Source organism: Stenella coeruleoalba, assembly GCF_951394435.1.
Source record: "Stenella coeruleoalba genome assembly, chromosome: 11".
Classification (NCBI taxonomy): domain Eukaryota; kingdom Metazoa; phylum Chordata; class Mammalia; order Artiodactyla; family Delphinidae; genus Stenella; species Stenella coeruleoalba.
In genome coordinates, this window is record NC_137157.1 from 42,815,008 (window position 1) to 43,048,614 (window position 233,607).

A 233,607-nucleotide genomic window follows, 5' to 3' on the forward strand; every position below is an offset into this window, starting at 1 on the left:
TAAATAAGCTTCAGAGATGGGCGTGAGCCACGGCTATCAGCATGGACAACAGACATGGGCATGCAATGCTAAAGCTGCTGCTGCAACCACTAAGGAGCCTGTTTTCTTGAAAATGGTCAAAGGTATTCCTATTAGCATATAAACTTGGTATATGTAGCTTTAAATGCATGCATGACTTTGACTCTTCAAAGTTACATTACTAAATAAGCAAATGTATGAATAACATTAATTTTTTCTAGAGAATGGACTTGTGTACAAACTATTTTGTAAATAGTCTTGTAGTTCTGATAAAGTTGGTTTGTTTTCTGATGTTTTCCAAATAATGCCTTGACAAATATATGAATCAACACAAGGTTATTCAAGGACAGACTGAACAATATCTACATATGTTTAAGTCACTCTTTTCTATTAAATTTGTTAATCACAAAGGGCTTTATTTTGGCATAGTAAGTTATCTGAAGACTTAAGACTTGTTCCCTATGAAGAACAATAATTATAAAATAACAAAGTATTTTTTTCCTGTTGGGTCCCTTCTTCTTGGAATCAATAATGACAAGTGATTTTAACACCTATGAAGGATGTCAACGTCAATACTTTACATTTGAAAATGTTACACTTTTCAATGTTCTTTTATGTATGTGATTCATTTGATTTATTTTAAAAGAAATCCTGTAAGGTAGACAATATGGGTGTTTTAAAATCACCATTTAAAAAACTGAGGCTATTGAAGACCATCAAAGCTAAATGATATGTCTAATGAATAAAGACGTTTTTGCCATGAGTAGGCATTAGTAAAGCCAAGGCTAGAAACTTTAAAATTCTAGTCCAGTACTCTTTCAAGAATATTCTTTATTCTTTTAATAAAGTCATTTAACTTTAGGTAACTGTTGCATATGCTTGAAAAAGCATAGTTACTTGCCCAATTATTTCTGTTTTCCTCCAGGGATTTTAACATTCTTATTAGGCCTTTTATAGTGTCCCATACATCTCCTATATTCTTCTTTTTTTATTCCTTTTCCTTGTATGTGTTTCAGTCCTGATATTTTCTACTAACTGGCTGAACTTCCACTTCACTAATCATTTCATCAGCTGTGTCTAATATCCTGTTACACTCATGTAATAATTTCTTAATTCCAGTAACTATATATTTCATTTCTAGAATTTCTTATATTGTAACAACTAATATAATAAAGATTAATTCAGGCAAACATTATACATGAATGCTAAAACAAATAAAATGTTGGGAAAAAGAATTTTCATGTGATCTCAAAGAATCATCCCACAGATTATTAATTACCACAGTCAAATGTACCTTTACCTGAAAAGATTTGGTGGTCACTTGATTACCAAATGACAACATTAGCATCATCAATAGTAGTATAATTGGTTATTGTATGTCTTCAGATGTGATACAATAAAAAAGTATGCTATATCATCTATTATTTCCAAAAACTGTAATTGTATCTAATAATAAGAGAACAATCAGACAAACTCAGAATATGAGACATCGTGCAAGACAAATGGCCTGGCCGCTTTGAAAACATCATGAGAAACAAAGGAAGGGCAACAAGTTCCAGATGAAAGGAGATTAAAGAGACCTAATGAACACATGCAAATGTGTAAACATCGGTTAGATCCCAGAATGGGAAAAATTCAATATTGAATGTTTATTAGACATTATTGAATTATTGTTAATTTTCTTAGGTATTATGGACATATAAGAGAACGTCTTCATTTATAGGAAATACATATTGAAATATTCAGAGGTGAAATGTCAAGTCATCTACAGCTTATTTTCAATTGATTCAGCAATATACACACACATATACACATACATATGTGTGTATATTTGTATATATAATGTAAGTCCTTATACATATAAATGTAACTAAATATACATATTTAATGAACAAGTTAAATTCACTGATAATAAAATAAATATAAGGTAATAAAACAATAAAATATTTTCCTTCTATATCAATAGAGAGGATAAATTATGCTTCTTCACACAATTTACTAAGGCAGAAAATGTGAAATACATTTTAGGTAGCTTTTCTTAAAATATTGAAAAGAAAATATATGAAATCTAAAGGAATAACTGCTACATGTCTTGAAAATGTGAACTATCAGAACATTCACCAGCTATCCTAGATATTAGAAACAAAATCTTAACATTATATGTTAAGTGCGAACTGACACTTTTTTTCTGGAAGTAAAATGTTCAAGCCCTGTGGGGTCTCTTATCTCTTCCAGGGTAACATATGTGTAGTGGACATGTTGTAGTATCATTTGACAAATTATATTTCTGGCTGTCCTTTCTGGCCAGAGTTCCATCATTCCACTTTCATTGCAAGTATTTGTGCTCCAATAAAGTAATTTTATCTTCATAGGAAGAGAGTCAAGACTTTTAGTTTGCTAGCCTGAGAATGGGGCTTCCAGGTACACTTTCTTAATGGATTATACAAAGTTACTAGCTTCACCTATGCTTTTTAGTCTAGCAATTGCACAAAGATATTTCTGTATTGCTTTTTTTCACTGTGTAATAAATTCTAGTATGATTCCCATGAGGTAGATTCTGTGGAAACATTTTCCTTACTAAGAAAAAATGCATGTGAAATTAACTTGCTTCTAAATCCTGGTGGAAGTGATGAAACTTGATGTTTAATGATGTTTCCTTGCGATTTAAAGTGCACATTTCTAAGACAGGGACAAGACTACAATTAAATTTCTAGTTTCCTCTATTGCCTAGAGGGAGAGTTCATCCAAGTTGATCCAGGCATTACTTTCTAATAATTTCTTTTGCATCTGCTATGACAACACAACACATCGTACTTTCTTATAACCACTGAAGTCAGAATTTTTCCTTGTATGTCTAATGTAATTTCCAAACTAGCAATTTCATTTGGTGTTCTATTGTTCAGATGAGAGATAGAGTTTAAGAAATAGTATTTGAATGAACAAAAATGTGTAAGCATTTGTTTTATACTGGACATTTTCTCTATCCTTCATATATTATTGCTGTTGCTCAGGGTATGGGAGTAAAACAAAACAGGAAGATGGTAATTGACACAGTTGATGGGAGGAAGGTTGAGGGGTTTTAGGGCTGAATATTCTGCTCTATCATCCCCACTTTTTAAAGCCTGGATTCTAACTTATTTCTTCTATTTCTTCTATTACTTCCCCAAACCTATTAGGTGAAGGACAAGAAAAAAAGGGGTATATGATTAGACTGTGAATCACTTTGCTTTTCATAAAACCACGAAGATTCAAGGAGGGGAAAAAAAAAGTCAGGAAAAAAATAAAGTCATAAGTAATTGCAGTATCTCACCGCCTGCAAAAGAGGGTTCTCTTTTTCTTTTTGACCTCTCCGCTGCACACCCTGCATCACATTAAGAAAAGTGACATGCTTCCCTGGATTCTGGGTGACTGATGCAGGAGGTAACCATGTCAAGACAATTTCCATGTGATGATGAGTCTGAGCAGAGACTTGAATGACATAAAGGGCAATCCAGGAAGAGATCCATAAAAATAGCAATTCAGGCAAAGGAAACAGTAACTGAAATGGTCTCAAGATAGGAACTAGTTTTAGTACATTATGGAATAGAAATAAAACTACTAGGACTGGAGCTTAAGGTTAGGTTTGCATCATCACAGGAATCCTTGTCGTTTCTACCATGATCTATTGGATTTATTGCTTCTGCAGCCCTGAGCTTCAATGTAAAGTGTATGACTACCCTGGGCTGCCATACTGGAAAACTTACATGGAGACATCCCATGAAAAGACCCTGAGACTATGTAGATGGCAAACTCTCAGTCAGTCTCAGCAGATCCAGACCACAGTCATTTCAGTCTTCCCATCTGAGGCCTCAGATATCATGGAGCAAGGATGAGCCATCCTTTGCCATGGTACCTGACCCACAAAACCATTAGAGGTAATAATAAGATGGCTCTGGTTTTAAGCCACAAAGTTTTGGAGTAGTTTGTGATGCAGCTCTAATCAGAACAGAATTTGGTTCTGGAAGTGTAGCACTGCTGCCCAAAGCATTTTCCATTGGCTTTGGGACCCAGTGGTAGACCAAAGCTGAAAGGGTCTCAAGGAGACTGTTAGTGGAAGCTGGAAATAACCTTGAGGAAACCATTGGCGAGGGCTTGAAGGAAAGTGAGGAAAATGTTACTGGAGATTGCAAACAGAGGTTTCTTTTTATGTAGTGGCAGAAAGTTTGACAGTACTGTTGCCTACGGTCACATGAGAAATAGAAAGGAAACCTAATGAACTCATAGATCTGGCAGGGGAGATTTTCAGGCAGAATGTACAAAGTGACAACTGGCTTCTTTTTGCTGCCTGTGATAAAACAGGAGAAGAAGAGATGCACCAAAGAAGAAGCCTCTAAATTTCTGAGCAGAATTTAGAGAAATTACATGAACCAGAAATTGCTGGATTTGAAAGTAAAACTGTTTCTTTTCTCAATCTTTCCCAGCAAAAGAATACCAAAGTAAGAAATCAAATTCAGATAGGGCTGTAGCATCCTTTGTTAAAATCCTCAAAAGATATAAGTTGGTATATCTCATAGATACTTTCAGTTAGACAAAAGCCATCTAAGGAATTTAAGGGTATGCCACATAGACCTTCCCTGTTAAAACAATAGAACTCCTAAGACTGTGAAGGGTTTTGTATCCTAGCAGCCTCACAGGGAACCCAAGATTTAGATGGGCTTGAAGAAAAAGTATATGAATGTATCTTTTGTTTAATGGAATAGATCCTAATTTGATGCACAAAGATTTAAAAAGAATTATATTAGATTGGGCTAAAAGTGGCAGGGAAAGTTCAAAATGAAAAGAGGCTTTTGGACTCTAACCTGCTTCAGATAAGAAGCAGGCTGAGAAGCATCCTTATATTTTGGAAGATTTTCTCTTATTTTTTGAATATAGATGACATATTAGAATAGGACATTAATTGAAAAATAGTGTCACTAAGTTAATTTTAAAATTAGAAGGACATCGATCTATAAACTTCTGAATACCCATTAAAAACCTTTTACTTTGTAAACGTATTGTATATTATGGGTTTTGTAATTTTCCAAGGAAATAATACATTTAGAATTCTTAAGAAAAGGAAGCAGAGCTGAGAGCACTAGGATTCCACTGTGAATGAGTAAGATTGAATCATCAGAAATCCAATGGGAAAAGAATCCAATATCTAAAATTCTCGGTTGTAGAAACTCAAACTCATAAAGAGCAATTTCCTCCACATGGCTTGCAACATTCAATAAAATTCAACACAAATATTATTGAAAAAGACAACCTTTGCAGGCAAAACACCTGGATTCAAGTCTTATTTCCTCCAGTTACTAGAGGTTTGATTTCAGGCAATTTTAATAACCTTTCTATACCTACATAACTTTACCTCTAAAATGGGAATAGTCATTAACTTTAAAATGGGAATAATCATAGTACATATACTAAAGGATTGTTGTGAGAATTAAACGGAGGAATAAATGTAAATCATTTAACCCAGAATCCGGAAGATGGTAGTTACACAATAATATAATTATAATCATCAAATGCAATTTAGTCAACATTGCAGTTATTTCATTATCATCATCATCTTCATTATCTTCATCATTGATCATTGTAAAGCAGGCATTAACCTGGGCATTGGGGATATAATTGTAGTCAAGAAAGCCTTGATTTCAGCCCTTATAGTCTAGCATGGGAGATAAGCAATTAAACAAGTAATTGCAATTCTGACTTCTAAGTGTCCCGATAGAGAAAATAAAGCATGCTATGTGCATATGCATAGTACTGAATCCACAGAACACAACATATTTTAGAGGACTGAGGAAGCCTGCGAGGAGATAATAATGTTTAAACTGAGATCTGAACGTTGAGTAGCAGTTAGACATGCGAGGAGAGATGGGAAGGTTCTAAGAAAAAGGAGTGGTATCTGAGAATTATCCTGAGGTAGTTCGAAGAAGGAGAAAGCGTCAGAAAGAAATGACCCAGGTGAGATGGACAGGGACATCTTAAGGAACTTGGGTTTATCCTAATTGCAAGAAATAGCCATTGGTAAGTAATAAAATAGGGCAGGGCATCATGAGTGTCTTTATTCTCTGAAAGACCATTTTGACTGCAATAAGCAGAATAGATTTTTTTTTTTTTTTTTTGGTATCAATACTGAGGACAGAGAGCTCTGTTATGTTAGGGAGCTGTGGATATTATGCAGATAACACATGGTGACTGCCTGGACAGTTAAGAATGGAAGGAAGTGAGCAGACATGAAAGCTGCTTAGGAGAAAGAATTTTTTGAACATGGTGACAGAGTTGATCTTGGATGTGAGATAGAAAGGGATTGAGTCATGAATGTTTATTTTCCAAGTTTTTAGCTTGAGCATATCAATACCACTCATAGATTTCAGGCGGAAGTTGGAAAAGCTGAATTGGGGATTGAAGATAATGGATGATGAGTTTAGTTCTAGGTATTGTGTTTGCAAGGCCTTTGGGACAATTTTTTTATTTTTAGTTATTGTCCACCACTATGCTTGCTTGCTTGCTTTCTTTTTTTTTTTTTTTTTTTTTTTGCAGTACGCGGGCCTCTCACTGTTGTGGCCTCTCCCATTGCGAAGCGCAGGCTCAGCGGCCATGGCTCACGGGCCCAGCCGCTCCGCGGCATGTGGAATCTTCCCGGACCGGGGCACGAACCCGTGTCCCCTGCATCGGCAGGCGGACTCTCAAACACTGCGCCACCCGGGAAGCCCCCACAACTATGCTTTCTAAGTTGGTTCTACTGCCTAATACTTTTTTTTTTTTTGTCATTGCCTAAAAGGGGACAAAATAATTGAAATGACTACTAGTAAAAGCAGAAAGTATTGCCTTTAGGGTTAGGGAGGAGTATGTATTGTGAGTATTCTCTTGGTTTAATATTTCATTAATAAATGTGTCACCCATCACAGTAATGAAATGAAATCAACTAAAGATGCTCTTAAATCTATTTAACTAAATGTCCCAATTTAATTATGGCAATAAAAAAAGATTCAGGACATTCAGAGAATACTGGACTTTTAAAGATTATATATCATACTACGGAGTTAAAATTGATGCGTGTTTTTCTTTTTTTTTCTTGATAGAAATTTGAAACGTGTTTTATATCTCTTGGTAACAATTAACTGTGTGTTTCAGTATGGGGCATAACATTTTCTCTGAGAGGTTATTTTGTCATGCTAATTCATATGGAGTTTTAAACTATTTTTCACCTCTGTTCCCAAAATTGCATGATATTCTATGCTATCCCATAGTTCCATTTCTTTAAAAAAAAATAAAAATAAATTGAAAAGCAGGTTTCCATGCTCTGGTTAAAGAAGAATTTCAATAATATTTGTCTCTGTCTGGTTCCTTTTTAGAACTGCTCCTTTGCCCTGATATTATTTTTACTTCACTCAATTCTGTTTGAAACCTGAATATGGTAGCTTTTCAGAAGCCTGTTTTCCTACCTGTCTAGTTCTATTTCTAAATAATGAAGCTAAAATGGTGTGCTTATATTTGCTTTAGTCTTATTGCAAGTCTCTTTCAGCTTTCCTCATTCTTTGAGCTCATACTTTTATTTCCTGGGGAAACCCACCAGATTATTTCCGACCTTTTGCAAAACAATATTTGTGACTCATCGTTTCCATTCTTCTCCTCTTGTATTAAATAAATCCAAACAAAGTCCTTCTTAAAAATCTGGTTTACTTCCCTACTTTGATTTCTGCTTTTTTTTCGTATGCTGTTTATTAAACAGAAGGAAGAGATACAGCTCTGAGATACTGTGATAATGGGTTTTCAATTCACTATACAATTGGTATACTTCAAATATGGTATTTATTTTTTGTTATGTCTATTTTCTTCTATTTCCTATTCAAATCATGGTTCTACATATATTCAAATCACGGCTCTACTATTTATTCTCTGACTAGGACACAAGCATTGAGATTAAATGCCTGTGTGTTTGAAAGTTACCATCTGTGTCTTATTAGTCATGTGACACTGGGCAAGTTATTTTAAAATTACGAAATCTCAGTCTCCTTATCAGTAAAATGCTGGTAAAATCATAGGTTGAGGATCTAATGAGTTACATCTAAAGCTCTTGGCCTTTTATTTTGCTCTTAAGTACTTAAAATTGTTTTGACTACTGCAGTTGCTAACAATTCTCTTTCCTTAATCACTCTGACAATCCCTGGCCTAATGTGAAGAAAATAAGTGTTTCAACACTTGCTTCTTAGACTTACTGTAATACTAATAAAATAATACATATATATGTCTATAGTTTGTCCTTAATAAATGTTAGTTCCCTTCCTGCTCCAGTCCTCTCTAATATATTCTGCAGATGCAATGTTCAGCTAATTTCTTGTTACATATTTATAAACATTCACTTCCATACAGCTTCCTATGGACATTTCATAAAGTGTAGGATGCTTTTTAAAAACACAGATTTCCGGGCTTTCCTGGTGGCGCAGTGGTTGGGAGTCCGCCTGCCAATGCAGGGGACACGGGTTCGAGCCCTGGTCCGGGAGGATCCCACATGCCGCGGAGCAGGTAAGCCCGTGCGCCACAACTACCGAGCCTGTGCTCTAGAGCGCGCGAGCGACAGCTACTGAGCCTGTGCGCCTAGAGCCCGTGCTCTGCAGCGAGAGAGGCCACCGCAGTCAGAGGCCCGTGCACCGCAACGAAGAGTAGCCCCCGCTTCCCGCAGCTGGAGAGAGACCGCGCGCAGCAACAAAGACCCAATGCAGCCAAAAATAAATAAATAAAATAAAATAATTAAAAACAAACAAACAAACAAACAAAAAATAAAAAAACCCCCACAGATTTCCAACTGCAGAAACTGGTGCAGACCAAACCAACTGAATCAAAATCTCAGGGTGGAGACTTGCATTTTGAAAGGCTTCTTAGGGGAGTCTGATGCACTTTAAAGCATAGAACTCTCCAGCCCGGGGAGAGGGAGAACATATAAAGAGAGGGAATCTATAAATGTATACAACGTAGTAGAGTAAGCCATACAGATATGAAATAATTAGCAGGAGAAGGCAGGAAAGTACTAAAAATACAGATTATAAAATTTTAATGAAATATCTTATCTAGCATCCATGACCTATTGAGGAACAAGGACAATAGGAAGTAAAGTGCACCTGCCAATAATTTAACCCTTAGCAGTAAAACAGTTGGCTACTCTAGGAGAAACTACTGCAAATTGACCCATTTGTAAGTTAAAATGACATCAAGTAGTGCAGCGTGAATAACGGGCTGTTCCATTTACCAAAGCTTACCTACCTATCTACCTACCTATCTATCTATCTATCTATCTATCTATCTATCTATCTATCTATCTATCATCATCTATTTAAATGAATGGTTGGCACAGAGGACTATGACCCAGAATTTTTCATAACAAGAGGCTATTTTCAACTCTTGCTTTTAATGGTCATCAGTCAACATGATCCTATATTAGTGGGAAATTTTTCTCATCCTTTCTAAATGCCTTTTCTTAGCACTCTTGCACATTAATTTTATAAGCATACAGTAAGCTCAAATTGGCTAAATGTCTATGTTGTTATGCTGAGTATTTATGCAGAGCCTCTGACTCTTGATAACCAATGCAAATATGTATTTCTTACAAATTAAACGACCAAGTTGTAAAACTAGTAATCCATGAATTCTTTGTATTTAGGTCTATCTTATCATAATTGTCACAAGTAACTATGTTGGATAGTAAAAAAAAAGTGTATTGCATAAACTAGGTCATTAAAAGATGGTTAATACATATATTTTTAAATTAAAATAATTTGATAAGAATACAGACATATTGCAAGGATTCTAGAGTTTTGGTTTCATTACATCGTTATGGACTATTCAATATTTGAGCTAGTTTTGACCTCTCAGCAAGGCAGTGTGCTATAACAGATAAGAGTTAGGATTGCCATCAGAAAATACGGGTTATGGTCCTGCTTCTGCCAATTAGTAACTATGTGATTTTGGGGTGAGACTTCGTCCTCATTTGACAGTGAAAGTTACTATTCATAGATGCTTAAAATATGCCAGAAACTTTTTAAGTGTTTTATTGGCCTTATGCCATTTAATTCCCATAGTAACTATAGTGTCATCTTCCTCATTCTATAGAAGAGAAAATTGAGGCTCAAGGAGATGGGTAATTTTCTCTAGGTCAGACATCTAGCGAGTGACACTCAGAAGATAAACTCCATTTTATCTGTCTCCAAGGCCTGTGGAATCAACCACCGTAAAATATTACCTCTCAAAAAGTTATCGTTTAAGAAAATGTATATCATATATTGTTAGTTTTTTTAGAATTCACAATACATGATATAAATGTTAGTTATTGTTAAGAGGTCAGGTAAGTAGGCTCGTTTTTTACTTTTCAGATGAAGGGACCTTAGAGGATGAATCAGCTTGTATAACAAACCATTCCAAAACTTAATAGTCTCTACATAGTCTTTTCTTTAGTTCTTGATTCTGTGGGTCAGTGCATCTGGGCTTGGTTCAGCTGGACAGCCCTTCTGGACACATGTATAAGGGCAAGGCAGTTCTACTTCTGGAGATTAGCTGGGTATCCTCCAGGGGCAGAGATGAGAAGTTTTAGCTGTTGGTGCAGGGTGCTTTATATCTTTTAGGGGTTTATTTCTTTTAAATCCTTATTGTATTATGTCCTCTTACTTGTTTTCTAGTACTATTTTTCTTTGTACCAAAGAGGTGTGTGTGTGTGTGTGTGTGTGTGTGGCCGGGTGTGTGTGTGATGGTATATATGTCTCTCATCATCAAGCAGGCCAGCTAAGGCTTGTTCTTGTAGCACTAGGGTAGGGTTCCAAGAAAGAGAGAGAGCAGAAGCACACAAGACCTTCTGAAGCCAAGGCTTTGAACTGGTACAAAAATCACTTGCACTTTTTCTATTGGCCAAAGCAAGTTACAAAGCCTGTATAGATTCAAGGGCTGGAGAAACAGACTTAATGGGAGCAGATGCAAAATCACATTACAAAGGGGCATACCTAAAGGAGGGGATGGGAACTTCTGGCCATCTTAAAAATTTACTGCAGAGAAATTTTGCTTATGAATATGTTGCTTTCTGAAGGTGAATAATATTTAAATAATCATTATACTGGACTTTAAAAGAGTTAATTTGTTAAAGTGTTAACATTTGACAAGTATGTCATTCTGACAGTCACAATGTGGCTTTATGAGATCAATCCACATTTCTGGTGGTGATGTAGCACAGTTTCTGAAGCCTTCTGTGATGCTGACTCAAGGATATAAAGGAAGCAGTATTTCAATTGCTTCTCTGCAAGAGGTAATGTCCATACATCTTTTAAATCCTTGCTCTACACAGACCAACAAAGGAAACCACAACTGTTTTTTCCTTCTCAGTTTTCCATTGCCATCTTTCAAAGGTTTGCTTCCCCGCCGTCCCACACACTTTTATGTGTGTTTTACAGCAGGATCAATGGAGTTAGTTAGCTGGAGGGGTTTTCTGTTCTCTCCTGTCTTATATAATGAAGCCTGGGTATTTGTCTTAGGATCTTCCCCTCTTATAATGACCAGGAAAAAAAATGCGAGACTGTTATTTCATTCACTGTTTCATTTATCAATTCTCCATTGATAAGGACATCTCATCCTTTTACCTTCCCACATTCTTATTTTCAAATTTATCCAAAATCTTCTCTAATTTCACATCTATTTCTTTATGAATCACAAGAAAATTCTGAATTCTTCTAAAAGATGATCCTTTTGCCATTGTGATTATTTCCAGAGAGCTTATATAACCTCAGACTCAACTTGATTCGTTAGATCTTTGTTTTCGCCTTTCCCCCCATGAGTCCTTTGCATTATTTTTCACTTTTCTTTTGGTTTCTATATGGAGCCTTTCTAATACAAACTTAACATTATCAAGCTAAAAGCTTTCATTATTGATTCCTGCCATCTGTAGGAGTTATCTTTCTGGAAGTCTTGTAATTTAGTGTGAATACTTCCTCCATTTAAATTAACAGGGGTAATTTATGTAAAGCATTTTGCACATAGTAAGCTCTCACTAAATGCTATCTATAAATATAAATGCTGCTGCTACTACACTTACTATTACTAATTTATTTTAAAGCAAACCATATGCCTTTTTCTCCCTATTGAATTTACATTAAGCTATATAAGGAACTATCTAGACAATATGAGAATGCATGTTAGAATCTGAACATAATTTTTCTTTGTAAATTTTCTGGCAATGGAATTTACTATCACTGCTACTTTTAGAAATGCCTCAGTGTGCAAAACTAGAATCATTCCCTCAGTATTTAAGCTTTACATTTTTTTGTTAGTAAAATTTATATTTTCACAAGGCTAGGTAGGTTATTATTACACATTTACTGTCATATTGTTAGTAAATTTCTTATAAATGTACACTTACCATATTTTCTTGCATTAGTTTCCTAGACATTAGTGGCCTTCCAAAGACTTTGTAGTTTGTTTAGTTATTTACTGTCATAACAGGTAGTTTTCTTTAGTGAATTGTTTATATTTAATTGCCTGCCTTGCAGCCCTGTATATTGCTAAAACTTTTTCATTAGTAACTCACAACTCTTGCTCTTTCCATAATGTCAATATCAGTATCTGTTTTTCAAAGAGACTTCCTCCTACATAAAACCTGGTGTTTTACCTACTCCATGGACTTCAAGTTCAAACCTATCAATCTATCTCCATGGACTATGGTCTCTCTCTTCCTTCCTTCCTTTCTTTTCTTTCTAGAAATACAGACACAGAAACACATAATCCATTGGTGGTAAGGTCTGATATGGGCTGCTCTGTGTCTCAGCCTTCCCCTCAAACCTCCCCTCCCCCCAAAAAGAGACGTGGGAGTCCTAACCTCCAGTACCTCAGAATGCCATCTTATTTGGAGATAAGGTCTTTACAGAGGTGTCAAGTTAAAATGAAATTATTAAGGTGGCACCTAATCCTATACGACTAGTGTTCGTATATAAAGGAGAAATTTGTTCACAGAGACAGGCATGCATAAAGGAAAAATGATGTAAAGAGACACAGAGAGAAGACAGCCATCTATAAGCCAAGGAGAAAGGCCTTGAAGAGGTCCATTTCTCACAACCCTCAGAAGGAACCAACCCTGACAACACCTTAATCTGGAACTTCTAGCTTCCAGAACTGTGAGATAATAAATTTCTGCTGTTTAAACAATCCAGTTTGTGGTGCTTTTTATGACAGCCCTAGCAAACTAATACAAGGTGCAATAAAAATTTGAGAAAGGGAGAAATTGGCTAAAGAGATCATTGCTTCGTTACTTGGATATCTGTAGCTTGTCTTTTTAGCTTCTGATAAACCTGAATTTTTACTTGCTAGAGCATTATGTTCCTGGAATAAACTTTTAAAACTTGTTTTGTTTTATATAACCATGATGTGGTGACTGGAGACCTACATTTCACTGAAAAGAACAAGCCAGAGCCATGGATAAGACGCGAGAAACCGGACACACTTGTCACCTGTAAGTAGAGCTCTCTCCCTTCAGCTGCCATTAAGAAAAAAAAAATGCACTTTGTCTTAGATTTTCTCTCTCACTTGTTGGGAGGGGTGCGGCAGCAGGAAGAGAAAGGGTGTAGACAGTGGGGTGTAAATAACGCAGACAGACGCTCCAGAGAGGGTGGGAATACAGCTTCACTGAAGAAAAATAGAGGAACCTGGTTGGTACAACAGAGCTTCCCCAGGTCCACCCACCACCCACCGTTCCCCGAGCTCTGGGCTTTGGCGGCGGGGGCTGAAGGCGAGCGGCGGGGAAGGGACAGCTCCAGCAGCGGCTGCTTAGCGGGGAGAAGCGAGACCTGCAGGTCCAAGTCGGAGCCGGGTGGTCTCACCTTCGAGTGGGTGAGCTCTCCGGACCTCGGGTCAGCTCCGCGGCAGCCAAGGCCGGCTGCTCTGTCGGCTCCCGGCTGGGTCGCGGAGCGTCGGCTGGACCCGCCCCGAGCTCCATGGTCCGCCCGGCCCCGCGCGATGGTGACTCTGGGCGCCGAGGTTGGCGCGGAGCGAGCCCACAGCAGCTCGCACAATGAGGGCGGGTGGCGCGGCGCGCGGCCGGCGGGGGCTGTCTCCGCGAGCCCAGCGCCACGGGAAGCGGCCCAGCCACCCGAACCCGAAAAACGCCAACAAGTAGTTTCTTGTTGGAGAAGGGCGGCTCGGCTGGGTGTCGGGACTCCGTCCGGCTGCCCGGAGCACCTCGTCCACTCGGACACCATAGCAGAACCACTTTTCTCTCGGTCTCGTTAAGGTACCTAGAGGCGGGAGGGCAAGGGGCTGATTTGCCGGGAAGGGCGTGCTGACCCTGCAAGGCAGGCATCCCCCCTCCGTTCCGCAGTAGGATTGGAGAGGTGAAGCCCAGGGGAGAGGTGGTTGGGAGATCGGAAACGGGGACACTGTCAGCCAGGACTCCCAGCTCGGGGATGCAGGGGGTGTGCCTCCAGCAGCTTTTCCCCGGGCCTCGCTCCTCCTAGAAAGCACCCCTCCGCCCGCAAGACGTTTGCATTTCTTGGGAAAGGGGGATGGGGTGGGATGCACTTATCACTTCTGCTCCCCAAAATGGATCCTAGTCAGTCGTTTCCTTTCCCAAGTAATAATAATTTCAACAATAGCAGCAATGTGAAAAGGAAATTGGATCAGGAAATTTGGGAGAGGTCTCCCTGGTGAAAGGCACCAGCAGGGACTTTTTTTTTGCTCTGACTTCCGCGTTCAGTCTATTTGCCTGGCCCGGGAAGGGGAGTAGAGGTCGCGCAAGGGGCACTCCCCGCGAGCCGGCAACAGCGGGCTGTCCAGAGTTCACCGAGAGTACGCGTTTAGTGGGGGCTCGCCGCCCAGTCTGGGGGTCTCTCACCCAACAATGCCAAGTTGCCTGGGCAGAGAGAACTCCCTGCCTAAGGGAACAGCCTCCCGGAGAGGGTAGGAGGGAGAGGGTCTCGGACTATGAGGGAGGAAAGGGACGGGGCACTGGGAGAGGACGGGGGGTGGGGAGAGGGGGAGGGGAGGACTTAGGAGGGAAAGATAAGGGGTTTGGGGAGAGAGAGAGGGGGAGAGTTAGGGGCTGGGAACAGGTGAGACTTGAGAGAGGACAGAGGGCAGAGAGGGTGAAGGGTGAAAAGATGAAGGAGACAGAGCAGAGGGAGAAAGGTGTGAGGCGGGTAAAAGGTGTCAAGGAAGGTCAAGGAAGATTCGGACTGCTATCTCCTCAGTTCTCTAGAAACCTGGGAAAGGTATGATGCTTGAGGCGGGGACAGGGCTGGGCGCCAAACTCATCCTGGGAGGGCCCTTTGCCCCTCGCCTTTCTGTCAACCCTGCATCTTGGGACTCTCGGGCTGGGAGTGGGGGTGGGAGTCACAGCGCGGCTCCGCCGGCCGAGATCTTTAACTTGGTGCTGTGTTCGCCTCCCCCCAGTCATGTCTAAGGCACAGAGATGGGCAAGATCGAGAACAACGAGAGGGTGATCCTCAATGTCGGGGGCACTCGGCACGAAACCTACCGCAGCACCCTCAAGACCCTGCCCGGGACGCGCCTGGCCCTTCTCGCCGCCTCCGAGCCCCAGGGCGACTGCCTGAAGGCGGCGGGCGACAAGCTGCAGCCGTCGCCCCCTACGCTCTCGCCGCCGCCGCGACCGCCCCCGCTGTCCCCCGGGCCGGGCGGCTGCTTCGAGGGCGGCGCGGGCAACTGCAGCGTCCGCGGCGGCGGCGACTACCCCCGGGGCAGCCGCGAGTTCTTCTTCGACCGGCACCCGGGCGTCTTCGCCTATGTGCTCAACTACTACCGCACCGGCAAGCTGCACTGCCCCGCCGACGTGTGCGGGCCGCTGTTCGAGGAGGAGCTGGCCTTCTGGGGCATCGACGAGACCGACGTGGAGCCCTGCTGCTGGATGACTTACCGGCAACACCGCGACGCCGAAGAGGCGCTCGACATCTTCGAGACCCCCGACCTCATCGGCGGCGACCCTGGCGACGACGAGGACCTGGCGGCCAAGAGGCTTGGCATTGAGGACGCCGCGGGCCTGGGGGGCCCCGACGGCAAGTCCGGCCGCTGGAGGAGGCTGCAGCCCCGCATGTGGGCCCTCTTTGAGGACCCCTACTCGTCCAGAGCCGCCAGGGTAAGGCCAGAGTCGCCCCCTTCCCTGCTGCGCCAACTTCTCCCAACTCCTTCCGCAACTTCCTGTTCTTTTCCGCCGAGGCCTCTGGGATGGGGGCAGGGGGAGAAGAGAACAGGGTTCCCTAACCAGGAGACGAGGGGCCCCTCCCGTGCAGGGTAAACTCAGGGACTCTGGCCCCGATCCTCCCTGCTCCCTACCCCCCGCCCCCCAGCATCCCCCTCCTCTCCTCCTCAACTGCAACTGAGATTTACTTCAGCAGATGGGACCGAAAGGGCAAATGTCGGCTACTCTGGGCGAGTCTGTCCGGACCCCTGTTCTGAAACCGCTATCACACTTTCTGTTGAGTTTCTTTTTCTAACTCTTGTTCCAACGTTTTCTTTAGCTCGGATGGCCCTTCAGGCCTCTGGTCATCACTATTGGACCTTTACAGTGAGACCTGACACTGCTGCGCACCTGACTCCCCCAGAGCAGTGGCTCCAATTAGGGATCTAATCTGAGGACAGTAGAGGAGAAATGGAATATATGTCCGTGGTTGGGCCGGGAGAGGGTGTGCCAGGAGGTTCGTTTTGTGAAAATCTCCCGAATGTTGTTTGCGCCTGTGTCCTTCCAAGAGAGAGCAGTGCTGGGTTTGCTTGTCCCCGTGAGTTGACGGGATAGCCCACCTGCACAGTGAATTTTGGAGTCTGATGCCTTTCCCCTTGTGCTGTATCTGTGTTTTCTACAGGTTGAACGCCAATTGGTCACTTTGGTGATCCTGGTTTAGTGGGAGTCTCTAAATTAAAGACTGGGTAATTTAGATTGTAGGCAACTTTATTATACTCTATAGATTGTGATCCCATCCTCAATTTTTCTTTTCAGTCTTTAGCTTGAGTGACAGTTTAAATTTAGTCCTTGATACCCACGATTAATTCTTCAAAATCCCAATGAAGAGATTATAAAAGTAACTAATAATGGTTTCTCTAGTTTTAAAGGAAAGAAAAGAAATATAAACAACCCAAAATTATACAGTATGTGAATGGTTTTTAATTATATGTGAGAACAGAGTACTGTATTTAGTTAAATCTTTGTAACTGCATGTGTCTGGTTTGCTTCTGACACCCAGAAAAGATTCCCCTTGGGCAGAATGGGAATTCTCCCAGCTTAACTTTGGCTATATCCTCATTATTGTGTTTCCCTGAATGTCAGAAGTCTCTGCATCTGAGATGTTGTGCAGCTGATAATATGTCAGAAGATGTGCTTCTGATACCACTTTAGTAGAAGTCTGAGGATATGTTTTGTTTTCAATTTGAAATAGAATATCAAAGAGACAATTTAAAGCATTGCTACTTTATGGGATCTGGTATTTAAATGCATACATAAATTCTAGTATGCCCATGTTCTCATATTTGAATGTAGAATTACTAACTTCAACTCTGAAATCTTCCTTCTAAGACCATTCTATAAATTCAGCAAGAGTTGGCATTCAGGGGAAAAAAAGTGCATATTATTTATTTAAGTTAAATCATAGACTCATGACCCTTACCTCTGTTGTTTTGGATTTCAGCCGAGTGCTACAGTGCTCTTTCCACTTGGCAGCTAAAAAGATAATCTGCATTTGTTTTCAGACTCATCCTATAATTTTCTTATTTTATGTGGTACAAAAAAAGACAGGAAGTTTTATTATCTTTCCTCATAATAATAGAATACATTTTATTGTAGACCAGGTTGCACAGCAAAAACTTTAAGATGTTCAGTTTTTATTATTGCTATGGTAATTGATTCTATTGATTATTGGTCAATGGCTAGACTATTGAACTGAAAATAGTTTTTTTTTAAATCTTACTAAGATTTCATTGTAGTAATATTAAGGATTTGACCTGCATCCCTTTTAGGTGAGGAAAAGAACACAGATAGATTAGAGATTAATACAAGGTCAAAGAGCCATTAGAAGCAGAATCAGCTCAGAATCATAGACCTGGAAAATTTCTTTGAGATCACCTCGTGAGGACCCTGTATTTTGTAGATGAGGAAAATGAAGACTGCAGATACTAAGTGAGGGCCAAGGTCATACAGCGAGTTATTAGCAGAGCCAAAATTATGCTGGAGGTCTCATGACATCCCCCCCAGGCCCTTTCCACCACAACCACTGATTATAACTGACTGTCTGGCTTGTGAAATCTCTGCATATAGTGTTGCTCTTGAGATTTAATGCAGCATAGGACAGTCACTAGAATTCTAACTTTGAAAGGTCATCTATGACATATGTGTGTATATATATATATATTTTTTTTTCCAGGTCTTTGGCTGTACCACCCAACATTAGAGTGCAAATATGGGATTCCAGTTTTCTTAAAATGAAGCCTGTTTTAACTTTCCATTTTTATTGACCACTTGATATGTAATGTTTTCCTTTTTGTTCAGATTGGCTAACATTTGTGGGACTTGTCTTCAAGAAAATCCCTTTTCAAATTATTAGGGGTTGCCTGAAGAATACTCAGAAGTCACCATTCTATTTAAATGTGATTTAATATTTTTATATGGACACTTTTAGTTCAGATGCTTGACAGACAATGTTATCTGACTACTTTGATAAATAGAATTACATTGGGAGGTCACTGGATGAAATTATATTTTGCATGGACATGATTCTAGGAGACATAAAATCAATTATGAAGTGGTTTGTTTTAGCTGTGGTCTTACTGTCACAAGTCTCATTCTTAATAGAAGTATTTAACTTTTATAAGCCCTCTTACTTTTCATTTTACATTAGTTCATCTTTTATTGATATACTTGAGATGAACAATTTTAACTGTCCAAATTCTATTTTCAATTTGTTACACCTGTTTCAACATTGTCCTTATCCTTTCCCAACATTGAGGAGATTGGCTCAATTTTATAATAGACATGTTTAATTTCTAACTTTTATGATCTAAAGTGGCAGACTGAAACAAGAGTGATAGGAACTGGATAATTAATTGAATTCTACAACATTGTATTTTTGCCTTTTGTTTTGGTTGGCATTTCCCCCTCCTCTATTACTTTTAATTTATGATGTAAATACATATTTGAGAGGTCTAAATTGTTCAGGTTAACTTGGTAAATAAGTTTATACTTTTCATTTATGAATTGTATCCTTAAGAATAGTATTCCAAAATAGAAATTTATAAAAATTTAAATATAAGTTGTCATGGAAACCTGTTGTTCAGAAAATGAGATCAGGAAAGAAAAGGTGAGATTATTCCGTTGATGCCATTGAGTGATACTTACAAATAGTAAAAAACAAGGAGGCATAGATGTTTTTGTAAAAATGTTCTGCATTGTGTATTTCCAATTTAATGTCTAAGTTTTAGAAGGAAATGAAGCTTGTATGCGCTTTCCTATGAAGGCATATAATAGTAAGTGAACAGGCACCAGGCAGAAATTCTTTAATAGAACTTCTAGATTTTTTAGAAGTTTGAAAGATAATATAAGCGCAAAATTTCCCAATATTACAGAGCTAAGAGTGGTTATATTAGATCTCCCTCTTCTTTTCACTTATTTTTTGGGGGAAGGAGGGAAAGTGATTGAATTAGGTTCTGGTCTAGAGTGTGGCCCTTCCTTGGCAGCATGTGTATCTTTGATTACCTGATAGACCTTTTTTTTTTTTTTTTTTTTACTCTCAAAGAGAATTTTAGAAAAGAAAAACAAAACAAAACAAAAAAACTGCCATAGAACCATATTTAAGATGTTGGCTTTTTGGTGTGGGTCTGGATCACTTCGTATATGTTCTCCAGACCTTTATCTATATACCACTATATGCAGATAATCCTGACTATACTTGGATTATGATAGTGAATCCACCATTTTTATAATCTTGAAAATATACTTTATTAGTATTTTAAATTGTTTATTTCCACAGCATTACTAAAATATACTCCTTAAAACTATTAAAATTTAAACTTAAATATCTAGAATTGGATTCAGAATTGCAAATATGTAATTTACTTTCTATGGGCCATTTTTTCCTCTACCTCAAAGCACCAGACAAAACAGGAGAGAAATTATCTAAGTAGCTATTTGCTAGCTTTAAGTGTAACGTTTAATTTTAAAAAATTATAATAAGGCAAAGACAATTTGAGTCATATATTAAGATTAAAGAAAGAAAGTGTATTAATTCTTGTTTTGTGAGCCTTGCTCCAGTTAAAAGAATTAATGGTCAAATATAGCTTGTTTATAAAATATTGCTCTTAATTATTAAAATTTTAGAATGTTTATTTAGTCAGTGAATACTGATTATGCAGTCACTGTACCAGAAACTATGTAAGCTACTGGGAATGCATGAGAAGATATAGTGCTTTGCCCTCAATAAGCTCGCCACTCTATTTATAATAAGATATCTCCTAAAACATTATCTATTCAATTAAAAATGCAACAAAATAACAACAAACAAAATTCCAGAAATATTATAGATGCTTTCCTCAAAAAAAAATCTCACATAGAAATATTGCCTAGATGTGCAGGAAAATATTCCATCTAGAAATGATGGTCTCAGAAATTCCCTGGCGACCCACTGGTTAAGACGCCCGTGCTTTCACTGCAGAGGGCCCAGGGTTCAATCCCTGGTTGGGGAACTAACATCCCACAAGCTGCAGGGGGTGACCAAAAAAAAAAAAAGAAATGATGGTCTTAAGGTATTGTTAGTCTTTATTTTATTATGTGAAAATGTTAGGCTTTTTCAATCTTGATTTTTCTGTTTTTCAAAGTGATTTATACACTCTCTTTCTGCAGCATTATTGAAGAATATGTTAAACGATGTACATATACCAAACAACTGAATTATTTGCAGTGTGGTCGAGTGTCTTCATCCCTTGCATTTTAATTACAAGTTATGACCAACCATATGACAATGCAAATCCAAACTTCAGGCCCCTAAAAAGAGTTTGGTGTAATAGTCTGGTGTGTTTGCATTTGCTGTATAAGCATCTAAGTGTCCTTTGACCTTTTCCAGGCCACTAATTGTATAGTTCACAAATTAATTTTATTCTTATATTCTGAGCATTGGATAAGATCAAAGAGTGCCTCATTCAACATATAATTTTAAAAAAACAGGTAACTCTAATAGAATTGTATTTTCAGTAGTGTATTTTATCACAAACTAGGTGATCTGATCCATTGCTGGGGCATTAGGCATGCCAAAGGTGAATAGCTGGACAGATTAGGTATGACTTTTTTCTGTTATATTTTCCCAAGAGTTCATCTGTAGAACTGAGTTAACAATACTAAATGAGAGTCAAGGAAATTTTTCTTCTCTGTCAAGAAGCTTATTTTCAAAGCAACTGAAAACAAGGAAATGTGTAGGTTTATAAAGAAATGCAGGTCAACCTTTCCCATTAGAAATATGTATCATTACTATTTATTTTTACTACTGCAAATAAAGTAAATGCAGTTTTTAGATCTCATATATTTTTCAAATTCTGAGTCATTTATCCTTTTTATTATGGCAACCTTTAAAGTATATCTGAATGAAATAGTAAAGGACACTAAAGGACTGATAACATATAAAAACAGATCTCCATAAGGAAATATAGAGTGGCAACATAATCTAAACAATAACCATCAATATATGATATAAACTTAATTCAATTCTTTTTGAAGTATGAAGGGCTTTTCTTTTGGAAGAGCAGTCAAGATTTTTTTTTTTTTTATGACAGGATAGCATTGCTTTTTTGCTTTTCTCATAGGTTGAAGGGTGGTGATTAATTTTAATACTCTGTAGTCAATATTTTCTCAGAAAGTGACTAAAATGTGGGTGTTGGGAGGAGAAGAGACTAGAAGTAGAGAATATATGGAAACAGCATTGGAAAAATGCCTGAGTTGGAATCCATGAGACCTAGGCACTAACCTTGATTTCACAACTAGCTGTGTGACCTTAAAGAATTTACTTCATCTTCTTGAGTCTTGATATCCTTCAGCCTTATTCTGAAAGAAAAAAATGGGGATGACACACTGGACTAGATAAGTATCCAAACTTCCTTCCAGCTCTAAGATTTTGAGGTTTGGAGGAAAAATAAGGATAGTGATTGCTAAAAATCCCTTGGGTGGGGGGAACAGTATGTCTGCACTGGTTTTGATTGTACTCTAGGGACCATCACCCTAATAGGGTAAACTAGTATGGATTTCTTTTGTTTTTTGCATTTTAACTTTCTGCCCTTCTTTTTCCCTACAGCTGTTGGGTAACTGCTGCTCTGGTTACCATAGAAACAGGTTAGCTCCTAGCTTCTTGTTTCCATTGAAAACAGCTTTCTCTCAACCACATATTGATCTCAGGAAGTCATTTTGCTGTGGCTCTGTCATGAAACCCATAAAGATGATCGGCTCTGTCATTTCCTAAGTCTAAGATTCAGTGCAGGTGTATACCCATCCACCCACAAGGATAACTGATTAGATAATCTCAGTTTTATTTCCATTTGAATAGAGCCTTGTCAAAGACACCAGCGTTTTCCCCTTCCCGTATCTTATACAGAAGGAAAAGTCTTACTCACTTGAGGATTTACAGGTATGCCTAACACATTGAAGTGTTTACAAAATAGTGTCAAATTATTTAGTCCTAATCTCTTTCACAGCTCACTCTATCAGAGTAAGCATAGAGAATGGTATGCTGTCTAGCACACTTCATAAGCTTGTATTTTAATGTACTCATTAATGAAGACTATTTCAAGAGAAATATATGTAGGTATTATATAGAGCACCATATTTCTCTTTTGGGAAAAATAGTTTTTCTATTTCAGTATATACATATTTACATAAAAACATATATTCACTGGCATACTGTAGATACACACTCAGGGTTTGTATATGTTTATAAAATTTTTATATGGATAAATGAAGGAAGAGACTCATGGGAGTATTGCTTAAAGTTTTGATTGAGAATATTAATTTGTATGTGTGCATGTGTATATTTATATATATAATATATACTCTTTGAATGAGATTGGTATATAAAACAGACTTCTAGTGTGCATGAGACTTAGAATTGGAAGGAAACTGGTGATCACCTGACACAGTTACCTCAACTCACAGAAAAAGCAGCTGGCTTGTTCATAGCCTTGGCTAGTTAGTGACAGTAGCAGGGCTAGAATTTAGATCTTCTGACCCCTGGTGCTCTTCGCATTCAATCTTGATTGCTTAGTCTGGGTTGGGTTTAACGTTAGGTGCACAGATTTTAGCTTCTGGGAAGCAGTAAGTATGTTAGTTGGGGTAGGGTCTGTCCTCTTCCATGTCCTATTGTCACTGTTTTAGATATTCCCTCTATTTCCAGATCCCCTCCAGATGAATCCTTCCATTGCTGCCTTCTCTACCAGTTCTATATCTTACTGTTCTACTACCTTTAAAGCCTCAAAACTAACCTGCCTGTGCACTTACCTCCTGTTTTTTCCCTTTATCCTTGTGTGTGTGTGTCTTTTGTAATATGTTTTTCTACTTTTATTGGACTTATTGCCTTTGGAATTTTTAAATGCAGCCCTAGTTCAACCTATTGGTGATGGTTAATGTGTTTTATAGAACATTCTTTTCTCACATGTAATTAACCAGATCATGGTTGGCTTTACACAGGAATAACTGGTAAATCAGAGTGAAAGATACTTGGAATGGTTTTTAAGATCTGAAAATGAGATTATATATTGTTTGAGGTCAGCAAATACAGGACAGAAAAACTTTTCCTTCAACCTTCTTTTAGTAGACAGTTATCCAAAGGTGGTGTTTCCTTCCCTGTGGTGGGATGTAAAGCAGCATTATAATTTTTGGAATATTTGAAAGAATGCATTTTATGGGAATCAAAACAGAAGAAGTTTCTGGTAATATTGGGAAAAAAGTACTCCATAATTGCTATGGTTAGTTGACTGACCTTTTCTTCTGAAAGCTCATAATGATAGAGACATCTTTGTAATCTGACATTTCCTCAGTGTTCATGTATTAAGAAAATCCTATGCAGACACCTCAGTGTCATCTTCATTTTCTGTTTGAATACTCTGGTGGGTTTGCTATCAGATCTTGGAGCTTTGCCATTCTTTATGTATCTGACAACGTTGCTGATATCTTTAAAAACTGGAGCAAAGGTCAAGATAGCCCTTCTTGGCAAGTGATATGTGATTTAGTCTCAGCAATGGAAGGTGTTCTCCTTTGAGTTGTCTCCATGGGGAAAGTCCAAGTGACGAAAATATGCCACCTTTTGACCACAGACATTCTCTTATTTTACACCAATACTTTGTCCAGAATTTGAAAGTTATTCACTAAATGATAAAATGCAAATTTTTTTTATAAAATAAAGTGATCCTAGATAATATTGTCATGATATCCAAATAATATTGTTAATTCTAAATTTAAGACATGTTTATGAATTATGTTTAAGCAAAAACAATTTGGACGAATATAAAATTATTCATTGAGTAGTTTGTCAGATTGGGCTTAATGAAAGGGACAGATTATTCAGAATTTCTGTAAATTTTGTATCTGTGTTTGTAAATTATACAACAGAAATTCAGGTATAGGGTTGCTTATATTTCTGTTTATTGATTAAGGATAAAATGCCATTTGCTAAAAGTGAATATTGTGTAATAACTGTATTGGAAACAATGGCAAAGTAATCATAGCAAGAGGAAGCTTCCTTACTATTAGGCTGGCCAAAAAGTTCATTCGGATTTTTCAGTAAGATGTTATGGAAAAACCCGAATGAATTTTTTGGCCAACCCAATATGTTAATTTGGATAAAATTGTTATTTAGGAAAACAGAACAATGCATCATTATAGTTTGATTTACTGTTTAAATTGTCCTGCTTCTCTCTTGGGGTGAACAGCGAGAGGGCAATTATGAAAATTATTAAAATACTCTTAATGAAACCCATCTTTCATATAAATTGAGTAGGAAATGGACAGAACAGAGATTTAGCTGGCCCTTTTTTTGTGCAAATGGAATCTAAAGTAGCCTTTTTTTTTTTTTTTAGCTGGAACTTTATTATCAGGCCTGAGTGACCTATGAGGGTCATATAAAATGATTAGTGGGTGCATCAAGTTGAACAACCATCATATTTGTATCATGATGGAGAAACATTTGTGAGCTTATGCTTAATTCCTAGGTTCAAAATGGTGTTGACTGTGCTTTGATATTTAGAGTACAATGCTAGAGATATAAAATTCATGCAAATTAATGAAATCAAATACATTTTAATGTACTAATAGGCTGCAATGACATTCAAAATGGATTAGTCTTAATTCAGAAACAGGATTCTTTAGTTGTTTCACCTTCTCCTGAGAGTCCAGTGCTCAGTTTTTAGTTGTAACATGTGCATACTATCAGTTCTTTAGTTTTTTTTAAATTTAGTGATTGTTTTCAATACTTATTCATTTTTCTATTTATGTATTAATCATGGATTTAATTCATCTTAAATTTCTCTATATAGGTGATTTCTTGGTAACTTTCCTTTTGAGTACTTGACTTTGTGCTTCACTGCTAGGTTTCTTTGTCAACAACATTTTGTGTTTCCTCTACCTTGGCTTGCATCACTTGGTTGATGAAGTAGTATGCCGTCACCAGGTATTAGTACATTTTTCTCAGCTAAACAAACTGGAAGCATCAAAGATGAAATTTTTAAATGCCTTTGAATCTCTCTGCTGACAGTTATTGAGCTTCAACTATTGGCCAAAACTAGGTTAGTACTGAGAATGCAACGGTTAAAATTTGGCATTTACCTTCAAGATGCTTGTATTCTATTGGAAAAGAACAACTGTATGTCCATAGTTACAATATAATGCATTAACACTATAATAGAGATATTGGTATAGTGTGGACACACAGATTTGGGAAGGACCCAGTCTCCTATACAGAGGAGATGAGATTTTAGTTAACGCGCAAGAGAAAGTTTTTCCCAGCAATCAAGGATTAGGTTAACAGAGTAGTGTGCAAACATGGAAGTTTGACAGAGAATACCATGCCATGTTATATGGGGTAATAAAAGGATCAGAAGGCAGGAAAACAGGCTTCAGAGGAAGAGAGGGCTTCTGGGCTTATAAATGAGATTTTCTAATGAGATGGATATTCAGTCCAGGGCAGGAATAAACACTGTTATCTCAGTTTATTCCAAAATAGTGGTTCTGAAACTTAGATAGGAATAATTTAAGATGATGACTAAAATTTTTACTTCCCGGGTCTCACTGCAGTAGGATTTGGATAGGATTCAGATAAGATGAACATCTTTGGGGTTGTAGTTGGCTACTGACCCAGTACATGACAGTACTGTGATGTGACTGCTGCCAAAGCAAATACAATTTAACAGTGAATTAAGATAATAATCATGCTTGGACCAGTATCAAAGTGTGTTTTCTAGATCTGCAGCTCTTCAGGGTGTTAACAGATGTTGCCCCTCAAAAGAGTTCCATGGACAGATGAACTCAGAGACTAGTTTAAAACAAAGTTAACTAGGTTTTTATTTTTTAATTTTATTATTATTATTAATATCATTTTTACTACAGCTCTTTTTCAGGCCAAAGAGTTGAAGGACTAGCTGACAGTTGGTTTTGAGATGGGAGTGAATTAATGTGAAGTGAAGTGGTGTGAATCAAAACTCAGTTGGCTGAGTTCGAATCCTGACTGTACCACTTGCTTGCTGTATAACTTTCACAAAGTTGCTTCTTTAAGCCTCCCTCTTTTCATCTGGACTGGGGAGATAATAATTTTATCTGACTCAAGGAATCGTTAGAAGGGTGGATTGAGCATAGTCATGTTCAGAAGCCAGAATAGTGCCTGGTTCTCTAAATTTTAGCTGTAATATTATTATCATCATCGTCATCATCATCACTATTCTTTACGACAAGCATTGCTTATTTTGGGAGATAGCGTGGTTACAATAGCCCACCTTAAGGGAACTTTCTAGCATTTAGAATGTTCATAAAAAAATAAGTTGTCTGTTCCTGAGATTTTTCGTATGGGTCTTGGATTACTGTCCAGAAAATTGTAGGAGTAATTCTATCCCTAATGAATAAAGGGTGATTAATTAGAACAATATCTAATGTGTATGTATTATATACCAGGCATTTTACGAGTGGCAAGGTAAAGGCATATTTCCCGCCTTTAAGGAGTTGTGGTGTCCTGGAGGAGAACAGAAGGGAAATGATAGTGCAGTGTCAGGAGAGCTCCAGTAGAAGTTAACGTAGTCTTGCCAAGGTGGGAAAAAGACTTCCTGGAGGAAATATGCCTCTGTTGGTACCAGAAGATGAAGAGGAGGAAATAGCCAGACTTTTTAGAGAGAAGAACTGAAACAAAGTCCTAAAAGGGAAAGAAGGCAAGGCCTGTGCAAGATACTGTAAATAATTCAGGACAGCTACAGCGTTGCGTGAGGGATGCGGAGATAGGGCAGGAGACAGAAGCTGAGGTTGGATCCAGAGGCTTGGTAAGCTCTGTTGAGAAGGTCTGGTCTTCCTCTGGTGGTAGTGGGGAGCTTTTGAAGGATTTTAAGCAGAGCAATGGCAGGCATGTTTGTAATTGGGAATATTATTCTGAAACCTTTATACTTGAAGAGGGGATGGGGCTGGGGAAAATGAGTACAAGTTTCTCAGAAGAGCTGCAGTTTAGCATGTTATTGCAGTAATCCAGGTCAGAGATACCTGTGATCTTAATTAAAACAGTGGCCAGAGGGATGAAGTAAAATGAACATAATTAAAGTGGAATTGTCTATTAATTACATGCAGTGAATGAGGCAGAGAGAGACGTCAAGAATGTCTCCCTAGTTTCTGTTTGCACAATGGAACAAGACAAACTTTATGACTTTTTTCTAATTCAAGAGTCAGTGGTTATATGATTTGAGAAATCAACAGTTATTCTTTCATGGGATTTAACACTGTAACATATATATATATATATATATATATATATATTTTTTTTTTTTCCCCGGTACGCGGGCCTCTCACTGTTGTGGCCTCTCCCGTTGCGGAGCACAGGCTCCGGACGCGCAGGCTCAGCGGCCATGGCTCACGGGCCCAGCCGCTCTGCGGCATGTGGGATCCTCCAGGACTGGGGCACAAACCCGTGTCCCCTGCATCAGCAAGCGGACTCTCAACCACTGCGCCACCAGGGAAGCCCTATAATATTTTGTATTATGTTTTGTGGTTTATCTTTTATACTTCAGTACCAATTACTCGATTATTAATAGCTATTTCGTAGATTTTATAGTTGTGAAATTAGATGCAGAGTATGCCCCTTAAATTTTTTGGTTGCAGTAATTCACCACCATAAAAAGGTGGTGAGGAGTAAGAAGTCCTCTGTACAATAAATGTCAGCTTTTTTGGTTTAAAGCCCAAGAAAATAATATTAATTTTTGCATAATTTCTATGAAATGGAACTGACTAGTTCAATATAGTAGCTCATGTAGACTCCAAAGCTAGAAGCTTAAAGTGAATTGGAGATTTAAAAAATACCAATAAGATTCTGTGGCTTTAAAATACTCTTTTAAATTGCTTTAAATAAATATTTCCTTTAGATAAAAGTCCAGGAAGGAGCAAAGGTAGTGAGGAAGAAAAGCAGAAATGAAAACAGGCACCAAAGGAGTTAAAATGGGAAGAAGATGGTGTGTTCAGATCCAAGGCAGAGTAATTCCTTCTAAAGCATTAATGTACCATGCTATTTTCTTGCTTACAACCTTGTTATCCCTTTCCTTTGGCTACATATTAAACTATATTTTCCTTAGTCTGGCTCTCCAGAATCTGCCCATCATCCATAAACATAATAATAGCTCTCACAGCTCTACCAGTCAGACTGCATGCTTTGCCATTCCTGAATACGAGGTGCATTCACACTGTTGCACATTTGTGCACTGTTTTCACAGCCTAGAATACTTTCTCCTCCTCTATGTAACAAGTTGATTCAGTCATCTTTCAATAGCCTGTATAATTATCAAGTCTTACTTGACACCTTCTAAACTCTCTCAAAAGCAGTTCATTTCTTCCTCTGAGTTTCTCTATCACTTTGTAGATACAGTATTACAGCATTTAACTGGCTGTATTAGTTTCTCTGAGTTGTTGTAGCAAACTACCACAAACTTGATGTCTTGAAACAACAGAACTTTATTCTCTCATAGTTCTAGAGGCTAGAAGTCTGAAATCCAGGTCTCAGCAGGATTGGTTTCTTTTGAAGGTTTTGAGGGAAAAATCTGCTCCATGGCTCTCTCCTAGCTTCTGGTGGTTCCTGGCAATCTTTGGTGTTCCTCGATTTGTAGACACGTCACTCCAATCTCTGCCACCCTTTTCACAAGCTGATCTTCCTTGTGTGTCTCTCTCGGTTTTCTCTTCTTATAAAGACACTAATTTTTGGATTATAGCCCTTAATAACCCAGTATGACCGCATCTTAATTTAACTAATTACAATACCTCTGCAAAGATGCTATTTCAAAATAAGGACATTCTGAGGTTTGGGGTGAATATGCATGTGGGTTGATACCATTTAACCCAGTACACTGACTTTTCCATTTGGGCAACATTTTTGTAGTATCCAGTAAATCATTTATTTTCTGACTTCTCCTTTTCCATTTCAGTATGTTCTCATTTAATGGATAGAGTGTCTTCAGGAATCTCTGTGAAGATACCAGTTAAATAATTTTTAAAGTTCTGTCTCGTTTCTGGTATTAACTCTGGTCCCTCTATGGGTATTTTTTTTCTATTCTTTCACCTTTGTTCTTTTTTATAGTATTTATTTTCTTGAAATATCTTTTCCTTTGAAAGAGAGTGGGGGTGATTATAGTGTTTTGTGGGTAGATAGGCAGGATCATGCAGAAACAAAGAATTCCCTTCAGGGTGTGTAGGGAGGAGCAGGTGGGCAAGCTAGGGACCCTCTCAAGGCCTAAGAAAGGAAGCTGTATTTGGGGAAAGAAATTTAGTGAATTTCAGTTAATGCAGGGTGACCTTTCTCTTTTCTTTTTCTGCATGCTCTTTGAGGAAATCTGAGGTACTAAGAAGTTTACTTTACTTTTCTCTATCACACCAACACACCTAATAGAAACTGTCTGCTCTACTGTTGAATCTCTACATAATTTAGAGAGCTATCCTTGCTGGCTATATCCTGAGGGAAAATTCTGTAGCCAGCCACTAAAGTAATTCAGGAACTTCCAAGGAGTTGTCCCACAGCCAGCTCCTTGTCTTAGGGCCCGTTGCCTCTGGTTCCTCTGGCTTCTGGATCTCTGTGGGAAGAATTGGACCAACTCCCAGAAAAGCTTCCTCTTGCACCTGTATTGAATTCCATTCTCCCTCTCCCCTGAATCTGCATCTCGATTCGTTCAATTCTGTTTGCTTTATATCTTAATATTTCTGGGTCAGTGATAGCAATGTTTCCTGTTTTCTATCCCTGTGATATTTTTTCATCACTTTTAATGAGACGTGGTCAAGGAGATGAGGTATACTATCTTCCGCTAGAATTTGATTGTATGTATATAGACTTCTTGCCCATACTCGTTACGAACTTCTGCGAAGAGGCACCGTTCCGTTCTTCTTGTTGTTCTCCAGAGTCATGCACAGTGTCTGGTAGTTTTCTCAGTGGGTTTTTATTACCATATGAACAATTCCATTAGTTCTCTTGTCTACAAGGATGTATTCCTCTATGATTCTTTCCTACAAAGTCATTGTTTCTTCTTACCTTCTTTGGGCCCACCTTCTTTAACTACTTTTTGTCTCTTCTGGTCCCCAAATATATATTCCTAGTGAAGAAATTCAAAGCCGACGTGTAGTGTGTGACTTTATCATTGCTATAAGAAGCTTGTTAGACTAACATTAATACAAAATCCTAGAAAATTATCACTTGGAGAACAGTGACACTTTAATTTATCATCTGTCCACTGAAAATACATTTGTAAGAACATGAACATTGATGGTTAAACAGATGTTTGTGGTACTTAAAGTTCCCCAATAAAGTAACAGCATCAAGCTGATATAATGTTTACATATTAGTGTGCTTTAATTTTTTACACAGAGACATTGCCAGTGGGACCAAATGCTTAGTCCTTATTTTACAGAGAAACATCTGACTGACGATAATAGATGGCACTGATTGTCCTGCTTATTACATGGAAACGGGGCCTTCAGTGAAGGGTGCTGTGTTCTAAGAAAAGACGCTGAAGAATGGACGTTGTAGCAGCAAGAAAATTAGACAAGGAGAACAGAAAAAAAAAAGATTCTTATTCATCAGAGTATTGTTATCTCATTTCATTTAATATAATGGAAATATCCAAGGTGACTTTTTCCTCATGCTACCTAGAATACAGTTTATCAAACCAGTGCAGTAATGAAGACCATTACATCTAAAACCTAATTATGCTCAGATATTCTCTCTAAATTATGGCAAATATGAAGACTGAGAAAGACATTTAAAGAAACATATATACATTATAGTGGTCATGCAAATAGAAGGAATTGGAAAAGCCTTCATTTATACAAATATATTGTATATATTATAGACATCAAGTAAAACTTTATTGTTTTTAGGAAAAACCATTGTGAGATAGTAGATAAAATAAAAATTATAAAATAAATCATAGTATTCAAAACAGAATAATTTTAGGACAAATTTATGTTTTTAAGATAGGGGATCATTGTAGTTTATTTATTTATTTATTTTTTGCGGTACACGGGCCTCTCACTGTCATGGCCTCTCCCGTTGCGGAGCACAGGCTCCGGATGCTCAGGCTCAGTGGCCATGGCTCACAGGCCCAGCCGCTCCGCGGCACATGGGATCTTCCCAGACCGGGACACGAACCCATGTCCCCTGCATCGGCAGGCGAACTCTCAACCACTGCGCCACCAGGGAAGCCCTATTTTTCTTTTTAATTTATTATTTATAAATTTATTTTATTTATTTATTTTTGGCTGTGTTGGATCTTCACTGCTGTGTGCGGGCTTTCTCTAGTTGTGGCAAGCAGGGGCTACTCTTTGTTGCGGTGCGCGGGCTTCTCATTGCGGTGGCTTCTCTTGTTGCGGAGCATGGGCTCTAGGCACACGGGCTTCAGTAGTTGTGGCACGTGGGCTCAGTAGTTGTGGCTCGCGGGCTCTAGAGCGCAGGCTCAGTAGTTGTGGCGCACGGGCTTAGTTGCTCTGCGGCATGTGGGATCTTCCCAGACCAGGGCTCGAACCCATGTCCCCTGCATTGGCAGGTGGATTCTTAACCACTGCGCCACCGGGGAAGCCCAGGAAACCCTATTTTTAAAATAAAAAGTAGTCTTAAATCATAAAAGTAAGTGTTCTTATTATGGACAATTAAGGGAGTATATAATAGACGAAAAAAGAAAATAGCCATTTTGTCCCCCAAAGGCTATTAGAAATTTACTATAATTATTTTATTTTTATTTCCTCTAAGATAATTTTAGTCATAGGGGTATAGAGAGTTTTTTTATCCAATATTTAATCTTTGTAATCAGGAACACAGTACCTTCTGATTTTATTCAAATCTGGTTTTACATCTCAAAAAAGAATTATATCGTTTACTTCATATATGTCCTATGTGTTTACTTCAAGTATTATACTATATATTTTATGTTTAGTTGGTATTGTGAATGGGATCTTGCTCTCCATTACATTTTAACTAGTTATTGATGGCATATGAGTAAGAACTACTTTTAGTATATTAATCATATGTATAGTTATCTTACTGAATCCTTATTGATAGAAATAGTATTTCAGTTTATTGTTTTAGGTTTTGTGGATATGCCATATATGTAAACAATAATTCATTTTATGATTAATATATCTTTTATTTTTTATTTTTATTATATGTATATATTTGGTAACTATATTTATGGTCATAATTTTCAGATATATTTGTATCTGTTTAAAAAATGACCACTATTACTTTCTGTCATTATTTCTCATTTTTGAGTCAATTTGGAAACACTTCTTTGTGATACGCTATATATTTTAAAATTTGTTTTTTAAGAATGAGTTGAGTATGATATATTTTTGTGGGTATTCATAGATCTGAGGATATCTTTCTGTTGCATTGACCTATGAAAATTATCTTGGCTACGTTTAGAATTTTTGGATACACAATTTTGATCACTAGAATCTGTGGTTTCTGTCTCATATTTAGAAATAATGAAAGTAGAAGAAAAAAGAGAATAGGGAAATTCCCTGTGCTATAAGCACAGGCAGGAGCACTAAACAAATCTTGGCCCCAAGAAGAACATCTCTTTCTGCAAGTTCCACTTCTACTTCCACCTTTAGTCTCCAGTTTTCTTGGTATTCTGCAGCCAAGATTCAGAATTGTCCTGAATTTCCTCCTAATCCATTTATGTTCTAGCATAACCTCTCTTAAGAGGCAGCATATTGTGGTGGCTAAGAGTAGAGATCTTGGCATCAGACAGAGCTGGATTTGAATATGGCCCTACGACATATTAGTTGCATGACCTTGGATGATATAATTAACTTCTTTAAGATTTTGTCTCATTATTTGTAAAAGAACCTCCTCATAAGATGCGTATTATGAGGATTAAATGATATGAGAACTAAATGAGATAATGCATTTAATGTGTGTAGCAGAATGCCTAACATAAAGTAAGCCTTCTGTAAATGGTAACTATTATCATATGAAGCTTGAGAGCAGGCTGATGTGCAAAATCTTTAGTCTAATAATTGGTGGCATCTTTCAAATGCTTGTTGTATCCCTAGATCTTGGGACAGGAGAGCCTCTTTTCATTGGATCATAGGTAGAAAATCCAGGAGGCTGTGGGAGAGTTTCCGAGATTATTTGCATTTTTGTCAATAGCTTTTGGAGCACAGCTGACAACTTTCTATCATTGCCTTGACTATAATTCCACTAAGTTTAGACCCTGTGTTGAAATGATGTAAGATAATATTCCTGATACCATTGCATGCTTCTCTGAAAGACATGAAGGGAGTAAAGATCATGAAGCACAGGGGAGACTGAAATTACTTTTTAAAAATTTTTTTAAATTTTTATTTATTTATTTATGGCTGCGTTGGCTCTTCGTTTCTGTGCGAGAGCTTTCTCTAGTTGTGGCAAGCAGGGGCCACTCTTCATTGCGGTGGCAAGCAGGGGCCACTCTTCATTGCGGTGCGCAGGCCTCTCACTATCGCGGCCTCTCTTGTTGCGGAGCACAGGCTCCAGACGCGCAGGCTCAGTAATTGTGGCTTATGGGGCTAGTTGCTCCGCGCATGTGGGATCTTCCCAGACCAGAGCTCGAACCTGTGTCCCCTGCATTGGCAGGCAGATTCTCAACCACTGTGCCACCAGGGAAGCCCTGAAATCACTTTTGTTTAGTGAATTACTGATGCCTAGGACAGACTGGTACACAGAAGGTCCTCAAAGAAGTGTTTCCTGACAGACTGGCCACTGATTATTTTGTAAGTGGTGAGGTATACTTCCCAGCATGCAGTGCTCCAAAGACTTCTACTTCTTCACCTGCAAATGCATCTCTGAGGGGAGCAACTAGAAACCTTTCTTCCCGCAGCTCAGTGGCTCCCTGGGATGGTTGTCAGACAAGAAGGAACAGAGGACTCTTGAGCATTGTTACACTGCTGGTATTGGAGAACATCACACACTGGCAACTCTCTCCACTCCTGAACTATCAAATAATTGATAGTTCAGCACTAATTTTTGAAGCAGTTAGTGTTCAAATAGAGACAGATAACTTCTCCAGCTGTCCAGTGACACCACTGCCAGAACAACAACAAAGATGGTTGGGTCCTTGCCAGAGGTGATTTCTGTGGTCCCAGAGGTGGAGAAAGGGTAAAATTTAATACCATTTTCATTCAAACGTTATTGGACCAACATATCCCTGTATTTTTTTCTCTTCTTGTTGGCTTTTATACAACTTCTGCTTGCATGTTAATAGTCTCTTCCTAGTATATTTTACTCAAGAAACGTATGATGATTGCAAAAAAGAAGACTTTTGATTATTACTAAATAATTGCTCATAAAGGCTATGTTATTTGAGGAAAACTCAGTAACTGCTAATGAGCTATATAGAGATGCATCTTATTTCAGGTGTGTTTTAAAATATATGGGTATATGCATTCCTAACTTCTGGAAATTTGATTTCTCATAATTTTATTTTATAGTTCTCAGGTTATTATATTTATGTTATTAGTTGTGCTATTTTCATGCAGGGAATAGTCCGTGGGCAGTTAAATTAAACAGTCTGTTCCATGATGTACTTGGGGCAAAGTAGCATCTTGTCTCTGCCTTCAGTTTGGTTCCACAGTCATTCCCTTTGGCCTTCACTGTGTCTCTTCTGCAAATAACTCTCCTTGCAAGCAGAGTCAGCATGCCCCACTGTGAGTTCCGCATGGTTCAGTAAGTGAGGAATAGGCAGGTGAAGGAATACAGCCGAGAAAATAAGGACAAAGAAAGAGGTTGGAACAAAAGAGCATACGCTATAACTGTAATTCAGTAAGACTGATTTTTCTGGTGTTTGGTAACTTGTCTCTTGGAGTTGCTTCCAACAGAGGATTTCTAAAAATGCTTTAAACAATGGCAATGTCATACTAAGGGCATAATCTCCCCAAGAGGAAGTGTGTTCTTCAGTACACAAGTCCTTTGAGATGCTGCATCATAAAAAACAAATTCTGCTTGAGAAATGAGTCACACTGTATCTCCACCTGTCGATTCACAGTGCACATTGTGCATTAAGCCTCTGAGAAATCCCATTTAAAACAAAAAGGAAAATTGCCTATCTTCCAATTTCCTTCCCCAAAACATATAGTTTCAAGGCGTATCTTTCATAAATACTGTCCTTTGGGCACTTTTTTAAAAGGAGATGATATCATTGCTTATCTGAGTTTTGATTTGTGTGTTTTTAAAGCCATTGCTGTGGAGTCACATATTGCAGGAAAGGTGTTAAAATGGCTAATGAAAGGAAAATGACACCTGTGATTCAGGTATCTAAGTTAAACTGCAGGACCGAAATGGGAAAATTTTATGAAATGAGGATTCGGTTCAACTCTGTGTGCCTTTGAGTTTGGCCACCATTCAAGATAACATTTGAGGGGTTTGATCACATGATTCCATAACAGAATAAGGAATCAAGAGCTAAAAAATAAAAAAAAGTAACATGAAAAGAATGTCTTCACGCTTAACAGCAGACCTTTCAAACATAGAAAAGACTAGTGAAATGCTGTCAACTTTGTAAACAACCAAGATTGTTTCTCAATCTAGTAATCTTACTTTTAGGATGAATTATAAGAAAATGTATTCAATATGAAGAAACTAATCTTTGCACAAAAATATTCCTTGAATAATTATTTTATATTAGTGAAAAATTTGAAATAACTTTAATTTCCATCAAAGGGAGATAAAAGATATATGTAAATTATGACAATCCACATGATGAAATATTACTGTACTGTGAAAAATAATATGTATGAAAAAATCTTAGTAATATGGAAAACTATTTATAAAATATTCTCGTAGCAGGTTTAAATTCTACTTATTTCATATATTATTAGCAACTTAAATATATGGTAAAAGAATTCTGAGAATTAGTGAAAAGTTATTTATATAACTGAGCTATAGAGATTTGAGATCATTTACTTTTTCATCCTAAAAGGATTACGTGTTTCTAAGTTTTGTACAGTGGTCATTTGTTAACTTTATAAAAAATATGAATGTACCAGTTTTAAAGAGCACATTTCTAAGGTATAGCAGTGTGCACAAATGAAGCTCTTAGCCCTGAAGATGTAGCAGGTTGGGAATTCTGTAAATCTTTCTGCTTTAAAGGAATAGGTAAATTATCAAAAATCTCACATCTAATGTCTAAACTCTAATGCACACCACAGAGAGAAATTATCAGTGAGAAAAATTGTGTCCAATTTAATTTTTATTTATTAATTGATTAGATATTTATTGAACTTTATGCCTCCTAAGTAATATTGGTACTGGAGATTATCTCTAGCCTGAAGAATCATACAGTCTAACTGGGATTTGGAGGTGCAGCAGACAGGTAAACAAATTACACAGTTTGGTAAATTCATGAGAGAGATACACAGAATGTCTTAAGAACCCATAGGATGAGCATCTAACCAGACCTGAAAATCAGGAAAGGTTTCCTTGAGAAGGCAACACCTGAGCTGAGTCAAATGACAGGTTCAAAGTAGGCAGAAGAGTAAGAAGCAATATGTTCTTCATAGAGGGGGCAACACTGAGAATGTCTCGAGTTTGAGTGCCCCACAAGGCAATCATTTTGGCTTGAGTAGAGTACAGATGCACAGAGGAATGGTGAGGGAGAGCCCAGTGTTTTTCCTTAAAACGCACTAGATGGTTCTAGAACTCCAAGAATCATTCTCAGAGACGCCTAAAGAAAATTTCCAATAGTCTAGGATTTGTAGCCTCTTTTGTACTGTGACTCCACTGATATACCTCTATTTTCTTTATTGGCATTACAATGAAATTGAAATTAATAACTAAAGTAACATTTATAGGAGACTATGATAGTACATTTATTTAGTAGATAGCAGATTTTATAGCATTCTGTTTTCAGAAATACATACAAATTGAATAAGTATGCAAACTAATAAATCACATAAACTTAGTAATGTGTTACCATTGTGCCAGTCCAAAGATGTCTTTCATAATTCTGTCCTCTATTATCTGGTTAAATATAGCATCTGTTATAGCATTCCTATAAAGGGTTACACATCAAGTCTTTTTTGTAACTCTTTTTTGGCGATACGCGGGCCTCTTACTGTTGTGGCCTCTCCCGTTGCGGAGCACAGGCTCGGGACGCGCAGGCTCAGTGGCCATGGCTCATGGGCCCAGCCGCTCCGCGGCATGTGGGATCTTCCCGGACCGGGGCACAAACCCGCGTCCCCTGCATCGGCAGGTGGACTCTCAACCACTGCGCCACCAGGGAAGCCCTGTAACTCTTGATTATTCTATTTGTTCCATGAGAATTCGACAGATCTTACATCATTTCAGATGTAGAATTTGCTCTTAACATTCCAGATATGTTCTCTATATCCTTCCAGCTCTATACCTCTGTCCCTTCAGAGATAGCCTGCATTCATGTATCCATTAATGGATATTTACATACTAAAAATTTCCCATGAGAATATCAGCCCTGATTCTGAATAGTGAGGATTGGGCACGTAACCACTACAAGTATTTAAACTCTGTTTTGTCTCTGTGGATTCACAGATCATTTTGCAGGCAGGCACTGAGATATGTGTGTCTCTTTAATCAATGCGTCTTACAGGACTAGATGAATATTTTGAATATAATCTTTCTTAGGTGCTGTGAGATAATTAAAAGAGATCACTGTGCCTGGTGACTCCTACCTACATTTCCTTAATTCAGGAAAAAAATGCTGTGTGGCAGCACATTCTATCAGGTAATGTAAAGCAAGGTAAAAAGAAGTGCCTGGCAGAATTAGACCTGGGTTTACATATCCGCTCTGCCAATTAAATTATTGATTTCCAGGGAGTTACCTCACTTCCCCTGCTGAAAGGGGAGATGTAGTAAGGGTTAAGTGAGAAAAATATATAAATTGACTTCACATAGAAGGTACTTATCTAATGGTTGATATTATTGTTAGTGATTAAATCCAGTGCCATTAACCCAGGTTTCCTTAGCCTAGCCGATCGACATCTGTGGAGACTCAACTAGATGATGAAGTTGGGACTACTAAGTATCTGCTCTTGAACAGTGCAAAAAATGTTCAGCTCCTACAAAAGGATGTATGATTATTAAAATTATTCATTTTGTGTTTCTACAAAATGGAAGACTCTGTGTCATTAATGGGGCTACACAAGTCCTTATAGAATTTACATTTAGAAAACATGAACCAATTATTACAAGGAAATATGATGTGTTATAACAGTGTGTATACAGGGAACATATAGAAAGTGGATTTAATCAAGCCAAGGTAATCAGAGAAAACCTACAGGAATTAAACTTTATAGATTTTTTTTAACATCTTTATTGGAATATAATTGTTCTACAGTGGTGTGTTCGTTTCTGCTTTATAACAAAGTGAATCAGCTATACATATACATACGTCCCCATATCTCCTCCCTCTTGAGTCTCCCTCCCACCCTCCCTATCCCACATCTCTATGTGGACACAAAGCAGAGCTGATCTCCCTGTGCTATGCAGCTGCTTCCCACTAGCTATCTATTTTACATTTGGTAGTATTTATAAGTCCATGCCACTCTCTCACTTCGTCCCAGCTTATCCTTCCCCCTCCCCGTGTCCTCACGTCCATTCTCTACGTCTGTGTCTTTATTCCTTTCCTGTTCTGCCCCTAGGTTCTTCAGAACCATTTTTTTTTTCTTTTTAGATTCCATATATATGTGTTAGCATATGGTATTTGTTTTTCTCTTTCTGACTTACTTCACTCTGTATGACAGACTCTAGGTCCATCCTTTGAAGGAAGAGTATGGATTAGGAGAAGTGGGTGTGAAGGAAATGTGTATGAGCTATGAGAGGGAGGGTGTCAGGGGGACGAGGGGTGAGTGCAATGCTCTTGAGGAAGAGAATGGAGCTGAGCAAGGCTGGAGCTCTGAGAATCTGAGAGGGACAGTGGGTGGCGAGATTGCAAAGGCAGATGGAGATAGTGGAGAGCCTGGTAAGCCACTTAAGGATGGATAAAAGGACAAGGGCAAGAATGGAAGAACAACCAGTGAAGGAGGAATTACACAAATCGAGGCAAGATTCTTCTGTTTGAGCATCTTAGTGTACTTCCCCTTCATGGCTAATTGTCATACAGTGTTTGCCTATAGAAGTGTACACAGTGAATAGCAAACTTGAACTACAAGTTTCTTAAAAACAAAGCAACTTTTTATTGGACGATCTGGACTTTACTTATATTTTTTTAACTGGAAAATAGTAGCAGCTTCACTTTTTGTTGATCAACAAAATATTTTAAGACAAGAATATTATTCAGTTTACTTTCACATTCCAGGTTAAAATAGATTTCTGTTACTAAAGTTATTGTGGGACCATCTCAAGGGGAGCTGACATTTCATATTCTTACATCTCTTTATGGTGAGAAGAAAAAGATATCATTCAGTTGGACTTGAAAAGAAGCATAATGATTATGCTGAAATTCCTAACGTGTAGCTAATATTTCAAAGACACATTAAAGCCTTACAGCAATTTCAGATGTAGTTTGCTTTTATCTCTAGGATCTTGTCGTTTCCTGGTCTTTCCAGTCACTGGTTATTTTATTCCTGAGTATGACTCATAATTTTGGTGCATTGGGCACAGTGGTTTTTGTATTTTTTTACTTTTTGGATTGGACACTGAAGAGAAAGTTTAAATATTTTTATTATGGTGGATATCTGCTATAATAAACTACAATTTGTTTTAGAAATGATCATGGTTACAGAAGCTCCTACTTAGCACAAAGGATTTGTCAAATCTAGGTTTGAGATATATGTATTAGTAGTCTGTTTGTGGGGAATATTTGAGCTAAGGTCACCGAAATCTCTGCATTATGTTACTTTATTATGAAACTTGTAAGAAAACTTCTAGTAGTGGAGTCACTCCTTTCAATTAATGCACTGTGATTTTGGAATGTCTCTGTTAACATATAAATATGTTTCCTGAGAGGGGTAACATTGTTGGGCTCTTTTTAGCTACAAACACTACAACAAATTAGTGATCAGATTGCTAACTGTTTCATCAGAGAGGGTCTGGAAGAAGTAAGAAGCAAAAAATAATCTGTTTGGGGATAGAAGGTCCGAATAACTTCTTCATTCTGTCTCTCATCATCTACCGTTAGACATCACGTGTCCCTAGCACCCAGTACAGTGCCTGGCACAAAATAGCCCACAATATATTGTCCTCAATTCTCAAATCCTGGGGCAGAGGGGGAAGCTCTGGAAAAAGAACATTTTTTAGTAACTGATTTGCAGTAAAACTTGTCCTGAAGTGAGGTGAGGCTATTTATAGTCTTCTTTATTTATCCCACTTAGTGTGAATGTTTGGATTGCTGCAGAAATATTAATATGCTTGATTATAGGGTGCTGCCCCAGACCCTGCTGGACGTATTATGTAACATGTGTTAAAGGTACTGTATTGCCTTTCTAAAATCTAAAAAAAAAATCGTAATTCTGAAGTACATCTGGCTCTAAGGGTTTTGAGTAAGAGACTGAAGATCTTGGAAAGTATCACGTATTCAGTGCTTCCCACGAGTCAGGTGGGGCACTATGTGCTGACACACGTCACCTTTTTAATACATGAGAGGCAGCTGTTTCAGAGTGGAAAGAGCAGGGATTTGAAAAACAAACTACCTGGGTTGGAATTTCAGGTTTATTCTTTAACCCCCTGTATGCCTTTGGGTACTAGTCTTTTCCTCCCTTTACCTCAGTTTTCTTATCTCAAAATAGAGAGGTAACATTTCCCTAATAGACTTGTAATGGAGATAAAATGACTTAAGAAATGCAAAGCACTTATAACTATGCTTCAGAGAATTATTATTGTTAATCATTTTGATAAAACTGTGATGTTGGCACAATGTTCCTCATTTTATAGATGAAAAAATTGAGATATAATGAAGTTTGATAACTTGCCTGTGTTCACACAGCAGGAAAGTCATTGAGAAGGGTTTGAATCCATATCTGTGATGTCATCAGATCTGCACTTTTCACTGTTGTACTCTATTGCTTCTCTGCAAAAAATGGTGCTTTAATGATGAACTGCTTGGAATGAAAGTATTGAGAGAAAGAGGCTGCTTGGAGAAGGTCAAGTGGTAGGTACTCTAGTGGGAGGCCTCAGCAGCCATGAAAAGGTGGACAGGTATACTTAAGGGAGGAGACAGAAATCAAAGGCCGAGATAAAAGTAGTAAACAGTTTTTGCTGCTCTACAGTACTGCATAGGATTGGTCGCAGCTGCATTGCTGTGGATAGGCAGGTATGTCCTGTAGACAGAAGGAGACTGGAAAAAGGGCGATTTAAGCATTGGAAAAAGTGAAAAAGTACTGTTGTTAGAAGTAGCGAACCAGTTTACTTTATGGACACAGTTCATTATTCTTAAAATAAGGGTAAGGAATTATTATTTTCTTAATTTAAATGAGGTCCTCAATCCTCGTACCTGGGATCATAACTTGGTTGCATTTTAAATGAACTGACTTTTTTTTTAAACATCTTTATTGGAGTATAATTGCTTTACAATTGTGTATTAGTTTCTGCTGTATAACAAAGTGAATCAGCTTATACATATACATACATTCCCATATCTCCTCCCTCTTGCGTCTCCCTCCCACCCTCCGTATCCCACCCCCCTAGGTGGTTACAAAGCACTGAGCTGATCTCCCTGTGCAATGCAGCTGCTTCCCACTAGCTATGTATTTTACATTTGGTAGTGTATATATGTCCATGCCACTCTCTCACTTCGTCCCAGCTTACCCTTCTCCCTCCCCATGTCCTCAAGTCCATTCTCTACATCTGCGTCATTATTAAATGAGTTGACTTTTGAGTTTTGCCTTACATTTCCATGGGAATCCTGAAAACCAATTCGTCAAGTTCGTTCCTTACTTTACCTTGAGGATCGTTATCTTCAGTATTGAAGACTGTACACAAAGGCTCTCTGTTCAAGAATTTATTGTGAAGCATTGTACTCAACAAGTTATAAGAAAAACAAAAAGTATGCAACTATGTGTGAGTAAATAAGAAAATTGTGAAGAAATTTATGTTTTTGGAAAGACATGAATTATCAAAAACATTAACTATGGAAGACCCTGAAAATTGCCAAAAGTTACACTAAGAAGGCTTGAACCTGACTAGTTTCATAACAAGTTCTTCTAAACTTTTGAAAAATGGTAACTTTCACAATATATAATTTATTTCAGAGCATCAGAAAAGATTTTATAAAAGGATACCAAGTAAATGTATGAAAATCTTCCAGTTTTAAATCTGACAGAGTAAACGTTATACAGCAAACTTACCTACAAGTATAGAATGCAAAATTACTAAATGGAATACTTGCAAATTGAATTTAAAGATATTAGAACATTGATCTACCACAATCAGGTTGCATTTATTATAGGCATTATAAGGGTGAAAATCTATTATTAAAACAAGTCAAATCAACACATCAAATAAGAAATAATAAACAGCTTGCATGCCTTGAAATCAAAAGAAAAAAACAATAAAAACTTAATTGGAATAGAGAGTGTTTAACAATAAATTGAACATACCAAATTCATTAGTTTTCCTTATACCAAGAAATAACTTGTGATGAAATAGAACTAGTTTATACATGAACGTAACATATAAAAGAGGCTTCACATCGTTAGAAATTAATAGCACCGATTCAACTACATGGAGACGTACATGCATAAATTAACCAAAATACATTAGTAGGTCTGGGGGAAAAAATCAAATTGACTTCAAATCTTTTTTCTCATATAATTGGAATTGATATCCAATTACATGGGATTTTTTTTTTAATGCTTTGTAAATTTCTTCTTGTCCTCTGATTTAAGGAACATTTCTTTAGCTAGTTGTCATATTTCTTCTTCTATATTTTAACCAAAATAGGAAAACTGAGATTGATAAAAATGATAAATGGTCTTTTTTCTAAGGAGCAATTATTTTCACTTTTTAAAAATTATTTGCCCTCTGAATGTTTATAGACAAGTAAAACACTGTATCATTTCCTACAGAAAGCCTAATTTTTACTAGTACTCTGATTCAGCCTTAGAACTGATTTAATTTTGTAGTAGTATATACATCAAATATTGTTGGAAAAAAAATATTGTTGGAACACGTAGGTAAAATTTTTTAGAATTATGGGATTTAATTCTTACTCTTTCATTATCTTCTTTCCTTTAGTGTATTTCTGTGTATCATAATTAATCTTGAAGTGAGATTTCCTTCTGGTTTGTTTCCTATAGGGATGTAACGTTCAATCCTAAAGATAAAATATGCACTGGGTTCCTATTACCTGATCTATTAGCTCATCTGTCCCAGAACTTTACTGTTCGTGACCTTTTTCCTTTTCTGAATAAGGAGGTCTGAAATGCTTGCACCTTTATGAAATGGCAGTGATACTAACTATATAATGTAATTACTGTTAAAGAATAGATGGGATGGATATATTCCTTAACTCTATTGCTTGCTTCATCCTGGCAGTTTGGATCCTTTTGTATCAAAGGCAGAAGTATCTTAGTGCTAAGCTGTGCTCCTAAATGTTTTCATTTATGGTATCCCATTTTTCTTTACTACAGTTCTGTGACAGTGTTTTTTTGGAGGGTGGTGAATTTTTGTTATTTTTATTATTCTGTTTGACTCAATTCCCATTTGAGGGTTACAGAGCTCTGAATAGTTACATACTTACAATGTTGGTAAGCTGCGAAACCAATTTCCAAACTTGGTATATCTTGCTCCAAATCTAGGGTACTTTTTATTCTACAATGAAGTGTTTGAAAATATTTTTAACAGTCAACAAAACACAACGTCAGGAAATGAACTTTCCACATTGCCTTCACCAACATAACTCTGCTAAATGAATTTGATGTCGATTACACTAAGAGCTTCAAGAAGCATTTTGCCATCCCCATGGACCAATTTTCCAGTTTAATTCTTACCCACCACCTGATTTCTTTTTGGGAAGGCCTAGTTTCTAGTGAGAGCTAGTAGGCCTATGCATCCACACTAATTTGTATGGTACAGTAGAACTGTATCGCTAAGCTTAGATGTAGGTTGTGATGAAAGTAGAAGAGTGTCTTGACTACTTCATTAGTATTTCACGTCTGGGCCATGCCTTCAGTGTGTTCCTGGGGATAATTGTATTACAAAAGTTGAGAGGATTAACCAGTATTCTCATTGGGCACTCCACATTCCAGAAGACATGGGCATCAATGGCAAGCCTTGTCACTCGATTCTTGGACAAGGTTTTTACTCTGTCTGCATATCACCTTTAGTGTGTTAATATGCAACTCTGGATATCATCTTTAGTGTGTTCATATGCAGACAAGGAACATTGTTGTTTACCTCTGTCCTCCACTTTGTTCCTTTATAAAATAACTCTGATTTTTTTTCAGGTAGACACCATTCTCTGTATACAGCTATATGTCTCAGGTGATGTTGACTCCAACCCAGATACAGTGGTGGACCTGAATGATCCAAGAACAATCCCATTTCTCTTGTCAATGAATGGTTCAATAAAACAATGAAATTTTAGGGCAAGTCTCCAAGGAAACTTTTGGAGAAATTGTCTTCCTTCTAAAGAGTTTGCCTCAAGATTAGAACTTAATTTTTCTTTTCTGTATGATATTATGTCCAGATATCATGACTGAAACAGTTGTTTGATGAAAGATGAAGTGAGTACAAGGGATCTTAGAGCAGAAAAATTGAAGGAACCTGGTCATTAGGGGAGCTACTGAGTCAACCAACCTTGAAGCCACTCCTGGTTTGCATAAAGTTTAAGATGAATTTTCCTATATTTTAAGTCAGTTTTAGTCAGTATTTCTTGCTTATTGCAGCTGAAAGAATTTTAATTTACACAATTCCCAAATTTCCTTCTGCTTTGACAATTCTTTAAAAAAATATATATATATATTATTGATATTCCACAGTAAGCTTATAGGATTAAAAGCACATTTCCTGAACCCTGTGTCTATTCATGGAATAACATTACTTCTTCCTGGTGTTTCTTCATTGCTCTTTTTGCCAGGAAGTAGGGGAAGAGATCAGATTTTATTAAATTCTCTAATGTAAGTTTATTAAAACTTCTCCTTAATTCTCACTTCATCCCATAGCAACTCCTCTTGGAAAGTAGCTCTTGGTTTTTATGTTTTTATGTTAACACTTGATTATTATATTAACAAGACAAAATAATAAAAAAAATTTCAACTATAATTCCATTACTTTATGTTATGGGCTGAATTGTAGCCCTCCACAATTCACATGTTGAAGCCCTAACCCTCAGTACCTCACAATGTGACTGCATTGGAGATAGGGACTTTAAAGAGGCAGTTAAGTTAAAATGGGGTCAATAGGGTGGACCTTAATCCAATGTGATTGGTATCCTTATAAGAAGAGGAAATTAGGACACAGAGACACCAAATAGAGAAAGAACCATGTGAGGACCCAGTGAGAAGGTTGCCATCTGCAAGTCAAGGAGAGAGGTCATGGAAGAAACTGAACCTGTCAATGCCTTGATCTTGGACTTATAGCCTCCAGAACTATGAGAAAATAAATTTCTGCTGTTAAAGTCACCCAGTCTGTGGTATTTTGTCATAGCAGCTGTAGCAAACTACTATACTCTAAAACAATTGTTTTCATTTCTTCCTGTTTTCCAATGTGTAAAGTCGAAGTTCAGTGTATAATAATTTGGAGAAATGTTTTACTTAACTTTCTTAACACTTTCATATTGATGCAGTCTTCCTCTTTAGGCTTTCTGAGAGACACACTATCCCATCAATATACTTCTTTTTTCACTATTGTGAATTAAATTATTGAGAACATTACTGAGGCATTAGTGTTAAGAACATATTTGAAAATACACATTTTTTCCATTTGAATTTTTTTGACAAACTCTCAGGACTTGGACTGCTATTTCAGAGGTCACAAATATTTTTAATGCCCTTTAATAAGAACTGCTAGATTAATATCCAAAGAGATTATATAAATTTACAGTATCATTTGAAATGAATCATTCTATCTGTTTCCAAAGTCGAGATGGTAGGGATTCATTGTTAACTGAAGTGGTGGAAAAGACAGTTCAATCAGATCAATAGATCACTCTTACTGTAGTAAGGAGAATGGGTTTATAGAAATTAAGGCAAGAATGGCAGTTGGGAGGTAGATGGCTCCACTAGTGATTTATGGGGCCATGATGATTATTCAGTTAAGGCAGTGCTAGTGAATATGGAAAAGGGACTTGGATTTGAAATGTGTTAAGGACATGATCTTAACACGATGTCAAAGTGATTATGTGAAAGAGAGAGAGTCAGATAACTCCCAAGTTTTGGTCTGAGTGACAGGTGTCATTAATTAAGATTGTGAGAAAAGATGATAAATACAATTTAGACATGCTGAATTGATGTGTTTGTGGGACGTGCAGATGCATGTGTCCATCAGGCATTTGAACATATGCATGAGGCTCAGGGAGAGTAAGGGCTGGAGTATATTAGAGGGTTCAGGACAGGCATGTAGAGTAATGAGAATACCACCCCAAGAGTAGAACCCTAGGAGATGGCAAAACGTAAAGAGTGGGCAGAGAAGAGTCACAAAGTAGCTTGATAAATAATGGCCATGGAGGTAAGATATCATCATCCAAGAGAGAGCCAACCATCAAACGAAGGGAGTAAAACATTTACAAAGGATTCAAACAAAGGTCAGCGTGACCTGTGCAGTCTAGAAGTCCAATAATATAAGGCCTGAAACGTGCCTATCCAGTTTATCAACACGGAGATTATTGATGACTTTTGGATGAGCAGTTTCTGTGTGGGAAGCTTCCATATTCCAGTGGGATGAGAGGAAATAGTAAAGTCTAGTGTAAAATATTATTTCAAGAAGATTGTCTAAGAAAGGAAAGTAAAAGAGTTTTAGTAAGAAAGAACTGCAAATTCAGAGAACTGTGGATCTGGATTCAAGGGAGGATACTGTTTGAGGCTGGATATGACTTGAACATATTCAGAGCCAGGAGAGATCAAGAAATTGAAAAGAAAGAAGATAAATAGCTTTTGAAATGAGTCAAGGAAAAGGTAGAAAATGAAATGACTTATAGTAGACTCTCAATATTTCCTAAATGAATAAATGAGTTGATACCAGTGGAAGGATTAATGAATCACACAAGAATCACTCATCCTCTGAGAATGAAGGTAATTGCAGTGTATCAGGTTTAAATGTAGATAAAATTCTAAATGGGTCAGGAGATGAGCCAGTTTATGTCTGCGGTTTTGGTTTTTATGATGAAGGTAGCAGGTGAGAAGTTGAATAGGACATTTGAGAGGATATTAAAGGCTTGTACCATATATATTAAATTACTGAGAAAAAGAGAATTTATCAGGAGGAAAGATTACTACATAATTATATGATCTGGGTTTGGAGATTTTTCTCAATGAAGAGAGATGAGTGTGGACAGGGGTGGAGAGGGAGATTAGGGCAAATCTCTTTATTCTCATCTTTCTCACTAAGATGACAACTAATGGGCATTGCCATGGAATATGGTATGTTGTATTATTTTTCTTCAGTGTATAGTGTTGTTACCAGTTTTTGTATTTTTTAATGAGAGGATTTGAATTCAAAGCTGCAAAAAGTGTGAATCTGGTAGAGTACAGTACATTGGGTACAGTTTATCTGTTTTTTTAAAAAAATTATGGTAAAATATACATAACGTAAAATTCACCATTTTAATAATTTTTGTGTGTACAGTTTTATGGTATTAAGTACATTCACACTGCTGTGCAACATTCACCACCATTTGTCTCCAAAACATTTTCATCCTCCCCAACTGAAACTCTGTACCCATTAAGCACTAACTCCCCATCTGATTTTTCCCCCACCCCTGGCAACCACCATTCTACTTTCTGTCTCTATGGATTTGGCTACTCTAGGAATCTCATATAAGAGGAATAATACAATATTTGTTCTTTTGTGACTGGCTTATTGCACTTAACATACTGTTCCGAAGTTTTCATTCATGTTACAGCATGTCAAAATTTCCTCCTCTTTTTAGGCTGAATGATATTCTATTGTATGTATGTATCACATTTCATTTATACATTCATCTATGGGTGGGCACTTGGGTTGCTTCATATTTGGCTATTGTGAATAATGCTGCTGTGGACATGGGTGTACAGTTGTCTATTCAAGTCCCTGCTTTCAATTCGTTTGGATCTATACACAGAAGTGGAATTTCTGGATCATATGATAATTCTATGTTTAATTTAGTGAGAAATTACCATACCATTTAGCAGCTGCACACATTTACGTTCCCATCGGCAATACCCAAGGTTTCCAATATCTCCACTTCCTTGCTAACACTTGTTATTTTCTGTTTCTCTGATAATAGCCATTTTAAATGAGTGTGAAGCTGGTATCTCATTGTGGTTCTCATTTTCATTTCTCTAGTGACTAGTGATGTTCAGCATCTTGTCATGTGCTTATTGGCCATTTGTATATCTTCTTTGGAGAATGTCTATTCAAGTCCCTTGCCCATTTTTTTATCAGGTGGGTTTTTTTGTTGTTGTTGACTTGTAGGATTTCTTATGTATTCTAGATATCATTCCCATGTCAGATATATGCTTTGAAAAATATTTCTTTCACTCTGTGGGTTGCCTTTTCATTCTGTTGATAATATCTTTTGATGCACAAAAGTTTTTAATTTTGATAAAGTCTAATTTATTTAGTTTTTCATTTGTTTACTGTGCTTTTGGTGTCATATCTAAGAAATAATTGCCATATCCAATGTCATGGTTCAATTCTCCTATATTTTTTTCTAAGACTTTTATATTACTTTACCTGTTTTAATGGTAAATCATCACACTAATTATTTTTTAATACTATGAATAAGAAAGTATAATGGCTGAAATAAAATTATAATAAATATCTAAAATTAAACTAATAAAATGAAAGTAGCATATCTCATGGAAGAATTTCCCTACTTATTGAAAATTAGGTTACAATAAAACTGTGCTTAGGGGCTTCCCTGGTGGCGCAGTGGTTGAGAGTCCACCTGTCGATGCAGGGGACACGGGTTCGTGCCCCGGTCCGGGAAGATCCCACATGCCGCGGAGCGGCTGGGCCCGTGAGCCATGGCCACTGAGCCTGCACGTCCGGAGCCTGTGCTCTGCAACGGGAGAGGCCACAACAGTGAGAGGCCCGCGTACAGCAAAACAAAACAAAACAAAAACAAAAACACAAAACTGTGCTTATATTCTTGCAATAATGCAAAAAGTTTGCTAAACATTGATATGGGATAGGGATAAGCAAAGTTGATTGGGACATGGTCTGCTAAGAGATAGTAGATTATGGAATTCAGTAGGTGATTAAAATAAAGCAGGAGTGCCCATAAGGCTTGAAAATTCCAACTTTCAGTGAAATCGCATGGGTCTCAAACTCCACAGTTATGTTGAAAATTTTTCTGCAATTTTCTCCTTATCCAATTGATTGCTGAGTTTAAAAATGTTTATCTTACTGTTACCTCTTACCTACATATTCTTCCCATTTGCACACTGCTGCTCTTTTGATATTACAGAAATAGCTTCCACAATGAACTTCCTATCTCCTCTGCATGGATTATTCATGGGAAGATTATGGCATTGGGAAAGTTGGAGCATGTATTTTTCTTAAAAAATTTTGTGTTAGGTATTTACAAAATACATTGAAAGAGGCATTTGGAAAAAAAATCATAACTTTATTAGACTTCCGTACACTTATTTTATGGTTCAGGTTGTTTTCTAAAGTTATTTATTCGGGGTATGCCAACTACTCTTACACTATGTTGTTAATCTTGCTAAAGCACAACTCAGATAACATGCTTACTGACTTCAAATCATCCAAGGCTATTCTTATCTTCCACAGCACTTATGCATTCATTCATTTAAAAATATTGAGTAACTTCTATGTGCAAGTTGCTGTTTTGGGCACTGGAGATGCAGAAATGAACAAAGCAGACAAAACCTTTACTCTTGTGGATTTTACATTTTATTGGGGGAGCAGATAGAAAATAAATGAATAATTAAATGCTGTATATTATGTGGTGATAAAAGTATGGAGAAAAATATTTGACAAGAGATGAGGGCTTCAATGTCATAACTATGAGGAAGGGCTTCAGTGGAAAGAGAATATTTGAGCAGAGACCTGAAGGAAATAAGACAGGAAGTGGAGCAAAAAAAAATTATGTGAAAAGTGTATTCAGATAAAGACAGTGGGCAAGTGCACAGGTTCCACACTAGAAAGTATGCCTGGTGCCTTTGAGGAGCACCAGGGAGGCTGTTTGGCTGACGCAGGGATGGAAGAGAGCAGCGGTAAATGGAGTCAGAGTGTGAAGGGCCTGCAGGCTATTATAAGGACTTCAGATTTTACTCTGAGCCAGACACTATTGAAACATTTGAGCAAGAAGAGTGACATGACCTGGCTTCTGTTTAAAATGATTACTGTGGTCATTATTGTGAAACACATTGTAGGGCTGGGAGCAAGGGCTGAGTCAGGGTTAGGGGGCTATTGTAAGAATATAGGCAAGACATGGTGGCTCTCAACAGAAAGGAGGTTATAGAAGTGAGTTACAGCCCAACCTACATTTCTTGTCCCATTCCAGCTCAGATGAGAGGACGGCTGGAGTGGATGACAGTGCTTAGGGCAAGCATGTACAATAATGAGAGTAGTACCAAGGATGGAACCCTAAGAAACAGCAAAATGCAAGGGTAACTGCCATCCCAGGTACACAGTGTTTCAGTTAAGTCTGACTTCCTGATCTTTGGCCGTTCTTCTGTACTTTTTGCTCTTTGGCCCTTTACCTGAGCATTTGCTTATCTTTCCTACATGTTAAAATTCTATTAATGAGTTAAAACTCGTCACAGATCCACTGCCTTCATAAATAGGGTTGTCAAATTTAGCAAGTAAAAACATAGGAGGTCCAATTAAATTTGAATTCCAGATAAACAATGAATACTTTAAAATATAACTATGTCCCAAATACTGCACGGGACACAGTTTACTATTTTTTCATTGTTTATTAAAATTCAAATTCATCTGGGAGTCCAGAATTTTATCTGGCCAACCCTATTAATAAGCTGTACTTGAACACTGAACTTTGTCAGGTTAGGTTTTGTTATGCCGAGGTAAAATGAAACTCCAGAGTCTTTGAGACTTTAGACAACAAAGTTTTGTTTCCTGCTTATACTACATATACTTTATGGAGCAGCAGAGAAGCCCTATTAATTGTAGTTCTTCAGAGACTACCATTTCAAAGTTGCTTCTTACGATGCCAGAGGAGGAAAATAGAGAGCTTTGCAGAATCTCACATGAGCAATTAAATGCTCTGGCCTGGAAGTAACAAACATAACTGCCACTTGCAACTCATTGGCCAGAAATAGTCCTTTGGGCCCATCAACTAAAGAGGAGCCAGAGTTCAATTCTATTATGTCCTGGGAAAGAGGGGGTGGAACTATGTAGAGAAAAGCACCAAAGGTGTAATCTCTATGTACAATTCCCCATAGGTGTAATCTCCCCTTTCTTGAGCCCCGTAGGGATTTATTTGTTATTCCCTAATGATATTTATCTTATTTTAACCACTTTCTACTTATTTAATCATTTTGGGATGAATTATTTGAGAGGCAGAGCTTAGGATTATATTGACAGAGAGTAGAACTTCAATTCATGTGTGTTGAATTGTTCTTACCTTTTGTGCCGCACTCACCTCTCTCTAGTCCCAGCCCTGTGTGAAGGTGGGATTTCATCTGAACATTGCTGTTGAGATGTCCAGTGTTGTGGTCTTCAATGGTCCTTCAGGTACACAGACTCTCCTCTGCTTCTCATTTGTCTGGCTGTTTTCCTGGAAGTACTATGTAGCAGGCAGGAAACAGATTTCTCTGCTTCTGGACACTACAGATTCTCTGCTCCTTGCACCTCTTTACTGCTGCTGTCTCCAGTTTGGAGGAATTAATCTGGTATTAATTTCTTTTTCTTAAGTTTTTTCTTTTCTGCTATCTTTTCAGTCAGGTCGGACAAACAGATGTTCACACATAAGCACATGTGTACAAAACCACAGTTAATTCAATAGAACATATAGGAAAATATGTTGACTACTCAAATGGGAAACTTCTTTTTGAATCCATTTGGGATAAATAACCAAATTTTGGTGGATTTCTGCCAGAAATAGACTTCATTTTCTAACAACTGAGAAGACACATTTCAGTAAATACCAAGAATTGGGGAATGGAAGAAATTTGAGAGATTCAAACTCTAAGTGAAGACTGGATTTAAATGACCACTTTCATATCTGAGGAGTGGATCAGAGGCAACACATGTACTATGTCAAGGAAAATTCATTTGTATCTCAATAAGCGATTCAGACTATGCAACAGTGCTGCAAAGTTTTCATCTTTCTTGTGGTGAGAATGAGGCAAAATAAGATAGGTTTTTGCTACTCTTTATTTTATATTCACTAGGGGAATCCACGTGCCATGGAGAGCATCAAAAGTGATTAAGATAGTCATCCAATTATTATATTTCAGAACATTTGAAAAATTAGTTTTATATATCAGCACCCATTTTATGACAGTTTAGTTGTGTGTTTAATAATTTTTAAGAATTCTGATCAAGCTTAATCAATGATCTAGAATATTCAAGTTTGCTATGATTTTGATTACCAGTTAAATTAAGGAACTAGGTTGGAAAAATGTCAGAGCTATGAGGAAGAATAATATTTAACCAAAATTCAATCAAAATCTATATTAAAGAAGTTATTGTCTTTAAAATGACTTTTTTTTGGTTGGGAAGGACTACGTATATTATGAATATTAAAAAAAATGAAACTCAGAAGAAGAGGAAATGAAAATACCCTGAAAGTGATTGTATTGGTTAAAATTCTTTCCAAACTGGTTTTTTACCTCGTTGCCCAGAGAAGATAAAGTACAAATGAAGTTTGGTTGGTTAAGCAAATTATGTGTATATTTCTTTTGATTTCACAAATTTTAAAAGAGAATTTTTATTTTGCACCCTAAATGATATTATCTTATCACTACTAATGGAACATCATTCTTCAAAGTCTTGTTGTATACATTTTGAATAATTTGTGCTATTTCATTGGTTATAATTAATTCTACTGGTTTTTTCAGAGTTGTTGCAGTCTTACGTCTATTTTGTGATAGTCAATGATTCATCCATTTATTCAAAAATATTTTTGTTCAGTGCTTACTGTGTGCCAGGCACTGTGCTATGTGCTAGTGTAGAGATTTACCTGGGAAAGACTATCAGGGCCAAAGACAAAGGCAATCCCAATTAGCTTTATGCTTGAAACAGATTATTTTAATTACTATGATTTGTTTTTGATCACACTGGTTTCTGGGTTTCAAAAATGGAGGCTACACATAGTAAATTAACTGCCTGGTGGAGAGATAACTTTGACAAAAAATGTTTGCTCTTTCCTTTCTGGCATCTATCTCAACAGAAGATTGATGATTAAAAACATCATCTTGGGCTTCCCTGGTGGCACAGTGGTTGGGAGTCCGCCTGCCGATGCGGGGGGCGCGGGTTCGTGCCCCGGTCCGGGAGGATCTCGCATGCCACGGAGCGGCCTGGCCCGTCGGCCACGGCCGCTGGGCCTGCGCGTCCGGAGCCTGTGCTCCGTGTACCGAAAAAAAAAAACCCACCATCATCTACTTGACTTTTGCAAAGGAAAGCCTTTCTGTTAGTCTTATTATTTGCATTATATTTGTGAGCAAATCTTTACAAATAGTCATAGCAATGGCTTAAACCAAGTAAGAGAATCTTTAAATGAAGATTGTGTAAACTTTTCTTCCAAAAATATTGAAACAGATTTTTAATACTGATTTTGGCTGAATTAAATACATTTGGACAGATTCTAGGTTCTAGCCAGTCATACGTTATGTACAACCCCCACTCATACATTAAGTATACATTATTACATTATTTACAACCCCTACTTATACAGAATTATTTGGGAATAAGTATGATGAGGGAATAAACATTTTAAAAAATATTTGAGCAATTCTCCTTCTGCTGATATGGTTTTAAACAGAAAACGCGGTTGTCAAAATTAAAGAAAGTCAAACGATTATATTTATCATTTTTGAATCTCAAAACCATTGTGTTTTGGTTTCTACTTAATTATATTTTCCTAGCAAGTTTACGTGAAACTTATTGTTTGTATGGAAACAATGCAGTTTAAAATTATAGAGCATAGGAGTTAAACCAACTCTCTGTTTCTGCAGCCTGGTACCACCACTTTCTAGCTCCTTTATGACCTTGGGCAATCAGCTTCTCTGACTTAGTTTTCTAGTTTGAAAACAGGGCTAGTGCTCTTATTTTGCTTTAGTAAAGGACTAAACACAATACCTGGTAAATAGACAAGTGCATAATAAACAGTCCATTATTATTTCTTATCGAATATATTTACCACGTATACCTACTAGACTTACGCATAGTAAATACTCAAAAAGAGAGATATAAAAGTCATTAAAGAATTTTTTCTTCTCCAGTGCTTGATTGATTTGCCCAACATAACCATGACTTTCAGTTTTCTCAAATCATTCATTGAAAAAAACAAAAACCAGCATTCATTTTGTCAATTACAGGAGGGTAAATGATGAACAGCAAGAAGAGATTAGATTTTTGGAGACAGGTATTCCAAATCACTTGGATGTGGAACTCATTTTGGTCTTTAGCAATCTCATATAATACATTTTTAACAAAGAGTTATCATTCAAATATGGAAGATAAAATGTAGAGATTAAAGCAAAATTGGAAATGATGATTGAGGATTTAAGATAACTTTTCTTATGCATTATAGATTAAAGGCCATCAAGATGTCAGACAATCTTGAGATGCTGATTAAATTCTATATAAAATAGGAGTTATCTGAAAAGAAAGAGGATTTAAAAAGTGAAAATAATAAAAAATTTATCCTGTGGAATGCATGATTTAATAACTCAGTCTTTCTCATGGTACTTTTAAGAAAACAGAAATGCCCAAAGTGTAGAGCTGTAAACACAATGCATCAATTACAACTCAGATCGGTGAAAGACCTCTCTGCTAAGACAACTCTAGTTATCAACCTTTGTTTATTTCTAATTTCATGTGTCTTTACATATGTTAACCTCAAGGTTATTTTGTCTGTAGAGCTTTCTCACTGTGTCATTCCAGTATTTACCTATGATTTTCTTTTCGTGTGTTATATTTATGAATGGTTCCTAGCTTTTAATTATCATTATTTCTAAAGAGGAAAATGTGACCCATCAGGAACTTTTATTTTATATTTTTGAGAAAAATGTTAGATTTTTAATCCATCAATTTACTCTTTTTTATTAAATGAATTTTATTTTACAAATGAAAAAATTAAACAGTAAAACATCCTTGTTGCTAAATAGGAACAAAAGGAGAAAAAACAAAACAGATAATAGAGTAAAAATTCACCCATTGCCCTATGCTTGCTGATAACCACCATTATTATTTGGATGTATATTTTTTTATATTTTTCATATGTTCACATGTACATGAATGCACATACTACACTGTTTTATTTTACAAAAAATTAAACCATATAATATACAGTTTTGTTCTCTCTCACTCTTTTTTTACTTTACAATATATATATACTCTCATTTCTGCCTGAATATAGATCTACATGGTAATTTTAATGGTTACATAATATTCCTTAGAAAGCTACATTATTTAACAAATTTCCATTTTTGAACATTTAGAGCATTTGTGAAAGGCAGTAATAGATGTGTAATGGTTAAGAGCATGGTCCCTAAATCTAGATTTTCTTTGTTCAAATGTCAGCTCCGCCACTAATGGATGAGTAATTTGGGGAAAGTTTTTAATAATTCTCTTGCTGGGTTTCCTCTCAGGGTTATGAGGATTTAATGGATCAATGATAAAAATCATAACATTTGTAAAATTGAGATTAATCTTGGGTAGGAAAAGCAGAGTGAAATCTTGTACACTGTCTCACTGCTGATGCAACAAAATCCTTCTAGAGGGAGAGGCCTGAAATAAACATTCTACAAGTCTCACCATTAGACATTTAAATCAGAGATGTATTGAATTGTACAGACAATGCAAAATATCCCTGATCTATTGCAGATCCTTACTGGATTAAGTATTTAACCCCTCAAACTATCTGCCTAACTGTGGAAAGGATGAAACTGCTCTGAGGAAGAGATTTTCAACTTCAGCCTATGTTTTCTTTCTTAAATATACAATTTTTGATATATAAATGAAAACTTAAAAGACAAGTGAAAAGGCAAGAAAATCAAGGGAAAATTATTAGACGGTAGAAGCAGACACACAGATAATTCACACAGTAGGGTTAGCAGACAAGAACTTTAACTACAATGGACATATTTAAAAAATAAAAGAAATATGAATTTTAAAAAGATGAAATTTGAAAAATGGAGAATTTTATATAGACTTTCAAACCATCAGAGAGAGTCAAGTGGATATTCTACTAATGCTAAACTTAGGAACTCATTAGTTTGGATTAAAAACAATTAGAGATATCAGAACACAGGTTTAGTGAAATCAAAAGGCAGATCAATAAAAAACACATCTGGAACACAGAGGGGGAAAAGAATAAAAAGAACAGAAAAAAACTTAATAGATATTTGGGGCATAATAAATGGTGTAAACTTTGGAAACTAGAGTACTAGAAAGAGAGGGGAGTGAATGAAAGAAACAGTATTTAAAGTGATAGTGGCTGAGGATTTTCTAAAACTGGTAAAACTTAGGTTCAAAAGCACATGAAAAATGCTCAACATCACTAATTATTGGAGAAATACAAATCAAAACTACAATGAGGTATCACCTCATACTGGTCAGAATGGTCATCAAAAATTCTACAAACAATAAATGGTGAAGAGGGTGTGGAGAAAAGGGAACACTCCTACGTTGTTGGTGGGAATGTAAATTGGTGTAGCCACTATGGAGAACCGTATGGAGATTCCTTAAAAAACAAAAATATAGCTACCATATGATCCACCAATCCCAATCCTTGGCATATATCCAGAGAAAACCATAATTCAAAAAGATACATGTTCCCCAATGTTCATTGCAGCACTATAGCCAGGACATGGAAGCAACCTAAATGTCCATAAACAGATGAATGGATAAAGAAGATGTGGTATATATATACAAGGGAATATTACTCAGCCATAAAAAAGAAAGAAATAATGCCATTTGTAGCAACATGGATGGACCTAGAGATTGTCATACTGAGTGAAGGAAATCAAAGACAAATATCATATGATATTGCTTATATGTGGAATCTAAAAAAATTGTACAAATGAACTTATTTACAAGACAGAGTCGCAGATGTAGAAAGCAAACTTATGATTACCAAGGGGGAAGGGCAGGGGGATAAATTAGGAGATTGGGATTGACATATACACACTGCTATATATAAAATAGATAACTAATAAGGACCTACTGTGTAGCACAGGGAACTCTACTCAATACTCTGTAGTGACCTATATGGGAAAAGAATCTAAAAAAGAATGGATATATGTATATGTATAACTGATTCACTTTGCTGTACAGCAGAAACTAACACAACATTGTAAATCAACTATATTCCAATAAAAATTAATTAAAAAAAGAAGTTCAGAGAACCCTGAGAAAATTAAACACACCTAGGAATACAATATTCAAATTTCTGATAATTACAGATAAAAAGAAACAATAAATATGATTTAGCTGGATTTAGAAAAATAAAGAAATAAGACCCAACTGTATGCCAGGCACTGTTCTGTGTACTTGTGTAGCATCTAAAAAGCCATTACCTAACTCCAGACCACAGAGATTTACTCCTATGTTTAAGAGTTTTATAGTTTCACTCTTACACTTAGGTCTATTATCCATTTGGAGTTAAGTTTTGTATAGGGTCCAAGTTAAAGAACTAACTTCCTTCTTTGCATGTGGATATCCCAGCACCACATGTTGAAAAGACAATCATTTCCCCCATTGTATTGTCTTAACACTCTTGTCAAAAATTAACTGACTGTAAATATAAGGGTTTATTTTTAGAATCTCAGTCCTACTCCATTGATTAATATGGCTATCTTTATACTACACTCTCTTGGTTACTATAGTTTTGTAATTAAGAAGTATGAGTCCTCCAACTTTGTTCTTTCTCAGAATTACTTTGGCTGTCCTAGTTCCCTTGAATTTCCAAATTAATTTTAGTATCAGCTTATCAATGTCTGCAAAAAAGGCAGCTGGCATTTTGTTGAGTCTGTAGATCATTTGGGAAGTATTGCCATCTTAACAATATTAAGTCTTCTAGTCCATGAACATGGGTTATCTTTCCATTTTTTAGAAATTTTTTATTTCTTTTAAAATATTTGTAATTTTCAATGTATAAATCTTGTACTTCCTTTATTAAATTTATTCTCAAGTATTTTTGATGCTATTTTAAATGGAATTGCCTTCTGAATTTCATTTTTGGTTTGTTCATTGCTGGTGTATAAAAATGCAAGTTGATTTTTGTATATTTATCTTGTATCCTGAACACTTGCTCAAATTGTTTATGTTATAATTTTTTTTCAGTGGATTCCTTATTATCATGATATGTCATCTGTAAATACTTTTCCAATTCGAACGCCTTTTATTTCTTTTTCTTGCGTAATTTTTCTGGTTAGGACCTCCAGTTTAATGTTGAATAGAAGTGGCAAGAGTGGACATTCTTGTCTTGTTCCTGGTACTGGACTATTCCTGATCTTAGACATTTGCCATTAAATATAAGGGGTTTCTTTCTTTTTTTTTTCTTTTTTTTTTTGTGGTACGCGGGCCTCTCACCGCTGTGGCCTCTCCCGTTGCGGAGCACAGGCTCCGGACGCGCAGACTCAGCGGCCATGGCTCACGGGCCCAGCTGCTCTGCGGTATGTGGGATCCTCCCGGACCGGGGCACGAACCCGTGTCCCCTGCATCGGCAGGCGGACTCTCAACCACTGCGCCACCAGGGAAGCCCTATAAGGGGTTTCTTAATGCCTTTTATCAAGATGAGGAAGTTCCCTCTATTCCTAGATTTTTTTGTGTTTTTTATCATGAAAGAGTGTTGGATTTTGTCAAACGCCTTTTTCTGTATTAGTTAAGATGATCATGTGGTTTTTGTCCTATATTCTATTAATAGAATGTATTACAGTGATTAATTTTTAAATTTTATTAAATTTTAATAGATTTAATCTAGCCTTGTATTGCTGGGATAAATCCACTTGGTCATGATATATAATCCTTTTTATATTTTACTCAATTCAGTTTTCTAGTATTTTGTCGAGGACTTTTTTTTTTTTTTTTTAGGGAGTATTGTTCTGTAGTGTGTGTGTATGAGTGTGTGTGTGTGTGTGTGTGTGTATGTGTGTGATGTCTTTTTCTGTTTTGGGTATTAGGGCAATAATGGCCTTACAGAATGGATTGGAAAGTGTTCCTTTCTCTTCTATTTTTGAATAATTTGTGAGGGATTGGTATTAATTTTTTAAATGTTTGGTGGAGTTCACTAGTGAAACTATAGGTTGGGCTTTTTGTTTGTTTGTTTTTGTTGGGGAGATAGTTTTTTAAAATTACTACTTCAATCTCTTTACTGTTTTTAGTCCTATTGAGATTTTCCATTTAGTCCACTGATAAAATATGGGAAAAGAATCATTAAAGGATAGATATTATAAACACTTCTAATCAGACTCAAAGATAACAATGCAGACTTCATTTTTTCAGTTTCCCTTAGAATTTTCATACATGGGCCCCATGGATTTGGGGGACACTACTAGGAAATGTACAAGTTCACTATCTTGACCTGAACAAGTTATAATCACTGAGAAATAGAATAGGAATTTAAGTATGTGTAGCAGTCATGGCTTGGCCTAAGAATAATTGTTATAACTGCAGTAGGTTGATAGATCTTTTTTTTTTTTTTTTAATTTTTTTTAAGGGAATTCCTTTATTTTTATTTTTTATTTATTTATTTTTGGCTGTGTTGGGTCTTCGTTTCTGTGCAAGGGCTTTCTCCAGTTGCGGCAAGCGGGGGCCACTCTTCATCGCGGTGCGCGGGCCTCTCACTGTCGCGGCCTTTCCCGTTGCGGAGCACAGGCTCCGGACGCGCAGGCTCAGCGGCCATGGCTCACGGGCCCAGCCGCTCCCGGCATGTGGGATCTTCCCGGACCAGGGCTATGAACTCGTGTCCCCTGCATCGGCAGGCGGACTCCCAACCACTGCACCACCAGAGAAGCCCCTGATAGATCTTTTGGTGGTGAAGTTAGGGAAGCACATAATTGAAAACTTGACAGAGTTTTTTAAATGGGCTTTCGAAGTATTAATGAATATCCAACAAAATTTTTGAATAATTCATGCAGATGAAGATACTTTCATTTCAATCATTTCTGACCTATGAATAATACATAGAAAACTCCAGGTGCCATACTATTGGGTGTCCTCATAAATAAAAAATAGATTTGGGAGGGGAAACAAAACATTTATTACAGGTCCATGTTTAAGGGACTCAAATTGACTTACCCGGAGAACATTTATGTTCTTCTTGCACATGACTGGTGGTTCCATTACCCAAATTCTACCTGGTAGCTGTTTAGTCCAGAGGAATGCCCTCCAGTTAAGGATCAACAGTTATGCCCAAATGCATTAAGTGAAAGCCTGCAGGGACAGTGGCTACTGGCAAAGGATCAGAAATTCGAATTGTTTCCAGGAACCAGAATTTTCTCGTTAGGGCACAGTGTGAAATGTATTAGAATATGTTTGGAGCTGAGAGTATAATTTGACCTGTGATACCCCAGGATAGTCATGTGATAATATAACCAGAGTAGTCCCTAAAGTGGATGCTGATTTATTGTTCAAAATGAAGTGAATCAAATTCGGTTTAGATGGTGGTGTGCTGCATTGGGCTGAGTGAACATAAGAAGGGTCAACACACACACTAAGTCCAAACCATTTCCTCCACTGAAAATATATTTTAAAAATACAACAACAAGTAAGTGTGAGGCTAATAATGTTCAGAGGCTGGGCTTGTGTTCTCCTCAAATGACCAAAGAAAAGCCGGTTATACAAGAGGGAGCTTAAGTCAGGTATTAAAGGCAATTCTTTTTGAGAGTTTTGAGAATTCCTGAGTTCAGGTATCATTCTGTTGCCCTTCTTTCATATTTTTCTTGCAAATTCCAATCAAGGGGAGTGTGAGATTTTCCCCAAGGTAGTTTTAGAATAACTGGGGTTTGCGTCACAGTAGCAGCAACAATCTTTGCAGGAAGTCTGACGGCAGTTTTGAAATGGGGTCACAGTTTGGAGAAGTCGAGCAAAACTATAAGTGTTGTAATACAAACACTTAGCGTTTCAAATTTTTAGGTTTCAGGAAAATAACTCATCTTTCCTTCTACTTAATGTAATCTATATTTTTCAAATCATTGACGTTGCAGTTCTCCAAGTGTAATGGTGAGATTTTCTAAATTACATTCAAGATTATGTCAACAGGGCTTCCCTGGTGGCGCAGTGGTTGAGAGTCCACCTGCCGATGCAGGGGACACGGGTTCGTGCCCCGGTCCGGGGAGATTCCACATGCCGCAGAGCGGCTGGGCCCGTGAGCCATGGCCGCTGAGCCTGTGCATCCGGAGCCTGTGCTCTGCAGTGGGAGAGGCCACAACAGTGAGAGGCCTGCATACCGAAAAAAAAAAAAAAAAAAAAAAAAAAAAAGATTATGTCAACAGCTTTTTAAAAAACAAATGGAGCAGAAATGGTTGGAATGAGTAAGAAGCAATAGATATTTCTTATATGGGCTATATACCTATCTCATATTTTGAAGTTTAACAATCCATAGACCTATGTGTGTGCTTAATGCTATATTTAATGCTCAGAATTTTTCAACTGTAAGTGACTGGTATTAGAACAAATTATTAATGTGTAGAAACTAAATGCATCTGTTCCCAGTGAGAAGTGTTCTTTTTCTCCATCTGGTAGACTCTTGGCTTAGGTATCCCACTTGAAAAATTAGGTTTCTCCCAACAACTCTTTGTTTATTCCCTGCAGTGATTTCACAGTAACATCTCTTTTACCTGGAGATGACCTATCAATCCTTTTTACTTTGGGGTTTCTGGTCAAGGAATTGCAGACAAAAAGGAAATAAAATATCAGCTTTAGTGATTAATGGAAAAGCACAGGATGACAGCAACTCCTACTTTTCTTCTTTCACCTCCTCCTTATCCCCTCTCTCCCTCCTTGCTGGGCTTCTCAGGGAAGCTACAATATGAGCCTTAGGTTTTGAGGCAAATGGAGCATGTTATCTTCCCCTGAACTGAAAACAGACTCACATGCTCAGGCTTGCCAGCATGGGGAGAGAGAGACAGGTCTGGATCTGCAGATCCACTTTTACAACGAGTTAAATAGGTCGGCTTTGTGAGGACAAATTGTAAGCGATATCCTCCTACCTTTATTTACAGGAAATAAAGAGGAAGTAGGTTGTGGCGTCAGCCTTTTAAATCTCTAGTAAAATATACCTCCCATGTGAGTGTCTTGAGATGGGGGCTGCTAAAGGAGCTGGAAATATTTTCTTCCACTAATCTGCAAGTAGGCAGAGCGGGTGAAGTTACCTCTTCTGAAAAATGAAGCTAAAAGAAAGGGAGAAAGAGAGGTTTTCTGATGATGAGGCAACACAGGTGTCATTAAGTCTGTTCTTTCTCCTCAAAATCTAACACTGCACAGGACAAGCCTCTTTTCGTAGAGTTTTAAGCAGGCTTGGTTGTGTGTAAGTGTGCATATGATTTAATAAACTTGAGCTAACCCTGGTGGCTTCAGGATGTCATGGAAAAGAGTTATCATTAGGTTGAAAGCAGCAAACCCTGATCATTTAGAAAAACTTGAAAAGCAGACCTTGGAGTCCATATAACCTAAATCTTTAATAAGTGAAGAAACTGAGGTCAAGCATTCTGTTGAAGAAGCTGTATTTAATACATTTTAGAAAGATGTTTATAAAACATTAATTTTTTTAACAAAAGGTTTAGTTTTGAGACAGGTAAACTGGCTCAGTGGAATAGTTGGTCATACAGAGAGGCTCACTATCAGAGAGAGCGAGAGAGAGGGGGTATCTAAGTCTGTTCGGACTGCTATAACAAAAATATAGCAGTGGTGGCCCGTAAGTGACAGAAATTCATTTCTCACAGTTCTGGAGCCTAGGAAGTCCAAGATCAAGGTGCTGGCAGAAAGAGGTGTCTGATGAGAGTCTGCTTCCCGGTTCATAGATAGCCATCTTCTCAGTGTCCTTACATGGTGAAAGGGGCAAGGGATATCTCTGGGGTCTGTTTTATAAGGGCACTCATTCTATTCATGAGGGCTCCATTCTTATGATCTAATCACTTCCCAAAGGCCCCATCTCCAAATACCATCACACTCAGGGTTAAGTTTCAACGTACGAATTTTGCAGGGACACAGGCATTCAGTCTATAACAGAGAATGAGAACATGACTGGAATGTCTTTGTTTATTTTCTATAATCCCAAATAGAACCTCACATAGCACTCTACTCATCGTGGGTCCAGTCATTCTTGGCTGATGAATGTTGGATGGTGTACAGGTTGGGAATATTATAAGCACAGAATTCACAACTTTGAAGGAATTTAGTTACTGTAAGATTTCAGTTCTATTAACGGTATCACTTCCCTTCTTAAGCGTGTTTTCGTATCTCTGCCTGGATATTGCTTCTTAATTGCCAGTGCCTCTCCCCCTCTACACTTTAAGTCATAGTAATCTACTATGGGTAGGGGAACAAGGCTGTTTTTTCTTAGTAAGAAAATTTAGAGTTAAAATGTATTTACCAGTTAGAAACGGCATTACATGACTCCAGGGGGTTGCAATTCACATTCAAGTCTCTAGAATTGGGCAGCGGACAACCTCCGTGAGTGTATGTGACAGATCTAGACTGTAAAACTTGCCAGAACTATAAATTTTACCAAGGTGTTTTCTTTTCTTTTCTTTTCTTTCTTTACATTGCTGGAGGAGAAAAGGCAATAAACTTCCCTGCTGAGCAGAAATCAGGATGCGTTAACTTCATGTTGTTCAAACTTTGCAGAACTTTATTCTATAAAAGACCCTGATGTTCGATAAAATGAAGTTTTCATTTAAGTGATATCAGTGTGCTCCACTTGACAGATTATTGTTATTCATTTGAACTCTTTGTTTTGGGACTACTACTTGAAAGTAGCTTCCTATATGGCTTTGGGTAAAATTAGTTCCTAATTGAGTAGATATCAGTACATTTTAAAGTGTGCTTGTGGGATGAATCCACAGATGTTTACAACAATAGTTTAGATTTGATACTTTGGTTTAACTCTGAAAATACAAAGTTCTACATAATATTTATTGTTGTTGCCATCAGGCTTTTATCAAAAGCAAAAGCAGTCCTGAGTTTATACTTTAAGATATTATCTGTTAATCTCTGAAACATGAGATCTAATTTATGGATGTGTCTAAAACCTTTAATGATGTGGGCTTGTTAAAACCCAAATATGTAGGTTTGCCACCTCACACAACCTAGTAATAAACAGGAATGAAACTTATTCCGTTTTTATTTTTAATTTTATTGTATTTCCTGTTTAAGAATAGACACAAATTCCAGTAAAGTTGTTTTTGTCTCATTTGCTTTTCATGGGAGATGCAAAATTTTCAAATCAATAATGTACTTGAAAGTTATACTGCATGTTTTAAAACTGTTTCTTGTGATTATTATCACCTACCATACATATCACTTGTGAAACTATGATAATGCATTTAACTGAGATGTTAAATGCATGTATTTCTTTTATATCTTAATGAAGCCTTGAGTACATTTATCTTATGATTTAGCAAATGAGGATCTGAATAGAGAAGATCTCAACGTGCATTTGACAACGATATTATCCGAAAAGCATGCTGTTTCCGAACAAATCACCTTCATGTTTTTGCAGATTGGATCCTGCTTTAGAAGTTGGTTATAATTCTGGATTTATTAATAGAAAGAGCACATTCCATGCCATAGTACAATGGGTAAAGTGTTTGAGTTGTGAGTAAAGGTCACATTTTCACCCCATATTTCTAAGCCTTTTAAATAAGAATTTTTGTCATTCCTGTTTCATTTCTTGGGTCTGATTAGGACAAGACCAAATTAAATTTTGCTCAGTATTGACTCTATGACTTGATTATATTCAAAGTCTCAGGGGACTAAAATTAAATCTGTAGAAGATAGCCCTGCTGTTAATAAAACGCCTCTTATGTGGCCTTTGCCTTTGAAGTGTTACTAGATCCATTTTCAGATGAAGCTTCTGGGAAGGTTTTTGGGCAAAAAAAATCAAAGTAACTTTGTTGGTTGAAGCCTTGTTATGGTTTCAACATTTCACAAGACCCTGTTTCCAGTGCTTGAAAAGCCAGATTGATTTTTTTTTTTTTAAGGAAATGTCATAACCATGAAAAACCCTTGGTTTGGATTTCAAAGCACCAGGCCCTCTTGGTAAGGAAAACCAAGGCTCTACCCAATGTAAAGATCAGAGGATATAGACTGTTACTTTGTTTTTGCCATTAACTAAAAATGTATGGCTGCTTCCTTTTTTCCTCTTTGAAGCATATCTGAAAATATAATCTTCAGTGATATAGTGAATGATTTCCAAATATACGTATGGTTTACTTCTTACTAAAGGTGGGCAGCAAAGTTGTGTCAGTAACTTTTTTCCCACTTTCAATTAAGGTTAAAAGTTAGATTCTATAAGTTCAGAAAATTAGAACTACAGTTTTTTGGCTTATAAAGCAACACTATTTTATTACTGTTCCATTTCACAGCTTGGGTTTGGTGGATGACAGACTTAGATTCAGACAATAAATTGATAAACTAAAAGATTGGTAAAAACTTATGTATTCATTACCGAACCCTGTGTGAGAAAACATAAATAAGTCTCCCACTGACTTCTATTGACTTCAAATGTAAATTGTATAAGTTAGGTCCATAGGATCAGATTAATGACAAAGATTGGCCAAATTCAAATGTAACTTGAATCAGTGACCTGCCTGAGTGAGTTATGACTTAGATGGACTTGACATCAATAAAGCCTCCCTGTCATTTAATCTAGTCATTGTAAGAGAGAGAAGTTTCCAGGGGAGTGGATGAACCAAAGGTTTATGAAGTTTGAAGTTTCCATTGAAAATGTCTCTAAGTGATAAAGTAATTATATTGCTGATTTGCAGGATAGAGTTCAAGCTCCCAAATCAGAGATATCAATTAAGATCACCCCTGTCGGTAGTCAGCTGGCAGGGAGTCTCATTTAAAGTTCAGCATCTCAGATTCCTTTTCCCTATTTCTTTATCTTTTTCCCTCACTTTTGATGATTGGTGCTGGTAGATTACATAATATTACTCAGGCATAAATGACCAGAAGCTGATTAAAATAACTAAAGTGTAGTCTTGATATTTGGATGCCTAGACCCAAAGAAGTATGTGGATCAAAGAACTCCTTGAGGGTGGATATATTAGTTAAGATTGGATTTGGCTATAAGAAACAGAGAAACCAAAAGACAAATTAAAGGCTTTATTTTTCTGATTTACCAAGAAGTCTTGAGATAGAGCATTGCTGGTTCAGCAGCTCAAGGATGTCAAAGCCTAGGTTTCTGCAAATTTTTAAGCCTTTCTCCCATAACCACAAAATGACTGCTAGAGCTCCAGCCATGATGCCCACAGTTCAGGGAGGTGGAAGGGCACAAACTAAGAACAAAAAGCAGAAGGAGCTATCCATCGAAAAATGGATCTACTCAGTGATTCCCACTTACTTCTCATTACCACAATCATCCCTACCTTCAAAGTAAGTAGGAAAATGTAGTGCTTTGCTTTAGCTGGGCACATTGCTACCCCTACAAAACTGAAGTTCTGTCAGTGAGGAAGAAGGGAGAATGCAACCATCAGGCTCTGCACAGGGAGGAACCAGGGTAGCACCTAGGATTGTCCCTGGACCATGGTGGACTCTCAATAAATATTTCTGAAATTAAGTTGATTTATATGGAATAGGTGATACCTTACAGAACTTTAGTTTTAGCTAAACCACCGCCTGGCTCATAAACACACTGGCCATTTTCCTGGAAAAGGACCACATGGTAGACTTATTTGGGTATGATAATGATATTGAAAAATTCTAAATGGGCTTATGGAACCCATGACATATTATACAATTGGTAGGCTGTAAAGTTACATAAGGAGCTTAGACTTATCTGAGCAGGGTATCTATACTTTTTTTGAGTTTTATTATGTGCAAGATACTAGGTTAAGTGCTTTAGATAGTTTACCATTTTGTTTCACAATAAACCTTCAAGGTAGGTATCATTTAAAGATGAAGACATGAGGTTTAAAGAAATTGAGTTTAGCTAAACATAAATCAGGATTTGAATTCAAGACCCAACAACTCAGAGCAGGGATGGAAAACTTTCTCTGTAAAGGGCCAGATGGTGAAGATTTTAGACTGCAAGTGTCATAACTCTCATGTGTGCTGAAATATTATTTTTGTTTTCACATTTTTCAACCACTTAAGAATGTATAAGCCATTCTTAGCTTGTGGACTGCCCCAAAAATGGGCAGGAGTGTCAGCTTTTGTCTGTGGGTCATAGTTTGCTGACCACTGCTCTAAATCCTGTGCTTTTGACCTTGGTGCTATACCTAGCCGCTATAGATATATCCAACTGGCATTTCCTAGATGTCTGCACTGTCTATGACATCTCCATCCTCAAAAACTACGAGGAAGTAATATACAACTACTACTCTTGGTGACCTGAAATCAGACCTTTAGAACATTTTTTCTAAAAGTTGAAGCCTAACTCCACTTTTAAAATATACATAGTGCTGCATCATAGGTACTTATTTTTTGTTGATGCTCCCTGATGACATTTTCTCCTTTTTCAGATATAAGTAGTCCTATTTCTTTGGGATTTCATATTGCCCTCTTCTGTGAATGTTACCTACCTTGAAGCCTTATTGCAAGAAGAAATGATAAACTATATCTAAAGCACTTAGCCCAGTGACTTGAACCTTCCTAACCTTGTCATTATGTAATGGTGCTCTGCTTCTCTTCAACTGCTTGGCAATGTTTAACTTATTAATTCTTGTCCCGTCTTCCTCCTTGCTAAGCACCCTTTCAAGTTAGGGTCACCTGCAGTCTTAACAAGCCCTCTTGTTTTCTATCATCAGTGGGTAAATACAGCATATGAACTCATATGCCAGGATTAGCTATAAAGCCTTGCCAACATAAACACACATTATCTTCATATAGTCCTAATTTCTCAGCTATGAACTCTAACTTTGAAGGAAATCTACATTAATTGGTTGGGACTCCATCTTTGTGCAATCATGCTGGTGCTGAGTTTATTCCCTTGAATGATGTGAGTTTATTTTTCTTTGCCTTTCTTGTCCCTGACATTTGTTTAAAACTGGATTTGAGACTAGCTTTTGGGGGAAAAAAGAATCACAGCTATTCTCAGTTTTTCTTTGTTTCTACTTTGTTCCTCTGCCCCCAAATCAGCTATTCAATAGTGAAGTGCATGAGGGAACATGGCTTCATTACAGGCATCATAGAATACAATTTCCTCAATTTATATAATCGGCCCTAACCCAATTTGTGCATTGATAGTTGTTATTGCATATTTGAACCAGGGGCTTGTGCAGGAGAGGGGAAATTTTCTTGAAAGAGAGTTGGAAGACAGGACTGAATCTAGTGTCTTTATTTGCCCTGAACTTGTGTGAGCTCCAAAGTGTTTGGTGATAGTTTTGAAACTCTCTTTATACTTAGCACACAGCATGGCATATCAGTGAAAAAGTGTGTTGGAACTTGAAAAGTACTTCTTGATAGAGACAATAAAGACAGAACAATTAACAGAGGAAATATTAGTTTTTCAAAATGCTTAAAATGTGAAAGAAATATCACATAGCAGTTGCCGTGTTGTAACTATTGTAGAAAACCACAGACTTCTCTATTATCTATTTATATACTGTGTATTTAGTTTTATAGCACCAGTACCATATGATTTATAAAATGACATCAAACAAAAATAGCTCAGAATTATAAAAGCTTTAAGTGAGTTTTCCTCTCCTGCTTATTTGGGTGACCAGCTCACACATTTCATGACTCAGGACACACCATTGCCAGTCAGATTTCTTTTTTAAACCATGATTCCATCTATCTATGCAGCAGCAGTACCAGATGGGATTGGGAAATTTAGTCCGTCTGATTTATCGTCGCTTATCCTCCACACGTCACAAATGCCAGAAACTAAGAGTCCTAATGCCTTGACATTTGCCAAGGTGTAAAAGTTGCATAATATGAGAGCCCCTGAACCTCCAAGAGAGAATCAGGCTGGGAGTCTGTATATAGACAACTGTGAGGACAGGTGTGATGATCCTTGGAAAGGAGATCTCAACTAAGGCCTCCCGGATCTCAGCTGCTCTCTCTGCAACAGCCAGTTTTATCTCAAGAATACGGCTGGTTTGAGATGCCAGTCTTTCAGATGCTCCCATCTAAATCTTCCACAATTATTTCTCCTGATACGACAAATGCAGTAATTGTACGTTTTGCTAAATAATTAAATATTACGATGGACCCCAAGGAATCATCTACTTCAATGTGCTCTACCCGGTCAATTCTCTCATGAAACTACTCAATGGAATGAAAGTAAGTTTCCTTTATGAAGAGTCCTGATAGTAAAACGTTTTTATTGTGAAATACACCATTCCTATATGAGTGTGTAAAGTTATATGCATACTTCAGAAAAAAATGAAAAACATCATTGTCACATCACTGAGACTAAGAAATGGACAATTGCTTGTATGCTAGGAACCCTCCATGACCCCTGTCCCATCACATACCACTGTATCTTCCTCAAAATGTCTATTATTCCAAGTCACAGTTCCTTTAAATGCATCTCTACAACATATGGTTTACTGTTGACCTATTGTGAACTCTAAATAAATGAAAAGTATTTCTTCACTTTTCTTTTCTTTTCTTTTTAGCATCTTTATTGGAGTATAATTGCCTTACAATGGTGTGTTAGTTTCTGCTTTGTAACAAAGTGAATCAGTTATACATATACATATGTTGCCATATCTCTTCCCTCTTGCGTATCCCTCCCACCCTCCCTATCCCACCCCTCTAGGTGGTCACAAAGCACCGAGCTGATCTCCCTGTGCTATGCGGCTGCTTCCCACTAGCTATCTACCTTACATTTGGTAGTGTATATATGTCAATGCCACTCTCTCACTTTGTCGCAGCTTACCCTTCCCCCTCCCCATATCCTCAAGTCCATTCTCTAGTAGGTCTGTGTCTTTATTCCTGTCTTGCCCCTAGGTTCTTCATGACCATTTTTTTTTCTTAGATTCCATATATATGTGTTAGCATATGGTATTTGTTTTTCTCTTTCTGACTTACTTCACTCTGTATGACAGACTCTAGGTCCATCCACCTCACTACAAATAACTCAATTTCGTTTCTTTTCATGGCTGAGTAATATTCCATTGTATATATGTGCCACATCTTCTTTATCCATTCATCTGTTCATGGACACTTAGGTTGATTCCATGTCCTGGCTATTGTAAATAGAGCTGCAATGAACATTGTGGTACATGACTCTTTTTGAATTATGGTTTTCTCAGGGTATATGCCCAGTAATGGGATTGCGGGGTCATATGGTAGTTCTGTTTGTAGATTTCTAAGGAACCTCCATACTGTTCTCCATAGTGGCTGTACCAATTCACATTCCCACCAGCAGTGCAAGAGGGTTCCCTTTTCTCCACACCCTCTCCAGCATTTACTGTTTCTAGATTTTTAGATGATGGCCATTCTGACTGGGGTGAGATGATATCTCATTTTAGTTTTGATTTGCATTTCTCTAATGATTAATGATGTTGAGCATTCTTTCATGTGTGTGTTGGCAATCTGTATATCTTCTTTGGAGAAATGTCTATTTAGGTTTTCCGCCCATTTTTGGATTGGGTTGTTTGTCTTTTTGTTATTGAGCTGCATGAGCTGCTTGTAAATTTTGGAGATTAATCCTTTGTCAGTTGCTTCATTTGCAAATATTCTCTCCCATTCTGAGGGTTGTCTTTTGGTCTTGTTTATGGTTTCTTTGCTGTGCAAAACCTTTTAAGTTTCATTAGGTCCCATTTGTTTATTTTTGTTTTTATTTCCATTTCTCTAGGAGGTGAGTCAAAAAGGACCTTGCTGTGAGTTATGTCATAGAGTGTTCTGCCTATGTTTTCCTCTAAGAGTTTGATAGTTTCTGGCCTTACATTTAGGTCTTTAATCCATTTTGAGCTTATTTTTGTGTATGGTGTTAGGGAGTGTTCTAATATCATACTTTTACATGTAGCTGTCCAGTTTTCCCAGCACCACTTATTGAAGAGGCTGTCCTTTCTCCACTGTACATTCCTGTCTCCTTTATCAAAGATAAGGTGACCATATGTTCGTGGGTTTATCTCTGGGCTTTCAATCTTGTTCCATTGATCTATAGTTCTCTTTTTGTGCCAGTACCATACTGTCTTGATTACTGTAGCTTTGTAGTGTAGTCTGAAGTCAGGGAGCCTGATTCCTCCAGCTCCGTTTTTCTTTCTCAAGATTGCTTTGGCTATTCGGGGTATTTTGTGTTTCCATACAAATTGTGAAATTTTTTGTTCTATGTCTGTGAAAAATGCCATTGGTAGTTTGATAAGGATTGTATTGAATCTGTAGATTGCTTTGGGTAGTAGAGTCATTTTCACAATGTTGATTCTTCCAGTCCAAGAACATGGTATATCTCTCCATCTATTTGAATCATCTATAACTTCTTTCATCAGTGTCGTATAATTTTCTGCATACAGGTCTTTTGTCTCCTTAGGTAGTTTATTCCTAGATATTTTAATCTTTTTGTTGCAATGGTAAATGGGAGTGTTTTCTTAATTTTACTTTCAGATTTTTCATTATTAGTGTATAGGAATGCCAGAGATTTCTGTGCATTTATTTTGTACCCTGCTACATTACCAAATCCATTGATTAGCTCTAGTAGTATTCTGGTCGCATCTTTAGGATTCTCTATGTATAGTATCATGTCATCTGCAAACAGTGACAGCTTTACTTCTTCTTTTCCAATTTGGATTCCTTTTATTTCCTTTTCTTCTCTGATTGCTGTGGCTAAAACTTCCAAAACTATGTTGAATAAGAGTGGTGAGAGTGGGCAACCTTGTCTTGTTCCTGATCTTAGTGGAAATTCTTTCAGTCTTTCACCATTGAGGGCGATGTTGGCTGTGAGTTTGTCATATATGGCCTTTATTATGTTGAGGAAAGTTCCCTCTATGCCTACATTCTGCAGGGTTTTTATCATAAATGGGTGTTGAATTTTGTCAAAAGCTTTCTCTGCATCTATTGAGATGATCATATGGATTTTCTCCTTCAGTTTGTTAATATGGTGTATAACGTTGATTGATTTGTGTATATTGAAGAATCCTTGCATTCCTGGGACAAACCCCATTTGACCATGGTTGTATGATCCTTTTAATGTGCTGTTGGATTCTGTTTGCTAGTATTTTGTTGAGGATTTTTGAATCTATGTTCATCAGTGATATTAACCTGTAGTTTTCTTTCTTTGTGACATCTTTGTCTGGTTTTGGTATCAGAGTGATGGTGGCCTCGTAGAATGAGTTTGGGAGTGTTCCTCCCTCTGTTATATTTTGGAAGAGTTTGAGGAGGATAGGTGTTAGCTCTTCTCTAAATGTTTCATAGAATTCGCCTGTGAAGCCATCTGGTCCTGGGCTTTTGTTTGTTGGAAGATTGTTTGTTTGTTTTTTTTTTGTGGTACGCAGGCCTCTCACCATTGTGGCCTCTCCCATTGTGGAGCACAGGCTCCGGACGCGCAGGCTCAGCAGCCGTGGCTCACCCGCCCAGCCACTCCATGGCATGTGGGATCTTCCCAGACAGGGGCACGAACCTGTGTCCCCTGCATCGGCAGGCAGACTCTCAACCACTGCACCACCAGGGAAGCCCTGTTGGAATATTTTTAATCACAGTTTCAATTTCAGTGCTTGTGATTGGTCTGTTCATATTTTGCATTTCTTCCTGATTCAGTCTTGGCAGGTTGTGCATTTCTAAGAATTTGTCCATATCTTCCAAGTTGTCCATTTTGTTGGCATAAAATTGCTTGTAGTAATCTATCATGATCTTTTATATTTCTGCAGTGTCAGTTGTTACTTCTCCTTTTTCATTTCTAATTCTATTGATTTGAGTCTTTTCCCTTTTTTTCTTGTTGAGTCTGGCTAATGGTTTATCAGTTTTGTTTATCTTCTCAAAAAAACAACTTTTAGTTTTATTGATCTTTGCTATCATTTCCTTCATTTCTTTTTCATTTATTTCTGATCTGATCTTTATGATTTCCTTCCTTCTGCTAACTTTGGGGTTTTTTTGTTCTTCTTTCTCTAATTGCTTTAGGTGCAAGGTTAGATTGTTTATTCGAGATGTTTCCTGTTACTTAAGGTAGGATTGTATTGCTATAAACTTCCCTCTTAGAACTGCTTTTGCTACATCGCATCGGTTTTAGGTGGTCGAGTATCCATTTTCATTTGTTTCTACGTATTTTTTGATTTCCTCTTTGATTTCTTCAGTGATCACTTCGTTTTTCAGTAGTGTATTGTTTAGCTTCCATGTGTTTGTATTTTTTACAGATCTTTTCCTGTAATTGATATCTACTCTCAAAGCGTTGTCGTTGGAAAAGATACTTGATACAATTTCAATTTTCTTAAATTTACCAAGGCTTGATTTGTGACCCTAGATATGATCTATCCTGGAGAATGTTCCATGAGCACTTGAGGAAAATGTGTATTCTGTTGTTTTCGAATGGAATGTCTTATAAATATCAATTAAGTCCATCTTGTTTAATGTATCATTTAAAGCTTGTGTTTCCTTATTTATTTTCATTTTGGATGATCTGTCCATTGGTGAAAGTGGGGTATTAAAGTCCCCTACTATGAATGTGTTACTGTCGATTTCCCCTTTTATGGCTGTTAGTATATGCCTTATGTATTGAGGTGCTCCTATGTTGGGTGCATAAATATTTACAATTGTTATATCTTCTTCTTGGATCGATCCCTTGATCATTATGTAGTGTCCTTCTTTGTCTCTTGTAATAGTCTTTATTTTAAAGTCTATTTTGTCTGATACGAGAATTGCTACTCCAGCTTTCTTTTGATTTCCATTTGCATGGAATATCTTTTACCATCCCCTCACTTTCAGTCTGTATGTGCCCCCTAGGTCTGAAGTGGGTCTCTTGTAGATAGCATATATATGGGTCTTGTTTTTGTATCCATTCAGCCAGTCTGTGTCTTTTGGTGGGAGCATTTAATACATTTACATTTAAGGTAATTATCGATATGTATGTTCCTATTCCCATTTTCTTAATTGTTTTGGGTTTGTTATTGTAGGTCTTTTCCTTCTCTTGTGTTTCTTGCCTAGAGAAGTTCCTTTAGCATTTGTTGTAAAGCTGGTTTGGTGGTGGTGAACTCTCTCAGCTTTTCCTTGTCTATAAAGGTTTTAATTTGTCCATCAAATCTGAATGAGATCCTTGCTGGGTAGAGTAATCTTGGTTGTAGGTTTTTCTCTTTCATCACTTTAAATATGTCCTGCCAGTCCCTTCTGGCTTGCAGAGTTTCTGCTGAAAGATCAGCTCTTAACCTTATGTGGATTCCCTTGTGTGTTATTTGTTGTTTTTCCCTTGCTGCTTTTAATATGTTTTCTTTGTATTTAATTTTTGATAGTTTGATTAATATGTGTCTTGGCGTGTTTCTCATTGGATTTATCCTGTATGGGACTCTTTCTGCTTCCTGGACTTGATTAACTCTTTCCTTTCCCATATTAGGGAGATTTTCAACTATAATCTCTTCAAATATTTTCTCAGTCCCTTTCTTTTTCTCTTCTTCTTCTGGGACCCCTATAATTTGAATGTTGGTGCATTTAATGTTGTCCAAGAAGTCTCTGAGACTGTCCTCAGTTCTTTTCATTCTTTTTTCTTTATTCTGGCCTGCAGTAGTTATTTCCACTATTTTATCTTCCAGGTCACTTATCCGTTCTTCTGCCTCAGTTATTCTGCTATTGATCCCTTCTAGAGTATTTTAAATTTCATTTATTGTGTTGTTCATCGTTGCTTGTTTCCTCTTTAGTTCTTCTAGGTCTTTGTTAAATGTTTCTTATATTTTCTCTATTCTATTTCCAAGATTTTGGATCATCTTTACTATCATTTTTCTGAATTCTTTTTCAGGTAGACTGCCTATTTCCTCTTCATTTGTTAGGTCTGGTGGGTTTTTATCTTGCTCCTTCATCTGCTGTGTGTTTTTCTGTCTTCTCATTTTGCTGAATTTACTGTGTTTGGGGTCTCCTTTCACAGGCTGCAGGTTCATAGTTCCCGTTGTTTTTGTGTCCGTCCCCAGTGGCTAAGGTTGGTTCAGTGGATTGTGTAGACTTCCTGGTGGAGGAGACTAGTGCCTGTGTTCTGGTGGATGAGGCTGGATCTTGTCTTTCTGGTGGGCAGGTCCACGTCTGGTGGTGTGTTTTGGGGTGTCTGTATCCTTATTATGATTTTAGGCAGCCTCTCTGCTAATGGGTGGGGTTGTGTTCCTGTCTTGCTAGTTGTTTGGCATAGGGTGTCCAGCACTGTAGCTTGCTGGTCATTTAGTGAAGCCGGGTGTTGGTGTTGAGGTGGAGATCTCTGGGAGATTTTCGCCATTTGATATTATGTGGAGCTGGGAGGTCTTTTGTGGACCAGTGTCCTGAAGTTGGCTCTCCCACCTCAGAGGCACAGCACTGACTCCTGGCTGCAGCACCAAGCGCCTTTCATCCACACGGCTCAGAATAAAAGTGAGAAAAAGTAGAAAGAAAGAAAGAAAGAAAGAAAGAAAGAAAGAAAGAAAGAAAGAAAGAAAGAAAGAAAGGGGATAAAATAAAATAAGGTTATTAAAATAAGAAATAATTATTAAGAAAAATAATTTTTTTTTTAAAAAACAAACAAAAAAACAACAAAAAAAAATGGATGGATAGAACCCTAGGACAAATGGTGAAAGCAAAGCTATACAGACAAAATCTCACACAGAAGCATACACATACACACTCACAAAAAGAGGAAGAGGGGAAAACATAATATATCTTGCTCTCAAAGTCCACTTCCTCAATTTGGGATGATTCGTTGTCTGTTCAGATATTCCACCGATGCAGGGTACATCAAGTTGATTGTGGAGATTTAATCCGCTGCTCCTGAGGCTGCTGGGAGAGATTTCCCTTTCTCTTCTTTGTTTGCACAGCTACCAGGGTTCAGCTTTAGATTTGGCCCCGCCTCTGCGTGTAGGCCGCCTGAGGGCGTCTGTTCTTCGCTCAGACAGGACGGGGTTAAAGGGCAGCTGCTTCGGGGTCTCTGGCTCACACAGGCCAGGGGGAGGGAGGGGTTCAGATGCGGGGGGAGCCTGCGGTGGCAGAGGCCGGTGTGACATTGCACCAGCCTGAGGCGCGCCGTGCGTTCTCCCGGGGAAGTTGTCCCTGGATCACGGGGCCCTAGCAGTGGCGTGCTGCACAGGCTCCCGGAAGGGGAGGTGTGGATAGTGACCTGTGCTTGCACACAGGCTTCTTGGGGGCAGCAGCAGCGGCCTTAGCATCTCATGCCCATCTCTGGGGTCCGCGCTGATAGCGGCAGCTCGCGCCCATCTCTGGAGCTCCTTTAAGCAGCGCTGATAATCCCCTCTCCTTGCGCACCAGGAAACAAAGAGGGAAGAAAAAGTCTATTGCCTCTTCGGCAGGCCCAGATTTTTTCCCGGACTCCCTCCAGGCTAGCCGTGGTGAACTATCCCCTTCAGGCTGTGGTCACGCCGCCAGTCCTCTCCCTGCGATCCGACCAAAGCCCAAGCCTCAGCTCCCAGTCCCGCCCACCCCAGTGGGTGACCAGACAAGCCTTTCAGGCTGGTGAGTGCTGGTCGGCACCGACCCTCTGTGCACGAATCTCTCCGCTTTGCCCTCTGCACCCCTGTTTCTGCGCTCTCCTCCACGGCACCGAAGCTTCCCCCCTCCGCCACCCGCAGTCTCCGCCCACGAAGGGGCTTCTAGTGTGTGGAAACCTTTCCTCCTTCACGGCTCCCTCCCACTGGTGCAGGTCCCGTCCCTATTCTTTTGTCTCTGTTTTTTCTTTTTTCTTTTGCCCTACCCAGGTACATGGGGAGTTTCTTGCCTTTTGGGAGGTCTGAGGTCTTCTGCCAGCATTCAGTGGGTGTTCTGTAGGAGTTGTTCCACGTGTAGATGTATTTCTGATGTATTTGTGGGGAGGAAGGTGATCTCCGCGTCTTACTCTTCTGCCATCTTCCCCCTTTCCAAGTATTTCTTTTCTTTTGACTTTATCTCAACATAATATTTTGAAATTCATCCATGTTTATTGTTGCTGTTTTCCCCGCTCTCCCTTTGCCCCACCCTCACCCCTACCCTTGCCGCAGTCTTTTGAGATAAATTGAGTTTTCAAATTTATTTTTCTTATTGTATATTTCTCCTCTAATTTTTGGAAGTTATGTGGACTATGACTTTTTCTAGTGGCTACCTTAGTACATACAGCAGGAATACTTTACTTGGGGCCTCTAAATTCTTATGCCATGTTTCTCTGCAACAAATCAAATACCTTAGAATTCCTTATCTTGAACACTCTTATAACAACTTATGTATTATTATGGCTCAGTATTTTAATTGTAGCCTATTTACCCTCTACCCCACACAAACATACAATTAGTGATTTTTACTGCTAATGTAGACAATGAATGTTTGTTTAAATTTACCCAAATATTTATTAATATGTTATCTTACCATTCTTTTTTACATCTCAAATCTCACATCTGAGATAATTTTCCTTCGGCCTGAAGGATATAGATGAAAATTCTTTCAGTGAGGGTCTTTTGGTACTATACTTTCTCATTTATTACTTGTTTGAATATGACTTGAAATCTACAATACTGGAAATAGAACTGTGTTAACCATTGTTTGTTCTCAGTAAAGCAAGGGATCCATTTTTATCTGGATTCTATTGTTCAAAAACCAGCAATTATTTTAATAATCATTCTTTTGAAGATTGTTTCTATTTTTCTCTCTCACTGATATTAAGATCTTCCCATTCATTTTGGTACTTTTTATTTTAGCTGTATCTCTTTTTATTTTTCTGCTTAGGATTCATTGAGCTTCCTGGATCTGAGGATTGAGTCTTTAACCATAGTCTTGGAAATGTCTTCAGCGTTATCTTTTTGAATAGCACTTGCTCCCCTTTCTCTTTATTGGCTATAATTATACATACATTAGATTTTCTTCCACTCCATGTCTCATATTCTCTTTATCATATTTTCCTTCTCTTTAACCCTCTGCATTATATTCTGGATAATATCTCAGGTGTTTATTGTGGTTCACTAATTTTCACTTAAACTAATGCATTTAGTTGATCCGTCCAATAAGTTTTTAATTTCTTTACTATATTTTCCATTTCTGTAAGTTCTGGTTTTTTTCAAATATTCTTGATACCTGGTCATATTATCAAACATATTTTATTTAGGATTTTAATTGCTTTAAATGTGTTAAATAAGTATATGATAATTCCATAATCCATTGTCTATTTTAATTTGTGTATTATTTATTTATCTGTATATCCAACTATCTAATCTACTTTCGCTCTCCCTCCCTCCTGCTCTCCTTCCCTCTTCTGTCTATCTATATATTACATTCTTCTTGTTCTCGTTTTGGCACAGGTTGTGAATTTTGACTGTGACCTATTCATTTATCTTGGAATTTTTACCAGTGGGGATTCTTTGAGGTCTGCTTTGAAGTTGAGCTCTTCCAGAGTGATTTTATATTTGTTTCTGCGAGTCATATGTCAGTGCACCAACCCAGGACACCTTGACATTCTCTACATGAGGATCTTGGGTCTAAACAGATAGTGTGAATTCCAACTGCAGACCTGGTTGAAAACTAATCTGTGGCTACAGATCCTCAGGAGAAGTTTTAATTTTTCTTCACCCACATCCAGCAGCTAGACAGTCATGTATCTTTCCAAATGGAAGGGTTTATTTCTCCTGTACTTAATCTTCTTATTAGTTTCCCTGCATTGTGAGAACCTCAGGTTTTACCACTCTTGTCCTTTTGTGCAGTAATCACAATGGAAGCTCAAAGTCTTTTGGCTTCAGGTAAAAATTGTCCAGGTAAAAATCATCTTTGGTATTTGCTCATCCCCCAGAGCTCTTGCTTCCTCTTTTGTATTTTTTGCATGAGCTCAGTGATGTGTTCAAAATAACATTTATTACACACACATGCATACACACTCTTATATATAATTTTAATTCCTCAGTAAGGAGCATCAGGCAGGGTATATAATCCACCGTACAGATGGAACTAGATATCCTGGGTGTTAATTTAGGGACTACAAATGCATACAAGATTGATTTTACCCCTAATTTTACTGTAGGGTTTTGAAGGTTATGTTTTACATAGCTGAGTTGCTGTTATAAGGTGCATTTTATTCTTGTAACCATATGAAGACAAATTTAGTAAATGAAGTAAAATTTAGTGAAGTGTTGATATTCAGAGGGTCATAACATTAAAAGTGAATGTATAAAGTGTTGATATATTATTTATATTAAACAATATAATATATAAATAATTTATAATATATAAATATATATAATTTATATATATAATTTATATATAAAATCTTTATTAGAGTAATGTGGTCATGTAATATATTTTGTTGTTGTTGAAGCCAGTATTTCATATGTATATGTGAAGATATGCTTGGCCAGTAAGACTTTACAGAATTTTTAAAACTTCTGTTAAAAATCTGGGCTTCCCTGGTGGCGCAGTGTTTGAGAGTCCGCCTGCCGATGCAGGGGACATGAGTTCGTGCCCCGGTCCGGGAAGATCCCACATGCCGTGGAGCGGCTGGGCCCGTGAGCCATGGCCGCTGAGCCTGCGTGTACAGAGCCTGTGCTCTGCAACAGGAGGGGCTACTCTTTGTTGCGGGAGAGGCCACAGAAGTGAGAGGCCCACATACCACAAAGAAACACACACAAAAAATCCGAAAAAAAAACAAAATCAAAGAATTGTGAGGATTACACAGTTTCATTTGTTTTCTTTTATGAATGATATGTTTATGGTGTCCATTAAAAGGCATTATTTCTATGCTTAGGTTCAGTAGTAAAAGTAGCTAACTTTTGTTGAGCAGTTCTATGTGCTAGGGACTGTTCTATGTTTTTAAAATTTATTTACTCAGTCCTCATCATGACCCTTTGAAGAAGGTACTTTTTAATACCTGTTTTATATATGAGAAAACCGAGGTCAGAAAGTCTGAGTAGCTCATATTTACCCATATTTACACGGTTACTTGCAGCCACGTCAGATTTAACACCCAGACAGTATGGCTTCAGAATCCAATTTTCTTAAATGACAATACATTTACTAATTTACAATGCATTTACATTACAAATATTCATTCTTTAAGTGACTTGGAAGATTGAGGATATTATTTATGTAACAATTCATTCCTTGTTTTGAAAATTATTTCTTGAATGCTAACTATGTCCCAAGAATTGCTCAAAGCACTTGGGATGTTCCTGCTTTGATGAAGCTCACAGTTAAGTAAATGGATAGCCATGCAATCAAATAACTACATACCTCGAAATACATGTACATATTAATGGTGCTTAGAGGAAGGATCAACTCAATCTGCCTGTGAGAATCAAGGAAATTTTAATAGTGGTCTTGAGGGACTTCCCTGGTGGTCCAGTGGTTAAGAATCTGCCCTCCAATGCAGGGAAAACAGGTTTGATCCCTGGTAGGGGAACTAAGATCCCATATGCCGCAGGGCAACTAAGCCTGCCCGTCACAACTACTGAGCCCGCATGCCAGAGCTAGAGAGCCTGCATGTCGTAACTACAGAGCCCACGTGCTCTGGAGCCCATGTGCCACAACTAGAGAGAAGCCCAAGTGCTGCAATGAAGAACGGGCACACTGCAACAAAAGGTCCTGCGTGCTGCAACTAAGACCCAATGCAGCCAAAAATAAATAAATAAATAAATTTTAAGAAAAGAATGGTCTTGATATTTTAATAGGCATTTACCAAGTTAATAAGTTGGAGATGGTGGTGATAATAGTTTATTAAAAGCATAGCATTTTGTGCAGAGCAATATAATATAGAACTCTAAGCTCACTATTACTAGAGACTATACAATGTGTTAGTGTGGACGATGAGGATGTAGTGAAAAAGGAATAAACTGTTAAGCAGAGGTCATTGAAGTTATTTTATTTTTATGAATCATCTGAATAATTGAAACTGAATGATTTTCCGATTTTCTAAAAAAGTAACATAGGTAATAGCACAAAGCCAAACAGAAATAAATACTTAGCAGAAGTGAGCTCTAGTAGACTCTGGATAGAGGTGCAGTATTTTGGTTTATATTTGAGTTTGTTGTGATCAAGTGCCTTCAGGGGTCAGGCAGATAATAGGCAGTGGGTTATAGTAAGATATGAGGGCACCGTGGTCAATTAAAAAGTTTTTGCCCAACCTAAAGATATTTAAATTTAGTGTTTCAATAGCACTGTATCTGCTTGTTGAATAAAATGGGAATTCTAACTGAATTTTCTCAGTAATCCTCATTTGCACCTCTTAGTTATGATGCCCATGATTTGAGTAAGAAGGTGTTGAGATTTTTCTGTCCAAACGTAATAAACATATGTATGTATTTTGATTTATTATCTTCCTTTTAAAACATTATTAGGTAATTAAACTTGATTTTTTATTTCTTAGCAGATAATTAAATGTCTTCCAATGAGTATTTTAAATTCTGGGACACAGGTCAAAACATAAATTAAAACAAATATTCGCTATTTCACTCACAAATGTGGAGCACTAATGAAGATTAAAGATGACTAATATGAGATTTGAGCTAGAATATCTGTGGAAAGACATGCCACAACTAGTGATTGCTTTTTTTCGTTTGTATGGCTTAGAAGACTAGTAAAGTAGAACTTCCAGAGATGTAGGTTCTATCCATTTTTAAATGGTGTACATTTTCTTGGTTTTTACCATATTACAGAATAATTTTTGGAGGAGAGGAAAATATGTGATCTTCAGAAGACTAAAAGGTAATGAGAAGTAGACAGTATACAGTCTTGATCTGTGAATGAAAATGTGTAGATGCAGGATTTGCTTATTTTCTACACAATATTATTAATACAAGGAGTAGAGTAAGTGGGAAAACCATGAAATAAAATGCATACTTCACACACACACGGTTCCTCCAACTTTTCCACACCATTACCTTTTTTAATGACTAGATAAAGATTTCCTTAAATTACATCCTTGATTCATTAAGTTCCTGGAAATTGGTCATTCATCACTTGCAGTTCACATTTTAATATTCTGGTAGACAGTGATAAGATGATATCAATTTTCAATTTCCACCAAGGATCGTTTTTTTTTTTTTAGTAACTCAGTTATCAAAAAGCTTTTCACACTCATTGACATCGTGAAATGCCATGAGACATAAGAAGTTTTGTAAGAAATAACGCAGCTTCAAAAATGTTTGCATTGGCAGACAGGAAATCCTCAAACAGTTGAGTTGAAATTGAGGCAAAAAAACTGAATTGGCAATGCTGATTCATTCTTTCTTCCCTAGATAGATATTAAAGAGAATTAAGCCAAAAAAGGATTTCACTGTTCTTTGAAGAATTGGACCAAAGTTTGATGAGAAACTATAAAACTACAGCAGTGTTTGCCAGTGAACTTGCATTATTTTTTTGGTAAAAACAATTAAATAATGCAATTTTATTTTACCTATAAAATGCAACATAAAACACATAAGAAATCTTTTTTCTTTTAATATGCTAAGTGGAAATATTAAAATCATAGTCACCAAGTTAATTTTTTGATTCAAATGACTATTTTTAACATTAGGAAGATATATCCAGAAGGAAAAAACAAAACACATACTCTATGTTATCCATACAGCTAGGGCAAGGCAGACCTCCTGACCTAAGCATGCATAGTTTAAAAGCAAGTCAAGGAGGAAAAGCATTTCCTGAGAGCTCATTTTAAGTGAATAATTGGTACAGATTGGATGTCAGCCATAGAAGAGCTCTAAAGTTTTGTCAGTTTGGATGGAGGTTATCTCATTTACTTTCTTACTAGCCATGCAAAGGATTGAATTGGGACTTTGTTAAATTTACATGTGACAATGAGTCATAGATTTGTTTCTTTTTAAGGATGTTTGGGGATAACAGCCATGTCTTTCGATAACTTGAATTCCAGAATATTTAGTTCCCTGTGGATACTAGCACATAGTAATTAAAAAACAGATGATAATTAAAAAAATAATAGTTATACTCACAGACAATACATTTGATGACTCTTATCTTTGTACAATAAAACTAATATTCTCCTTTTTTTGTTTCAGTGACAAGTAAAACTATTATAATTATTAATGCAATGTCAGTCTTATAAAAATGGGTATTCACCATGAAGTGCAATGTTTTCTTAGACAATCTTTACTCCCACACGATAATTCTTTACCTTCTGTGTCATTTTTATTATCAGATGAAAAGTATGTCTACATTCATATTAGAAAAAATATTGCTGACACTTAAATTAGTTTTATATAATTAAGACTCCCATCAAAATATATCATGCATAATAGGAGTTTTCAAGCTGACTTATGGAAACTTTGGGGAAGGTTTTTGCTACTATTTTTGCAAAAAGAAGCAAAAATCAAGGTGAAATCTACAAGAACTCACTAGACACTTTTGTTAAAGGCAGTGATGGAAAGAGAAAGGAATATAAAATAAACATGAGAACCCAAGAACAGATGGCACTGGGGAATTCTAAGCCAGAAAATCAGAGATTTCTCCTAGAACCTTCTTGGGCGTGTGAAGGTCAAGGAGAGCAGGGGATCAAGGATGGGGCCTGCTACTTCAGGGAAAGGTATGCAGAAGTGAATCTGAAGATAAATCTCTGACAAGTCAATCTACCTAAGGAGCAGGCTGCTAGGACCTCATCCAGATCAGTTACCAAACCTAGCCTCTACCATCCTAGTCACTTGGGACAGCTGAGTGACAGAGTTACATGTGATGGAAACCCTGGAAGGCAGGCTGTCCTCTGAGAGGGTTGTAGGACCAGGTACTAGGTGCCTAGTCACAGAGGTAGATTTTCAGAGGCAGACAAATTCTGTATCTGGGTGAGCACTAGAACATGAGGTATGGGACATAAGTATGGGAGAATGCGTAGGTAAGGAGTTACTTTTATCATAAATCTCAGAGGTTTTGGAGGTCACCTAGATCAACAGCCATTTTACATATGAGGAAACTAAGGCCTGTAGAGTCCTTAATCATAAAACAGGATTAAGGAAACTCCTGGAATGATATCTTGGATTGCCTGATTTCCCAGATGAGTGTTCTTTGAACAGCATGACTGCTTCTATAGGCCTGCAGGTCTGACTCTTCGCAAAGCCACCGAACTGCTTCAGCAGGGCTTTGTACATCCTCTTTACTAGAGACAGAGTTGATCTGAGAGTTGAGAGTGGGACTAAAGTTATTAATTAGAGTTAAAGGACTGTAGCTTTTAAAGTAAAATGAGTGCAAGAGTTTAATTACTTTATCACTTTGACACTCCTCCCAAGAGGTGGGTGGCCATGTTTCCATCCTTTGAATATGGGCAGCCTGACTTGTGACTACAGCAAAGTGTCACTATTTGACTTCCCAGGCTAACTCTTTAAAGGTAATACCACCTCTGTGTGGTTCCTCTGGGACCCAGCTACCATGCCACGAGAGAACCCAAGCAGTCCAGGAAGGGGCTTAATATCCCTGGCTGAGGTCCCAGCTGACAGTCTGCACCTATCTTCAGGCTAAAGAACCATCTTGAAAATAGACCGTCTAGCCCCTGTTCAAACCTCCAACAGCTGATGCCACATGGAACAGAAGTGGCCTGTTCATCTCAAAACTGCAGATCCATGAGCAAAATAAATGACTGCTGTTTTAAGCCACTAAGTTTTGGGGGTGGTTTGTCACGCTGGATGCCATGTGCTCGCTTACTTGACTGAAGTTGTCAGTGAGACCCTATATTCAAGAGAGCTTTAAAAACTGTTTAGCATACAGCTTTCATTGTTTCTATCGTTTTCTTTTCAAAACTTAAAGTTGGACTTGTGAAGGACAAGTCTACCCGGATAGCGTAACAAGAAATTTACATTTGCGGATTTGTGCTTTCTGGAATCACAGTTGTTTTAACTATTTTGTTGTTGTTGTTTTATCCTGAAGCCAGACTGCCCTGGGTTCAAATATTTAATTTGCCATTTATGGTGGATTTTGGATAAGTTATTTAACTTTTCCTTGTCTCAATCTATTCACCTACGAAATAGAGCTAATAACTCTCTTACAAGACTTTTTTGTGGCAGTTGTACAGGAAATTTATTTAAGGATTAGAAATTCAGTTTCTAGAGTCTGACCTGGACTTAATTCAGACATTGACACCTAAAAGGTATGCAGCATTAGGCAAGTCACTCAGCCTATCTAAAACTGAACTTCCTCATTTGTATAAGTATACAGTATAAGTACCTACTACAGCATTATAATTTTGTGAGGATAAAAGAAATAATTCATGTAAATTGTATAGCACAGTATGGTACATAGTAAATGCTCAAAACATGTTAGCTATTATTTATTGTTATTGGAATTAAATCAGATGATCCTTCAAAGCATACAATTATTTTCTCCTCAGATACATAGTAACACCTGCTAAAGAGTAATGTCCTTCTTCCAACTCCTTCTCAGGACTTCAGAGCTCACTGAATCCACAACATAAATTTACATTAGTCACAACCTTACTCAAACATGGAAAAATTGCTTTAAAAGTGAGAAGATAGATTCAAATTCTGAATGACTTTGATAATTGAGTAAATTTTTAAAAAATGGAATGCTCAAATGGGAAATCACCTATTCAGTCTGAATAAAAGTGAAGAAGAGCTAGTAGCCATAGTGGCTGAGAAGCTCCATATTAGTCAGTAATATAGTACATACTGTTAGTAAAAATGCCCATACCCGAGAAGGTTTAAAATTAATGTGCCCAGCAGCTACTATAATTACTGCTTGCTAACATATTTTATACTAGTTACTATTTAAGCTCATTCTAAGAAACTGTATCAGTATATTTAATCCTCCAGACAATCTAAGGTTGGAGATGTTAACTGCATTATAGTTGTCTCTGGCTAATCATAACCTAAGATGAAGGAGCCTCACTCCCTTGAGATGAATGTTGAAATTTTTGAGACGATTTAGAAGAGTACAGCGAAAGTGATTCAAGGGTTTGAAGATAAAACATCTTGAGGAACAGTTTAGAAAACTGAAATTTAGTTTACAGAAGGGAAAAAAAAAAAGAGATGTCATTAGAACAGCACTCTGGTGAATGGAGGGTTATGTGGTTGTGTGAAGGCGGTAACCAGTTTTCACGAGGATTGCCCAGACACAGGGGCAAAGCTAATAAGGGCAAGTTTTAGCATGAGTAACATAGGTTGGATGCAAGAAATGTCTTTCCCTCACTGAGAGACTACTGAGTGGAGCTAATGGAAGAGATGGAACTTTTTCTTCACTTTTTTTTAAAGCATAGTTTTCTCTTTAGAATGGCATTAAATGGTGTTCTAGAGGAGATAAACAATCTCTCTTTTTTTTTTTTTCTCGTCTTTCTGGGTCTGTGACATTAATCATTCCATGATTTTTAAAGATTTATTTATTTATTTATTTATTTATTTATTCTTTATTTTTGGCTGCATCGGGTCTTAGTTGAGGCATGCAGGATCTTTCCTTGTGGCGCACGGGCTTCTCTCCAGGTGTGGCGTGTGGGTTTTCTCTTCTCTAGTTGTGGCACGCAGGCTCCAGGGCGTGTGGGCTCTGTAGTTTGCAGCATGCAGGCTCCCTAGTTGAGGCACGCAAGCTCAGTAGTTGCAGCATGCTGGCTTAGTTGCCCCGTGACATGTGAGATCTTAGTTCCCTGTCCAGGGATCGAACCTGCGTCCCCTGCATTGTAAGGCCGATTCTTTACCACTGGACCATCAGGGAAGTCCCAATCATTCAATTTTTTAAGCAATTATAGATTATATATCTCTACTTCTAACTTTTATTTCACTGAGTTTGTGATTATTCGTTTGTCTAAGGTTTTTATTTTTCTTTTTTGCCTATTAAGTAGCAGATATCTTTTTCTGTCTGCCTGCCTTTTGGTCCTTTATTCTTGAGCAGATATGTATTTCAAATGTGTTTCCACCGACATGTACTTCAAAGGGTATTTTTAAAATTGATGAAATTTGAATCTATCAGATTTACTGCATTGTAGGAAACAAGGTCAATGGTCAAGGGTGGATGGCATTGATAGACTTAGTCCAAGTTTACTTTTATAATTTTTTTTTACTATTTTTATTATACTTTTACTACTTTACTGTTTTGAATGTTATAATTCTTATACTCATATGATTCTTTATAGTTACTAAATAACTGTAATACATTTTTGTTAGATTGTGATAATAACTATCCCTAATGAATCACACCCCTGGCATCTACATGTTTGTACAATCCCCTCCCATAGTGACTCTAGGGCTGGTCATGTGACTTTAGCCAACTGGATATTCATCTGTGTGATGCAAGCAGAGGCTTGAGAGATGCTTGCACATTGTGACTTGCTCTTTTGGAACATGCTGGAGAAGTTACATGGAGAAGAGCAAAAGTGCCCAGAACAAAAGTCCCAGTGAAACACCAGACATGTGAGTGAGACCGCTGTGGACCATTCATGCCTGACAGATCCCCCTCATGAGTGAACATAGGGGAGACGATTAGAAGACTCCATTCCAAAGCAGAATACTAAGTCAATAGATGGTTTTTGTTTAGACGCCTAAATTTCAGGGTGATTTGTTACACAGCAATAGGCAACTGATACACATATTGCTATTTGAAGCATGTGGGGATATCAACTCTGTGAAGCAGTTAGAGAAGATTTCGTTGTCTCAATTTTATACATGAGGAATCTATAAGGTTGCTATTAGGTTTTCTTGTATGATACTTTATTAATTCCTTCAGCAGATTTAGAAGAAAAACAAAGTCTAATAATTATGTTATAATAAGGTTCTTTAGACATTTTTTAAAATTCTAGGACAAAATATGAATCATATTTCCAAGGTCAAAATTATTTTATTTTATATTTGAAAAAGTAGCTATATTTCTGCTAAGACATTTCTTCCTCAGTGCTGGAGAAGAGTTGTATTAGCCACCATCAGAACATACACTTAGAGGAAAAGAGAGAAAACCTGAGTGAGGGTAGTCCTTATGGATGTGGAATAGCAGTTAGAGTGGAACTAAATTTACACAGAAAGTTTTGTTCACATAAGAAAGTTTCACCCTCAGTCATGATCTCTTTTTTTGAGAGAATTTTGTGCTCTTCCTGGCTGCCAAATTGTATTTCACTTGCTGCTGTTTTTAAAGTAGAACATTGCTTACAATTTTATCAGCTTATTTCTAACCATAATTCACAGCTTCCTTTGAGGAAGAGGTAAAATTTTGGTTCATGTTTTATTCTTTTTCATTTCCTTTTCAAGGCATGGCCTTATTATTATATCTGGGCCAACTTGGATGCTTGAAGTGACTGATTTTTGTGCAGCAGAAGGAAGTGAAGTGAATTGGTTATTTTAACTCTAAAGAGAGCAAAGGCAGTCAAGCTGCTCTTAAAGATGTAGACAGTAAATAATATGATTTGTTAGGTCCCGAGGTCTCTAGGACATCATGCTAGAATGCCTTCATTGCCTTGGCTTTTTCTCAGGTGAGGAGCACAGGCAGGAATCTCCTTGAACCTTTTCGAAATAGGATCCCATTTTTTTAAAAAGTGAAACATTTTTGACAACCTCCTCTGCTTTCAGTCGTTCTTTCTGGTTTCTTGTTCAAAGTCAACTTAGTAAAAGCAATGAAAATGTCTTGTTTTCAACTTTAGTGTGCATAAGGATGACCTGGGAAGTCTATTAAAACATAGACTCTTACTTCACTGAAAATCTTCTGACTCAGTGGATTTCCTGGGGGATCCAGGAATCTGTTTTTGTTTTGTTTTGTTTTTAGAAAAGCATCCAGGTGATTCTGAAATGGCCTAAACCTTGGTTTCATAAACTCAGATATAATTATATTTTTGTTATCTTCTAATTGGTATTGGTAAGTCACACATGTGTATAAACAATATTTTAAGACCTATGATAAAGATAGTGAGAACAATTAAGTGATAAAGTTTTTTATAGTGGATACAAGACAAGCAAATGACTAAACAGTGGATATTTTTTCCCTTGGCAAAGACAAAATGCAACAGCAAAAATTCAGGTGGTTGCTGTTCTCTCATGTCAAGAAATAGTCCAGATATGCAGTCCTCCTAAAATAAGCATTGCTTTTAAAAATGGAATTAGCAGGATTGTGTTTATGTCCATATCAGTGAGTCATTCCACATGAGGGCACAGCATGGGTCACTACTGATTAATGACAACCCATTCTAAGCAGCCACTACATTCCCATAGTGGGCTTTCAGCAATGCTCATAATCTTCATGAATTAGATTTTTCTCTTTAGAAAATGAACTCAACACTGTATTTTCATTTTCATAGCTATTAAAATAAATGTAAACTGCTAACAGGCACATTTTTGTGTACCAAGGTTAAATCAGAGGTATTGGCACTCTGTTCCTTCCCATGCTGAAGAGGTGAGGATATTTGATGGATGGAGATGTGCTAGTGGAAATGTGAACTGAGGAAGGAAATTTAAGCTAACTTTATGTCTCAGTTATATCCTTTTTTAAAAGATCATATTGACTGTAAAGTTTTCTTCATTCAGAAATAAGAGTGATCTGTGCAGAAATGTTTCAGCATAAAGATATATGTAAAAACAGTGCACTGGGACAAAATATTAATCATAATCCTGCTATTTTTAATGGATTTGACCATGTCATCATTTCTTTTATCCATACGATTTTTTCAGAAATATGATTAGTCCAGTTTTTTCCTTGGTCTTATAAAGAATTTAGTTATGACAGATAAACAACAATAACAAAAAATATACAGACTATTCGCAACTGAACACAAGATCCTGGGACTTTGGGGGAAGCCAGGAACACACTGATGCAGTTGTAAAAAGCCGTTATTGTAGTGATGGTAGATAAAACCAGCAGGTTATATGATTCTCCAGGTGGTGCATGCAGTGTGTGAAACGAGTTGAGGACGGGATCCTTGAGAAATTAGTATTTATAAAAGACAAAAAGGAAAAAAAGCCTACTGCTGGAGACTTAAAAGGAATGATCAGTGAGATAGGAAAGATCTAGGTGAGACAGTATCCTGAGGGCCAAAGAGAGAAGAAAAACCCTAAAAGAGTCCATTAGATTTAAATATTAGGTGATCACTGGTGACTTTGGCAAAAGCATTTTTGGAAGAAACTTACTGTAGTGAGTTGAAAGAAAAAAAAGGCAGACAGCTAGAGTAAGCTATTATTTTGATGGCAGTGAAGAGAATGGTTATATATATAAAAGAGAGAAAGCATAATAGATGGCACTGAGTCCTAGATGATATGGGGAGATCTGAGTGCTTAAATTACAGATTAATCTTAACTGGAGGTGCACCTTTCCTCTTAAATTGACAGATTAATCTTAACTGGAAATTAAAGGAGCTGAAGCTAAGTTTAATGTATATAATGAAAAATGCTTAGTTTTTTCTCGATAGATTACACACTTGTCAAAGAAGAAACATGTTAAATTAGAATATCAACATGCTCAGGGTACAGGTAGGGTGCAATTATCCCTTGTACATAATTAATGACCGAAATTGGGGAATTACAATGAGCCAATTATTTTAAAGAGCTAAGCTAAGTCATTGGTCTGAGGAAATGAGTGGACAGAGATCATGTCCATTGTGATAGCCACAATTCTGTGATGTGTGGAGAAGGGAAGCCATTTGCCACAGTACAAATGTAGAATGTCCTTACATTTCTTCCTTTGATTTTCAATAATAAGCTCTATCAAAAGTTCTGCAATTATAAAACTACTGCTGTAACATCTACAGTATTTCTTAGTTTATAAATTCTCTCTTGGACTAAAAATACTTATTTTCAGAAAGATGTCTGAAGTTTGGATATAAGCATTTGTTTGTTTAGCTAGCTATTTCTTTATCTCTCTTATTTTCTCTAGAGAGAATTTTAGGACTTTAATATGAGGAAAGTTGGACATTGAGTCTCCATGCGGTAAATGTTTGAATGTCTGATTGAAATAACACAGACCTGCCCTGTAGCAAAGAGGACACATTAATTTAACTACTGCCATTATCACATTCAAGCAGAACTGTGAGGACATAATGGTCAGGGATTCAGTGACATTTTTGCCAGAAACAAACACCTGGAATGTTGCCTAATGAACCCAGCTACTCTCCATCTGTTTTGTCCTGGACTTATTCCCATTTGCTATGTAACTAATCCCTATGTGGCTAGGGGTTCTAAGGAAAACAAGTATTTGTGACCCTAGGTCATAAGAATCAGTATAATTTTTACTTAGTGACTTGGGCTGTGTAACATTTGAGAGAGCAAATAGGAAAATATTTTGTATTTCTTTAGAGAAAAATGGTCTGATATTAGTTATGAATAAGTTTACTAGAAGCCATTCTTTTTTGCGAGTGTAATTATAATTATATGAAACCCGGTTAATCAGACTAACTGGGGAGAACCCCAGTTTGAATCAGAATTTTAGAACATTTAAAGCAAATGTGATTTTGTTACTTGCAAATGAACATTGCATTTAGTATTAGACTGAAAGTGTTTTCTAAGGGTAAGCTTTAAGAAACTTCCTGTATTATAAAATGATTATAATTGTATCAATAAATTATCTGTGAATAGTTGTTTCTAGAAAGACTGATGCTACTTTAAAAGAATTTATAATCTTAGTGCCTTGCAAAATCCATTCTGAGTCTAACCCAAAACATTGGATTGGTCCATGAAAGGAGAATAATAAGGTCCTTTATGTCTATGGATGGGTTGGGACTGGCAATGTTATAAATATGTGCAGTACATATTTATGTACATTGCAACAGCTTCCAACAATGAACTTAGACCTTGAATCATTTTTAAGTCATCACAAAGATATCCACACTTATTTTTCTGCCATTCTAACATCATGTTTAAAAAATAATAATTTATGCCCAATAGAACTGCATTTTTCTTGTTTCAGAGAATACAGATATCAGAACTTCTGTGTTATAAAAAATTCACGTGTGTCTATTAATCATATGCTTTCATGGTATGAGTAGAAACATAATATAATTATATATTTGGAGTATCACAATACTTTATTCAACAAGTAATCACTTGATGTTTATTACAGACAGTTCATTATGCTTTAATTTTAATTATACCATTTTAAGTGGATAATGGCTGACTTGCCAGGTGACTGACAACTGTCCAGGCACATTTTAATCACCATTGAAGATAATAATAGACAGCTTTCATTTGTATGACAAATTTTATTTGTTTGAGGAAATTAGGATAAATATTAACAAACACCCATTATTATATGCTCTTGTAGTACTCTTGTATCCCTTCACCTCTGCCACCATTTTCCTTTTCTTTCTGTTTTTTGTTTATTACTATTATTATTATTTTAGTTGTTCATCCCAACTATTCTGCTTAAGGCAAGAGCCATGTCTGCTTGGTTTATCACTACGTCGCGGCTGTCTAGCCCAGTTTCTTGCACAGGTTATAGGTTCTGTAATATTTGTTGGATGAATGTATTCCCATTTTATCAAAGAATGAATTACAGAGAAATCAAAATATGTGCTCAAATTTATAGAGACAGAGCCAGAATCTATTTCTTATATTTCTGGGTCTTATTTCCCCCCACCCACCCCACTGGGCCATATCCATGCTGTTTGCCTAAAATGGTAACCAATAAAATTGGAGCTCCAATAGATGTGGAGCTCAGTGACTGATCTTCAATTGTTGCAGAAGTCTCACAGAAAAAAGTGATATTATTAGTCATCTCAACTGAGAGAAAATTGAGGAAAATGATTCAATTCTAGCATTGGAAATATGAAAGGGTACGTAAGGAAGGTTTTTCTGGTAGTGTCTTAGTGTAAACTTTGGAATTGGTTTGAGTGGATTCTTGAAAACTTTCCTTTTATAGACATCATTAATTGCAATGAATGTTCATCTATCCTAAATGATGGGGAAGTAATGCCATTGAGCTCTGAGCTTAGCTACAAAACCCCCTACATAAACAATACTCAAGCAATATCAATACTTGGTTTATAAATCATTCTGTAACACACGTCTTAATTTGTATGATGCTAGTAGCCAGATCTTGAAGACATTTTTAAGCATGAAAGACAAATACTGGACAAAATCATTTCCTTTTCTATAAACTTGTACAAGTTGTTTTATTTGAAGTTATTGAGTCTTGTACGTTCTTTAAAGCTGAAAATATTAATTTAATACTTTTTATTTCTAAAGGTAGATCCAAATAGATATTTCTTCAGTGATTGATGAAATCAGGAAGTCATTTATAACTTTTAACAAATGTTCATACTTCTCCAGCCAGTAGGAGTTCTAGGGGGAATAAAAGCCAGTCAAATAGAAAACTACAAAAAAAAAAAAATCACTGTTGGATGTCTGTAGTACAGTATTGCTGAAATTCTTATCATCTGTTTAAAAGATCATGATCTGTAAATGTATGTCTCCATGGCTCTTACACATATTGAAAATCTCTAAAGGAGCCTTGCAGCCAGAAATGAACAGCTGATTAATCAGGGAAAGGTTTTGGCACTCCAGTCTAAATATTGGTTGAACTCATTTTCCTTTGATAAGGGACAAAAATTTAGATCAGGGCAATTTTTATGAATTATAGTCCTCATTTGATACAGGAGCTAACTTGCAGTGCCTGTTGCATTTAGAAAAGAAGATATTACAGTTTGGGGAATTATCCAACCCCTGGCACATACACTTTATTTCCTTATTTTGCTTTTGCCCAGAATATCTTTCAAAATTCTTTTCCTGTTGGAAAAGAAGATTTTATTTTATAATTTTGTCTTAACATTGCTTTAAGAATCTGCTTGAGTAAGAGTCATCTTTTAATTTAGTTTGTTCAAAAATTCCAACACTCTCTTTAGGTATACTGACACTTCTGCCAAAACCTCACAAATAGACTCAAGGGAGATGAAAGCTGATCCACACTGGTTTCAAAGCAGAATTTTGATGCATCCAGAATTGAATTGTGCTGCAATTAAAACAGATGATCGACAATTGGGCAATTATTATGGTAAGGAAATTACTAATGAATGAGGCTTTAGATAAGGCTCACCAAATTCATTGCTTACCAAATTCCAACCTTTTCCCATTATATAATATAGGATAACCAAATAATATACAGTACCCACAGATGTCAAAGAGAAACATTTTGGGGTTTTAATACATGTAGCTTTGTATCACATAGAGTGCCTAACAGTGTATATCCTGATTTTAACTATTTAGCTTCCTCCCCTATAAAAAATATTCTTCCTTCTTTTGCATTCCTTAATGCTTTCTCTAGAATCATTATCACCAATTTTCTTAAGCTACAAAACCTCGCATGATCATGAACTTCTTCCTTTGTGTCATTCTCCAGAGTCAGTGGTATACCCATCAGAATAAGTATTTCTAGAGTGATTTTTAAATGCAATATTTCAAGTTTTCACCCTGTTTTAGGCCCCAATCATAACTTTTGCCCTGTAATCCATCTATTACACTGTTACTTGGTGATTTTCTCATCACATAACTAACTGATTATGTTCCTTTTTAGGAAAAACAACACAAAACAATAAAAATAGTAGAGGTAAATTTCTTAGTATGGAATTAATGACTTTCTAAACACATTTTCCAAACTCTGGATTTTCTCCTAATTTAACTATATCCAGGCCACAGGGTAGTGATCCCTGAGAGAAGGAAAGTGAGTTCTACCATGGCCCCAGATGATTCCCTGGAGATAGTTTCCAGGCCACAGGCAAAGAGAAAGAATTCAAAAAGAACCCAATAATCTCTTTCAGTAGAGGATACAGAGTCTAATGCGTGGGGATGTCAGGGCTGCTGTAATTTGCAGAGCAAAATATGAAAGAGGGTGTAACTGCACAGATTGTCTCAGACATATGCAAAGGAGTTTCTTTCAATTTTTGGTTGAGTACTCATTTGCATATGCAGGGAAAGAACTACTGGAAGGTGGAAGGTGGAAAAATCCCAAAGGCCACATGAGACTGGGCATAGCTCATGTTCCAACAATGAAGAATGGAAAGACCTAATACACAGGGAATTCAGTAGAATCACCAAGAGTCACAAAGAAGTAGGATAATACAGCCCAATAATCAGGGGGAAAAATCAGTGAAACATAACAAAATAAATACAGTGAAAATTAAGTCATAAGAAAGTAAAAAGGATAACCCACATATTTAAATAAAATATTTTCAAACTATATATCTGTTAAGGGACTGGTTTCCATGATACATAGAGAACTCTTACAACTCAGTAACAAAAAGGATAAGTATAAATTTATTGATGGGCACAGGATCTGAATAGAAATTTCTCCAAAGAAGATTTACAAATGGCCAATAAGCACACCAAAAGATGTTCAATGTCATCAGTCATTAGGGAAATACAAATCAAAACCACAATGAGATATAACCACTCTACATCTATTAGGATGTCTGTAATAGAAAAAATGGACAATAAGTAGTATTGATGAGGATACCGGAGAAATTGGAACCTTCATACATTGTTGGTGAAAATGTAGAATGTAGCCACTTTGAAAAAAGAGTTTGGTACTTCCTCAACTGGTTAAACACAGAGTTACTATATAACTTAGCAGTTTCACTCCTAGCTATATACCCAAGAGAACTGAAAACATTTGTCTACACAAAAATGGAGACATGAGTGTTTATAGCAGCATTATTCATAATAAACAAAAAGTGGAAACAACCCAGATGCCCATCAACTGATGGAAGACTAAATAAAATGTGGTATGATTTGGTCATAGAAATGAATGAAGTACTGATATGTGTTATGACATGGATGAACAGTGAACACTTTATGCTAAGTGAAAGAAGCCATATACAAAACACCAGGAGACCTTCAAGATGGTGGAGGAGTAAGACATGGAGATCACCTTCCTCCCTACAAATCATCAGAAATACATCTACATGTGGAACAACTCCTACAGAACACCTAGTGAACGCTGGCAGAAGACCTCAGACTTCCCAGAAGGCAAGAAACTCCCCTCGTACCTGGGTAGGGCAAAAGAAAAAACAAAGACAAAAGAATAGGGATGGAACCTGCACCTCTGAGAGGGAGCTGTGAAGGAGGAAAAGTTTCCACACACTAGGAAGCCCCTTCACTGGCGAAGACAGGAGGTGGGCAGGAGGGAAGCTTTGGAGCCACGGAGGAGAGCTCAGCAACAGGAGTGCAGAGGGCAAAGCGGAGAGATTCCTGCACAGAGGATCGGTGCTGACCAGCACTCACCAGCCCGAGAGGCTTTTCTGCTCACCCGCTGGGGCGGTAGGGACTGGGAGCTGAGGCTCGGGCTTCGGCTTCAGATATCGGACCCCAGGGAGAGGACTGGAATTGGCGGCGTGAACACTGCCTGAAGGGGGCTAGTGCACCACAGCTAGCCGGGAGGGAGTCCGGGAAAATGTCTGGACCTGCCTAAGAGGCAAGAGACCATTGTTTCGGGGTGCTCGAGGAGACTGGATTCAGAGCACCGCCCAAACGGGCAACAGAGACAGGTGCAAGCCTCAGCTATCATCACGGACCCCAGAGACGGGCATGAGACAGTAAGGCTGCTGCTGCAGCCACCAAGAAGCCTGTGAGCAAGCACAGGTCACTCTCCACACCTCCCCTCCCAGGAAGCTGTGCATCAAGCCACTGCCAGGGTCCTGTGAATCAGGGACAATTTCCCTGAGAGAACACACGGCACGCCTCAGGCTGTTGCAACGTCATGCCAGACTCTGCCGCCACAGGTTCGCCCCGCATTCTGTACCACTTCCTCCCCCGGCCTGAATGAACTGGAGCCCCCTAATCAGCCGATCCTTTAACCCCGTCTTGTCTGAACGAAGAACAGACGCCCTCAGGCGACCTACACGCAGAGGCAGGGCCAAATCCAAAACTGAACCTCAGGAGCTGTGCGAACAAAGAAGAGAAAGGGAAATTTCTCCCAGCAGCCTCAGGAGCAGTGGATTAAATCTCCACAATCAACTTGATGTACCCTGCATTTGTGGAATACCCGAATAGACAACGAATCATCCCAAACTTGAGGTGGTGGACTTTGGGAGCAACTGTAGACTTGGGTTTGCTTTAGACATCCAATTTGTTTCTGGTTTTATGTTTATCTTAGTTTAGTATTTAGAGTTTACTATCATTGGTAGATTTGTTCATTGATTTGTTTTCTCCCTTTTTTTTTATGTATAGATATATATATATATATATTTCCTTTTTCTCCTTTTGTGAGTGTGTATGTGTATGCTTCTTTGTGTGATTTTGTCTGCATAGCTTTGCTTTTACCATTTGTCCTAGGGTTCTGTCTGTCCTTTTTTTTTGGATAGTTTTTAGCTCTTGTTATCATTGGTGGATTTGGTTTTTGGTTTGATTGCTCTCTTCTTTCTTTCTTTTTTTATTACTTTTGATTTTTTTTATTTTTAATAATATTTTTTATTTTCATTATCTTATTTTGCTTTATTTATTTTATTTACTTTTTTCTTTCTTTCTTTCCTTCTCCGTTTTCTTCTGAGCCGTGTGGCTGACAGGATCTTGGTGCACTGGCTGGATGTCAGGACTGAGGCTCTGAAGTGGGAGAGCCGAGTTCAGGACATTGGTCCACCAGAGACCTCCTGACTCCAAGTAATATCAAACAGCAAAAGCTCTACCAGACATCTCCATCTCAACAATAAGACCCAGCTCTACTCAACGACCAGCAAGCTACAGTGCTGGACGCCCTGTGCCAAACAACTAGCAAGACAGGAGGGCAACCCCACCCTTTAGAAGAGAGACTGCCTAAAATCATAATAAGGTCACAGACAACCAAAAACACATCACCAGACATGGTCCTACCCACCAGAAAGACAAGATCCAGCCTCATCCACCAGAACACAGGCACCAGTCCCCTCCACCAGGAAGCCTACACAACCCACTGAACCAACCTTACCCACTGTGGGCAGACACCTAAAACAATGGGAACTACAAACCTGCAGCCTGCAAAAATGAGACCCAAACACAGTAAGTTAAGCAAAATTAGAAGACAGAGAAATAAACAGCAGATGAAGAACAAGGTAAAAACCCACCAGACCAAACAAATGAAGAGGAAATAGGCAGTCTACCTGAAGAAGAATTCAGAGTAATGGTAGTAAAGATGATCCAAAATCTTAGAAATAGAATGGAGAAAATACAAGAAACCTTTAACAAGGACCTAAAAGAACTAAAGAGCAAACAAACAATGATAAACAACACAATAAATGAAATTAAAAATTCTCTAGAAGGAATCAATAGCAGAATAACTGAGGTAGAAGAACGGATAAGTGACCTGGAAGATAAATAGTGGAAATAACTACTGCAGAGGAGAATAAAGAAAAAAGAATGAAAAGGATTGAGGAAAATCTCAGAGATTTCTGGGACAACATTAAACGCACCAACATTCGCATTATAGGGGTCCCAGAAGAAGAAGAGAAAATAAAAAGACCAAGAAAACATTTGAAGAAATTACAGTTGAAAACTTCTCTAATATGAGAAAGGAAATAGTCAATCAAGTCTAGGAAGTGCAGAGAGTCCCATACAGGATAAACCCAAGGAGAAACATGCAAAGACACATATTAATCAAACTATCAAAAATTAAATACAAAGAAAAAATATTAAAGGCAGCAAGGTAAAAGCAACAAATAACATACAAAGGAATCCCATAAGATTAACAGTTGATCTTTCAGCAGAGACTCTGCAAGCCAGAAGGGAGTGGCAGGACATATTTAAAGTGCTGAAAGGGAAAAAGCCACAACCAAGATTATTCTACCCACCAAGGATCTCATTCAGATTTGACGGAGAAATTAAAACCTTTACAGACAAGCAAAAGCTAAGAGAATTCAGCACCACCAAACCAGCTTTACAACAAATGCTAAAGGAACTTCACTAGGCAGGAAAAACAAGTGAAGGAAAAAACCTACAATAACAAACCCAAAACAATTAAGAAAATGGTAATAGGAGCATACATATTGATAATTACCTTAAATGTAAATGTATTAAATGCTCCCACCAAAAGACACAGACTGGCTGAATGGATACAAAAACAAGACCCATATATATGCTGTCTACAAGAGACCCACTTCAGACCTAGAGACACCTACACACTGAAAGTGAGGAGCTGGAAAAAGGTATTCCATGCAAATGGAAATCAAAAGAAAGCTGGAGTAGCAATTCTCATATCAGAGAAAATAGACTTTAAAATAAACACTATTACAGGAGACAAAGAAGGACACTACATAATGATCAAGGGATCAATCCAAGGAGAAGATATAACAACTGTAAATATTTATGCACTCAACATAGGAGCACCTCAATACCTAAGACAAATGCTAACAGCCATGAAAGGGGAAATCGACAGTAACACAATCATAGTAGGGGATTTTAACACCCCACTTTCACCAATGGACAGATCATCCAAAATGAAAATAAATAAGGAAACAAAAGCTGTAAATGACACATTAAAAACGATGGACTTATTTGATATTTAAAGAACATTCCATCCAAAACAACAGAATACACTTTCTTTTCAAGTGCTCATGGAACATTCTCTAGGATAGATCCTATCTTGGGTCACAAATCAAGCCTTGGTAAATTTAATAAAATTGAAATCGTATCAAGTACCTTTTCCGATCACTACGCTATGAGACTGGATATCAATTACAGGAAAAAAACTTTAAAGAACACAAACACATGGAGGCTAAACATTACACTACTAAATAACCAAGAGATCACTGAAGAAATCAAAGAGGAAATTTAAAAATACCTAGAGGGCTTCCCGGCTGGCGCAGTGGTTGAGAGTCCACCTGTTGATGCAGGGGACACGGGTTCATGCCCTGGTCCGGGAGGATACCACATGCCACGGAGCGGCTGGGCCTGTGAGTCATGGCCGCTGAGCCTGCGTGTCCAGAGCCTGTACTCCGCAACGGGAGAGGCTACAGCAGTGAGAGGACCGTGTACTGCAAAAAAAAAAAAAAAATACCTAGAAACAAATGACAATGAAAACATGACCCAAAACCTATAGAATGCAGCAAAAGCAGTGCTAAGAGAGAAGTTTATAGCAATACAATCCTACCTCAAGAAACAACACACATCTCAAATAAACAACATAACCTTACACCTAAAGCATTTAGAGAAAGAAGAACTAAAAAAATCCCAAAGTTAGCAGAAGGAAAGAAATCATAAAAATCAGACCAGAAATAAATGGAAAAGAAATGAAGAAAACAATAGCAAATATCAATAAAACTAAAAGCTAGTTCTTTGAGAAGATAAACAAAATTGGTAAACCATTAACCTGAGTTATCAAGAAAAAAGGGAAAAGACTCAAATCAATAGAATTAGAAATGAAAAAGGAGAAGTAATAACTGACACTGCAGAAATACTAGGGATCATGAGAGATTACTAAAATCAACTATACGCCAATAAAATGGACAAGCTGGAAGAAATGGACAAATTTTTAGAAAAGCATAACCTTCGGAGACTGAACAAGGAAGAAATAGAAAATATAAACAGTCCAATCACAAGCACTGAAATCGAAACTGTGGTTAAAAATTTTCCAACAAACAAAAGCCCAGGACCAGATGGCTTCACAGGTGAATTCTACCAAACATTTAGAGAACCACAGCCAACATCGTTCTCAATGGTGAAAAACTGAAACCGTTTCCCCTACGATCAGGAACAAGACAAGTTTGCCCACCCTCACCACTATTATTCAACATAGTTTTGGAAGTTTTCGCCACAGCAGTCAGAGAAGAAAAAGAAAAAAAGTAATCCAAATTGGAAAAGAAGAAGTAAAACTGTCACTGTTTGTAGATGACCTGATACTATACATAGAGAATCCTAAAGATGCTACCAGAAAACTACTAGAACTAATCAATGAATTTGGTAAAAGAGCAGGATACAAAATTAATGCACAGAAATCTCTTGCATTCCTATACACTAATGGTGAAAAATCTGAAAGAGAAATTAAAGAAACACTCCCATTTACCACTGCAACATAAAGAATAAAATACCTAGGAATAAACCTACCCAAAGAGGGAAAAACCCTATATGCAGAAAACTATAAGACACTGATGAAAAAAATTAAAGATGATACAAACAGATGGAGAGATATATACCATGTTCTTGGATTGGAAGAATCAACATTGTGAAAATGATTATACTACCGAAAGCAATCTACAGATTCAATGCAATCCCTATCAAGCTACCAATGGCATTTTTCACAGAACTAGAAAAAAAATTTTAACAATTTGTATGGAAACGCAAAAGACCCGAATAGCCAAAGCAATCTTGAGAAAGAAGAACGAATCAGGCTCCCTGGCATCAGACTATACTACAAAGCTACAGTAATCAAGACAGTATGGTACTGGCACAAAAACAGAAATATAGACAAATGGAACAGGATAGAAAGCCCAGAGATAAACCCATGCACATATGGTCACCTTGTTTTTGATAAAGGAGGCAAGAATACACATTGGAGAAAAGACAGCCTCTTCAATAAGTGGTGCTGGGAAAACTGGACAGCTACATGTAAAAGAATGAAATTAGAACACTCCCTAACACCATAAACAAAAATAAACTCAAAATGGATTAAAGACCTAAATGTAAGGCCAGACACTATAAAACTTTTAGAGGAAAACATAGGCTGAACACTGTATGATGAAAATCACAGCAAGATCATTTTTGACCCACCTCCTAGAGAAATGGAAATAAAAACAAAAATATACCAATGGACCTGATGAAACTTAAAAGCTTTTACACGGCAAAGGAAACTATAAACAAGATGAAAAGACAACCCTCAGAATGGGAGAAAATATTTGCAAATGAAGTAACTGACAAAGGATTAATCTCCAAAATTTACAAGCAGCTCTTGCAGCTCAATATCAAAAAAACAAACAATGCAATCCAAAAATGGACAGAAGACCTAAATAGACATATCTCCAAAGAAGATATGCAGATTGCCAACAAACACATGAAAGGATGCTCAACCTCAATAATCATTAGGGAAATAAAATCAAAACTACAATGAGGTATCTCCTCACACCAGTCAGAATGGCCATCATCAAAAAAATCTACAAATAGTAAATACTGGAACGGATGTGGAGAAAAGGGAACACTCTTGCACTGTTGGTGGGAATGTAAATTGATACAGCCACCTGGACAACAGTATGGAGGTTCCTTAAAGAACTAAAAATAAACTACTATATGACCTAGCAATCCTAGTACTGGGCATATACCCTGAGAAAACCATAGTTCAAAAAGAGTCATGTACAACAATGTTCATTGCAGCTCTATTTACAATAGCCAGGACATGGAAGCATCCATGGACATGTAAGTGTCCATCGACATATGAATGGATAAAGAAGATGTGGCACATATATACAATGGAATAGTACTCAGCCATAAAAGGAAACAAAATTGAGTTATTTGTAATGAGGTGGGCCGACCTAGCGTCTGTCATACAGAGTGAAGTAAGTCAGAAAGAGAAAAACACAGTATGCTTACACATATATATGGAATGCAAAAAAAAGAAAATGGTTCTGAAGAACCTAGGGGCAGGACAGGATTGACACAGACATAGAGAATGGAGTTGAGGACACAGAGAGAGAGAAGGGTAAGCTGGGACGAAGTGGGAGAGTGGCTTGGACATATATACACACTACCAAATGTAAAATAGATAGCTAGTGAGAAGCAGCTGCATAGCACAGGGATATCAGCTCGGGACTTTGTGACCACCTAGAGGGGTGGGATAGGGAGGTTGGGAGGGAGACTCAAGAGGGAGCATATGGGGATATATATATATATATATATGTATATGTTATGCTGATTTACTTTGCTATAAAGCAGAAACCAACACACCATTGTTAAGCAATTATACTCCAATAAAGATGTTAAATAAAAAGCAAACACCATAAATATATTGTATGATCCATTTATATAAAATATCCCAAATCGGTAAATCCATAGAGACAAAAATTAGATTAGTAGTTGTCATCTGACTGAGCGGAAGATGAAATGGGAAATGTTTGCTAATGAGTATGGAATTTCTTTGTGGAGTGATAAAAATGTCCTAAAATTAGATAATGGTTACGGTTGCACACTGTGTAAATATACTAAATACTATTGAACTGTACACTTCAAATGGTGAATTGTATTAGATGTGAATTATTTACATAAAATTATCATTAAAATAAATTTATAGTATGAATAGCCCAAAATTTATTAAAGAAATTAAATTTATACCTAAAAATAATCTTTCTATCAAAACATACCAGACCCAGATACCCTCACTGATAGAGACTATAAATCATTTTAGGAAGAAATAATATCAGTTCTTCAAGAACGTTTCTGGAAAATAGAAGAGGAGGCAATGTTCCCTACTTCATTTTATGAGGCCAGTTTAATGCAGATTCAAAATAAAAGAAATTACAAACTAAGAAAACTACAGATCAATATCTCTGGTGAACAATCATTATCAAATATCAGAAAATTGGATTTAACAGTATATTAAAAATATATATCCTGACCAACTGATATTTACCCCAAGAATGCAAAGTAGTTTTAACATTTGAAAATGAAACAATGTAATTCACCTTATTAACAAAATGACAAAAGAAAATGATATAATTTTCACAATAGATGAAAAAAAAAGCAATGACAATTCATGATAAAGATTTTCCACAAATTAGGGATAAAAGAAAATATACTCAATCAGTTAAAGTGCATATAAGAAAATTCTACAGCTAATATCACTCTTTCTGGTAAAAACATGAATGCTTTCCACTCAGATGGGGAACAGATCTATTTTACCATTTCAGTTCAATATTTTACCACTTTGGGAGAGGGCTGAGTATTGAACCACTTGACTTAGCCTCTGGGGGAGAGCAGTAGAGAGCTCTACTGCCATGTTTTGCTTCCTTCTTAATATTTTTGCTCATCCCTCTCTTATGTACTATTTAAAAGAATGAGTCATTTTGGGCAATTAGAAACATGTAGGATATCTTTGTTTGCCTCTCAGGTCCTCTTCCCCACCTCCCTCTCCTAGAGATGTCTTCAGTGGGCTCCTTCCTTGCTCTTTGTATCCCAGTAGGTTTCAGGCAGTTGGAAGTATTGACAAGAGACCAGAGGAAGGCCAGAAGTCTCCGTATTTCCCTCCTTGCTGGATCTTAATTTGGTAATAGCTGTATCCCTTGACCAAAGGTTTCTCCCCTGTAGCTGCAGCTCTCCCTGACACTGTCCCTTCATTGGTCTTCAGGCCTAGGGATAGTAACCACTTTCTGCTGTTGCCAACTTCAGGTGATTCAGCATCCTTCACGAATTTCCTGAACCTTTCCTACAACTGTATAAATAGCCCCCCATTCCTGCATGAAATGATCCTCAATTATCCAATTTTGAATGGTCCATCTAACTGATACTGAGAGAAATTAAGCTATCACCTAGTTCAAATGCAGAGGTACTAATTATAATACAAATACATCTGGCTCTGATGTTAGCTTTGCTACTATTCATGCGAAAATGTGACTAAAGAGAGGACGATATCACCGGTATGTTTATCCCATGGCTTTCCCCAACTCACTGGCTGAAGGTGTTTCTGGGGTCAGTACTCTCTTAGGGTTCTGCTTTGCCCCTTGCCCTCCCTACTTATTTACTATTTGTAGAATTAATGTTCCTGAGCTAGGAATAGAGCTGATTCACTTGGCTTCTATGTGCTATCTTTCTACATACAGAATGATTACTGAGTTGGTCCTAAGGGTCCCTGTACAAGTGAATTGTGGTTTTAACTAGGAGTACATTTGAAAAATTGAACAGCATCTGCATTCAGTTTTTAGCAGCTAGGTTATTTTTGCTCATTATGATCAAGTTGAACTTCATAGAATCAATGGGTTTCCTTAACACTACTTTAATTATGATGAAATATATTGTCCTTGGGGTTAAAATTTGTCTTTACATTTTAGCTGATTGTGGGAATGTATATTTTAAAGAAAATCTAATGAATAATCAATCATAATCACTGTAATATAAACACTAGAAATATCCTTTCCCCCATTCATCTGGGAGAGCAACTAATTTATTAGTTGATGAATTAGAAAAATGTCAATTTAAATTAGTTTTCTCCACATGTATCTTGAAATGAGTACACATCATCTTTTTTTCTATGTTATACTAGAACTAGGTCTACTGAGTATTATTCTGAGGATTATTGATAGGAACCAGGTGACTATCAAATCCAGTGCTTGTACTTTTTCATCTTGACTTGCTTTTGCAGTCTGGTGTTGTACTCATTTATTTATCAATTCTTATAGTATCCAGAACATGCATTACATAGACTGAATTTTGTAATTATCACTTGATTATTAAAGCCTATAAACTTTATCCTAACTTTCCAGGTTTAGTATCCATTTCACTCATATATAAGGCCTAGACTATATTTTTTGGTACTAAATTTCAAAATTATATCAGAGTTAGTAAAATCTGAAAGGAAAAGTTTGCCATTTTATATAAGAATACTCATATGAAAAGCCAACTGCTAAATGGTAGAAATTTTGTATACAGTCTGCACATGAGTGGTAGGGGTCATGCTAAGATATTTACAATTTCAGAACCCTTAACCAAACCATCTATAATAAATGAAAATAAAAATCTTTGGTTACAGGTAGCTAACTATTAAAAGAAGAATTATTAAGCTTTTTGGTGTCTGGATAAAAGTGAGGTGTATAATACATTTGATAAAGACTACAGTCAATCTTGTAGTAACTTTATTAATTTTTCTTTAATAATTCAGAATTTACAGTGATTCAGGATTCAAAACAACCTCACATGCTAATTCATCAACTAGAGATTCAATGTGAGAGGGAGTCAGTAGGGAATTAATGAGAGCAATGCCGAGCAGCAGTGATAATGCAGTGACAGGAAGCATGGATTAGCAGGGGAGCTGTCATTAAATTTATGTTACATTTCTTCAGCAGTGTTGCAGAATCATTTAATTTGATTTAATAAGCCTATTTTAGAACATTCAATGTGTCACTTCACTTTGTGAAGAATTATTAATTGAATAATAAAAATATACCATATAGCACTTTTATTTTGCATTGAGAATTTGCTTCCCTTTTATAATTTGATTCTCTTAACATCTCAGAGACAGATAGGGCAGAGAGAAAAAGCAAGGGTGAAAATGAAGGTTTCTTCTCAAAACTTGTAATTTTGCTAATAATAACAACTATCTGTTTCACCTTAACATAGGATGTTTTCTTGGTCAAACGCCACTGGCAGAATTTTGTTTTGTTCCAATGCTTTTGTAATAAAAATTGCCAAGCATAAAAAAATTGAAGCAATTTCACAGTAAGCATCCATGTATCCACCACCTCCCTTCTGCCATTAACAATATATTATACTTGGTTTGTCACATATCTATCCATTTATCCAACCCAATGTCTATCCATCAATCTGCTTATTTTTGATACATTTCAAGGTAAATTACAGACACTTACACATCCAGCTAAATATTTCAGTTGCATTTGATTTTAAATAGAAATAGCTAATATTTATTGAGCATATATTTTAGACCAAGCACTAGGCTAACAATGTTACTTGCAGTATCTCAACGGTACTCCCAACAAAGCTATGAGGAAGGTATTGCTTTTATTAAATTAACTTTCCAGGTGAAAATACAGAGCGTTAGCATGGAGACATAATTTTCCTAATGTTATGCTTAGTTGTAGAGGCTGATTGACTTGCAAGGTTGATTAGAAAACTTATACAAGTTGATTAGTAAATTTTCTGAGATTATATCTTTGTGGTAGGGCTGGAATTTGAACATAGAGAGTCTTGACTCCAGAGCCAGGGCTTCTGTATTAGTTTTTTATTGCTGCTGTAACAACTGACCACAATCCTAGCAACCTTAAAACAACATCTATTTATTATCTCACAGATTCATGTGTCAGAAATCCGTGTAGAGCATACCTCATCTGGGTCCATTGTTCAAGATCTCTCAAGGCTGAAAGCAAAATGTCACCTGGGCTGGTTACTTATCTGGAGGCTCTGCAGAAGATTCTGTCTCATTCACGTGTTGGCCAAATTAAGTTCCATGCAGTTGTAGAACAGAGGTTTTCCTTTCTTTACTGGCTGTCAGTCAGGGGACCATTTTTGCTCCTAGAGGCTGGCTGACTTCCTTAAACTTTCTATATAGCCCCACTCCAGCAATGATGAGTTGAGTTTCTTTCATGCTTTGAATATCTCTAACTTTTCTTCTACTTCATCTCTCTACCTCCAGCCAGAGAAAGCTCTCTGCTTTTAATGACTCATCTGATTAGTTTGGATCCACTCAGATAATCCAGAATAATCTCTGTATTTTAGTGTCTATAATCTTAATTACATTTGCAAAATCCTTGTTGTTATGTAAGGTAACATATTCACAACTCTGAAGACACTGAGGAGTTCATTCTGCCTGCTACAATCACAGTTACATGCCATTGCTTTCAGAAGTCCTCTATTTTGAAAAAGAGATCCTGATTATCCAAAAATTTTACTAAGAGTGAACTATAAAGAATGTAATTAATATTTGAGGATAAGATCTGTGAGAAATTATCATAATGTTTACATTAACCTTTTGATTTCTGCATATATGTTGAAAACCAAATATACCAAGATATCAATAAAAATTTTGGTCATCTTCCTTGTGAAATATTCCCTTCCATAGGCTGTGAGTCATTTTGTATTTATTTGAGGCATTCTAGCTGACTTGTTGCATTGCACATCTGAAAATTTATAATCATCTAGTCTTGTTTATTTTGGTGGAAACATACAAAGTACCCCAACTGCTCTGAAGCTTTAGGTCTTTTCTCAACATACGTTTATTCTAGCTATATCCTGAAGGGTATTCTACACATAATTGCATTGGTGCATCCAAGCAGCAATAATTTAGAAGGCACAACAGATGGAAATGATTTTATCTGTGAATGGAAGATATTGGTCGTTCATTCAGAATTGCCAATGAACTAAAGTGGATTCTAGGGCAAACTAAATCTGAGCTTCCCTGTGTGGCTTTCCTACCTCACTTTACCTGTCCAGCATATGCATTGTTTTTTATTAGTAGGAGATCTTTCACAAGATATGAAAATCCCTATATGATTTTAAAAGTGAAAGTATCCAAGTCAAATAAAAAATTCTTGCCCTCACAAATATGGGTAGCATATGCTTTCAATATCCACATCGATGCAGATGAATTAGTTCTTCCCACATCCTTACAATAATTTCTTGTTGATGGTTTTATCGCTTTCTATGTTATAATAATCTCTGTAAGCTCATTTAAGTCATGACTTACATGGCTTCATATTTATAGCCCTAACATTTCCTAATACTGATTCTAATACAAAATACGTGCTCAATTTTGATTACTTAATCACATCATTCATTTTTGCATAGAGCTATTGTGGGCCTATGTTATGTTAGTCACTGTTAAGTCCTGGGATGAGAGAGATACACTGGAAAAAGATACTTTAAAAATTTGTGGAGTAGCAGAAAAGAACAACATATAAATAAATTATTATAATACAATAATGAGTGCTATGATCAAGAGTATTAAATAAACATGGAGGAGAAAGACCTAACTGAGGTTAAAGACTTGAAAGATATAAATATTTGTGTGGTGTTTGCACTTTAATACAGGTATACGAACTAAGACTGAAAATGTGTTATAAGCACCTCAGAACTGTTTAGGACCATTCCCATACTTTTGAAAATTAAGCCTACTGGCATATCATGGATACTACACAGAACTTAGTGTTATATAGACTTAATGATTTTAGGACTATGCATGAGATTTATTTCTGCATATGTCTTTAGGTAAGTTATTTACCCAGTCAAGCAAATATGTAATCAAATTCCTATTCTGCCATAATTTTTTCAGCCTTCTAAAATATATTAAAGTACAGTAAGCTCTTAGGCATCATAGCATTCTACAGATATCTTATTAGTATAATGATTATCAGGACCATTCAGAATGTTCTGTTTCTAGCAAACACTTCCTATCCCCACTTTTTCTGCATGATTTCCATATAGTGGTACAGATTACAGAAAATCATTTTATTTCTTCTCTCAGTGCCTTTTCTGTTTTCTCTATTCACTTTCCTTTATTTCAAGGTGTATATATTAAACACTTCTTGTGCATCAAGCAGTGTGGTATACATTGAAAAGGGAGCCAAAACAGCGAGAACACAGTCTTGCCCTTAAGGAAATTAGAATGTGGGCAAGAGTCAAAATATAAACATCAATGAAAGCACAATGCTCTCTATTATTTAATATTCGGCACTTAGTAAACTGAGTGGTAGGGAAAAGTGAGCTCAATGTAAGCCACTTTATCCATGAAAACTATCAGTGGATATATGCGCTGACTTGTTACCGAGGCTAACTGGCAACCATGGCAGAGTTATAGTGGGACTCTTTCATAGAATGTTAGTGCCCTGACTCCCTGGCTGAAACATATGTTCCAAGAGGAGTTGTTCATCCCATGGTGTTGATGTGCTTGTTTGTGCTGATCTGCCACTATTTTCCCATTTCCCTTTGAGATCCATAGCCTGCATTTGTACGATAGTAGTTTTGCGAGAGTTATGGGTGAAGTATATAACCATGAGAGAGAGCAAGTATAACTAGCTTTTGAGAATTTCAAGTTGACATCTTGGCAACCTCAGTGTGATTCATGCTTTAAGTGGTTTTCTCCCTACTTATATCAATGGGCAGATTATTCAGACAGAAAATCAGTAAGGAAACACTGGTCTTACATAACAAATTAGACCAGGTAGAGTTAATAGATATATACAGAAAATTTCATCCAAAAAGAGCAGAATACACATTTTTTTCAAGTGCATGTAGAAAATTCTCCAGAATAGATTACATGCTAAGCAACAAATAAGCCTCAATAAATTTAAGAAGATTGAAATCATGTCAACCATCTTTTCTGACCACAATGCTATGAGACTAGAAATCAACTACAAGAAAAAAATGGCAAACACTGCAAACATGTGGAGTCTAAACAACATGCTACCAAACAACCTATAGGTCACTGAAAAAATCAAAGAAGAAATTGAAAAATACCTGGAATCAAATGAAAATGGAAACAGGACAATCCAAAATGTAAAGGATGCAGCAGAAATGATTTTAAGAGGGAAGTTTATAGTGATACAAGCCTGCCTCAGGAATCAAGAAAAGCTGTGACAAAGCGAGAGAGAAGCATGGACATATATACACTACCAAATGTAAGGTAGATAGCTAGTGGGAAGCAGCCGCATAGCACAGGGAGATCAGCTCCGTGCTTTGTGACTGCCTGGAGGGGTGGGATAGGGAGGGTGGGAGGGAGAGAGATGCAAGAGGGAAGAGATATGGGAACATATGTATATGTATAACTGATTCACTTTGTTATAAAGCAGAAACTAACACACCATTGTAAAGCAATTATACTCCAATAAAGATGTAAAAAAAAAAAAACAATCTAAATTTACACCTAAAGGAACTAGCAAAAAGAAGAACAAACAAAACCCAAAGTTAGTAGAAGGAAAGAAATAATAAAGATCAAAGCAAAAATAATGAAATAGAGACAAAAAAAAAAAAAAGAATAGGTCAATGAAACTAAGAGCTAGTTCTTTGAAAAGATAAACAAAATTGATAAACCTTTAGCCAGTCTCAGCAGGAAAAAAAAGAGATGGCCTAGATAAATAAAATTAGAAACAAAAGAGAATATACAACTGACACTGCAGAAATACCAAGGATCGTAAGAGATTACTGTGTACAGCTATATGCCAATAAAATGGATAACCTAGAAAAAATGGATAAATTCTTAGAAATGTACAATCTCCCAAGACTAAATCAGGAAGAAATATAAAATATGAACAGACAAATTACCAGTAGTGAAATTGAAACATTAATGAAAGAGAAAGAAAACTCCCAACAAACAAGTTCAGAACCAGACTGTTTCACAGGTGAATTAAAAAAAATATATTTAAAGAAGAGTTAACACATAACCTTCTTAAACTATTCCAAAAAATTGAAGAGGAAGGAATGCTTCTGAACTCATTCTTTGAAGCCAGCATCATCCTCATACTAAAACCAGACAAACTACAACAATAAAATTACAGACCAATATCACTAATCAGCAGAGATGCAAAAATTCTTAACAAAATATTAGCAAACTGAATTCAACAACACATTAAAAGGATCATGCACCATGATTAACTGGGATTTATACCACAGATGTAAGGATGAGTTAATATTTGCAAATCAATCAATGTAATAGACTACATTAATAAATTAAAAAATAAAAATCATATGATTACCTCAAGAAACGCAGAAAAAACTTTTGACACAATTCTACATCCTCTTATAATAAAAGCTCTCAGCAAAGTGGGTATAGAGAGAACATACCTCAATATAATAAAGGCTCTATATGACAAACCCATAACCAACATCATACTTAACAATGTAAAGCTAAAAACATTTTGTCTAAGATCAGGAACAAGGCAAGGATGCCCACTCATGCCACTTTTATTCAACATAGTATTGGAAGTCCTAGGCACAGCAATCAGATTAAAAAATAAAAGGAATCCACACTGGAAAGAAAGAAGTAAAACTGTTTTCAGATGACATGATACCACATATAGAAAATCCTAAAGATACTACCAAAAAACTATTAGAGCTAATAAATGAATTCAGTAAAGTTTCAGGATACAAAATTAATATACAGAAATCTTTTGTCTTTCCATACACTAATAACAAACTATCAAAAATAGAAATTAAGGGCTTCCCTGGTGGCGCTGTGGTTGAGAGTCCGCCTGCCAATGCAGGGGACACGGATTCGTGCCCCGGTCTGGGAAAAATCCCACATGCCGCGGAGCGGCTGGGCCCGTAAGCCATGGCCGCTGAGCCTGCGCATCCAGAGCCTGTGCTCCACAACGGGAGAGGCCACAACAGTGAGAGGCCCTCGTACGGCAAAAAAAAGAAAAAAAAAAACAATTCAGTTTACAATTGCATCAAAAATAATAAAATACCTAGGAATAAATCTAACCAAAAAGGTCAAATCTGAAAACTATAAGACATTGATAAGAAAATTGAAGACAATACAAATGGAAAGATGTCATGCTCATAGATTGGAAGAATTAATATTGTTAAAATGACCATACTATGCAAAGCAATCTACAGATTCAATGCAGTCTTATACCAAAGGCATTTTTTCACAGAACTGTAACAAATAATTCTAAAATTTTTATGGAAACACAAAAGACCCTAAATAGCAAAAGTAATCTTGAGAAAGAAGAACAAGCTGGAGGGGTCATGCTCCCTTATCTCAAACTAAACTACAAAGCTACACTTATCAAAACAATATGATACTGACACATAAACAGACACATAGGTCAATGGAACAGAATAGAGAGCCCAGAAATACTCACATTTATATGGTCAATTAATCTGTGACAAAGGAGGCAAAAATATACAACGGAGGGAAAAACAGCCTCTTCTACAAATGGTATTGGGAAAAATAGATAGGTACATACAAAAGAATCAAACTGGACTATCTTCACACCATATACAAAAATAAAGTCAAAATAGGTTAAAGACTTAAATGTAAAACCTGATACTCTAAAACTTCTGGAAATAAAGATAGTAAACTCTTTGAAATAGGTCCTAGCAATATTTGTTTAGATCTGCCTCCTCAGGCAAGAGAAACAAAAGCAAAAATAAACAAATGGGACTACACCAAACTAAAAAGCTTTTGTACAGTGATGGAAACTATCAACAAAAGGAAAAGGCAGCCTATTGAATAGAAGATATTAGCAAACAATATATCCAATAAGGGGTTAATATCCAAAACACACAAAGAACTCTTACAACTCAACATCAAAAAAATTCAATTAAAAAATGGGCAAAGGGCCTGACTAGACATTTTTCCAAAGAAGACATACAGATGGCCAACAGACACATGGAAAAATGCTCAACATCGTAAATCATTGGGTAATACAAATCAAAACCACAATGAAATACACCTCACACCTGTTGGAATGGTTATCTTCAAAAAGAAAAAAAGTAATAAGTGTTGGAGGGGATGTGGAGAAAAAGGAACCTTTGTGCACTGTTGGTGGGATTGTAAATTGGTGCAACCACTATGGAAAACAGTCTGGAGGTTCCTCAAAACATTAAATGTAGAACTGCAATCCATAAATTTAACTTATGGGTATTTATCTGAAGAAAACAAAAACACTAATTCAAAAATATAAATGCACCCCAATGTTCATTGCAGCATTATTTATAATAGCCAAGATATGGAAGCAACATAAGTGCCCACTGATCAATGAATGGATTAAGTGTAGCATATATATGTGTGTGTGGTGTATATGTGAATATTTATATTTATACATAATGGAATATTACTCAGCCATAAAAAAGAATTAAATATTGCTATTTGCAACAATATGGATGATCTAGATGGTATTAGGCTAAGTGAAATAAGTCAGACAGAGAAAGACAAATACCGTATGATCTCACTTATATGTGGAACCTGAAAAACAAAACAAAGAAACAAAACCAAAACCAAAACAGACATATAGATACAGAGAACAAACAAGTGGTCGCCAGAGGGGAAGAGGGTGAGAGGGAGAAATAGGTGAGAGGAGTAAGAGGTACAATCCTCCAGTTATAAAATAAATAAGCCACAGGGATATAATATACAATATAGGAATATTGTCAGTAATGTTGTAATTACTTTGCATGGAGACAGATGTTTATTAGACTTACCATGGTGATTATTTTGTAATGTATGTAAATGTCGAATCACTGTGTGGTATACCTGAAACTAGCATTATATTGTACGTCAACCATATTTTAATAAAAAAATAAAATATCTCCTATGACTCTTTAGGTTTTCTTTAAAAAAAAAAAAAGCTATTTCTGCTACCTGGATAATAATTTCACTTGTAGAAGTCATTGAAGAGGATTTTCAAGTTGGTGACAATCTGACCTTAGTTTCATGAATCTATAAATGGAAATGCCGAGAGGCATGAAGCCACACATTTGATTAGCAGGTGAGAGGCTAATTGCATCTTCTCCAGAGAAAACATGGAAGTAAATAAAGCATGAATCAATAGACAATGGGACTCACCACTGGTGATTATCTGATTGTATACATTTCTCTTTGCCTCCTATATGAAATTAATTAGTTTAAAGCTTAACATTCTTTTTGAATAACATCACCAGGGTCTGAAAACCCTCTTGAGGCTTGAATATCTATTATTTTTCTCTTGTAGGATTTGAAAGACAAAACCCTAGATAGGTTTTCTTTTCCTATTAACAAAGAAGACTGGTATTGAGTATGCATAAATGTTAAAGTCTAAAATTCCTGAAGTGCAAATATGAGCTACTCTTTTTGGTAACAACATTTTCTTTGAGTCTGTAAATGGGGAGAGTAGGTGCTTACACTTAAAAGTACAAGGGACTTTCATTCTCTAAGCATTAATTGATTTAAACAACACCTATTTAATGGTAGAGTTTGTTGACTTGCTGTTTTAACTGATTTTGTAAACTAGGTGTTGGGATCATGAAATTATGAGGAACTTTGAAAGGTCCACTACACTGGCATGTTTGAAAGTATGCTGAATATGAAGCTGGCTTGTAAGAATTTATTTACACCCTTCAGTCCTCACATTGTTTTGATCACTGATAGTGTTCTGCAGAAATAGGCTTAGATAATTACATGCATTTGTCTTTTTCTATGTTGAATATATTTCTACTTATGAATGAGTATAATAGAACAGATTTCCAACATGGGCCACAGAGGACTGAACATCTTTTATTGACTAATTTTATGGTTATTATGCTGAAGATTTTCCTTTATCATTCCAATGCCCATTTAAAAATCTAAATTGTAAATATTTGGGGGCTAAAGATATTATAGTAAGAAAAGTAGACTAATTATGAGAAAATAATAGAAAATAGACCGTAGAGTGTACTCTGTAATACGAATTTTCTGTGAAATTGTGTTTGAAGCTGGGACATCCTATTATATTACTAGACATTTTCATTGCTACACCACTTTAATATTGAGAAATTTTTCATCATTATGTCCTTTATTAATGAAATAATAATGGTTTTGGCTTGACATGTTTCTGTCTTAGTTTAGAGAAAAGTCATATCCATATATTTTTAGATGATTATAGTCTTCATTCCTCTCCAGGTAAATGCCATGAAAAAATTTTAATATTTTACTTAAAGATAAGAAAGGAATTCCATTAGCAATTCCATAATTGATAATTTATTTGAAAAGGTACATTGAGTTGTGAGATAGAAATATTCCCTTGAGTTTTTTTTTTTAATGGACTCAACTTTCTTCTCATTATATTTGTCTTCCAAACATGCTCACATCTGCTTTTTTTTTCAAATGTTAAATTCTTTTTCACTTGCCTCCTTTTTATAGACAAATATGGTTTGCTCTCCTTTTTTTTTACTTCTCCATCATTTCTAGTCTTTATTATTTTCATTCCTAAGGGCAGTGTGTATATTTGCCTCATCATCCTCTTTTTTTTTTTTTTTTTTTTTTTTTTTTTTGCTGTACGCGGGCCTCTCACAGTTGTGGCCTCTCCCGTTGCAGAGCACAGGCTCCGGACGCGTAGGCTCAGCGGTCATGGCTCAAGGGCCCAGCCGCTCCGCGGCATGTGGGATCTTCCCGGACCGGGGCACGAACCCGTGTCCCCTGCATCAATAGGCAGACTCAACCACTGCGCCACCAGGGAAGCCCTCATCATCCTCTTTAAAGCTTTCCAGTTTGGGAATGAGAATCTATGTGTTTTGATTACTCAATAAAGGACTAGTTTTTTTCCCTATGCTTTTTCTTTATATTTTCCAATTGACATGTTCAATTATTATTTCCAAACCATCACAAAACAAATAAAACAGACCACTGAGACTACCAGTTTTCTCCATGGTTCTATAAAGCCATAGGCAATTTTCCTTAAATATCAAGCTCCTTTTTCTCTTCCTGTCAGCAGTTGGAGAACTGACCTTTTTCTCTGAAAGCAAGTGAGAGATCCTATAATTTTCTATATTGTTTGAATTTAATCCAGCTACATTTTCAACTAGCGTTGTTATGTAGCTACTAATTCTCACTTTGTTAAAGTGTGGCTTTCACTAGAACAGTAAGATTGTTACTACCTGTTTTCTGTAATTTCCATGGTGAGTTCTCATTTATAAATCTTTGGGACAAGTGCCAAACCCAAAACATTAACTGAGACAAACTAGAAAGCAAAAGTCTTTAACAATATACAGTACATACAATATACAGTATAATATACAATGGTATACTGTAGAGTACGGAATGCTTAATACAGCAGTGTTTTAGTAGGCATGATGGAAAGTTTGTTGAAATGTTTGGTTATTATACATGAGTTTTTCTTTTAATATATCTGGGTAATTTTGAAGAATTAACTCTCAACCATGTGATTTAAGAACACCGGGAAATCCTTCCTGCCCCCAAATGCTTCTCCAAAGGCATATTTATAATCTTCCTACTGCTAGAGTAATCTTTTTTGTAACAAAATCCTTATCCTGAACTTTCTTGTTTATAATCCTTTGATGTCCCCATAGGATTCAAGATAAAGTTCAGAAACTTCAGCTTTAGCCCATGACCATGACCCTTCATTTTAAACCTCTACATTGAGCCTTGCGCATCATCTAGAGCCATTTTGAATGGCTTGTGATTCCTTCCTTGTCTCAGGCTGTTTCACACCTGTGCCTTCTTCACACAGTCCTAAGTGTCTGGAGCATCCTCCCTCTCATATCACCAACTTCCTAATCCTACATAACTCAGCTCATTTGTCACATTACACATGAAACCTTTGTAGAATGTTTTCTCCAAACTCCTTTTGTTTCCATGGCATCCTGTGTAAACCTCATGTATTATATATCACTCCACTGTAATCAGTGGTGTTTAATTTTCTATATCCCCTGACATAAAATACTTAGAGATGTAAAAATAGCCTATTCAAGTTGTACCCTTAACAGCTTATACAGTGACTGGCACATTGTACAGTGTTCAGTAAGGGTTTGTTGAATGAGTGTGTGAATGAATAAATTAATGCTGATATTTCAACATTGGAAATTCATTTTCCTGTTTTAAGGACTTAATTTACCAAGCTATTTTCTTTTAAAATGCAAATTATTATAAGTGAGATGACACACTAACTCAGTTTGACCTCCTTCAATGCAATAAATATTCTTTAAAACTAGTTCATGTAACACTGGGCTAGGCTATAAAGATTAATTTCCTTACTATTTTGTGTAGTAGTAAGGTCTTGAGTTTGAGAGAAGCGGGACTTGGGTTTCAGTTTCGGCTTCACAGCTTGCCAGATATCCATCTCTTGGCCTTATTTCCCTTATCATTTAAAAGGAAGAGAATGATTGCCATGTTTCGGTATTATTATAAGGAGCAAAATGAAATGTCTCTCTCCATGTCTATATCTATCTATCTATCTATCTATCTATCTATCTATCTATCTCGTTTCCTAAGGGTAATATTCAAGTAGAAATTTTATTTGAACACTTTATTTTCCAATGCATGTTTCTAGGAAAGGGAGAATTCTGATGAGGAATGAGAAAAATAAGTGAATTTAGTTTGAGGGTGCTAGCCGGTAGCCTGAGTATGTATAAGTTTGATAACACTGCATACAAAAGGGTTAAAGGAGTACGGAAGGGGTGTTTGGTGCACCAAATGGCAATGACATAAAATTTCTCTCTGTAAAAATTCTTCCCATGACTGACCCTACACATTCTAATAGTCTTGGCTAAATACCTTACAAAAGGTGATATTGAAACTGAAGCTATGGTTCATATTCAGAATGATTATTTTCTGATTGCACCATTTCATAAGGATATGCAAATAGTGCAGCTAAGAAGCATCTGCTCCTCTTTTCTCCACTTAGTTTGGTTCTTCTGCTGAGAAACACAGTTGATTACTCTTGATTGTAACTATATTGGTAAGTTTCTGTTAAGAAGAATAACAGTATAATCATGGAACCCTAAACTGTTGGTTGATTGGCTAAAATAGGTTGGTCTGATTTTGGCTCAAGTTCAAGACTTCAAAATTATTTTCCAAAACATTCAATTTAGATGTGTACCTTTGCATGCTTTGTTAATCTGTTTATCACCCACACTGTGAAAAACTTGCTGCAGGAGAATGGTAGCCTCATGAGTTTGACAAATGGCATAGTTATTCCCGCCATGGTGGACTATATACCAATCATATGAACCTCTTTGATGTTCTTTGCCAGCTTGGTCATCATATTTGCCCACAACATTTGATGCATTTTGATTAATGTCTCCTCAATAGGAATAGTAATAAAGATATCAAGGATGGTAAATTTCAGTGGGAAGATTATGAACTTCTTCACAGAATGCTGCAAAATATTTTTTACTTTTAAAGTTTTATGAACCTGGTAGGAGATAGAGATTTAACCACAATATATGCAAATTCTACATCTTTAATCCTTCTTTGATATGTAGAAAACATCTTTATCTTCAAAGACTCAACTGTGTCATGGCCCATTTCTGTAGAATCATAGTTCTGCAAAGGATCCCCAGAGCTCATTTTTTTGTCTCTATGTATGAGTAAATATTTAAACTATCTCCGATAATTAATTCTTTTTTTTTTTTTTTTTTGCGGTACGCGGGCCTCTCACTGCTGTGGCCTCTCCCGCTGCGGAGCACAGGCTCCGGGTGCGCAGGCTCAGCGGCCATGGCTCATGGGCCCAGCCGCTCCGCGGCATGTGGGATCTTCCCAGAGCAGAGCACGAACCCGCGTCCCCTGCATCTGCAGGCGGACTCTCAACCACTGCACCACCAGGGAAGCCCAGATAATTAATTCTTAATCACTTATTAAAGCATCTTAAAAGCCTCCTCTACCATCAATTCATATTTATATCTCATAAAAACCTTCTCATTGACATCTAAACTCTTGTTCTGGCCTCAGTGAAGCTATAAAACTTCTATATAGTAAATCCTCATAGAGCTAAAGATTATGATCAAGTAAACTTGCAGATTTTAACTTAAAAAATTATAGTGTAAAGGCATTTTGGGATGTTTAACTCCCTTGGATATGTTTTGTGAAGTATGAATAGTCATACCTTCGGGGTTTTTTGAAGCATAAAAATTGATCAGTAGAGGACAGATTGTTTTCTCTTCTGGAGTTATACACAAGGTGAAAATGGATTCAGGGGAATGAGGATGATTTAAGTTCATACAGAACCAAATCCTGTATACAGAAGGTAATCAAATTTCATGTAGCAAGAATTGAAAGGTTTGGACTCTTAGTGGAATTTTGTACTTGCTTCCTTTAGCTACCTTAGGTGAAATTTTATTCCCTTGACTAGATGAATGGGGAACATATAAGACTTTAGAGAGTGTAGTGTTTACTGAAGGATAGCTCCACCGTGTTGCAAAAGTGGTATTCAGTTTTGGGTTTTGACAAGTAGCCTTTGCAACCTCCTCTGGTCAGCTTCCTCTAGATCCAGTGTTCCAAACGCTGCTGATTCTGAAGTTTCTCCTGATTTCTATGTGATTCTGAGAGGTGCTCATTGATTCCTGGGGTTTCTAAGACCATCAGATCCCTAAGGGTTTCACCATGGTAAGAAAGAATTGAAGGAGAAAGAAGTGTGGAGGGGTGCATACCCCAGAGGAAGAACTGTACTCAGATTGTATTGGACTGACATGCAGGTCAGGGAATCTGGTACCTTTTAACCCTTGACTTAATTGGTCTGGAATCAAGACCTTAAACTGTGTCCTCAGATAAAATCGTGTTGTTCCCACATGAAAGGAAGGAGGGGATGTTGCTGTATTGGTTTCCTTTGCATTCATTCCTAATGAATGATTAGGGAAGAGAACCTCAGGTAGAAGTAAGGATTACAAACTCGCTGACTATTCAGCCCCAAAAGAGGCACTTGGGAATTCTCCCTTTTGGGATTCATAGAGAAGCTTAGAATGGTGGGTGGATACCAATCTGTTTGTTTTGCTCTTCTCATGAAGTGTATTTTTAAAACATTTAATTAGAAGAAAAGTATTTCATTGTATCTATTTTAGTACTATTAAGAATAGAATTGGTTTCAAATGATACTCTAAGATTTATATGTCATTGATTCTGTGCCAATTAAAATAAACTTAATGTTTAGGCTTAATACGCAGTAAAAACTGCCTTAAAAAAAGAATATTTTGTCATGTGTGTTTCTCTTATACCCAAATTTGAAGCTGAAATCTTATGCAACTGCTTTCATTTTTGTCCTAAAGTGGTACCTTAAGTTTATATAATGATGTTAGAGAAACATTCATCCTTTAAAAATGAGCAAGACCTATATACCAATCTTCAATTTTTTCTACAAAATTTGTACTTGCTTTTGAAGAAATATATTTAATTTAATATAATTATCTGATCTAGTTAGGTAGGGATTTTATTTCATCGAGGATTTGCTAAACACTCAATTTAAAAAATATAATACTTGTTAAAATATCTTTATAAGTTATCAAGGCAGATTGGACCTAAGACCTGAATTAAAATATCCTCTGATTAATATAAATCTGAGTTTCAAAGATTAAATTTCTTTCAGTAAAACTATGACCTACAGCACTATCTGATATTTTTCCAGCTTTCTGGTTTTAACTAGTATCTGATATTTCATTATACAATATTAGCAAATGTTAGAAGATAATGAATATTCCATAGAGGAACAAAAGAATGTTTGTACTTCCTGGTTTACTTTGATGCCTTTTAATTGTATTAGTGCTTATTTGGCCTAACAGATCAAATAAGAACATTCAGTCCTTGAATTTTTCTGTTTTACTTACCAAAAAATATACCTAATAGATTTTCCTGTTTCGGCAGTGATTTACTTTGATACTGAAGCCATGTGGAAGAGGTGAATCCTATTTTCCTTATCTTAAATATAGGATTAGTGATCAGTTCATAAGGATTAAATGAATGTCGTACATCACACAGCCACAGATGGGAAGAACTGGGACTTGAACTTTGGTCTTTGGATTCTGAATCTGTCATCTACTTATTACAGGCTGTTCTTATGTTTTGCTTTAAGGATGTGTGAGCTAAGTTTTCTAGAAGGTTGGGATTTAAGCAATGGAATACAAAGTTTAAAGACCCTTAGGATATGTACTGTAGAACTGAGATTTTATTGAAAATGTGTCATGATGTATGCTTAGTTAGCTGAGCTCTTTCAAAGTCACTTAACACAGATTCAAGAAACAATTTCACTCATGTGAATATAGACTATAAAGATAGCTAACATTTCCTGAGTGTGTGCCAGACATTGAGTCAAGAAATAAGTCTACATCATTCAATACAATACTTGAAAAAGTCCTAATAGAAACATACAGTTACTGACCTGAGTTTATAGGTGACAAAATGTCTAATGAGCAGCAGAGCCAGGATAAAAACCCAAGTATGTTGAAGGTCAGAACCTTCAGCTTTGAAGTACTGTTTCCTGTTCTTCTGACTTTTTAAAAACAAAACTTTCTGTTGATAAGTCAACATACAAAAAAGGGCACTCATCAAGGAAATTTAACGGAAAATAGTACATATATTACAACAAACTTAACTCTTTAAATTCATACCCTATTTTTCAACATTGGTAGGTGTAATGGGAAATGTGGCAGCTTTGGATTCCCACCTATGTGGGTACTAAAATGAGTGCTGTTTTTCTCCACCACATAAATGGCTCTGGGACTCAGTTTCCGCATCTGTAAAACAAGAGTTCATATCCTATAGGCTTGCTATAAGACTTGGATGATGATTTTTGTAGGGTGGTCATGACTGTATAAAATAGCTCCTATTTCTCATCTCCCTTCACACTAACAAATGAACTCTACTGTCCATGAGTCTAGGGAGGGCAGAGACAGCTCCATTTTTCTGGCAAGAAGACTAATGTTCTTGCCTTGATGGTGGTGGAACATGGCTATTATTTCCCCAGATGCTCCTTCTCTTTCAGTGTACCATCCTTCTAAGTACTTTGGTCGGGGCCAAAGTACTTAGTGTGACTCGAGCAGTGTCCGCAGCAGCCTCCATGTGAGGCTTCTGGTCACTCACTTTAGAGGCTGAGTCAGTGCTCAAGGAGCTAATAGCCCAGAGCTCTGTGTTCTGACCTTTTCCCCATCATGAACTTGTGGCGTCCTTTGGATGAGATCACTGAAGCACAAAAGGACTTCACTTTTCTCCTTTATACAGTGGAGGTAGCCAAGGATCCCAGTGAATATCAGAAATGGAATGCAGAATTTTACTCTGACATTACAACTGAGCTGACAAATGAGCTGCACTTATTTTAATCCATCAAATACGGTCGTGGGAAATGAATGCTTCTGTTCCATTGGAAATTCCAGAAGAAATAAGACCAAGCTCTCCAGGCACAGCTGCAGAGTAACTGAATCACATGCTGAATATTAACCAAACCAATACAACATTCTGATTTCAACAGCTCATAAAAAAAGTGCAATTAAACAAAGAAGAGTGCTTATGGTCCCGTGACAAAGACAATCACTTCTTCAGGGGCTTTCCCTGACTCCCTCCCACCTCCGATATTTTTTACTAGCACATATCACAACTTTCATTCTCTGGTTATATGTGTGATTACTGGCTTAGCATCCTCTCTTTCCTGAGGGCAGGAATCATGTCTATTTTTCACTGCTATGTTCTTAGCATCTCACCTTATGCCTGGCCCTGTGCTCAGTAGCTAATTGTAAAATGAGAAAAAGGACTTGTAAGCAAATTGTCCTAAATCAGCTGACTCAGTAGAGAGAATACTTGGCTTGTCTATGAATCCCAAAAGGGAGAATTTTGAAAACAAAGCAGGTATAATAAGTAGGAAATCCATTGAAATCAGCTCTGTATTTAAGAACCAAATGGGGAAGTCAACAGCATTGGTTATAGAAGTGTGTAGTATTAGGAACTAGGGGTGAGATGAATTAAGAACTGGAAACATCATAAAGGCTAGGAATAGAAAAATAGAAGGTATCCATGGCCAGTCTTGGCACTGTGGGTCATGTGGCCCAGAGAGAGGTGTACACAGAGGACTAGAGTAGAAAGAAGCCTGCACTGTACAGTAGGCTGCTGTTGGTGAAGTTCCATATTAACTCAGACAAGGGGATAAAATACAGCATCACCTACTGTTGAAAAATACATAAAGTAATTCTTTTGTGGTTTTATAATCAGAGCTAGTGTTTAAGGAAAAAAATGTTACAATGATTAAAAGGAAATGAAAAGATGTATGCAGCTAAGAAATGAGAGCATAATCTTAAAGTCTTCTGAAAAGACATACATGGAGCCCCTCTCAGGTAATTCCCACAATTCCTCTTAAAGAGATGCTTTCTGAGGACCACCAAGTGACTGCCTTTCCTGGCAGGGTAATTAATAACCAAATGCCAAGGAAGGTTTTGTAAAAGACTCTCCTTGTTGCCAGAGTCTTTCATCAAATTTAGCACTTTTGCATTTGGGGATCGGGACATTCCTTTGACGGCTTTGGCCTCATTTGTGGCTTCAGTCCATGCAGCTTCAGAAGCTTAAAAGGGTGCCATTCCCTAAGACATAAGATATAGCATATGAATTCGTTCCAGCTGTGAAAAGAACTGGCTGGGCTCAAGGCATGGCATTATAAAGAAGCGCCGCTGCATGCAATCCCAGCTGTAAATCCTGCTTGATTTAGAATATGGGGTCAAAGGAGGCCAGCACGGGGGAGGCTAAGGCTCCTGGTGGGAGGCCAGGTTAGGGTACTGTGTCTGCCAAGCCTGACTGCCAGAATGCCCAGGAACCTATGGTCTGTGCTCCAACATAAATCAATCCTGAATATTGACGAGACACTGCTGCCATATTGTGGAGTCTCTGCAACTGTTAAAATGATAGAATATTTGGGGTTAATGGGAAGTGAGTTATTCTGAACATCTCGTAAATGCAGATGGCTGGAACTATTCAACTGAAGCTCATAAGAGACTAAATTGGAAACATTTAGACACAGAGAGGTTGCCAATGATGTAGAAGAGTCGGCTTATAGATCCCTGGAGGTACATCTGACCTCAGAGCCTGTGTTCTTACCCCCCAGCACTAAGCAGCTTTCTGGGGAAAGACAACGTTTTCTAAATGCAAGCTTGAGTAGAGTGATGGAACTAGCATGACCTTGAACGACAGAAGAACTGGCTTCAAGTTCTGACCTAGTTGACCAGTTACTGGCTGAGGATTCTTGGTTAAGTCACTAACTTCTCGGAACTTGTTTATTCATCTCTGTATTAGAGATAATAATAATTATTATTATCCTACATCACAGTGATTGTTTGAGGATCATATGAGGCATTGTATGGAAAAGCACTTTCCAAATAGTGAAGTGACATATAATATTAGTTATCTTTAACCAAACTCTTTTCACTATCTCTATTAGAGATAGAGGATATCTATCTCCCTAGTTGTGACTTGGTTTGGTCAAAGCCACTTTTTAAAGAAAACCTAAATTTTGAACTTATTTGTGAAATGGCTCATTCGGCAGTCTCTGCAGCGAGTTTTTGTTGTATTCCTGAAAACAAATGTGAGCAGCTTCAAGATCCACCTTGCAGTTACTAAGTTGTGCATTTAATATTAATCTATTCAAAAGGGCCATCGAGTGAAATGAAAAGGCCTGGAAGGATACAATGGGAGGGGATATCCAGCAAACACATTCCACAGAACATTTCAGTGTAATTGGTGCATTGCTTTGTTCTTTGTAATTTCAGTGTCTCACTGTGATTTAGCTGGACTCTTGTAAGGCCTGGTAACTTACAGTGAACTTGTTAAAAAGTAAGGTGCAGGTCACATTTGGCTTGTAAGGAAGTTCCTGTGCCTGTAAGGCATAAAATTTGGGCTATCATATTCATTCAGTACATTCTGTCTAGTTAGAAGTTCTTTCTCTCACTGTGGTAGAAAGGGATGTAATGCAAAGCATAATCTCTTTCCTGGATTACTGTACTGGGCCCTTAACTGAACTTTTAGCCCTTTTCTTACCTTATTTTCTATATATTAGCTTGAGTACATTTTCTAAAGTTTAAATTGTATCCCACTGCTTCCCTGCTTAAAACCATCTAATGGATTTCCAGTGTAACCAGAATAAAGTCTCCCCTCCTGACCATGACTTATAATGCCCAGCCTTTCCTTCTGCCTTCTTCCTAAAATCTCCTGCTTACTCACAATATTCCAGCCACTCTGGGTTTCTTATTACTCCTTGCCAGCTTGTTTCAGGTCTTGATCCTTGATCTCCTTCTGCTTGGGTTGCTTTCTCCAGGGCAGCCTTCTCAGCATTGAGGTTGAAATGCAAAGGTCACCTCTTCCAACAGGGCAGGTTGTAAACCTGCCAACCAACCCACTCTAGACCCTACGACCCCACCTTATTCTTTTTTCTTATCAGTAGTATCTGAAGTTCTTTTATTTGCTTACATGCTCATCATCTGTTTCTCCCCAGTGGAATGTTAGCTACTATACGGTAACAGTTATGTGTTATCCTTGGCTGTGCCCTTGGAATCTGGCACACCATAGTATTCAGAAATGGTGCTTTGTAAATGACCAATGATCATTTAACTGAAAGTTCCTAATTCACTTATCCTTTCTGAGATTTGGCTTCTTGATTTATCTACGGAAAATAATAATTATCTGCTCTAATTCCCAGGGATTTTGTAACACTCTCTGAAAATGTTAGCATTCACCTTTTAAGGCCTTGTGTTAGGACTGAGGTACAATGATGAAGGATAGGGCCTGTTTTGAAGAGAGCACCATGCAGTGAGGTAGGCAAGGACATAGACAAATAACTTTGACACATGTTGATCACTATGCAGGATCACTGCTTTGTACAACTCCAGGGGTACCATTCAGTTTGTGGTATGTAATACCCAGCTTCATTGCCCTAAATTATGTAATGCATTGTTTTAAACACTTTTAAGCATTAACTCATATGATATTCATAAAAAACTGTTGAGGATGATAGTTAAATGTCCATATTAACAGTTCACTATAAGAGAGTGTATATATGCTATTCTTACATGTGTTATTACTATTATTTAGATATTGCATGAATTTAAAATTTGATTATTTACCTCTCTGCTTTATCTTTGCAAACCTAGAAGCTCTAATTTTTAGTTTGTTCTCAATTATTGCTGATTTCCTTGTTTTTTAAAAAAATTCCCTGAACCCTCTTCAGTATTACCTTGGTTAAAGAATAATGATTAAAACTGTAGTCTGCAGTGCTTGGTTATGTAGAAAAATAGCATTTGACCATAAAAGTAATTTGGACATTCTGAGACTATCCATGGTTCTAACAATTACCACAAAAGAAAAAAGTCAGCGTAACAGTTCTTTTGGAGGGCGGGGGAGGGTGAACAGTTGTTATGGGTAGATTATATAAATTGTCTGCTGTCTTTTTGGAGGCTGCAGTCAAGATAATAAAAGCAATACAGGGCCAGCCTGTTGACAGGGCAGCCTGTATCTTGTGCAGATTTTCTCCTTTGTATATTTTGAAAGGAGCAGGCAAAATGAATTCAAAACAAAACCTTCTCAGAGCATTAGAAAGAACGAAAAACATTAAGCTTTTACACCCAGAAACTTCTCAATGTATGGAGGTAAATGTGTAATTAAATCTGGAAGTCATTCCTTTCTTTTTGTTTTCTCTTTCTTCTTCTTTATTTAAAAACTGCCATGCAAAAAACAAACAAACAAACAAAAAAAACCTCAATTACCAGTGATAACAAGAGTCAGGGAGTAACTGTGCCCAAAACAGAAGAAAAATTGTTTTGCTATGTGAATGGAATTTTAGGGAGAGCAATTGTAAAGGAAAGTTTTCTTATGCTAAGCTGGGAATTATAGCTGAAGCAAGTGAGATACCACCCTTTACTGCTAGATAATTAAGGCAAATCCGGTTTTTTTGGAGGTGGATGGGCTGCAGGGAAAAAGTTGTATCAACCGTGAGTTGGAGACATGTCTATGGGGGTCAGTCTGTGGAGTCTACTAAGGAAAGTGGGTGCAGCATATGGGCTGACGTTGCCAAGACAGAGGATGTTAGGAAAGGGGCCATCTTGCAGCTCAACATTTCCTACATTTATTACTGTTTTGTTCCACTTTTAAATATTGTTTTGTTATCTAGTGACCTGAATTTCAGGATAAAATATGGTGCTTTGTCTCTTATTCCTACTGTTCTTATTTGGCTATTTTTAAATGTTGGTTTGCTCTTACAGTATTTTCCTCTGCTGGAATATGTATAGTCAGCCAGTTCCCTCAGAATGTTCATTTCACTTGAATCTGAATAAGAAGATGATACTATGTGAATTGGAAGAATTCCTAACAGTGATTCTTAGTAGCTGCCTTTATAGTCTTCTTTTTGAAATCTAATAATATTTCCCTTTGTTTTATTTTTGTTATTATTTTATAATGAGCAAGTCCAAAAATATAACCAGGTGGAAATATTCATCTGATACTCTCTTTGAGGAAGGGAGTGTGAGTCCCACTTGAGCCCATCTATCCCTTCTTCTGTATGTCTACAGAATCTGGATTTACATGCTTAAGAGGAATGTCTGAAGGGAAATGGAGGGATAGATGGGCATACAGATGGCCAAGAGGCACATGAAAAGATGCTCAACATCACTAATTATTAGAGAAATGCAAATCAAAACTACAATGAGGCGTCACCTCATACAGGTCAGAATGGCCATCATCAAAAAATCTACAAACAATAAATGCTGGAGAGGGTGTAGAGAAAAGGGAACCCTCCTACACTGTTGGTGGGAATGTAAATTGGTACAGCCACTATGGAGAACAGTATGGAGGTTCCTTAAAAAGCTAAAAATAGAACTACCATACAACCCAGCAATCCCACTACTGGGCATATAGCCAGAGAAAACCATAATTCAAAAAGAAACATGCACCCCAGTGTTCATTGAAGCACTATTTACAATAGCCAGGACATAGAAGCAACATAAATGTCCATCGACAGATGAATGGATAAAGAAGCTGTGCTATATATACGAGGGAATATTGCTTAGCCATAAAAAAGAAAGAAACAATGCCATATACAGCAATGTGGATGGACCCAGAGATTGTCATACTGAGTGAAGTAAGTCAGACAGAGAAAGATAAATATCATATGATATCACTTATATGTGGAATCTAGAAAAAATGGTACAAATGAACCTATTTACAAAACAGAAATAGAGTCATGGATGTAGAAAACAAACTTATGGTTACCAAGAGGGAAAGAGAGTGTGGGAGGGATAAATTGGGAGATTGGCATTGACATATACACACTACTATATAGAGAATAATAACTAATAAGAACCTACTGTATAGCACAGGGAACTCTACTCAATACTCTGCAATGACCTATGTGGGAATAGAATCTAAAAAAAAGTGGTTCTATGTATATGTATAACTGATTCATTTTACAGTACAGCAGTAACTAACACAACATTGTAAATCAACTATACTCCAATAAAAATTAATTTTAAAAAAAAAGGGAAAAAAAATCTAGATTCTGCAGCCAGGTTCAGAATTCACAGCTCAATGACCTCAAAACAGTGGGGTTGAACTCTATTGTGCTCCCTTTTTAAAGTTATAATCCCCTGATCTTTGGGTTCTGCAAAATGCATCCAACTTTCTTATTTTGCAAACTGGAATTAGATGAGTTTATGCTGAAAACCTATCACTTTGCGTAATCCAAAGCACAAGATTCTTTGACAGGCAAGTCACTTAGTATATTTGTTCAGCACTGTACCAGGCACTGCAGGGAGCTCAAGAGAAAATAAATCATAGCTGCTGTTCTCAAGGAATAGATAATTTTCTTGGGTAGTTTAAATAGATGCATTCAGAGCAAGGAGTCCAGGGATGAGTTTCAGGTGTGCACAATTGTAATTGTAATGTAATTGTATTCATTATTTTTCTGGGGAGAGTGTCTAGAGCTTGCTTTAGATTCTTAAATAATTTTGTTTAGAAAAAGGATTAAGAATCACACAAGTAAAGAAAGAAACAGGTTCCAATCTGTGCAATTTTGATTCCAAGTGTACCTTAACTAATTTGGAAAGGCATTGTATCATGCTGAGCCCTGAAGAATTTAATACATAGAGGAGAAACCCAACAGAACTCCAGGCAAAAGCACTGAAAATCATCTAACTCCTTAACTTGGAAAAAAGACATGGGACGAACTGTCTTGATGGAGGAGTATAAATAAATAAATAAATAAAATTAAATATATGAAATTGTATAAAACTGGGTATGGATTTTGGCTTTGCCATTTAATAGCTGTGTGGTCAGAATCTCTCAGAAGGTCAGTTCCCTCATCTGTAAAACTGAATAGTAATACCTACCTTATAGAAGTATCATGAATATTTAGTGAGATAATACGTAAAAGGCTATGGGCAGGGATCCTGGTTCATATTAGAAGTTCTATAAGTATCACTTCTTTTCTCTTTTAGATTCTAAGTTCAGTGACATTTGGTGCAGATCACAGTACGTGGGATAGCTGGCCATGAAAGACAGAAGTTGAGTATTGACTGGAGTTTTTTGAGACAGGGTCATGGAATCATGCAAGAAACTGATTGGATTCTAAAAAGCAACAAAAAGGGTGGTGGGCATTTTAGAGAGGGAACAATACAAGCAAATGTACAGATAAAGGAAACAGAAGATGTAAGTAACTCTAGATACAGAGAGGATTCCAGGTCCTTTGAACATACCTGGAGGAAGGCTCAGTTCCACACATCACTTACACTTTGATCAAATGTTACCTCTATGGGTTGTAATCCCCAATCTGAAATATTATCCTCTAACATTTTCTTGTCCTGATACAATTTTCTTGATCGTGCTTATACCAATAGCAGCAGTACATTATAAAACACAGACTCAAGAGGGCAAGACTTAGTCTATTTTGCTCACTACTATGTATTTGCTGCTAAAACAGTATCTGGTATTTATTAAATACTCTCTATATATTCATTAACTAAATTAATAACGCCTGCAAGATACTTAGGAAAAAGAACCCACCATATTTGCTGACAAGTTGGCTATAGGGTACAAAAAAGGGGAAAGATCGAAGCTGGCAACTATCTACAATTTTATCTTAACCTTTTGGATTTATTTGTTTAGTGATATCTGTTCATAGCTGGTTTTGACTCTCTGAACTCTCATTTTGGTTGATTGCTTTACATATTATTCCATCAGATTTCATAAGTCTTTCATTCTGCTTCAAATTAAAAATTTAGCTGAATGAAATTCAAATGTGAGTTAGAGTAATTAAACTGTCTGATTTTTCTTTTGATTTATGTATGAAATTAAACTTTCATACACAAATATGTGTGTGGCGGGGAGTTCCATTGGGTAAGGAAAACTAGATTTAAAATAACTAAGCCAGGGCTTCCCTGGTGGCGCAGTGGTTGAGAATCTGCCTGCTAATGCAGGGGACACGGTTTCGAGCCCTGGTCTGGGAGGATCCCACATGCCGCGGAGCAACTAGGCCCGTGACCCACAACTACTGAGCCTGCGTGTCTGGAGCCTGTGCTCCACAACAAGAGAGGCCGCGATAGTGAGAGGCCCGTGCACTGCAATGAAGAGTGGCCCCCGCTTGCTGCAACTGGAGAAAGCCCTCGCACAGAAACGAAGACCCAACACAGCAAAAATAAATTAATAAACTCTACCCCCAACATCTTCTTTAAAAAAAAAAAAAAGAAATTTGTACAATACAATATTTTGAGAAAGATAGAGAGACCACATTCACATAACTTCTATACCTGTAGATTGTTATAATTGTCCTATTTTATTATTTATTATTGTTGCTCATCTCTTATCATGATTAATTTATAAATTAAACTTTTTCATAAGAAAAAGCATAGTGAATATAGGATTTGATACTGTCTTCAGTTCAGGCATCTACTGGGAATCTTGGAATGTATTCCCCACAGATAAGGGGGACTACTGTGCAGGGGAAATAGTGGGTTTAATATTCGGTTGATCACAGACTGCATATCCAAATGACTAATACATTTGGGATCAAGTTTGGGAATTCAACCTTCAAGAGATAATGCTGAGATCTTTTCTTATGAAAATTAAGTACATTCACCTTACTGCTCCAAATCCCTTGGTATGGAAATTTTGATTAGTGTCAGTACATTGATTTTAAAGCAATTAAATTCATCAAGTAGCAGGCACTGTCATATGTATATACTCACTTTGAACATTCCAGATGTTCAAATATTGGTATATATATAATTATAAGCATCCTTTTCTACCATATAACGTGCTTCTTAATTTTGGTGTCTTCTGAACTACGGATGGTTACTTATTGCTTATCTTTTGAGATAAATAGTAAAATGAATACAGGTTTCCTACTTATACTAACTTGATTCTGCTTTGTGTAGATTTGAGAATTTTCTATAGCATTTCAATTTCCTATTATTTGAATATCAAGGCAATGCTGATTGTTAAGGAAAGAAGTAATACTTGTATACTCTAGGCGTTTTTTAGCAGTATCTCCCACGTTTTCAAATTTTTAGTTTTGCCATGGTGACTTTTTATCAGTATTCATCTTTTGTATTGTTACAGTTAAGTCAAAAGTTATGTACTTAAGATTTCTGTTAGACTGTTGGTCTCCTTATGCTTAATTTTACGGCTGCTATGTAGTTTGGTGGCTTGTTATGTTTTGTGGTACTTGTGCTATGCCCACTTCTGGGCAATATTGTCTATTAACAAAGTTCAGGCTTGCATTTATTGTACATTCCAATTGTACAAGTAAGTGGAGAAAATACGTAGGAACTTGCAGTTGAGGAGGAAAAGAAGATGATATTGGCTCAAAGAGAAGTAAAAAACGGAGAAAACGGGGGAAAATGTAGAACATAGTAGAATTTTTAAATGAGATAGAATTAACATGGAATGGCCAGACTTGAGGTAGTAATAAAACACATGGGGACAGGCCGATTGTAGGAAGGGTTAACAAGAAAAGCATAAAAAATTGGAAAATGTAAAAAATCTTTTGGTTCTTAGAAGTTCTATTAAACTAAATGTAATCTTCAGTAGTCATTGCTATCAAGGAGGCATTAATTCAGAAAACTTCAGTTGAAATATTGTTCTTTTCTTAATATATGATAGTTGGAGAATAATTTGTGAATTATGAATAATTTTCATAAGCAAAGAATAGAATTGGATACTCTTTTTTAAGATATTAGCAATCTTTTGTGGTAGTTCATTTTTTTTCATGTTACATAAAGTTATAAATAAACTTAATCAAAAAGAAATTATAACACTGTATAGCACAGAGAACTCTGCTCAATATTCTGTAATAACCTAAATGGTAAAAGAATTTGAAAAAGAATAGGCACATATATATGTATAACTGAATCACTTTGCTGTATGCCTGAAACTAATACAACATTGTTAATCAACTATACCCCAATACAAAATAAAATTTTTTTAAAAATTTATAAAAGAAATTATAACAGACATTTTGTATTTTAATAGAAAAGGTTTCTAAAAATTAAAGATGCAAAATCTAGTGTGAATTGGATGGAGAATTCAATATTTTCATAATTTCATCTTGTCTATAGATTGTTTATTTTTTAAACGATGGGAGTATTTTAAAAGTGTCTAATTTTTCACACAACACTGATGGGGTAGTTTGTCGAGGAACTTTAAAAATGAAATCGCTGTGTTTCCTGTTTATGTGTTTGCTCTAATACCCTAGGGAACATTAGATTTTGGCTGTAAGGAAGAGGGTGATTAACAAGTCACCCATGGACTGACTTTAGCTGTAGATCTGTTTTATTGGGCCAACCAGTTTTAGTTCACATAGCATAGTTCCTCACTGTATTTAAAATTTTTTTAGTTACTTTCCAAGTAATTTCACGTAAAAGCAAAACAAAATAAAACAAAATTGAGTTAATAGGCATCTTCTGAAAAGTTGGAAGATATGCTGCACTGGCCCACACTCCCACATGGCAGTGTTTCCCTGAAGCACTGTGATCAGCCTGTGTGTTCCAATTCACAGCAGTGCACATCTTTCCCTACTATACCCCGACCTGTCTTGATGTACTTAATTATGTCAATTACCTGAATTCTTCAGGCATTTGCATTTGTGACCTGTTCTAGTGAACTAATGTAACAATGATGAATTATGACCACCTCTCTAAAAACTCCAGGCTCTTTATTATTATGAGTGTTATGGTAGTTAACTGTAAAATGTGATTAAAGGACAATGATGATAAAGGCAGCTAGAATGAAATACTAAAAGACAGTTTGGAAAGTAGAAGTTCCTTTTTTATTTCTTTTATTTTAGTGTAGTCATCCCTCAGTATCTGTGGGGGATTGGTTCCAGGACCCCCACAGATACCAAAATCTGCAGATGCCCAAGTTCCTTATATAAAATGGTGTAGTATTTGCATACAACCAATGCACATCTTCCTGTATACTTTAAATCATCTCTAGATTACTTATAATACCTAATACTATGTAAATAGTTGCAAATACAAGTAAATGCTAAGTAAATAGTTGCTGGCTTGTAGCAAATTCAAGTTTTGCTTTTTGGAACTTTCTGGAATTTTGTATTTTTGAATACTTTTAATCTGTAGTTGGTTGAATCTGCAGATACAGAACCCGCAGATATGGAGGGCCAACTGTATTTACCTGTATTTAATTACATCTTCTTACTTTACTGGTTTATTCATTCATTTACTTTTTTACCTTCCAGTTTCTTAAGATGAGCACTAAGTTATTTTTTTCAGTTCCTACTTATTAATAATGATGATACTCAAGTCTATCAGATTTCCTCTGAGTAGATCTTTAGCTCTTTCTAAAATAAATCTTTATAAAAATACATTTTTTCTTTTTTTTTTTTTTTTTTTTTTTGCGGTACGCGGGCCTCTCACTGTTGTGGCCTCTCCCGTTGCGGAGCACAGGCTCCGGACGCGCAGGATAAGCGTCCATGGCTCACGGGCCCAGGCGCTCTGCGGCATGTGGGATCCTCGCGGACCGGGGCACGAACCCGTGTCCCCTGCATCAGCAGGCAGACTCTCAACCACTGCACCACCAGGGAAGCCCTTAAAATACATTTTGTAAATTTAGTTTTGGTTATTTCTTTGACTCAAGGGTTAAGAAAACATTTAGAAAATGCCATTGTAATAAGATTTTTAGTTGTCTTTTTATCATTTCTAAGTTTATTGGTTGATTCCTATTATTTGAATATCAAGGCAAGGCTGATTGTCAAGAAAAAACTGAATATCTGTATACCATAGGCATTTGTTAGCAATATCTCTCACATTTTCAAGTTTTTAGCTTTTGGCATGGTGACTTTTATCAGTATTCATTCTTTGTATGGTTACAATTAATTCATTGCTAAGTTTATTGGTTGATTGATTAATAATAGACATTAATATATTTTCTATTTTGTGGCCTTTTATTTGAAGAATAAGTACATATTTTTCTTGATCAGTTGGATGCAATTGTAAGGAAAAATTACTCTATTGATTTTATCATTTCTAAGTTTACTGGTTGATTTATTCTTTGTAAAGTATACTGAATATTTTTAATTCCTAAGTACGTGATGCATTTTTGTAAATATTCCTTGGTCATAAGACATGAAAAGAATTTCAGTGCTTACAGTATAAGACATAATTAGATAGATACAGAGATGGATAGAAAATATAAATCAACATAACTGAGATTTTTGGTCATATTTTTCAGACCCCTCATTCCTTAACAAATGTTTTTGCTCTGTATTCTGTTCTATTCAGAAAGATGTAAATTAGCATCTCACACTATAATTGTTTATCAAGGTCACCTTGTACTTTGAGTAAGTTCGAGTTTTTATATTTAACTGCAGAGTTTATAGAAGAACTTTGTAAGTTGCATCTTTATGATTACATTACATGCCTCTTGTCCTATTTGATGCTTTGACTTTAAATTCTACTTTACTGATATTGTCACTTCTGCTTTGCTTCTATTTGCATTTGTCTAATAGCTGACCCTCATTTTATTTTTAGACTTTTTGTTTTATGTGTACTTTTAAAGAAAAAACAACAGAGGGGTTTTTTTGTGCTTTTTTTTCGGCCCCTCTTCTGTAATAGGGGAAAGCAGCAGTCAAGTCAGTCACGTTTAATGTAACTAATGATAGCTTTATTGCATGATTTTTAATTCTGCTCTCTGAATTTTTCTAGTTATCTTCATTCTTATTTCTTATTTTATAAACTGATAGGGAATTTCTTCTGTCTAAATTGATAAATTTAGAGCTTTTAATATATCTTTCATTTCTGCTGGTGCTTACATTCCCATTCTAACCATTAGTTTTTTGGTTTTTTTTTTTTTTTTTTTTTTTGCGGTACGCGGGCCTCTCACTGTTGTGGCCTCTCCCGTCGCGGAGCACAGGCTCCGGACGCACAGGCTCAGCGGCCATGGCTCACGGGCCCAGCCGCTCCGCGGCACGTGGGATCTTCCTGGACCGGGGCACGAACCCACGTCCTCTGCATCAGCAGGTGGACTCTCAACCACTGCGCCACCAGGGAAACCCTAATCATTAGTTTTTATATTCATATTTTGTGATTATTATTTAAAAAATGAAACAAGTATAATGTGCCTCTGTCCACAAAATGCATATTTAAATGCACATATTTTAAAAATGCATATATTTCCCATCTTTCCCTAAATCACTTCAAGTCTCTAGATTTTGAGGAGATAGCTTAATATTCTTAATTCCAGACTTAATAAGTTTTCTCTTTTAATGTGTCACTAGCTTTTAAGACTCATTACTTAGTGACAATGCCAAATCTTGACAACTTTCAGTGAAAACTCATACACTACTGGTGACAATGAACTTGGCATTACCTTGTAGAACATATATTTATTAATATACAAAAAATTGATATATTTATCTTGGTATGTTTTCTAGAGAAACTATTGCACCAGGAAATATAAATAGAATTGCTTATATCAACGCTGTTTGTAACTGCTAACGACCAGGTTTCTCCAACAAAAAAAATAGACAAACTGTGCAGTGGGTTCATGCGGTGGATTATATCCTGCAGTGAAAGCAGATTATCTACATAAAAATATTCATGGACTTAATGAGCATATTACTGCATAAAAAGTAAGGTCTAGAAAATTGCCTAGTCTGACACCAGTTTTTATAAATCTTAAAAACAAGAAAAGCAAAGAATGTATCATATAGAAATATACATATATATTTTTTAAAACATAAACTCAAAAAAGCAAGAAAATGATAGTGGTCTCTGCTGATACAGTAAGGCAGAGGTATTGTAGCCTACAATCAAGGTATTGGAGTAGTTAGGTGTTTGGTTCGTGAATGTTCTTTATAGCTTTTATATATGTAACATACTTTATAACTAAAAACATTACATTAAAATATTTCCAAAAAAGAATGCATATTTACAACATAACATATCAATCATCAGCCTTATCATGGCTATCATCTCTGTTGACTTATCTGTGTGCTTTACGAGGTTCCTGTCTTCCCATTCTTCCCTTCACCTTTTCTGATCCCAAGGTCTCCAGTCTTGCTCAGTTGATATTTGGTACCTTCTCATATTTTCTGCAAATGGGAATACGTGAGTGACATAAGCTCAGATTCCCTGTGTATCCAGAGATATACTTCTTTTCTTTTCCCAGGTGACAGGTGTCTCATCTGGGTATGTGTTATTGATTACAGTCCTTTCTCAGGGGCCTGTGAATATGAACTTCTTTTACCTTCTGGGATTTCAGATGAGTTTGAATGCTACTCTGATTCTTTTTATTGTGAAAGTTACTTTGTATGGAAGCTTAAAAGAATTTACCTCATTTTAGGAATTTGGGATAATTTACCAGAGTACTTATAAAAATATGTTTTTTTCATTAGTCTTTTCTGAGACGTGGTGAATCTTTTCAATCTGCAGTTCAAATGTTTCTTCAGTTGATAAAACGTTTTGTCTATTGTTGGCTTGATTATTCTCCCTCCTCCAACTGTTCCTTTTCCTTCATCTGAAATTCTTTTTCTTTTTTTTTAAGAAGCAATTCTCCCAGGCGTGGGATAAGGAGGGTGGGAGGGAGGGAGATGCAAGAGGGAAGGGATATGGGGATATATGTATATGTATAGCTGATTCACTTTGTTATAAAGCAGAAGCTAACACACCATTGTAAAGCAATTATGCTCCATTAAAGATGTTTAAAAAAAAATAAGCAATTTTCCATACTTTTGTTTTTTTTGCTGTGTTGGCTCTTCGTTACTGTGTGTGGGCTTTCTCTAGTTGTGGCGAGCAGGGGCTGCTCTTCCTTGCGGTGTGCAGGCTTCTCATTGCAGTGGCTTCTCTTGCTGCGGAGCACAGCGTCTAGGCGCTCAAGCTCAGTAGTTGTGGTTCGTGGGCTCTAGAGTGCAGGCTCAGTAGTTGTGACGCACAGGTTTAGTTTTTCTGCGGCATGGGAGATCTTCCCGAACTAGGGCTCAAACCTGTGTCCCCTGCATTGGCAGGCAGATTCCTAACCACTGCACCACCAGGGAAGCCCTTAAATTCTTATTACTTGCATATCAAACCTCCTGTATTTTTCCTTCAGACTCTTAACTGTTCTCCCATGACTTTTTATATTCTAGTATCATTTTTTGTATGTTTTGAGATATTCCTGTTCATTGATCTTTCCCTAAACGTTGTCATCTTCTCTCTCATTTCCTTTACTGAATGTTTTTAAAATTCCGGATTATTTTTTAAGATCTAAAAGATATCTTTATATAGTCTTATTGTTTTCTACTAGTTTCAAGTCATCATCAGACTCTTCTTAGTGAATTTTTTCAAAGCCTTCAGTTTGGGATCATCTACCTGAAAGTCCTCCCAGAGGTTTCTGGGTTCCATTGCTTGTTGGTAGCCATCAGATCAGATTATTAGGGTCCTGTAAGTGCTGGCTAACCAGGAAAGGGAGCCCAAATGATTTTTCTTCCTTTAGGCCTGTGGTGAATAGACAGGGGACTTGAAATCTGATGAGGCACCATGAAGGAACTTCTTGGGTGCTCCTAGACCTGCTGGGGTGCAATGTAAGCTTTAATACTCCACGAACTTCAAAGACCGTTAGCAATGTAGCTCCAATTATGGCTTCTCTGTAGGTTCTCAGACCCCACATAAGCATGACTTCCCTAAAATAACTCACAGATTTTCAAGGATGAGGTTATTTCTGGGTGTATGAAGGTCCAAAGAATCATCCCAGACCAGTGGTTTCTGGACTCCCATCAAAACACAGAGGAGAGTAAACAGTTTGTCTTCAGTGACTGCTGTCTTGAACCATAGAGCAAGAGAGAGTATGGTGGGAGCATTAAGGTAAAGTTTAGGAGACACTGCCTCTCCAGAATCTCCCAGATCTTTCTATAAGATTGATCAGTTTTACATGAAAGATAATACCTTTTATGGGGTTTACTATGTGTCGAGCATTATCTACTTTTAATCACCACATCAATCGCACTAGATATGTAATAGTTGCCCCACTTTAAGTGAGGAAACTGAGGCTTAGATAAATAAGTAACCCTCTCACAGTTGCATGAGTAAGTGGCTTAGATTTTGTCTGCAGTTTGTCTGGACTTTAAACTTTGTACTCTTTCCAATAGGTGACTGTCTTACTTTCTGAGTTACCCTGAACTTAATTGCAGAAAAATTGTGAAAGTTGCTATAATATTCCCTTCTTTCCTTCTAGCACATATGTGAAAGTATTGCTAGATACTAGGGATGGTATTTACTGTAAAGTTAAATGGCTGTATCTGATAGCTTGATTTCAGTTGAACTTCTGAGAAAAAATGCTTAAATTTCCATGCCCAACAAAACTATCTCAGCCTTGAAACTACCACATTGGATTCATGAAAACACTATTTCTTATTTGGTTTAGAATGGAATTAAGCAGAATCCATTTACAAGAAGCTGTGAGGGTTTGGGGGAGCAAATTGTAATTGCTGGCTTTATGAAATTTAGCAGCTGTTTTGGAATGGATAAGGGCAGTTAAAGGCTTGGTCATGGTAAACAGTAGTCCCAATTCTAAATGTATTTTTAAAATAATTGCTTCTAAGGTGAAATGGATAAGCAGCAATATTAGAGAAATTGTTCTAGAAGCTGTCGAGGGGTAAAAGGGAAAAGATGGCAACATCTCCTTTTCTTGCCCCTAAATAGTCTTCAGTTCAATAGTCATAGAAAAGATAGGGTAAACAAAAATATTCAAATATTAGTAATTATTTTATATATCTATAATCAGAACCAAATTTTAGTCACTGTTCTTTCCTCCTCTAATTTTTAATTAAATTTGTTCTCAAATTCACTGTCATATGATAATATAAGGAACTAAGTAGTTGGGGTGGTGGGATGCCTAAAGAATGGACATGGATGTTTCTGAACCTATTAAAAATTATGAAATAGAAGGGAGAAATATGTCATCACAGTGAGGTTGGGAAAGGCTATACGAGGTCATAATCATGGCAGCAGACATTTCATTTTGTTTTGTTCCAGACCACTTCCTGAATGCTGTTTATTTATATTATCACAAGTTACCCTATAATAACTCATTAAATTAAAAAATATATATATTTTCTTATTTGATGGATGTGGAAACTAAAGATTGGAGAGGTTAATCAGCTTGCCCAAGGTCACATTGGTCTATTGCATATCAGCTTTTTAAACCACTAGTCATTCTGAGTCAAGATTCAGGCTGTTAATTAATTTTTCTTGGATATATTCAGTTAGCTTCGGAGAGGTCATTTTCTAAAGAGGTAAGTGGAAAATAACCCAAAATGCTGTTCCAAATATCTGCTCAATGTTTATTGATTGATTTATTCAGCAAACATTCTTTTTCACTATTGACTGAAGTAATGTGTCAGCTCTCAGAGGTCGTAGGCCTAAGGACAGTTCTGGTGACTTTATTTTCTACTCTGCAATTGTCTTCTTTCTCTTCCCTGTTTTGTTTTTTAATTTTCTTTTTCATCTTTTGTGATATGAATACAGAATTTAAAAGTAAATTAGGTTTATATGCAGGATTCTGCTTGGTACTTTCAGAAAATAAGAGTACCTGGAGAGCTCTGTGTTTTAATATGCATCAGGTAAAAGTAATTCTTTTGCAGTTTTTCCTGATAGTTTAGAAAAGGTAAAAATCAATGATCTGGGCCTTATTTTTTCTTTGTTTGCTCTTACAACTTATTCTAAAATTTATATTCTTTATGGTTGTCATCATCACATTCCTTTTACTCTTCTGATTTTTAAACTTAAAAATTATAGCTGTGTTATATGAAAGATATTTGCAAGAAACATATTCAAATAAAAAGACACACTTCATGTTTTCCTTCTGCTCTTCAGCTGAAAACATAAATCTAGCAAAGACCCGAGAAGATTGAGTGGCCATGTCATTAATCGGAGATTAGTCTTAGAGAAATTTTTCTTTTTCTGACAGAAGTTAATAAAATCGACTAAACATTTCAGATAATACATAGAAGATGGAAAATATTATTTGATTTCTATATGTTTTTGATTTTATAATGAACTTTATAAGAAAAGCTTTTCATAACGAGTGATTTTTCCTACTCTTTCAACTCTATTCACATCCCTGTGTTATATTATTTTTTGGTTTATCTTCTTATTATGAAAGAAAAAAAGACAACTTTAAAGTTGCTGACAGAAAATTGACTTGATTCAAAAAACTACTATTTTTTAGTATATATTGTTGTTTGATTACTCTTGGCTTTCTTTAAATATTAACATGTGTGGAATTAAAAATATATTTTTGAAATCGAATATATAAATTGTTTTGTTGCTGACATCAGCTTACACCATAGTAATGTAAGGATAATATCTAAACTAAAAGATGTATTAAATCACATAATTACTGGACCCAGCTCTGTGCCTGCTACATAGCTGATGCTCAGTCAATATTAGTGGTGATTGTATTTGTAGTATATTTTATTCACTTCATATTTTGTTGAGAAAATAGTACCAATCTGAAAGAAACCTACATGTGCTTCTAGCCACCTGTCTGCATCCATTAGCCATATCCACATCCTTTGCTTTCCCTCCTGTTTCCATGAATGAACTTTCCCATTTCCCATCTGATAACGATCTCTCCTCTTGTTCAGTAAATCCAGTTCATCTCCTCTCCTCAGTGACACCTCTCCAGCAATTCTCCCTTCTCTCTCGTTTATCATTGCTTTTTCTCTTACCCTGGAATAATTTTCATCAGCATAGAAACATACTATAATTTCTTCCTGCCACCACCTTACTTCTCTGCTCTTTTACAGAAAATTTTCTCAAAAGAGTTGCCCATTTTTTCTCTCTACATTCTCCATTTTACTAGTCTTGCTTGAATCTACCACTCTCAGGCTTTCAGCCCTCAATTTCACAGAGACTGCTCTTTTCAAGGTAACCGAAGTCCTCTAATTGCTAAAACTAAGGTGAAAACTAAGATGAAATCATTAATCCTTGGCAACACTAACACTTATCAACAGCATTTCACACAATTGATCATTCCATCTTGCTTGAAACATTGGTTTACAGGTCATCTGATTTCCCCTTGACCTTCTCTTTGCTCCTTCTCAGTCTCTTCTGCTGTTTTCTCCTCTGCCCAATGTCCTAATGATTGAGTCTCTAGGAGATAGGTCCTCAAAATTTTACTCTCTCTAGTTCCCCCTTTGGTGATCTCTTCCAGTCTAAGAAATTTAAATTCCATCTATATGTTCATGCATATAGTCCTCTTCTCCAAACTCTGCAGTCTTGTATTCAACTGCTGTAATTGACATCCTCTTCCTGTTGCCATATAGTCATCATTGCAGACTTAACATGACCCCAGATGAAATTCTGGTAAGCTCTAAACCAGCTTCTCTAAAAGCCTTCCCCATCTCAAGATATGGCAACTTTATCCTGTGACTCCAAAACACAGGAGTCAAATTTAACCTCTTTCTCCTCTTTTACTTCCTATATCCTATTCCTCAGGAAATTCTATTTGCTCTGCCTTCAAAATATATCTGGAATTTGATACTTCTCTCTATCTCCACCACCACTAGCCAAATCCAAACCACTATCATCTTACCTGTTTTTGTACAATAACCTTCTAACGGATCTTCCTGCCTTGACATTTCCCCTCTTAGTCCATTCTTGACCAAAACACCTTTCAGCTCAAAATCCAAAAATGGCATCTCATTACTCTTAAAGTAAAAGCCAAAGTCCTTCCAAGGTTCTTTGGACCTAGGTTTCCATTTATCTCTGACTTCACTTCTGTTAGTCTATTCCTTTGTTCATACTGCTCCTGCCACACTGGTATTCTTGATGTTACTCATAGAGGTTAAGCATTTTTTGGCCTTGGGACCCTTGCAGTTGCTGTTCCCTTGGCTAGAATGCTCTTCCCCCAGGCATCTACATGTTACACACATTCACCTCCTGCAGCTCTCTCTTTAAATGTCATCTCTGTAGTGACATTTAAAATATCAATAGGAAATCTTCACTTCCTATACACCTAGACTTTCTTATTTCACTTATTTACATTTTTTTCTCTAAAGCACTGACATGCCATATATTTTACTTATTGATGACGGCTATTTTCTGACTTTCCCACTGGAATACAGCCTCCCTGAGGTCAGGGACCTTGATATGTTTTGATTCTAGCTTCATCTCAGGCACATAGATCAAGACCTGACATAAGGTAGGCACTCAAAAAATGTTTGTTGAATTAATGGATTATAATAATTGCCATTAATATATAGAACATGCTTTTATTACTTAAAGGGCCGTTCAAGCTAGTAGTAAGATTCTTGAGACTGGAGTCATACTGTCTAGGTTTGAATCCTGGCTCTATCATTTACTTTGTATGACCTTAGACAAGTTACTTAACTATCCCATCAGTTTCCTTACCTGTATATATACTGCACAAGGAGTATTATTATTATTAAATTGATATGTGAATTAGACATGTTTCAAAACGATGCTCAGGTTGGTGTAAAAGAATGAAATTAGAACACTTCCTAACACCATACACAAAAATTAACTCAAAATGGATTAAAGAACTAAATGTAAGGCCAGACATTATCAAACTCTTAGAGGAAAACATAGGCAGAACACTCTATGACATAAATCACAGCAAGATCCTTTTTAACCCACCTCCTAGAGAAATGGAAATAAAAACAAAAATAAACAAATGGGACCTAATGAAACTTAAAAGCTTTTGCACAGCAAGGGAAAACATAAAGAAGATGAAAAGAGAACCCTCAGAATGGAAGAAAATATTTGCAAACGAAGCAACTGACAAAGGATTAATCTCCAAAATATTCAAGCAGCTCGTGCAGCTCAATATCAAAAAAACAAAAAACCCGATCCAAAAATGGGCAGAAGACCTAAATAGACACTTCTCCAAAGAAGATATACAGATTGCCAACAAACATATGAAAGAATGCTCAACATCACTAATCATTAGAGAAATGCAAATCAAAGCTACAATGAGGTATCACCTCACACCAGTCAGAATGGCCATCATCAAAAAATCTACAAACAATAAATGCGGGAGAGGGTGTGGAGAAAAGGGAACCCTCTTGCACTGTTGGTGGGAATGTAAATTGATACAACCTCTATGGAGAACAGTATGGAGATTCCTTAAAAAACTAAAAATAGAACTACCATATGACCCAGCAATCCCACTACTGGGCATATACCCTGAGAAAACCATAACTCAAAAAGAGTCATGTACCACAATGTTCATTGCAGCTCTATTTACAATAGCCAGGACATGGAAGCAACCTAAGTGTCTATTGACAGATGAATGGATAAAGAAGATGTGGCACATATATACAATGGAATATTACTCAGCCATGAAAAGAAATGAAATTGAGTTATTTGTAGTGAGGTGGATGGACCTAGAGTCTGTCATACAGAGTGAAGTAAGTCAGAAAGAGAAAAACAAATACCGTACGCTAACACATATATATGGAATCTAAAAAAAAAAAAATGGTTCTGAGGAACCTAGGGGCAGGACAGGAATAAAGACACAGATGTAGAGAATGGACTTGAGGACACAGGGAGGAGGAAGTAAGCTGGGACGAAGTGAAAGAATAGCATGGACTTATACACACTACCAAATGTAAACTAGATAGCTAATGGGAAGCAGCTGTATAGCAAGGGGAGATCAGCTTGGTGCTTTGTAACCACCTAGAGGGGTGGGATAGGGAGGATAGGAGGGAGGCGCAAGAGGGAGGGGATATGGGGATATGTGTATACATATAACTGATTCACTTTTTTATACAGCAGAAACTAACACAACATTGTAAAGCAATTATACTCCAATAAAGATGTTAAAAAAAAACAACTATGCTCAGAAGTAAAATATATTGATATAATGGTGGTCATAGAACTAGTTTGATTATACTTAATTATTAGTATTGTTTCTTTCACTTCCTGTTTTGTGGGGAACACATTGTACTGATCCCTGTAGATGAATGTCACGTTGTACAATTAGTGTGGGTTTTGGAATCTGATTTGTAGTTCCAGTTCTCCCACTAGCTGTGTGGATTTAGGTTACTAATGTTAAATTTTATCCACCTCATTTTTAAATGGGGGTATTTTTGTACCATAGAGATCTAGTATAATAAGCAAATGAGGTAACAGATATATTGGATTGGCCAAAAAGTTCGTTTGGGTTTTTCGTAACATCTTTTGTAACCCAGTAGAATGTCCTACAGAATGGTTGATACTAAGTAAATCAATTACTCAGCAACTGTGGCACTGAAGAAGAAGGACCAATCCCCAGAACATATAACTGCTGTCCTTGCTTTGATATCTTATAGAAAGTTACTGGTGGAATTTTATGAGTGGCTATATTTTCAGGTTTCAAGAAAATGTATAAGGACAAATCGTAGGCTTTCCTTAATAATTCTACATAACAATAAGGAAAGAAAAAACCCTACACTTTTGGGAACCATAATAGTGGATATAGAACCCATACATCTCGTCTGACTCATGGTTGGAAATTTCCAATTACATTCTTTGGCTTGTTTTCCATGGAGTTAGATTTAACCCTTTTAATCATTTTCATTTAGAGAGCTTATGATTTGCCCTTGGAGATTATTTTGCAAGCAATTCAGCACCCTCTTAGGAAAAGCTGGAATGTGTCTTGACATTCTCAATTTCACCTCTTGGCGTCCAGGCTTTGTCTGTCAGGCTTGCACTCAGTGGAGGCATCTCACGCCCCAGTGCTCTTCCTCCAGCTATGAAGACCTGCGCTGAGGAAAGTGTTAGTTACAAATTTTTATATCATATCGGAAAAGTTCAGATCAAAACATTGCATTCCATAGATTCCTATTTGAAACACATTATCTTATAAAATTGAAGGCTTTGTTCTCTATTAAAAGATCCATTATCAGTAAACCTGTATGGGAGGGGATATGTTCCATGGGCAGTGGCACGTTCTGAAAACTGAAAGTTCACCATGTTATAAACCTAATTTTTTCTGTACTTCCCCTAATTAGCTCCATTAAGAGACAACTCTTTGATCTTAAAAATAAAACACAACATAGACATATTGCTTACTCTTAGAACTCTGGTCTGACTTGGAGGGCCCTCTGGGCTATTGCTTAAGAATTGAGGAGTGGGGGGATTAGCAAATCCCATAAGAAGATGCTCTTCCATTCTCAGCAGCCAGGAAGGGCCACAGGAAAGGAAGTGTGGTATGAGAGGCACTACAGAGTTAATTGAGATAGGAGCCCTGAGAATTTGTGCTACCTAAAGCCCTACTGCTCTTTTAATATGCGTTATAGGTCCCAACATTTATTGTCTTACAAGTTTCTTCCTTCCAGCTTTTCTTGTTTGTTTGGAGGTATCTTTTTATCTTTCTTTTTTTTCTTGTTTTTGTTCTAGGTTTTGCCAAGGAAGTTCAAATCACACATGGTTCTCTAAAGTGATACTGAAAAGCTCTGAGTAAACTGAAATATTCCATGAATCCTATATCTATGCATATCTTTCTATAATGACTTTTTAAAAACTAGCCCTTTATTGTTAAACCACAATTAGCATAGATCTATTTTTTGAAAAGATGTTTATTGAAGTATAATTTTCATTTTAAAAGAGCACCCTTTCCAGGTCAGAGTTTGATGATTTCTGGTGAATGTATACAGTTGGAAGCAGCACCTCAATCAAAATATAGAAGATTTCCATCACTCCAAAGTGTGATGCCCTTTTACGTTCAATCTTTCTTCCTTCATCGCTCCCAGCCATCTCAGCCCCTGGAAATCACTGCTCTCCCTATTCCACATGTCAAATAGATAGAATCACACAGTGTGTACTCTTTTGTGTCTGGCTTCTTTCAGTCAGCACAATGCTTTTGATATTCATTAGTGTTGTTGCTTTTTATTGCTGTATAGGTTTCCACTGTATGGATCTTCACAATGTGTTTATCCATTTATCTGTTGTTGGAAGTTTGGGTTGTTTCCAGTTTTTGGCAATTGTGAGTGAAGAATTTGTGTACAGGACCTTGTTTGACACAAGTTTCCATTTCTCTTGGGTAATTACCCTATGAATTATTGGGTTGTATAGTAGATATGCTTGTGACCTTATAAGAAACTGTCAAACTGGTTTCCAAAGAAGTTGTAACATTTTGCACTCTCACTAGGAAATTTTTGAGCGTTTCAATTTTACTGCATCCTTGTCAGAAATTTGTATTGTCTTTTTTTGTTTCGTTTTAATTTTAGCCATTCTAGTAGTTGGCTCATTGTGGTTTAATTTGCATTTCCCTGATGACTAATAATATTGAGCATTTTTCATGTGCCTATTCTCTTGTTTGGTGAAGTGTCTGTTCAAATCTTTTGTTCCTTTTTAGATTGGACTGTTGGTTTTCAAATTATTGAGTTATAAGTGTTCTTTACATATTGTAGATACAAGTTCTTTAACTGATAATGTATTTTGTAAATATTTTCTTATAGTTTGTTGCCTCTCGTGCCATGTTTTTAGCATGAAAACAGGAAACAGAAGATTTTTACTTCTGATAAAGTCCTATTTATGTATTTGTCTTCATAAGTCCTGAATTTTGTGTCCTATCTAAGGATGAGTCTAACAGAATTTCAAAAAGATTTTTTTTTTTTTTTTTTTTTGCAGTACTCAGGCCTCTCACTGTTGTGGCCTCTCCTGTTGTGGAGCACAGGCTCCGGATGCACAGGCTCAGCAGCCATGCCTCATGGGCCTAGCCGCTCCACGGCAGATGGGATATTCCTGGACCGGGGCATGAACCCGTGTCCCCTACATCAGCAGGTGGACTCTCAACCACTGCTCCACCAGGGAAGCCCTCAAAAAGATTTTTTTAACGTATTTTCTTCTAGAAGTTGTGTAGTTTTGCTCTTACATTTAAGTCTATTATCCAAATTGAGTTGATATTTATATATGATTTTGGAGATCTGCTTTATTTAAACACTTTTACTGCTTTATAATTCCTACTATTTTTCATGTTGTATTTCTCTTGATACCTGATTACTTAAACTCCTAATTTCACCTTTATCATTAACTGCTTCTACAGAGCTTGTAGTTCATGATCTAAGAAGAATAAGGAATATTAATTTAATACTTAGATTTGTCAAGTTTTTTCCTAAGACAAAAATGTATTAAAAATAAGTGCAGTCAAGTTTTTGTGCTATAAGTTGGGATTTTTTATAATCACTGTGAATATACTACATTAAGACTTTCTAAATGTATAGTCTCTCTAATCAGTAAAGAAGGGGGACCCCTGAAATGGTAGTAGCAATATGATTCATAAAAAAAGAAAATACAGTACTTCATGATACCCAAAAATACGTGTGCTGTACATACATTTTATATTAATATTATTTCCACGTAAAATAGTTCTATATTCAGTATGCAAAGTTATATATTCTTTTGTAATATCTTTAGGGAGCTTTATTGATTCATGGAGTTTTACATTTTCTTACTGCCTTTTACAGGTGGTTTGGATTGCTAGAATATGTTTTGCTGTGTGGACATGCACAGTAAGTACATAATACCATAATAACAACAGATAAACCAAAGGAGGGGCAAACTTCTGATGTAGACCTGTTTGAGGAACAGGCTGATCAGGATTTGTCTAAAATTCATTGAATTTTTTTTCTAGTTTGGCTGGTAGATATAAAAAAGACTATAGAAATAATCTAATTATTTAAAGCATGTGTAGAAAAGGAAACATTTTTATTAAATTAAATCTCATGATAATCCCCAAGAATAAGAAAAATAAGCGCAGAGTGATTCTAATGAAAAGGGGAGTGAAAATCCTACCCATGCGAACTTTTCTTTCTCCTTTTTTTGTAACCTTAACCTTCCCCTACAATACCTTCATAGAACCCAGAGGTTCTGGAATACAATTTGAAAAAACATTCATCTAGTCTATTCTCAATTGTTATGTGTAAATGGAGGTCCAGATAGTTTCCAAAGATCACAGCATCATTTGGGGTCAGAGAAAGCTCTTCTGATCCTGGTCTATTGCTTCACTTTTCCACAGCAAGTGTTTTGTTTTATTCATTCTGACAAATATTATAGGTCTTAAGAAACATGACATTCTTTCTTGTGATATATTTTGTTTGTTTGTTAATTTGAAGTTATTCAATAGAGACTTGAGATTGAAGTGGGAATAATAGAAATCTAGTATTTGAGCACAAGCTGAGTTGTTTATCTTGAGATGATTGGTCATTCAACAACTATCTAAGAAAGCCATAATAACCCAATCAGGGTTGAATTCTTATAAATGCCATATTTTTGTATAAGAATCTTTAAACAATGTCTTCTTTATAATCTTCGTGTTCATCGAGTCAGAAGCTTTTCTGTATGACCCTCAAACAAAGAAAATATATGTCTACAATTTTTAGTTGCAAAGGATATAGCAGGAGTACAGAATCACACTAATAAAGCTATGATCGAGAATGACTGATAAACAGCTGGACAAGCAGCTGGGCCTTTCATGGACAAAACAAAGCAAAATGTACAAAAATTGAACTTTATTTGACTTTGAACTAAATTCAACTCCAAAATCCCTGGATGCCTTGTACAGTTGTGTGTTTGTGTGTGAAATATTCAATTTGTTTCTCTCATTTGCATCTTAGAAATAGAAAGTAAATTTATCTCAGCACAAATGGCACCTTGCATATGTGCCAGCCCTCTAGACACTACTCGTAATTTTTCGAATTAATACATTCCAGTTTTCTTATCACATTTTGCATAAATAATAATAATGCTTTGCATTTCTTAGCAATATTTCTGCTTCAGATTTGTATCATAAGGTAAGGTTATTAATTCATAAGTTGTCATTAAAGAATGTAGAAGATGTTGACAACTTTTGCTCGTTTTCTTCCCGTAGCGAGGAATAGTTCTTGAGAGAGGTCAAACAATGAATCAGCAGGACACTGAGAACAGAATCTGCCCAAGTTCTCTGAGGGCAAAGCCCCACTCTGGATCAACAGCTCTCTTATCCTTTCTCAGACCACGCTTGGCTTATGGTTTTGTATAGCTTCAGAATTCTTCCAGTATGATTTCTGAGAAATAATTCCTTGTACCAGACCAACACAATTTAAGAATTCCACAGAGAAAGCAGATTTAAGATAGTTTTAGAATGTTCGAAAAGCTTCTCTGTAGTTCTCCATGGAAATAAAACCTGAATCAACCGAAGTAATGTGAGATAAATACTTTACAAATAGCAACAGATTGCACAGTAATATAAGCGCCCAGTAAAACATGTAAGTACTTAAAGGGCTTCTCATACTTCTTATTAGGAAGAACAGAAGCAAACTTCTCTTCTATTAAATGCTGGTGTTTTTTTGTTTTTTTTTTTTTTTTTTTTGCGGTACGCGGGCCTCTCACTGCTGTGGCCTCTCCCATTGCGGAGCACAGGCTCCGGACGCGCAGGCTCAGCGGCCATGGCTCACGGGCCCAGCCGCTCCGCGGCATGTGGGATCTTCCCGGACCGGGGCACGAACCCGTGTCCCCTGCATCGGCAGGCGGACTCTTAACCACTGCGCCACCAGGGAAGCCCATGGTGATGTGTTTTAATATGAAATATTCAATAAGATAATCATGTCCTTAAGTTGCCCTTATCTGGATGAGAACTGCCTCTACTTAATGAAGTTCAGATTGGAGCCTTATTGCTATAAATTCACCACTTCTTTAAGGCTTGAAAATGAGCAAGACTTCTGAATTGCACATATTCATAATAATGTAAATAATAAGCTTTCCTACTACAGAACTTGAATAGACAGAAGGTAGTAATTTAAAACAGTGGTTCAAACTGAACCATTTCATAACTTGATGCTGCTTTTATTTCCAAAAGAACAAATAAAAGGACATTACTAGTTTTTTGAATATTTCATATTGAGAAAAAGCAAAGGGAGGGAAATAGGTACAAATATCACCTCTATTTTGTAAATGATGAAACTTAGTTTTTGAGAGGTTGAAACTTTTTTTCCCAAGGTCAAACAGGTGGTAAACAGCAAAGCTTCAATTGAAATGCTGGTTGAGCTCTCTTCAAAGTCCTTGTTGTTAAAAATCATGCTATATATAGGCTTCTAATGCTTTTTTTATAAGGTAGAATTACTTCACTACTGTACTTTTATTTTCTCTTCTCATTTTTATGGACCTTAAAAATAGACTTTATTTATCTTTGAGCAGTTTAGGTTTTCAGAAAAATTGAGCAGAAAGTACAGAGTTCCCATATGCTTCTCCCCTCCTCTCTTCCCATTTCCACATCTTACATTAAAGTGGTACATTTGTTACAATTGATGGGCCAATATTGATACATTATTATTATTTAAAGTCCTCAGTTCACAATTGCTCTTTGTGTTGTACATTCTACAGTTTTGACAAATATATGATGACATATATCCACCATTATAATATCACACAGAGTATATTCACTGTGCTAAAAATCCCCTATGCTCCATCTGTTCATCCTTCCCTTCCTCCCCCTAACTCCTGGGACTATTGATCTTTTTACTCTCTATATAGTTTGGCCTTTTAGCAATTTGCATTGAAGTTTCTTCCATGTCTTTTTCTGGTTTGATAGCTCATTTTAAAAATCATTGAGTAATATTCCATCGTACGCATGTACCACAGTTTATCCATTCACTTATTGAAGGATATCTTGGTAATTTCCAAGTTTTAGAAATAAAATAAAAGCTGATATAGGCATTCATGTACAGGCTTTTGCATGAACATATCTCATTCTTTCTTTATTTAGTTACTTTTTTTTTTTTAACTTTAGCCCTCCTAATGGATGTGAAGTACTATCTCATGTTTTTGTTTTCTTGGGTTTTTTAATTAATTGATTATTTTTTTGGCGGCGTTGGGTCTTTGTTGGTGGGCTTTCTCTAGTTGCAGCAAGTGAGGGCTACTCTCTTGTGGTGCACGGGCTTATTGTGGAGGCTTCTTTTGTTGCAGAGCATGGGCTCTAGGCGCGCGGGTGTCAGTAATTGTGGCACGTGGGCTCAGTAGTTGTGATACAGGGGCTTAGTTGTTCCGCATCATGTGGGATATTCCTGGACCAGGGCTTGAACCCATGTCCCCTGCATTGGCAGGCAGATTCTTAACCACTGAGCCACCAGGGAAGTCCCTAGCTACTTATTTTTATTGAAGTACAGTGGATGTAAAATATTATATAAGTTCAGGTGTTTAATATAATGATTCACAATTTTTGAAGTTATACTCTATTTAGTTATTATAAAATATTGGCCATACTCCCTGTGTTGTACAATATGTCCTTGTAACTTATATTATACACAATGGTTTATACCTCTTAATCCCTTACCCCTACATTGCTCCTGTCCCGTTCCTCTCCCCACTGGTAACCACTAGTTTGTTCTCTATATCTGTGACTCTGTTTCTTTTTTGTTATATTCATTAGTTTGTTGCAGTTTTTGGATTTTACATATCAGTGATATCATACAATATTTGTCTTTCTGTCTGACTTATTTCACTAAGCATAATACCCTCCAAATCCATCCATGCTGTTGCAAATGGCCAAATTTCATTCTTTTTATGGCTGAGTAGTATTCCATTGTAGGTATATGTATATATATATATTATATATCATACATATTATATATAATATATATATAATACATACATACATCACATCTTCTTTATCCATTCATCTGTTTATGGAAACTTAGGTTCCATCCATATCTTGGCAATTGTAAATAATGCTGCTATGAACATTGGGGCATATGTATCTTCAAATTAGTGTTTTTGGTTTTTTGAGATATATACCCAGGAGTGGAATTGCTTGGTCAAAAGGTAGTTCTATTTTTAGTTTTATATTTATATAAATTAAATTATTCTCTATAATATTAAAGTGGAAATTCCTTAAAGGCCTGAAACTAATGAGGATATTATTTATGCACTAAACATTATGAGTTACATTTGATTTTAAATTCATCTCTCAATCTATGAATTGCAGAATTTTTTCAAATTCCTAAATCTGGGTAAACCCATTTTCTATGTGCTTAAGGATAGTAGGTTAATGATAGTAGGGATGAATATGTGCTTCTGCTACTTTTTCTTATTCTTTTGTTGTTTACTACTCATCCTTTTTCTCCTGTAATTACATAATCACTTGCCTTTTGTCATTCAGTCTTTCTTCTGAAGAAATATACCATTTCTTTCTTTGATAAAGATCCTTTGAGTAACAAATTGACCATATGCTTTTTTCCCATACTCAACAAAAATATTTTATTTAATCACTTAGAACTGTAAGTGGACTTAGACAATTTTTAGCAGAAGAATATCTTAAATGTTATGAGAAAACGCAATGAATAAGGAAGATAAATACAGAGTTGCTCTGGTAGAAAGTGGGGAATTCACTGGGATTCTTTCCTATTTTCTCCACTTCCCCAAGTGGAGAAAATCTGTTCTTAAAATATTTTCTAAAGTCTGTTCCTAAAATATTTTCATGAAATATTAAATAATGTAAATAATAAGCTTTCCTACTACAGAACTTGAGTAGGCAGAAGGTAGTAATTTAAACCAGTGGTTCAGACTGGTTTGAAATTCCCCAAGTCTGTTCCTAAAATATTTTCATGAAATCAACAATATTAGAAAACATTAATCTAATTCATCTCAGTTTAAATCTCCTATAATCATGGGAAATGAACGTTTATCTTTATTTCTAAAGGAAATAAAATTGAGCTGAGCTGTTTGTGTTTGATTTGGTTGGAAGTGGTGTAACAGGAGTGCAAATTGTGGGATTTGTCCATTATGGTATATGGAGAAAATTAAGGACTTCAGCCAAGCTGTAGATGGCCTGTTGTAGGGAGAGGGTGAAATCTGAATTCTATAGAGTCATCCATAACTTTACTATTTTACCAAAAGCCATTCTAAATTACTTTCTCAAGTAAATTATTTGAGCACCCCAATATTACTTGAAATAGATTCCTGTACCCATCCACATTACTATCTAATGGAATAAGAATAAAACATCATAATTATGGTAAGGAAGTAAAAATTAGGAAATTTTTTAAAAATTAAGGTTACTTGGTAGATTAAGCAAACAAATATTTAAGAACATGATTAGCTTCACTCACTCATTCCTTCAACAAATATTTATTAAGTGATTGCGGTTGAGGTCTTTGAGGGACTCTTATAAACAACATTAAAAATTTTTTTGTCCCAAAAAATAAGACAAAGAATGAATAGACAGAGATCCCAACATATTACCTCTAGTAGTATTAAAGGTGGAAATGGGGAATGTAGCTCATGTGCAAGGGCAAAATGGGTTTCCTAATACTGCCTTCCAGAATTAGGCAGATTTACTGTCCTGTCATGGGATTGACTAGACCAGGCATTAAGTAGGAGTCATGTTCCCTGTGGGTTAGGTGGCTTTAGATAAAATAAAGAAACATTCATTCAGTGTAACAGGAGGAGACCCAAGTTTATATGTGTATAGATGTAGCTAGGTTGCTGAATATGGTTGCATGAGGAGGTGGAATTTCTCTTTTGATTGCTTTCATTTTCTTTTTAGTAAAATAATATACCCAAACCATCAAACTGAGAGCAAGAAAGGAGAAGACACTGGAATAATAAAAGGAAGCAATAATAATTATTTGCAAAAGTAGAGGAATATAAGAGAGATTTGACTAGAGACCGCACAGGCAACACAAAATGTCAGAGTCCTGTTAAATTATTAAAAAATTCAAGACAGTGATAGCTATGCATAAAACCAAGCATGGTTCCTAAGTGTGGGCCTTGTGCAAATACACCCATGCATTTTAAGGTGGCTAAAAGATTACAGTAGAATTTCCTGCCAGCACTGAGGAACAACTTAATGATTAAAATCATAAATTGGACATGAGAGCGGAAAGTATGGTTGTGTAATTTTCTTTGTTAATGATCAGCTATAAATCATTCTCCATCCTTATATTTCTCCTTTACACTTCTTCTGTTATTTATAAATCAGAGATGAATAAACACAGATCTTCCTTCAGTATATAAATGTGCTGACAATGTATAGTCCACTCTATGTGAAGCATGATGCCTTTAAGACTTTGTTCTATCAAGGGGATATTAGGTGTTATTAATTTCTCGTTTTACCCATTGTTACTTTTAAAAGAGCTAGATGTTCCTAGACTGCATTGGTCTGTTTCCAAGCACAGCAGGTCACTTATCCTCTATCTCATTGTAACTTCATTTTCTGTAATGTCTTTGCAGTGGGGATTTGCATTTGAGATAGAGAGATTCAGTAAGTCTTTATCACTGACCATTTCTGTTGACAGAGTTTTTATTTGATTATTGTTCCCACATCAGGGCTGTCATGAGGACAGATGTAGCTAATTAATCTTTATCAGTTCTGATTCAATTAAAACTTCCTGGAAACTTCTCAATGTCTGCTTGAATTGCCCTTATGGAAACGTTGCTGTTAGAAAGGTGAAAGTTCTTGCTGAACAGGAACAAGGATTTTATGAGTCGGACATTTCCCTGGATAAGAGAAGGGTTATATATATAATTGATTTAAATGAGAAGGCAAAATATTACTGAACATAATTATGAAGGGGCGGAGGAGACTTTTGCTATTCAGGTTCAACTTTTAAGCTAAGACAATATGAGAATAGGTGTATTTCTTTATAAGCAGACAAGAGGAGAATAATTCTGCTATATCACCTTTAACAAATAGGCTATTACTTCACTCAACTTGAGAATGACAATTCATTCAACTATGTATTATCTTGGTAGCAATGTGTTTTGGCGGCCCATTCATAAAATATTAGTTGACGGAATATTTGATGTTAGTATAGATGGAATAGATAACTTTTAATTTTTAATATGTAATTTATGTATGTTTAAATTTTATTTAATTGAAAAATCAAAAGACAACTTTAAAAGAAAAATCATATTTAACTTTACTTTTAACAAGCAGAAAGTTGTACCCACCCCACCCAAACTGTGAACTAGTCACTAAATGTAAGCAGGACTGGTATTCTGAAACTTAACCCAATTGGGGGGCAAGAGTTTGCTTTTTTGTGAACTGGAAAATAACTAAAATTTTAAAAGGAGGACCTAATAAAACACTACACTGAGATTATGCATTATTATACATTCAAAATGTACTAAACTGCACTCTTAAAGTGGAACCTTCTAGTAAAGCAGGCTCACATTATCGGTTTCTTGCTGGTCAGTACATATATGTTTACTAACTGGAAATAATAAGGATTATAAATTAATCTTTTTCAGAAAAGCTTGAATCTTTTATGGGTAACCATGGGTCTTAGTTGCCACTGGTCATTTAAATTAAAGCAAAATTAGTGCAATAAGCTCTAGTCAGAGTCAAGTTGTGCTGGGTTCTCCATACCTAGGAGGCTGCGCTGTAAATTAAGTATCTTTGACAACTTCATTAGCCCTTTTAATTTAAGAATAATTTACTTTTATTATGTTATTGTCTATACTTCTAGATGAAATTAGTGCTTCTATCCCTGAGTAAACTAAAAAAGAGCTTCAAGTTTTTTAATCTTCCACAAATCCATGGGTGACCAATCAGTGGTGAAAAGGTCTAAAGAATAGATGTTGCATCTGGAGAAATCAGGCTTGTTGGGCCATTAGCTTCTTACAGAGATTGATTTTTCACAAACACATGAGAGAAGGAACATATTTTAATATAATATTTAATATTTTAATATAATTTTTTCTTTTTATGGACATAAACTGATCCTGTAACATATGCAGAGTTGACACTACTGAGACAATTGTTATGGTGAAAAAAGAGAACAAATTTTAAAAGAAGACTTTCCTGAATTTCATTTAATTTATGAATTGCTGCCATTCCATCCGAATATACACATTTCTTTTTATGTATGGTTGCCAAAGTATTTTGGATCTATGAATTCATAAAACGATATAAAGGAACAATTTCAATTGCTGTATTGGTTTCTTTCCACTCCCTATCCTAATTTTTTTAGAGGTTTCAAGTATAGGGGAAGGAACAGATAGCTATTCAACCAATTAAAAAAACTGAAGGTCAAATTACAACCACATACAGGGTTCATGACCTTTTAAAGTTAGCGTCATTCTTGTGATAAAGATATGTGATGAACTGATTGAACAATATATGCAAGAATGACTTCTGGCATATGATAAGCTTATCCACATATTAGGTTTAATTGTGAGCATAGCTATTAATTTGTGCCTTTTATTCAAAGAATGTTTTCTTCAGGACTAAATGTGATATTTGATATGTGTTTCCTTTAGAGACTGACAGAAATATGAAGAGGTAAGGGAAGGGAAGATTGACAATTATTCTTTTATTTTCCTTAACCATACTATTTTAATTTTTTTATCATTATTGTTTAGAGTTTTGTGCAACTGATTATCATAATCATCACTTTCCCAAGGGAGAGTCTCATTTTTCAGGAATAGATATCTTTGTTCAATTTGCCTTGAAGATATTTATACAAGTTGTCATCAATGAATTTTAATGCAAACTTGAGTAAAATATATTTGAATATGTTTGCAAGGCAATGAAAAGTAAGCTTTCCCTCCAGAGAAGTGCTACGCTTACACTGATTAAGATATTTTACAAATAAATTTACGTTGGATATATAAGCAACCGTCTGTTTTCCTATTTAAACTATCAAAACTTTGTCAAGAAAATTTGAAAACCAGATCTGTTATGCTACAGGGTAATTATGCATGCTGACTATATCCTAAAGTAAGGACTTCCAATTGTTCAGTGTGATTTAGAGGAGAGGATGGAGATGGGCCACGTGGCCTTTCGTCTGCCTTTGGCTTTGTCATTTAATTTCTTTCACTCTAAAAAATATAGTGCGGTGTTTTTAAATTTTGAATACCTAGGAGTTATCTGAGGAGATTGTTAAAATGCAGATCAGGCACTGCCTCCAGAATTCAAATTCTCCAAGGCATTTGTGTTTCAAACAAGCATTTCAGGTGGATCTGATACAGTTGATCCAAGGAGCACATTTTGAGGCACATGATATAACGAAATAATGTTGGTATTTGAGGGAAATCATACAAAAGTGCAACATGTACATTATTTCCCTCAATTAGCTAGTAACCACAATTGAGTTGTTGAACATTTGCCATAAATGACAAAATAATTGAGATCTTATAAGTTCTGTCTTATAACCAAAGTGGATAGTATTTGCATATATCTTTTTTTTTTTTTTTTGCGGTACGCAGGCCTCTCACTGTTGTGGCCTCTCCCGCTGCGGAGCACAGGCTCCGGACGCGCAGGCTCAGCGGCCATGGCTCACGGGCTCAGCCGCTCCGCGGCATGTGGGATCCTCCCGGACCGGGGCACGATCCCGTGTGCCCTGCATCGGCAGGTGGACTCCCAACCACTGCGCCACCAGGGAAGCCCAGCATATATCTTTAAAAAAAATTTTTTTAAACATCTTTATTGGAGTATAATTGCTTTACAATGATGTGTTAGTTTCTGCTGTGTAACAAAGTGAATCAGCTATACATATACATATACATATATCCCCATATCCCCTCCCTCTTGCGCCTCCCTCCCACCCTCCCCATCCTAGGTGGTCACAAAGCACTGATCTTACCTCCCTGTGCTATGCAGCTGCTTCCCACTAGCTATCTGTTTTACATCTGGTAGTGTATATATGTTCATGCCACTCTCTCACTTCGTCCCAGCTTACCCTTCCCTCTCCCTGTGTCAAGTCCATTCTCTACGTCTGCGTCTTTATTTCTGTCCTGCTCCTAGGTTCTTCAGAACCTTTTTTTTTTTTTTTTAGATTCCATATATATGTGTTAGCATACGGTATCTGTTTTTCTCTTTCTGACTTACATCACTCTGTATGACAGACTCTAGGTCCATCCACCTCACTACAAATAACTCAATTTTGTTTCTTTTTATGGCTGAGTAATAAAGGACACAACTTTATATTTACCTACAGTCCTTATGGCATTCTGTTCTGTTATGGTTCTCAAAAATAACCATAAATATTTTTACCACCAGTGAGAGAGGATTCTCCACATATTCTAAAAACTTCTAAACTTTGTTTCAAAAACAAAATGACACAAACACATAGTTTGCATTATAGAAACTGAAGACCTTTTAATTAGAGTAACTTAATACTTGACTTTACACCTATTTTTTATGAGTAAAAGTTCTATTTTAAGGACCTCTTATTTTATAAATTGCTTTTTAAGCATTTTTAAATGTTTTTTCAAAATAAGACTGTTGTGTGAGGAAAGCTGAGATTCAAGAGGATTCACTTGCTAGGACAGCCTCACAAAGATGTTACGATCTTTCAGCAAATTTGATGCTTTTGTTAATAACAAGTTGCCTTTATTAAATCAAAAGGCAGCTATTTTATTAATGACTGTTCCTAAATTGTTGCTGCATGAAGAGCTAAAAAAAATAAACTCAAAGAATTAAAAAGCTCAAATGAAAGTGAAGAATGAAAATTGGTGAAGGTTGTCAAAAGGTACAAACTTCCAGTTATAAGAAAAATAAGTACTAAGGATGTAATGTACAACACACGATTAATGTAATTAACACTGCTGTATATTTTATGTGAAAGTTGTTAAGAGAGTAAATCCCAAGAGTTTTCATCACAAGGAAACAATATTATTTTCTATTTTTTTAATGTTGTGTCTATATGAGATGATGGTGTTCACTATACTCATTGTGGTATCATTTCATGATGTATATAAGTCAAACCATTATGCTGTACACCTGAAATTTCTATAGTGCTGTATGTCAATTTCATCTCAATAAAACTGGAAGAAACAGAAAAGAATGAAGATTTAGATAAGCCTTATAGTAACAATATTCCAGTCATTTTTATTTAGTAGTAATGTGGTAACATTACCAACTGGATAGACTCGGTATTGTAATGTGTCTGAGCGCATGTAGGCTTCAGATGCAATCTTTGCATCAAGAGGTAGATGAAGTACAATGAAAATTTTTGCACTAAATTCAGAAGTCTTATAAAAACAATTTAAAGTCATTTATAGCATTAGGCTTCAACAGCCTTTGAGTAACTTTTAGTAGTAATGAGAAGGTCATTGGTATCCTGAGGCTACACCCTAGTGATACGATTGGTCATGGCAAGTGCATGGTGCCTTGTCTGACCTATTTTTCTTCACCAGTGAAATGAAACATAGGGATCTTTAGCAATTTGTCTATGCAGACTTCTTTGAAAATGCAACCAGAAATGTGGAGGTTAGAGCCAAATGAATGATGATGTTGAAGAAGATGATGATGATATAAACAGCAGCAATTTATTACGTGGCTTAATTTTAAGCTCTAAATTATCCCTAATTTTAAGCTCTAAAGTATCCCTGAAAGTAAATATTGTTTTTTTTAAAAAAATATTTATTTATTTATTGACTGCGTCGGGTCTTAGTTGTGGCACCCGGGATCTTTTGTTGCGGTGTGTGGGCTTCTCTCTAGCTTTGGTGCACCGGCTCCAGAGCACGTGGGCTCCATAGTTGTGGTGTGCGGGCTTAGTTACCCCGCGGTATGTGGGATCTTAGCTCCCCGACCAGGGATGGAACTGGCGTCCCCTACATCGCAAGACCAATTCTTAACCACTGGACCACCAGGGAAGTCCTGTAAATATTCTTTCCCTCACTTTATGACAGAAGAACGAGGGTCACAAAGATTAAAGACCTTGAACTTATTTTCAGGTATTTGGAAAAGGTTTCAAAATATGCCAGCAGGGGTCACCAAGCCATTGTCAGGGGCAGCAGTAGCATGTGTAAGGGTTTATGAAGTTCCTTAAAGCTATTCTCAGGAGTTTGCCTTTCATTTTGTAGTTGGATCTGTCATATTATCTGTGTTCTAGTAAGGATGCTGTGGCTTTTGTTTGGAAGATAGATTAAAGTGAGAAAAAGGTTGATAAGAGTGCATGAGGGTAGAGAGGAGGAAAAGACAAAAAAGAATTACGTGATTGAAGAAATAGCGCTGTGACCATTTTAGAGGTATGAGGAGAGGAAGAGTAAGAAATCAGAGACATGATTTTGAAGATTATGTTGACATGGCTTTGGAGATGGTGGTACCATAAACATAAATAGAGGAAGAAGGGAAACAGAAACCTTGGAGAACTGTGTATGGCAGATAAGTAGAGTTTCCAAAAGCAATGAGTTTGAGGATATTTAGAAACTTCTGACAGATATGTCAGGCTATTGAAATGAGGATTTGGAGCTCCTTATAAGGTAGTATTCAAAACCTCCCTGGTTTATTAATAATAATGACACTATATTATTTTAAAAAATCCATTCTCATTTATTAGAAAGTCACAAACTGGACTTTTATGCATGGAAAAGTGAAAGCTAAAAATAGTTTGATTCTAAAACCTATTTAGTGGCTCTCCAATAGCTGTTTCATATCTGCACTTCCCTATATGGCAGCCACTAAGCACATGTATTTACTGACTACTTGAAACATGGCTGGTGAGAGTGAATTTTATGTAATATATTAAATATCTTATTTATAAATTTAGATATTTATAATTTATATTCATAATGTATAAATCTAGATATTTTATCCATATTTTAAGCACATATTTAAATCTAAAACAGAGTGCATTATTAACAATTTGTAGACCACAATTCCATTTGCAATATTCCACCAAATTCATCACTGATAAGGAAAACGGAAAAAAGTGCCCAGTTAAATGTAAAATTGTTAAATGTTGCATGTTCTTTTAGCTGCACATCTCCCATTGACATTAATGAAACCTGTAGGTAAAGCAGTGTTCAATGTTTTAAAATTCATAAATTGTACTTTAAATCTACCTAGGTTGCATTTTTATTTCCCTAGTTTCACTATAATTAAGATAATCTTTCAAAGCAGAGCCCAATTCAATTACTGATGCAACTAGAGTCTATTTTATAGTTATATTACATAGAGCTCTAATAGAAGATATCAATTTAGGAGTATGACATAGTGAATGTTGAGAATACAATGGCAGTTTCTTATTTAACATAAAAGTTTATACATTGATGGACTGCAGATTAAATATATTCCTTTAGTGTGTTACAGCAGAATTATACAGGCACTTAATTTTCAGTAGAATATTAACAGAGAAAATAAATCACCAGGATGTACCCAATCTCTGTTCACTTTTTCCTTTTGCAATTAAAAATATCTATATCTATGTCTATATCAATGGAATGCTGACATAGAGCATAAGGATGTATCCTTAACTTATAATCAGTTAAGTAGTCAGTCTTCCAGAATTAGCAAATTAAGCTTTTTGGGCTTCCATTCAAAAGATATCACATTGTTTTGCTTGCTCTAGCCTTTACATACTGTATCTTCGTTATGGGGTGGCGGAAGCTATTATCTAGCTACTGAGAGCAAAGTGTTCTGTTTCAGACACATTTAGGTTTGTGATTCAGCACTGTTGTTTACTAGTGGACTTAGACAAATTATTTCCTTGCAAGGTTATTTTGAGGTATAATGGAAACGTATTTATGAATCCAGTGACACATTTCACATTTTCTTTTTTTCATTCTCTACAGTTTTTACTTTGAATTTCTGTGAATGAGAGCAAGCACTTAAACTTGGGAAGTAATGAGTGTGGGAGCTTCTACATTTTCAAAAACTCTCTAGTCCCCCTTCCTGATCTTCCTTTTCCTCTCTCATGTCCAATGCTGTAGAATTTTTCATTAGTTTATGTAGATTTTTAATTAAATTATATTTAATTCCATAGCATCTTTATCAGTCTTTATAAAACTTAATTGAATTATGAATTTACAATAATAAGGAAAATCTGCAAAAACAGCACTGCAGACTAATGCAGAGAGGACTTGGAGAGCATACAAATTTTCTGGCGTGTATGGAGGGCATGGGTGTACTTGTAGAGTAGGCATGTAATTTATCATCCATGCCTAGAAGCTTTTGAGAGTAAAAGAAAATATAAATTATGACAGTCCTGGACAAACTGAGGCCTATGATTACCGTAGTTAGAGGGTGTGTCACTAGCCATGCTGTTTGGATCCTTTGGACATCAGCTCATATGTTTTACACAAAGAACAGAATTTTTGGTTAATCTAGGCTATTAATTAATTAGAGGTTAAGAGAGCTTCCACTTTAACTTTATGCTTGTGCAATATATTAAGAGTTCACATTTACTGAGCTCATATTATAGACCTGACACCAGGTGAAATGCTCTCATGCATTACCTCATTAAATTCTCAAAGCTTATGGGATAAATTATTTTTACTTACATTTCACAGATGTGGAAATTGAAACTTAGAACTTCATCTTTGTACAATTTGCTAAATTCCATTGATTTCACTATATGCCAGACAGTGTGCTAAACACTTATGTTCATTGCCTCATTTAATCCTCATAATTATCCTATTGGATCAATAGTGTTTTAACCTCCAGTTCACAGGTGAGAGATAAAAATGCTGCCCAATGTTATACAGCTGATAAGTGTCATAGACTGGATATAAACCCAGATCCACCAAATAAAAAGCCTGTCACTCAATTATTAGGCTAATTTCTGTTACCATGAAACTTTTGGTTCTGTCACTTGGGGCAATCAAGAGCTTAAGGAAAAAGGAAGAGGATGGTACTGGTGGCCAAAGGGTTTCATTTGAAACACTTCAGTCAGATTATTGGGGGAAGACGCAGCTTTCCACAGGCCTATCTTCACGTTCTCATGCCTGGTCCACTCCCAGCCCGTGCCCAGGCTTTGCATTATTATACTCCATGGTAACATGTGCCCATGGATGGGGATCTGCAAAGTAACTAGCAGTGCTGCCCTGGGTTTCCCCAAGATTTAATTTGAAAGAGTTTAATGGGGACAAGTGGAACTAAGGTCATGGGCATCAAAAAGAAAAACCAAATGGTAATTTCCTTGGGTGATAAAGGTCATGAACCTCAAAATAATGAAAGAACTACAAAATATTAATTAATCAAAAAATGTATAATGTCTTTACACAATTATTAGAGCTTTAAAAATTATTGAAATGACCAATTGTAGGCACAATTGCTTATAAAATGATGCTGAGACCACCAGCTAATATTACTTTACATATCTAAAATAATAGCCAAAGGGTTTATAAATCTAAACCTCTAGAATATTATTTTTACTAACAGGAAGACAGGGAGTGCACTAATGCTAAGGTGAATGTTACAGATGAAAAGTCTCATCATGATTTTGCTTTCAGTTAGCTCTTAGGCCTTAGAAGAATCCTGCTACACCTCCAAACGCCAATGCTACCTTTAATATGGGGATGCAAACATTAAATATTTTAACTCAAGGTTACTGTGAAGATAAGTGGTTCAACACTTTGAACATTCTTTCATATGGTGCTTCTCACATAGAATAATAATGATTTGTTATGTGTTTTCCTTCTCAAACTGCAAAGCTTCGTAAGCGCAAAGACTAACACAGCGTCATTTATCCTTGCATCCCCAATACATAGCAAAGAACTTGGTACAGAGGAAGTATTTTGACGGTTTCCTTTTTGTTGAGCCACGTGTGGCATATTTGGCACAAAATCATGTCTTCTAATGACCAGGTTTCTCACCCATTGCCCCCTCCACTCTTTCTCCCACCCCACCCAACACGCACGCCAGCAAAAGCCCTTCCCAGTAGTTTTAGAGCAAAATGATGGCTTCTTGAATTTTGGGGTAGAGAAATTTTACAGTCACGATTGATACTTCTTGCACCCTAAATCGTTCCTAGAATATGAATGGAGCATACTGAAGGTGGAAAATATATTTATCTAAAAAAGCTGAATTATATTAAAATTATAAATTTTAGAACCAGCATGGGCATGAGTTAGGCTGATACCTTCAGCAGAAAAGGAATTTCACCAAGAAATGTTTAGAGAGTGGGAAATCAGGTCTTTTGAATCTTAATGTAATATTCTTCCATCACAACCATTGCATTAATGGCACAACTTTAAGTTCATCTTTAATTTTCTAATTTTCTTGTTATTTGTATTTTGAGATATGAGAATTTAGGAAGTTACTAGATAAGTGATCATAATCAGTTAAAAGGAATCTATCTTTAGGAGTACTAGTGTGAGAGACTGGTAATAAAGACCTTTTACTGGACCAATAAACTTCCTAGAGACACTTATTATTTGAAAAATGACTCTTAAAGACACTAAGATATATGTGACCTAAGAGAGTTAATGGAATTTTCAAATATCTCTGTAGATGGTAAGAGTGTAGGCTCTGACTTCTGATGACGAATGTTTGAATCCTAGCTCCGCCACTCCCTAATTGTAAGAGCATAGGGGTGGTAATTATTTTAATCATCTAAAAATACTAGAACTAGGACGAGGTCTTATTTTTATTAATTCTTATGGTATTTGGGGGGGGGCTTAAAATCCTACTGTTTCTCATATTTAACTGGTGTATTTATGTGTGTGTGTATTTTATTTATTAGATAGCCAGATAGATAGATATAGATATAAAATCAATTAGATTATGAACTCCTGGAGAGCAAGGTTTCCTTTTCGTATTGTATTTGGTAAAGAAGATGCTCCTTAGATACTTTTGGGTGAATTACTTTCATGTCCACATTTTCCAACTTTCTTTGTGAACACACTCGAAGTGGTTTAATTCTAGGATACTTCAAGAGAAGTATGAAACACTCAAATCAAAAATTAAACAGAGGATTCTAATTAAAAGGGTGTATCCAATTTAGGAATGTCGGTGCTTACATATTCCACTTGGTTTGAGAATACAGTATAGAGGGAATAAAAATGAATTAAATTCATTGAATTTAACTGTCATTTTATTTTATATGTCTTGATGTTTCTGAATTTTTACTAATTGCAGTACAGAACATTTCTAGTCTATAAGAAAAGAGTAAGAAAAACATTAGTAAATCATGTATTTATTATAGTAAAATATCTTCTTAAAGGGTTAAAAATGCTAAATTTAAGTATTTTGTACTGATTAACAGACAGGACAATTAACTCACATTGTAAGTTTCCTGGTTTATTTTTAAATAGTAATAATCACACTGATTGTAATACTTATATAAACTTTCTTAGATTTTATGTGTACTGCCAGAGTCAGTATTTACATATATCTGTTAAGGTAGAAGGGCAGTTATTTTTAGCCCAATTTTATAAATGAAGTAAATGAGGTGTAGAAATTTTTAGGAAATATTTCAAGGCTTTGTGCCTAGTGAATAACGAAGTAGGATTGTAGCTCTTATTTTCATGACTTCTAATTTATTATTCTCTTTTGGCTTTAACATGTACCCTTATTAATTTTATCAAGTTAACTACTAACTAACTACATTCTCCACACATTGACCAGTTTAATGCACCCAGGGTGGTTGTCTCTAAGGATTTTTTTTGCAAACCTGAAAATTTTAAATATGATGCTAATTAATTACCGATAAAATTAACAAACAGAAATAAGTTGTGATTGGAGAAGTCTAAAAGGGTATTGATTTTTTTCTGCTCTCTATGAATTAAAACAGCTAACAGAAAACAACAATGATACTCTTCTTGGTAAGATGATGCTGACCTTTATTCATAATTTTTTTGTCTTTACAAATGACTTTTTTAAAGAAAATATTACATATTAATTTTTTTAATTCTAAATTTTTAAGCAAAATAAGACAGATAAACAGAAGAAAAAAAATCTAATCCTCACTACCTATAGATAACCACTTCTAAACTTTTGCTGTATATAGATATAGGTATGCATATAAATATATATGCATACCTATGTCTATGTATTTCTGAATCTGTAATTTTATCACTATAAATATATTTTATTACTCTGTGTAGATATCTCTATCTTTATTTTACTTCCATGTCCATCTTGGTAGGTATATCTGTCTCTGTCTCTCTCATTTTCTCTCTGGTTCTATCTCTATTGTACAGATGTCTTTCCATCTCTCTATATAGATATCTCTATCTCTGGATGCAAAAATGAAATGTATGCTGTCTTTATATAAACAAAATAGAATCATCCTCAATACTAATTTGTACACTGAGTTTTTTTTCAGTTAATTTGTGAACATTTTTTTCATATCATTATTTTTCCAGAATACCGTTTTAATTGGTTACAAAGAAGTTCAATATATGAATGCCCCAGGATTTACCTAAATTATTCTTTATTTATTACCTTTACTGAGGTAATGTCCATATTTTTACTATGAAAAGCAGCACCGCAATGAATATTCTCATAGCAAAAAATTTTGACACATTGAAGCTTAATTCCTTTAGTTGATTTTCTAAAAGAATTTCTGGATCAAATAGAAATTAAATTTTTAAGATTTGGGGCTTATATTATAGATTACATTAAAATCTTCTGAAATGTTGTACCAGTTTATACTCCAACCGGAGGAATAAACATCCCTGAATTTTATAAACATTGGCTCAAAAATGTATTTGATTGGCAGCAAATGTTGTTTGAATTGCGTTGTTTTAGTATAAGTGAAGCTAAACATTAAAAAACACACATGGAATTTGTATTTCTTCTCTGTGAATTCACTGATTGTGTTCTTTGGCTCATGTTTCACCTTAAAAAATTGTATAATTAATTGAAAAAGTAGAGTTTTTCACATATTAAGTATGCTAATCGATGTCACATATGTTGCAAATGTCATTTTCTTCTTAGGTTGTTAATTGTCTTTTCATTTTACATGTGATATTAACAATCTGAATTGTCTTTCTACACAGTGGTAGTGCCAACTAAATTTTAATTATGTACCTACACACAGGGCAGTATCTACCTGCACACAGGTGATAACCACTCCCTCGTAAGGAAGTGTCTACACTTATATAGAGCAATCTCTCTAATTTTAGAAGTTTAAATTCTCATTAAATGGTAGAAATATTAACTATATCTTGGTCAATGACCATTAAAAATAAATACTCACAACATGTTGAAATGCAAAGAGCAGAAGACCTGGTTGGAAATCCTAGCTCTGGTAGTTAAAAGCTGTTTGATTTGAGCACATTATTGAACATGCTTGAGACTGTTTCATCACCTCTGAAATAATTAAAACTATACCCATTTACATTAAGGATTGTTGTAAGTCTCAAATGAGATTACTACGTAAAAACAACTGGCAAAGTATCTGGTATATAATATAGTGCTTAATAAATAATGTTGTCTGTCCTTCCTTCATCTGTGTGATAAGAGTGCTATTCATTGTATTTTTCTAGAGGTTGTTATCTATGAAAGTTTTTTCTTTTACACAAAAAACTGGTGTTGGTGGTAGTGGCAGGGTCAGGTGTAGAAATCTCACTTCCATTGTCATTCTGTAATTTTAAGTAAAATTATTATTATTTCATGAATTTATAGATGATTACAATGCCTTCTGATGTATCATTTGTTTCCAGGATTTAAAACTTCCCTAAGATAATTTCTTACTCCTCAAAATTGTAATACCTTGTGTTTATATAGCACTTTTCAAAGTTGTCAGCAAACAGTGCTTTTAATTAATCTTCACACCACTGAGGCAATAGTAAGAAATAAGTATTATTGTGCCTCTTTCACACATTCTGAAAATACTTAGCAAAAAGGCAACTTCTTCAAGCTTGAGCAGAAATTAAGTGGTTCTCAAGAGATTCTATGGAAATGCATACGTCCAGGAAACTGGAATCAACTTAGTTTTGTAACGTAATCATTTTGAAGATGCGTGTGAGTAGAAACCAGTAAAAAGGTCCGGTCCACATGGTATTGGCTTTGGGTCCAGCACAGGCTTCTAGGTACTGAACAATTATATCAAAGGATGTCTACTAACATGGGTTATATTTGTTTTCTAAACTTAGCAGATGTGCGTCATGATTTTTAATTTGTGTGTTTCCACTGAAGCATTTATGCTTTTCTTTTCTTAGGTATAAATAGTTCTCATAGTCTTTTTATATTTTTCAAACAATTATATAGGCATGACTCCGTTACCGGCAATGGAAATTTTTATTGCTAGCATTTTCCAAGATAGCTGAGGACATTTATTACAAGAAGTGAATCAGGCTGTTTGTAGATAAAATATTTAGCAAACTATCCCCAGCAACCAAATTATTACAAGAAAGCTGTAAATCTATAGAAAAAAAGTATTTTGAGGTTGGTCAAGTCAGTCTCAGGTCGTATTATTACACTTTACTATCTTTATAAATCTTGTCTTCTGCCAAAGGGGCTTTTAAGGTCAAAATAAGTGTGTTGACGTACCCGAGTCGTGATGTGAAAAAAAAAAAAATTCTCTGGGATGGGACTTGGTTTAGTTTGAATGCTGTTCCAGGAAGTTTAGAGATTATTGGGGAAAACTCGTTAAAGTTACACTTCTGATAGAATGGATACTGAAGACAGTGTGTAGAGTTACAGGGAGGCTATAGAATATAATTACAGACAAGAGAAAGGCATTCTGAAAACCACTGATTTTACCCTGTGCTAGCATATCTTCTTTCAGGGAAGAATTTGCCATGAGAAGATTGAGAAGCCATAATGGACCCATCAATTTTTGTCAGTTAATGTGACTCAGCCCTGCACTATGTGCTGAGGGTTATGCCATCATGGGGGTGGTCAAATACAAACTCAAACAACTACCTAGGAATGAAATTCTAGTATAGGCACATATCTCAGTGCTCTGCCTGTGTGTGTGGGAGTGGGGGTCTGGCACACGGCCGGAGGACAGAGGGTTAGAGAGGGTCTGCGTGTGAAAGGGACCAGGGGAAGCTTCAGCGTAGAGCCATTGCTTGAGTTTGTTGACCTTGAAAAAACAGAAGAGCCAGTTATTTTACCAGCAAAATGAGTTTATTTGGGAAGATCAGAGGAATTGCAATTTGGGCCATGCAAACTATGCTGAACCATAAGCAAGTCCGAGGAGACAAATGGGAGGTCAGCCTTCAACAGGTATTAGGAGGAAACTGGGGAGGCTGGGATGGCTCTTCATCAGCTGCAGGTGGTGGGAAGCTTGTTGTTGATGGGTCAGAAGGGAATCTTTCTTCCAGCTGGGGTCGGTAAGCTGTGGTGAGTGATGTGTGTGTGAGAGTTCCCCCTCAGAGCTTCCTGACTTTAATTTAAATTTTTTTCTTCTAGCTTTATGGAGATATAATTGACATACAGCACTGTACAAGTTTAAGGTATACAGCACAATGATTTGACCTACACACACATGAAATGATTACCACAATAAGTACAGTGAACATCCATCATCTTATACAGATACAACATTAAAGAAATAGAAAAAAGATATTTTGATGAGAACTCTTAGGATTTACTGTCTTAACAACTTTCATATATAACATGCAGCTGTATTAATCATATTTATCATGTTCTACGGTACATCCCTAGTACTTATTTATCTTATAACTGGAATTTTGTAACTTTTGACAACCTTCATCCAATGCCTCCTTCCCTCCACACCCCCTGACTATGGTAACCATGTATCTGACCTCTTTTTCTACGAATTTGTTTGTTTTTGAAGTGTTAGTTGATCTACAACATTATGTTAGTTTCTGGTACATAATATACTGATTCCATATTTCTATACATTTCAAAATGATCACTGTGTTAAGTCTAGTTGTCATCTGTCACCGTACAAAGATATATAATTATTGACTATATTTCCCATACTATACATTTCACATATGTGACTCATTTATTTTGTAGCTCAAAGTTTGTACCTGTTAATCTCCCTCACCTATTTCTCTCCTCTCTCCACCCTCTCCCCTCTGGTAACTACCTGTTTGTTCTCTATATCTATGTCTCTATTTCTGTTTAGTTATGTTTGTTCATTTGTTTTTAAATGAGGTTTCCTTTATTTATTTTCACAATATATTTCTTCAAGGATAATCGTATCTTAAAAATTGATCTGTTATGTGTAATTTAGTACGATTCTAGCCCAGTATAACATTTCCATTTATAGAGATGTTATATGTGTTCAAAAATGCCTTTTGTTTTTGTTGTAAATCTGAAGCTCTAAAGTTGGAATGAACTCTCTGTTCCCTTTATGCATGGCTATTTGGTTTATATCAAGAGACAACTTGAGTAGTTTCTTAGTGTTTTGCTTTTTCTTCTATATTACCACTCTAAGTGGAGCTTATGCGTGATGGTGAATACACACATTCCCTTGCTCACATATTCAAGACAAGACAGTTTCTAATCCTCAATCTTGGTGCACAATGCCACAGATAAAGGATTATTTGCACAGTGCATCTTTTTCTGTCTTAGCATGTTATTTAATTACTTTTTCTACATTTTTGATTTTTAAAAATTATTTTCAGTGAAATTCTTAAGTTGTTTTGGACGAGTAATTCATTGCCAACAGAATTGATCCTGAGATTGAGCAAGAAAATAGAAAGAACAGAGCAATATATTTTTAAATTAAAAAAGGAAAAATTTCATGTAAAATTAAACTGATTGGAAGAAAGTCTCTACTGAAGAACAATTACAGTCATTGACCCAGCCTCCTTCTCTTACAGTCACTGCCAAATCTAGCATCTCATTTATTCCTCTTTATTCTCATTGCTGATGAAATGCAGAAAGTCTTCAGAGACAAGAACAGGAAAACACATTGTCCCCGGTAAAAGAGTTGCATCAACGAAAGAAATGCTTTGTATCAAAGAGGGATGCTATACTTTTCCCCTCTCTCTATCTCTAAAATGTTAAAAAATATGTCAGAGAATTATCTTAACTTTTGATTATTTGGTTATCTTATGTTGAGAAACTCTAAGAGCTGTAAAATTCAGCTAGCCATTTAGATGCTTAGACTTATTCCAGATTTTGATGTTCAGTAACTGAGTGTTTGTTTTATTTCTGTTAGAATTCTGGCCTTTTGTAGAGACTGCTTATTTTTATGATGCATGATAAGATTTACCTTGCAGTTAGTTATGATGATCAGTTTATAAGCGTCTATACACTCATACAAACATACCCATTTTAAACACATAGATATACTACCAAAGGGGTTCAGTATACATTTATTCATTCACTCATTCATTTAGTCAACAAAATATTCCTTCATATGTGTTACATGCCAATTACAATAAATATAACGATTCTTAAGATCTTGAGACCTTAGATTGTTTTTCACAGTTGAACTTTTTTCCTTTTGAAATTGAAATTTTACATATAATCTTTCTATTCAGGGATGAAGACAATTGCATTCCCTAAGGTAGGGCACTGGAGAATTTCTGGGGAATCATGGAGAAATTGTAGCTCTAAGGCATTTGGAAATGTGTCCATAGGAAAGATCAAAGCTTTGATCTTTCTTCATGTTTAACAGTGGAAGAGGCACAGACCATAAATATGGTTTAACATATTCCTATATACTCTTACCCACAACACCACAAACATTTTCTCTAAGTTGCAAACACCATTTGGTGTTATGTATTTTAGGATCTATGTAAAACATATAATTCTAGTTTTCTCTGCTCTCCTAGTCTAATTTCAGCTTCTCATGGTAAAATATGAAGCTTTTGTGTTTAGTACATGTTTATCTCAGTGAAGTAAGAAAATACACTTTAATAAAATTCTCTGTGCTCTTACATTAAACCTGGGTATAGATAGAATCTACAGAAATTTATGCTACCATGACTTAGGTATTCTCTAGTCATACCCAAGTTAATTAACTTGTGGTATTCAAAGACCATCTTAAGTGAAGACCGCTGAAACTCTAATATAGCAGGGATGTGAGTTATGCTAAAAGTATCCTCACTATACCTTCACGTCATTCCTTTTGCTTACCAGATTTACTCTCCTGGTTAATATAGAAGCTGACTGACTAGATTGGAATCCCAGCCCTACCTATGTGAATTTGCACAAGTGAATGTCTATGTGCTTCACTCATTTATAGAATGAAGGATTTCCTCGAGGATTACAGGGGTTGACACATGTACAGAACTTAGAACCGTGCTTGTTATGTAGTAAGAGCTTTCCATATGTGTTGACTATTATGATGATGAAGACTGATTGCACTGAAGGAAATTGCTATCACCATTCAACAAGTCATTCTGTATTCTCTATACCAGTATCACATTTTCTTGGAAGTCATTACAATGATAGAATATAGGTTTATTTGGAAATGTTAAACTGAATGTTCAAAAGCATAAGTTTGAGCGAAGCCAGAAGTTAAACTCCTTTGTATTTATATGTCCTGAAAACAAGTTATAATAAAGTGCCCTCCAAGCAGGGTTGGTCTCCCACTACCCACTACTCTGGTTTTCTGAGCCTGTGAAATCTTTATTCAGACTACTTTTTCCTAGCACTTATTCACGGTTTATGGTTTCTTATTCTTGACCATTCTGCCTAATGAATATTATATACAAGCTACCTAAGATGGGCTGAATGTATTTTGTGTTATTAACCATAGTCACCCAAAAATGGAAGTAACAACACAAAGTATGAATACAAGTGACAAGAATAATACAGCCAGAGAGCTTGAGTTCTGAAGTAGAAAGGGGAATGTAATAATAAGGATAATCAGGGGTCTTCTCTTATAACTCAGAGAGTAACTGAACATGTACTATCTTTTTGCAACACCAGCCTCCTACTGGGATACCTGGATACTATGTATTTCTGCTCTTAAATGTTCTACTCTCCATCCTGCTTTCCTTTCAGAAGTACCAGAGGAAGTGGGGTTTCAACTCATTTGCCCCTTTACTTGTAAATTTGTGTAATACATTTTGGAGGTCTTACTGTGTCATTACTTAGATAGTCTAACAAAGGACATTGCCTAAATAAACCTAGACTTCCCTTCTAAAATTCTAATGGTTACCATATGAATAAATACATTATAAGACAGCTGACAGATCCGTGGTTACAAATTAAGGTGTCTCTTGGAATGCTTTACAAGAGAGGAAATTTTTCTCCTTCAAGGTTAAAATGGACTAAACAATAAAAGAACAAATGAGTACTGCCAAGAAGTTGATTTGCATCAGAAACCTTACCTTGTTTTCTCATTTAAAGTTACTAGGAGCCATGGAATATCCCATTAGGAAACAAACAAATTTCGTCAGACAGCATGTGATGAGATATTACCAAAATGACCATGTGTGGAAAGTAACTATTGTGTGAGTCATTTAGATCTGTAAAAATAAGAATTTATTAAGTCTTAGAAAATTGACTTTAATGGGGTTTATCATAGAGATATGGTTGCCTTTTCACCTAAATAATGAGGACAAAAGTGATTTTTTTCTCAGCAAATACTAATGAAACTAGCACTGGCATTAGCAAGGTGTACTATTGATGTAATAAATCTATTATTAAAAGTTGGTGAAACTAAAATTTTTATGAATTGACATGGTTTTTTCATTGATTAGATTAAATTTGGAGCTATTTCAAACCACAAAAAATCTTACTCTTAAGCTTTATTGGAACTCAATAATGCTTGTGATATATTTGGCTAGGTAGAGAGAAATAGATATATATAGCTGGAAAATAAGATATTAAAATAAACTTGTAAAAGGATGTGGAAAAAGACTCTATACTGTACCTCTTCCTAGGTATACTTCTTAAGTTATTAATGTAAGTAATGGTATATAGTTTATTTTATTTAGAGCATGAATGCAGCCATAATTCCATCAATTTTTTAAAATTATGAAGTCAGGAGTTTCAACATTTAGGTCAAAACTTTAACATTTTGGAAACCAATAATACAATCATAGCTGTCATCTGCCTTCTACTCAACCCCAACAGATTCCAGACTGGCTATGTGTTTTTCTTCTAAAGAGGCTTCCATTAATTCCCTTTCAGTCTTCAGATTAGAAGGTATACATGCTGAGGAACTTTTGCATTTTGTTCTCCTGAGACTTGTATTTAATGTTTGGAAACATTCACCTTTCCTACAGAGAGATTAAGGAGATTATTCAGATCCTGAAGGGGTGTTTTCTTCTGAAGGGATAATGTGAGGAGGAATCATAGCATCTCTTGACCAGAGCAGAGTTTAACAACCAACATTGGCCTGGTTGGGTGGGGTTTAGGATAAATAGATAAAACAAGAGAACAAAACAAAACAAAGACTTTTGGTTACTTCACATTTTAATCAGAGTATAGAAGATCTATCACTGTCTTGCACAGACCTTCAGTATTATTTTGGGCTTAGAGTTCAAAGTCTGTAGATTCAATTTAGGTTCCTAAATTATTTCTTTTTTGTCTGATCTTTCTAGACTCACATTCTTCTGCTCCTCCGCATAAAACTGTCGCTCAATAATACTACATATGTTGCTTTCTAACATTTCTATTCCTTCTCTTTCTTGATCCAGGAACACCTTTCCCTCCTTCAGTGATCTGGACTTTGGTTCAAGTGAACCTTCCCTGTCCTCCCGAGTTAGGCCTCCTTCTGTGCTTCTATAGGCACACGGTGTTTCTCAAACACACTTATACCTTTACAATAAGTATTATCTTACCCATCTCACTTGTTTAGCATTTCAGTCTCTTTGAGGTAGAGAATATATCATATACATCTTTGTGGTATCAGTATCTCACATGTAATGTTTGCAAAAATGTAGGTCTATAATTAATGTTTATGAAATGAATAAGAGCTGAGCGAGGCTCAGTTCTTAGACCAGGCGGATACTTTTGAACTTGAAAGTGGTCTTCAAGATAATATCCAAATCCTGAATTACACACAGGACCCAAGAGGTCAAGACTTCAGTGACAGACTGAGACCAAAACTCTAAATGAGGCTGAAACTAAGAGTGTTAATGCAGTTATTGCCTTGAGACAACTTGATTTGATGTTAAGTTTCCAGAAGGGCAAGGAAAGCAGAATTGGTGAAGTAGTAGCAACTTCATAAAGATTTTGGTATCAGAGAGAGCATTCTAGAGAGAGAAACCAGGCTATGTATGACTCTCCCCTCTTCCCCTCCTCCCTGTCGTTGGCCTCAAATCTGTCTGTGGGACCGCTCTACACTTTCTACCCTGGAAGCTGGCCACTGATGAGTTTTGCAGAATTTCAACAGTGACTTTACGCAAATGGCAAAAGGAACATCCGTGAGCCAGCTTTGGTTAGCCTCCCTTTCCCAGCTTGCTGATTCCCTACTTAATTTCTCTTATAACTAATAAAGTAACAGATTTTCTTTTTTATTTAAATAGATTCTTATGACAATCCTAAAACCAAACCACTATCTTCAACTCTAAATCTATTTTTCTGTTGGCTGTTATTTTTTATGAGCCACCTTTCCTCTCAAAATGCTTACAATTTCAATAGGCAGACAAAAAATAGAAGTGCTACTATATGTGAAATTGACATAGGGAAAAGTCACTTGTCCAGAATGTTTAGGAAGACCTACAATACAAAATGGCAACTTTAATTAGGTTAAGTACCTCTAGTTTTATTTGGATTTATTGAGTTAAAGATCATCAGTTGAGAGGCATAGCAACATCTTAAGGATAATTACTACCTAGATCTAGGTAGCCTGTAAATTTATATGCTCTCTGGAATTTTAAATCATTTCCATGGTTTATTTAATAGAGGCATTCGAAAGTCATCTATTTCCGTATTTATGGAATTTTATATTCTTCCTTCTCTAAAGAGATATCTTAGTTGCATATAGTTTATGTGAATAATTCACAGTCTCCTAAATTTAGGTGCAGCATTTCTAATTGTGCATTAAGCAAAGAAACAAACAAAATACTCAAAATAAATCATTTGTACCTACTTGAAACTAATGTAATATTACATGTATAGAGGGAAAAAAAAAAAAAGAAATGAGCCTGGACTCAAGCAGATTAGATCAGACTTGTTTTTCTTCAACATAAACAGTCATTTTTGTAATGAGGGATGTATTTCTAGTCCTTTGAATGGGCACCATTCTGCCCACATCAGTAGAAACTGTCTTATCGAAAGATCCTAAATCCCCTAATAGTCTACAAGTTATATTTATTTGACAGTTTTGACAGATTTGTGTTTTAAAATCATGTCAGACCAAAGCCATTTCAAGATCTTTGGTTCAAAACCCTTTACTGAAATAGCATTAAAGGTCTGATTGAAACTGACAAGCAAAAGAAAATTGCAAGTTAAGGTTGTCATTCCCAGGCATTCAGCAAATTCCAGAGAAATTTTTGTGTACTATAAAAGAGTTCCTGAAATGCTAATCATAAAATGACCTTTTGCATATAGGACTTACTTGATTTTTCTATTGGTTTTCCCTTTTAAATATCCTGATGTTTCATATCTTTGGGTTTCCCAGATGTTATCCATTTTTAAAACTTCAGCTATGTGGGGAGATTAAGCATCTTAACACATGCACTTAATAGGACTTCCTGAAGGACCTCAAGAAGGATCTTCTTGAAGGATATATTTCTGAAGTATTTTTTTGTAATTATAGAAGAATAAATTTCTTTCCTTTTTACCATTATTTGGTTTTATTTCCATAAATATCAGTTTGAATCATCTATGTTGAATCTATTTACCAGTGATTAGCATAATTTTAAACCTTAATTGAATCAAAATATCACATTGTCTTGCCACAGTGCCCACAAATGTCAAGGTCACTTTAATTCTTCTCCCTTTTGATGACATGATGTCTAGTAACAGCTATGAACAGTTAGGTAACAGGGGCATCAACAGAAAGACAAAGAGAGCAATATGCAACTTCACAACCAGCTCCATGACATATTAATTCTATATCAGCTATGTTACATATATCAAGTTGACATTATTTTAAGGAATACCCCTACTGAGCTTTCATTTGAAAGAGATTTATATAAACAAAATCTCTGTATCTGGCATTCTGTTAACCAGCACCTTAGCTAACTCTCACTTGGATAGAGGGTTAATTGTTTTCATGATGACAGCCCTGAGGAATTATCAATAGAGTATTCTTAAGTGTCTGCTGAAGGACAAAAGAGGTTTATCTGGTGGAGTATACTTTTAGTAGGAAGCATAGTTCATTGTTTTCTAATTCTTTGAGGCACATATGTGCATGAGGTACATAGGATAACTTCCAATAAGAATAAGTTATGAACCTAACCATTTAAGATAACAAATATTGTGTTGGGTTTCCTTTTGAAGTGTTTATATTAAAAACATAAATTTTTAAAAAGTGTACCAATATTTTTAGCATACTTCTTTATTCATAAACCTGGTGTGTCTAAGAAGAAGAGGGGAATGAAACATAATATTTATTAAGTACCTCCTTAGTAAATGTTAAGGACTCTGATTTAGGTTTTGCAGGTTGTGCTGCATGAAATGGCTCCTGTCATGGGGTATAAGTGGGGATCTGAAATCCCCTCTCTCAGTTCCTTAAACCGTGAGACTTTGGTGAAGCACGGAAGCATTTTTAGAAATTAGTCTGCCCAGAGCCAATGTTTATTTAAATTGCTTTCAAGACACCTTATGCTAGCAGAGACCTTGGCATTATGCAGTGCCTTTTACATAGATCAGATAATTTTGAAGCTCAAATAGTAACTATATAAAGAGTTTATTATCTCTCTTCTTCAAGTGGGCCACTAATGGCCAGAGTTACACAGATAGTAAATGGTGAAGATATGATTCTACTCCAGTCCTATAAAATTTATTTTCTATTATACCATGAAAGTGTGGTTAGGTACAGGAAAACCATGAGAAAGATGAAAATAAAGAACTTAGCAAAATAAATATAAGAATTAATGTGAAGAATACATCTGTTGCTAATAAAATAGACTATTAATTTTAAAGCTTGTATTTTTAAAATGTAATTTTCTCCCTATATTTTTATGTCCTATGAGTACATTTTAGCACCTTAGTCTGAAGAATAAGTTTTTCAGAATACTTGTACTCTCCATTTATTTCCCACAAATGCTGTTTTAATCAGTATTTATAATTTATAAAGTCATTTTCTTTTAAACTAAATTAAAAGACATCTTATAAAGGGTACATATAAATTAAAAGACATCTTATAAAGGGTACATATAAATTAAATGTATTATAAATGCATTTACACATTTGTATATTATCATTTTATAATTCTGTATTTAAGAATATGTAAAGGATTTTTTTAAGTCCTATTTGTGAATATCACCTTGAGGATTGAGATAAAATGGCAATGTAGGTATCAGACTGTGTGGGAATTTTTCTCTGAAAATATTTAATTCTCCTTGAAAGAATTTGCCTTTGCAATTTTTAATATTATGCAAGTTAAAGAGTGACTATTCTTTGTCTAAAAATGTATCATAAAATATTTCTTATACTAGCAAGAAGAATAATCTTATTTATTAATATTCTTTTATTGATTAAGTGCATTTTCTTAAGTTAGCTCATAGAGCTTAGCTAATGATTGTTAACAGCCACAGTTCTATACATGAATAAAGGAGCCAGAGAGAGAAGTCTCCCACTTGTGAAATTTGTTGCAGAGGAGTCACTTAGATCCTGTTTATTGTTTTCTTGATGTATAGTGGGGGCTACTGAAGTTGACTTTACAGCCTCAAAAATTGATCCTCTGAGGCCCACCTGTACTCCTCTGGGTCTCCCTGAAATAGGAAAGATGCAGACAGTTTAGCTGAGGCATAGAGAAGATAACTCGTTATGGTCTTGAAGCTTCATTTATCCCCTAGGTCTGCAAGAAGCTTCTACCCAGAGGCTGAAGGTGGAAAGGAATGCTTTCCTTTTCTTGTTATACCCAATAAAGGGACTTCCTTTCCCCTTTTTTCAGTATTTGGTAATAAAGAATGGTTAATTAAGCCCAGTTATGATCAGATTGGAAGAACAGAAATAAGATCTTTGTAAACCACTGAAATTTGTCCACAGTAGTCATTGTGCAACAGCCATATTGTATAGTGAAATTTTGGCCCACTGGAATCATTCAACAGAAACAGTACACTAAGCCTGAGGTGGAAATCATTTCGATTTTTAGATTATATAAAAGTGAAGCTATGTTTTAGTTCTTTTGACATGTTTCAATGGTCCTTTATTTTAATTCTTGAAGATATTTTCACAGAGAAGTGTGCTTACTCCTGTATATTCAAGCTCTTCCTTTCCACTGATTTCTTTCTTTCTGCCTATTTTGAGTATTCATACTCAAAATATCTTCTAAAAGAAGAGCAAAAACCAAGCAAAGACAAACAGACCTTCCTTTAACTCTTCCTCCCCTTCAGCGTTTTGCTTTCCTGTTATGGTGAGTTTTGTGAAGAAGAGTTAGCCCTTCTTTCTTCTATGCCAGTCTTTCCTAAACCTAGTTTGCTTCTGGGCCCAATACTCCCTTGAAAAGATTCCCATTCTGGTCACTGATTACCTCCCATTGCGGAAGTCCAAAGACCCATCTTAAGTTTTCTTTTATTTCTCCCTGATATTTGTAACTGTTAATAACACTCTACTCCTCAAATTTTATTCCTCCTTTGGGTTTTTGAAAATTAAACTTATCAGTACAAATATAATCATTCTGTCAGTAGACAATTCCCATAGGAGTAAAGCACACTTAATTTGTCTGGATAGCTTCACCTCTTATAATTTCTAACTTCTGCTTTCTACAAATTGACCTCATTAAATAATTCCTAACAGAATATATCTGTACATTTTGTTTGTTTCACCTCAGACATATATCTTGAACCTATTTCCTTACTCCATCCTGATGGCTGCTGCTATGGCTTTAACCCATGCCCTTGTCTTCTCTTGCTTAGTTGATTAGAATATACTCTATTTAGTTTTTATTCTCCAAATTCCTTCCTTCTTATTAATTAAAATTTATGAAAAAATAAAGATTGATTATGTCACTACCGTGCTTAAAACTTTCCTTGGATACCTGTGGTGAACAGAAAAACACACAATGTTTATTATGGCATCTAAGACCATTCCCTATTTAGATCCAACTCATCACCCATCATTTACTTCACAAGTAACATGCCCCCACTTTCCATACCATGGTTTACCCCTCCAAGTATGCATAATTGACTAAACTCTACCTCAGGCTTAGTAGAGTCTTTTTTTTTTTTTGCGGTACGCGGGCCTCTCACTGTCGTGGCCTGTCCCGTCGCGGAGCACAGGCTCCGGACGCGCAGGCTCAGGGGCCCAGCCGCTCCGCGGCATGTGGGATCTTCCCAGACCGGGGCACGAACCCGTGTTCCCTGCATCGGCAGGCGGACTCTCAACCACTGCGCCACCAGGGAAGCCCTTAGTAGAGTCTTTTAAAACTCTGTACCTCTTCCACATTTTTTCCTTCCCTGGGAAGTCATTTTCCAGCTTCTTTGCTTAAGAGGTAAACACTGTGATTATCCCATTAGACCCAGTTTACTTTAGTTTAACAGAAGTTTTGTAGGGGCTCTCTATGTGCATAAGACTGAGAATATAAAGAAAAAATGATTTCCTCTGCTCCGAAAGAGTTCACAGTCTGTAAGGAGAATGTGAGAGATATTGACTGATAGAATATCATGGAAACCCAGGAAGGGAGTAGCTAATCAATGACACAGGGAGTTACAGTGATAGTAGCTACTACTTTTGAATATATTCTCCATAGTGATGCTTTTTCAGATCTTTATATATTTAGAGCAGGTAGCTAAAGATTAGAATCTATTTTCAGTGCTGCCATAGGATTTGGGGTATGATTCTTCTTCTAACACAACTAGCCATGCAGAAGAGAGTCAGGGAAAGCTTTTTAAAGAAGTAGGTGGAGTCTAATATTTTCTCCACAGTGAAGCCTTTCCATATTCCCCCAGGAAGAATTTACCTTTTCTGTCTCTCCATTCCCATAGAACTCCATTTATATCTGTCATGTTATATCACGTTATATCTGATCATGTTATATCTGATCTATCATGGGTCTTACCTATTGTAGGTGTTCAAAAAGTATTGGTTAAATGCACATATAATGAATTTCTCAAATAGGACATAATATACTACATTGTTTTATAATTTATCTGTTTACTTGTGTGTAAAATTTAAAAAATAACTGTATGTAAATACCTTGGTGAGTTAGAGACTTTGCCATAAACTATCTAGGTGACTCTGGACGTGAGACCTAACTTCTTAGGCTTTTTTCATCCATAAATTGAAGAGGTTAGACAAAAAGCTTTTAAAGTTTTTTTAAAGTCTAAAATTTCCTTTTCTATCAATTTGTAACAGATAAAAACTAATTGGAATATATTTCCTTGGTATATTTAAGGTAACAATATCACTTTTAAACCACATCTTGTTAAATTTGGAAATCTTTATTTTCAATTAACTAGTAAGAACAAGAATACATAGGTCAATTCCAGGTCCCAAATATGTTAGATTTATTGAAATTAATATTTTAAGCTTATTTATTAAATGGTGAATGATTACTTAAGGAGAAAGAACACATGGCTTAAAATCAGGTCCATGTAATATAACTACATCATTCAAGTAGTAACAGAGTGCTGTTTATTTCAGTAACATTAATTGAAGTTAAGTGAGTTATTTGATTTGGATATTATCCAAATCTTTCATTTTTATATGCAAATGAATTATTTCAACTGAGTAGCATTATAGTCCAAAGGCTTAAATTATCTAGGAAATTTTAATTTAGACAAAGGTTGTGACATTCGTATAATCCAACTTATGAGTGATCTTGCTCTGTTGAAAAAAAAAATTACTATTTCTTCCAATGGTGTGAGGAGCACATTATAGTTTAAGCTTTGTCTTGTAGGAAAATATTAATCTTTACTGTATTAGACATCATATAAAAACAAAATTTATAACATAACCTAAGGTAAACTATACGTTTTATTGTGACACATTAGACATTGGCTAACTATAAAAAATAGTGCCAAATAAATGGTAAAGAAATCAAAAAGTGATAAAGATGGCTGAAAAGAAAATATTACTATAAAGTTAGGTCTTCTTGAATTATTCTTATATTTCTATAAAAGAAGAATAATGTCTTATTTTTAATAGATATTTGATATTGTGTTTTAAGATAAGATTTTGATAATATATTTCACATTTTTAAAAAATTGGTGCAAATGGGATCAATAGCAAATTGAAAAGATGAATATGATTTTACTTAAGAAAGTCACGAGAAGCCTGATCAAATGCTGTTTTTGAGCAGTTATAAAAATAAAATTTAGAGAAAATGAATAACTGGCAATATCATACATATTTATAATGTTATAAAATTTATAAAAACTATAAATAATTAAATTTAAGTAAAATCACATGGTTATCAATTTCTAAAAAGTTAGAATTAGGTCAGACTGGGGCTTCACTGAGGCATACCAACACACTGAATGACTACATTTGCACTGCTGTTGGGGTCCTTTGAAGAAACTGAGCCAAAAAAATATTGATTGTTACTGTTTGCATCCCTACTAGGGATTCTTTTTTTTTATTTTTTTATTTTTTTTTTATTTTTTTTTTTTTTTATTTTATTTTTTTTTTTTTGGGGATTCTTTGAATACCAGTGATTCAGTCTTGTGTTACCACTGAAATCCATTTTTCAAGTACTGATAATTATATTTAATTTTGTATTTTATAATGTAAATGCTAGCTAATAAGAAAATCAAATTAGTGAATAAAGATTATTAGATGTTCAGATGGTGAAGAAATTCACTGATATTAGTTTCTCTTTTCCACCTATCTAGTTGCCTATGTTATTTGGGGAAATATACACACAATTTCATAAGTTTTATATAACTTTTGTATGATATTTGTTGGTCCTATGCTACACACACATGTGTATATAATGGAGTGTATACACTCACAATCTAAATAATGCATACCAAAACGTTTTGCCTGGTGTAAAAGTTGTAAATGGCATACTTCAATGGAGGGTTAAGTCTACAAAATTCAAGCATGCAACTTCAAAATTTAAAACAAGAGAACATTCTCTGATCGGTTAAATTCAAAGTTAAAAGGCTATACACCCTGTCATAAGAAATAACTTGGAAATGACATTTTTGAGCATAATTTCTATTGTCATTTCTAAGTCCACTTTTCAAAACATCTACCTTATTGAAAAACAATTGCCACTGCTGACAACAGCGAGCAAAAATTCAATGGAAAGAAATTGTAATCTAATAAACACAGTAACAAAAAATTAGGCATCATTTCTGTATCTTCTCTATAATGCATATATTTAGAGAAATATTTATTGTCTTCCTAATACAATTATGTGAAACACTTAATATATACTTCTTGATCAGAAGAATTTAGTGTACTCAAGGTTTTTTCCAGGAAATGAAAAGTTATAATTGTTTCAAGAAAAATTGGGACACCTTATTAAAATAGTCACAGCCATAACATGGAGCTGCATCGTGAAAGATAAAGGTATTATGGGGAGGTGATATTGCTTATCCAATGTGGTTTTTTTTTTGGTTTTACAATCTTTTAGAATCCAAAAAGAGATATTGCATGTAGCACCTTAGAGTAGTAACGTAATGGAATAAAGGAACAAAGGAGCTAATGAAATTATTCCAAAATGGAACTTAAGAGAGATTAAGTGACATACATATCAATTTTTGCTTCTTGGTATTTATCTATCTTGGAATCAGTCTAGTTTTAGTAATTTAATAAAAGTGTCAAACATGATGGGAAGATTTTTTATTATATCCCCATGTTAGGAACTTATAATTAAGAAATCACTTTTATAACACCAAGAAAGTAAAAACTATGTAATTTTAGTTGTAGTGTTTCAAAGTTCATCCAAATTATTATGAATCATTTGTTGGGAAAAATAATAATTGACTGTGAAAATTAATACATTGGCAAGCTAAGGAAGTGTAGACATACTTGATTAGTCTTGCCTCTGCATCTAATTTTTCTCATCCAGCTTCTCACATGCCTGAACATGTTTATCATAAATTGTGAAAGGATTTGTCCTGTCTCTGGTCCATATGCATGTTCTGCCAAAATGTATAAAAAGAAACTTAAGGATCTCAAACATTTTCTTGAATTACCACCAATGACTCAATGATTGTTTATTGAATGAAGTATTTGAGGTGATTTAGTTCATGACATGACAAGTTACGGCTTATTCAGCTCTGCTCCCCCTTCCATCCTCAACCTGTTGCTAACACACTCCTATCAAGTTCCTCCTTCTTTCATTCTGGGTTTTGAAAATCATTTTTGTGTGCAGAATAATTGCCCTTCCAGTATCAGAAAAGGCAGGTGGGTGCTCTGAGAAGGCTGATAATTTGGCACCAATTCAAGCCTAATTTCTAATATATAAATTGAACATTGAATAACTTCTAATTTCCAACTTCTCATAATACTCACTTAATATAGAGTTTTCTCTATCTGATTGCACTGCCTGCAATTTTTTCTTGCTTCGAGAACAACACCCCACTATTCCTCAGTTACCCCCCACTCCTGAATCTGACTCTGCGTCCTTGCTTTCAGATCTCCTTCCCCATTGTACGTTTCCACCTTCTTAGCATCTATTCTAACTCCTTCCTGTGCCTACAGCAACCTGGACCATGATGTTCTTCTCTTCTTTCACCTGGTCCCAAGAAACCCACAGTCCATTTTGAGTATAAATTAACTAATTCAGTATTATGGACTGAATTGTGTCTCTTGCTCACCCTGCAAATTCATATGTTGAAGTCCTAACTGTCAATGTGACTGTATTTGGAGACACAGCCTTTAAGGGAGTAATTAAGGTTAAATGAGGCATAAGGGTGGGGCCCTAGTCCAATAAGGCTGATACCTTATTATAAGAAGAGGAAGAAATACCAGGAATGAGCACACATAAAAGAAAGACCACGTAAGGACACAGGGAGAAGGTAGCTATCTACAAGCCAGGAAGAGTGGTCTTACCAGAAACAACCTGCCTTAATCTTGGACTTCTAGCCTCCAGAACTGCAAGGAAATAAATTTCTGTTATTTTATTTAAGTCAGTGGTTCCCAACCTTTTTGGCACCAGGGACCGGTTTCGTGGAAGACAATTTTTCCAGGGACTGGGTCGGGGGATGGGGGGTTGGGACGCTTCAGGCAGTAATGAGAACGATGTAGGGGATGGTTCAGGTAGTAATGTGAGCAATGGGGAGCGGCAGAAGAAGCTTTGCTTGCTGGCCTGCCGCTCACCTCCTGCTGTGTGGCCCGGTTCTTAACAGGCTACGGTCTGCAGCCCGGGGGTTGGGGGCCCCTAGTTTAAGTTACCTAGCCTGTGGTATTCTGTTATGGCAGCTAGACCAGACTAATAAACCCAGATTATAGTTCATTTTCCTATCATTCTTCTACCTCCTTGCCTAAGTGAAACCTAACTTTTCCTGAGATTGCTTTTAATTAGCAGTGCCTGCTTTTGCCATGCCTTGAAAAGTACTTTTCACTTTCCTCCCTGCTGCCAAGTTCATACCATGTTTTGAAGCTTTCCTTATTTGAAGTAAAGTTGGCCCCTGTAGTTTATGCATTTAGGCCATCCCTTTTCACTGAAATTACCCACAGAATTTTTGAACCTCTTCCAATCCCTCTTGTCAACATTAGACTTTTTCACCTAGATTTCTTTTAGTAAATGCTATTCTCTGAATCAATATCTGCAGAAACTCACAGTTCTTGAATTAATCATTTTCAGAACCCTTTAATTCCACTCTCCATATGTTATTCGATGGCCTTGGAGCTGTTTTATGTAGAGGCCCTGCACTCTGGGCAAAGGAAGGCTGTGGTACTTTTAAAATATTCCTCTAATTCTTGATATTTCTCCCTTCAAAAGGCAGTGTTTGATTTCTCCCTTTTGAATGTGGGCTGGATTTAGTGATTTGTTTCTGACAAATAGAATGTGGAGAAAGTGATGGTACATAAAGTAACTTCTGAGACTAGGTCATAAAAGACATCACCTTTCCTTCCTTGTTCTTTCTGTCTCTTGGATTCCTCACTCTGGTGTGGGCAGCTGACACGTTGTGATGTTATGAAGGCACTCAAGGAGCCCTATGGAAAGGCCCACATGGTAAGAAACTGGGGCCTTCTCTCAATAGACAGTAGGAACTTAGGTCTCCTACCAACAGACTGTGAGTGTGCTACCTTAGAAATAGATCTGCCAGCCCCAGTTAAACCTTAGGTGACCACAGCTGCTGGCTGAAATCTTGACTACAACCTCATGAGAGGCTCTGAGTCAGAACCCACCCAGACCCACCCTGACTGTTGAAATTGGGATAATAAATATCTGTTGTTTTAAGTTGCTGAGTTTCGGGGTAATATTCACATAGCAGTAGATAATTATGACTTTCATGTCTGGAAGCATGGGAGCAAGGACATTAATTAGAAGGCTGTAGTGATTTCTCAAAGAGATGATTGTCACTTGGATTCCAGTGTGTTAGTGAATTAGACTCTGAAGTGAGGAGGAAAGGGAGGCGCCAAGATGACCTCTCAGTTTTGACTTGTGTTCCATCTACTGAGATAAAGAAGATGAAGGGAAGAACAGATTTGAGGGGAAAGAAATTTTAAAATTTGGTGAACCTACTTGACACCATGTCCAGTGACAATGACAAGAAAGCAACTGAGCAAGAATGCAGTCTAGAGCTCAGCGAGGTCAGGGCTGGGAATATAAATTTGGAACCAGAAGCAAATGGATGTAGGTTTTAATCACTGGACCATATCAGGTCGCCTAAATATAGAAAGGGATCTGGAGCCAAGTTGTATGTTGTTCTATCATTTGGAGATCAAGTGGAAGAGAGGAAGTAGCAAAGAAAACAGAGTATTGTCCAGAGAAGTAGGGTGAAAATCAGAAGAACGTGGAAAATCATTTAGTGAGAGTGTCTCAAAGGGAGAGGACCTTTAGTGTTTACTGATTCTGAGAGTGAGAACATAAAAATATCCATTGGAATTGGCCACTGACTTGCAACTGATGACCTCTACAAGAGCCGGCTGCTGTAATTGGAGAAATATGAATGGAAGACAGACTGAAGTGAGTGGATGGCTGACTTTTAAACATTTTGTCTCTTTCTTATTGAATGAACAATTTCTACCTTTATTTGAGGCATTTATTTCTTATCTTTCCCCCCAAATAGATTAATGCTCTTTGTACATAAGAACTTGTGGTTTCTCCAGAATCTCAGGGCAGAGAGCCTTCAACTTAATAGTTGAACAAGAAATATTTATTGAATTGAATTAGACTCTTGCACAACCAACAAAATTATAGAACAGACAAGAAAGAAAACTGTAGGTCATTAAAAACATCCCATGAAGGATTACTATAACCATTTGAGACGGACTTTTAGGTACGGGGGGTCCTTCTCCAGTCCTAGTTCTTTCAAAAGCTTATCCTGTCTTAAAGAAATTTTCACATTTGCAAAATCAAAATCAACAAAGCCTGTTGGATATGCAAAAACTGTTAAATGGCATTAGATGGCTGATTTGCTTAGTATTCCTAAAATGTGTCCCTGATGCAAACAAAACAAAACAAAAATGACAAAGCAGAACAAAATAAAACAAAACCTAGATAAAATTTGGGCTGTTGCCACATGGTTGAAGTTCTAAAAAGAAGAAATAAGGTAATAAAAAATGGGATGTTAACAAAAACCTAAAGCACAGTCACAGTTCTCTTTTCCTGATTGACTAAAACTTTTAGCACATATTTTAAAAGAAATGTTTTACCTTTAAGAATGAAAGCAATTCAAGTTGTGAGTGTCATTTTAGGGCTTACAGCATTTTTAAGATTCTACAGTGTGGAAAAGAGATACTTTGGGTTTCTTTCTAAGTCAGCATTGTGCAAGCTCAAGAGAATATTAACTGTAGGATTTTCTAGCTCTATTAAATATTCAGAAGCTTCCCTTCTGTTGTCTCTGTATCAAGGGCAAATCCTGTAAACCTTGCTTTGGAAGCTCTGAAATGAGCTAAATAATCTGTGAAAACCACCATTTCTTTCTCTAGCTAGAAGATATATTTTTTAAAAGTATGTAAAGGAGGGCTTCCCTGGTGGCGCAGTGGTTGAGAGTCCGCCTGCCGATGCAGGGGACGCGGGTTCATAACCCGGTCCGGGAAGATCCCACATGCCGCGGAGCAGCTGGGCCTGTGAGCCATGGCCACTGAGCCTGCGCGTCCGGAGCTTGTGCCCCACAACGGGAGAGGCCACAACAGTGAGAGGCCCGCGTACCGCAAAAAAAAAAGTATGTAAAGGAGGAGAACCCAGCTCATACATGTCCATTCATGCAAGTTTCAGACATTTTTAGATACTTTAGGAACAAAATGTATAGTTGACTTTGTCCAAGTAATGAACGCACAATTGCTTTCTATCCTGACACCTGTTTTCTTAGTTATTTTTGCTTATGTAGAATCAGCATTTGGTTATTATATCAGTTATTTTATAAGGACCTTGAAAAAGTACTATATATAAAGATCCATAAGATAAATCAGGAATAAAGCTTAGGAATTTCATTTTCCTGGCTTTGCTGCTTTTGCACTATTCTTGAAAAAAGTTTAGCATGTGTGCGTGCATGAGTGTCTGCATGCATATATGTGTATAAAATGCTATTTATTGGAATACTGTAATATTTATTTTCTAAATATTTGTGTTCAGTAGGGTTTAAGATTCTTGTGTTGAAAAAAAGGTGAATTCAGAGAAGCAATATATGTTACAAAACAGAGAGCTTTGACCTTAATCTCTACACCTCGGTTCACTTTTCTTTAAAATGGGTTAGTGGAATCCACTGTGCAATATGTTTGCAGGATTAGAAGAGATGCAAATTATTTTTTTAGGACAGATGCCCTCACTGAATTTTACCTGTTAATATTATTATTGCTTTGGTTTTAGATTGTTATTTTTATTATTTTTTGGTTGCTATTTTTAAATGACAAAGGCAGTGTTGCTTTTGGCATCTTAAAACTATCCCTAGTTTTTTAAAGTATCACTTATTAATCATATAAACTGTCATTGGTGGCATAGCCTGGAATTTCTTAGTTTCCTGATGTCTCTGAGGACAACGGACACCGAATTAGATTTGGGAGGTAGAATTAGTTAAAAACAGTATAAAACAATTGTGTAGTTACCATATTTTGCTGATTGGTTATGGATAGAAAATGTCTATGATTTAGACAGTTTTATAGTACTTGGGAATGTTTGGTATTAGCTTTCATTACTAAGCTCTTATCTTCACAATTTCAGAATTATGGTCTGGTGCTGTATTAGCTGAATAACTTTTTATATTTTCTAGAATTGGCCCATTTTGTTTATTCTTATAGCACGTAAAGCCAAAAAATTAAAAATTGGTAATGATCTCTATGAATAAAACTGGCTTACCCTTGTGAATGCAGTAATGTGTGTGTGTATGTGTGTGTGTGTGTGTGTGTGTGTGTGTGTGTTTGCGACTCGTACTTTTCAGCACCCACTAGTTTGTTAATCCCTTGCAATCTGGATTCTCTCCTATTTCTTCACTAAAAGTGTTTAATCAAGGGAAACTAAGGATGGCCTAATTATCTCATTCAAAAGTCCTTTCTCCATTTTTATCTTCTTTGAACTCTGCAGAAATTGGCATTGTTAATCCCTCTTCCTTGAAGCATTATCTTGCTTTGTCCTGCTCTTGTCACTCAAACTGACAATCTGTTCCCTTATTAGTTCCCTTATTAGTCCCTTATTAGTCTTAGTTTATACTTTTCTTCCTAATCTATTATGTTTGTTGTTTTCATAAGCCTTCTTAAACATCCATTTGGGGGAAGTGGTTGGGTGTAAATAAGTGAACCAAAGTTGTGTTAAACTTTGTTTGGCGTGGCCATAGTCTGCTATTGTCAATATTTATTAAGCACTACTCAGTACCATTGACATAAAATAGGAATAAAAATTCCTGCTGTCACAAGCTTGTGTTCAACCAAAGGAGAAAAAATAAAATATTACAGAAATGAGGGAAGTGCTATAGTAGAGATATGAATAGGAACCTAACAAGAAAGTGCTTAATTTTGCCTTAGATTTCAGGGATTTCTTTCAAAGACTAAGTGATCTCTGAGTTGAGTCTTGAATGTTAAGTAGTTCTTTGCCAGTCACACAAAGCAAAGAGGTGTATTTCAGACAGAAGAACTGCATGTACAAAGGCATCGTACATCATAGAAGATGGTGAGGTTCACAGCAGAAAGGTGTGTAAGGTCCACATAAAGAAATTTCTTGAATGACATACTAAGAACGTTGTGTGTTATCCTGTAATTGGGAGCCATTAAATTATTTTAAGCAGATGAGTGACATAATCACATTTGTTCCCTTAAAGGAGCGCTTATTCCTAGTAATCCAAGACAAGCTAATTAAAGGAAAATTAAAAGATAAGCCACTGACATTGGGAATGGAGAGAAGGGAGAAGAATACTAACTAGAGGTATTTCAAGTCTGAGAATCTACACAATTCAGTGATTCAACAGCCAAAGGTGTTGGGAAAATAAATAAGGAATCTAGGTACCAAGCTGGTTAATGGGTAAATGATGGTCAAAGTAACAGAAAATAGGGCTTCCCTGGTGGTGCAGTGGTTGAGAGTCCGCCTGCCGATGCAGGGGACGCGGGTTCGTGCCCTGGTCCGGGAAGATCCCACGTGCCGCAGAGCGGCTGGGCCCGTGAGCCATGGCCGCTGAGCCTGTGCGTCCGGAGCCTGTGCTCCGCAACGGGAGATGCCGCAACAGTGAGAGGGCCGCGTACCACACACACACAAAAATAATAATAACAGAAAATATAAGGGAACAGGAAGATCAGATTTGAGCAGTATATTAGGCAGGTAAAGTTTGAAGTTCCTTTAAAATCTTCAATAATAAAATGTATAATAGTGTGATGGTTAATTTCATGTGTCAGTTTGACTGGGCTAGGGATGCCCTGATAACTGGTAAAACATTATTTCTGGATGTGTCTATGAGGGTTTCTGGAAGAGATTAGCATTTGAGTCCGTCCACTTGAGTAAAGATCCCCTCACCAGTGAGGGTGGGCATCATCCACTCTGCTGAGGGCCAAAAAAACAGAAGGGTGAATTAGTTCTCTCTGCTTGAGCAGAGGCGTTTATCTTCTCCTGCCCCCGAACATTGGCACTCCTGGTCCTTGGACCATCAGACTCAGACTGGGACTTACATCATTGGCTGCCCTGGTTCTGAGGCCATCAAGCTTGGACTGGGACTACACCACTGGCTTTTCTAAGCCTTCAGGGGGCAGACAGTAGATCATGGGACTTCTCAACCTCTGTAATCTTGTGAGCCAATCCCTCATAATAAATCCCTTTTTATATACTATAAATATCCTATTGATTCTGTTTCTCTGGAGAACCTGGACTAATAGAGCCATTGTTCTGATTACCTCCATATTATTTGTTAATTTACTGAGACTGAAGAACTGTATGGATTTGGAGAATTATGATTATAAATCACAAAGAAAAGGTATAACCTGAAGATTGACATTTCATGCATTGATGGCAGTTGGAATTGTGGAAGTAGATGAGATTACCAGATTTCCAGAGATTTCAATATTTAAACTGTGGACACAGATATTTCTGATTATTCCAGATTTCTGTAAATACCGAGAATTCCTTTGGTTAGAGTTCAGTTCATTCATGACAGCTTTAAAAGTGTTAATATGACAAGTGCATGGTTTTTTATCTAGTAAAGCAGCTAATTGTATTGAAAATCACATTGGAGACCTTGTGATCTTGTATAGAGTCACTGTTGGGTCCTATTAGCTATATATAGAAGGGTCAGGAGATATCTATTTTCCTGGATTAGGATGTAACTCAGTGATGTGAGCAAATGTATTTTTAATAAAAAATAAATTTTTAAAAAGAATAGCATCTCTGAAAGAGAAAAAATAAAGTGAGAAGAGTGGCATTGTTTTACATTTTTGCAAATCTCTTTCATGTCTGACTTAATAGAAGATGTCTGGATTCTCATATCTCCTTGTGCATTCAGTCTGTTGTAATACTACATGTCATGTAGCTTCTGGAAAACTTCCCTGTAAACTGGTGTGACAATGAGAAAGGCAAAAATCATTTTAATATCATTACAAAGCTAATTTTGATTTTGTAGACCCAAACAAGGTTCTGAGGACCGCTAGAAGTCCCCAGGCCACACTTTGATAGCTGTTGATATAGTTAAATCGCTAAGGCAAGCAGCATTAAGGTCGACCCTACTGGGTTTCCAATTACACAGCCAATCAATCCCCTCCTGATTTTAAATATGGTTTTCTGCGTCTCGTAACGAAATTACAAGTTACACATAGGCTTTTGTTTTGTGGAATATAGAAAATTTGCCTCTGCCCTCTGGGAAGAATTTGAACTATTTGCAAGATGCCCAAGATCTTCAGGTAGAGGAGGAACTGAAACTCTAGTGTCCTCTATCCACATAGGGATACCTGTGGAGGTAGACTAGAGTGGACTGGAAGGTCCTGACACAGGCTTTGTAGCAAGGAAGAGCAGATGTCCACTAAAAAAAAATCATCTTGAGGAGGAGGGAATACTAAAGCCCTAACAAATATGTTAATCTGTTTGTGGAACGGCCAGATCCATTGGAGCTATGCCTGGGCTTGGAAGACTCTCAGGACCCAGTTACCTTGGCACAGGTCCCGTTTATAGAAAGAATTACTGAGCAAGCAGATATGGCAAAAAGAGAACAATGTATTTGAGACCGAAGCTTGGGACACTCTGTGATGTACAGCAGAGGTGACACTGCAGGGTAGACAGCCATTCATGTCACTGGGTAGAGTGTGTTTTAACCACAGCACCATAGTGTTGAAAGAAACAGATTTATGAGTCAGTGAATCTTTGGCAGGTGTTTGAAAGCTAGTCACCTCCCTTCACCTTCAACTAATCCTCCCTTAATCTCTCTCACTTTCAACTGAGTAAAATCAAGGATCCTTAAATAATTCATTTTGGAAAGTAATTGTTAGTCTAAGGAAAGATATACTGGGGTACATAGGGCTTAAAATGTGCCCCCTATGTAAAATCCTAGATCATGGTGGTGTACATCATATCATTTCAAGACAAACTGAATCATTTAAAAAATAAATTTAAGACAAATTAATATATGCTAAAGATGGAAAATCTGGTTTGGGGAGAGTTTTCAATAATTGGAATTTAGGGTATACAATTCATGTTTATGGTGTGAAATGACTATATATAATCTGTTATTCTTATGACTCAAAAGGTATAGAATTTTTCTTCAGTCTAATGAAACAGTTATAAAAATTATTTTCATGAAGTATGTTAATTGTACACTTTACATTTCATTGTGAGACTTAGAGAAGTAAATGATATTGTATATTCATATTTGATGACTTTTAATTCTAGTTCCCTAACTTTGAATATAACAATCCAATATGATAAAACTAATATTATGTACAGGCCTCTCTTGCCTGTATCCTGGAAAATTATACTTGGGTGTGAGTGGATAGGCCTTGACTGTAAACAAACAACTAAAATTTCAATGAAATCAGTCTGTGGCATAGAAAAAAAAAATGTAGGAGAATGGTATATATATTGGATAAAGGTACCAAAAACATGATTGAAGATATTTATTAGGGGCCACATAAGTCTCAGTAGCCAAAAGAAATATTGGGGTATATTTTCGTGATTTACAGAATCTAAATCTTATATTGTTCTATGTCTTTTGGGTTTTTTGTCTGTTTCTATGCCTATCTATATAATATATTTGTGTCTATATTTAATCTATACCTACTGTGTATAATACACATATATCCATACATATAACACATTTTATATGTAGATATAGACATAAAACATATAACTTGTTATAAACACACACATGATTATGTACAGTTACCTGTAGCTTAATCTTCTTCACTGATTTCTGAGTTTAGTAACCATGTGTGTGATCAGCTTTCTTCAATCTAATTCAGTACAATAAATGCAGTTAAGTTTGTGGAACTGCTTTTAAATGGTGAAACTTGGATGAAGAGAAATTGATTTTACCAGCTTCAAAAGAAGTCAAAGTAATTGTCAACTCTGCATGGAACCAGCAGACACTGGTCTCTAGTTTTCCCTGTTTGGTTGGCCTTTGAGGATAGACTTACTAATGAAAGAGACTTTTTCTCTCTCTAGAGACCACATTTCTGTAACCACCACCACACTTGTTAATTACGGCAAAAGTAGTACAAGGGACTTGAATAGTACATAATTAAGAGCATCTGCTGAGTTTCAGGTGCTGTAGAAAAGAAGAAAATTTGCAAATGTATAATTTCTATGGACAAATAAAATCAGCTTAATGGTCATTGAGAATGAAGATCCAGGTATCCTCTCTTGGTCATTACTTTCTTTGAATTTTGTTTTAAAATTAAACTTAAAATACATGATAAAAATTTTGTGAAACATGTAAACTTTGCAGGCATTTATAAAATCAGTTATGATTCTCCATTAGCAACACACTCACCTGAGGCCACTCTTATACCCAGACATCACCACTGCTGAGAATATAGTGTTTCTATTTATTTGCATACACTAGTTGTACATAAAGAAAGAAATGGGATTGGACTCTGTGTATTGTTGTGCCACAGCCATTTAGAATAGAATCAGATACTTAGTATTTACTATGAGCCACTTGTTGTTGTTTAATATGTTTCATCAGTGATCATTCTGTGTCAGTATGTATTGAACTACATCATTCTTTGTGATGCGATTTTATGACAATACAATGACTAGGAATATTTACATTTTTCTGGGTCTCTTCGGGTACAAGTAATGCTTAAATTAATGCCCTACATATATCCTTGTACTTTTATATACATATTTTACCCGAGTAAATTTCTAAAAGTGGAGGTTTTGGATCAGGAGGCACTATGCGCTCTGATACTTCATCATTGGAAGTCCTTGCTCTTCTCGTGTATTGATTTCATTTAAGTTCTCGAAATACAAACTAAAAACAGGTGTACCTCATGTGGGATTGTGAAAACAAATTCCTTAGCATATGTTTAAGTAACTTGTCTTAAAAATCTTCTCATAGTTTATTTCCAAGTATTAAATTATCTCATTGACTTTCATTAAAAAATAGAGGTGAATTTAATTTTTCTTCAGATTTTTTCTCCCTTTAAGTTTTCCAATGAAGGTCCATATTTCTGACTGTGAATTGATAAGAAGTGACTTTTAAAGAGAGATTCCGTGTTGTGGCCAACAGAATTTTTATGTAACAAATAAATATTTTTAAAAGTGCTGCTTTACTAATTTCATAAGAACTGAGCACCTACTTCTTGTCATGGGTTAGGCCTTGTCCTTGGCTCTAAGGATAGATGTTAAATTCTTCTCTTTGAAGAACTTGTGGGCATGTAGAATCAGTAACAAAAGTGTGTGAAAATTGCTACAATATCATCAGTGATCCTGGGCTAGGGAAGCATGGAGAAGGGTCACTTAATGAGTCTTGTTCTCATTATGTTTGTAAGTTCTGGAGCTTTTGAATTAGTTATTGAGTTCAATTTTATTTATTTATTTATTTAGCTAGCTAGCTATTTATTATTGAAGTATAGTTGCTGTACAATATTATATAAGTTACAGGTGTACAATATAGTGATTCACACTTTTTTAAGTTTATACCCATTTACAATTATTATAAAATATTGCCTATATTCCCTGTATTATACAGTATATCTTTGTTGCTTATTTTATACCTAATAGTTTGTAGTTCTTGATCCCTACCCCTATATATTGCCCCTCCCCCCTTCCTCTCCCCACTGGTAACCACTAGTCTGTTCTTTATATCTGTGAGTCTGCTTCTGTTTTTTTATATTCACTAGTTGAATTTTTTAGATTTGACATATAAGTGGTATCATATAGTATTTGTCTTTCTCTGTTTTACTTATTTCACTTAGCATAATGCCCTATAAGACCACCCATGTTTTTGCAAATGGCAAAATTTTATTCTTTTTTATGGCTGAGTAGTATTCTATTGTGTGTGTGTGTGTGTGTGTGTGTGTGTGTGTGTGTGTGTGTGTGTGTATCTCTACACCACATCTTCTTTATCCATTCATCTGTTGATGGACACTTAGGTTGCTTCCATATCTTGGCAATGGTAAATAACGCTGCTGTGAACATTGGGGTGCATGTATCTTTTTGAATTAATGTTTTGGGTTTTCTTTTTTTTGGATATATATCCAGGAATGGAATTGCTGAGTCATATGATAGTTCTATTTTTAGTTCTTTGAGAAACCTCCACTGTTTTCCACTGCAGCTGCACCCATTTACATTCCCACCAACAATATAGAAGGGTTCCCTTTTCTCCACATCCTTCCCAACACTTGTTATTTGTGTTTTGATGGTAGCCATTCTGACAGGTGTGAGGTGATATTTCATGTGGTTTTGATTTGCATTTCCCTGATGATTAGTGATGTTGATCATCTTTTCATGTGCCTGTTACCCATCTGCATTTTCTCTTTGGAAAAATGTCTATTCAGTTTTTCTGCCCATTTTTAAATTGAGTTGTTTGTTTTTTCTATGTTGAGTTGTAGGAGTTGTTTATATATGTAAGATATTAATCCTTTATTGTTCATATCTTTTGTAAGTACTTTCTCCCATTCATTAGGTCATCTTTTCATTTTGTCAATGGTTTCCTTTGCTGTGCAAAAGCTTTTAAGTTTAATTAGGTCCTATTTGTTTATTTATGCTTTTATTTCCTTTACATTAGCATGGATCCAAAAAAATATTGCAGTGATTTATGTCAAAGAGTGTTCTTCAATTATATCTCAATAAAACTAGAAGAAAAAAAGAATAGTTCTAATAAAAAAATAAAATGTTCTGCCTATGTTTTCCTCTAGGAGTTTCATAGTATCTGGCCTTACATTTAGGTTTTTAATCCATTCTGAGTTTATTTTTGTGTATGGTGTTAGAGAATGTTAGTTGTTGAGTTCAGTTACATATATTTTAATGCTAACCTGAAAGAGAAAATGATGAAACATAAAAATATACCACACTTTCCCCCTGTTTCTCTCAGCCTATTATATATACCTGGAGATTCTACTTGAATGTTTGCTTCGAGGTTGATTGACCTAATACCTTCTATGTAGAATCTGGACCTTGAGGACTTCTACTCCATAATTGCTAATTGGAAAAAAAAGGGAGAGAGAGAGAGAGTTTGGGGCACTCTATGTTGCTAAGCATGGGCACTGAGCTTATGGAGAAAAAGTAACTACTCACTGGACGCACAAGCCAATATTTTAGTAGGATATTCCCAGTCTGAAACTGCCTTGGGTGAAATATCAGTTCTGTGAATTCAGTCAACATGCTACATTTTGTCTGGAAAGCTTTCTAACATTTTAATTAGTATTTAACATGCCTCTTTTTATTTTCATTTAATGCTTGTAGGAGTCTGTGGTCTTATCACAGGGGAAAAGGAAGAGAAAGATGGCAGTATAAGTTTCTTCCCCAACTCCCTGGTAAGATACAAACTTCATTAACAGAATGAATGGAAGCTAACATTGGCAACACTTGGAGCTGTGAGCCAATTCAGTTTGCTTCAGCTGTAAATTTGGCTTTTTTGCTTCAATATGCGGACTTTCATTTTTCATTTCTGTTATTTCCTTTTTTCACATCATTTTTATCCTCATTAGAATATAGTCTACCTTATTTTGTTAATTTATTCATTCTTTTATTAATTTTTCCATCCTTCTATTCTTCCATCCAGCCATACTAAATACTAACTACTGTGACAGAAGCAGGAGGTACAGAAATGAATATGACATCATTCCAGTCCTTAAACAGTTCCCAGTTCAGTGAAGAGGAAAAACAAATAAAACCTTCTTTTTCCCCATTTATTTCCTTTTTAATTTTTAAAAAATATTATTCAATCTAACCTCATATTTACCCATCTCAGCTTAACTCAGTGAGTCAGGAACAAAAGAAGACATTTTCTATATCCAAGACTCTTAGATTTAAGTTCAGGTAAAGTACACAAGTTCCTTGCTAAAGGAATCCAAATGTGGCCTCTGGATAATTCTAGATCTTCAAGGTTTCTGGAGTCACCCTTTCATTTGATACTCAAACTAAGTTCCTAATAAACTGAGACCCTATTCTTCATTCCATGGGAAGCTCTGTCTCCCAATATCTCCAAGGACTTTATTGGGAGCTGCATTTCTCCTTATTACGTTTTACTTTTATTTGTTACTCTCTTGTGGTTTTGAATCTCAGTACGTATTTTGCCTCTCGTGGTTGACTGATGTCCTCTTTTTGTTCTCCCATGGTCCAATGCCTTCATTACTCAAAGCACCTTCAACACCAAGCTGTTTTGTACAACCACCTTTTGTTGAAGGCCTAACAGAGCAAGCATCATCTTAGAATTTAATATTCTCCATTGGTCTCCCAAAGTTCTGCTGCTGTACCTGTGGGGGGATTTCTCAACTGTTTGTGCTCATATTATGGACCTCTCCTCCTTCACTTTAGAGACATTTTCCACTTCCTTCTCTTCAGAATTCAACTTCCTTCCAAGGTCCTCACTTGCAGGCTGATAGAGGCCAACTTCCAATTTCCTACCATGTTATTATGAAGCATACTTTGGTTCTCAGTTACAACTCTTGTTCTAGACCATACCTAGTGTCCTTAGCCTTTATAAATAAAAAATGACCTATCAAGCTGATTTTTAAGCAAAATAATGAGGTACTTCTAAGATGAATGTTGTATATTTCCAGGAATATCAAAGTTTGTTTCCATTCTTTATACTCTTTTTAGTTTCCAATTATAGTACTATCACACTCCAGCTGATTTACAAAGTCTTTAAAAGCTAAAGATATACTGAGTTATAAAGATTACAATGAAGAATAATACAAATACAAAAATCATCATGTAGTTCTTTAAATTATGCTAAAAAAATATTTATAAATGCAAGTTCCAATGACATAAAAACAGACAATTTTTGGTTTCTAAAGTTTTGTGTCTTAGAATTGTGTATATTTAGAAACTATTCCGTTGCTTTGTTTATTCACAGGTATTTGTGTAGTTCTTTAAAGCAGATAATCTCAGGCCAAAGTTTTTTTTTTTTTTTAGTCTTTTTGTGTATCTCTTATGTATTTGGCGAGATCTGTATATCTCGTCCATTGAAGATCAACCAGGGGCAAAAAAAGAGGTGGTTTCAATCTCTTCTTGAAACTTAGATCTTTTCAGTGTCATGGTTGAGATGCAGGATATTAGGGAAGAGCTTTGGGTTTGGGATATACCCTATTATTTCTAAATAATGGCCTCCCTCCACTTGACTGATGACCTCCTCCTGCTGAATAATTCATTTGTTTAGACATTCAAGGAATAGTCTCTTGGTATTCATTAAGCATGCTCAATCTAAGAGCATTATCAGAGAGCACCAGAAATCTGCCAGCTTCTTTGAAAGCCTCTGGTGGTGACAAATGGCAACAGTGCCATTTACTAAAACAACTGGGTTTCAAGTTTTCAGATCTTTAATATTAAGAAGTATGTGATCCCAAGATAAATAAAGGTTTCAACATATTTGTATTCTACATTTGAGAGTTTGGTAGTTATGGGAACAGAATCGGGGGCAAAACTTACCAAGTTAGTGTCTCAGGTCTATCACTTTGTAATCTTATGACTTTGGAGAAGTGACAAACTCTATGACTGTAAAAGGTGTTGGTGTAGTGTTGTTATGAGTGTTGACATGAGTTAATTACGTAAATTGCTTTGAAGACTGTCTGGCGCTAGTAAGAACTATATAAGTGAGAGCTTTTATTATTATTCTGTATTAGTAGGTGTGTATTCATATATTATTGACCAAAGAAATGTTGAATTTAAAAAAAATCCTGCAACTTTATAACATATTACTTTAACATTTGGAGTTCTTTTTCAGGACAGGAAGAAGACTGCCTTTTAATTTGTTCCTTAACTCTTTCTCTCTCTTCAGTCTCGATGCCTCCTCTTCCTAGATTTGCTTTTTTGGACAAGACTCTGCCTTAAGTTGATATAATATAAATGGTAACATAGCTCAAATTTTTTTTTTTCATGTTCATACCTCATGACAATCTGAACATTATAGAAGAAACCTACAGTTAAATATGGGTGGCTACCAAATTTCTATCAGTGTGGACTGTACCTTTTATTTATGGTTGTAAATCTTGATCTAATATGTGAAGATCTCTAGGATGGTAAAAAATATCTGGAGCCATTGTCTACATTTATTTTTTTTTTCAGCCTGTTGCCCTTTAACATTCTTTTGCAAGGATTTTTATGCTCTTTTCACAGGTATAGTGTCTTACACAAAAGAGTCAAATTATTTTCCAACATAAATCAAAACTTTTTGCCTATATAAGCTGAAAACAGAACTTGAAACATATCATCAGTGCAACTCTAATGAATGTTCCCTACACGTCTTCTTACACTTGAGAAACATGCCAAGTGAAATCTTCAAATATATGTTTATACTTTTTCTACTACAGGAATTGATACATTTAGATTTGGATTGAAATATATTATGTTTAGATCACTCTGTGTTTCTTCTTTTATTTCTTTTTTTTTTTTTTCTCTACAGTTTATTGCTTTTGCTTCTTTATTCTTCATCCTGGTTTCAATCACAACTTTTTGCCTGGAGACACACGAAGCTTTCAATATTGTTAAAAACAAGACAGAACCAGTCATCAATGGCACAAGTGTCGTTCTACAGTATGAAATCGAAACAGATCCTGCCTTGACGTATGTAGAAGGAGTGTGCGTGGTATGGTTTACTTTTGAATTTTTAGTCCGTATTGTTTTTTCCCCCAATAAACTTGAATTCATCAAAAACCTCTTGAATATCATTGACTTTGTGGCCATCCTACCCTTCTACTTAGAGGTGGGACTCAGTGGGCTGTCATCCAAAGCTGCTAAAGATGTACTTGGCTTCCTCAGGGTGGTCAGGTTTGTCAGGATCCTGAGAATCTTCAAGCTCACCCGCCATTTTGTAGGTCTGAGGGTGCTTGGACACACGCTTCGAGCAAGTACTAATGAATTTTTGCTGCTGATCATCTTCCTGGCTCTAGGAGTTTTGATATTTGCTACTATGATCTACTATGCGGAGAGAGTAGGAGCTCAACCCAATGACCCTTCAGCTAGTGAGCACACGCAGTTCAAAAACATTCCTATTGGGTTCTGGTGGGCTGTAGTGACCATGACTACCTTGGGCTATGGAGATATGTACCCCCAAACGTGGTCAGGGATGCTTGTGGGAGCCCTGTGTGCTCTGGCTGGAGTACTGACAATAGCCATGCCGGTGCCTGTCATTGTCAACAATTTTGGAATGTACTACTCCTTGGCAATGGCGAAGCAGAAACTTCCAAGAAAAAGAAAGAAGCACATCCCTCCTGCCCCTCAGGCAACCTCGCCTACATTTTGCAAGACAGAATTAAATATGGCCTGTAATAGCACACAGGGTGACACGTGTCTGGGCAAAGACAATCGGCTTCCGGAACATAACAGATCAGGTAAGGCACGATTTCAAATGCATGCCATTAAATACTTTATAGACCAGTATGTCCCTGAAATAGAAGGCAAGCATTCTCATTTTCCGCAAATTTTCATGAGTTTTCCATTCTACCCCTTCACAAAAAATTTGTTTGTGTCAGGCTTGTAGATAGCTAGATTATAGCTTTTCTAAATGAATCCTAAGTAGAAGTCTGCATAGCTGGCTATAGAGCTCTCCTGCTTTAGTGGGAATGCCCTTTGCTGATGGTACCAATATTTTCTTTTGCCTGTTTGTTGCTTTTGTGCCAATGTTTCTTTGTTTCCCTGCACGATGTGATGGTACGATACTGGACATTTTCCATCCTTCATTCTCAAAATGTTGATCTCCATATCATTTGGCTTGGCGTGTTTGTCTCAGTTTTATCTCTGCCACATGGGGCCATGCATTTTAACCTAATTCACAAGAAGAAGATATGTAAGAAGAATGGACGTTTACATTTCAAAGGCCTAAACACCAAAGAGGTGATATGTAAGATGTCCCTTTTCAAAGTAAATAGCTTCCTCAGTAATATTACGGAGGGTTCATTAAGTTTTCATTATTCTTAAATTAGGATATTTCAATATAATCCCTTTGGATTGGGTAAGGTGCTATGTAATATAATCAGCCCAACATTATTCAGGGGCTAGATGATCTGCTTTGGCTAATCAATGGCAAGGTTGAATTTCTCTGTGGATTTCCTTTTTTATGCACTCTGCATTGGGCTTTGTTCCCTCCCAGAACTCAGTTTTGGATGATTTACTGCTTGAATTAGTTGAATTGCTACTCCTCTCTATTGTCATAAATAATCTAGGGTTGATTGTAGGCTGACATTCAGTTTGCCAAAGTGATAGTCAATAGTGTCATCTCTAGTCTATTATGTCTACTACAGATGAAATATTTTGTAGTTTACACAATTTAGATTTTGTCCACTATGAAAAGTTAAGGTATATGCATTCCCTATAACTTAGATAGGTTTGATCTTTTTCTTGTAGAAAAATGACTTACTAGAATCCCATGTGAATAATTTTGCGTTATTTAGAAATAACAACAATTAAACAAAGCAAGCAAGGAAACAAACAAACAGAAAAGGCAAGTGACATTTTCACAGGTTCCCTCCTTAGCTTCCAAAAGTTATTATGGGGTACATGGAAAAAAAAAAAAAACTGGCTGGAACTGAACTGCTTTTTCAAAGATTTTATTCGCAGTCCTTATGTTTATTTAGTAGATTGTTTTGCAAATTCTGTCAATATGTATCTGAGAATTGTTACGCCAGGAATGTCTTTATGAAAGATGAAATTTAGTTGGTGTTACTGCTCTCATTAGACTGCTCTCACGTACTTGCGCAGAGCCCGTATGAAGGGCATGGAAATGAGGACACACTCTCAGCCTGGGCAAACATTGTTATAAGTTAGTATCTAGGCTGATAGGATGTGAAAGTCTTTGGCAAAAACATATAGAAGTAAACAGTTGTTTCAAGGGCATTTGAGAAGTTGATTTTTTTCCACTGGTATGCTCAAAAATATTATGTCACCTCAAAATAGAGAACCTGGACATGAAGTTTGTGAACTTCAGGATTATTTTCATTACAATTTATTGGGGAAAATTACTTTCAGAAAATAATAAAAGCATGCGTCTTAAAGCACTGCAAAGACAAATATTTACTTAGGAGTTTTTCCTTCAGTAGGCTCCACTTTCAAAGATGTCTATTTGCATTAACTAGATAACATGTCAAAAATGGAAAGATATTAACTTGTGTGCTACTTCATTATCACACTTATTTTGAATTCACATTAATTTTGTAAAAGTTATTGTCCTATTAGATAAAATCCAAAATGAAGTTAAAATTTCCCAAACAACATTTCTCTCCTTTTCAGTACATTTCCATTTTGCTCCACATAAATTTTTGTAATGAGTGATGAAAATTCTTTTTCTTATCATGATGTGATTATTGTGTTTTGTATATCGAGTGACTGTACTATGGACATTCGGCGTAAACTCTTTGTACTGTCTCATTTCCTCATCCATCACTGTCTGTCAATGGGCATGGTGCTGTGACCAGTGTTATCAGGTGACGACAGTACAGGAAGTGAGCCGCCATTATCACCCCCAGAAAGGCTCCCCATCAGACGCTCTAGTACCAGAGACAAACACAGAAGAGGGGAAACATGTTTCCTACTGACGACAGGTGATTACACGTGTGCTTCTGATGGAGGGATCAGGAAAGGTAGGCATGCATTTAATCAGATCCTAACAGGTGACTTAGCAATTAAATGCTGCAAATATATGGAGTGCTGTAAAATGCTCTTTCATCATTTTCTAGGAGCAACTGTGCAATCATGGTGCTCTTTTCCTCATCATATCTTCTCTCTTTATAAACATTTAAAAATACATATCATAACAGCCGACTTGATTGTCATATCTAAAAGGCATTTCACCCTTCTTTTTTTTTTTACATTTTGTTTTTTCATTTGTCTATGGGCAGAATTGTAATGAAGTATTTAAAAATTAAGTCACTCGTCTAATTACTTTAATACAATGGATTCAGCAGTCTTTAAAAGTTATCTTTTTTCCTACAATGAATTAAACTCACTAGTTGACACTATGCATATATTTGATAAGTAATTAATAATTTAAAACAATAAGAAAGCTTTTTTCAAAGTAAAACATTAAACGTACTCTAGTTGTCTCTTATCCAGTATTTGGGCCACTTTTCCTAGTGGTTTACCTGAATGTCAGAAGGTTGCTAAGGTACAAGATCCTCAGCCATATAGAACAATATACCCAATCACTGGAAAGGCTACTTGTGTACTTACAAAATGTATTGATGGAATTTTTCTTCAGGGCAGTAATAATTCTAAGTTTATTATTTTTTTAATTGACACTGAACAGTACGTGGCACATAGAAGATACTTAATAAATATTTGTTGAATGAATACATTGTATCGGACAGACATCTTTGTTAAGGAATATAACAAGATACTGAAGCTCCACTCCAGCACAGTTTCATTTCCCTAGATTGTGCCAGGCATCTATGACTATTCCTTAGGTGCTAGTTTTTGTCTTTGTTTTTGTTTTAGTAAATTTTACGAACCAACAATTGGACCCTTTTCTTCTCCTTAAGAAATAGTTTTGTGACACTTATAACCCACCATTGTCAAAGTGCTGGTATGCTCTTAGATTACCTCCTACTTTGAGAATTCCAGTGGCTTTAGTGTCATGGTTATTTTTCTCTGTTTATTGACAGAATAGAGAAAGAACTATTAATTTCTTATGAAGAAATAATAATTTCTTATGCAGTTGACTGAATTTGAACGAAAAGCCACTCCAAAACTTTCACGTTAGTGCAAGTGCATTTTTAAAATATTGTGCTTATTTGCTATTCATTGCAGTTTCTTCCTATTGAATACTTTACCATTTTAAGCCTAAAATATTTATTTTGTGATGACTGCTTTCTTTGAAATAGCTCATTACCCATGTTGTGCTTCTCTTTCATTTCTTCTGAGCACTTTACATTGTTCTTTCTGTCTCCATACCTGTGAGTCGTGAAAGAGAAGACAAAGGACTCTTCTTTTGTTTCTTTAATATGTAATATTTTAAATCCTTCTTCATTCTAAGAACTTTCAATCTCTACCTCTATCCCTTGCACCAAAATATATTTCAATCATCTTAATAGATTTATTTGATTTTTTGCTATTTTACATTTAAATATCATGTTACAACAATTTTTAAATATTTTATAAAGATAGTTAATATTCTGTCATAGTATTTGAGCAAAATATATGTACATATATTAAATAATAATATCTAACTAATAATATAGAACATAGTATTTTAAGTGCATTGTAATTTTAAATCACTATACGTGTATATACATATATACTTATATATGTATATATGTATTTTTATGTAATATGTGGTTAGATTTATGTGCATTTTGAGCATCATTCAATAAAGTATCACATGCAATATTTATACTAGGGTTACATGTTTAAGGATCTAGATAGAATTTTTTTTTCTAGGTTAGAAAATATTTTGAATTTTAAACTATCAAAGGGGATCACATTTGAAAAAAGACTGCAAGTTATAAAGCACTATATAAATATAGTTTTTCCATAAAATAGCAAACTTTCATGAGCAAAGCAATTCATAAGATATTCATTTTATATGAGAAAACTATACATTCAATCTTATTTCACAAATACAAATTCTATCAGTGAGAACATCTTTGAAAACTCATCTATGAGCTTTTTATTCTTTGTCATTTCTCACCATAATCAACTTCGTTTTCATTCTTGCCCAATTCTTTTGCAGATTTGTGTTCTTTTCCTAGGTCTGATAACATTTCTGGCTAATTTCACTTAATCTTCTCAGTGTCTTATTTTGTCATGTCTATTAGAAATCCATTCATTTCTTCTCCTTTTTCCTTTATGTAGATTAGAGATGTCTCCTATTACTCCTACTCAGATATTTATTTCCTATATGATTTCTTCCTGGCCTTTCAAATTGGTTTCTACCTTAACCTGATTTTAGAGTTATGAAAATTCTCCCCTATGTACATGAGATAAATGACTGGATTCCCATTGTATTATTTTTCTATCAACAAATGTAAATGTAGTTGGGCATACATTAAGAAAACATGTGGATTCCCTAAAAGAGTAAACTCCCAAAACTTAGAACCTGTGTTTTTATTTATATAGTAGTTTTATGAAATCATTTTACATGAACACAAACATACCCATTGATAGTACATGAATAGGAAGTTTCAATACTGTCCCAAACTAATATGTGCTCTTAAAAGCTGTATAAAGTGTATACCATGTATTGGGTTCAACATTGTTTATTCTCATGAATTATATTTTTAGTCATTCCATTCAGTAGAAGTTTGATAAGGCAAAATTTTATCAAATTTTCTGTTCATAAATGAACCTCCAGAATAAAGGAACAATATATTTATATGAATAACTTATAATTTTACTAATTAAATACTTGTTACTACATTATAAGGGAAGCCTTCTCAAATGGACATTGAAATCATAGTTATTAAAAATAAAAGACCTATAAATAGAATAAATAATATTTATGTTAATAACTATAATGCAGAAAAGTAAACATTGAGAATGACAACCAAGATTTACATGTAACTAGCATGATTAATGTAAATTGTCAAACAGATTTTTTACCTTTTTGGAAGTCTTATAGAGAACATGGTGACAGTGAGGACAAAAGGTACATTTTTATAAGGATGAATTTTAGTTGTTAACAACCTCTTTGTTTCATACATATTCACTAGTTTGCTTTTAATCAAAACCAGTCAATGTTTATAGTCTAGTTTACATTTTTCGGTTACACTAAAAATCCAAGTCAACTTGTATAAATTATTCTTTCTACAATTTCCAGTTATGTTTCCAATCGCATTACAGAAGAGTAGTGATAACTAGCCCTCCAGGCACGTGAAGATCCCTATGTAAGAAAAAATGACTTGCGATTCCTTTTTAATTATTTAAGACATTCTCCCATTAACTACTCCATTAGCTACCAAAGGAGAACGAAATATATACCACCTCCCATGCTTTATAGCTCAAAATACTAACAAAATATATAGGCAGATAATTAGCAGAAATTATGTCCTAGAGAACCTCATTGTAGTTAATGGAGGACATAAATTTCCATCTACAAAATATCAAAGAAGACATCTAATCTGCTGAAAGTTTGTGGGTGTATATGTAGGGAGAGGTTCCTATTATTCCAATCTTACCCCACAGTAGAGCTATTTAGTTTTCCTATCTACAACACTTTTTTCAGTGGAGCTGTCAGAACATTTATTTGCTAAGCTGTATAGTATAACTACTTTTTCAGTTAATAGTTGCCTGGCTTTTAAGACAATTTTACTTCTAACTTTATACTAGGTACTCCCTTCCTCATTTACCTGCCTCTAATCTTTCCTAATAAAAAATACTGCAATATATGAATCCTTCCAAAGGTGACCTTGATGGGGTGTTGCTTGAGTAGCTAAGGCAAATCAATAGGTTAGAGCTTGTGGGAAGTATCTTTCATTCTGTAAATTCATGATGATCATGAACAAAAGATTAGAATGCACGATAATAGAAAGAAAACGTGGATTAAGATCAAATTGTTCTCAATTCCTGGCAGGGGAGAGTCAGCTGAAAATATATAATCAAAATCAGACTTTAATTTACTAAAATTATGACTCAATTTATATTCATTTCTTTTCTTTTTTTTTTTTTTACTTTTTTTTTTAAATACAAGGGATTAGAAATGGGCATTCATTCTACATCATCTAGATAATGGCATTAAAAACCATTATTTAGGAATCATCCTTTTAACCCCATAAGGCTGGAAGATTAAATATGCTGGAAAAGAGTTGTCCACTTAAAGTTAAGCATGCTTTATTAGCTTAGTAATAATAAAAAGTGAAAAGAGAAAAAATAGCTCATTTTTTTTTAAGGAACATATTCTGAAATTTAAAAATATTTGCCAAATTTATATCTTACTTAAGTTGCTTTGCCTGATTCTTAAAAGCTTTCTGATATTGTGTATGCCAAAATTACATCAATACAGACTGTAATCTGCGAACGAATAGATTTTGAAGTATTGCAACAGTAATTTGTGATAGCTGGTTTAATCTTTTGGAAGTGACAACTACAGTGAGCTTCATTTTTTTTTTTTTAGAGTTGTAAATTGTCTCAATATTGAATTCTTTGTAAACAAATTCTTTGAGCTCAAAAATAGCACTTTTGATTACCCTGCATGATATTGTTTGTCTTTGTCTATTTTCTGGTTGAATTCAACTGATGTCTGTGCATTTTTTCATAAAAGGATATGAAAAATCCCGAAGCTTAAACAACATAGCGGGCTTGGCAGGCAATGCTCTGAGGCTCTCTCCAGTAACATCACCCTACAACTCTCCTTGTCCTCTGAGGCGCTCTCGATCTCCCATCCCATCTATCTTGTAAACCAAACTGCATCAGTCGGCTTAATTGTCTTAATTCAAGTACTGTTTATCCCATAATGGAAATAATTAAACATAGACTTACTCCAAGCTCCATTAATACAGTACCAATCCTGCATGATACTACTATCTGAAATCAGAAATGCCATTTGGGTAGCCAACAAATCTTATCCTGGCTTTAAATGAATCTTATCCTGGTAGTGCTACTACTTCTCCATATTAATTGCCCTGATCTCCTTTTGCAATAAAATGACAGATAGCATCAGATATTGGCCAGTACCCTAATACATAAACATATCTTCAGGGAGATATATTTAAACCAGTGTGCTTCCAAATGCCAACCACTTCATGGGAACTTCATTTCTTGTGACTCTCTAAACCATTCTGAAGATGTCTGGGATTCTATTTTGATTGCTCACAACATGACTTTGGTCAGCTCATTTGCATGGACCATCTTGTCTCTATCACCTGAAAGCAATGTCACAAAGTTCGGGGACCATGGATGGCTCGGGATATGTGTACTTGCATTGAACCATCCTGCTGATGTGAAAGTACTGGTCGACTGTTCTGCATGTTGAATTGTGGGGCATGGAGGGCGAGTTTCTCCCTGACATATTTTTTTTCTTATTCTTTGAAAAAAATATTTGTTTTAAAAGATTTAATTTCTTGATTGATTTACTTTTGTTCCAAAATGCTGTATTGGAGTTCTGAATATCTCTGGTTGTTTGCACACAGATAACTGCAAAGAGGTTGTCATTACTGGTTACACGCAAGCTGAGGCCAGATCTCTTACTTAATGGCTTGGGGAAGGCACAAAACATGAGAGAAAGGTAACTGCCAGCCAGGCTTGCATTGTTTAGATAGGAATTGCTGCTTGGTACTAGAGTCATATATTTTTTTTAAATCCCAGAATTTGTCATCATTTTCAGAGGCAGAGTGCCAAATATCATTCAAAGCTCTTGTCATTTTTACCCCCTTCCTTTATTTTAATTATTATTTTTTTTGCAAACAACAAGGAGCATTGTTGTTCACGGGAAGCTTTCTTGACCAGCCTTAAATTTCTGACTCACGGGATTAATCAGATTTTCAGGCAGTATTTAATCAGGTGCTTTGTCCTGTATGTTGTTCTGTCCGTTTGTCTTAGCTCCCTGTCTTAAGTGTATATGCCATCTGTCTCCATGAAGCACAGAAATGCCTTGATAAGGTGTTCATGATTTTAGTACTGGGTCTTCTCCCCTGCCCCTTGCCTTCTTTGGTTACTTGGAACAAGCCTCTCTGCTTGTTCACTCCAATGAAACCCCCAGGGTGTCTTATTCAGTCCAAGTGGAAGAAATTCTGTTTACACATCCCTACAAATGCAATAGCAGTAGTGTGTCTGGTGTACTGGGCATGAGAGGGAGGAAAAATGTCATACTATAAATTGAGAGATAAACAATATTTCTGAGGCATTTAGGATCCTAGAGACTGCTAATTCCTAATGCTCATGTTTATTTTCAGTTAGGAAGATAATTGCCACTTTTATGATTGGCCACATAACAAGTACTACTTTATATTCCTAAGTCCTAGAGCATGACCTGCATGTCAAAGACCTTGTACAGCAATGTATTTACTCAGACATAAACATCTGATATTTAGAAATTCAGTGATGCTTTTGATAACACCACACATAGAAAGTTATAATTACACACAGCTTTATGGTAAAGAAATTAATATACTGTCTGGTGCTGCTGTTATTGACTGCAGTGTTGTACAGAATTTATCATGGATTTTTGACTGCTGAAAAAGGGACTGTGGAATTTAGCCATACCAAGGACTGTACTGGAAACAGATTTCTGCTGCTGAATGTGCCCTGATGTGACCAGGTTGCACTTGGAAGAGATCCTCCCGTCTACATGAGGCATTAAAAGTTCGTAAAAGAACTGTGGATGGAACTCATTTGGTGCTCCCCATATGAGTGGTCTGCTTGTGGACTGGCCAGCGTCCATGAAACAACTGTAAATACCAGCGTGTGTGCATGGATCAACAGCTTTGGCCATCTCACGTCAAAGGAAGCCAAATTCATGATCAACATCTCTGGAGCTTCAAGTAAGGCCCATACCTCTGTGAATTACCACCTCATGGAGTTGCAGTAGATTGTGCTGTGAATCATAAAAGCAGTGATATTGGTGTAGTATAGGTCTGTCTTAATTTCCCTTATTTCTCCTTTGTTGGTTGGATCCACAAACACTAACTGTATCATTTTTTTAATAAACCACTTATATGATCAGCTTGTCAGATTACGTTGTGAAATTTTCAGTGCCTATTTATCAAAACTGACCTATTTTGAATCCCACATTTGTTTAAGTTCTGAAAAATTGTTTGACTTAAAAAACTCACTAATATTACTTATAGTTTAAGTGTTTTGTCATTGTTACCTCAATTATTAATATGACAAAAAATAAAATTCTGGCAATGAGAGTATTTTTTTATTAAATGATCAAGGAACAATGTCAGTATATAGTAGAATATTAATTGAATTATATCCTAAAATGTATATTTTGCATAAAAGAGATATTCTTCAATCAATTACTTTTTTGTGTTTTGTGGCAAATTAAGCTTGTACTTGTCTTTAAATATGTTGCAGTTGAAACCGTATAAGAATTCTTCGTCTTGCTTAATCAGTATTTCCAGAATCTATTAGTTCCCCTGGGATTCTGAATATAACATATAACCTAATTATGAACCTCTGTATCGTGGACCTTTTGTGAACATCTCAAGGTGCATGCACATCCTTGTTGATAATTGATGGAAATGTAAATAACTGAAATGAAGAATAAAAGGCAAATAAGCTGGGGATAAACTTGAATCCTATCTGATTAAATTCTTCATATTCTTTTCTTGGCTCTTCTCTTTGTTTTGGAGTTTTCAACAGGCTTTACTATTTTTATGCATCATGATACCAAACCTAATACTCATACATTATAAAAAATTTGAGATGAAAGGATTTATAAACATAATAGCTCACATTTTCATTTAAGTCTTAGGCATGTGTCTTCCTTTTCTAAGTACTTTTTTCTCTTATGATTCAGAAGTGGTAAAATTATTAATTATTATGGTATTTGATTTTTATATGGCATTTTATGACTAATACTGAATTTTCACTTACACTTTCCAACTTAATCATCACAGAGATTCTGGAGGTAAATATTTTTTGTTTTCATTTTATTGGTGGTGAAGTGAAGGATCACAGAGGCAAAACTGTGCCACAGATAATTTCCCCTGTCATAGTTTATTATGGTTTAAATATTTACTGAGCCTCTTGTTGTAAATACTTACCTTCCAAAGATGGCTTCTGTCTCACTTTTGGGTAATGGACCACTGTTTCAGCAGCGCACCACACATAGCTGACATTCCATTTGTATTGGGGGGTTATGTGTAAATTTATCCTGTAAATTCTATGATGCCAACAGGATTAGAGGAAAGGTAAAATGGAAAAGAGAAATAAGGTTGGGTAATCCAACACTTTCCCATAATGCATCAACAGAATCTTTTCTAGGTCTAAAAGTGCTCAGTGTTGATTATTAAAGAGACTATTAAGAAACTGAGATTCAGAAAAGGAAATCTGTCTAAATATAATTACTGATAAAAAGTTTTTAATGATTGTGTCAGGATGTAGGATTTACTGTAAAAAGGGAAAATATGTAGGATGGGGAAAGAATACATTTTAATAGATAATTGACATCAAATTTTGATTAAAAAATCAAGGTTAAATAGCCATGAATGAAAAGTGAAGATATTCATTTTATCTTTGAAATAAATCACAAGACAGATGAATTGAATAGCAACAGCGAACTTAACTTGGAAAGAGACAATGAATATATTAAAAGGCTATAGTACCAAGCAGGGACTTTGGAGGATTTATAACATGCTTGAAGACATTTAGAGCTAAATGAATCTGTTAAAAAATTGAAATCCTTAGCAGTTTATGATGATTAAAACATGTGGTTTAAAATTTTCCTTACTGAAAAAAATTGTCATCCTTCCTTCCAATTTCCCCTGCCAAAATTTAATGAATTGTTTAAATACTCGGACACTATTAAACTATAGATTTATACAAATTTTCTCTAACATGGTTGCTGTGTCATTAATATTCATCTTAAATTTTGTTACTTCCTGTTCTCCCCTAAAATAATTGTTTTCATTATTGTCTAAAAATTAAATAATTTAATTGAATTAGTATTACATGATTTCTTTTTTTACTTATCAAACCGTCACATCAAAGTGACAGATCACTGAATATGCATTTTGAACATTAAAATGTTCAAAGACTATGGATTTTCCATTGAGGATCCCAGGTACCTAGCACTCAATTTTTAAGAAATGAACTATATTTTAGAGCAGTTTTATATTCACAGCAAAATTAAGCAAAAAGTACAGAGTCCCCATTTATCCCCTGCCCCTCACCACGCACAACATCCCCGACTATCTGTATCCTACACCAGTGATATTTGTTACAAGTGATGAACCTGCATTGATGTATCATTATCCAAAGTCCATAGTTTACATTAGAGTTCATTCTTTTTTTTTTTTCCGGTACGCGGGCCTCTCACTGTTGTGGCCTCTCCCATTGCGGAGCACAGGCTCCGGACGCGCAGGCTCAGCGCCCATGGCTCACGGGCCCAGCCGCTCTGCGGCATGTGGGATCTACCCGGACCGGGACACGAACCCGTATCCCCTGCGTTGGCAGGCGGACTCTCAACCACTGCGCCACCAGGGAAGCCCAAGAGTTCGTTCTTGGTGTTGTACATTCTATGGAACTTGATAAATGTCTAATGACAGGAATCAATTATTGAAGAATAATTTCACTGCCCTAGAAATCCTCTGTGCTCTATTTACCCCTCCCCTCATCTTGGCAACCACTAATCTTTTTATTGTCTTCCTGGTTTTGTCTTTTCTAGATGTCATACAGTTATAATCATATAGGATGTAGTCTTAGATTGGCTTCTTTCTCTCAGTGGTACGCGCTTAAGGTTGCTCCATGTTTTTTCATGGCCTGATAGCTTATTTCTTTTTAGTGCTGAATAATATTCCATTGTCTGGATGTACCATAGTTTATCCAGTCACCTACTGAAGTTGCTGGGTTGCTTCCAAGTTTTGGCAATTATGAATAAAGCTGTTACAAACATTTGTGTTCAGGTTTTGTGTGGGCATATGTTTTCAATTCATCTGGGTAAATACCAAGGTGCACAGCTGCTGCTATTTACACTCATTTTTTTTCTTTATTTGGTCCCCTGACACATTTATCAGAACTACTTTTCTCCTAATTCATCTTCTTACTGTCAATCATGTGAACCACACAGGAGTTATTTACAAATCTGTCACTTCACTTCAAGCTGTAAATATGTTGATTGATTATCCACCAACAGATTTTTCTCTGTAAAAGTAATTTTTTTTTACAAAAAATAGTAAAAGCTCTTATAGAAATCAAAAAAGTTTAAAAAATTAACTATAATTCCATAATTTTCCACTCAACAAATCAAATGTTTTTGTTTTATCAATTTGCCTTTTTTCCCTTTTGTTATTTTTACTTTATAATACTCATGTGTGTGTTCGTGTGTGTGTGTGTGTGTGTGTGTGTGTGTGTGTGTGTGTATTTAACCTATCATTCAAGTCATGCTGCAATTTGGCCTACTACCTTTCTAGCCTCTGTTCATTCTCTCTCATGTACGGTGTTCTAACTATGTGCATGTTCATGGAAGCATCCCAGGGCAACACAGATGAGTAAGACATCATTCGTAGCATTGAAAACTTCATCTACTATGTTGATCTCTGATTCTGGCTCTGCATCAGAAAAACTGTTGGTGTCCTTTAAAAAAAACTAATGCCAGCGCTCAACTCTAAACTTTTGAAATTATATCTGGAGATGAGTCCTAGACATACACTGTTTTTAAAAAAGACTTAGCATATATATTATTAACAAATGTAACAGAACAAACAGAAAATTAGCATGAATTAAGCTATTATAGAGTTTAGAAATATCATGCCCCTATTTACTGTATAGCTAGTCTTTTACTAGCAGACCAACCAAGTACTTCATTAGGAAATTCTTTTTTTTTTTCCATAGTCCTTAAATGTGATTCCAAATTTGAGGAGCCATTTAAAAATTTTTTTGTGCATGTATTATAAATCCATAGAGTTTAAATCTTCATTTCTCAGTATATTTCTTATAATAAAAAATGATATAAGGACATACCATGTAACTCAATATCAAGTAACTTATTTTTGAGGGAAACTCAATTTTTTGATTTTTGTTATAAATTTGATAAACACTTAGACTTTTGTCTATGAGCCAGGAAGTGTTGTCGTCACACCAAAATGATTAAAATTTCTTTGGCATTAGTGAAAAATTCACATTTATCTTAGGAGTGGTGAATAGTGACATGAAACAGCTAGCATATGAAAGGATTCTTAATGTAATTTGAAGGTGGTAGTTTCTGAAACCTTTGATTAAACCTTTCTTTAATCAATGGGCTCAGTGTCTTTATTTCCTTTTGAGATCTGTTAGCAATGAACTGAACTCTTATTTAAAACCAATTCTTTCTTAATGGCCAAGAGAAAGTATATTACTTAAAGATATGCCTAATTTTCTGATCAAAAATAAAACAAAACAAAACCTGTAATTTTATTGCAAAGGATTAAGCATGAAGGCAGTACCTAAGGACTGAATGTATATTTCTTTATTTTTTTCTTTTTTTCCCTGAGAGCTCACATTTTACCAGTAATTTGGTCTCTCTGGAAACAAAGGGCACCAGTTTAAACACTCTACAATGATGTTTACTCCTGTTGCAGTAGCTGTTCCTTATCACATTGGGTGCTGGCAGGAAGATTAAAAAAATCATGGGAATTCTGGACAGATGGCTGATAGAGAGCATCAGAACCTAAGATAGTAATGATTAAAACACACGTATATACCGCTGGATATTCAGAGACAAAGAAAAGCCAAAGATAGAGCAGCAAACGCTGAATATTGCCTGAAGCAAGGTCATTTAGTGTGAAATAAACAAAAGGACAAGTCAAAGGTAAAGGAATAATTATATAATTCTGCTTCATAAGCCATGTTAGAATAAATTCTGCACAAAAGGACCAGACATTCTTTTCACTGGAGACCTTGAAAGGTTTGCATTACATCACAGGGGGCTAGAGAAGAGACCATCAATTTTCACATTCCCTAACGAAGAATGAATTTAGACAATTTTCTCTTAGATGCTCTGTTTTTATTTGCTTCTTTCAGTTTTGACAAAGAAATATCCTTTCTTTACTTTTACATTAATGTTAAGGTTAAATGTTTTCAGAACCAACTGATGACTGTCAAAATATAAAATACCACTAGCTTTATATTTGTTTTGATTTGTGTAAAATGTATTTGTACAAGTTTTTAAAAGTTTATTATAAGAGCACCACATGACAGAGTACTACTGAGAACACACTGCCTTTTAATGTGAAACTCCTTAATGACACAAATGAGATTCCTAGGAAAAATATCATTATAAGGTTTATTTTCCAAAATTAAATTTCTTCAGGCTCAGATCTACCTACTTGTTTTTTAGAACTGATAATGCATAACAACCATAACATTGAGTGTCAAAATATTAAGGGGAAATAAGATTATTTGCCTTTAATATCATCTTTTCTTGGCACCAAATGTTCTTGTGTTGACATGCGGTGTGTTGGACCTGTGGAAAAAGGACACACAGAATTACTCCTTAGAAAGCATCTTCTGACCTAAGTGGTTCACTTGAGAGCCATAGGCAGTAACTTCTACAGCCTCACACCATTGAATAATCCTTCATCCAACTAAACTAGGTTTAACTATGAGACTGTTTCATGACACGAATGTTATCTTTTGAATTGCCAACTGATGGTTATGACCAAGATGCCTTAACATTCCCCTCAAGTCCACAAAACATGTTTCTTCCTGGCCATCGGCCCCTGACAACCTTTTTCTTAGAGCATTTACTTTTGAAAACTTGCTAGTGTAAATTCTTTCTCTGCCCCTTGGAAGTGTAAGTCTTCTCCTAGCTCTTGCCAGTTCTACAACCCAGGAATATCTTTCTCAAGGGCCCGGGAGCCATTTCTCTGAAATGTAATAATCATGAAAGATAGCACCTCTAACTCTGTGGGAAGGTAGGAGCCTAACTTTCTTAAGTGCCAATTAGCAAACACCGATGGCCGAATCACATTAACCAAACTCCCCTCTAATGTCCTCTGGTACTTTTCACTAGCTCACCCCGGGGCTTAAAATCTCTACCACTTTTGTTTCAGTGTAGTTGAGTTCCATCTCTTTCCTTTATTGCAGTAGTCTTAAATAAAATCTTCCCTGCCTAACTAGTACCACGCAATTTGTCTTTAACAGTTCCTTGGTAGATATTATAAGTTGTGGTGAATCACAGAAAAAAAAAAAAAAAAAACTTTGAGGACGTACATGGGTTGGGCAGGAGTGGGGAGGAATTCCAACCACTCTGTTAGTCACTTTAATTTTGAAATAAATCTTTAGAAGATTTTAATAATATCATAAATATAATTTGAAAATGAATAAAAATCAGCTCCTTTCCTTTTTTGAAACAGTTAAGTTTCCTTTTTTGAAAGGATTAAACTGAAAGGCAGCTGTAAGTAAACTGGTAAGTTGCTGCCATTCATGTCTTTTCATTTTACTGCCAAAAATATGATAAAATGATCTAATTAGATCTGCTCTTTTTCTGGACACTGTCCCTTGGAGTCTCCCAGCAGGCATTCATCACTCTATTTCTACTGCTTGGCACACTACCAGGCTCACTGAAGAATCTCAATACATATTTATTAAATTGAACTGTTATGGGCTTCCCCGGTGGTGCAGTGGTTGAGAGTCCGCCTGCTGATGCAGGGGACACGGGTTCGTGCCCCGGTCCAGGAAGATCCCACATGCCGCGGAGCGGCTGGGCCCGTGAGCCATGGGCGCTGAGCCTGCGCGTCCGGAGCCTGTGCTCCGCAACGGGAGAGGCCACAACAGTCAGAGGCCCGCGTACTGCAAAAAAACAAACAAACAAAAAAAATTGAACTGTTAGTAAGACTCATTTTTCTGAAATTTGTATCTCACTATGTTCTTTCCTAGTTGTACATCTATCAACATCAGAGTAAAATGCAAACTTTTAAGCTTGCCATTTAAGACATTTTATCATTTGGCTTCTTTTTACCTCTCTATAGTCAACAATTTATTCTTTTCTTTGGTTCCTTTGTTCAGTATCTCCAGGGCCTCACAGAGTCTCTAGGATATGGTAGACACAGTGTTCACCATTGTCCCTGGACCTCTTGCAGCCCTGCCTCACCTATTGGTCTGGACCTTCTTGGACACTAATAACTATCTGGATTAAACTTCAATTTGCCACAGATTCTATGGTTACTCTATTTTAAACCTCTTTATATTTATCTAAACTTTTTCAACAGCAATGCCAGAATTAACTCCCAGGATCAGAAATTCACTTTACAGATCTCCTCTGGTGCCCTCTCCCCTTAATTAGCACAAGTAATTAAGTCCTACTGTGCTTTGTAGATAAACCTACTTAACCTATGGTAAATCAAATGGTATTTAGAGTCAAAGTAAATTTGAGTTGGAATCTTGTTCTCATCCTTTACTAGCTATATGATTTAGGACAAGTAATTTAAACTATAAATTTCATAGAAACTTGTAAACTTCTGAGAATAATATCTACAACATAATTTTGTCATGAATTTTGAATGAGAAAATGCATGTAATATGCTTAGCACAGTATTGTATCCAGAGATTCTGCTCAGTAAATGTGAACTGCAATTATGATTATAATTATTATTACTTTTTTTTTTTACAAAGAATTTTTATAGTGTAGTAACTTGTAATTTTTTCTCTAGTGTTGATGTTTTTGTATGTGATAGACATGGGACAAAATTTTGACAACAGTTTCTAAACCCATTTCCAATTGCCTTTAAAGATAATGAAATCTTCCTTTCAAATTCATCCTGGCATCAACATGAACATACTTTTAATGGTTTTTAAAAAATTGTTTACAGACTAAATCTCAGAGATGGAGGTATTTACATTTTATAACAGCAAATAGAAGTCGGCAGAATCTCTTTGGTAATTTAAAGTTTCAATATGATTGGAAAGTCTTAGCATATTTCCTGAATAATATAAAAATATTATATGTATATATAATTTCTATTTAATTCTGCAAAGTAGGCTTAAGAGATTCCAAGATTACCCCCAGGTCACACTAAGACCACCCAAAATTAGACATGATCTTTGGGTGGTGTTGGTACTTCCCTAGTCTATTAAGAATTCTTTAGAAAATACCAAATCCACAAAAGTGGAATTGTCTGTTTATTTTTCACATTAGGAGGAAGTTTTATTCTGAACTGGTTCAAGTAATGGTTTTAATAACATGGTTATTCTCTTAGTCATTTCTCACAATACTGTGAAAATGGAAAACAATGCCCTCATTTAGCTTGGGAAGGGGGGAAGCAGTGGCCAATGTTGTTAACAACAACAGTAACACAAGACTTTGGGTTTGTTCTTTTCTGAGATAATATCAGAATGGTGATCATGTCCTACTTAACAAAGAAACGACATACTAGATAAGCGAACTCTTCCAATATTTGTGACTGAATAAAACTACATGAAATACATTTCTTTAGCATTTTTCCAACACATTCATATATATAAACTATAAAAAAAACCCTCAACACTATAAAAATAAAATTTGTTGCTAATGGAGGAATGAAATATTCTAAGGAATGGAATAATTTAATTATGCAACTTCTCTCTTTACATTACCACATTACTAATAAAACATGCACTCACTCTCTTTTACCTAGGATTATGTTATATATATTCATATGAATAAACTCTGGGCTTACAAAGCAGTATCTAGAGTTTCTGTATTAAATATCAATGATAAAAAGGGTATAATTTTTAGGCATGCATTTTTTAAAGGACCGTTTTAGTTTTCAATTTGCAGTTTATTCTCAAGTCTTGATAGCTTTATTCTGAAACAAAACAAAAGACATGACAGAACCAGATGCCTTAGCTTGTGTCATTTTCTTTGAGAAAGCAATATTCACTAAAGAATCAGAGCTATCATTTTCTTGACGTGGGCAAGGATGGGGGTGGGGTGGGAATGGCAGGTGTAAACCTAAGCCAGAAGCAAAATCCCTCCTATATCCAAATTGTGCTACATAAAACGTTCAAGTACATTGTTTTTATAAATGGAAGTACCCTCAAAGGCAAAATTTAAAGACCTTTATCTTTTGAGATTTCAACTTTAGAAAACTGTCTCTCTTGATGTGAATTGCTGAGATAATTATAAATCTTTTGCTCTTTAAGATGCATAGCTTGAACTTAAAATTGAGAAGTAATTTGAATGTAATATTGAACGCATATTGTAATATTATATTTTGAATTTCTGATATCTGACACCAAAAAGAAAAAAGTTAGAAAAAAAAATTATTCCCAAATGTTCATTATATTCTTATTAAATAAAATACACTTTATTTACATAAATCTGAATATAATAAACAAACATTGGTAGGTTAATGTCCAAAGATCAGAGAGATGACTATTTTCTGCAAATTCTGTTGCGTATGTGGTGACTTTAGTTCAGGGTATGGTAAAAATATTTACTGATTGCTTACTATTTTACAGGTACTCTCCTAAGTGCTTTGGTGTCAGTGAACAAAACAGATTAAAGACTGTTTCCTTTGTGAAGCTGATGCTCTAGAACACAACTACTTAAAAACATTAATCACTTTAATAAAATTTAAATAAAACCTTAATATTTAAAAAATTTTAAAAACTCTCAAATTGGCTGTTAAAAAAAGCAACACAAATCATCAGCTCCTTGGTCTTCTCCCAAAGCACTGATTTTTTTTTTTTTTTTTCGCGGTACGCGGGCCTCTCACTGTTGTGGCCTCTCGCATTGCGGAGCAATGGCTCCGGACGCGCAGGCTCAGCAGCCATGGCCCACGGGCGCAGCCGCTCTGCGGCATATGGGATCTTTCCCGGACTGGGCCACAAACCTGTGTCCCCTGCATCGGCAGGCGGACTCTCAACCACTGCGCCACCAGGGAAGCCCCCAAAGCACTGATTTTTGTATTACAATTAATTGACAGAACAACCCAAAATAACTGCTAATGTTCTCACCTGTTCATGAAAAGAATATAACATAGAGCCAACATGAAATATTTAAAGATCATATTCTAGGCCTTTTTTTCACTTTAAGTAGATTTATACTGTTGGAGCATAATTGAATAAAAGTTGGATCTTTTTTATGCCATGATTTAACGATGCAATTTTTAGATCCAAATTAGTCTTATTTTTCCTAATGTTCCTTAAATCCTTCTCTGGTTTGGAGGCTACAGAAATGTATGGTAGTAGCCAAAAGGGAAATTTCCCCAAATTTGTACTTAATTATGTAACCCAGAAGCAAATTTGTTTTATAATCCTGTGGGCAATATATCAATACCATATTTGGCATTAGTGGTCTTTCCCTTCAAGAGTATGAGTTCTCAAAAATGAAATTAATATTCTAGCTATTGAAGTTATTTAAATTTCAAAGGATTTAGGGCCATTCAATTCTGTAAGTGAAAACGTAAGAAGCTACATTTACCCCTAAGGTGGACACAAATAATTTTATTTCCAAATTGCAGTAGGAAACTTTGAGTAATAATGAAACATTGCTTATATTGTGTGGCATATATGAAGCTTCATAAAAAAATGAAGGAATCTTGACTACTGAAATAATATGGTATAAAGACAGATAATATGCTTATTTTCTAAAAACTCTTTATCTCAAGTGTTGTGGACTGTTTAATGACTCAGAATGGCAAAATTGTGAGCCTTATATGAGCTCCATTTTTACAAACAGAATATAAAGGATATTGGTTTACGTGGCAGTTCAGATGAGGTCATTGGGCATCGAATATTCCTCTTGAAAAGTTTATTTAGGCACAATGGGTATCTATACATAGGTAAAAAGACCTGACTTTTGGACATTTTTATTTAAACCATCAAACTGCCACAACCCAGTTCCATACAGGCACAGTATTCACCTGTGTTTCTCTCTCTTTCTCTCTCTCTCCCTCCCTCCCTCTCTCTCTGTCTTTCTCTCTCTCATGTTTGGCCATAGGGGTAAGGCTATCAGTAAAACAGTACAATGTTTACTTAAAATAATGAAAAACAAGTCATTTTACTTTTCAATATTTTTCAATGTGTAACTATTGTAAGTGGATAGCTGTTTTCCACAAATAGAATAAAGCTAATATTATTTGCTTGAACTTTCCAGAAGAAAGAGTAATAAGAGAAGATTCAGAATATTTTTGCTAGGCTTTGTTGTTTTTCCATTTGATCCGGGTTTATTTCATCCTGACTTGACAACCTGATGGATTCTTTCAAAGGCTACCAGCCCAGAAGAAAATATCTCTTAAAATATTGTGAAATTGTGTTTCTCAGAAAGACCTTTTCTTTTTTAACCTTTCTAAAAATGTTAAAAAAAGTTAACCTTTTAAAAAGGTTCATCATCAATCTGAGGAATATAGCCCATATTTGGTGGCAAGAATTGCTTGCTTGCTTATTTATTTATTTTGGTGTTGGTTTCATTATCCCTCATGTTTCCTGTAAACTATGGCATGGCATTTCCTTTTCACCAAAAGGACATTCCAAAACCATGCATTTTCTAATTGGATCATCAATATATTAATTCTTCCAAATAGATTTTGAAAGTATACTCTGAGGTACACAATCAGGGTAATGGTTTTCATGATAGTCCTTCAAGGTAATCTGTTTATTTTATCCTTGTTTTCTAATTAAAACATTCTGCCTGTGAATTTGGGGCTTTTGAGTTGAAAGGTGAAAAAATTGATTACTATGTTTATTTTTACTGCTAATTTTTAAAGAATGCATCTCTCAAACCCCTATCCATGTTCCATAATGCAGCGCTTTTGCCTACAGATGCTAGAGCATAGTAGTAAAACTGTCACTCTTTGCAGATGATATGATATTGTATATAGAAAATCCTAAAGATGTCACCAATAACTACTAAAGCTCATCAATGAAATTGGTAAGGTTGCAGGATACAAAATGAATGCACAGAAATCTCTTGCATTCCTATACCCTAATGATGAAAAATCTGAAAGAGAAATTAAGGAAACAATCCCATTTACAATTGCAACAAAAAGAATAAAATACCTAGGAATAAACCTATGTAAGGAGGTGAAACACTTGCATTCAGAAAACTATAAAATACTACTGAAAGAAATGAAAGATGACATAAACAGATGGAGAAATATACCACGTTCTTGGATTGGAAGAATCAATATTGTGAAAATGACTATACTACCCAAAACAATCTGCAGATTCAATGCAATCCCTATTGAACTACCAATGGCATTCTTCACAGAATTAGAACAAAATATTTTACAATTCATATGGAAACACAAAAGACCCTAAATATTCAAAGCAATCTTGAGAAATAAAAATGGAGCTGGATGAATCAGGCTCCCTGACTTCAAACTATACTGCAAACTATAATCAAGACAGTATGGTACTGGCACAAAAACAGAAATATAGATAATTGGTACAGGATAGAAAGCCCAGAGGTAAACCCACACACATATGGTGACCTAACTTATGACAAAAGAGGCAAGAACATACAATGGAGGAAAGACAGCCTCTTCAATAAGTGGTGCTGCGAAAACTGGACAGCTACATGTAAAAGAATGAAATTAAAACAGTACCTAATACCATACACAAAAATAAACTCCAAATGGATTAAAGACCTAAATGTAAGACTGGACACTATAAAACTCTTAGAGGAAAATATAGGAAAAACACTCTTTGACATAAACCACAGCAAGATCTTTTTTGACCCACCTTCTAGAGCAATGGAAATAAAAACAAAAATAAACAAATGGGACTTAATGAAACTTAAAAGCCTTTGCACAGCAAAAGAAACCATAAACAAGATGAAAAGACAACCCTCAGAATGGGAGAAAATATTTGCAACTGAAACAACAGACAAAGGATTAATCTCCAAAATATGCAAACAGCACATGGAGCTCAATATCAAAAAAACATACAATCCAATTAAAAAATGGGTGGAAGACCTAAATAGACATTTCAGCAAAGAAGACATGCAGATGGTCAAGAGGCACATGAAAAGATGCTAAACATCACTAATTATTAAAGAAATACAAATCAAAACTACAATGAGATATCACCTCACAACTGTCAGAATGGCCATCATCAAAAAATCTACAAACAATAAATGTTGGAGAGGGTGTGGAGGAAAGGGAACCCTCCTGCACAGTTGGTGAGAATGTAAATTGATACAACCACTATGGAGAACAGTATGGAGGTTGCTTAAAAAACTAGAAATAGAACTACCATATGACCCAACAATCCCACTACTGGGCATATACCCTGAGAAAACCATAATTCAAAAAGAGTCATGTACCACAATGTTCATTGCAGCTCTATTTACAATAGCCAGGACATGGAAGCAACCTAAATGTCCATCGACAGATGAATAGATAAAGAAGATGTGGCACATACGTACAATGCAATATTACTCAGCCCTAAAAAGAAATGAAATTGAGTTATCTGTAGTGAGGTGGATGGACCTAGAGTCTGTCATACAGAGTGAAGTAAGTCAGAAAGAGAAAAACAAATACCGTATGGTAACACATATATATGGAATTTAAAAAAAAAAATGATACTGATGAACATAGTGGCAGGACAGGAATAATGAAGTAGACATAAAGAATGGACTTGAGGACATGGGGTGGGAGGGCGAAGCTGGGGTGAAGTGAGAGTAGCATCGACATATATACACTACCAAATGTAAAATAATTAACTAGTAGGAAACAGCAGCATAGCACAGGTAGATCAGCTGGGTGCTTTGCAACGACATAGAGAGTGGGAAAGGGAGGGTGGGAGGGAAGCGCAAGAGGGAGGGAATTAAAAAAAACCCAAAAAACAAAAATCTACAGATGTAGACAAGTATGTTTACTATGTACTACATACATCAGTTTCATAAATAAAAACCCAACCAATTGGTTGTTCATTAACTTAGAAATTGCCATCTCTGGGCACACAAACTTAATTTTCTACTTTCTCAGAAAGAAAAAACATGATGAGAAAATGAGTAACATTCCAGAAGGATATTCAACTTTTTCTTTTTTTTAGGAGGACAAGCTATTTTTTTCACACTAGAAGCATCTATAAGCATAGAAACATTGATAGGTTGCTCATAACTTTGACATCATTTTAAGAAAAATAGTTCAGTACTTGAGAGCTGCAACATAATTAGGTCAATGATACAAATTTAAAACTTTATCCTTTAGAAATATCATATCATTCAGATTTTCTCATCTTCAGACTAGTCTTTTCCATCTTTTTAACACTCAGGACTAGTCAGGACCAATAATTCAGATTATTATTAGAAATAATTGGAAGTTATATGCCTTTGGGAAATTGTTATTTATTTAGACAAATTAGTTAGATGACCAATGTATCTCCTCCAATTAGTTGTGAACTACCTAGGAGGAAGAGATACTTCACGAGCTGTTTTAATTAGCAACAACAATAAGGGATATTACAGTCCTAGGAGGAATCCTAGATACAGACTTTGGGGCACACATATAGGTACATTCAAATGGGTTTGACTCTGGATCTGGTAAGCACTAAGAGAAGAGGATCTGGGAATATGGGAAAAACAGCCCTGTAGATGAGAAAGCCTGGTGAGTGATATGAGCAGAGGTTAAGCAAAGTGATCCTTCACTGCAGCTTTACTGGAAGCTCTGTCATCTCTAATGCTGGGTTTTCCAATGTTTCCTTTATGGGAGTGCTTTTATTTCAGGATATTGCCACTGAGTAATGGAAAACCCTAACTACTGTGCACTAACTGGTGCGGATTTGATAACAATGCCAGTCACTGATGTGGGTGGAGAATCTGTGCAAGTTGTTAATGAAGGTGAGAATTCAGAAGCTGAAAATTGCTGACAGACACATAAGTAAAAGCTTGTGTAGTAGTTTACCTTTACACTGTAACAAATTTTCACAAATGCAGTGATTTAAAAAACACAAACTTATATTACAGTTCTGGAGATCAGAAGTTTAAAGTGGGACTTTCGGGGCTACAGTCAAGGTGCTGGCAGGGCTGTGTTCCTTCTAAGGTGTCTGGAAGGAAATTTCTTTCTTTGCCTTTTATAGCTTCTAGAGGCCACCTGTATTCCTTGGCTCAAAGCCCCTTCCTGCATCCTCAAATCAAGCAGTGTAGCATCACTAAATATCTCTGACTCTGACACTCTTCTGCCTCCTTTACTTCGAAGGACCTTCGCAATTACATTGGCATAACCTAGAATAATCTCTCTACTTTAAAATCAGCTGATTAGTAAATGTAATTCCATTTATAACTTTAATTCCCTTTGCCATGTATTATAACATAACATATTCATAGGTTCCTGGAATTATCACATATGTATCTATGGGGGGAAATTATTCTGCTACAGCTTGAAAAACAATGGTGGAATGAGATCAATCATTGTATCTTCCCTTTGGGGCAGGAAAGCATTTGCAAAATTAAAGAGTCACTTTGGGAAATATCATAAAGTAAAGACTGCATGGAAACAATGATATAGCCAGGAGACCGATAGAGACAAATTTGAGGGTGCAAATTGGGAGTGAATGAGGATTATGTTTTAAAGTCAGGAACAAAGGCAAAAGTGTGTGTACAGTTAGGTAAAAATGATAGAATTTGGTAAATAAAGGTAAAAATTATAGAATTTGGTAAATAAATTCAGTAGAATAACATTAAAAACAAATTGAAATTTAATTAATAGAACTCTTCAAATTAGAGTTTTGAGTATTAAAATTTTGCTTCCTACTTACTTTGTAGTTACACTATTTTAGATGCTGTCTATGGTTCATTTTACAATGATAGGGTCTTTATTAGAGAGTCTTACCTAGATCATACTGTGCATCTAACCAGCATCTTAATCTGGGACCTGAAAATTCAGCACTGAAATTTTCTTAGGGAAAGTCTGGATAACCAGTGCCTTTAAAAAACAAACAAAAAGCAACTATTACATTATTCTTAAGGCTTTCCCTTGGCCTGCCCTCCATAATTCTTGAAAGCAGTTGACAGCAGCTGTAGTTCTTTCAAGTGAGCTTCAGGTAGAGGGAAAAGCCCTAGCTTCCATTTTAAAGCTGGATCTCTGAGAATGATTAAGGTTTCAAGTGAATATCACAACTCATGAAAAAATCGCTGGCTGGAAAATAGGATCTGGAAATAGCAACCACAGTAAAAGTAGGTATGCTCTAGAGAGTATACCATTAAATTATTAGTACATCATTAAATTATTCAACATCTTAATTACATTTCCTTTCTCTATCCAAGAGCCTACTAGGAAATATCTTGTGACTGTTGTCACTGCTTCTTAATGATCAAAACTGTCAAAATAGATATTTTTCTGTGCTATATTTTCTGGGCTTTTTTGTGTGTGTGATAATGAGAGACAAGTATGTAATATCAGCTAAAATGCGAAATATCCAAAAGCACTAGGTTCTTATGTACAAATATTTGGCACTGAAATCAAAAACTGAGACACCCCAAAGTGTTTATTGTGATAATGTTTTTAAAGTTCCTGGAACAGAATATGCTCTAGTTTCTTTGATATTCTTAAGCAAGGAAATAGTATGCAAGTCAAGTCTTTGTGTTTTTATTTGCATAACAATTCATTCTTTCTCTTCATCATTGCTTTGAGGGCATGGAATGTTCAACATGCAGCTCCCCAGCTCTTTGACCTCACTACCAATGAGTTTCCTTTCCGCTCCACCACCTCATTCATTCTGAGGGGGCATCTTGCTGCCACCTGTAACTATTTCATTTTCAGTCAGAATTAAAGCGCATCACACTCTGATCTCAAAACTTCTCCCATTCTAGCTGCTTTGATCTATGACTTCATTGGTCTCTCAAGGCCACTGATCCCCTGTACTTCTTCCCTGACTTCAAATATCTCCAATTTCATTAGAGTCTACTATCCATATTTCAACACACTCTTGATAATACTCTCAATTCCTTGGCCTCTTCGGCTGTTTTGTCACATGCATCAAACAAACCCCCAACTGAGAATAAGTTCAACCACTCGCTTTCTCAGTAAATGCACTTCACCAGTCACATACTGTTGAGACTAGTGTTGCAGCAAAAATAGAAATGAGGTTTTTCCTCTCCTGATAACCAGGAAAATAAAGGGAACAGTGAACAGGCTAGAGAAGAAACATAAACTGGCCTGAGTTAATCAGTCCTAGTTTTATTTTAACTGTTACAAATCTGTTGTGTCTGTAGTTAGATTTGTCCTTCACAAAGCTAATCTGTCACCCCTAACCCTGTGTAATTTAAATAATTTACATCCTGTACCTGGTATTTACTCTTTACTCTCCCTATAAACTCTTGTAGCAAATCACCCGTGTAGCTGTTTACATTTCAGAGGGGAGGTCGTAGACCGATAACCCAGAGGCTAAGGACCCAATTACCGGGTTGCCTGACTCCAGCGATGACTATTTTGAAATAATGCAAGAAGAAGAATGCAAGACCTTCACCATTTTGATCCTTATCAGTCACTTTGGACTGCAAACTCCCCATTAAGAATCCCTGTAATTCCCCAGGAAGGTGAGGCACAGTTCTTGAGGCTCTAGCCTACTGTGTCTTCCCTTTGCCTGGCAAAGAAAATAAAAAGCCTCTCTATTTCTTATCTTCCAATTCTCTGTCTCCGTATTTTGATTTGGCATTGGTGCACAGGGAGCCAGATTTGGCAACACTAGCCACATTGTACCACAACACAGCAAAGTGATCACCAAATTAAAACAGGTCTGAATGCAATTCAACCATTCTACTATCGAACATATGCAAATCACTGAGAAATTTATATCATCCTGAAATTTCTGAACTCCAGAAATATATTTCCAACTAGGGTTCCAATATCCTTAATTGGATGCCTCAAAGGCACCTGTAAGTCAACATCTATGAACTCACTATTGTCCCCCTAAGTTGGATCTCTTCCACTGTTTCCAACATAAATTTCCATTGCCCTCTCCTTTCCTCCAATGTAGAAGTCAGCACTGTGAATAGATTTTACGTCCTAAATATTTCTCAAATCGGTCTTCTCTCCATCTCCACTGCCATTGCCCTAGTCAACACAGTATTGTCTCCTTCCTACTGCAATTGTCCCCAAAACCAGTGTTGCATCATTAAATTTCTTCTTCACACTGAAGCCACATGCTGTATGGTATGTAAACTTAGACATATGATCTCTTGTTTTAAAACTTCAAATGTTCCAACATATTTGGCAGGGCCCATAAACAAGGCCTTCCAGACCTGACCTTACCTTCACAGCTTCATTTTTCTCCATTTTTCCCTTTGCTATCAGAACTCTAGCCTTACTTAACATTTTTTTTGATTATTTGTTTGTTTGTTTGAAGTATAGTTGACTTTAATATATTAATATCAGTAGTATAACATAGTGATTTGACATTTTTACAGATTACACACCATTCAAAGTTATTATAGATTATCATACTAAGTGAATAGGCGAGACAGAGAAAGACAAATATCATATGATATCGCTTATATGTGGAATCTAAAAAAAGATACAAATGAACTTATACAACAGAAATAGACCCACAGACATAGAAAGCAAATTTATGGTTACCAAAGAGAAAAAGTGGGGGGAGGGATAAATTAGGAGTTTGGGATTAACATATGCACACTACTATATATATACTATATAAAATAGATAACCAACAAGGACCTACAGTATAGCACAGGGAACTATATTCAATATTTTATAATAACCTGTAAGGTAAAAGAATATGAAAAATAACATATATATATATATATAAATATATATATACACATAACTAAATCACGTTGCTGTATATCTAAAACTAAAACAACATTGTAAATAAACTATACTTCAATAATATAAATATATTAAATACATAAAATAAATAAAGTGCAAGGATATAGCATACAAAAAAACCCAAAGTTATTATAATATTGTTGACTGTATTCCCTGTGCTGTACCTTACATATCTGTGACTTATTTATTTTATAACTGGTTTGTACCTTTTAATCCTCTTCACATATTTTGCTCATCACCAACATGCCCCTCCCCTCTGGCAACCACTAATTTCTTATCTCTATTTGTGAGTTTGTTTCTATTTTTTTTAACATCTTTGTTGGAGTATAATTGCTTTACAATGGTGTGTTAATTTCTGCTTCATAACAAAGTGAATCAGTTATACATATACATATGTCCCCATATCTCTTCCCTCTTGCATCTCCCTCCCTCCCACCCTCCCTGTCCCACCCCTCTAGGTGGTCACAAAGCACTGAGCTGATCTCCCTGTGCTATGTGGCTGCTTCCCACTATCTATCTATTTTACGTTTGGTAGTGTATACATGTCCATGCCACTCTCTCACTTTGTCCCAGCTTACCCTTCCCCCTCCCCGTATCCTCAACTGCATGCTTTAGTAGGTATGCATCTTTATTCCCATCTTGCCCCTAGGTTATTCATGACCAATTTTTTTTTAAATTCCATATATATGTGTTAGCATATGGTATTTGTTTTTCTCTTTCTGACTTACTTCACTCTGTATGACAGTCGCTAGGTCCATCCACCACACTACAAATAACTCAGTTTCGTTCCTTTTTATGGCTGAGTAATATTCCATTGCATATATGTGCCACATCTTCTTCATCCATTCTCTGTTGATGGACACTTTGGTTGCTTCCATGTCCTGGCTATTGTAAATAGAGCTGCAATGAACATTTCGGTACATGACTCTTTTTGAATTATGGTTTTTCTCAGGGTATATGCCCAGTAGTGGGATTGCTGGGTCGTATGGTAGTTCTATCTTTAGTTTTTTAAGGAATGTCCCTACTGTTCTCCATAGTGGTTGTATCAATTTACATTCCCACCAACAGTGCAAGAGGGTTCCCTTTTCTCCACAACCTTTCCAACATTTATTGTTTGTAGATAGTTTGATGATGGCCATTCTGACCGGTGTGAGATGATATCTCATTGTAGTTTTGATTTGTATTTCTCTAATGATTAATGATGTTGAGCATTCTTTCATGTGTCTGTTGGCAATCTGCATATCTTCTTTGGAGAAATGTCTGTATAGGTCTTCTGCCCATTTTTGGTTTGGGTTGTTTGTTTTTTTAATATTGAGCTGCATGAGCTGCTTGTACATTTTGGAGATTAATCCTGTGTCAGTTGCTTCATTTGCAAATATTTTCTCCCATTCTGAGGGTTGTCTTTTCATCTTGTTTATGGTTTCCTTTGCTGTGCAAAAGCTTTTAAGTTTCATTAGGTCCCATTTGTTTATTTTTGTGTTTATTTCCATTTCTCTAGGAGGTGGGTCAAAAAGGATCTTGCTGTGATTTATGTCATAGTGTGTTCTGCCTATGTTTTCCTCTAAGAGTTTGATGGTGTCTGGCCTTATATTTAGTTCTTTAATCCATTTTGAGTTTATTTTTGTGTATGGGGTTAGGGTGTGTTCTAATTTCATTTTTTTACATGTAGCTGTCCAGTTTTCCCAACACCACTTATTGAAGAGGCTATGTTTTCTCCACTGTATATTCTTGCCTCCTTTATCAAAGATAAGGTGACCATATGTGCGTGGGTTTATCTCTGGGCTTTCTATCCTTTTCCTTGATCTATATTTCTGTTTCTGTGCCAGTACTGTGCTGTCTTGATTACTGTAGCTTTGTAGTGTAGTCTAAAGTCAGGGAGCCTGATTCCTCCAGCTCCGTTTTTCTTTCTCAAGGTTGCTTTGGTTATTTGGGTTCTTTTGTGTTTCCATACACACTGCGAAATTTTTTGTTCTAGTTCTGTGAAAAATGCCATGGGTAGTTTGATAGGGATTGCATTGAATCTATAGATTGCTTTGGGTAGTAGAGTCATTTTCAAAATGTTGATTCTTCCAATCCAAGAACATGGTATATCTCTCCAACTATTTGCATCATCTTTAATTTCTTTCATCAGTGTCGTACAATTTCCTGCATACAGGTCTTTTTTCTCCTTAGGTAGTTTATTCCTAGATATTTTATTCTTTTTGTTGCAGTGGTAAATGGGAGTGTTTCCTTAATTTCACTTTCAGATTTTTCATCATTAGTGTAAAGGAATACAAGAGATTTCTGTGCATTAATTTTGTATCCTGCTACTTTACCAAATTCATTGATTAGCTCTAGGAGTTTTCTGGTAGCATCTTTAGGATTCTCTATGTATAGTATCATGTCATCTGCAAACAGTGACAGCTTTACTTCTTCTTTTCCAGTTTGGATTCCTTTTATTTATTTTTCTTTGATTGCTGTAGCTAAAACTTCCAAAACTATATTGAATAATAGTGGTGAGAGTGGGCACCTTGTCTTGTTCCTGATCTTTTTTTTTTAAATATATTTATTTGTTTTTGGCTGTGTTGGGTCTTCGTTTCTGTGCGAGGGCTTTCTCTAGTTGTGGCAAGCAGGGGCTACTCTTCATCACGGTGCATGGGCCTCTCACTGTCGTGGCCTCTCCTGTTGTGGAGCACAGGCTCCAGACGCGCAGGCTCAGTAGTTGTGGCTCACGGGCCCAGTTGCTCCGCGGCATGTGGGATCTTCCCTGACCAGGGCTCGAACCTATGTCCCCTGCATTGGGAGGCAGATTCTCAACCACTGTGCCATCAGGGCAACCCGTTCAACATTTCTTATATTTTCTCCATTCTATTTCCAAGATTTTGGATCATCTTTACTGTCATTATTCTCAATTCTTTTTCAGGTAGACTGCCTATTTCCTCTTCATTTGTTAGGTCTGGTGGAT

General features: G+C 36.1%; 1 protein-coding gene across 4 annotated transcripts; it reads left to right on the forward strand.

Annotated features, from left to right (window-relative positions):
* Nucleotides 1-13,233: 13,233 nt before the first annotated feature.
* KCNC2 (potassium voltage-gated channel subfamily C member 2) lies at nucleotides 13,234-209,825 on the forward strand. 4 transcript variants are annotated; one of them, XM_079938570.1, is made up of 5 exons: nucleotides 14,673-14,964; nucleotides 15,457-16,156; nucleotides 201,785-202,712; nucleotides 204,792-204,956; nucleotides 209,570-209,825. In XM_079938570.1, the coding sequence occupies exons 2-5, from the start codon at nucleotides 15,476-15,478 to the stop codon at nucleotides 209,704-209,706; spliced, it is 1,911 nt and encodes a 636-aa protein (XP_079794696.1). In that variant the 5' UTR covers nucleotides 14,673-14,964; nucleotides 15,457-15,475; the 3' UTR covers nucleotides 209,707-209,825. The 4 variants fall into 4 exon arrangements, with proteins under 4 accessions (XP_079794695.1, XP_079794694.1, XP_079794696.1 ...); XM_079938569.1 differs by lacking the exons at nucleotides 14,673-14,964; nucleotides 209,570-209,825 and adding an exon at nucleotides 13,234-13,522 and having other exon boundaries at nucleotides 204,792-206,259; XM_079938568.1 differs by lacking the exons at nucleotides 14,673-14,964; nucleotides 209,570-209,825 and adding an exon at nucleotides 14,192-14,299 and having other exon boundaries at nucleotides 204,792-206,259.
* The last annotated feature ends 23,782 nt before the right edge of the window (nucleotides 209,826-233,607 follow it).

Coding starts and splice junctions, on each gene's coding strand:
- KCNC2 (XM_079938569.1), top strand. CDS start 15,476: ATGGGCAAGATCGAGAACAACGAGAGGGTGATCCTCAATGTCGGGGGC. Junction 16,157..201,784: donor ACTCGTCCAGAGCCGCCAGG/GTAAGGCCAGAG, acceptor TTTTCTCTACAG/TTTATTGCTTTTGCTTCTTT. Junction 202,713..204,791: donor TCCGGAACATAACAGATCAG/GTAAGGCACGAT, acceptor TGCTGTGACCAG/TGTTATCAGGTGACGACAGT.